We start from the raw sequence: 216,092 nt of genomic DNA, 5'->3' as shown, positions 1-216,092 counted from the left end.
GGGAGGATTCCACAATGGTACCTGCCAGTGGTGGGCTCCCAGGGGTGGCTGCCGCCAGTGTCTGGGTCCCCAGGGTGAGCTGCACTTGCCTCCTACCTCTCCCCAACACTCTCCAAGACCAGCAGATACATACCCAGGAGTGGAATTTCCAAATGCAAATTCTTGAGCTCATCCACGCCAGCAAATCAAACACTGTGAGGCCCAGCACTCTGTGTTTTAACAAGCCTGTAGCCGTGCAGCAGGTGTACAGTGTTGCCAGTGGGGCCCTGCTCTTCACAGGGAATAATAATACAGTACTGGACACAGATTCACTCCCAAGTAATAGACCGAAAGCCTCAAAAATAAAGGAATTGTTAAGGAAAAAAAAAGATTTAGGCTTCATAGGATGAAGCATCTTTTAATGGCCCCTAACTCCCAGGAAACCTGCTTCCCATTTCCGAATTGTGAAAATACCCCCATCCAGCCCTGACCACATAGATCACCCTCCTCAGACCAAGGCAGAGGAGAGCTGCAGGTATCCAGGGCCAAAGGAACTCACGTGACCTATTCAGGTACAATAGACAAGAGCTAGTACGTTCCCTCCATCCCCAGATCCTCCCAGAACAGACTAGAGGGTAAGTGCCACCTTTCTGACATTTCTGACCCCCCCCCCTCCACCATCCCCTCTCCTCTCTACCACACCCTCCCTCCAACTCATGGAGAAGCCAAAGGGACCCTGTGACTAGTCCGAGGCTCTGATGCCTCACAAGGGTGTGTGGTTTGTCAGTTGTTTCATAACTGCTTGGCATCGTTTATGGAAAGAGGATCTTCCTCTTTCAGTTGGTACTAAAATGCAGGGCTTCCTTTGTGGCACTGTCACCTAGACTTTCATCTCTATACAGCCAGCCAGGGGGCACGTTCCCTGTGGGCTCTTGCTGGGAGTTTGCCCTTCTAAAGGGCCAGTGCTGAGCGTGAATTCCTTCTATGTTTCCAGAGGCCTCGCTCCAGCCAAGCAGCCCAAGCTGGGCTGGAAACAGTCGTCTTTCTTCAAAATCTAACTCCTCAGCTCCGCAGCGAAGGAGCAGCCTCTGGGCTGAGAGACCAGTGGCTCAAGGGCTCCACCATGAGGAAGTCAGGAAATGCGACCTCAGGCAAAACATTTCCAGGATCTTCCAGAGCAGGTACCACCTGCAGGAAGCCAAAGGCTTCCAGCAGTAGTAGGAATAGAAATTTGGGTACACTCAGTGAAAAAATGATGGGATTTAAAGCCATGACAGCTGGGTTGGAGTCCTGCCTCTAACTTTTACTCGTTGCATGGGCTTGGGCAAGTAACTTAACTTGTCTAAGCCTCAGATCCCTTATAAACTATTATTATGACACAGTAGTTCCTCATAAAATTAGGGAACCAATGAAATGATTGGAATAATGTGATTGCAAAAATCATCTTATTAAAATAATAAATATTAAAATATTAAAATATTTTAATTTAATAATTTAAATTTTAAAATTTAATATTAAAATATTAAATATTAAAATATTATTTTATTGAGAATTAAATGTTCAAGATACAGTGAAGCACACATTTTTCCTCTTAGAACTTGGACACTATTGTTACTGGTGAGGCAATATCAAGAACATTCTCTTTGACCATTACTCACACAAACTTGCGATGCTCTCTTTCCCTATGATGTGTAAACACGCCAACTTGGAGAAACGACCAGAGCACAGATGTGGTTGTGAGAGGTGGCATACGGTGCAGAAAGCCCAGATGCACAAGTCACCTAAAAAGGCCACGTAAAACAAGGACAGCTGTTTTTTCATTGCAGGATGAGTGTGCAGACCACGGACACCACATTCTTCTGTAAAAACCCTGCTCTTCTGAGACTCACAACTCAGCTCTACCTCCCTCTCCTACTCTTCACCTTGTCCTCCAGAGAGTACTTCACTTTCACTGAAGACTCAAACACCCGGCTCTCAGGGTCCATCCAAGGTGCAAACCCTGGGCTCAAGGTGCAAACTCCAGGCTCTCAGCTCCTGGACTGATACACACATGAACACCCTGGTTCTTGCCAATCACTTTGTTTTTGTTTTGTTTCCAGGAACCAATTTCTGCTTTTAGGGTCTTTTTGGTTGCAAATCAAGAAACTTAACTTGAACTATCGTAGGCAAAAAAGTAGGCATTTATTACCTTGACGATGAAAGGTTGCAAAGAATTGGGATAAGATTGGATCTCAGGGGGAGTTAGAGGTAGGACACTTTCTCTAGTTTTGTTGTTAGAATAAAAGTGATCCTTTTCCTTTAGTTTCAGTTAGAAAACCTTAGGTAAGGACCTGGCCCCGCCTGGATCACATGCCTCACACTTGTGCCCAAACATATGAAGTACACATTGTGCAGATGAAGTAGCATTGGCAGCCCTGCAAGAACCACATGGTGGGAGTGGGAGCAACAGCTCCCAGAATTAAGTGGCTGTTATTCCCAGAAGGGAGGGCAAAACAGATATTCTCCTTAATCACTCTCTGATTGTAATGACTGCACAGAACAGAAATCATGCATAGAAATTGGTATCTTGGATTCTACTGCCAAGTTCTTAGGTTCTAGATTTAGAACTCCTAAATTGTCAAAATTTTCTGCTGACTCTGAGAATCTCTCTTGTGTGCCCACAGTCCAAAAAGAAAAAAGAGATGATATAGGTTCCTCTTTGGGGAGTGAGGGTAGGAGCAGAGAGAGGAAACAGAGTGAAAAAGCAATTGAGGAGAATGGAGAACAAGTTTACCAGGAAATTGTAGTATGATTGTCAGACAATGCTGACGGAGGTGCTATAAACCAAATGTTTGTGTCCCATCAAAATTCATGTTGAAACCTAATCCCCCAATATGATGATATTTGTGGTGGGGCCTTTGGGAGGTGATTGGGTCATAAGGGCAGAGCCCTCGTGAATGGGATTAGTGCCCTCGTAAAAGAGCCCTCAGTGAGCTCCGTTACCACTCCCTCCATGTGGGGACACAGCCAGTAGACAGCTGTCTATAAACCAGGAAGCAAGGTTCACCAGACACTGAATCTGTCAGCACCTTGACCTCAGACTTCCTAGCCTTGAGAACTGTGAGAAATAAATGTCTTGTTTAAGCTACCCTCTCTACGGTAGTTTTTTATAGCAGCCCGAATGGACTCAGACAGTAGGTAATCACGAATGTATAGTAGATCCAATTTGTCTTACATGACTTTTTCTCTAGCAGTATTTGGCTCGTGGGGTGCAAAGATGGAAAAACTGGATTGTGGCTTCATAACAGGGTGGAGGAATTTCTTTGAATTTTCTATGTAAGGTAGAAATGCAGATGAAGAACACAGTTCAGGGTATTGATAGAGAATGTTACGACTAGTAATAGGATAGATTGTAGAATCTCAGCTGGATACAAAGAGACACGAAGAAAGGCAGGCGCATGGATTGGGAGAAAGTAGATGAGAGAGAGCTGGGGGGGGTTCCCACTTAGGTCAAAGAAGAGTGGTAGGAGGAATAGTTAAACATAGTAATACCAATATGTATTTATCTGTATACTCAAATAGAAAATATATACATTCCTTTACTAGGATAGCCTCTGCACTTACAAAGAAACATTCTTACTCAAAAAGGACATACACAAAATGATGTAGCTATGATACAGTTTATTCTAATGTACTAAACCAATAAAATAACAGAACAACTCATTTCTTTGGGAAAAAAAAAACCAAATTCTATATATGCAGGATTGGCTGGATTGACCATAATGTAAAATACATTAAAAATATTTAAGTACACCACACCTAAGAAAGCTTTCTATGTAAACAGTAGATACTAGCTTTGCTAAATGACCAGACATTTGGAAAAATCAAAACACAGTTGTAAAACTGATACATAAGTTAAGGTTCCTGGAAACTTAGAAAAAGACTGAATTGTTATGTTTTTACCTGTACAAAAAAAAATTCTTCAGCCTTTCATTTTCACCTATATTTTCCTTAACAGAATTAAGCCCCAAATTTAAAGGCTTCAATTCTTTTGTCCTAATGCCTCAGGAATATCAGATTTTCCTTCAAACCTGTTGCTGTCTAAAAAGGAGCAGACCATTTAAAGGGCGGGAAAAACAAAGATATACAGATTTCACTTCTGTGCTACTCATGCAGATTTCTGCTGAGGAAGGGTTCCTGAGTTGGTTACCAGTTCACTCAATTTAGTTCAAAAATATAATAGCTGGTTACAGGATTAAACTGGCATTCTTGTAGCCCAGCAGCAGCTCTCTTTATCACCGAAAATCAGTTAGTGACATTGAGCCCTTAGCTTAATCTGCACAAATGCAATTTGGGAATTCTGTGGTATGACGTTAGCTTATGTAAATGTAAAATGCAAAATTCTGAATATGAAAGAATTTATTTTTTAAATATACAAGTTGTTGTGTTTTCTCTATAATTACGTTTTCCGTGAACAAACGAAAAACAAAATGGCAAAAGGAGCTGAAAATTTTGAATGTTCCAAAATGAGAGAACTGGAAAAATTTCATATATAAAGACATGACTGAGGTAAGCTTATATTGTAAGAATAATTGTTTATTATTGTATGTAATTGAACAGCAAAACAGCCCTGTCTGAAAGCACTGGATCAGTCTTCCTGAGTCCTTCCAAGTCATGATTCTACATGGCTACAAGGAAATATTTTTAATAAATGCAATTTGTCATCAAACAACTAGTTTTTACATTCTTAAATAACCAACTTTACTATAGCAATGATTTAAATACATGTGCTGTTAAAACAAAAGTTATAAACATACTCTGAATTTTTTTCTTTGCCTGTGAGATAATATTAAAAAGAGATTCCACAACTTCCTGATTCCCTAAGAACTAAGAACCAAAACATGAAACATAATAAATAAATATGAAACCTGGAAGCCAGGAAAAGGGGATAGAATACTGAATATAATAAACCAGTGTATTAAAAATCCAGTATTTCAGTATTAAAACGTCATCTCAATACAGTTAGGTTTATTGCTACGATAAATAAGCTTCATATTAAGGCACCTGTAATTACCTATGAGAAAGATTTGGATTCAAAACAAAGGGAATATGCAATATAAAACTTTTTTTCTTGCATTCCCATGTCACTACCGATATTTTATCAATTTTAAATGTAAGTTTTTGTATGGCAGTAGATGAATGTCTTTGAACATATTTCCTGAATATAGTTAAAATGCTTATGATACTATGATACTTTCATTAATGTATATGGTACCTTAATTAAAGTATGTGACAGTTCAATGGAAAAATAGGCAAAACCAAGTGAAGATGGATGGCAAAGGACTAAATATCAGAAATATGATAACTTCTAAGAAAAAAAAATATATTGTCGGGTCGGTGACTATGAGCAGATCTTGGCCAAATCATTGAACTTTGCTGAGCCTCACTCTCTCCATCTATAAATTTCAATACTACCTGCTTTGTCAAGCTCATGAGGCTGTTGTGAGATCAAATCAGGTGATGCAAAAACACTCGGCAATCTATGAAGCCTTGAACAAATAAATGGTATTATCATAGGCCAAAATAGCTCAAGTTTCTGACATCCTCTCTAACAGATAAAGTTATGGCCTGTTCCTTTTGCATCCACTTGAAAACTCCCAGTTTTAATCCATTAGATAGTTGTGGAATGAATGGAGCAAAAATTTACGCGAAGAGAAAATTTCTAAACCTTATTAACCAGAATTGTAGAAAATAATTTGCTGCGAGTGGGGAACCCCACTGCTCGCTTGGGCTCAGGCTACCTCTTGACAGTTCCCTACGAAAGAGGGAGCAGACTTCTCAGATGCTGGCCTTTCCTCAGTCTCCCTAACCATCTGCTATCATGCAGCAGGCATCGTTCCATAAAAGAATTAAATCTCATAACAGCATATAAGAGTTGAAGGAGTATAAGAAATATAGCTGAGGTCAATCACAGGTACTTTACTCAGCTTGGCACAAAGTTGAAATGGTTCAATAATCCCTACCAGGTTCTCCCTTGCTTGGTCCACAAGCCCTTCCTCCATGTATAGAACGGTTACCTAGGCCGGCTTTTTCCAACCTGTGTTCTGAGGAACAATAGTTAGGTGAGATGTTAACAGGTGAAAAACAGATCTTTGTTAAGTAGGTTTGGAATATGCAGGGGGAAATCAGTTTATGTACTGCAGAATTTCTCAGTCTTTGATGTGCTGACTGTACATTCTAAAGAGGAATGGAGTGTACAATATTTCCCAAACTCATTTGACCACAGAATCTCTCCCCTTCATCCCACAAAATATCTAGAGGGGCTAACAGCTTTTACAATACTCTTTGGGAAATGCTATTCTAGCTAATTCACCCTGGTTTTAAACATTCCAGGGCTACGTCTGGCTAAAATTACCCTTTTAATTTCTGAAGGAGAATCATTTTGCTTACAAGGTCAACTATCATGATAACCTCCTAGATTCCACTCCGTAAGTATCCTGCCCAAAGCAACTTAGAACTAAATTTCCTTAACTACACACTGAGAAATTCAAAGAAGTTATTTTCATGTTAATGAAAATTATAATCTTTTTAAGGAAATCTTTATGTTCTTCCTAAAACATTAAAAATACAAAGATCTAATTCTAGATCTTAGGACCTAGAATCACAATTACTTTGAGGAGATGGGAGTATTTTATCACATCACTGCAATTAATACTATTACTAACAACAATAATAATAGGAGGGGGAGATGGAAGGAGGAGGAGGCTGCAACAGCAGTATTGGCTAAGAACTTATTTTGCATCTTAATTCTCATACACACTTTATGAATTTAGGACCTACTATTACATTCATTTTAAAGATAAGTACACTGAGGTTTAGAGAGATTAACTGATTTACCAAGGGTCACACAAAGTAGGACAGAATCTCAAACTCTTATCTGACCCCTCACGCCATGCTCTTAACAAATATAATGCCATCTTTTATTTCAGTGATGAAACAAAAGCATTTAGAGGTCATACTCTGACTGTTAAACAGGAAGATTAAAGCATGTGTCTATAAATCCAACTTGATTGATATTTGGTTTTGGATTTCCTTTTGAGTAAACTCCTGTGCCCTAAAGAAGACATTTTAGGTGTTTTTTTTTTTTTAAGCAGAGAAAAATAGACTGCTATTTACCAATGATAAGTTTAGATATGTATGGGGAGGGTTTTAAAAATCTGCATCTAAGGTGAAGACATTATCTGTAGTTTCCGCCATAACTGCAAAACGCTGATACTCTGAAACTCGTTTCTCAAAGAAATTTGTTTTCCCCTCTAAAGAAATGTTTTCCATAAAATCAAAGGGATTTTCTGCTTGAAAAACCTGAAAAGAAAAGAAATATTGTTAGACATTCTGAAGAAGCCAAATTATATCCCACAAGAAGAACAATAGATAACTCAGGTCTCCCAACACCTGTCTAGTCGCCTAAAGATCACACTATTCCCTAGGGTCCTGGAAGCACTCAAGGCTGATGATACATTTTAAGATGACTAAGATCACCTATTAACCTCTTAAAGAAACTATACTAGCATCTCTGGTATTCTAAGAAGCAGAAAGGAAAAAAAGACTATTTTAAAATGGAAATGAAAGATTTAATGCCAAACTAAAATGACTAAAATGTCTTCACAGCTTGAGAAATCTAAAACACCATAGATATTATAGGCATTTTTCACAGGTATTACCATTAGATAGTCACATATACATGATACTATAAAATATTAAATTACCAACAATGTACTGTGGACATAAATATGTTTCTTAGTTCATAAGAGAACATATAATCATCAAATTGATGTTAAGGGACCATGATTGGGGAAGACAGAATAAATGCTGTCCATAGTAACCCCAAACAAAAAGTGGCACATAAGTTGACAAAACTTTTTTACTGCTTCTGAATTCAAGAGGCAGGCTTGGAGATAATGCTTGATGGAAATGGAGACATTTCTATGATCCATGAAGAACAATAAAAGAGGATTTTTAAAAATTAGGAATATTCCAGCAGGAATTATGAATACCACAGATAAGAATATATTCAAATAACCCAATTAAAAATGGGCAAAGGATCTGAATGGACAAACGTTCCTCTAAAAAAAGATATACAAAGGCCAATAAGCACATGAAAAGATGCTCAAAATCATTATCCATTAGGGAAATGCAAACCAAGGCTACAATGAGATACCATTTCACACCTACTAGGATGGCTGTAATAAAAAAGACAACTTATTGTGGTCATCATTTCATGATGTATGTAAGTCAAATCATTATGCTGTACACCTTGAACTTATACAGTGCTGTATGTCAATTATATCTCAATAAAACTGGAAGGAAAAAAAGATAATAAGTGTTAGTGAGGATGTGGAGAAACTGGAACCCTCATATACTGCTGGTGTTAATGTAAAATGATGCAGTGGCTTTGGAAAACAGTATGGTAGTTCCTCTAATGATTAAAAACAGTTACTATATGACCCAGCAATTTCACTTCTAGTTATATACCCAAGGTAAATGAAGACATATGTTCACACAAAAACTTATACATGAATGTTCATAGCAGCATTATTCATAATAGCCAAAAATGCAAACCACCCAAATCTCCATCGACCGATAAATGGATAAATAAAATTTGGTATAATCATATAATGGAATATTATTTGGCCATAATAAGGAATAAAGCACTGATACATGCTAACATGAATGAAACTTGAAAACATTATACTGGCTTTGTATATACCATATACCAGTATATGCTATGTATCATATATTGTATGATTCCATTTATATGAAATGGGATTTATACAACAGGCAGATCTAAAGAGACAAAAATTAGTAATGCCTAGTGCTATGGTGGGATGGAGGAAAAAGGAATGACTGATTGTTAATGGGTATAGAGTCTCTTTGTGGGTGATAAAATATTCTCAAATTGTTGTGATAGCTGCACAACTCTGCAAATATACTAAAACCATTGAATTGTACCTTTATTAATAGGTGAACTGCATGTCTGTGCTTTATATCTTAAAAAAGCTATATGTATTTTTTTTTCCAAAAAAGTTCATATGCTGGGTGTGGTTAGTTGTGGAACTCTGTGAAATTGTCTGTCAGAAATAGTGTTAGAGGCAGTGAAAAGGTGAGTTATCACTCCACAACAGATACAGTGGAAGAGCACAGAACAATAAGTCATAGATTCACTGGATTTTAAAACTGGGTATCTCAAAAATCCTGAGCCAAATCATTCATGGCATGACAAAGTAACTAAGACCAACCTAAATTAAGTAGCTTGGTTTTGACACATAGAAGTACTCAAATATTTATTGACTAATCCAAAACTAAAAGAAAAGTTGAAAACAACATTAATGTGGCTCCTATTTAGAATTCTGTATAAATGACAACCATTGCTAATTTAAATAATCTCTTATTTTACCAAAAACTATCATTATAAGAATAATTCTTTTTGTAGTTCCTTGAGTTCAAAGTTTAGTTCATGTATTTTAAATTGTCTTGCTTTCTTAATAGACATTCAAGGCTACAAATTTTCCTCTGAGGATCTGTTTGGCTGCATTCTACAAGTTGTGATATATAGTAATCTTAATGTCATTTAGTTTATATTTCTATTAGTTTATATTTTCATTTTACTCTCATTTAAAGGGATATAGTCTCAACTTCTAAGTAGATGGAAATTTTTGGTAATCTTTTATTGTTAATTTCTAATTTTATTGCATTAAATCTAAGAGGTCAGTATAATTTCTGCTTTTTGGAATTTATTGAGATATTTGAAGGCCTGTGGAGAAATTAATGTTTTATACTACATCCAGATTTTCTTCTTAGGAGGCATGTTTTATATATCTACAGTTAGCAAGTTCCAGAGGAAAAACTAGACCCAGGGGTGTGTAGTTTCAATAAGCAGGAGAATGTGGATGTGTGGGTGTGAGGATATGGTGGTGGGGTTAAAGGATAGTGAGTTCACTTTAGGTTTAAGTACAATTAACAAATTAACTTTCCTATAACAAACATATTGTATAACTTAGGAAAAAAAACAATTTCTTTTAATACATAGTTATAAATTTCAGAGATCATATTAATGTAATTATAATCTTTATTTCTCTCATTAATGATCAGTAAAAAGAGAGGATCTGCAACTAAAATATATAATAGTGATATTTTACAGTTTATAATTACAAAAAATCTTTGCCCCACCTGACTTTTTCATCACAGTATTTTTGTAGTTACCAGAAAATAAATGTATTACCAAGAAAGGTAATGATTACCCCAGCATCATGGATTCATAATTCTTCTCATTAATTTAAACTTCCATTTCCATGCTGAGAAATCAAAACCTATAATTTCTAATTAACATAGTATAGTACATAGTAAATTTCTGTGAATGTTCCATTTATGATGAATACAATGTGACCATTTAGTGTTCATTTACTATATGTCTGACACTATTTTAAGTGCTTTAAGTATACCAACTCAGCAACAATAATTTGTAGTAAGGATTATTATTATTATCTTCACTCTACAGATGAGGAAACTGAGACAGTGGTTAAGCAACTTGCCTAAGGTCACATTGCTAGAAAGTGGTGGAATCAGGATTCAAACCCAGGTAGCCTGGCTGCAGCCTCCACCTCTTAAGTCATGTGAAAAGCACACCTGAAAATTCAGGTACATTATCTCTGATAAACAAAATGACAGAAATAACTTAAAGACAACTGAGTTCAAAGAGTCAAATTATGACAGTTAATGTCTTCCTAATAATGATTTCCTATTTAAAAGCATTAACCCCCAAATTATAACATAGACACACGGGGATTTATCTGAGGGTAAACATATATTTGCATATTAAATCCAATTACTTAAAGATAGTCCTGTTAAATAGATACCTACAATTATGTATTACAATGTAATTTATTGAGCTTATTAGTTCTAAGATTTATCAGCATGTACTTCTGTTATGAATTTCATTTAAGTTTCATTTAAGGATTTTGTAAAATCAATTTGTTGATGCAAAACAAGGCTGTCGTGGACAATTAAAAAAAATAGACTAGGGGCTTCCCTGGTGGCGCAGTGGTTGAGAATCTGCCTGCTAATGCAGGGGACACGGGTTCGAGCCCTGGTCTGGGAAGATCCCACATGCCATGGAGCAGCTGGGCCCGTGAGCCACAACTACTGAGCCTGCGCATCTGGAGCCTGTGCCCCGCAACGGGAGGGGCCGCGATAGTGAAAGGCCCGCGCACCGCGATGAAGAGCGGTCCGCGCACCGCGATGAAGAGCGGTCCCCGCACCGCGATGAAGAGTGGCCCCCACTTGCTGCAACTAGAGAAAGCCCTCGCACGAACCGAAGACCCAACACAGCCAAAAATAATAAATAAATAAATAAATAAAGTAGCTATAAAAGTTAAAAAAAAAAAAAAATAGACTAGTACGTTACAAAAGCTTTCTGTGAAATATAGTACGTATTTTAGAGGTCTTACCTGACTGTAACGTTTTAGCTAGCAGTAATACATTTTAAACACCTTACCTTTGAGAATCCAAGTTCTGAAAGCAATCTGTCAGCTACAAATTCAATATACTGTTTCATCAAAACACAATTCATTCCGATGAGGCCAACTGGCAAGGCTTCTGTTAAAAACTCCTGAGATATAAAGAAAAACAGAATAAAGTAGAAAGAAAGAACAATAAATTGTATGTGTTTTCCAAATAAAAAGAGGGTTCTAATTTTATTAATCTGCTAAGTCACTGATCTGTTCAAGGAAAGGTACACTAGGATAATTCTTTCAACATGGCAAACAATGCTCATTTGCTTAAAAATGTTTGGGGTGTTACTATTCACTTACTATTTCACATTCTCATATAGCCAAAGTAAATTGAAACTATTACACTACCGGTATTTTTTAAAGTAGCACTTGTAGGACCTGAATTTATATGCTTTCTCAATAGAAAAAATGGAGATACTTTGTTCTGAAATACCCAGAAAAAGATTAACATGACTATGAAAGGGAACTGGGAAAGACAGAAAGTTCAATTAACAGAGAAAATGAGAAAGAAATAGATAGAAATGGATCTGGGAATTGGGAGATAAACTGAACTCCAATTATATTGAAATACAGTGGTAAAGTTTTAACAAAGAAAAAGTAAAACATATTAACCATTTGGATTTAGTTCTAAAAGTGATTCAAGATACCAAAAGGCATTTTATGCCTTTTCTCTCTTCCCAATATGAAACTATGGCTGTTAAGTATGCACTATTAAAAAGAAGTTTAAAAACTTATTTTACTTTTCAACTAGTTCTTTAAAATGATAAAAGTACATTCTAAGTGAAGCATCCAGGTCTTTCTAGTTAGAGATCTTTACATGCCCTAAATCATACTTTACTATTCACTAATTCATTTATTTATTCATTCTGTGAACATTTGATGCATGCTTCAAGCTAGATACCCTGTTAGTTTAAGAATACAAAACAAGAAACCATCACTGCCCTCTAGCAGCTAAAAATCTAGAGAGCTAAGATAATTAAAATAGTTTGTTATGGCATGAAATTTGACAGATCAATGAGACAAAAAAATAGTCCTGAAACAAATTATAGTATACATAAAATCTTAATATAATAAAGACTGACTTATAAACCAAATTATAAGTTGACATAATAACTGCAATACATCATTCTATTGGTACTGCCAGGTTGACCATATAATATTGCTGATACCTATTTTGACCTACAAAATGGCAATTTCATATGTGTCAACCTAATGAAATAATGGTACAAACATCAAAGAAAGAGAGATGTGCTAATTATGTAAGCTTCCCTGCTTACCTGCTCAATTTCAACAGCATTAACAATGATCTCCCTAACCCTTTCTTCTGAAGGCTTATTTACTAAGTATTGAAATATCAGGCAAGCAAAGTCACAGTGAAGCCCCTAAAATAGAAGAAAAATATCACTGTCAAAGGATGTTTAATCAGCTATTTTCACACAGTGATGTATCAGGCATTATATAGTAGTTAGGTAGTTCGGAATGCAACACTGAACTTCTGGAAGACAGAAGAAGGATTAACAGGGCCAGGAACTTCTTTTCTTCAAATCTTATTAAAATGCCAATTATAATAACCTATAATGAAAAATTTTCAATGCCAGCAAATCTCAGTTCATTACATGAAAGATTAATTAACAACACAACAAATCTGCAACCAAAAGCATTTGGAAAGGAAAACAAAGCAAGAAGAACCAAAATGCAAATTTGCTCATTTTTAGTGTTTTTTAAAAAATTAAGAAATGATTGAAAAACAATTAAGTATTTAAAGAACAGGTGAAACTCAGAGATTTCAAAAACACAAGTTATATTAAACAAGAATGGCTCAAGATGAAAATAAATTCAGTGTAATGAAAATGGAAACTGAAGAATTAAGGATACCATCTGAAGCTGTATAAAGCAGAAATGACATTGCAGATAACTCAATGACAAAAGAAAGCAAAATTGCGAAATACCTTGAGAACAGAATAGTTATGCAAATATATGAAATGATATAGAAATTAAATAACTGGAGAACAGAATAGTTATGCAAATATATGAAATGATATAGAAATTAAATAATTGGAGAATAGAGCAAGGAGATTCAACCTACAATAATCGGGATTTCAAAACACAGAACAGATGGTATAAAGCTGAAAACAACAGACGAAAATTTAAAAAAAAAAAAAAAAGAGAAAGGTCAGAGACATAGAAAGATGATGGAGTTCTAAACAAAATTAACAATTAGAGACTGACAACAAGGCAGAGTCAGTTAACATTTCTAAACTACAAAGAAAAATAAATGAATCTGTAAGCCGACAAGGGAGGAGAAGGTGGAAGGAATACACACTTTAGAGGATTACAAATCAGAGCTGCTTAGCTTTTTCTAAATGAACCAACAAAAACCCAGACAATTGAAAGATAAGACTCAAATCAAGGGTTGTATTCCAAGGATGATGTACCTAGTTAAATTGTCATTCCCAGAAGAAACCATTAGAAAAAGACCTCTTTAAATAGCTAATCTTAGAAAATTTACTAGTGAAACATACCCCCTCCACTTGACTAAAGAGGATATTTCAAATTACCAAAGGCTGAATTTCAAATGAACTGCTGAAAGGTGACAACGTAGTGTTGATTAGAAACGATAGCTAGCTACCTACTACAGAGATGAGTAAGTCAAAGGCAGGCACTCGTAATTGTTAAATCAATAAGGGAATAAAATTAATTTTGAGGTTTAAAGCGACTCTAATCAAAATCCTAGTGGGGTTGTTTTTAAGTTAAAAAATTAATCTGGAAGGCTAAATGGGCAGAATCTTTTAAGAACACTTTTAAAATAAAAGTTATGAGATTTAGCCTACTAATTATCAAAACATAAAAAACTAAAATAATTAAAATAGTTTATTATGGCATGATATTGACATATAGGTTAATGAAAAAGAAAAAGCCCTGAAACAGATTTTAGTATACTTGAAGTCTTAATACATAATAAAGAAGACATCACAAGTCAATGGAGAAGGATTACTTAAAGAGAATTGGAAAAACTTCCCAAGTGTGTGAAATAAAATTAAGTTACATTCTAACTTATCCTATGCTTTATTTATATTACATTCCGTACTTGTACTAAACAAATTTCAATGGCATTAAAGAGTTAAATGTTCAAAAGCCAAAAACAAAATATGTTTGACTATTTAACTCATCTCTGAAAGCAGATCCCACGAATTTCAGGGTTTTGTACATTAAAAGAACAAACAGGGGACACGCAATTTTTGAGGGCAGGAGCCCACCGTGTCCCCATTTGCCTGGCAAAGTAATAGAGCTATCCTTTTCTACTTCACCCAAAACTCTGTCCCCTGAGATTCGATTTGGCACCGGTATACAGAGAGGCCAAGCTTTCGGTAACAATTTTGGTGATCACCAAGGGACCACCTCGGGGATGGTCGGGGGGGGGGGGGGGGGGTGTCCCTAGAGGCCAGATCACCTGGGACCCTTGTCTGGAGGCCAAGCCCCCAGTCATACGCCGTCTGCCAGCCTGGCAGCTGGAACTCTGAGGTGGGAATAGACAGAGGAAGAGGGACCCCCCTAGCAACTGCTGAGGCCCTTTTTGCCTTGAGGACATTCCTCTCTTCCTCCTGCCTGGACCGCCCTGGACTTCCTATTCCTAGGAATTGTTTTGGCAAAGCAGAAAAGATAGCGTCTGATGTCGTGACACCTCTGCCAGAATCTGGGTAAGTCCCTGGAAGTGCACTCCCAGGCTCCTTCAATTTTGTCCCTCTGAAGAACTTTTGGTTCCATCTGGGGAATGTTTGGTTCCCATCTGGGGATTTTCTGTTTCAGAAATCCCATCTGTAAGGCGCTGCTTAGACTAAGGTCATGGGATAAGTAGGACTTGGAAGCAGCCACTCTGAGCTTTGTGCTGTCTGTTTTTTCTGGCATAAGGCTTCCGTCTGCTGGCGAGGGTTCTGATTTGTTTTCAGTCCACTGGTGAGTGTTCTATCAATCAAGTATAGGAAGTGCTCCTTCTCCTTCTTCTTTTTCTTCTCCTTCTTTTCCTTCTCCTCCTTCTTCCTCCTCTCCTTCTTCTTTTTCTTTCTTTCTCCTTCTCCTTCTTCTTCTTCCTCTTCCTCTTTCCCTTCCCCTCCTTCTCCTTCTCCTTCTTTTCCTTCTCCTTCTCCTTCTCCTTCTTTTCCTTCTCCTTCCCCGCCTTCCCCTCCTCCGCCTCCTCTTTCTCCATTTGATAGCCCCCTGGGGAAAATCTTGGCAGACTCATCGACCTATAGTTCTAAACCTATAACTGGGGAAAAAATGAAATTCTATTGTAATTCTGTTTGGCCAACGTACATTCTTGAAAATGAGGAAAGATGGTCTTTGAATGGTAGCCTAAATTATTATACAATTCTCCAGCTAGAGCTGTTTTGTCACAGGAATAGAAAGACAGGAGAAATTCCATATGTTCAAGCATTCACGCAGTTACATAATAAAAATGAGCAGCTAGGTAACAAGCTGATGGTACAAAGAGAAAGGAAAGTCACTTTGCCTAGAGCTGGTTGTTTCTGAAGGGAAAGGAAAATAAGGGAGACTGAGAAAAGAGTTGTACATGTTTTGTTTGTGGGACCATGTTTGTTGTATGTATGTGTGCATGTCAGTACTTACACTGACCGGTTGAGACGTCTTTGAATAACAGGACTCACTAACAGGGCTCACGTGTGACAACACCAGGGAATCTGTCCTATGGTGTCTGGGTTTGCCTGGGGCAGAATGCTGGTTGGGATTTTCCCTTTTGGACTAGCCTTGTTCTGGGTGATCAGAGCTCTGTTCCATCTTGTAACACCCCACCCAGGGTATTTTTACAAAATTGGGAGATCTTCAGCTATTCCCCCATGAAAAGAAATTGTTATTTCTCTCCCCCTGTGCCTGGGCCCGCCAGAACACTTATTTTATCTAGACCATCTCTAGTTCCTGAGACTGAAGAAAAAGGCAGGGAAAGAAGGCCTTTTTAAACTCAAGCAAAAAAACTGAGATCTCTGGTTCAGTCTTTATGTAAAAGTTAACTTGTAAATGAGCTCTATCTAATTGACTTAAAAGTAAGCACTTACAAATTAAATCTAAATGTCTAGAAAATTGGCCAAGATAAATTTTAGGACCACATGATCTGGGAAATATTCAGTACTGAATTAATATCTGCTATTGAAGGTGGCTTAAGCTTGTTGGTTTGATTAATATAGACATGTCTTTAGAGTCATCAATGTTAAGTAATGCAAGTGAGATAAGAGCTTTTGGGTAAACTCTTTAGGAATAATTCTCCATAAGAAAGCTCATGTTTTTAAAGTTGTGCATAATCAGGATTTTCAAAGATTGGATTAAATCTAGTTGGGTAAATGGATTTTGTTGGGAGTGGGCTAGGGCAAGACCAGATTCCTATTTGCCCTTGAAATCTTTTCACTTTGGTAAAATGAGTAAGTATTGTTTGGCAGTTTCTAAAGGTTCTTTTGACCTCCAGCTAACTTTGAGATTCTTCAGAGGGCCCCTGAGGCATCTCAGAAAGAAACAGTTAACTAGGATTATTTGGTATGTTAAACTAAATGTAATCAGTCAAGTTAAATGTAATCCTGGTTATTGTAACCAAGTTTCTTTACCAATTACATTGCAGTCAGATGCTTAACTGAGCCCTTTTAAGTCTTTCTGTTGCTGTACTCTGATGCTTTTGCAAAGGTGCTTCATCTTCAGGAAGACTTACGTGAAGGATCCCTTTTGACAAATACAAGTCTCTGATAAATTTCGTATCATACAGCTGAGCTGGTTAATAAATTTAAAAATCTTGATGGAGAATCTGATGGCTTCATAAAAAGTTAGCAAAAGGATTAGTTACCAAGTGGGCTGGTAAATAATGTTTATGGTTTTCCCAGACATAGGGAAGCCCTTCCCCTCAAGCTACTTATGACTTAGAACAATTGGGTAAATTACACCTCTGTAGGAAAAATTGAAATATTCTTTTATCTCTGCCTGGTCCCTCCAGAAATTGGAGACTCTTGGGTTATGAAAATGAGGGTATTTTAGAGAAAAGAATTATGTTTCAATAGATACAAAATTCTAGTTCCGTTAATTGAAGTTTGAATTTATGAAAGTTATTGTGTTAGCCACACTTTTGCCCTGATGTTTAGGAGGAAAGGGAAACTACCTAGTGAAGGTATCAGAGTGTAATTACTCATCATGTACCACTGCTTGTTTTAGGTCTATTGCTGAAAGCACATGTACAATGCTTGTGTGACAATTGGGTATAAATGATAAAATGTATAGCCTATAAAGCATATCCTCATTAACATACCTCTGTGCTTGTTCACTATACCTGATCAGTTTTCCCCCAATGTGGATTGACTAGGCAAATACAAAGGAGGCCTAGCACCAAGGGACATGATCTACACCTGGGGCAAACAGCTGAATCACCCTGGCACCAAGGGACAGATATTTTGATCATCAATGTCTTCTACTGAAAGACTTGCAATCAAAAGGGGAAATGAAAGAAAAAATCTGCACATATTGAGGTATGAGGAAGTCACTCTGGCCTATACATGGTTTAACTTTAAAAAGCGGTTAAAAAGTGGCCTGTTTTGTGGCCTTTCAGACATGCATTGTACATCTGCTTTAACATTGACATGGGGAATGCATTTGAGAGTCAAAATGGAGTAATTATGATACAACTACATGACCACTGTGGATGTGATTTCAGACACATTCATTCCTATATTGTCGCAAACTTGGAATTTTCTGAGCTATGTCAAACTCAAGGATGCCACAAGGATTTAAAAATTCCCCCACCCTCTTCAATGAGATTTTGGCTAAAAATTTAAGAGGATTACACCTGGATCAAGGTTGAGTAGAGGCCTTTCCAGCCAGAAGGGAAAAAGTAGCAACAGTAAAAAAGAGAAACATCTCTAACACAGGAAGAAAAAAATTAAAGAGTATGTACAACAGATTGGTCAATTGTTAACTGTATGCATGGATGAGTTTATGTTCCATAGGTCTCCCCCTCACCTGGAAGCTCTCTTGCATCCCCTCAGAGCAGGAGACCAGGTGCTGCTGAAAGTATGGAAAGAGCAAGGACCTAAGCAGCAGCTTAAAGAGAAACAGAAGGGATCCTAGGAAGGGATCCTATGACATTCTTCTTACTACTCACGTCTCTCTAACACTGGATGGAGTAAAACCATGGGTACATCACACCAGAGTAAGAAGATTACCAGAGACTGACCTGCCAAGCCTGCCTACAACCACCGAGCTGACTCCCGAGAAGCGGACATCTCACCCTTTGGGAAACTTAAGTATTTGTTCTGACAAGCGGAATGAAAATTCTGTTTTCTTAGCCTTTCTCATACCTCCTACCTATAGATTCATATGCTGATTCTTTTTGATAGTTCCAACTGCTAGATATGTGGTCAACTTCCTATTTCCAGGTCTTCAGGATTGCTTTGATGGGTTTTCCCCATACAAGGAATGGTTTGGAAACAATTGGCTACCACAAGTCTCTCCTAAGTACCAGTTCCAAACTGGCCTTCAGACCTATTCTCCTGAATTCCTAAGGGAATGAGATCCGTTCTGTCTACTAAAGTTCCAGTCGTCACTCTTACCTCTAACGGGACCAAGGAATTGAGATCTTAATCATATAAGACTTGGATCCAGGACGTGGAACTCAAATATTTTTAATTCGGTATCTATTCCCCCCAAATTAGGCAGGACTATGCCCCATCTGAGCAGGAAGTAGTCAGAACAGTCATTGCCCACTTCCCTGAAAGATTTGGGGAAAGATAAAAACCGAAGTGAGGATTATAACCAAGTCTCCCTAAAACAGGGTTCCTCCGTTTATGATTAACATCTCTATCCAAAATGATTGTTCCCTTTCTTGTCCAATATCTGTCCTCAAGATTGAGGAGTATCAAAGAAGAGGGTGGAGTGAAACTGAGTGAGGCCCTGTGGGGCTCCCGGGCTTGGAGGCCCTTTTGTCCCCCATTTATTGTGGGCAAGACTCCAGCCTCCATGACCTTCCCTGAGTTCCAAAGGGCAGATTCGAACAGAGAAACGTAGTTTTTTTTGAGGTCAGGAGCCCACTGTGTCCCCCTTTGCCTAGCAAAGAAATAAAGCTATCCTTTTCTACTTCACCCAAAAAAAAAAAAAAAAGAACAAACAAAATTAAAAAGCAAAGGACAAACTGGGACAATATTTGCAGTAAATATAACAAAATTCATATTTTATAGTATATTCATGTGATAAATATAATTAACTCAATAAACAAATACTTATTGAAAGAGCCCAATCAGTTACTGTGCATTGGGAATATATACCAATGGGAATAAAAGCAAAAGACCAGAACAGGTAACTACAGAAAAAAAGACAAATGACTAGTATCACTATGAAAACAATGTTCAATCTAAGCAGTAATCAAATAAATGCAACTAAAACTAATAATGAGATACTAACTACTCCTATCAAATTTATCCAATATTTAACAAGTAAATCTGGTAAGGGTATAGTAAGAAAAGACATGTTCATACATTGTTAGGTGGGGCTACAAATTGTTATCAGATTTCTGGAAAGAAATCTGCAAGTAAGTATGATGGCCTTTAAAATGTTCATACCTTATACTCTAGTAGTTTTATTTGTAGGGAATCTAGCTTAGGAAAATAGTATGAAATTGAGACAAAGCTTATATACAAAGACAGTCATTTTGCATTATAGCAAAACAAATAAACAAACAAAAAACCAGGAAACAACTTAAATGTCTAATTATAGTCAAATAAATGATACATGTACTCATTAGGATATGTAATATATATCTAACAAAACTGTTTCCAAAAAATGCTTAATGTCATAGAATAATGTTCATAATATTCTGCTTAGTGAAAAGAGATGATCTTAGCTCAAAAAAATATGAAAAAAGCAGAATATCTCAAATTATAAAAATATGTTTGTATATATTTACATAGGTTTAAATGTAGGAAATTGTCCAGAAGGAAATACCAAATATGAAAGGTGGCTATCTCTGTGTGTTGAGACTGAATGATTTTATTCTCTTAATTCTCTATAATAATCATATATGACATTAATAATAAAAATTATTAGAAATTTAAAGACACAAAACAACACAAAGTAATTATACAAAGCATTTTTTTTCTTTTGGCCACGCCACGCGGTTTGCAGGATCTTAGTTCCCCAACCAGGGATTGAACCTGCTCCCCCTTAGCAGTGAAAGCATGGAGTCCTAACCACTGGACCATGAGGGAATTCCCAAAAAGTACTTTCATACATATTGTTTCATTGCATTTTAACAGAAGCCTGTTAAGGTGTATAGCTGAAGAAACTGAGGCTCAGAGAAGTTAAGTAACTTGACAAGGTCACTTTAGAAATAAGCTGAGGAGCCAGGATTAGTCAATCAATGTGACCCGAACGGCTATAATGGCCTAACACTGAGAACACAAAGATAAATGACAAGGTTTCTGCACTCAAGGAACTTGAGTCCAGTAGAGGAGAGAGACAAGAAGTGCAATGCATGTTACGGACTCTAAGGTAGGGACAAATTCAGGTTTCAAAGGAATAGAGCAAAGAGTGGTCAGTTTTACCTCATTGGGGTAGGAAAGTTTTAAGTGGCAACTTGTGAGAAGGTAATCAACAGATGAAAAAAAAAATGGTAGAAAAGATGGAAAGAGTGTTGCAGACAGAGGGAGACAAGATTTAGTTACTGATTGGATATAGCTGAAAAAAAAAAAAAAGAAGCACTCTAAAATGACTCCCAGATTTCAAATTCGTATGACTGGGTAGAAGGTAGAGGCACTCAATGAGACAGAGAAAACAGGAAGGAGAACACATTTCAGGAGAAAGATGATGAGCTTGATTTCTGAAATACTAGGTTTGAAATATCTATGGAGCCTTCCAGGAGAAAACGTCTAACATGCACTTGAATTTATGGGTTTGGAGCTCAGGAAAGAATAACCAGGCTGAAGATAAAGTTTTAGTTGTTATGAGCATCTAGGTGGCAGCTGATTCCATGGGAATAAATAAGATCAGCCAGGAGGTCATGTATAGGGAAGGAGAGCGACCAAAGTGGGAACCCAGGAGTACATTGGTACATAAGGATGGGCAGAGATTGAGGAGGAACAGTAAGAGAGGTAGGAAGAAAACACAGAGTCTTAAAATCCAAGGAAGAAATGACTTCCTGTTTTATTAATTAACAGGATACTTGTGTCACCATAAGCATTTTCAGCAGAAAGAAAAATAAATGAACAGCAGCTATGATTACAAATATAAGTAGAAGAATACTTCATTCCTTACTTCATCTCTGCTGATGAGTTCATTGGAAAAAGTAAGTCCAGGCATAAGTCCTCTTTTCTTTAGCCAGAATATAGCAGCAAAAGATCCCGAGAAGAAAATTCCTTCTACAGCAGCAAAGGCCACCACCCTTTCCCCTGGGAGACGAAAAATAGTTTCACTTTCTGAAATATCATACACTGCAGACAATTTCAAGCTTATATATGTATAATATATACTTTTACATATATTTTTTAATAACAATATCACAACTGTTTTGCCAAGAAACACAATCAACAAGTTAGTGCCACAGCCAAGTCTTCAGAGGAGGAAGTTTGCCACCTCTACCTACTAGAGCAGAAAGGTGTGTCAGCTTCAGGTCTTATGTCCAACACTGGACTCCTGCAGGTCTTGGAATGTGGACAAAGGAGAGCCTTCCACACGCAAAAAAAGAGGTGATATATCTGTGCACCACACGTGCCTGTGAGTGCAGGTACGTGTTTGTGAATGCAATATGTACATACATGTATGTTTGTACACTATGCTCTGTTGACCCTTTTGAAAACAAAAATAGCTCTTTAGACTAGTGAGTTATTTGTTTTAGGATGGAGATTTATCATTAATTTAACATAGATTACTATATTTTCATCTTGCTATTAATAAGATAATAGGTATAATTGATTCTTTTTTTTTTTTTTAATTTATTTATTTTATTTTTATTTATTTTTGGCTGCATTGGGTCTTTATTGCTGCAGGCGGGCTTTCTCTAGTTGCAGAGAGCGGGGGCTACTCTTCATTGCCGTGGCTTCTCTTGTTGCGGAGCACGGGCTCTGGAGCGCAGGCTCAGTAGTTGTGGCGCACGGGCTTAGTTGCTCCGCGGCATGTGGGACCTTCCTGGACCAGGGCTCGAACCTGTGTCCCCTGCACTGGCAGGCAGATTCTTAACCGCTGCGCCACCAGGGAAGCCCAATTGATTCATTTTTAATTGACATAAATGTGATGTCATGTGAATGTTCATCTATAAGGGAACTAGACTATAATTTTATACAAACTGTGAATAAGAGGAACATTGTCATTTTAACTATTCTATGCAATCACATGAATACTACAGAATGAAAATCATAACAGAAATAATTATAGAAGGCTATTCTTTTTGGAGAGGATTAAAAGATTATGAGGGGTAAATTTTACAAATTTTCAAGAATAGATGTGAGCTACAAATGTTCTAGAACACGTCTTCTAAAAGCTATAATGAATTGTAAGGCCTCATGATTTTAGAGATAGGAAAGTAGGATGTATTTTTAAGATACAGCTAACCTCTATGATGAAATGCAATAAGATTGTGTAACTCATACTTTTTTTGATGTTTGAAATGTAATTTCATTACGTATATTAAGGTTGAATCTATATATTTAATGTTTTAAAGTTCTTTAAAGATATTTTAAAAAACTAAGCAGTATATCTCACTTTTTAAAAAACTAAGCAGATTGTCGCAGGATGACTGCCACCCTCCTCTATTTTCTCTATTTCTAGGTTACTTCTTTGGTAGTGTCATGAAAGACATGCTTTCTGTGAGCCATTTTCTATCCACACTAATCTTTTCAGTGCATATTGAACACCTTGATGTTTCCCTTTGTTTTTCTCTAAAGCCAATGTTTCTCAAAATGTGCTTCTCAATCCACTTGTGAGAAAATCAGCTGGGTATAAAATGCAGATCACTCTCTGATGAGGACCAGGAATCGGCAGGATTTTTCCACAAACTCTCCAGATGACTTTATGCACACTGAGAACCACTGCTTTTCTCATTCTTGAAATGAACTGAAAGCAATGCAGACATATATGTTTCACTGGTTCTCAACGTGTGGTCCAGGGATCCCTGGAGATCCACAGACCCAGGAGGTCTGTGAAGTCAAAACTATTTTCATAGTAATAATAAGGCACTATTTATCTTTTTTACCATCATTCTCTTATGAATATACAGTGGTGTTTTCCAGAGGCTACACAACATATTCACAACAACCTGAAAAACCTGATAAAGTACTTCTCCCTTTTCTAACTACATATCTGAAGGAGGTTGGATTTTTTTAAAATACTTCAACCAAAAAAACATTCTGCAACAAATTGAATGCAGAAGCAGATATAATCCAGCTATCCTCCTATTAAGTTAGACATTAAAGAGATTTGCAAAAATAAAAAACTAGGCCATTCTCATTCCAGTGAGAATGGAATGGCCAAAACTAGGCCATTCCAATTTTTGGGGAAAATACAGTGTTTCTTTTCATAAATATACATTATTTATTTCAAAATGCAATGGGTTATTACTGTTAATTTAATATGCATTAATAAGTAAATATTTTGAAAGTTTCTTGGCTTTAATTTCTAATATGAAAATATCAATAGATATAACCAGCCCTCAATAATTTTTAAGAGTGCAAAGGAGTACTTAGACCAAAAATTTTGAGACCTCTTTCCCCACATCATGAATAAAACCAGAAAGTAAAGACAACCAATTGTGAAATAAATAAGAATAAGAAGGGTACTTAGAGCTATTTAAATTAAATATCTGAATATTTTAATTAAATGTAATAAATATTTATTAACCAACTACTATATTATAAGAGACAATGTTAATCGCTTCCTTAAAAAAATGTTATTGGATCTCAACTCACCCAAAAGGGTGTCTGCATTTAACTTATCTGTGAAAAAGAAGCCTGTTATTGCAAGCTGTTTCTTGCCTTAGTTGAGTGCACTAATTTAGATATTTGTTCCCTGAAAAATGTTAAGACTTTGACTTGCTTTATTTTAGGGAAAATAAACATTACTGAAAGCATATAGTCTTGCTCTAATATTCTTGTCAGAGTCTATGTGACTGATTCTTATTTACCTGTAATTATGCGCTGACATTTAACCTTTCAACTTTCAATTTAATAAACAGAATAGATAACAGATTTAGATTACTTTTTCACCAGTTTCTAATTAATTCTTAGGAATAGTGATACTACACCATGTAAAATAGCATTGTATAACCCAAGGCAAATTTGATCATATATAAATTAAAGCTACGTACCAAAAGTAGATTTTCTATCTGCTATCCATCGCAAGGCCCAATCTGCTTTTTTCTTAACATATGGCATTGTTTCAATTGCATTAAATAAAAATTCCCTGTAAAAACAAAAGAATTAATGGCAAAGTTATTCACTTGGTTTTTGGGGGGTTTTTTTTGTTTTTATCTTTGGCTGTGCCACACGGCTTGCAGGATCTTAGTTCCCCAACCAGGGATTGAACCCGGGCCCTCGGCAGTGAAAGTGCCGAGTCCTAACCACTGGACCACCAGGGAATCTCCAATTCACTTGTTTTTAATCAGACTATATTTGATTCTATGCAATTCTATGGTATGCAACAGACCTGTAGTTCTTCTGTATTTTTGCATGTCCATAAAATATAGACGTGAAAGTAAAACTCAAATTAGTGCTTTGGATCTGGTCTTATACAAAATTGACTAAATTAGAATATTTAATTTCTAAACAGAATGTGCGAACAGTTTTTTAAGATATAATATCCAAAGATTTACTGGTCCTATACGAGTTATTTTTAATCTAACACATTATTAAGCAATAGAAAATATGGTACTCCTAAACTTCCATATTTGAATAATCTTTCCCTAATATTTAGTTCCCTAATATTAACATAATCAAGCAATAGGATAAACCACCTTTGTAAATAAAATCCCAGCAGTAATACCTTTTCTTAGGATCTCTGATGTAAGTGTCTATTAGCAAACTGTACATCTCTGAGTGAACATTTTCGATGAGAATTTGAAAGCCATAGAAACAGCGAGCCTCTGGAACCTGCACCTCCTGACTAAAGCGCTCCACCTAAGAAGATAAGGGAAACAAATATATCCAATTCTATGGGCTCTCATTAAACACTGCAAATCAGAATCTGGACATCAGAATGATCACTTAAAAATCACCTGTCATGCCACAGACAGGTCAGAAAGACCTTATGAATTATTTTAAGCAGTATTGCTTAATCCATCAACCCTCCACAATTAGTTGCATACTATATTCTTAAGCAATTAAATAAACTGACCTATTAGGTGGAGATACTGCCTATAAAGCCAAATAAATTTTAGAACATCTACCAAAAATAATTATTTTGCTTTGTAGAATTGACCTTAAGTAGATCTACTGAAGCCCCTACAAGCTTATAATGAAAGTTTGCATCTTCCCATTCTTTTTAATAAGAAAGCATGCCTTCTAACCAACCATAACAGAAGTTTCAAATGGGAAGCCAGACCCAGTGCTCTATTGCAGAGCTCTGGAAAGATTATTAAGGTGCAGGTTCTCTATTAGGATTACTATCTAAGGGTAAAATCAAACTCATGCTTATGCCTTGTAAGTAGTTTTGATTGGTACAATATGCTTGATTTCATGATATTTTGGGGGGTCAAATAACAGAAATGTATCCTTGCCTCTGACACTTCATCAGAAAAAATTTTTCAAGAGTTAAGTTCATTTCTTAGACATCATTTTTCAGGCTCAGTCTGATTATCTTACCACCATTACTACCATTTAACTGCTGAATGAGAACAAAAGTGGAAACAAAAATCTTACCAAATTTTCATTCACAATTCCGTCACTGGCTGCAAAAAAGGCTAAGATGTGAGAGATAAAATACTTCTCTTCTGATTTAAGCTTGTTCCAGTGAGGGAGATCCTTTGATAAATCAACCTGAAATAAAAAGATTTTCAAAAGTTTTAACTTAAATTCTTCTCAAAGTATGGAAAACTGACTTCCATTTCAAAGTTAAGGTGGGACATCTCATTAGCAGTAAAATGTGAAAAAGAAAAAAATGTTATCATTCTTGCTATAGACTGAGTATTTGTGTCCCTGCAAAGTCCATATTGAAACCTAATCCTCAATGTGATGATATTTGGAGGTGGAGCCTTTAGGAAGTGATTAGGTCACCCTCATGAATGGCATTAGTGCCCTTATAAAGAGACCTCAGAGAGCTCCTTTGCCCCTTCTGCCATGTGAGGACATAGCAAGAAGCCAGCTGTCTATGAAACAGGAAGCAAGCCTTCACCAGATATCAAATCTGCAGGCACCTTGATCTTAGAATCACCAGCCTCCAAAACTGTGAGAAATAAATTTCTGTTGTTTGCAAGCTACCTACTCTATATTATTATGACAGCTCAAACTAAGACAACTACAAAGGAAAAGAACAAAAGTAAAACATTATGAAGACATCTATCTTCTAGCTAATTGAGAAGCTGGCCAGGATGCCCTTTTAAAATATTAAAATTAACCTATTCTCACCACAAAAAAGAAATGGTAACTATGTGATGGGACACAGGTGTTAGCTTATACTATGGTGGTAATCATTTTACCATACATAAGTGTATCAAAGCAATACGTTGTACACTTTATACCTACACAATGTTATATGTCAACTATATCAATAAAGCTGGGGGAAAGCCAAAATCTGGAAGCAATTAAAGAAGGGGCAACATGGGAAGAGAGAGTAGAAACAGTCAAGAAGGAACTGAGGTGAATAAACTAATGCCTTTCAGCAGCCATTTCTTTAGCATTTTATACATATTTACCATTGTGTTAGACAGATAACTAGGCACTTGTTAAGCAATTGTAGCTGCTACCTTACTGCTGACTAATCTACTTTTATACCCAGAAGTAATGTCGGGCACATAACAATCTGGGTTTTAAAACAGTTTATAGATATGGCTTCCTCTGGAAATAGAAATATTTTGGAAAATGTTTATTAGAACTAGTCCTTGGAATTAATAGAAATGTACTCTAGAGTTTGGTGAAATTTACAATTTAAAAATAGTCTTTAAATGTACCTTGTAGATATCACTTTGTCTCAGGAAGATCTCTTAAGTATGTTTCATAATAACTTCATAAACATTTGAAATATGTAATTGTCTTTTGTCCTTCTTTTATTTATTCTAACAAAGCCCTAATCTCTTTCACCATTCCAAAAAATGACTAAAGTTTCATCCTTTCAATCATTTGTGTTATTTTCCAAAGTCCTTTTTCTCATTACTTTATTTTTAAAATGTTTACTGAGCACCAACTACATGCCAGACACTGTGCTAAATGTTGGGGATACAAAGGAGCAGAGAGGAAATATTTGTATACAGCTTTTAAAATATGTAAGCTAAAAATCAGGTCCTGTTCTATTAAGAGTTCACTCGGGTTTAACTGACATCTTCCTGGTTTTTGTGTATTATACTCCTGATACTAAATTTTAATATTACAATATGCTCTCTAATATTAAACTTATCTACATTAGTCATTTTCCATTCCTAAAAGGTAAAACTTTTCACCCAGCTTTATCTCATTTGAATAAATTCTCAATTTTACAATCTAAAGATTGATTACAAACTACTGGTTAACAGAACGGCCTGGGTAGCTTTGAAAAAAAACCCAAACACCAGAACTTTATCTTCTGAATCAAGGCTTCGATGATCAGGCATATTTAGGAATAAAGCTAAATCACTGATAAAACAATGAAATCTAGAGTTGATTAAACTGTAACTTACATAATTTGTTTAAATGAATAATATGTGGAACTAAAAATGTGTTTGACTTCCCAATTAATTATGTATTTGAATCTTCCTATAAGCTGTCTATAAAATATGTACCAACTTTATATTTTAATTTTTAAAAATTAGTGTTTTTTAAGTCATAGTACTACACATATTACATTTGCTAAAAGATGTAAGAAGTTTTTTGATGAATTTAAAAAACCCAGGTATCACAAGTACTTTTTTAACATGATGAATGAAAAAGCCACCTATGTACTCCGTTTGTTCTCTTAACCACATCTCACAAAAAACTTTCTAAAAACCACAGTCAGAGACAGTCAGGTGTGTCTAGCACTATGGCCCAATTTGAAAATGCTGGGTTTGGCTTTGGGTTGGTTTTTTGCTCTACATGCTAACTACAATATAACAAAGATGTTAATAACGTTAACAAATATAAAATAACAAAGATGGGTAGGTGGGTAAAATCAGTGTAACAGAAGCTTTAAAAATTGGTGGCTTCTGATTTCTAGTATAAATCTCCCCTATTCTGTGTAAAATAATAGCTTACATTTATTTGGTGCTTGCTAAATGCCAAGTAACATTCTACACATCTAATTAATCCTAACAACCAGAACTAGGTAATATTAGCCCAATTTACTGATAAGGATACACAGAGAGGTTTCACAGAGCAACTTTGCCAGTGGCACTGCTAGTACGTGGTAGAGCCAGGATTTGTACCTAGGCGGCCTGGTTCCAGAGTCTGCATTCTCAACAGCATATGTAAAGAGTCAATTTCTCAAAAAATAGGTAAATAAACAGACAGATAGATCCAAATGTATCTAAACAAATAGATATATCTATCTGTATAGATAAATATGCACACACAGAGAACAGAGTGCTATACAGGGATCATCCATCGTATTCAAAAATGAAGACAATGATTATTTGCAGACTATGGAGCAACCGCTTGCATGACCAACTGCCCTTACCAAACCAGCGAGGATCTTCTGATTTGCTGTGTTCAACTCATTTCCTAGGCGGAAATTGCCACACTACAAGAAAACATTCCACAGCTGTCCTGTCTGTTGGCACAGCTGTGCCAGGTTTGATGTGGCTGAGGGCAGGGCCAGACTGAGAGGAGCACTGTGAATTCAGGCCAGCACCTCAGAAGCGAGTGCCCTGCCCAGGCAAACTCCCCATGCGACAGCTCCTTCTGCACCATCAGATAAGCCTCTCATCTGAAAGGAGGGTCTCTAAGGCTTTCACTATTTCATGCTTTAGCTATGGCTGCAATTTTATTTGTTCCACTAACCAGAAGTAAAGACTAGTCTTATTTGGTCACAGCAAACCAAAACTGTTTAAAAATGGAAAATGTTCTGAAATATATTGGAGGTAAAAATCTGGCAGACTGAGATGACATTTTTGCAGCAGAAAACATGTTTATAGACAGTAATCTAAACACAAAACATTGGAGAATCCTGTATTTAGTCTCAGGAATTTCAAACATTATCTTATACAACTGATCTTATTCAATGTATCTTATAATGTAAGTTAAACATTTTTAATGTCCTGCAACAGAAAATGTGAACACTGCACTAGAGAACATGTTTGCTGATGACGGTGCTGCTACTTACCTCTTCTGCTGTCCAGAAGGATGCCTGTGCCTGTTTATACATTTTCCAAATGTCAGGGTACTGGATTGGAAAGATGACAAATCGGCGAGAACTCCTTCTTAGGAGTGGCTCTTCATTTGACTTTGCTTCATTTTCGTTGGTATCTGAAGATAACCTCTTTGAAAAATAAAGTACAAGCACCCATTTTATGGAGAGATTTCCTCTTTATTCACATCTAAACACACATCTGGGGAAGTTCGGGAGACAGCATCGTTTTGGGAGCCAGTCTCCCCAGCTTGAATCCTTACTGTTATCTGGTAGCTGGTTAATGGTGTTTACTTAGTTGTGTGGCTATAGGAAGTTCCTTAACTTCTCTGAGCCTTGGTTTCCTCATCAGTAAAATAATACCTACCTTAGAGGTTAATTGTGATGATTAAAAGTGCTTTAAACAGAGCCTGGTGCACAGTAATCTCTCAAAATATTGTCATTATTGTTACTTTGAGGATAAGTATAAAATTAGACCCATAAACGTCACGGTGGGCAAATTTCTAAAGTTGTGGACAAAATGCCCCTTCAGTGCCTCTCGCAGAGAGAGAATGCTGGCACGAATAGGCTACTGTTATGAGCTACTTTTTAAATTTTAATGTTTTCTTTTCTAATATTAACTGAAATTATAATACTTACCTGAAAACTCCTTACCAAAAACTTAGCAGCCTTTGTTTGTCTGACCCTTCCCACGTACCAATTGGTTTTTGCTATTTACATGTTAACATTCCTTTACTGCATATGGTCTCACTGGGGCTGTCTCAGAGCTCTATGGGATAAAGTAAGAAACACATACCTAAATACATACTGCTTGGAAAGAGGATGGCACTCTAAAAGGGGACAGTGCCATATATATGTGTGTGTGTGTGTATATATATATATATTTTTTTTTTAAATAATCAGCAAGAGAACAGAGACCAGTTTTTATATATTGTGGTGTTCCCAGAGTACTGTGTCAAGTGTAACATCAATAAACATTAGCTAAGTAAGTGAATGGGCTGTTAATTTCTCTTTACCTTGTGCTCAGATTACCGCATACCCTTAGATTTTTAAAAATTTAACATAAGACCACAATACATTAGTGAAATAACCTAATAACCACTCAAGGCAAGCCTCCTCTGAATGCCCTCACATCTCCTCCTCCCCCCACTACACCAAAGGCCTGGATTAGGTGCCTAACATAGCACATAGCTCACTGCAATTTAATTCCCTGTTAATTCTCTACAGTCTCTTCTAGACCATGCTTCTTAACAGCAAAAACCAACTTTACACTTGTGGAATCCCTAGAGCCTAGCATAGTACCTGGCACTTACTCAATATTCATTCCACAAATATTTAAGCAAATTTTTAGAACGGAAGTGGTCAAGTTTTTTGTTTGTTTGTGTTGCCATTGAGGGCTCTGCCATCTCAAAAGAGCCGTAAGATCCTGACACTGCAGTTCCAGGCTCTAGAACAGGAGATACACATTAGAGCATGTCCTCTGGGTCTGGCATTGAGGCTGCTTTTGAACTGTCACCACACAGATGCTTTATATACCTTATTCTGCTTAATCTGTACAAGTCAGTCAAATAGTAACAGTATTCCCATTTTACAGATGGGACAACTAGGTCTTGAAGTACGTAAATAACATGCCCAGGACCCCACAAGTGGTAAGTGGCAGAAATAAGATTAGAACTGAGATAGGTCTGAACTCAAAGCCTTGCCTTAAACTACATCTCTGTATGTATGGATGGCAGCTAGTAGGGCCAGCCTACATCTAAAAACCAGAATTCAAAACAGTGAGATAAACTAAAGTTAAAAAGAGTATACACTACAATTAACCCTTGAACAACACAGGTTTGAATTGCACAGGTCCACTTACATGTGAATTTTTTCCAATAAAAACTACAATACTATTCCATCCACAGTTGGTTGACAATCAGTGGGTGCAGAACCATGGATACAGAGCGCCAACTAAAAAGTTATATGGGGATTTTCAACTGCACCAAGGGTCAGTACCCCTAACCCCCAGGTTATTCAAGGGCCAACTGTAATACCTCCTACTAAGCAAAATTAATTGAACAAATGGTACTGATGTAACCAGTGAAATGACAGCAGGAGGACATCACCAAATTTGATTTTAGGAAAAAGCAAGAAAAATAAAAATGATTTCTTTATAAATAAAGTTGAAAGAACCAAAGTGATTCTTTGGTTCTTACCAGCCAAACTGATAAGGCTTAAAGCAGTGATTTTTAACTAGTGCAAGCTTCAAAATCTCAGAGTAAAACTTTCTCAAAATGCATTCGCCTTCCCCTTTACCAGGTTAAAATCACTATGTATAATGAGATCATGAAGTGTGTTGTTGATGAGGATGTATTTCACAGGTGAATGATAAGACAGTAAAGATAAGATTGAAAATCAACATTTTGGAAATTGCCGCCTCTATGGCAGAATGTGAAGTGAACCAAATGACCATATTTCACTCTACACTCTTCATTAAAGGACAAAATTGTGTTCACTTACAATAAGCACAGAGTATTATTCATGTCTTTAGGCAAGTCATTTAATCTGATCATCATCACTTGTAAATTAAAGACAGTAACACTTGCCATACTTATTTAAAAGGAATGTTATAAAGATCAGAGGAGCTAATACAAATAAAAGTACTTTGCACACTCTCAAGTGTTATGAACTTTTAAAATTATTACTGTGTTATTATTGACTGTTGGGATGTTTCTGGTTGGCCTTTTCTATAGGCTGTCCCTATACTTCAAAGAACTGATAAAAGAACTATCACAGTGGTTAATTATTTGATCAATCAATACCTTCTATGACTGCTGTCAGGGAATGTTCATTCATGAAATAATTAGAAAACTGCTGGAAAGGCTTAAAAAGTGAGATATTCAAATTCCAATTTAAAAGGCTGAGGTCTGCAGTCAACAAATATTTCTAACTTGTCTTGGCCCACATTGTTCTTCCTTTAGTTCTTCTAGATTGTGCTTGCTTTTATCATTACTACGTAGCACTTTGATATGATTCTACATTTTTCTTTTTGTTATATATTTTGTCCCTGGGGTACAGGTATATATTCAGAGCTGGAATTCTTTACTTTCACTATATTTGTTGTGTGGGCCATCTTGCAAGTTGGGAAGGACATGATAAGCAGCAACCCTTTGGCACCAAGCACCCTTGCCCCAAATGGAGTTTGAAAATGCTGATAAATAACTGATCAATGTCAGGATATATGAAAACTGCTGCAGAATGAAAGTCACATTTGGATACTTATATTCTTCCTGTTCCATCCTGATAAGATGTGGGTTGTTAAGAAAAGAAGCTGAATTAGGAGGGTATTATGAAAGATACTGCCATGTAAAGAGAGGGGTTTTCACGAACATAAACTTTTGAACTGGGTTAAAGATGACATATTGCTTATTTTCCTGATGCTAAGAAAAATCCACACACATTTTAAAACAATGTCAGGAGAACCACACATCCCAAAGTTCTAGGCTCTGCAGGGTTCTCTGTGGATGTGGGCTAAGAACCCATATTTTAGAAGAAAAAAACAATATGAAAAAGGCATGATGGCATATGACATTTTTAAGAATTGGAAGTAACTTTCTATATCTGGACTTTATGGTATGTGGAGGACGACAGAAGAAGATAAACCAGAAAGGCAGAAAACACTTCACAATGACTTTTCCAAGTGTGCTCTGAAGAACTATGTGGTCCCTCTAATGTCACAAACATTAGATTTAAAATTTCACTCTAGGGCTTCCCTGGTGGCACAGTGGTTGAGAATCTGCCTGCCGATGCAGGGGACACGGGTTCAAGCCCTGGTCTGGGAAGATCCCACATGCCGCGGAGCAACTGGGCCCGTGAGCCACAACTACTGAGCCTGCGCGTCTGGAGCCTGTGCTCCGCAACAAGAGAGGCCGCGATAGTGAGAGGCCTGCGCACCGTGATGAAGAGTGGCCCCCGCTTGCCACAACTAGAGAAAGCCCTCGCACAGAAACGAAGACCCAACACAGCCATAAATAAATAAAAAATAAATAAATAAATTTAATTTAAAAAAAAAGGCATTATTTAAAAAAAAAAAAAAAATTTCACTCTAAAATGTGTTTTTACAAGGACCTACTGTATAGCATAGGGAACGCTACTCAATCTCTTCTAATAACCTATAATGGAAAAGAATCTGAAAAAGAATATATATACATGTATAACTGAATCACTTTGTTGTACACTTGAAACTAACACATTGTAAATTAACTATACTTCAATTTAAAAAATAATAAATGTTTTTAATCATTTAAAACAGTAATAAAAGTAACTGACAGAAATGTTTTACACCATACAGAAAGGTAACCACTAAAGCATGGACTTGTGTTTCCAGGTTGTCCTTTTTTTTTTTTTTTTGGATGAACTCAGATGAAAGTTTCTCTAGCTATCTCTGCTTAACTGAACAATAACATGAGATTAAAGACAGGCAGTTAAAAACAACAACAAAAACCCTGTAACCATTTGTCTCTATTTTTCAGGAGTGACCCAAGATTTTTTTTTCCAAAACCAAACAAAAAGGAAAAAAACAATAATGCTAATAGTAACAATAATATAATAGAAGCTCTCTTGTTCGAAGTTAAGAACTGTTAGTTGAAAGCTGGTTAAATTAAGGAATCACAAGAAAAGTATATATGCCTTAAACTATTTGATTTCACTTAAAACAAACATTTACATTTATTTGCTAATCTTCTGCTATAAGGCCAAAATGTTGTCGTTGTCACACTGATTGGAGTCCCAAGACTTTCTGACATTAAGACAGCATAACGCAACACCTATACTTTCTAGTTTTAACACACTTAGGGTAGCACAATCTGAGTGCAAAATCCTTATCTCTTTTATCATTCTCCCCAATCTTTTCATACTTGTTTGCTTACATCTAATTCTACAGAATTTGTTAACAATTCATGTTTATTGAATTTTCCAAAGTTCTCAGTTTAAGTTTTCATAGAAACAACTTTCTTTTCATACTCACATATTACTAGTTTCCACATATTTAATTAAATTACAGTCACTACAGTACTTCCCTGGTGGTCCAGTGGTTAAAAATCCACCTTCCAATGCAAGGGACACTGGTTCGATCCCTGGTCAAGGAACTAAGATCCCACATGCTGCGGGGCAACTAAACCCATGCACCACAACTACTGAGCCCACATCCAGCAAACTACAGAGCCCAAGCGCTGCAACTAGAGAGAAGCCCGCATGCCACAACGAAGAGCCCACGCGCCAAAACAAAAGATCCTGTGTTCTGCAACTAAGACCAGATGCAGCCAAAAATAAAATAAATAAAAATTTTGAAAATGAATAAATTAATTAAAGTCATTACAATAAAAGTACTACTGGTATAAACAGCACTGGAAATAAAGACAACTGATCCTGGTGGCAACAGAAGTACGTGAGTGCATCAGACAGCAGCATACTAGCCATATGCGTTTTGAATGCTACGGGTATCCACATATTTTACAGGGTTGATAAATCCACAGAATTGGCCAGTAGTGAATTAAGAGAACTTCTGAAAAATATGCGAGGTAATTCTTTACTAAGTTTGATATAAATCTTCAACTATCAACTATATCCCAATTTAAAATGATGGGTTCATCAAAACAGACTTACTATTCCACTGATTTTATAAGTAATGTTATATATATTAACTTAAAAAATTATACTAATAAAATAGACAAAAGTCAATTTTATCAATTAGTGTTGTACTTATGATTTTGTTTGGAAAATTGGCCCAGGTTTTAAACCATGCAAGGGTCTTGAATGTAAACATATATGAACTTTGCCATAGCTATTTTCCTATCGCCATTTGATACAACTATTTTGACAATTTCTTTTTTACTCAGTGTCATCATTTTGACGAAAAGAAACAAACAAAACATTTTTTAACTTTCAGTTTTTAAAATACGTACTCCATCTCCAAGCTTTACCTGAGGTTAAGGGGGATATGCCTATTTTTTGCATTTTAAATGGATATTAAGATGTTGATTTTTTTGAAAATGTTGGAGCAGGTCAAAGTGGTCTGCTTTGATATATAACACTTTGGCATCTGGCCTTAGCATGCAGTCTATTGGGAGCCATTGAAAGTTTTTAATCAGGTAAGGAACAGAATCAGATTTGTTTTATGATCACTTTTGGAGAAATGTGGTTCGATTAGAAGAGAAATTGGAGGTGGAGATAACAATTAACAGATTATTGCACTATCCATCTCTTGCCTGAACGAGGATATCAGCTGCAGAAACACAAAAGACTGATTTAAGGGATATTCAAAAGTAGATTTAATAATTCCTGCTAAAATTTGGATTCTGGACCACAGGATAAGGAAGAGTTGAAGATGCCCTTGAGGTTTCCAGCTCCAACAACTGGATGATCAAAATGAGAAATAAGAGACTCAGAAAGTGCTCAGCACCTGGAGAATAACTGAATCAGACAAAAACTCTCACTTCTCACATTAGATGTTTAACAAAAGCTTAATTTGAATTAACTCCCCCCACCAACCCAAGCCATAACAAGTTACAAACACAAAAGCCTTTTAAAAATCACTTGGGTCAATAAAAAAGCTAATGGGTTCAGTTTCAAGATATCCAGAAGGCAGCTGAAAATATAACACTATGGTAGTAGGCAGAGGCACTACCTCCCTCCTTCCTAATGGAGTGGAGATCCTATGAGTAGTCGCCAAGAGGATGGATGTGATTATTCAGGGAGAACAGGTAGAGCAGCAGCCGCACAGCTGAGAATGCAGACTCGAGAATGCCGGTATTTCTCTTCACAGAAAAAGGGCAGATGGAAGAAGAAGAGCCAGCTGGGATTAAAACTGGCTGAAATGGATGTAAAGCAAAGGCAGAAGTGACCTGACTTGGCTAAAGCAAGGATCAACAGATGAGACAGAAAGGATCTACACTGTGGATATCAACTGGGCTAAGACGCTTGGAGTTTTCAGGGCTAAAGATTTTCAAATATCTGGGGGGCTGGGAGGCTCAGACTTCAACTCTCCTCACAGGCATTCATTGTGGAGCACAGTTTAAAATCATTCCTGGGAATTCCCTGGCGGTCAGTGGTCAAGACTTTCACTGCTGAGGGCTCGGGTTCGATCCCTGGCTGGGGAATTAAGATCCCACAAGCCCCGCGGCATGGCCAGAAAAAAAAAATCATTCCTATGGAGAGTCATGGAGAGTTTCTGGGTAGGAATTAACATGAATTGGGATGCCATGAGAAAGATAAATTGGACATCCCTGTGTAGGTTAAATTAGAAAAGAAAAAAACATAGATTTTGGTAGCAACTATAGCATCCATTTCAGAGGTAGAAATGACAGCCTGAATTAAGATGTGGCAGTTAGCGTGAAAAAGCTGCTTGAACAGGACTTTGCCAGTCTGAGGAGCTGGGCAGGTTTTGGTGGGAATTGAGACCCTTTTGGGAGTATTTATTTGCGGGGAGTGACATGGAGGCACAGGTTTAATGATGGATTAATTTGGCAGTGGTAAACAGGATTGGACAGCAGGTAAGACTGCAAGTAGACAACTAAATTTGTTGTAACTGCATAAGTGTTAAGTGAGAATGTGAAATAGCTTCTCATCGTCATTCCTTGGCAACATTCCACCGTCTTTTTCAGAATGGTGCTTCCTGTTTCTGGTCACCTGGTCCCAAGAGGTACTAGGACATGCTAGGGCACCCATCTAGATCAAGATTCCCCAGCTAGCACTCACCCTGCTCTGATCTAGGCTGGCATTCTACACAGACCCTCCCTCCCATCCACCTCCAATTTCACCACTTTCATTTGCTTGCCTTCACCTCTCTCCTACTCTTCGGGTGAAGTAGAAAATTTGGATGCTGTCAGAGCTATACACTATTTGTAGGTGTTTTCATTTTCCTATTCCCACCAAATCTAATAAAACAGATGGAATACTGGCCTAGGAATGAGATCTTGGTTTTAAACCTAGCTCTGCTACTGAGTTGTGTGGTCCTGGGCATATCATTTCATCTTTTCTGGCCTAAACTTTCTTACCTTGAAAATAGGGACTATCAATTAGATTAATGATAGTTAATTTTGAGAAACTATAAAAAGTTTGAACTCCCTTTCTCAGGAGATTCACAGCTGCACATACAAAATCTACAAACCTCAGGAGAGTCATAAACCCCCTTCAAGGTATAAACTCTTCAAGACAGTGTTCTTAAAATATGTGTACAAGGATCACCTGCAGTGCTTGTTAAAAATGCAGTCCCAGACCCATCCCAAGAGATTTTGATTCACTACATCTGGGGCACAGGCCCAGTAATTTACATTTTTTACAACGTTTTCCAGGTGATTCTGATGCAGGTGGCCCATGCTGCACCAATATATCTAGAGGAACAAAGCGCTTAAGGCACCCTTGCGTTTCGAGTTAAAAACTGTGGAACAGGTGCTCACTAAAATTCTTTCTAGATCTAAAGTACTGCCTCTGCCTCTGCGTTTGTGGGTCTGTATCAAGATAGGGATAATAAATAAAAATTAACTTCCAGGTCTTAAATCTCAATAAGTGTTGGTGCTACTAGCACAAACAAAAATATCTGAGTTGTCCCATTAGAGTGGGGAAATTGGTACTAAATGTATTTGTTTCAAGAGGGGAAGAAAAAGTTTGAGGGCTATTTACAATGTTAACTAGCTACTAAATGTTTACAAAGTCAAAATAAAATAAAATCCCAAATCTGGAATCTACAACTTTCTGAAGAAGTGTAGGGCTAAGCAAGTGTCTTTGTGAACTGAAACTCTATTAAAATAATCAAAGATACCACACACAGCAACAGGTTTAGAAATATTTACAGAATAACAGGGTATGAAAATTATAGTGCAACAATTTGAACTACCCTACAACCCTACAATCTAATGAATCCCAGCTTATTTACTGTTGTTATGTACCTCTACTAATATAGAAGCAGAAAAGATGAACACGTTAACTAAGGTTTTTATTAAGCACCCACAACTTCCGTGGCACTTTGCATAAAGCATTTTACTTAATTCTCTGTGAAGGAAGTATCACTTCCACCATATAAACGAAGAAAGTGATACCCCAAAGATTCATAGCTAGTTTAGCCGGGTCTGAGAAAACTGGCCTCCTAACCTGATCATTTCATTGTTATGAGGATTTCCCGACGCCATTCTACTTATCATCTCCACCCCATCCACCTGTGTCAATTTCCACAGGCATCCTTCCAAGTCCTTTTACCGATCCCAGAGATGGCATGCATTTCTCCAGTAGAGCCACCAGTTCTCGGCCCTTGCCTCAATTTCCCCCGCTAGGGCTCCAGAACAGGGAAGGATGGGAGGGGGGTGCGCCTTGCCCCGGTCTGAAGTCTCAGAGCATTGCCTTTGGGTAGCCCCGGAACAGAGCACTGGAGCAGAAACCCGGCTCCCTCCTCACCCCTCCCCGGGGACGGCCTCCCGGGAGCTCGAAAAGATGAAACCCGTCCGCAGCGAGGACTCGAAGCCGGGCCTACACCGGGTTTCAGAAGGCAATGAATAAAATTTCCCACAGCGCTCCTGCGCCTTGCAGGTCCCCGCCACAACCCGCAATCTAGAGGCCAGGCGTGACTGTGGGGCGGGAGAGGAAGCACCAGCAATGTTTACCTCCTCCTGCTCGGGCCTGGCCGCTTCCGGCCTTTCCGGGTCTCCCATCGCGCAGACTCCGCCAGAGCTACGAGAGCAGAGGGAACCAAGTGCCTCAAGCCACCTCCAACTGGGAACCTAGTGGCCGGCGGGTCCTGAGTCGGCCCCGACCCCTCCTACTCCTGCCGGCCCCGCCCCGCTCCACTCTCGACCTCGCTTTCTCGCCTGCCCATTGAGGGACTGGCCCAGCTCTGGCCTGGCCCCGCCTCCCCGGCCTCAGGGACCCGCCTGCTCCGGCCGGCCCCGCCCCACTCCGCTGCGCCGGCCCCACCTCCCGCCTGCCCAGTGAGTGTCTCCCTGCGCCTGCTGGCCCCGCCTCCTACGCCTCCAGGCCCTGCCTCCTCCGGCAGGCCCCGCCCCCACGCCGGCACCGCCCCCTGCTTGCTCCCTGAGGAACTTGCCCAGAGCCCCCCCCCCCCCCCCGCCACGCCCCCCAGTCAGTGGCCTGAGGGATTCGGCTTTCGGCCCTTCCCGCGAGGCCGTCCTTTAGTCGCGCGGTGCAGGAGGTGCCCGGACCTGCCAGGTCGTCTCTCCTGGTCGAGACTCTCCAGCTAGCTCTCGCCGTGCCTCAGGAACACGGTATGTCGCGCTAACTCGGCCTGAGAGACCGCCAGGTAGCGGTCTGACCACACACAGGAGGAGCTAAAGAGGAGAGAGCGCTCTTCGCGTGTGGAACGGTAGTGAGGAGAAGCCACGCTCTCGGTGAGAAAAGAGGGCCGCACCGTTACACCACTGGTGAGGAGAGAAGGCTGCCCTGCTTTGTTCTTAAGCGACCGAGAAGAGGTCGGCGGAAGGTGTGCGGGAACAGGTCGGTGGGGCGTCGGGGTGAGGAGGGGGGCGAATGACGGAAGGCGGGGACGGGGTTTGAAGGCTCTGTGGAACTGGTTCAGCAAACTAAGCTTGTAGTGACACTTGCTCTTAGCAAGTGCCGGGCGCCGTACCGCGCTGTGAACCGAGCGGCGGGGTCCCGGGACGCCCCTGTGCCGTAGACAGCGATGCCCCTCCGCTTACGGACCAGGAACTCGGGCTTGGGATAAACCACTGAGGTTACCCAGCCCGAAGGCAGTAGGCTTCCAGGCTCCCTGCGAAATACTCTTTTCGAGGCCGAAAGTCAGAGTGTGGAGGGGGGACAGACTCCGGGGCTGCCGAGGGCCCCGCCTCTCAGGGGAGCTATCTAAAGATAACTGCCCACAGAAAGAAAAAATAGTCGGGTACAAAAACTGGGAATGAGGTGAAAGAGAGATTTCCGTAAGTATTTTGAAGCTGAACTATTGAGGGAACCTTGTCATGCCTTGAACAACGTGCACCTGTTTTGTGATTAGCTGAGGGAAGTGTGGTTAAAACAGGGTAGAAAATTAAGCTTTGAAAACGATGAAAGCTCTTTCTCAAACCTGTCCTAGAGTTGGGGGATGAGAGAGAGCCTTTCTTACTTAGGCAACTGCTAGAGGCCAAGTGCTGAGTAAAAACTTTTTCAAATAGTAACTTTAAATAATAGTTAAATAAGTACTGTGAGGAAACTGAATCTTAAAGAAGTTAGATAATTCATCGTAGGCCATGTGGCAAATAAACTAAGAGCAAGGATTCTACCATTTAATTAAAGTCATCAAACAGTATGTCTGCTGTATGTCAGGCATCATATTCGTATTGAAGATTCAAAAGTGAATGAGACTAGTGGAAAAGAACGTGGATCCTGGAGCCATATCATCGTGGGCCTGAATTCTAGCTCCCTTGTTTATTAGCTGTGCTACTTTGGACAAGTTACTTAGCCTCTCTGAGACTCAGTTTCCTCAATTGCTTCCTCATAAGATTGTTGTGTGGATTTACTAATATATTACTTATAAAGCACCTATTGGGGTGGAAAATTACATTGGTAGCTTCCAAGTACACTAGTAATCAGGCCATCCTAGAGGTCATGGAACAGAAAGGCTCAATTGAGTCACTTGAATCACACGTTTTATTAAATTAATTGAAAACATACATTAAGGGGAAAGAGATGGAATGCCTAACCTATTTAAGATAGGATGTGGGGAGGGGAGGGAGTGGAAGGACCATACTATTCAAATGTTAATCAGTATTCATATATCCTGTCTTTGCTGCATCAGCCTTCCTGGCTGGTGGTATAGTTACAAAGGCCAGAGTTGAGGATGAGCATGGGGTTCTCAGCAGTGGAGCCAACATACACTTGCTCTTTTGGAGGGATGCAGGAGCAAGTAGGCCTGGTCACAGCTGTAACTTGCCTAAATTAGCCTGCTGAGCAGCAATGAGTTTTATCTGTGTTTCTTGGGAAGAGCTTTTGTGAGGCCAGAATAGATGTCACCAATTAGTGGTTGATTTAGGAGTAACATAGTTGTCAATCTGGAAGTGACATGATCCTTAAAGTATGAATGTTTAAGAATTACTTGGTCCTTGCAGCCCTTTCTATCTGTGACACTCTCATTTGTTCCATTATTTTTGTCTATGTTCAACACATTTATGTTCTGTTTATTCTATCTTTAACATGCCTCACAGGTTAATAACTTGTTTACCAGTTATACCTAACATGTCTTATGAATCTCCTTATGTCTTGCAAGCTATTTGCTCCCATACTTAGTTTCTTTCAATTTTTATATTAGAATTGAATAATCTTAATACAGCAGAAACACATTTCAGTGCTTATTATATTGCCTGAAGTGTAGTAGGCAGTATGTATTAGTTTCCCTCAAGATGTTTAAAGTTAACAGGAAGAGCAAATGTAAAATATTAAATGTGTAACTGAAAGATCTCTGGGAGTAGGAGGATTCTACATCTTCATAGATTCTGTGGCATATTATATTTTCCTAATATATTTGGAAACATTTCTCATCCCAAACACTGTTCCCATCAAAAGGTGGAGTCTTATTCCCCTTCTGCTGTGTTCTGAACATTTGTGTCCCCCAAAATTCTTATGTTGAAAACCTAGTGCCCAAGGTGATATTTAGGAGGTGAGGCCTTTGAAAGGTGATTAGGTCATGAGAGTAGAGCCTTCATGAATGAGATTAGTGCCCTTATATTGGATTGTTTGTTTTTCACTACTGAGTTTGTATGGGTTCCTTATATGTATTTTGGATATTAACCCCTTACCACGTGTATGATTTGCAAATATTTTCTCCCGTTCAGTAAGTTGCCTTTCCATTTTGTTGATGGATTTCTTTGCTATGCAGAAACTTTTTAGTTTGATATAGTCCCACTTGTTTATTTTTGCTCTTGTCTTTGGTCTTGACAATAACTTTTTAGATTTCACACCAAGAGCAATGTTAAAGAGCTTACTGCCTCTGTTTTTTATGATTTGAAATCTTATGTTCAAGTCTTCAATATATTTTGAGTTAATTTTTGTATATGATGTAAGATAGTGGTCCAGTTTCATTCTTTTGCATGTGGCTGTCCAGTTTTCCCAACACCATTTATTGAAGTGACTGTTGTTTCTTCATTAAATATTCTTGGCTCCTTTGTCAAATTAATTGATGAAATATGTGTGGGTTTATTTCTGGGCTCTCTATTCTGTTTCATTGATATATGTGTCTGTTTTTTTTTTTGTTTTTTTTTTAATTTTGTAATGAATCCTAGATATTTATTCACATCTGCATTAGTTTGCTAGGACTACCATAACAAAATCACAGACAGGGTGACTTAAACAACGGAAATTCATTTTTTCACAGTTCTGGAGGCTAGAAGTCCAAGATCATAGTGTTGACAGGTTTGGTTTCTTTTTTTTTTTTTTTTTTTTAGTTGTTTTGTTTGTTTGTTTTTTTATACTGCAGGTTCTTATTAGGCATCAATTTTATACTATGTGTCTGTTTTTATGCCATACCACAATGTTTTGATTATGATAGTTTTGTAATGTAGTTTGAAATCAGGGAGCATGATACCTCCAGCTTCATTGTTCTTTCTCAAGATTGCTTTGGCTATTTGGGGTATTTTGTGGTTTCACATAAATTTAGGATTGTTTATTTTATTTCTGTGAAAAATGCCATTGGAATTTTGATAGGAATTACATTGAATCTGTAGATTGCTTTGGGTAGTATGTACATTTTAACAATATTTTTCCAATTCATGAGCATGGAATATCTTTCCATTTATTTGTGTTCTCTTCACTTTCTTTCATTAATGTCTTACAGTTTTTAGTGTTCAGGTTTTTTACCTCCTTGGTTAAATTTATTTCTAGATATTTTTCTTTTTAATGCAATTGTAAATGAGATTGTTTTCTTAATTTCTCTTTCTGATAGTTCATTGTTATTGTATAGAAACACAGCAGATTTTTGTATACTGACTTTGTATCCTGAAAATTTACTGAACTCATTTACTCTGAGGTTTTTTGGTGGAGTCTTTTGGGTTTTCTGTATATAATATCATATTGTATGTAAATAGTGACAGTTTTACTTCTTCCTTTCCAATTTGAATGCCTTTTATTTCTTTTTTATTGTCTAATTGCTCTTGCTAGGAATTTCAATATTATGTTGAATAAGAGTGGTGAGAATGGGCATCCTTGTCTTGTTCCTGATCTTAGACAAAAAGCTTTCAGCTTTTCACTGCTGAGTATGATGTTAGCTGTGGGCTTGTCATATATGGCCTTTGTTATGTTGAGGTACGTTCCCTCTATACCCATTTTGTTGAGCGTTTTTTTATCATAAATGGATGTTGAATTTTGTCGAATGCTTTTCCTGGATCTATTGAGATGATTATGTGGTTTTTATACTTCATTTTGTTAATGTGATATAATCACATTGATTTGCAGATGTTGAGCCATTCTTGCATCCCTGGAATTGATCCCACTTGATCATGGTATGTGATCCTTTTAATATATTGTTGAATTCAGTTTGCTTATATTTTGTTGTGGATTTTTGCATCTATGTTTATCAGTGATATTGGCCTGTAATTTTCTTTTCTTGTGGCATACTTGCCTGGTTTTGGTATCAAGGTAATGCTTTGAATGTTGGGTAGAATTCACCAGTGAAGCCATCTGGTACTGGACTTTTGTTTGTTGAGAGGTTTTTCATTACTGATTCAATTGCCTTACTAGTAATTGGAAATAGATTTTCTATTTCTTCATGATTCAGTCTTGGTAGGTTGTGTTTCTACATTTATACATTTCTTATAGATTGTCAAATTTGTTGGCAGATAATTGTTCATAGCAGTCTCTTATGATCCTTTATATTTCTCGAGTATTAGTTATATGTCTCCTCTTTCATTTGAGTTTGAATCCTCTCTTTTTTTTTCTTGGTGAGCCTAGCTAGAAGTTTGTCAATTTTGTTTATCTTTTCAGAGAACCAGCTTTTAGTTCCATTGATCTTTTCTCTTGCCTTTTTAGTCTCTGTTTCATTTATTTTCACTCTGATCTTTGTTATTTCCTTCCTTCAACTAATTTTGGGCTTCACTTGTTCCTCTTTTTCTAGTTCCTTGAGGTATAAAGTTATGTTATTTGAGATTTTTCTTGTGCCTTGATGTAGGCATTTATTGCTATGAACTTCCCTCTTAGAACTGCTTTTGTTGCATCCCATAAGTTTTGGTATTTCCATTTTCATTTGTCTCAAGGTATATTTTTAAAATTTCTCTTTTGATTTCTTCTTTGACCCATTGGTTGTTCAAAAGCATGTTGTTTAATCTCTACATATTCAGGAATTTTCCAGTTTTCTACTTGTAATTCATTTCTAGTTTCATGCCATTATGGTCAGAAAAGGTGCTTAATATAATTTCAGTCTTCTTAAATTTGTTAAAACTTGTTTTGTGGCCTAACATATAATCTGTTCTGGAGACTGTTCCATGTGCACTTGAGGAGAATGGGTATTCTGTATGGAATCTTTTATATATATATGATTGAGATATATATATATATATATATATATGTAAGATCTATATATATCATATATATATCATTTACATATATTTTATATATATTCATCCATATGCTATAACATGCCATTTAAGGCCAATGTTTCCTTATTGATTTTTCTGACCCAATGATCTATCCGTTGATGTAAGTAGGGTATTAACATTCCCTACCATTATTTATTTATTATAAATTTATTTATTTATTTTTGGCTGTGTTGGGTCTTCGTTGCTGCACGCGGGCTTTCTCTAGTTGTGGCAAGCGGGGGCTACTGTTCGTTGCAGTGTGTGGGCTTCTCATTGTGGTGGCTTCTCTTGTTGCAGAGCACAGACTTTAGGCACGCAGGCTTCAGTAGTTGTGGCATGAGGGCTCAGTAGTTGTAGCTCATGGGCTCTAGAGTGCAGGCTCAGTGTTTGTGGTGTATGAGCTTAGTTGCTCTGTGGCATGTGGGATCTTCCCGGACCATGGCTCGAACCTGTGTCCCCTCCATTGGCAGGTGGATTCTTAACCACTGTACCACCAGGGAAGGCCCCCCCTACCATTATTTCATTGCTGTGTATTTCTCCCTTTAGGTCTGTTAGTATTTGCTTTATACATTTAGGTGCTCCTATGTTGGAGTGCATAAAAATTTACAAATGTTATATCTTCTTGTTGAATTGACCTCTTTATCATTATGAAATGCCCTTCATTGTCTCTTATTACAGTCTTTGTTTTAAAGTCTATTTTGAAGATGTTAAAAAAAAATAGCAATTATACTCCAATAAATATGTTAAAAAAAATTAAATAAAGTCTATTTTGTCTGGTATAATTAGAGCTATCCCAGCTTTCTTTTGGTTTCCATTTGCTTGGAATATCTTTTTCTATCCCTTCATTTTCAGTCTGCATGTGTCCTTACATCTGAAGTGATTCTTTTGTAGGCTGCATATAGATGGGTCTTTTTTTTTTTTTTAAATCTATTTAGCCATTCTGTGTCTTCTGATTAGAGAATACAGCATATTAGTGCCCTCATAAAAGGCTCCAAAGAGCTTCCTCGCCCTTACCGCCATGTGAGGATACAATAAGAAGTCTGTGACCCAGAAGAGGGCCTTCACTTGATCATGCTCAGACCCTGATCCCAGATTTTCAGCCTCCAGAACTGTGAGAAATAAATATTTATTCTTCATACGCCACCCAGTCTCTGGTAAGTTGCTATAGCAACTGCAGTGGACTAAAATACCTCCCTTTGGGGACTTCCCTGGCAGTCCAATGCAGACTTCACCTTCCAATGCAGGGGGTGTGGGTTTGATCCCTGGTTGGAGAACTAAGATCCCACATGCCTTGCAGCCAAAAAAACCAAAAAACATAAAACAGAAGCAATATTGTAACAAATTCAATAAAGACTTTAAAAATGGTCCACATCAAAAAAAAAAAAATCTTAAAAAAAAAAACCTTCCTTTGAATGTGAGCTATCCTTAGTGACTTACTTTTTTAAAATAATTAATTAATTAATTAATTAATTTTTGGGTGCTTTGGGTCTTCATTGCTGTGCACGGTATCTCTAGTTGCGGCAAGCGGGGGCTACTCTTTGTTGCGGTGCACAGGCTTCTCATTGCGGTGGCTTCCCTTGTTGTGGAGCACAGGCTCTAGGCATGTGGGCTTCAGTAGTTATGGCATGTGTGCTCAGTAGTTGTGGCTCGAGGGCTGTAGAGCGCAGGCTCAGTAGTTGTGGCACACAGGCTTAGTTGCTCCACAGCATGTGGGATCTTCCTGGACCAGGGCTCAAACACGTGTCCCCTGCTTTGGTAGACAGATTCTTAACCACTGTGCCACCAGGGAAGCCCCATGACTTACTTTTTCCCCCCCAGTTTTATTGAGATATAATAGACATACAGCACAGTATAAGTTTAAGGTGTCCAGCAAAATGATTTGACTTATATAAATTGTGAAATGATTACCTCAAGTTTAGTTAACATTATAATCACATAGATACCAAGAAAAGAAAAAGAAAAACTTTCTTCTTTGTGATGAGAACTCTTAAGAGTTACTCTCAACTTTCCTATATATCATACAGTAGTGTTAACTGTAGTCATCATGTTGTACATTGCATCCCTAGTATTTTATCTTATAACTAGAAGTTTGTACCTTTTGACCATCTTCATTCAATTCCCTCTTCCCCCACTCCCCTGCCTTGGGTAACCACATATCTGATCTCTTTTTCCATGAGTTTGGTGGTGTTGGGTTTGGGGTTTTTTTCTGTTGCTTTGTTTGTTTGTTTTTATTCCACATATAAGTGAGGTCATACAGTATTTGTGTTACTCTGTCTGACTTAACTTATTTCACTTAGCATAATGCCTTCAAGGTCCATACATGTTAAGCAAACATTTTTTTATGGCTGAATAATTATATGCCACAACTTCTTTATCCATTCATCTGGTAATGGATACTTAGGTTGTTTACATGTCTTGGTTATTGTAAATAATGCTGTTATGAACATGGGGTGCAGGCATCTCTTCAACAAAATGTTTTCATTTCCTTCATATATATTCCCAGGAGTGAAATTGTTACTGACCAGACTTGGGTCCACTTATTTGATGCACAGCAAAGCCAATCTACTGACACCAGGTTGTGGTGAAGGAAAGTACAGCATTTACTACAGGGCACCAAGCAAGGAGGATGGGCATCTCGTGCTCAAAAGACCCAAATTCCTCAATGGATTTTAGGGAAGGGTTTTAAAGGCAGTGTGAGGGAGAAGGTCATGGGGTGTGTGATCAGCTTGTGCACAGTTCTCTGATTGGTTGAGGGTGAGGTAACAAGGTGGTATTTCAGGGATCTCAATGATCAGTTTTCTGGCTCCAGCTAGTCTTGGGTCTAGTGCTGGTGGTCAGCATGTAGTTAACTTCCTCCACCTGGTGGAGATTTTACTATCTGCAGAATAACTAAAGGATATGGCTTAGGATACTATCTATAGCCCTTGAAAGGAATGAAAGGTCCTTGACTTTGTTTTATAGCCAAACTATTATTATTTTGTCTTGCTTGACTGCTTTCCTTTGTTTCTGCATTTTTTCACATCTCTGATTAAATTTGCTCTTTGGAACTCAGGGAAGGCTTAGGAGGCTAAAGCTTTTCTACAAACAAGAGTTGGGGGTCACAGGGGTTCTGTCCCTGGGAAGACCCTGTAGGGTCCTGCTTGGTTTCAGAATTGCTGGATCACATGGTAGATCTATTTTTAATTTTTTGAGGAACCTCCATACTGTTTTCCATAGTGGCTGTATCAGTTTACAATCCCACCAAAAATAGCACACAAGGGTTCTCTTTTCTCCACATCCTTGCCAACATTTGTAATCTCTTGTCTTTTTGATGCTAGCCATTTTAACAGGCGTGAGTTGATATCTTGTGGTTTTGCTTTGCATTTCCCTAATGATTAGTGACGTTGAGCATCTTTTCATATACCTGTTGGCCATTTCTATATCTTCTTTGGAAAACTATCTATTCTGGTCCTTTGCCCAATTAAAAATCAGTTTATATGCTTTTTGGCTATTATATGAGTTCTTTACATATTTGGGGTGGTTTGCGGATACTGTTTTCACATTCTTTGGGTTATATTTTCATTTTGTTAACGACTTCTTTTGCTATGCAGAGCTTTTTAGTTTGATGTAGTCCCACTTGTTTATTTTTTATATTTTTGCTTGTGCTTTAGGTGTCATATCTGAAAAATCATTGCCAAGATCCATATCAAGGAGCTTTTTTCCTATGTTTTCTTCTAGGAGTTTGATGGTTTCAGGTCTCATATTTAAGTCTTTACTCCATTTTGAGTTAATTTTTATGAGTGGTGTAAGATAGGGGTCTAGTTTCATTCTTTTACATGTGAATATCCAATTTTCCCAGCACCATTTATTGAAGAGACTGTCTTTTCTCCATTCAGTATTCTTGGTTCCCTTGTCAGATGTTAGTTGACTGTATATGCATGGGTTTATTTCTGGGCTCTCAACTCTGTTCCATTGGAGTGACTGACTTTTAACAAATAGAATCCATGTCTTTCAAGTCTAGTTCATAAAGGACAATATAGACAGCTTTTGCCTGGTTTTCTTTCTCTCTTTTGGAAAGTTTGCCCTTAGAACTTAGGTACCATTCTACAGGAAGCCAAAAACTAGCCCACAAAGATGACATGGAGAAGCCTATGTGGGAAGGAACTGAGGCACCCAATCAACAGGTAGTATCAACTTCTTGATGTGTGAATGAACAAACCGTCCAAGGATTCCAGCTACCAGCCATCAAGTCTTCCTTCCACTTGAAACCCCCAGACATCATGGAGCAGAGACAAGCCATCATGATTGTGTCCTGTCCAAATTCCTAATCCACAGAATCTATGAGCATAATGAATGATTGTTTTATACCACTAAGCTTGGAGATAATTTGTTATGCAACCATAGTAACTGGAACAGCCTCCATTCCACTTACAGAGATTTGTGTGGTAATGACTGAAGAAGGCAACTTAGCTTATGGTACAGAAAACATATAATTTCAAGCTACTGGTGGCTTATTGTGTACCAATAAGATGGATAAATCCTCATTTCTCAAACTTGAATGATGTCTCAAACTTTTTTTTTTTAAATTAATTTATTTATTTTTGGCTGTGTTGGGTCTTCATTGCTGCACACGGGCTTTCTCTAATTGCGGTGTACGGCTTCTTAACTGTGGTGGCTTCTCTTGTTGTGGAGCATGGGCTGTAGGTGCATGGGCTTCAGTAGTTGCAGCACGCAGGCTCAGTAGTTGTGGCTCATGGGCTCTAGAGCACAGGCTCAGTAGTTGTGGTGCACGGGGTTAGTTGCTCGGCGGCATGTGGGATCTTCCCAGACCAGCGATCGAACCCATGTCCCCTGCACTGGCAGGTGGATTCTCAACCACTGCGCCACCAGGGAAGCCCCTCAAACTCTTTTAAAGAAAAAAAAATTTAGTATTGACTTAAACTGTATATATTGTTACATAAGTATGTACAAACGTAAGACCAATTATAAACTCCTTATTCTTAGAGCTTTATACAACTAAAAAATAAAAATAAACACAAAGAAGACTGTAGGAATGGTAAAATTCAAATTTATGACAGTAAGCAATGGATGATGTTTTGCAAAAACTATATTGCATAGGCATGAATTTTATAATGACCATTAATGAAGCGTGTCCTTTTGCATTCCAGCCATGGGATAGATGACTCCATTTTCCCACAACAACAGCTCTCCTGTATATCACTTGCCTTTCATGAGGAACAAATGCATCATTTATATATTAAGTTTCCCTCTTTAGCTTTCAGTCATTTAAAGGAATATTACTTGGCATCAGTGCCATCATAAATGGTCATCCTGATAATCCAAGATATATTTATTAAAAATAAAAATAAAACCCTTGCACAAAATTGGCAGATCCTAAACCCTAGTTTGAAAAGCACTGGAGTAGATGCTTCTATATTTGAGGCATTCATTTATCACGCAGGAAGACCTCCAATGTGGGGGGAAAGGGTAAATTTGGAGACAGGAAGATTAGTTTAAAGCCAGTTGAAATAGGCCAGGTGTAAGGTAACACATGCTTGAAATAAGGCAGTGGGGAATGTAAGGAGGAGACATGCATGTGAATTAAGTAGGTATACTCAAGATGATTTGATCAGTGATTAGATATGGAGGGTACATTAGAGGGATGATTCTAGGATGCCTACAAGTTTCTAGTAGAGAGAGAGATTAGGCAGTTAGCAATGCCTTTCACCAGTGAAGGTTTAGTAGGAAATTTTTCATGTCAGGTTTATATGTGTTGAGATCATGGTGCCTATGACAAATCCAACTGGAGGTGTGTAGTAATGCGGCCCAGAAGTGACTGGCTCAGCCGTAGATCTGATCTAGCTCTGCCACCCTCAAAGCCATACTGAGCTGTACTGCACATCCACCATAAATAAAGCATTTGTCTCAAAAGAATTGGCAAGCAATGCAGTTTTTTTTTTTTAGGTTTCAAAGTACAAAAAAACTTTTTCTTCCCTTAACTATTTTAGGGTAAGTTGCTGCCATGTCTAAGCTAAATACAGAATAATGGAAGCAAGGCTGCTTTCTTTTACTCATTATAATAAGTGTGAGAGCACTGGAAGGACAGTAGTAGTTTTTTGGTCACAGAGTAGCATAGTATGACTTAAAATTTTAGAGGTGCAGAGCTCCAGGTGATGATAAAAATCAACAGTGAGGTTACAACAGTATTTTTCTAAACTGGATTAAAGTTGGTCACTGAAATTCATTTATTCATTCATTTAATAGATATAAACATACTGGGTACTAGAGAGGCAAAGGTTAAGTGAGCCATGATTCTTACTCTTAAGGACCTTACAGACTAGAGGGGGAAATCAAGCAAGCATATGCTGTTCTGGGAGTACAGAGGAGGAGCATCTAAACCAGCTTTGTCAGGATGGAGAGAGAGCTTCTTGGAGAGGTGGCTAAACTGAATTTTTAAGTATGAGTAGAAATAAACCATTCCAAGATGAAGGGCCATGAAGAGAGGGCAGTAAGGTCAAGCATATCTGTACAGGCCTCAAGGTGACAGAGGACATACCCACAGGGGACTGCAAGTCTTTCAGTATAACAAGGGAGCAAGTAGAGATAAGGCTGTGAAGCAGGATGGCATTTGTGAAGGGTCTTATCTTGTTGTGTTAAGGAGTCCTGGACTTTACCTTAAGGGCCATGGGAAATCAATATATTTTAAACAAGTGAGTGAGTGACAGGATTAATATGCATTTTAGAAAGATTGTTCCATCTACATATCAAAGTGGAGCAAAACAACAGAGAAATCAGCTAGTAGGCTGTTGATGTAGGCAAGATGATGGTGACTTAAAGTTAGACAAGGATCTGTAGAGAAATAGGTGAATTCGAGAGATGAGGGTTTAATAATTAGAGGACTTTATGGCTAACTTGAATGTGGGGGTGAAGAAGTTAAGTATGATTCCATGTTTCCAACTTGGGAACTAGATAATTTATTGATTCATAAATTATTTTTGAGCCAGGCACCATTCTAAGCACTGGGCTTAAAAGAAGTAAACAAGGATACAGTTTCTGATGGTCTCTGGTCTTGAGGTCACTGGAGAAGTTAGACAACAAGCGAGTGAACTAGTTTCAGATAATGCATGGACCAAAAATGGTGGGAATTGCACCTGTGCCTCTGAAGCTTTAAAGGTAAAGTCATAGCTGTAGGAAAGCAATGGCTAGGAGTTCTTTGTTATTCTCATGAGCTTTCAGAAGTCTAAGGCATTGTGGTAGCGGAAAAGTGCAGAATGACAAAAATTGTATGAAAATCTTGGTTCTCCTCTTTCACTTTCCCAAATCACTTAAACCTTCAGCTGCTGTACCTTGAAATAATATCAGTAAGTTTTTGCCTCCCTTATTTAATGTTCCAAGGTAGTTCTGCTAAAATTTTATTTAAAAATTAATAGAATAAATCTGTTTTACAATCTTTAAGATGCTTCCAGAAAGTTCATATGATCAAGAAAACTTACATACCTATCCAAGACAAGCTTTTCTCTATCTTGCTTTACTACCTCATTAATTGTAAATAATACAGTAGTTCCGTATCTATTAGAAGCCTTTAAGGAATAAATTATTTCTTTCATTCAACACATATGAGTGCTTACTTTGTTCCAGGCCCTGTATTTCAGGTTACAGAATTTCATTTGACATCCTAAACCTTATCAACTTTGATTGTATCTTTTAAAACAAAATGCATGCTTCTCTGCCGTTTTCCAGTGTATACAGAAGTTTTTAGTGAAATGAATAGTTATCCTGAGCTGAAGTATTGATAAATGTTAGTCTTGGGTGCTCTTTTTGAATTGGATGGGTCTCCTGCCATGTCATCTGTGTAGCAGATACATTGTTTGCAGTATTCAGATTTTCAGACCTGGTACTACCAAATGTTTCTACATTAAATGGCTCCATTCTACTTTTTGAATGTTTGCTAGCTTCCTTGATCCTAATTTGCCACTTCTAATCTGTCGTGAAGCAGAAACCCAATGATCAAAAACATTCTAGGAATCAAAGCCTCTGCTTTCATTATTGTACTTAGATTTTGGTGCCTGTTTTTTGACACAGCTGTTAGGACTATTTTTACTCACTCTTCCCCACCCCAATCCATTTCTTGGTAATTGAGAGGATTCTTATGTTTTTTAGGTGGGCAGAATTCTTAATGAAACATAACACAAATTTAGGTATTTGTTATTTAAAGGTACTAAATAAATGTGTAAAAAACGATCACATAAGCCTTCCATTTCTATAAGCAGTAAACAGTACCTTATGATTTCATTACACAATCTGAAAATTTTTACCTGAGAGCTTGACACTTTGTTTACAAAGTTACTTTCCTAGGGCTAATTCGTAATACTCAAATGTAATCAGAACTATGCCATAATTTTGCAATAGACAGTGCATTTAATCTTCATAGTCAAATTTCATCTTCCCCTTGAAGAAAGCATTTCAAATACACAGCCTGCTCTTTTTCCTGAAGAGTTCCTGCATGTACCTACATGCACTACGTAAAAATACAAACTATTGATTCAAAGAATCCAGTTCAGCAACTAGAAATAATCAAAAATACATTCTGAAAAAGATTCAGAAAATTATTTTACCCATGAAAGACATTTACTATTTTAGAGCAAGCAGCTTGTTACAACTCATGAGAAAACTTGCAGACAAGAAATTAGTTCTTCATTATGTATGGTGCTTTTCATTTTTTAAGACTTAAAAGTAGGTACCATGGTTGATTTTAGAAAATTCCCAGATCTTCAGAGTTCTTACTATCCTCAGGGGAAGTTACTAAAATACAAAAATGTTTTTCTTAGAAATCTTTAGCAAAAAATATATGAATCACTCTGCCTTTTCATAATCAGCCAGACTCTCATTGGAGTATTTCATTATTCTATGACTGTGATATTGTGATTTATAATAAGCAATACATATTTGGTCTTTATCCCCGTTTCTGGTGCAGAGCTCCCCAAACCCTCAGAATTTTCTAAGTGATGAGAACAATGTTGCTTTTGTTATGTTAATGAGGTGACTTTTGGACCACTCATAAGGATGGGGGCTGGTTGCCAGGGGAACCAACCTTGACTGGGTTGGAACTTTCAGTCCCACCCCCGACCTCTATGCAGGGAGAGGGACTGGAGGTTGAATCAATCACCAGTGGTCAATGATTTAATCAATCATACCTGTGAAATGAGGCCTCCATAAAAACCCAGATAGGCAGGGTTCAGAGAGCTTCAGGGTTGGAGATGTGGGGAGAGGACATGGAAACGCCACACCCTTTCCCCATGCTTTGCCCAGTGTTTATCTTCCCTCTGGCTGTTCCTGAGTTACATCCTTTTATAATAAACCAGTGACCTAATAAATAAAATGTTCGAGTTCTGTGAGCCGCTTCAGCAAATTAATCAAACCCAAGGAGAGTCATGGGAACCTCTGATTTATATAGCCAGTCAGAAGTATAGGTAATAACTTGGGCTTGCAACTGGCTTCTTAAGTGGAGGGCAGGTCTTGTGGGACTGAGCCCTTTACCTGTGGAATCTGATGTTATCTCCAGGTAGATAGTGTCAGAATTGAGTTGAACTGTGCATTGCTTGGTGGTATGGGGGAACCTCTCTCCATACACACACACCTACATACTGGAATTGGGTGCTCAGGACCTTTAATGACCAACTCAATTATAATCATATCTTCCACAAAATAGTGTAGCCCAATGTTCAGGAACGCAAGCTCCAGAATGCCTGGAGACATCTCACTTCAGCACTTACCAGCTGTGTAACCTTGAGCAAAATTTTTAATCTGTGTCGAGTTTCCTATCTGTGAGGATGGTAATAGTGCCTATCTCATAGGATAAAATGAAATACAGTAAAGCACTTGACAAACTGCCTAGCACATAGTAAATACTCAATACAAGTAATTAGAGACTTCATGTTTGCAGTGATAACAATCCAGTAATTTTTTTTTGAATCTCATGAGGTAACGTAAGATTCTTTGCTTATATTTAATCCAAGGTATTTTGAAATGAGTAAACACGTCACATTTAAAATACATTTCTACATTAATCAAATGATGTTTAGAGAAGAATTAATCTCTATGTTCATACCTACCTACTTAGGTTAATGTAAACATTGAAAATATTTTCAATCACTACCCAGGCACAGGAGGAAGAACCTAATCCAGGCGTAGATGATTAACAGAATTATCTTTCCATAGGTTTTAAGAAGGAAAGGTTTGGCTCTGGGGCGTTTACCAACAGGGGGCTTTATATTCATGAAAAAAAGGAATGCTCTTTGGGCAGTGTTTCAGAATCACCTGGGATGCTGTTAAGAATAAAGATTTCTGTTCTCTACTTATGAGTTACTGAATCAGAATGTGATTGAGAGGATGAGCAAAGCTCATCTATTAACAAGCACAAGAGAATCACACATTCAGAAGCATAAGAACTACTGCCTCAAGGAAAGATCTCAGCTTGAGTTTAGACCTAGATATTGCTGACTACCTCTAAACACACAAAAATAATATCTTTAGGAGAGAAATCGTATCTTCGGGGGCAAGTACTAAATAGTGAAATTATGCTATTTAAAAATCCTCTCAAGTATGCCCCAGGAAGCCATTTATACTGGGTAGTCTTGATATTCAGATAATTCAGGGGAAAGAAATAAAAGTAGCAAAACTTTGAAAACCTTCAGTAAAGTTCATTCTTGGTCTTCTATTCCTAAATTTGTTTTCAAGTCCATTAGATTTAATCACTAAACAAGACCAAAAGAGAACTTTATTTTACATGACTTTATTTTACATTTAGAACCATTTTATGCTTTACTTAAAAAAAAAAAAAAAAAACTCTGCTTTTGATATTTCTAAAAGCATTTTAACCAAAATTTTGATTTAGGAAGACTTTAAGACATTGTGCATTATTTTAAATACTTTCATTCTTTCAATAACTATTAAAAATAAGTTCACAATTAGGGTTTCAAATGTCCTAATCATATCTAGTTTGCTTTCATTTAATATTTTATCAATTCCATCATGTGCATACAGAAGTTTTTATCTCTTTCAGACACATCGATGAAAATCAGCTCTTACTCTAATTACTATTTCATTTATTCAGAAATAGCATTTAGACATAAAAACCAATGTCTCATTTTGTAAAGTAACCTTTGGTTAATTTACACATCTCATACATCATATGTTGTGTATGTTTTAAGTAATACAATGAATTTCACTACTGTCACTTTAGTTTTTAATACTTATTTTGTCAGCAGGGCTGAAAATATCACATGGTTCAGTCTTCTGAAGGAAGTTATATATATATAACTTATATATATATATATATATATATAAAATAAAGCATAGTGCCTTTGAACATGAAAAACATCCCAAAGGCCAGGAGTCCTATAAAGGAACTGAAAGGTAGGAAAGACTCCAGAGAATTTCTTTCCTCGGTTTTCAGTAGGTAAAGTGACTGGTTTAAGTCACTTTACTGAAGACATGGTGAAGAAAACAGTGTTCCTTATTATGCCATTGAATAAAGCTACTTAAACCACAAGAATTCAGACATAATGGTCCTAAGCTACATAATTAATAGGTCATCAAAAAGAACCTCTCACTTAGTTATCAAATATAAGTGTAGTAACAACTTCCTATGCCAAGTAAGGCTCACTTTACTTCCCCCATTTGTAAAAAGAAAAAGTGGCCTGGCCAGTGCCATTCAGGATTCTCTGCTAACTGTAAAATGTGGACTGATTTTCTTCTGTTTCTTAGAGTCCATGTGTACATTCAGTTCTTTAAATCAAAATTTTTATGCACATAACCGTGTTGGTATATTGCCCTTAGTTTAAAAATGTACAACTACATAAATAAAAACTGTTTCTTCAGTATTACTTGACATTTCTTCTGTAATTTCTTTATTTAAAAAAGTAAATGTAACAAGATACTTAAAAAAGGCTAGATACAAAAGTAGTTAAGCTGCTCACGAACATTTAAAATTTTCCAAAATTTATCTTCAATAATCATGATCTTATAAAACATTTTACAGTTATCAGAAAGTGCCCAGGCTGAGTTTACATAACTGAAATGCCTTAGTACAAATGTCTAGTTAGAACTGAAGTGCAGTACACCTGACTGACTGCTCATTGAAATAGGGATACAAAGGAAAAAAGTTGATTGTGATAAAGTATTGTGCATTGGCCCCCATCATATGTACAAAAAAGTGCCCTCACTCAAATGAACAAATTACATGCAAAATATTAGTGATATCATTTAATATCCTAGAGCTCAATGCAGTCAAACCGCAATAAAAGTGGTTTTTATAGGTAAAAGTGATTTCATCTCTAAGATCTGAATGTTCAGAACTTTTTTTTTTACAAGTTCCATATACATGATACACAATTGCAGCCAACCACAAATTAAACACCATAAAAAAAGTTAAAATGAAAACACAGAACATACTTAATTTTTTATTTTGAAATTCCCTATTCCCTCTATACAAGAACCTTTGCTGAAACACTTTCCACAAAGGCAGCAGTGAATTTTCAGAACATTTTACATTTTTTCCCCTCAGCAAAAAGATAAATCACAGTGTAAATTATGTTGTTCTGCTGTCATCTTTGGCTGGGGTTAGACCCAGAAGTTGTTGACTAGCAAACCATTATAGTGAAATGTTGCTAGTGCTCCTCAGGCCTTTAAGCTACAAACTCAGCAAGGAATGTTTGTTTGCATTTAATCTCTTTAAGGTACCACCACGGGGTGTGACAGCATTAACTTTCATAAACTTTTATAGACAAATGGAAAAAAATCTACAAAATTAGCTAGTAATATTACACAGCAGTACACACTTTTTATACTCTACACAAAACCAAAATTCTTGGTCTTAATGGCGAGTAGCAATTTCTGTTTGAGAATCTGTTTAGAGGAATAGAGTGGGACGTAAAGTCGAGAAATGCAAGTATTTGCAGTAGGAAGATGTTGGTCATCTGGTGGTCTTATTGTGATGGAGGGCATAGGCTGAAATCCTTCTTCACTGGCTGGTAATGATGGACTTGATGTCCAAAAGTAAACCTAAACAGGAGTATAATAATTACAAGTTTGGCTTTTAAAAGATTAACATTCAACCCTTAACTCTGGCAATATATACATAGAGCCCCATTCTTGTGTTAAAACCTACGAAGGGGTATTATTTTGAACTGAGTTTTAAATTTCTTGTATTAAAAAGGAAAGGTTCAGGGTCAGAAGAGAAAAAAATGTCAGTTATGTAGAAAAGTGACTATGTTTCAATGCCTCAGTTTCTCATCTGTAACATGAGGCTATTGGACCAAATGCTCTCTAAGGGCCTTTCCAGTTTCTAAATTCCAGAGCATCTCTTAGTGGGAATAAGGTACAAGGTCTCCAAAAAAGGTTCAAAATTCACAGAGGTTATCAAAGTTATTTTGCATTTTATCTACTAGCAAAACAACCCAGTATTTTCAGTGGTCCATTGTGATACATAATAATTTTATAATAGTTAATTAAGTGTTCAACAGCATCTACTGTACATCAAAATCCATGCAATAAGCCATGTTAACATTTTTAGGGGTTTTTTTCTTTTAGATTTTTTTTTTTTGGTCAGGGGGGAGATGTGGACCATTTTTAAAGTCTTTATTGAATTTGTTACAATATTGCTTCTGCTTTATGTTTTGGTTTTTTGGCCCCGAGGCATGTGGGATCTTAGCTCCCCGACCAGGGATCGAATGCGCACCCCGCGCACTGGAAGGCAAAATCTTAACCACTGGACCGCCAGGGAAGTCCCAACATTGAGTTTTAAAATGCATCTAATTTGTGCAATATAGCATAAATTACTTTTTCTTTAAATATGATAACCAAAGATATACTTTCCTGAAATATTTTCATTAATACATACCATTCCTCACTGATAGTAAGACAGTGCCTATCTCTTAAGGTAAAGCTTTTAAAATCTTGCATTTATAGTGTACAACTAAACAGACAAATATATTCATTATCCCAGAATGACTAGGAAACCTAAACTATTCGTTAAGCATAGTTTTGTGAGAAATCTCATCTAGAATTCTATAGGAGGGAGGCAGGAAAAAAAACCTCTGTGTTTGTTAGGGTCTCCAAAATCTTCAAAAAACTATAAAAGAGCTGGAAGGTACTGTAGAGGTAAAGCTGGCCCAATCTACTCATTTTACAAGTAAAAAAAGAAACTTAATGTAAAGTGTTTCTTCAAGGATAAACGTGATTAACCAGACAGATGACTACATCGCTGGACCTCCAAGAAGTTAGAGGAAGAGAAATAAATACCAGAGGACTTCTCAGAACTTTTACTAGTGACCTGTGACTCTCCAAGGGGGAAATAAACCATGTAGTCTTACCCCACAATCCTGGGACTAATAATTCAAAGGAGAACAGTTTAGGAAACGCTGTTATATTCTGTCCTTGAGACACATAAGGAAAAACCCAACAATATGTGAAGGATAACCTCCCAAAAGGGGAAGGGGACGAGGAGGAGGTAAAAGACACCTTGGTATAACAGGAGTTTAAAGAGTAAAGCTCACAAATTAAAGCTGCTGCTAAGACATTTTGAGGTCCCTACAGAGGGAGATTCTCTCTCACAAAAGACTGAATAGTTAACAGCTTTCTCTTCCAGTAGAAGGCAGAAGAAATGCAGTGAGATTTAACTTGACCGACTGCACTGAGGATGTATTGGTTTTGCTCTGAATCCAAAGATTGACTACAAGAACCCTAATACGCTATCAGGTACTCCTAAAGCCAACAGGGACAGATATGGTGTTAGCATTAGTAGGGACTTTGGGGTTGGTCCACAAGATTGGGAAAGTCCAAGTACATGGAATTATATGGAATCAACCTAGGGAGCAACCTAGGAAACTACCATATGGCTAAGCCAAGAACAAAACCCAGCTGACAGCTAGGACTGCTGGACAACCTGTCTTGCTATAGTGGAGAAATACTGGAAGGAAGGCTCTTGGGGCCATGTAAAGATGAAGGAATGCTAAATGCACGACCCCTTCCCCCCCCCCCCAAAAATATCAATAAGTTACTGCCTGAATTACAGGTAAATTGGAAACTGCAAGTTTTGTGCTTTCGTGCACAAGTAACTTATTTCTCCCTCTCAAATGAAATGGGGGGATATATCTAGAAATTGGATCATTTTTATACATTCCATAAGAGGTCTGGTTTAGAGTATTGAGAACTAAGGCTGCTTCAACAGGGGAAATGTCACAGGGAACTATGAGGAATATGAATAGAAAGGATCTCTGAGATTTTCTGGGTAAGGAATGTCCCTCAAATTTCTACAGGAAAGTCTAGACTGCCTTTCAAGGTTACTGGACAGGTTGACTTGGATATACTCAAGGTTGGACATAGGTTCCACAGACTTGATAGACTTTTCAATATAATCAAAGTTTATATCATCTAATTTATGATTCTAAGTTAATAATAAGTAATAAGATTAAATCAGAGATGTAGTACCCATAATTAAGCTACTCTATTCATAGTATACAGAGCAGTTAAGATACTATTCAAAAATTTTGCAAAGGTTTGCTGCTAGTCAAAAGGATTAAGGATGTAGAAAAGAGGCTGCTAGCATATATAAGCACTATAGGGGGAAAAACATGTCTCAACAATAAGCTGGTATTATCTTCTGGGACTAAGGATAGCATTTTAATAGCTAAGATGTATTTCACTCTGCTTACAGTTTTACTCATACTTCTGTTCTAGAGTAGAGAAACAAAACTGCCTTTTATTTCTGACCTTCAATAATTTTTTTAGCCAAAATTAAAATGACCAACCATTACAAATTGAAAACAAAACGCTGTCATACATAGTATTTAAGGTTTTTACATTTTCTTCTACAAATCTTGTGAAACTTAACTTACAAGATCTTGTCGTTCTGTCATGCTCATCTTCTCTACAATTGACCAGAACCAACGCTTGAACTGCAAGAGCTTCTCAGCGTTTTCTCCTACAAATGAATATAAATTCAATAAATATACTATATCAGTTGTAAAGCAATTATACTCCAATAAAGATGTTAAAAAATATATATATATATACTATATCAGTTATATTTTTAGAATATTACTTCTTATAAAAGTAGGTATAAAATTAAAATTGGGGGGGGGGGGGGCGGGCTAACCCTAACAGAGAAAGTTAGGACCACTTGCATAATGTGTGAAACCTCTAGAGTTCATTAATCAATCCTAATGACCAAGATGACCAAGATAAGAAAAATGAACCACCAGCCTCAAAAATCACATGACTTTAATCCCATCTGTAAGTCATGATTTTTCTCATGACCTTAAACCAGTGCTTCTCAAAGTTTAATGAGTTTACAAATCACTTGGATCGAGATCTTTTTAAAATGCAGATTCTCATTCACTAGGTATGGGGGAAGAAAGGGGAAAGGAACCGGAGATTCTGCATTTCTAAAAAGCTTCCAGATGATGCTGATGCTGCTGATCGGAGGATCATACTTGGAGTGTCTTTAGGTATTTTTTTCCCGCTTCTAAGTTTCTGGTTTGCAAATAAGCCAAGTTCTTATCTCACAGGTATTGAAAATTATATTAATAAGTGGCACAGAAACTACTACGCAATGATCTATACGTTGCCAAGCATGAAGGAAAAACAAGAAAATTTATCCAAATTTAACTTACTATAATTTGGCTGAAGCTGTTTGCAAAATATGAAAAATAAAGGGGAAAAAACTGGTATCTTCACGTATGCAATAATCTTGGACTAGAGTTATAGTCCTCTCAGGAATTTCTTGGAGCTTCCAGTGTTTTATTGTGTAGTCACAGCTAAAAAGTCTATTCCTAGAATATGGGACTTGAAAAGGAAGAGTTGCAACAAATCAAGCACTAAAGATGAATGTTAGTCTAGGATTATCACTACCGCTTGTTATTCTTTCTAGATTCTCCATGTGTTTGTGTGCTCTTATGTCTTTCTAAGTGTGCTTTGGATCCTGTTCTACAAAGCAAACATCATGTAGTCAAATTCTTTAATTAGAGTTTAAGGAACATGAATAGGGAAAGGCCAACAGAATTGTCACATGGATTATTTTTTCTTAATTATTAATAGTTTATAAAAGTCCTTTTCACACAGTTGCTCACAAGGAATTTTTACTTGTATCATACTAAACCATACATTTATTAAAACCTAGAAAAATTAAACAATAAAAGAATTAAGGATGACCTAATGCTAAGCTATCATAGTTCAAACATATCTTAAAATATATATATAAAAACACCTGAGTAATACAGCATTTCCTAAGCCCCTGTAAATATGTAAGAACCAGAAACTCAGAAAACTGACTGACCAAATTATCTATGTAGTTTATTCCTTAAATAAACATTAAAAAAATTTCATACCTGATTCATCATTGAAAGAGGTGAAACTGATCAGCATTTGCACATTAACTTCACCACAGCCATTTACCAGAAGCCTAAAATCTTCTGCTGTTAAGTCTTCTAATGAATTTTTTGGAAGCACATCCAGTAGACCCTTCCTCATTGCCTAGAGGATTTCAAAAATAACCTGTTTATTACTATCAGTACTTCATTTTCTACATAGCATTTATTATTGTTAAAGCCCAATATCTAATTTTAGCAGCCTAAGAATACTAAATAATTCTAAATAATACTAAAAAATTAAGTTCTGTATTTTGAGTTTCTTATTAACAGATTCAAAAGAGTGGCAGAGGGAAAGAAAAAAGGGCTACAGGTTCAAAAGTGAAGGAGTACTGTTACATATCAGGAGTTAACAAAAATAATTTTTTTAATTATGTTAGTAACAGGCTAGTCATTAAGAATAGCTTCAATCTGTCAAACGTGCTATCCTGTCAACATCCTAGGAAGAGTATGATAATGACAAAAACAAACATCCCTGACACAAACCCAAAATCTAGAAGCTTACTGAGAAATTACCATGTGCCAAGAACTGTTCTAAGCACCTTACATATGTTAATTCATTTAATCCTATCCTCATTTTGCAGAGGAGGGAACCAAGGCACAAAATACTTAAGTAGTTTGCTAATGTCATACAGCTAGAGGGGGCTGCAGCCATGATTTGAACCCTGACAGTATGATTCCAGAGCCCACACAGTTATTCCCAGAACAGGGATCAGAAACACTTCATAAACATTCTTCAAGAGGAGAAAGAGCGGGCCTGATGCTGCCCTTTAGAAGAGCCTGATTGGAGGAATGAATGGTCCTTGGTTTTTAGAATTTTCCTTACATTACTAACTGATGTGGCTATTTTGAATGCCTGGGACAATAAACCCTGCTGTACCAGCTTGCCTAGATTATTTGTGCAAAGAAGGTGATTTATGATGAACACGTGTTTTTCCTCAGGGGGGTCTGAACTGCTTACAGGACTGGCCTCCAATAAAAACCCTGGGCACTGTGACTCTTAAGCAGGCTTCCCTAAACACAAACACTGCACATGCATTGCTGTAGTTCACTGCTGGAGGAAGACGTATGTTCTTTGTGACAGCTCATGCCCCCAGAGAGACAACTTTGGAGCCTGTATCTGGATTCCTCCAGACTCTGTCTGATGTACTTTTTTCCCCTTGTGAGAGTCCTTTTGCTATAATAAACCATACCTATGAGTACAACTGCCTCCAAGTCCTAGGAGTTCTTCTAGTGAGTCACCACAGAGAGGTATGGGTGGTTGCAGGACCCCCAAAACAGTAGTCATTTTAGTCCCACAAAGCATCCTTACCAAATCTACTTTCTGATGATTACATGGTTTTTCCAAGTAGTTTTACCCAAAAGAAAGGTCTGGATTCATGTGTAATTTACATTGTATGTAAATTCATTTTGGTTTAAAATTTTTGACCTTTTATAAGCAAGCTGAATACACTGTGAGCTAGTTTAAAACACAGAAGACACAAATAGCCTCATCAGATCAAGTGACATTTTCCAGAAAACACTTACATGTAATGGCTGTTCTGCAACTACCAACATTCTGTGTTCAGCATACTTCCGCACATACTCGTACACATTCTGAGGAGTGACTGGTATATTTACACCATTAGGAATAAGTTCCACCTGTGAAAAATTTAGCAGTGCCATTTAAAAGCAATTTTGTCAAAGCAGTAATAAGTTAACAGTTCATAAAACAATTTCCTAAAAATTTAAAATCTAAAGACAATTCTGTATCTGACAAGTATCTAAGGAATGCAAACATTCTAGGCCTAAGTAACTATAAACTCTTCGACCTCTCAGTCTGTCTCACTCTCCATCTCCTACTGTGTCTTTTATCTCTCTCTCTCTCTCTCTCTCTGTGTGTGTGTGTGTGTGTGTGTGTGTGTCTGTCTGTCTGTCTGTCTGTCTTTCTTGGTCCCTATTTATCTAAATTGTTTTTCTATATGTCAAGCACAACAGACTAACCAAATTCTCCTGCCAGGATCAGAAAACCACACATTTGCTTTACCTGTCCTCCACCCTCTTCTTTACACAGGTCAATTGCAAATGCCAAATCCATCGCTGAGAAAACAGCATCAGCATCTGAACTCTGAGAAGCAAGTATTAGTTGCCGCAAACTCTCATACATCACAGGGTCAAAAAAAGCAAAATCATGCCAATTGACCTAAGAAAGTAATCATATGAAAATCAATTACGAAAGAAACATCTTAACTGAATTCATTAGTAAGTTGAAATCTATGATAAAGAATTTTATCTAATTTGAAGATTATTCTTTATCAGTTTATCTTCCACTAAATATAACTGATCTAAAGAGGTAAAATTTTAATAAGTCTTTGGCTGTGATAAACACATTCAATTTTCAAAGCATGAAAAATATGCATTTTTAAAAAATTTAAAACCAGGAGTATACTAGTTTTTTTTTTTAAGTTGTAAAGTAATTTATTTGTAGAAACCAGCACTAATTATTGCAAAGTGATTATGCCGAGCAACTAACTGGTCCTAAGCTAAATACACATCCTGTTTAGCCTTGACAATAATCATAAAATACAGGTTATTAATTCCAGATGATAAATCTGATGCTCAGAGGAATCCAGTAACTTGCTGAAGGTCACATCATTGGGTTAAACTTGAGTCTATTTGATTCCATAATCTTTTCCATAAACCCTGTTAAAGGCTCAACATTTCTATGTTGCTGAGCTTTCAAGTCCAGTTCTTCTTTCTCTGCACAAGAACATTTTAGCTGGAACACTTTAAGAAGTCAACAGAGTCAGAGTTTTAAAAGAAAAAGAAAAGGAAAAGATATGTATCATAGTATGATATGCTGTAATAACAGAAAATAATATTCACCAATGGGTTTGAGTAAAGAAAGTTATTAACAGACCACAGCTTTAACAATGCTAATCATATCAGATGTGTGTTGTGCATCACTAGAAAAGACTGTAAAATATTTTGTTGTTTTGTGATTATAATTAGTATTATGCATTAATTTAAAGGATGTCGTTTCTCTCCCCCAACCCCGTCGTAAAGGAGTGTACCAGCTGTCAAACTATCAAAACACATAAAGAAAATAAGCTAATTCTGTCACCCAGAGATAATTATCAAGCATGCTATGCTATATTTTCTTACATCCTTTTGTCCCCTCTACCCACCTACATCTTATGTATATTTTTGAAACTGGGAATGCTCCTTTCAATACAATACTACTTCTATTGCCACTACTTACTAGAACTTACTGAGCACTTACTATGTGCCAGGCACTATACTGTTTTCTTTACCATTTTATAAATGGGGAAATATGCCATAAATGTCAAGGGATTTGTCTGCAACAGGATCCAGGTCTGTCAAACCCTCCAAACCCACCTGTGTGTCACCCATTCTTCTATGCTCTCTCCTCCATGTATTCAGATTTTCCCCATGTCATTAAATGTTTAAAAATGATTTATAATGGCTATAATGCTTTAAAATTTAATACTAATTTAATGCTATATATATAATTATTTTATAAAACAAATTTTTTGCAATTGTAAAAGCAGTTAGGTTCATTCAAATCACTTACTTTCCTACCAAGCAACACTTTAATCACATGTCTATTCAATGTGATAGGACATAGTTCATTCTGTAATAGACACAGTCCAAGAATCCTAAAAATAAAAAACAAGCAAATAGTATTTAAATTCAAAAATAATTCTAGAACACATAACACCCCACACATACGTAATATACATAAAATACGTTGAGAAATTTTTATAGTAGAGCATATACACATTTTACAAACTAATATATTTTAGGAAGTCTCATAAACTGAAATTTTTTAAAAATTCAAATACAAGATTATTTTACCTGCCAATGTTTCTGAAACAATTCAACCTTGCTTCTGTGTTTTTGCCAGGCCTTGGAGTATAAAATCCTCTTTTTCCAGGTTGGTAAAACAAAGGGGCATTGTCATCACCATCATCTGTGTCATCTAAATCCATATCTACTACACTTCGACTAGAGCCATGACGCTTTCGGTTTTCCTAATAATAGAGTATCAGAGATTAAGCCCCAAGATTGATTTTATTTATTTGTTTGTTTATATTTTAGTATATGTGTCTACAAGAAAAGGATTATTTTTTATTAAAAAATGCCATTATAACTCTCTTTAGAATTAACAATAATAATAATCCAGATACCCCCTCCAAAAAACTAACAGTAATATTTTTGACATTACCCAAGATTGATTTTTAACAGCAAAACATATGAACTGGTTCTCTATATCACTTAAATATAAAGTTCGATAGGTAAAGCCACATTCATATTCAAATGTAAATAAATTTAATTCATTCTTTCAGAATTGTGATATACACAGCTTGTGCCTGTTAACTTCTCTATCCATTTAAGTAAAATTACTTAATGAAACTCTGGTAGCTTCTTTCACCTTGATTCCTTAAATATATTTTCCTTGGATATAGAATTCTGGATTGACAATTCTAAAAGCACTTTAAGGATGATGCTCTCTGTTGTCTTCTGGCCTTCACAGTTTCTGATAAGAAAGCCACTGCCTTTCAAATCACTGTTTATCTATATGTAAGGCACTATTCTTTGCTTCCTTATTAGTTTTACAGCAGCTTGATTATGTATCTAGACACAGTTTTCTTTCAGTTTATCCTTTTTAGGGTTCATTGACCTCCTTGAATCTATAAATCTATGTCTTGCATCAAATTTGGGAAGTTTTCAGCTATTATTTCTTCAAATATTTTCCTGTAACAATCTCGTTCTCCTCTTCTGGGTACTCCAAATGACATGCATGTTTGATACGGTCCAACAGGTCTCTGAAAACTGTTGTTTGTTTGACATCTTTTCTCCTTCTGTTCTTCAGAAGGGATCGTTTCTATCTATCTTCAAACTGACTGGTGAATTTTCCTCCGTCATCTTTGTTCTGCTATTGACCTATTCAGTGAATTTTTTCTTTCATACATTGTACTTTCTCAAATTTTCCCTTGGTTCTCTAGTTTCTATTTCTCTGTTGTGAACCTCTACCTTTCCATTCATTTGTGTTTATTTACCTTTATCTCACAGAACATGAGATAATGTCTCTGATAATTCCAACAAGTGGGTCATCTCAAGGCTAGCATCTATTGGTTCTTTTCCCAGGAGAATTAGTGAGTCTCTGTTGGTTCTTTGTATGTTGAATAATTCTGGAGTGTATCCTGGACATGTTGAATACTAAGTTGTGAAACTCTGGGTTTTGTTAAAATGATATGGAGAATGTTGATGTTTTTTGGCTTTGGTAGGCAATAACCTGGTTATGTTCAGCTTGGAAGTGTCATCTTCTGTGTGCAGTGGTTCCATTACCAATTAAGTTTTCAAAGCCTTTTAATTATATTATTGGGTCTGCCCCGCATATGCACCATATGGGATAGTCTGGGACTTGGACAGTGGATTATACTATAGTTTATTTCTTAAAGCATGTACTACCTTCCAGTTAAGACGGAGTAATGGGGACCAGTTTTACTGTCCTGCCTGAAACAATGCTTCAAAATAACAGTTTTTCAAATTTTGACTTCCCTCCAATCAGTGTGCTGTTGTTTACTTTTCAGAATCCTCAAGCAGTTCCTTTTTGTATTTTGTCCAGAGTCTTTAGTTGTAGTCAGTGAAAGAGATAAGATTATATCTTGGCTGGCACTGAAATTCTCAGGTAGCTTACAAATTGAAATACATCATGCACTTTTAAAAAAGCCTTCTTACTGCTATACCGTATGTCACATTTTCTCTGGATCTCTGCTGCTTAATTGAGGAAGGAGACCTAGGAATCCATAGGACTGCTCTCCTTCTCTGATATTAATTAATGACATCTCTAATTTAAGCTTAATTCAGCCTGTGCTCAAGTGGAGGCAGCCAGTGAGTGGGGTTACACTGAACCCTATCTCAACCAGTCTTATTACTTGATTCTGTATATGACACCTTTATACTTACCTTTGCTTTTCCCTCTACTGTAATCAAGCATTTTACTTACAAAGACATAGTTTCTTTGTAAATATGCTTTCCTCTCCCTTCTGTAACTTAAATTCCAAGTGCTTATTATTAGCACATGTACAAAAACATCCCTTACCTGTACCTTTTCTGAGGAGTCTAATAACCCAAGATCCAGGATACTATCAGCTCCATTTTCCCTAAAAACAAACAAACAACCTTTCACATTTCAGATAACTGAAATTCTAGAATTTAGTGTAGAGAAAACCATATGCATTTAAATTTATAAGAATATATAAATATCTAGGACACTTACTAGTCTTAATGCAGTTCTAGGAACAGAAATGTCAATAATATACACAAAAACACAGGATGCTACATGTATGATCCAAGACAATGAACTAAAGGCTACCTGATTTAAGACAAAATAAATGCAGTCTTCATAGGGGTACTGAAACTTGAGCTCAGGGGAAGCATTGTAAAAGAACAGAAAAATGTTCAGAAAGCAACCCCAATAGCAATCAAATGCTCTAGGGTATTTAATTATTCTAGAATACTAATAAATTCACTGTTCAATCCATAAAGCCAGGTGAAAGCAGTCAATATTATATATTCTTGCATTCAATAGAAAACACTTCTAAATTAGCAACCCTTACATATATTTACAAATATCTTTTTTATCAAAAACACACATTATTTGCAACTTTTTCTATAATGGGCTAAGCTATATCAGTGTGTTGATACTTCCAGAAACAGGGAAGAGGAATAAAGACATAGTATATGAAAGTCAAGAGAAGAAAAAATAGTAGTAACAGCAAAGAAAATAAACTTCTAGCAATAGTCTTTGGCTTGGACCATTCAAAGGCTCTGAGACAGGTAAATCGCTGGAATAGGTAAGTGGCTATTTAGTTTCAGGGCTTAACTACCCACTTATCCATCTCTAGGACTATATCTAATCTAAGTTCCTCATTCAATAACATGACTAGGAGAAAAATAAACAGACATTTTCATCTAAAGTAACACTTCAAAGCCTTAAACTGGATATTAGAGTAGCCCCAGTAGGGCACAGATTAAGTACGGCATATCTTCCTGTCACTTTTACCTGTCACCTGGGGAAAGGAAGGATAAGTAATTTAACTGTTAGATATTTTCAAGTTTAATATTAAAACAAATATACTACACAATAGAAAGCAAAAACTTGCATGATTTTTAAGATAAATCAGGAGGTCTAAAAGAAATTTCATGTTTATTGCAAGGACTCAGGGATTACACCCAATTTCTTGAGGTATTTGGCCTCTGCCATTAGGGGTATTCATGTGGAGAATGAGATGTACTTCTTTATAAGTTAGTTTCTAAATAAGGTTCGTAAAAAATCTTCAGAACCTAAAGTGACTGCTAAAATTCCGCCCTTCTAATACATGTGAAGGTCAGCTGTCTCACTCATGGATTTTAAGCCATCTCTTAAAAAGCCATTTAAAGTCTTGTACTATTTAGTATAAATTTTAAGATACGGTGACGGCCACACCCTAAAAATAAAGTAGCTGATGTTTAAACTAAAATGTCTTCCCCGTTGTCTACATTACCGTCCGTGTGCAATAATGAGTTCCATGGCTTCATCCACTCTTGCTCTCAGAGAGTCTTCACTTGCTAGAAGCAGCAGCAGCTGAGCTGGGGATAATTCCAACAGCATGCCAGTGATTTTACTTGCAAATGCCTGTAAATGACAAACAAATGTTACTTGCCTCTACTCTCTGAAACCTCTTGTCTAAATCAGCAATCTTTTATCAGAAAAAAAAAAGAAGAAGAAGAAAATGTAAGAAACTTGGATAACAAATAGAAAAAAAAAAAAATTCTAAACCAGTAATGGATTTTATTAAATTGGAAGCTTAATTATAGAAAACTCTGGTAGGCAATTAAATAGTCTATGCACTAGCAGTATTATTAAAGCTAATTTAATATTGGTTGATAAGCCTTTTTTAAAGGTTTTTGATACCCATGAGTAAACATAAAAATACTCAATTTTCATTTTTTTCCCTTCCTCATCAGAGAACTGGAAACATTTTTTTCATTTAGTGTAGCAAAAAAGAGGGAGGTAAGAAGTGAAGGAGGGAGAAGGAGAAAGAAAAAGATGCCTATATTTAAGGCTAAGGATTCACTGAAATATAATTAATTGGTTGACTGTTTTACTATTCTTTTGCTATAACATGTACATATAGTTACGTATAAAGACAAAAAAACACAACTAGGTTATGTTTCATATTCCATGAAAGAAACCTCTGACAGAACATTCAAAATAAAATCTTCCTGTCATACATATCAAGAGTAAAGTACATATAGCTGATTCACTTCATTGTACAGCAGAAACTAACACAACACTGTAAAGCAATTTTACTCCAAAAAAAAAAAAAGAGTAAAATACACTATTTGCAATGTGTTCTAGCTGCAAAGTAACAATAATTTGTACAAATAAGGGTACAAATAAATACAATGCACAGATAATTCCTTAGCACACAAGGAAATTACTAGGTAGAATGCCAACCTGGCACAGGTAGTAAAAACAACATCAAGCTATATACAATTACTCTCCAGTAAGTCCTGCTTCTTTCCCTCCCTAAGCTTCCTTTTTATTGCAGTCCTCAACCACATGGCTTTCCAGCAGCTGGCAACTTTTTAAAATACCAGCCTTAACTGGAAACCAAAAATGGCACAGCCAGTTAAGAGGCAGCTAAGTACACCATACATACTGGTTGCATTGCTTGTACACGGGGATAAAGTCTCTCTCCGAGCGCCTGACGATGTGCTGGCAGAGGATCAGGATCATCACTAGGATTTCCTTCAGAGGCTGGTCTGAAGGGCCTGGTGTCGATGGAAAGCTGTCTTCTAAAATCCCTGAAAGGTGAACAGACCTATTACGACTTCATTTCCCTTGTCTGCAAAATGAAAATATCAGTGCAACTAGTAATAAAGTTGGAAAACCAGAGCATACAGTTAGCTCCAGTTATGGTACCAGGGTGGAAGAATGCCTAAAGAATGATGGTGGGGAAATAAAGATTATCTAGATTTTGTCACTTGAAAATCTATAAATCTGCAATGCATAGGTTAATTTGATTCTAAGGGAACAGGACCTTAAAATACCAGAAATCAAGAGCCCACCCATATTTACTGGAAATTTTAGTCAAAAGTAAAATGCTACCCATCCTAACACGTGAAAACTTAGAGGTTTAAATAACACAATTGCCACAATTAAAATTTTAAAACAAATTTAGGAAAGCGTGATATGAAGTTAATAAAAATTTCAAAAAATTAGGAACTTGAGCAGGATAAATAAAAAGCCAATATAATTTCAACTGCCTCTGGGTTTTTAAAGCAGAATATTTTAATAACAGTTGGTTAGACTTTTTTAGTTACAATACATATATCCAATTATTAAAACTTTCATTTTTTAAAAGTCCATAATTGAGACTCTTATTTACAGGCCTACCTCCAATTCATCCAAAAAGATGGTACTCAATAAAAGACACAAAATTATCTCACCTATCCCGATCTCTCCGAGAACCTGCTCGCAAGCCACTACTCCTCCTCATCTCCCTTTCTCTCTCTCTTTCCCGATCCCTCTCTCCTCTGTTCCTTAATCTCTGCATTAAACCTGGAAAAAAATATGAAATACACTTTGTTTAGATGAATGTAAATGCAGCTACTTTAAATGTTAAAGTCAGTGTGAGGACATGAGACAAACATAGTAAGAACATGACAACTGTAGATCATCTTCCTTATCATCTGTGTAAGTGCCTTTCTGTCACTCTCCGTATGGTTTTGAGGGTTGGGGGTGATTCTGTAGAATGAACCTCGTAGGTAATTAAATGTTCACTCAGTATTTGTTTAATGAATTTATCCCCTTGTCATGTCAAAGCTGTGAAATAATATGTAGCAACTGGGGCTATGTTAGTTCCACCATAAATAATGCTGAGATTTCTTACATATTTGAGTATCATCTTCTCTATTCTTAGTTTTTGGCATTAAAGGCATTATAGCCACCCAGCTATTATTATTCTTAAAACCTTAAGCATAAACCAGGGTATGGTTTCCTAAAGAGTGTGCAGAAAAGTTATTTCTGAAACGTCATGACTTCCCGGGTTTCCTCATTCACATTTGACAATTTCTTTTTATTATAGGACTATAGAAAGTCAAATGGTGAAACTAATGATGAAAGGCTGAGGTACTCTCCCCATCTTCTCATCCTCAGTTCTTCCCAGAGCTCATTCAGCTTTCTTCCAGACCTCAGTCAGCTTTTATGGTGGCAGTTTACAGAACCCCAGTAAGATACAGCTACAGCTAGGTAAAACACAGGATTTTGTTAGTAACTCCTTCTCCCGCAATTACTATATCCATCCACCTACAAGACTGACGATCTTCTGCCCCTACCTTACATGAACCCCCTGTTTCAACCTTTTGTAGTTTTCACACATTTTTTAATATGCTAATTGTAATCCTGAAAATCAGGTAAGAATCCTAACCCCAAAGTGCTGATCCTCAAGGAGGCAGAGCTTACACCAGGATGTTAATACAGAAAACCTTATTACCAAAAAACAAAGTCTTGCTAAATTAAACAGTGAAGTTGGTGACACAGCCAACTTACATTTGGTTGCAAGCTCCATCTCACTGGAGACTGGAGCAACTCTGCAAATTATACTCTGAAAAGCACTGTTCTAGACAATAGCATTTTCTTCTAAGTATCTCTACTTATTAAATACAGGGATTGGGGAAATCCTGCAGTTTGCTCTTTGAATTTTTATATTACCATAGATCTTAAACCTCTCACTCCCCAGACATTGTAATTTGAGATGGAAAAAAATAGTATAATCACAGCCATTTATGAAAATAAGTGTGGCAGTAACAGAGCAAACTGGTAAATTGTCAATTATAGTAGTTTAAACAAGATTAAATCATTAATCTAGAATAAAATAGTGTAAAAGTATAAATATACATTAACGTTCTCCCACTGTAAACATATATAACTGTGATTATCATTGTTTCCATTAAACAAGGAAAGAATTTGTATGTGCTTGTTACCTGTAGAGTACTTACTTGTATGAGTGCCTTTGTTGGCATTTTGGATACAATCTAGATTTGGCAGTTTTTCATTGGACAAAAAAGCTTGTGCAATGGCTGTATAAAAACTTCGTGCTACACCACTGCCCTCTCCTGGTTCATCCTTAAATGTAACTTTCACCCTATGTACAGCCATAGGTGTAGTAGCACATCTTCGACCAAAGTGATTGTTAAGTTGCCTCATGGTCTGCTGAATAAGAAGATCTCGATCCCGATCAACCTATTAAAACACAACAAAAAGTAGTAAATTCAGTGTTGGAAACCACCTTGAAATTTTTCTATGTAAAATCTGAAAATCTAATTTTAGCTTTTCATTGACAGCTGAAATAGCTACGAAGTATTTGGGTTCTCAAAAGCTTATATTCCAAATAACACTCTGAATCATACAAGAATATCTTACATTAAATCAGGATAATGGAATTTAACTCAATTATAACATCTTCTTAAAAGGTCTACCCATTTGGTAATATAGCAGGATAAATTACAAGTAGATCAAAGTGTAAATTTTTTTTTTTTAAATAGTGAATCCTAGAAAAAAATCATAGGCTATTCCTTTGGTGGCAGAATACCATAGCAAAGTAAAAGAAAAATGACAAACGGGGAAAAACATTTGCACCTTCTATTACCGACAAAGATTCATGCGTAGTGTATATATACACTTAGCATTTCTAAAAAAATTGAGGAAAAAACACTTTAATAGGAAAAATGGGCAAGAAATATCAACAAACAGTTCCCAGAAAAAGAAGCAGCCATAATATATGAAATATATGAAACAAAGTTTAACTTTGCTCATAATAAGAGAAATACAAATTTAAATTATACATAAAGCCTATCAGATTGGCAAAAATCTAAAAATTTGACAACAAACTGCTGGCAAGACTTTGGAAAATCAGGCATTGTTGTGTTGATGTTGAAAGTGCAAAACTATACAGACATTATGTAGCGGTATCTGCCAATATTTGATGAAATTACATATACACATGCCCTTTGACCCATGTCTACCTATCTATCTCAAAGACACGCCAGCCAAATAGAGAAACACACATAAGGCTATTCATCACATCTCTATTTGTAACAGCAAAAGACTGGAAACAAACCCAAATGTCTATCAATAGGAAACCGGTTGAAAAAAATTGATACAGCCATAAAATGTGGTGCTAACACTAGGTAGCTGGAAAAAAAGAAGGCAGAACATCTCTCTCTATATATAGCCATGGCTTTCTCTCTAGGATATACTGTTAACTGGGAAAAGCATGATGGAGTAAAATGTATAATAGCATGCTCAGGGTGGGAGTGGAGGAGAGAGATGCATAATGAATACACACACACAGGATTATATATTTTTTGAAAGTGGGAGGGAAATAAGCTAAAAACAAAAACAAACAAAAACCCGAAAGGGGGCAGGGGGAATACAAAGTAAGAGACAGGAATGGAAATTAGATTTCTCTGAATACAACCTTCTTCTACAGAGTTGACCTTGCAACTGTAGATATTTTACATTAATTATGAAACATAACAAAGTCAAAAAAAGGAGAGAGCAATCCCTAAAAAGTGAAAGCAAAATGAACTGAAAGGCCCTAATTGTGTGGAGATGAGATGGTAGGTAGCAAAGCCTCACAAAAGGAATTATTTCAAGTGACTTTAAACAATGTACTTTGACTGTACATCTCCAATTGGATATGCTCTAAGAACAAAAACTGCAAATAAATCTTAAGCTATTTTCAATAATCATTTTGTTGGTAGTGGTGTTGATGTTATGATTCTAAGGCTGTTGTATGCATGGTGTGGGATAAAAGCAAATGAGTAATTTTATCAGTGTTGCTGGGAAGCTGGATATTATTCAGTTCAGAAGAAAGGAAGTAAAGACTAAAAGGTGAAAATAAAACAAACTTGTGGTCCTAAATCTTGAATTTGAATTAGGAGTATCAGTATGAACTCATGAAATAATTTTCTTCTTCCTTTTTTGAAGGAGCATTTCCTACTAAAGGGCCTAGAAACAATGACAAACCCAACAGGCAGTGAGCAACCTAGAGCCCAGATTATAATCTCAAAATACAATTTCCTGCTAAAAGGAAGCAGGGCTTCTTGAAGAAATGGCTGATTTAAGGTCTGTGACAGAAAATAACAGAAAATGAGACATATCAAAAAGTAAGGAAGTTGTCAAAGATTGGACTCTCGCTAGCCACAGAAAAGATAATTTGAGCATCAATGAAGTGTGAAGCACATCCAAACAGTTTTAATCCATGTGTTCATAATGATACTTAAACGAACAAACCCATTGCTCATCATTACAGGACATTGGGAAATCAACTGCCAGAGATAGCCATTACTATAAATTTGGTGATTACCATTTATTTTCTTTAAATTTTTAATTACATAGTATATATCCCCCTAAACAAAACTGTTATTTGTTTTTAAATTTTATATAAATAGCATACTATATGAATAGGATAAGAAAATCTAAATACCTTTACCTCTAGTGATAAATCTCTTGACTGCTGATTTCTCAGTTTTTCCATTTCTCTACGGAATTTTGATTCTTTTACCTCAAAACCACCCAATTCAGTTAGGATCTTAAAAAAAACAACAACAAAACAAATGCATGACAGAATTATTCTCTGAAATATGTTCTTATCCGGCAGAATAGAATGTAAAGTGCTCAAAATACATACTGATCCAGGTTCTGCTCCAACATCTTCCATGAATACCCTGCCGAACAGTTCTAAAGAAAGGCGCCAACGTCCTAGCAGCATATCATGGGAAATGACCATTCCCATGAAGCTACATTGTGGCCTGTAAGAAGTTTAAGGGGAGAGGGGGAAGCAGTTTAGGCAACTCTAAAAATTTCCTGGTTTCTGGTCAACAACAGTAATTACTTGGTCTTTTAATATTCTGAGATCTTATGTAATTCAAAACCACATCCTCTCTAATGGAGAACTTTTCTATAGCTACTCGTTCCTTGGAGAACTTCTTATTTTTACTCCATTATTCCTTCTGTCCTTTACGTAAGGATACACATCCCCCAGCTGGCTTCTCTCTTCATCTTTAATTTTACCTCCTCTCCTTAAAGTCCAATGTCTGTCTCCACTAGATGATTCCCAGACCCCTCTTTAGTTCACAACGGACCAGAATTTCATTGTGTGAAATATATCCACTTCAGTCATACTTAACTCATACTCAACATGGTGAAACTGAATATGGCCTCTTCACCACAGTGACAATGCCTCCTGATTTCTTTCAATAGTACCACCTATTTTCCTACTGCACGGACTTGAACAGATTTTAATTTATTCTTCCCTTGGTCCCTCCAGAGTGATCAAGTCCTTCATAAGTTTTCTTTTCCTAACCATGGTTTCCTTTTCATCCCCAAAGGCAATATTCTACTTCAGCCCCCTTCTTAACAACTAGCCAGAAGGAGTAATAGCTTGTCTCTCTACCTCTAATTCTTCTCTCCCTCAATCTATCTGCTTCTACACATTCGAACTATCTCAGCTCAAATCATATTGTCTCTAGGAAGCTTGGGCCATCCCAGTCCCTAATTCTTCCTTGCCTTTTATGGTTGTTAGACTGTGTACATAAGATGTATATAGTTGCCTAAACTAGTTTAACTCCTCCTAAGCAAACCAAAAAGAAAAAAAAAAAAAATCTGACATTACATAACCAAAAATGATACAGCATAAAGCAGACACTCAACAAATCATTAGGTGATTAGCCATACTGAGTCACAGTGTATATACTAGGCAAATTTTTACTGGGAAAGCAAAGAACCTACCTCTTGCAAGAGATTTACTAAATGTGAACCTGGCAAAGGAGTGAGCCCAAACAAATGTGAAAGTCACAAATCTATAAAGCTCTTTTTTTTCACATGCATGTTCCCCTCCCATAGCTGAGCTCCTGCTAACAAGTGTATAATAGGCAATTTGACATGGATATATACTTTAATTCAGTACTGAACGTTAAAAACAGAGTCAGAATTTCTTCAGTAAAAGGAGAAAATCAGAATGCCAATCAATGACAAAACAGTCACAAAAAAACAAAAATCCAGAAAACTCTAATATTTCAATATCTGATTATAAACTAGAAAAACACAAATAATATTTCATCCTATTATTTATATACAAATAAAATACAAAGAAAATTATAAATTTTCTAAATAAAAACTCTTACAAAAATTATAATAGCCATAAAGTAATAGCATAGAAAAACTATCTTCACTTAGCAAGTACCTGAACGATGTAAGAGGTGGCCCTTCACTTTCAGTCAGTCCTATTTCTGCAAGTAAACTGCTTTTCAACTGTGCAGCGAGATCGTGAGCAGATGGCCCTGGTTTTGAACTCTCAGCTTCTTCTGGCACCACATTCTGTTCTTCCCCTTCCTTTTTTTGCCGATTTTGCATGTTCGTTACATTTTTCAAATTGGCAGCATAAGACATTTTAGTTGGAAGAACCTATGAATTTTCACATTTAAATGTTAGATATTAAAAAACAAACTGACTAGATTTCCTTTTCAACTTACTAATACTCCACAGAGATCACATGGCAGTTAAATAATTCCCTTCTGGCACTTCAACTACAAAGATGCAATCTATTTCTTGTCTATCTGATTCCCATGGATGAGCACCAATTCCAGTGCATTTACCAGAGCAGCCTCAGAGAACTTTTATAAGTATCTTTATAATATCTATGGTTACTTAAGTGTCTTATGTACATAAAATTCTCCTTTATCACTTAGATAATAAAGAAAATTCTATTCAAGTACATGTCTTCTATATGCCTGCTCTTAAATGGTGTTATTACTTTTTCACTGGAGAAACAGTACAGTATCATTTCAGGCTCTCAAATCAGACTTTCATCTAAAAACTAGATCTGTCACTTCACTAGTTGTATAACAACAGACATTCCCACGTGAAATTTATGTAATCTCTCCAAGCCTTACCCATAAAATCAGGATAATAATGTTTTCTACCCAACATGGTTGTGAAGATTAATTGAGACAGTGCCCAGGAGATAGAATTATCCAACAAATGTTAGGCATCATCATTAATATTACTTTATTTACTCCCATTCTAGACTCAAAAAGAAAAGTTACAAGCCAATATTATATATGCTCATATGTACAAAAATTTAAATATTCAGCAGAATTACAACAATCAACTCCGGAACAGGCAAACACAGCAAGTTAGTCTCAAAGCAGACTAATGACAGTGTTGGAATTCCTTTAATTATGTCATAAGGCAAGAATTTCTGATACTTCTGTTATTTGGGTAAATATAATATTCTGAATGCATTTCCAAAAAACTAGATGCTGGGATAAGCATTCAACTCACAAATATTACATTGCGAAGATTTTTACTATCTTACCTCAAGGCAGTTTCTATCCACTGTAACTTCCATTAAGCATTTTCCACTACTGGCAGATGAAGAATAAAGACCCTGACTTGGACGGCCAAAAAGATCCTCCTTTCTAGCATTTGGCTGGAATTTTAATAAAAATATTACAGTTACATTGAACACTTTAAAAAAGTAAATTCAACCAAAAAGAAACCTTAAGGCTGGTTTATGTGAATCACCTGCAACAGATGTGGCTGATCAGCCAAGGGGATGGCTTCAGCTAGAGGCACTTCAAATGGATTTGGGGGTATACACCCAAGGAACGTCATGGAGTCGGAGCGTCGGAAAAATGGATGGTTTTGGCCAGTTTCTGCGGGAAGAGAGTCATCATCCTTATCATTCAAAGTAGCACCTAAACATAAAGAGATAAAATGTTTTTTTAAAAAATTAATTATTGGGGAAGGGTAAAAGGATCTACATCTGCTCAATCCAAAATTCCTGTTATCTCTTTATAAAATTTTAATGCCACTCGAAAACAAGTTGATAGTCCAAAATTTTGATATTTTAAAGTGGTAATTCAAAATACTGGTTTAAAATGGTTACAATGATAAATTTCATTTATGTGTATTTTAACACAATAAAAACTTGCAAAAACTATTAGCAGTAACAAATACTGTTCCATTTTGTATTGGACAGACACTACCCACATCCACCTCTTCTCTCTCTAGAGATTTAGACCTGAATATAGCTAGTTTCCTAAGCATGTTCAGGACCTGGCTCACTGATGACTGCAAAAAAGGGGCTAAAATTTGAGCATTTGCTTACTTGTAAGTTCTGATTCCTCTATAAGAAGATAAACAGAGAAATGTCTGGGCAGCTCATGCATCCCAACAGGAAATCAGCACACCAGCACCAACTCCCATTAATGGAATAAAACTTTTGTCAGTGCTTACAGTATGCTGTGAAAATAGCAGTGAGCTATGGCTGGGTTCTCAAAAAATAGCAGTTAAAGTTAAGTTGTCTTTCCCAGGCCTAAACAAAGTACTACGTGATAAAAAGAAACAGGCAAGCGGACTATTTGACCCCACTGGAAAAGTATTTTAATTCTACTTGAAATTATACCTGAAAGCTACAACTAAATTTCTTGAATTTGGAATATTTTCTCTCTTTTTTATTGCATTAACTGTTGAGTTTTGATGAAATAGGGAGTTATAACTGGTATTTTCCATTTTCTTGACTCAGTCTATTTTGCATCAATATTAGCAAAGGTTCTGCTAAGACTTTATTCAAATGTACGTAGTACCAACACACTTAAGAATAAAGGTAAACATAAAATTAAGAGAAATGCAAAGGAGAGATACAACGTCAAAATAGAAAAATATTGACTGTTGAAAAGTTTATAATATTTCTTTAACTCATCCTTATTTATGAAGTAATTAACGCAAGGATATATAAGGAAAAATGGACAGAAAATGCAAGGAACGGGACATAGAAAAGAAAAGAGAAATTCCCACCCAGACAGAAAATAATGAAGTTAAAAAGCTTGAAGGGGAAATACTGAGGCAGCCATTTCTTGAAGTAGATTAGCAGATTTTCTGTACACTAACTTTGATTGGTGTCATCATCATTTTCATGTTCTGAATCTTCATTATCAATACCCAGTTCCAAGAGTTCTCGTGTCCTTTAAAAAGACAAGTGAGTCATTTTACATGAAGTATTTTGTGCTATATGAACAGGAGCGAAGGTGATGCAAAAAATACTGGAAAGGTTAGTTTAGTATCTAACCAGTTTCAAACACTGGGATAAAGTTTCAGACTCTGGGAATGGTAGACTAATCAGCCAAATGTACTACAACTACAAAATAGGTTCAACAGAAGCAAAAGGCTAATCACACCAAGAAATAGTGAGTGCTTACACAAACTCTAATAGAAAACATGATAAAACAATCAGGACAAACTACCTCAAAGCATAAAGCTTAACTGGATTCTTAGGTTTCATGTTTTAAGTGAGGAGTAGCTATGGAGAGCGGCTGGATGGACTCAAGCCCACCTGCCCACATGAAATGTTCCTGTTTGCGATGTTCTCCTTACTCCAAAAATCAGACAATGTACTAATGGAGACCACAGCAAGTATTTCTTAAAACAATCTCACGGCAAGTATGGCTACCTTTTGCGTTCCAGCTGAGGTGTATCCAATGTTGTCTGCTGATTCATTGCTTTAATCCAATATATAAGGGCTTGAAAAACATATGCCACATGCTTCAATGAGCAAACATCCAAAACTGGAAGAACATCAGAATGCTCATCATTATGAGACCGCATTAAAGACAGAGCATAATTTAGGAAGTCGCCCCGAGCAGACATCATTCCTTGACGGGCACTAAGCAATGTGGCACGTCTACAGGAGTAAAAAGAAATGAAGATGTTTACAAAAAGAACACAAATGTGAAATTTACCACTGTTATAAATATGCAAAATTAGGAACTGAGACTATCCATAAATAAAAACTCATTACGCCTGGGCTCTGCCTTAGAAATATAACCATTGTATATTATTTACAGTACTGTATACATTTATAAAGGAAAGAAATTCCAGTGTCCTCTGGATTGGCAGAAGGTACTCCTTCCCTAGAGACAATGGTTCTCAAACTTCAGTGTCCACCAAAATCACCTGGAGGGCTTGTGAAAACAGGTTGTTGGACCCACCTCTATAGTTTCAGTAAGAATGGGTTAGGGTAGGACCCAAAATTTATATTTCTAACAAGCTCTTGGGTGATCTTGGTGCTGCTATTCTGGGAACCACACTTTGAGAACCTAAAAGTGTGCCTAAAATGACACCAAAGGCACAAGCAACAAAAGAAAATAAAGAGCACTGGACTTTACCCAAATTAAAAAACGTATGTCCTTCAAACAACACCTTCAAGAAAATGAAAAGACAATCCACAGAATGGGGCATAATTTCTGCAAATCCTGTTATCTGAAAGGAACTTGTATCCAGACTATATAAAGAACTCATAAAATTCAATAATAAAAACAGAGGCCAATTAAAATGTGTAAAACATCTAAATAGACATTTCTCCAAAGATACACAAATGGCCAATAAGCACATGAAAAGATGCTCATTATCATCAGCCATTACAGAAATGTAAATCAAAACCACAATGAGAAACCACTTCATACCCACTAGGATGGCTATAATCCAAAAGACATATAATAACAGGTGTTGGCAAGGATGTGGAGAAATTAGAAACTTTATACTCTGCTATTGGGAATGTAAAATGGTGCAGTCACACTGGAGAACAGTCTGGCGGTTCCTCAAAAGGTTAAAGAGAGTTACCATATGATCCAGCAATTCCACAACTAGATATATATACCCAAGATAATTGAAAACACATTATCTACACAAAAAACTGTACACAATCTGTTCATAGCAGCATTATTCATAATAGTCAAAAGGTGTAAACAACCCAAATGTCCATCAACTTATGAATGGAAAAACAAAATGTGACATGGAATACTAGGAAATAATGTATTGATACATGCTAAACATGGATGAACCTTAAAACCATTATGCTAGGTAAAAGAAACCACATACTGTATGATTCCATTATATGAAATGTCCAGAATAGGCAAATCTATAGAGACAGAGAGTAAATCAGTGGTTGCTTAGGATTAGAAAGTAGGGGAAAACGAGAGGTGACTGCTAATAGGTATGGGGCTTCTTGTGGAAACGAATAAAATATTCTAATATTAATTGTGATGATGGTTGCACAGCATACCCAAAACTGTGGACCTGTATACTTCAAATGCGTGAACTGTATGGTATATGAACTACATCTCAATAAAGCTATTAGAGTCAGAGTGGGAGCAAGACAGAAAAGGGAACCCTATCACCAATGAAAATCTATCATCAGAAATCTGTGTTCTTTGGCGTAGTGACTAGCCTAGCGAAGACAAGGCTTGTGTCTGCTGGTGGAGCAGGCTTCCTAGGACAGGAAAGCTGCTGCCTCTCAAGTCTTTATCTCTAATCCAGGTCTCTTTGCCAAGCATTCAATTTTGCATACTAAACATTTCCACTAAATCCTCTCCCAGTTCTCAGCATGTTCAAAAAGCAGGTATGTCCACTCTACTCCTCTAGATTTTTCTTTTAATTTTCATATTAGTTATTCAGAATCTACATTCAGAAGATGTGAATTCTGTCTCCTCCCTGCTCCATCCCCCAACACGGCCCTAAGTTCTGTTTGTATGATTTCAGCACTCTCTCCTCACTGGCCTTCACTGCCCTACTTCGGTAACTATTACTTCTCTTGTAGAGTTCAACCATAGTCTTGTTAAATTTCCTAAGCAGTCTCCTAGACCCTTGTCTTTCCTCCATTTATGGTCCACCCAAAGTAGCAAGGTTGTTTAGCCTGAGCCAAAGCTAGAAACAAATTCTAGGACTTCGACTTCAGGGATGGGACATTTTCACTATATAGCACTGCCACTAATCTAGCTAGGTTCAATGTTTGGGCTAATTTCTAGTCCTGAAAAAGGTCATTTTATAACTGAATAGAAAGAACACAATAAATACATAAACAAATATACTTTAATTATGATTCAGCAGGCTGGAGGAGGTAGAAAAGGAAATTTGATTTTAGAAACCAAAGAGCAGCTTAGGTAATTACACAGACTTTCTCCTTTCCAAGTACAAAGTATATTCATATTTAATCATGGTCAAAGTAAGTCTTTCTATGAATATATGCCTTTCAAGGGGGGAGGCCTGGGGAATGAGACAAGGCTGTAGACCAACTACTTCAAAAATGAGAAGAATTTAGCATCAGATTCCTACAACATGAATGAATTTTTTAAAAATAGCTTGGATTATAACTTATTTTGCTTCAACTACACAACAATTTAAAAGAAGTAATGCAAGGCACGTATTTCCTCCTTTACAACAGAGTGAGGTCTTATGTAATAGCAATCAAAAAGCTCTAAACTTCTAGGCTATAAGGGTTCTGTCTAAACATACAAGCATAAACAAAGAATTTCATACCGTCTGCCTTCAAGCGTTCGTAAACTAGCCTCTTCTCGTGCAGTCATCCTTTCTCTGCGAGCTGAGTTCTGAGAAGCATGAAGAGGATGATTGGGATGTCCCGGATCACCAGCAGATGCTAATGCAGAACCATAACGTAATTGAGCTTCAGTAGAATCCATAATACTGACCATCCAGTTCCAAGTGGGAATAAGCTTTTCTTCTACATAGTTCTACAAAGACCAAACTAAAACAGTTAAAACTATCCAGATAAAGTTAAGTTCGATAGAGTAGTATGATATAGACATTTAAGTACTTGTAACATTAATTCCCATTATACTGGAATTCTCATAACAGACAGCCAAAAAATATATTTGAATGAGTAACTTTGCAGCGGTTTCATACCTGTAAATTTACTGCATCTTGGTAAGTCAATTTCACAGCTGCTGGAATCTGAGAGTATACTAGGTGATTATACTTAGGAATAAGCCCCATCAAATCCGAGATTTGTCTGATGACAATGCTATAAGCCCTGGCTAAACTGCTTGCAGATGTTAAGTAGCTGCTGGCATTGCTAGCTTCCAAAGCAGCTGCTGCAGCTGCAGCACTCGTGCTGATGGTACCACTCCGGCGTAAGTTGGAAGGATCAATATAAATCAAACCTGCTGAACTTGCTGTAAGGGAAAAAAAAAAAGGACAACCACAATAAGCTAATGTTAGTTGCTAATTGTGTTTCACTAACACTATATATTTAAATAAACTAAAAGATCAATTACATTAGTAAATGTGGTAAATGAGCATTTTCTTAAACCACACTAATTTAGGGAAGAGAATTTTGTATTTGAACTCAGCAAATCAATGAAGAACTATTCTGAAATTATTTAATTTGTTCTCTAGAGGAACATGCATAATTTTTAAACCTTAGGAACACCAAGTTTACAGACTTGCCTGCTGGTGTGGATGTGCTAGAAGGGGCTGTGCTAGCTGCCCGCTGGTGCTGGGTGTTGCGGACAGCCCACTGCATGGAACGGGGAGCTTGGGCAGCACCGTTGGCATGGGAGCTATTCGTGGTTCTCTCTAATGGCTCGTCAAGCATAAAGGTCTCCTGTTCTATGTCGTCACTCTGACTACTGCTGCTGTCAGAATCACTCGAGTCATTTGATTGCGAATCATCTTCAGAAAAGAAGGCAGGAACACTGCTCGCACCTAAGTTTTTAATGTTTAAAACCAAAATCATTGTGAGTTTGTTGATATCTAAAATTACAGTGTACCCCCTCATTCAGGAAAATATACATATTAAACAGAATGCCAGACTGTATCCAATAGTCCACAAAACCCATCATTGAAATAGTTCAACTAGAAGTCTTAAATGAACCTTAGAAATAATCTATTATTTAAAAACCAGAAAAGCAAAAAAAAAGTCATTGAAATAATAATCTTCACTAATATCTATGGAGAAATGGATGAAGTTAATAAAAGGGTTAGCTACCCCTGTGCATATTATACTGAGCACAGTTTAACCAATTCTACACACACAGCCTTAGTATAAGCAAGAAAGTTGCTAAGAGAAGGTAACATACCTGCTTCTGAGCCAGCAGTTGCTGCAGTGACAACACTTCTACGCCCACTAGCATTATCTTGGTTGCTATGGTTACTTTCACTGTCACTTTCTGTTTCAGCTGCTGCTAACAAGTCCAGCTCCATGTCACTCCCTAGCAAATATATTTAAATAATAAGAAAAGGTACAAACTCACTGTGGATCAAGTCAGGCTGATAAGCTAGAATATCGTGAGGGTGGGAACTGCGAGGGGTCGGGGGCGCAGAGAGAAGTGATAACTACTAGAGTATGCACGACTGCCCGCTTAGCAGAAGAATGACCAGGTAAACTATGGTACTCAGTAGACACAGATTCAAAATCTGGCCTGCAGAGCCTTAGGTAAAAAATGTTAGGCAGGAGGACTCCAGCCAGTGGACAGAGCTCTGGTAGCTCCACTGCTCCATTTTCATCTGCTTTACATATTGGGATTCCAAGAGGGGAAGGTTAAACATGTGTATCCTTCGTATTTCACATACACGTCAAGACATATTAAGTTATAAATTTTCAGTATGTGCAGTTTATTGTATGTCAATTATACCTCAATAAAGCTGATCCCCAAAAGTCCATCCTATGGCTACTAATAAGAATGGTTATGATGACTATGTAGCAAAAAGGCCAAAGTCAAAAAACAAAGTAAAAAAAATTTACACATACAATATCTAAAAGACATGCATGGGAATGGGGCAGTACAGGGGAGGACTGAAAGTGAAAATACGAACTGTTAGCATCTGGGTGGGATTATGGGTTATTTATTTTCCTTTTCTCTAATTTTCAAATGTTATGTGGTTATGATTATTTTAATTTCTAAAAGCCTTTTAAGAAGTGTAAACCAAAAGGTAAAAGGAAAGAGGATACATTATTTTCTACATGTAAATATATAAAAGTATATATATTTATGTCTACATATGTATATAGCTACCTCCTCAAATTCTGATACTACAGAATCCCCTGGCATAAATATGAACATTTCACTACACATCAAATACACTTTTCTCTCTATTAATATCTCTTAAAAGTACCCGACTTTCTCATACTGAATGATTTCTCAAATAACCTGCATACCGTCTTCATCATGCTCATCGTGTTGTCCCTCTGCCTCAGCATTTTCTTCCCCATGTTCTTCCTGTTCATCATGATGATCCTCTTCTCCAGCCACACCCTCCACCACCTCAACCTAAATCCAGATCTTATTTGTAGACCATCAAAGTACATAATAAACCCACATCTCTACCAGTACTTCTCCACGGCATTCAGTAAACTAAAATACAAAGATCCCTAACTATAGGGAATTGTAACACTAAGCAGTTTTCAAAATTTTCAGTTGCTAGTGATACTTTGGTATCAAAAATTATGCCCACATATCCCAAAGTTTATGATTACTGTCCATACACAGAACCTTAAAATTGTAAGTATAAAAATTGTATTGGGAGTATATGTTTTTTTAAACTTCTGCAATTATAAAATTTATATAATAAATATGCAGTACCCTGTCTACCTTCGAATACATTGCACAAAACTACTAAAACCTTTTTTAACATTGAGAATATCTTTTCTATGAACCCTTAAGTAGAACAGGTTTATGTTTCTAATTTTTTATTATCCAGTAAATCAAGGATTACTAACATATTTTAAGATGTATAACCACAAATGAGAACATATAACAAAAGTCTAAAAGGTGGAAGCATATAACATGTAAGCTATTATTATCAATAGTAGTTAAGCTATTATTAATAAACTTCTTGTGACTACTTTCCCCTTCCCTCCCAAATAAAAGCCTCTCATCTACCACAGTTAAAACAATTAAAACCACCTCTTCCACATCTGCCGAAACAATATCATCCTGTTCTTCATCTCTGCCCCGAACAGGCTGTGACTGGCTGATGCGCCTCTGCTGTGGATTCCGGATGATGTAGGATGACTGAGATTGACTGGAGCTGTAAGGAATCAGGTTATGAGCACACTGCTGCCACACCTCTGATACACAGCTCAGACGTTTATGCTTCTCAGTGTTATTCAACGTGATTCACTTGCTAGGATGGTATTTTAAATCTGACCTAAAATTTCTTGGAATCCGACAATAATTAATCTATGGTATATCAGATAATATGAACCCCATACCAGAGATTTAACTTATAAATCTCAGAATTGTTTTTACTTTTTTTAGTAAGGCATTTCAAATCTGTGTTAATGCACATACTTTTATGAGTCCTTCCCACTGAAGTATTTCTACGGGGAAAATTTTTCCTTTTCCAGTGCTAAACTTTTCAACTTCCAAAGGCTCTGAAAGCAGCATTCATCCACTAATGAAAGTGTGCTGTGACCTACTCTTTTTAAAAGACTTGACTGACATGACCTACTTTGCATCAGCTTATTAACCACTGACCTGCTGATGAGTATTGGGGAAAAAATAAGTTCAAAAGTATGATTTTAAAATAGAATCATAACAAAAGATGACTGGTGGCAAAATTTCACTTTCTTAAAAATGTGACTTGGAAACAGCCAAGAATGGACAGATGCCTCCGTTATAAAAGAGAAGAACCAGAGAATGCAGTTTAAAATGCAGGTCAGAGATCAGAAGATGGTTGTTTAATAACCCTGTGACCTAACTATTATACTTTATTTACAGATTAAGAAACACAGTCTAAAAGAGATGAAAGGACCTTTAAGTGTTTACACTGATAGTGTGCTTTCCTCACCTCAGCGGCTCTGAGAAATGAAAATCAAACCAGTTACACGTGAAAAGTCAACTTAGACACTCTGCTTTCAAATAAACAGAAATTTGCTGTTTAATACTAGAAATTTAAGTAACTGGTAATTCAGACAGTGGATTGAAGAGGCTAAAAGAAAATCTGAAGAGATAACACATGGTAACTGGTCTTAATTCAGTGATCACTTTATAAAGTATAAATATATCAAAGCACTGTGTTGTATACCCAAAACTAATATTATATATTAATATTTTTGAAAAAGGGAAAATATAAATAGATAAGGATATTTCCAAGCACTAAGATTTCAACATTTTCAATATTAAAAAATAAAAGTTAACATTATGTCAAGCCACAGTCAATGAGTATTTCTTCTTTAAAAAAACAGCCTGGAACAAACATCCACAAGACCAATAGTATTCTCAAAGTAGTTACTTTAAGAAGTTATGAACTTAGTAGGTAGGATACCGCCAATACACAGAACATATTGTAACTCCCCATTTAGAAATGAGCTTCAGTTTTCTTCACACCATGATTTAATTTCTTCCCCACTTCCTGGCACAATGAAGCACCACAGGTCCTGAAATCCAGTCCTAACAGAAGTTGTTAAAATACTTTCAAGTTTTGGGGACTCCTATTTCCAGCAGTTTGCCAGATTGTGCAGAGAAATCCCTCTTGCTACGGAACACCTAAAAATACTAAATAAAATATTTAAACAAAAACAAAGCACAACTATCCTAGTGATAATGGTGCCACCATTTACACCAGAGGTATCTGCTGATGTCTCTTAGGCTAGAGTTTCAGGAGCCATAGATTTCACAGGAAAAGGTCTGGGGTCTAAGCAAAGTAGAAGTTACGTCATAGAAATCCCCTCCTTTGTCCCCCCTCACATACATAAAGCCAAATATAAATCAAGAAAGAGCAACAGGTTTCAAGAGATTTACCTACATCAGCCATGGCTAGATGGGGACAGGAAAAAGTCTCTTCAGAGAACTTCTGATTACAAGGCGGCACCCGTGAGAGTTTAGGACTGCAATTTGTGCTATGAAGTAGGGTGGGCTTCGGTGTTGGTTAATCCAATGCATCAACACTATCAGTAAGCACAAAGCAGCAATTTCTCTCTCTACTCTGCCATCTAATATACAGGGATATAGGAAAAAGGAAAATATCTATCTAGAATTACCTCCAAATATCTCTAAACTTTAACAGCTGTGTGACCTTGAACAAATTATCTAACTGCTCTGAGCCTCAGTTTCCTCACTTCTAAAATTAGGATGATAGTGGGTATCTATTAGTTATTGGGAAAATTAAAAACAGATTTTAGATTAAATACATATATGATGCTTAAGAAAGTTCCTCGAGTTCATACTAAAATTTCAGTAACCGCTGTTACTATGAGATGTGGTTCTCTTTTTCTTTTTTTTTTTTTTAAGTTTTCATCTGTTTATTAAAACAAGATGTGTCTAGGAGTTTAAAATACACTGGACACTATTATCCTTTGTGAGTAATGCAGAGAGCCATTTAAAATGAAATCAACGTCACCATATTTTGTAACACTGGTCTATTAAGAGTGAATCCCTACCCACATTCCTAGACTGTAAACAATGGTAGAACACATTAGGGATCATACATAATAGACAAAACCCTTAAATTGTCTTATTTGCTTTATATAATCAATGCATATTTAAGCAAAACTGAATTCCTTATTAAGCAAACATTTTTGCATAAGCTGCCTTCTCTTTATCTTTATCTTTCTGTGCTCCTTTATCTTTTGCTTGACTTTCAGCAATTCTGCCTGGATAGCTTTATCCTCTGGTGCTATCTCCTCAGCTTTCTTAAGATCAGCCAATGCTTGATCATATTTCTTTTAGTCCTTTCCATCCTTGGGCTCTACGGTACAGTGCTTTGGTATTTGCTGGATCTATTTCAAGGGCCTCCAAACAACTGTCGACTGCTCCCTGCCAATCGGACATCTTCAGTTTGCAAGCGCCGATATTCAGCACACAGCTCAAAGCGACAGGCTGCAGCTCTGCTCTACTTGTGTTCTCAGTAGCAGCCTTCGAGCCTTCCACATACCTTAAAACTTCTGTGTTTTTTTTAATGGCCATCTCCCAGTTCTGGGATTTGAAGAAAGTGTTTCCAATGTTTTTTAAGTCTTCCATTAATTAATAAAATTTTATCTACATCTTTTAAATCTATGTCTGCATCCTCGGGGAAGTCTGGATGACTGTCACCAGATCCATCCTTTGGGAATATTCTCCAATCATCCCCTCCCTTCAGTTCTCCACATTCTGCAATAACGCACCATTTGGCAGGTAGAGTAGAAACAGATTAATTAATAAGGACAGAAGAGTTTTAAAGAGGTGGAGGGAAGCAACATAAAAAAGCAAAGCTATTCAACTCAAGACTTTACACTCAATGGAGTGATATACACCAGCGGTCCCCAACCCCTGGGCCGAGCACCGCTCCTGGTCCGTGCGGCCCTTTAGGAACCGGGCCCGAACAGCAGGAGAGGAGCAGGGAGTAAGCAAAGCTTCATCTGGGGCTCCCCACTGCTGCTTGAATTACCGCCTGAACCATCCCCCCCAACCCCCCACTACCGGTCCGTAGAAAAACTGTCTTCCACGAAACCGGTGCCTGGTGCCAGAAAGGTTGGGGACCGCTGATATACACCATCTACCATCCAAGATATGGGAAATCCCAGAGACTGGTCAAGTGTGTACTTTTTAATACATTCTTGGAACACTGGTCAAAATACACTCTTATGAGGAGTGATTGTACTTTATTACAATGAAGGACTTCTATATTATATCAACAGTTGTGGAAAACATTAGCACTTTTATCTCTGATTATCATATGAGACCTTCTGGGAAGAATCAGAGATCGGCCAAAGAACCAACCAAGAAGAATGAAGAGAAAAGTTTTAAGAGTGCACAGTATTTTAATAAAACGACTAAAAAGCAGGGCAAGCTGACAAAAAAATCTTGAAAACAGTAGGAACAGGCTATGGGCATTGTTTATAGATGAGATGATCCCAAAATCTGTTCAACAGATAAAAATTTTATGTTCTGGAACAAAACCAAGGGAAGGGTACAAAGAATTCACCAGGTGATACCACATAAGTAAATGGGGGGCTCGTCACAGGGCCTCAGGATCAGAAGCGTCACATGAACACACAGAGGTTCTGCTCGCAGAACCACTGCATAATGAGACATGTTCGGCAAGTCTGAAAACATACAGCTTGATTTATTACAGTTTTCAGCAAATCCTGGAAGTATATCAGTGACAAGGCTACCATTGGAAAACTTCTATAGACAAACCTGGACTTTAGATTCCAGGGTGTCCTAGGAGACCAGACAATAAAGGCAAAGTTGGGATACATACTGGCATCATATGGAGTAATAATGAGAATAATGAGAGAGAGCAGACACTCAACAACAACACAGATGAAAACCAAAGAACAAGTCTTGGGAACTGGCCCAAATACTAAAGAAGGGCTTTATTAACACACAGTTGTTTTCCAGAAAAGAGGAATAAGGGTCTTCAGCTCCAAAAGATCCTTATTAAAACACTAGTAGCACATGCACACAGTAACAAAATCAGACTTGAGAAAACCAAATAAAATAAACAAGTATTTGCGAAAGATCTCTAAAACCTTGCAACTCAGAAGTGTGGCCCCTAAAGCAGAAGTATTGGCACTGTCCTACCTGAAGGTTCCTAAGAAATACAGAATCTCAGGCCCCACGCAGACCTCCAGAATCAGCCTCTGCATTTTAGTAAGATACCCAAGTGATTTGCATGCATATTAAAATTTGAGAAGCACTGTGATAAAAGACACCAGAACATTTTAGTTTCTAAACATTCTGACTCAGCAAACTTAGAGCCTAGTTAGGGAAACTATCAAACAAACGGAAAAATGAGATTTAAGAATATGTAATCTTATAACTAGAAACATTTTTATTATTGAATTGTTTAGCCTTATCCTATATAATATGGTTGTAGAGATATTTTTAAATGCCACCATTCTGGTTGTTATTTAGATTATATAATAACAAGCTGTCCCCTAATCCAAGGCTTTGGACACAGAGAAAGTTAACAAGGCTTTCCATTCTTCAACTTGGCCTTATAGCAGGCTATATTTAAAGGTAAGAAAAACCAGAAAGTAATGAAAGTACAGAAGTCTAAAGTAAACTTTCTTACCAGATTACTTTACTGGCATAAAAAAAATAGTGCTTTTCCAAACAACAAACAAAAACCCCCACAACTATAGATCTATTACTTTAGATGTGTAGACACATGTAGTTTGTAAAGTGCTTTTCACATGTTCCAAACTAAGTAAAATCTTTACCATTTGTTACACAAATGATCCTGTACAGGACCTGAGTGCTTATGCAAAGGTTTTAGTAACATTTGTGACATTTCCAGAGAAAGAATTAATCAGAATCTGTTACCAGACAGAAATTTACCTGCTAGACTGATCAGATGATGGTCGTGGTGGCAGTGGTTCCACTGAAAATAATTCCTCGCTGCCCTGCATGGCATCTATGCTGGTACTTGCCAGAGTAAAAGGTGCAGTTGGACGAGCAATACCCATTCTGACAGGAACAATCAGTGACTCTGCTACATTGCACAATTCTTCTACTGCGTAAGGTAACAGTGCTTGGAATACACGCTTACATTTTCCAATTGGTTGTGGAATAAAGTTGCTAGAGCAAAAAGGGAAATACAGGAATCTTCTGAATCCTTTCATATACAAAATTTTATCACTATCACAAAAAAATGTGAGCAAGATTATATAGAAGCCAAAATAAAAAAGAATGCCTTACTTTTTCTTTTTAGATGAAGCCATTTCCACACTAAGAATGACAAAAACTCTTGCAACCGATCGCAAAAACCTCATTGTCACAGCAATAGCTTCTTCTCTACGTCCCGGTGTGTATTTGTTTTGGAGTTCTTTCACTAGTGTACCTAGTAGAGTATCTAAAAGCTTTAAAAATAGTAATCCACTCTATTAATGTTGGGACATCTCGTAAGATGTTTAGACATTCATAAAGGAAAAAGTTCTAACACTTTTTCGATATTAACATTTCATAACAAAAACATCAAAATATATTTAACCAGAACAATTACAATGTCAGTGATTAATTTATGCCACATGCCCACCATGACTACGCTTAACCTACAGTGGTTCTCAAATGTCTGATCTCTTGTTTTTTAGTCTCAAACTCCTATGAATATCAATTACTACTTAGCAGAACAATACCTAATATATCAAATCAGAAAAAGAATATATTTCACTCAGTACAGGGTACTTACCAAAACATCAGAGTAGACTCAAATATTTATATTAATATATTCATAATCCCATCCCTCTCACTTAACCATTACTTTCTAGTCGCATTTCTACACATGGTGTATCATAAAGTTACTAATTACAGAGAACACCCAATTCCACGTTGTTTTCCCTGTTGTTTTTTAAATGTTACTTAAAATAACCTTTATTTTTAAATCACTGCATTACATTTCAGTAAGTGGTTGACTTGAGTCAATAGTCCTCTATTATTGGATCCATAAGTGTTTCTGTTTTTCAATTTTGCATTATTCTGTGACACAATTTTTTTCTTTCTCATATTGTAGATTATTTCTTTATGAAAACTTCTGAGGGCAATGTTAGTTTTATGGCTCTTGACACTGACAAGTTGTTTTCCAAAGGAGTACCAAATGCAATGCCACCTCACCAGTGTCCAAGTCTCATCAGCACTGGGTTTTATAGTTTACATTCTTTTCTAATTTCACAGCAAAAAGAGATATTTAAAAAAAATTCGCACTGAGTTACTATTAATTTTGAACACTGCTTCACACATTTTTATACTGTTGTATTTTTAATACACTCTAGGATTTTATTTAGAATGAAAGAAGGAGCTTTCACTGATTGATCTAAAATGAGAAATTTTAAATCACCCCCAAAATTCATTCCCCTTAATGTACTATTTAATTAGAGCTTATTGGTACTTGGGAGCCTTGGATTAGTAAAATGATGGGAAACTACATAAAAAACATCCTTTTCATGTGCTTGTAAAATAACTATTCAAAGGACTTACCAAAATATCTGCTGTACACTTGACTATAAGGCATGAGTGAAACAGTCCAACCGAATTGTGCCACTTTGCTGATTGAGGTATAACTTGCTCTTCTGGCAAAAGTGGCCTATCCTGCTGCTGGCACTGAGACTTGAGGGGAAAAGAAAGACAGAATGCACTGTAATCGCCTAACTAACGTGGGAAATAAATAACTCTAAAAAAATTTTAATGAATACATTACGGGTCTTTATTCTCCTGTGACCCAACCATAATCATAGATTTCAAAGCATTCCAGTCCTGTAGAACACGCTCCAGGCAAGCTGGGGCAAATCTTGGGGGTTCTAAATCATGATCAGGCATATCTGAATCTAAAAAGAAAAAGAAAAGAAATAGTGGGTAAGGCAGAAATAAACATACTGCTTTTCCTATATGTCATAACTGTCAAATTAATTCACCTTCAGGATTGGCTGTTTTTCGGTTACGATCCTCCCTGATTCGAGGAGGTCTGTACTGGCAATGCTCTACTGTCTGCCTCGCAACTGTCTGCACTAAAAAGAGTAAGAGGTGCTCTCCCCTGCAAAACAGCACATTGTTATGAGGAGGGGGAGAGGCTACTTACCTATGCTGTGCTTTTGCAACTCTATTTATGTCCTAAAAATCCCACTACTTGCCTGCTATTTGGCAGAGTGACCAAATTAGTAGCAGTGAGCAGGCGATAAAGTAGATCAAGCCGAGCAGATTTCTGTCCAGCAATTAGAGTTTTACATTTACATTTCTCCCAGCAATCACAATAGGCTGTTGGTGATGTCCGTTTGAGTCTAGAAAGAATTCATACACAAGTACAAAAACAGAAATTTTAAAAAAAATACAAAGGTCTATATACAGAGGCATAACTCATTAAAACTCAACAGAACCCTTGTTAACTTTTAAATGCAAAGTGTAACTGTTAATGCAACAAGAAGGATTACTTTAGTGGTGTAAAGTCTGTAAAGCAACACGTGAGAAGAGGTATCTTAACTGTCTTGTCAAACACCATTGTAGCATCTAGCACAGTGAGTGCACCTAGTAAGCATTCAGTAAGTAAGGTGATTCTCACTTTTAGATATTTAAAACAAGGAAGACAAACTTATTATTCAAAATTCAAGATGGCGGAGGAGTACGACGTGGAGATCACCTTCCTCCCCACAAATACATCAGAAATACATCTACACGTGGAACAACTCCTACAGAACACCTCCTGAACGTTGGCAGAAGACCTCAGACCTCCCAAAAGGCAAGAAACTCCCCACGTACCTGGGTAGGGCAAAAGGGAAAAGGAAAAACAGAGACAAAAGAATAGGGACAGGACCTGCACCAGTGGGAGGGAGCCGTGAAGGAGGAAAGGTTTCCACACACCAGGAAGCCCCTTCGCGGGCGGAGACTGCAGGTGGAGGAGGGGGGAAGCTTCGGAGCCACGGAGGAGAGCGCAGCAACAGCGGAGCAGAGGGCAAAGCGGAGAGATTCCCGCACAGAGGATCGGTGCCACCCAGCACTCACCAGCCCGAGAGGCTTGTCTGCTCACCCGCCAGGGTGGGCGGGGGCTGGGAGCTGAGGCTCGGGCTTCGGAGGTCAGATCCCAGGGAGAGGACTGGGGTTGGCAGCGTGACCACAGCCTGAAGGGGGCTAGTGCACCACAGCTAGCCAGGAGGGAGTCCAGGAAAAAGGCTGGAACTGCGTAAGAGGCAAGAGACCATTGTTTCGTGGTGCGCGAGGAGACGGGATTCAGAGCACCGCCTAAACAAGCTTCAGAGAAGGGCGCGAACCGCAGCTATCAGCTCGGACACCAGAGACGGGCATGAGACGCAAAGGCTGCTGCCTGCAGCCACCAAGAAGCCTGTGTGCAAGCCCAGGTCACTATCCACACCTCCCCTCCCAGGAGCCTGTGCAGCCCGCCACTGCCAGGGTCCCGTGATCCAGGGACAACTTCCCCAGGAGAACACACGGCGCACCTCAGGCTGTTGCAATGTCACCCCGGCCTCTGCCGCTGCAGGCTCGCCCCGCACTCCGTACCCCTCCCTCCCCCCAGGCTGAGTGAGCCACAGCCCCCAATCAGCTGTTCCTTTAACCCCGTCCTGTCTGAGCAAAGAACAGACGCCCTCAGGCTACCTACACGCAGAGGCGGGGCCAAATCCAAAGCTGAACCCCAGGAACTGTGCGAAAAAAGAAGAGAAAGGGAAATCTCTCCCAGCAGCCTCAGGAGCAGCGGATTAAATCTCCACAATCAACTTGATGTACCCTGCATCTCTGGAATACCTGAATAGACAACGAATCATCCCAAATTGAGGCGGTGGACTTTGGAAGCAACGATATATATATTTTTTTCCCTTTTTCTCTTTTTGTGAGTGTGTATGTGTATGCACCTTTGTGTGATTTTGTTTGTATAGCTTTGCTTTTACCATTTGTCCTAGGGTTCTGTCCATTTTTTGGGTTTTTTTTAGTATAGTTTTTAGCACTTGTTATCCTTGGCGGATTTGGTATTTGGTTTGGTTGCTCTCTTCTTTCTTTCTTTTTTTTTAATTACTTTTTAATTTTTTTCTTTTTAATAATTAAAAAAATTTTTATTTTAATAACTTAATTTTTTTCTTTCTTTCTTTTTTTCTCCCTTTTCCTCTGAGCCGTGGGGCTGATAGGGTCTTCATGCTCCAGCCAGGTGTCAGGCCTGTGCCTCTGAGGTGGGAGAGCCGAGTTCCACCAGAGACCTCCCAGCTCGACATAATATCAAATGGCAAAAGCTCTCCCACAGATGGCCATCTCAACACTAAGACCCAGCTCCACTCAACGACCAGCAAGCCACAGTGCTGGACACCCTATGCCAAACAACTAGCAAGACAGGGACACAACCCCACCCATTAGCAGAGAGGCTGCCTAAAATCATAATAAGGTCACAGACACCCTAAAACACACCACCGGACGCAGTCCTGCACACCAGAAAGATAAGATCCAGCCTCATCCTCCAGAACACAGGCATGAGTCCCCTCGACCAGGAAGCCTACACAACCCACTGAACCAACCTTAGCCACTGGGGGCCTACAACAAAAACAATGGGAACTACGAACCTGCAGCCTGTGAAAAGGAGACCCCAAACACAGTAAGTTAAGCAAAATGAGAAAACAGAGAAACACACAGCAGATGAAGGAGCAAGGTAAAAACCCACCAGACCAAACAAATGAAGAGGAAATAGGCAGTCTACCTGAAAAAGAATTCACAGTAATGATAGTAAAGATGATCCGAAATCTTGGAAATAGAATGGAGAAAATACAAGAAGCGTTTAACAAGAACCTAGACGACCTAAAGAGCAAACAAACAATGATGAACAACACAATAAATGAAATTAAAAATTCTCTAGAATGAATCAATAGTAGAATAACTGAGGCAGAAAAACGGATAAGTGACCTGGAAGATAAAATAGTGGAAGTAACTACTGCAGAGTAGAATAAAGAAAAAAGAATGAAAAGATTTGAGGACAGTCTCAGAGACCCCTGGGACATTAAACACACCAACATTTGAATTATAGGGGTCCCAGAAGAAGAGAAAAGAAAGGGACTGAGAAAATATTTGAAGAGATTACACTTGAAAACCTCCCTAATATGGGAAAGGAAATAGTCAATCAAGTCCAGGAAGCGCAGCGAGTCCCATACAGGAAAAATCCAAGGAGAAACATGCCAAGACAGATATTAATCAAGCCATCAAAAATTAAATACAAGGAAAAAATGTTAAAAGCAGCAAGGGAAAAGCAACAAATAACATACAAGGGTAAATCCTGTAAGGTTAACAGCTGATCTTTCAGCAGAAACTCTGCAAGCCAGAAGGGAATGGCAGGACATATATAAAGTGACGAAAGGGAAAAATCTACAACCAAGATTACTCTACCCAGCAAAGATCTCATTCAGATCTGACAGAGAAATTAAAACCTTTACAGACAAGCAAAAGCTAAGAGAACTCAGCACCACCAAACCAGCTTTACAACAAATGCTAAAGGAACTTCTCTAGGAAGGAAACACAAGAGAAGGAAAAGACCTACAATAACGAACCCAAAACAATTAAGAAAATGGTAATAGGAACATACATATTGATAACTACCTTAAATGTAAATGGATTAAATGCTCCAACCAAAAGACACAGACTGGATGAATGGATACAAAAACAAGACCCGTATATGTCTACGAGAGACCCACTTCAGACCCAGGGACACATACAGACTGAAAGTGAGGGGATGGAAAAAGATATTCCATGCAAATGGAAATCAAAAGAAAGCTGGAGTAGCAATTCTCATATCATACAAAATTGACTTTAAAATACAGACTATTACAAGAGACAAAGAAGGACACTACATAATGATCAAGGGATCAATCCAAGAAAGATGTAACGATTGTAAATATTTATGCACCCAACATAGGAGCACCTCAATACACAAGGCAAATGCTAACAGCCATAAAAGGGGAAATCGACAGTAACACAGTCCTAGTAGGGGACTAACACCCCACTTTCACCAATGGACACATCATCCAAAATGAAAATAAATAAGGAAACACAAGCTTTAAATGATACATTAAACAAGATGGACTTAACTGATATTTATAGGACATTCCATCCAAAAACAACAGAATACACTTTCTTCTCAAGTGCTCATGGAACATTCTCCAGGATAGATCATATCTTGGGTCACAAATCAAGCCTTGGTAAATTTATGAAAATTGAAATCGTATCAAGTATCTTTTCCAACCACAACGCTATGAGACTAGGTATCAATTACAGGAAAAAATCTGTAAAAAATAAAAACACATGGAGGCTAAACAATACACTGCTTAACAACCAAGAGATCATTGAAGAAATCAAAGAGGAAATCAAAAAATACCTAGAAAAAACTGACAATGAAAACACAACGACCTAAAAACTATGGGATGCAGCAAAAGCAGTTCTAAGAGGGACGTTTATAGCAATACAATCCTACCTCAAGAAACAAGAAACATCTCAAATAAACAACCTAACCTTACACCTAAAGCAATTAGAGAAAGAAGAACAAAAAAAAAAAAACCCCGAAGTTAGCAGAAGGAAAGAAATCCTAAAGATCAGATCAGAAATAAATGAAAAAGAAATGAAGGAAACAATAGCAAAGATCACTAAAACTAAAAGCTGGTTCTTTGAGAAGATAAAATTGATAAACCATTAGCCAGACTCATCATGAAAAAACGGGAGAAGACTCAAATCAACAGAATTAGAAATGAAAAAGGAGAAGTAAAAACTGACACTGCAGAAATATAAAGGATCATGAGAGATTACTACAAGCAACTCTATGCCAATAAAATGGACAACCTCGAAGAAACGGACATATTCTTAGAAAAGCACAACCTTCAGAGACTGAACCAAGAAGAAATAGAAAATATAAACAGACCAATCACAAGCACTGAAATTGAGACTGTGATTAAAAATCTTCCAACAAACAAAAGCCCAGGACCAGATGGCTTCACAGGCGAATTCTACCAAACATTTAGAGAAGAGTTAACACCTATCCTTTCAAAATCTTCCAAAACACAGCAGAGGGAGGAATACTCCCCAACTCATTCTACGAGGCCACCATCACCCTGATACCAAAACCAGACAAAGATGCCACAAAGAAAGAAAACTACAGGCCAATATCACTGATGAACATAGATGCAAAAATCCTCAACAAAATACTAGCAAACAGAATCCATTAAAAGGATCACATACCATGATCAAGTGGGGTTTATCCCACGAATGTAAGGATTCTTCACTATACGCAAACCAGTCAATGTGATAAAACATATTAACAAATTGAAGAATAAAAACCGTATGATCTGGGCTTCCCTGGTGGCGCAGTGGTTGAGAATCTGCCTGCCAATGCAGGGGACATGGGTTCGAGCCCTGGTCTGGGAAGATCCCACATGCCGCAGAGCAACTAGGCCCATGAGCCACAACCACTGAGCCTGCGTGTCTGGAGCCTGTGCTCCGCAACAAGAGAGGCTGCGATAGTGAGAGGCCCGCGCACCGCGATGAAGAGTGGGCCCCGCTTGCCGCAACTAGAGAAAGGCCTCTCACAGAAACGAAGACCCAACACAGCCAAAAATAAAAATAAATTAATTAATTTTTTAAAAAAACAAAACAAAACCATATGATCATCTCAACAGATGCAGAAAAAGCTTTCGACAAAATTCAACACTCATTTATGATAAAACCCACCCAGAAAGTAGGCATAGAGGGAACTTACCTCAACATAATAAAGGCCATATATGACAAACCCACAGCCAACATCGTTCTCAATGGTGAAAAACTGAAACCGTATCCTCTAAGATCACGAACAAGACAAGGTTGTCCACTCTCACCACTATTATTCAACATAGTTTTGGAAGTTTTAGCCACAGCAATCAGAGAAGAAAAAGAAATAAAAGGAATCCAAATCGGAAAAGAAGAAGTAAAACTGTCACTGTCTGCAATGACATGATACTATACACAGAGAACCCTAAAGGAACCCTAAAAGTGCTACCAGAAAACTACTAGAGCTAATCAATGAATCTGGTAAAGTAGCAGGATACAAAATTTATGCACAGAAATCTCTTGCATTCCTTTACACTAATGATGAAAAATCTGAAAGAGAAATTAAGGAAACACTCCCATTTACCAGTGCAACAAAAAGAATAAAATACCTAGGAATAAAGCTACCTAAGGAGACAAAAGACCTGTATGCAGAAAACTACTAAGACACTGATGAAAGAAATTAAAGATAATACAAACAGATGGAGAGATATACCACGTTCTTGGATTGGAAGAATCAACACTGTGAAAATGACTACACTACCCAAAGCAATCTACAGATTCAATGCAATCCCTATCAAACTACCAATGGCATTTTTCACAGAACTAGAACAAAAAATTTAATTTTTATGGAAACACAAAAGACCCCGTATATAGCCAACACAATCTTGAGAAAGAAAAACGGAGCTGGAGGAATCAGGCTCCCTGACTTCAGACTATACTACAAAGCTACAGTAATCAAGACAGTATGGGAGTGGCACAAAAACAGAAATATAATAGATCAATGGAACAGGACAGAAAGCCCAGAGATAAACCCACGCACATATGGTCACCTTATCTTTGATGAAGGAGGCAAGAATATACAGGGGAGAAAAGACAGCCTCTTCAATAAGTGGTGCTGGGAAAACTGGACAGCTACATGTAAAAGAATGAAATTAGAACACTCCCTAACACCATACACAAAAATAAACTCAAAATGGATTAAAGACCTAAATGTCAGGCCAGACACTATAAAATTCTTAGAGGAAAACATAGGCAGAACACTCTATGACATAAATCACAGCAAGATCCTTTTTGACCCACCTCCTGGAGAAAAGGAAATAGAAACAAAAATAAACAAATGGGACCTAAAGAAACTTCAAAGCTTTTGCACAGCAAACGAAACCATAAACAAGACGAAAAGACAACCCGCAGAATGGGAGAAAATATTTGCAAATGAAGCAACTGATAAAGGATTAATCTCCAAAATTTACAAGCAGCTCATGCAGCTCAATATCAAAAACACAAACAACCCAATCCAAAAATGGGCAGAAGACCTAAATAGACATTTCCCCAAAGAAGATATACAGATTGCCAACAAACACATGAAAGGTTGCTCAACATCACTAATCATCAGAGAAATGCAAATCAAAACTACAATGAGGTATACCTCACACCAGTCAGAATGGCCATCATCAAAAAATCTACAAATGCTGGACAGGGTGTGGAGAAAAGGGAACCCTCTTGCACTGCTGGTGGGAATGTAAACTGATACAGCCACTATGGAGAACAATATGGAGGTTCCTTAAAAAACTAAAAATAGAACTACCATACGACCCAGCAATCCCACTACTGGGCATATACCCTGAGAAAACCATAATTCAAAGAGTCATGTACCACAATGTTCACTGCAGCTCTATTTACAATAGCCAAGACATGGAAGCAACTTAAGTGTCCATCAACAGATGAATGGATAAAGAAGATGTGGCACATATATACAATGGAATATTACTCAGCCAGAAAAAGAAACGAAGTTGAGTTATTTGTAGTGAGGTGGATGGACCTAGAGTCTGTCATACAGAGTGAAGTAAGGCAGAAAGAGAAAAACAAATACCGTATGCTAACACATATATACGGAATCTAAAGAAAAAAAGAAAAGGTTCTGAAGAACCTAGGGTTAGGACAGGAATAAAGACACAGACGTAGAGAATGGACTTGAGGACACGGGGAGGGGGAAGAGTAAGCTGGGACGAAGTGAGAGAGTGGCGTGGACTTATATATACTACCAAATGTAAAACAGACAGCTAGTGGGAAGCAGCCGCATAGCAAAGGGAGATCCTCGTGCTCTGTGACCACCTAGAGGGGTGGGATAGGGAGGGTTGGGAGGGAGACGCAAGAGGGAGGAGATATGGGGATATATGTATATGTATAGGTGATTCATCACTTCGTTATAAAGCAGAAACTAACACACCATTGTAAAGCAATTATACTCCAATAAAGATGTTAAAAAGAAAATAAATAAAGCACAATAGATGATTTTTACAAACCAATTCTCTATTAACTATTTATTACATCTACACACCTGTAGCACAGCTATAGCTGATGTCCCTGCTGGGACTCTGAGGCACTGCAAATGTTAGTGCTGGGGTAATTTTATTGCTTCTTAGGTCTGTGAAAACTAAGAAACTAGCCATAGCAACTCTGTTGCTGGATGAAGGTTATTACATTTAGTTTAAGAAGTAAACAAGGCACAGGCCAAACCATGATTCCCTTAATGCCTTCAGTGATTTCCTGCTAATAGACCCTACTACAGGGGGCCTGAGACTTTGGCTGGAGAACACAGACAAAAACATTCTGTATATATGTTTCTTAAAAGACTGATTCTAGTCACAATGTATGATCACATATTTCTTGCATATTAGACTAGTTTTATGTGAAGAGCAGTACTTAGAACTAGCAAACAAACATTGCAAAGTACTCTTTAAATCAAAAACTACATTGTAATACATACATTGGCTTAATGTGGGCAACCTGAGAAAACCTCATGCTTTCTGAATTATGAAACAATTAAAGCATGACTCAGTACAGATTATTTTAATATGGCAATATGAATCTAAGTAGTTTACAATATTAAAGAAAACTAAAATCACACTCACTTGCAATCATGACCTTTATGACAAACCCTTGCACATTCCGTACAACAACAGAGGGACTCCAGCAAGCCACACGTACGACACTCAAAAATATCCTAAAATTAAAAGGATATAATTTTTAGAAGAATGATATGTATATCTCATCACAATAATTATTTCTGGTATTTTCTAAAACAATTCAATCACAACAACAGCAGAGCAAAATTAATGTGCTCTGGGAAACAGTCACAGATGGGTACACAAATGGGAATTAAATATTACCAGACGGGCAAAAATAATCTGTATCATCCAAAAAAGGCATAACAGTTATAAAATCTAAATCAAGAGCTGTGAATCAGATTATACTACCCAGCAAAGATTTCTAATTTTTATGACAGCCCATAACTGGTGTTAACAGTCAACTCCTTTGCCTCATTTATTTAGGAATTACATACAAATTAATTTTCTTTGGAGAATTTTATAACTCAAGAGTAAAAGGAAATACCAGACTTGCAATTCCAAAGCTAAGAACTAGAACTCTAGTGATGGTCAAAGGGAAGAAAAGAAAACCTAGATAGCATAAATATAGGGAAATATAAAATAACTTACCTGGTTAATGTGCTCTGCTCCAGTCCATGTAAAACTGCAGGTATCATTACAACATAAGACATATAAAGGAGAGTCATCAGGGTTGGTACCTGATGGGCAAACCATGCCCATAAATACATCTTCCTCTTTTTCACTTGAGGACACTTCAGCTAAAAAGATTAAAAACATAGTTCATACATCAAGAAAAGACTTACAGCCATCTACTCCTTTCCTCAAATGGAAAAGCTCTAACATTTACACAGTATAAATAAGAAACTACTATATATTAATAAAATAAATTGACATACAAAGTCAACAATGCAAGGAAATCCAGTCAATTCTGGTGCAAAGTAAAGCAAAGTGTAATTATATCATAACCACATATGGGGACAATACAAGTACACCAAACATCAGCCTTCTGAGTCATTAGCTCTATGTTATGCAGTTAAGATTCAAGTTCTAGCTCTATTTAACAAATTATAGACAATCACATAATTTATTCATAGCCAGTATTTTTTAAAAGCTAACTACTAAATCTTTTAAAGGCTAGATGGCAGGAACTGATATTCCTTAATGCTTTCTGTTAGGTAGTAAATCCAAGTCAGAAAGAACAGTAAGACTTCTGGCCTGTTCTTTCCATAAAATTTTATCACTAACACGAATTAACACGTGGACAGGTTCTAACAGTGATCCATCTTTACTTTCAAAAGATTAATCATTACAATCCATTACGGAATTTTTTTTTAATTTAAGGAAATTTATACCAGCTGCTTTTTGATGGAAAGTTAGAAGGTACAATATGCTTGAAAAAAGTATAAGCATATGAATTTCATACACATAAGCAAAAGAATTATCTTGATAGTTTCTAATCAGTATCATTTCCATATACAGAAATTAGGTTTGAATAATTATAGAAGAGAATCTATTCAAATTAAAAAATAAGCAACCCTTTCAGAACTTGAAATAAATTACCTTTTGCAATTTTCTGGGCTGTTTCTAAAATGGTAATTGCAGCAGGATAAGCTCGGCCACTTACAGCTGACATAAATGGGGTCATACCTCTTGCATCCCTAAAATGAGAAAAATTGTATATAAAAATATTATCAATTATCTTCCTTCCTGATTATGAAAGAAACATATGTTCATGATGAAACAAAAAACAGTTTTGTCTTAGTAAATAATGTCTCACCATTCAAAGAAAACCATCGGTGGTATTTTCTGGCCTCATATTATTATCTCACTTAAGAAAGCCACTTCGTGGAACCTTTGTCTCTCTAAACCATGCTCTCCTTTCTTGGCTTTAGTGACACTAAAGAATAGACCAGCAAGGGCTCTGGAGTAAACTAATACTTTCTAGATGTGAGCATAGTAACAGGCTCTCTCTCAAACAATTGTGAGGAAGATTATATGAATTATTACTTAAAAGGTTTCAGCACAGTGCCTAGCAAAAAATAAGTATTCAGTGAGTGTTAGCTATTATTATTACGAGTTTCCTCTTTAAAATGTACTTAAACATTCTTCACTGAATTTCTATTTCCTCCTAGACCCCTCGCATTTCCCAGAAGTCAGTCCTCAGCCATTTGTGCCTCTCTCTCTCTTCCGCCATAGCAACTACCACTTCTCTCACAATAATACGGTTCCAACACCTACACTTGTTTACTTGATAAGCCTACTTGGGATTTCCCAGTGGTATCTTACATTCAACGTGTCTAAAACTCAAATCATCTTTCTCCGCAAACCTGCTCTCTACCTGATTTATCTATGTCACCCAACAATATCACTGTCCCAAGTAACTTCAGACAAAAATTTTGGTTCTTCACAAAGTATTCCTTCTAAAGCAATTTTTAAACTTCTGCATCTAATCTTTCTTTTCCATTTTCAACAACTCAATAGTTCAGTTTATTACAACACACATATTAAAGGCTATGACAGACATATAAAACATAGCCTTGACTCTGGTTTCTACTCTTGCCTATTTTCATCTCTTTTATACCACCGTCTCATTACTATTCTTATAATCCCACTTTGATACTATTACAATCTAACAAAGGCCATTACGGAGAGGGTTCAAGCCCAAAGAACAGAGACCAAAGTAGTGATTTTAACCTATTTTTTTCAGATCCACTGGCTGTTGTTCTCTTCTAATCCTCCACTCTGAATTGGATGAATTACTGTTTCTCATAATATTCATACTTCTCCATGTTGTTGTTCCCTCTTCTCCCTATTTCTCATGGTTCTACTCAAACTTCATTTTCATGAAGCTGCTTACTGTAGCATACACATTTCTCCCTTCTGTTTACTCCAAAACACAATTATGTGTCCCTTTAGCCAGACTCAACCAAGAAAAAAGCTCAAATAAATAAAATCAGAATTGAAAGAGAAGTTACAACCAACATCAAACAAATATAAAGGATCATAAGAGATTTACTACGAAAGATTACACACCAATAAAATGGACAACTTAGAAGAAATGGATAAACTCCTAGAAACATACAATCTCCCAAGACTGAATCAGAAAGAAATAGAAAATATGAGCAGAATGATTACCAGTAATAAAATTGAATCAGTAATTTTAAAAACTCCCAACAAACAAAGGTCCATGACCAGACAGCTTCAGAGGTGAATTCTACCAAACATTTAAGGGGTTAACACCTATCCTTCTCAAACCATTCCCCAAAAAATTAAGAGGAAGAAATGCTTCCAAACTCATCCTACAAGGCCAGCATCGCCTTGATACCAAAACCAAAGACATCACAAAACATTTTAATTAATTAATCAATCACAGGCCAATATCACTGATGAACACAGATGTAAAAATCCTCAACAAAATATCAGCAAACCAAATTCAGCAATATACTGAAAGGATGATATACCATGATGAAGCAGGGGATTTATCCCAGGATGCAAGTATGGTTCAGTATCCGCAAATCAATCAACATGATACACCACATTAACAAACTGAAAAATAAAATTGTATCATCACCTCAGTAGAAGCAGAGAAGAATTCTGACAGAATTCAACATCCACTGATGATAGAAACTCTCCAGAAAGTGGGTACAGAGGGAACATACCTCAACATAATAAATGCCATATATTGGCAGGCCCACAGTTAACATAATAAAAGGCGAAAAGTTGAAAGCATTTCCTCTAAGATCAGGAACAAGAAAAGGATGCCCACTCTCACCACTTTCATTCAACAAAGTATTTTAAGTCCTAGCCACAGCAATTAGATAAGAAAAAGAACAAAAAGGCATCCAAACTGGAAAGACAGAAGTAAAAGTATCACTGTTTGTAGATGACATATACTACATATAGAAAACCCTAAAGATGCCACCAAAAAAAGCAACTAGAATAAATGAATTGAGTAAAGTTGCAGGAAACAAAATTAATACACAGAAATCTATTGCATTTGTATACACTAAAAACAAACTACCAGAAAGAGAAATTAAGAAAACAATCCCACTTACAATTGCATCAAAAATAACAAACTACCTAGGAATACATCTGATCAAGGAGGTAGAAGAGCTGTACTTGGAATATGTGGAATACTATAAGACATTGATGAAAGAAATTGAAGATGACCAGAAATGGAAAAACAAACCTTGCTCATGGATTGGAAGAATGAGTATTACTGAAATGACCATACTACTTAAAGCAATCTACAGATTTAATGCAATCCCTATCAAAATACACATGACATTTTTCTCAGAACTGGAACAAATAATCATAAAATTTATATGGAACCATGAAAGACCCCAAAACAGCCAAAGCAATCTTGAGGAAAAAAACCCCAAAGCTGGAGGCATCATGTTCCCTGATTTCAAACAGTACTACAAACCTATACTAATCAAATGGTACGGTACTGGCATAAAAACAGACACAGAGATCAATGGAACAGAAGAGAAGGCCCAGAAACGAACCCACACTTGCAAAAATAAAAAACTCAAAACACCTTCTCGTACTAAATAGGGAAGGTGACATAAGGGTCAAGACTGGGAGTCCCCATTCTGTAATAAAGACACATACCAGGGCTGGAATTCCAGCTATGCCACTCACTAGTTTTGTGAGCCTGGCCAAGTTAATTAACCCATGACAAAGGAGGCAAGAATATACAATGGGGAAAAGACAGTCTCTTCAATAAATAGTGTTGACAAAATTGGACAGCTAACTGCAAAAGCATCAAACTGGACTACTTTCTCACACCATATAAAAAAATAAATTCGAAATGGATTAGAGACTTAAATGTACGACCTGAACCCACAAAACTCCTAAAAGAAAACACAGGCAGTATGCTCTTTGACACTGGTCTTAGTTTCATTTTTTTTGGATCTGCCTCTTCAGGGAAGGAAAACAAAAGCAAAATCAAACAAACGGGACTACATCAAACTAAAAAGTTTTTGAGGAAACCACCAACAAAATGAAAAGCCCACCTACTGAATGGGAGAAGATATTTGCCCATGATATATCCAATAAGGGATTAATATCCAAAATATAAAAAGAACTCATACAATTCAACATCAAACAACCCCAATCTGATTAAAAACTGGGCAGGAGACCTGAACAGACATTTTTCCAAAGAAGACATACAACAGATGGCCAACAGACACGTCAATAGTTCAACATCACTAGTCATCAGGGAAATGCAAATCAAAACCACAGTAAGATACTACCTCACATCTGTCAGAACGGTTATTATCAAAAAAGACAACAAATAACAAGTGTTGGCGAGGATGTGGAGAAAAGGGAAGCCTCTTGCAGAAACAGACTCATAGATGCAGAGAACAAACTAGTGGTTGCCAGAGGGCAGGGGGTTAGGAGAATGAGTGAAATAGGTGAGGGAGATTAAGGGGTACAAACTTCCAGTTATAACATAAGTAAGTCATGAGGATAGCATAGGGAATATAATCAATAATATTGTAATAACTTTTTATGGTGACAGATGGTAACTAAACTTATCATGGTGGTCATTTCGTAATGTAAAAAAATATCAAATCAGTATGTTGTACACCTGAAACTAACATAATAAGTCAATTATACTTCAATAAAAAAAGAAGAAAAAACCCTTTTCTTACTGAGTCATCTCCATGGTAAATAATTCACTGATACATCACTTAGGAAATTGTGTTAGCAACTCTAGGAAATTCTCCTGTATCTGTAGTATAAAAAAGCAAAAAGGGCCAGTTTGATCATCTCTATACTTACTACCTAAAAGTCAGGCAAAAGAACACTGCCTCTCCTAGTAACATCAGCTTATTAATACAGTGGCATATTGGGTGTTTTCCAGGTATTTTATATGTTTTTTAGATAAAGGAGGAAAAATTCAACCACTGTGAGGGTACTAAAATAAAGGACTAGTGAAATAGAAATGAACTGTAGAAATATAAAATGGATTAACAACAAAGAGAAAGGGAATAAGAACATAAAATAACTTTTTAGACACCACCACGAGGAAATTATACAAAGATAATATGCTTAAAAACACCATAAATGCAAAAAAAAAAAATGACAACTGAGAAAATAAAAACAGAAAGATATACTGTATGTATCCATATATAAACCATTTTTATCTATGCCTCAAACCACTAATAAATTAGTAAGATGCTTCTGTCGTAATAACTCTATTTATAATCCAATGACTTATTTTACTAGTCTGGGGCAGCCTTCATTAAATCATAATTGCATACATTTGGTCATTTTCATCCAAAGGGCAGTAAGACTTAAACATGAAAACTCCCTCGCCCTCAAAAATAAAAAACTCATAACACCTTCTTGTACTAAATAGGGAAGGTGACATAAGGGTCAAGGCTGGGAGTCCCAGTTCTGCAATAAAGACACATACCAGGGCTGGAATTCCAGCTATGCCACTCAACAGTTTTGTGAGCCTGGGCAAGTTAATTAACCTCTAAGCCCATTGCTGCAAATGTGAAGTGGAGATAATATTATCTACTCCAGACAGTTATATCTAGAATAAGAGTTAATGCAAATAGAGCTTGGCACAGATTAATAACTATTATAAAAACACTCATCATTATGAGTTTGTAAAGGAAGATAAACAATCATGCTGCAGGTGGAGATGTAACCTATTAACGGTTAATGAGCACTTACAACAGAATACTTATCAAAAGCTCTGTATGATCTCATGATGATTCCGTAAGTCAAGATTTCCAAAGAAACCATAAGAATCATCCTTGGGTTTTCACAATACAGATTCCAGGCTCCATTTCAGACCTGCTGAGTTATACTTCTAGTGTAGAGCTTGGGGAAGAACGTGTATAATTTTTAAAGCTCTCCAGGTGACAGTGATATAACTAATTTATGGATTCAACATTTGAGAGCAACTATACTGTGATCTTTTTAACATATAAATATACACCCTCATCAAGCTAACATAAAATCAAACTGTATTCATTTAGTGTACCCTGTATTATATTGAGAAGGCCTCTTTCACTAAAGAGAGCTTACTTAGTAACACAGAAAATACAATGCTAGATTCTGATAAATTTTAAATTCAATTAAGATAATTGTTGTTCCATATGTTGCAAGATCAACTTAACAGTAAAAGGAGTAAAGCTAAATCTTCATATCAAAAATATATTAAACTTCTTACTTGGCAGAGAGGAGTTCTCGTAGATAGGGCTGTAGAACAACACTGTCACATAACAATTTTAATATAAAATGAGCATTGGCCTTTCGATCCTTGGATTCTACTACAGATGGCTCTGTGGAAGGACCTGTAATTAAGCAGATCCATTTGGTAACAAAAGTGTACAAAACAGAGTGAAAGACTATTCTAGAATAATATACCAAGTATCTATCAAATAAACCACCAGAAAAATATCCTAGTATTGGTAACAAATTAATAACTTCATTACAGAGAATTTAAACACATTAACACATTTTATAAATCTCAACTGATGAAATATATGCACATACACACCACAACTTCACTGATATACAGAAGATAATTCACAGAATTAGATATTTTTCAAGCCAAGAAGTCTCCTTGAGATAAAGTGTAGATCTGTAGAAACCTATATACAAAGTGTTTAGTTTTATCTTCCAAATGCCTAGGTAGATAAAATAGTAGAGATTCTCACCTGGAATGGTGGAGGTGCTTGGTCCTTGACCGGTGCCAGTCGCTGCTGTGGTAAGAGATCCCACAGCAGGGGCCAGGATAAAATCAATGTCACCATCTTTCAGTAAACAGAACAGCAGGATGTACATCATTATAGGCAACATATCCCTAACATGTTCTTTTAACTGGCCTTAAGGCTTTTCTCTGCAAGCCAAAGGTCAAATCGGACAGAGGCTTAAGTGGATGCTTCTTTCCCAAACTATAAGAGAAGGAATCCACTAGGCAAATTATTGACTTATCTTGATATATTACTAGCTAGCTTCTTACCAGTATAGAAATATGTATTTCAGTAGAAGAGGGATATCTAACAAGACTTTCTAGAATTTTAATTTTTAAGTTACAAACACCTTAAACCAAATCTACGTAAGCTAGTTATAATACTCATTATGCTAATTTTAACGATTTCAGATTTCTAAATATCCCACTGAAATGTTTATTTCTTTTCTTTCACGACCCTGTCTTTTTGTTGAACACTTAATAAAATAACAGATCTTACCAGGATCCATTGCAGGAGGGTCAGGAACCCAACTAGGGGGAGCTATGGGGGGTGAAACTGGATCTTGGTGGTCACTGGATGAAGCTCCAGCTTCATGTCTACCCAAACCAGCCGCTCTCAATGAACGTCTCATCATTTCCCGTAATCTCAAACTAGAAGAACATGGACAAAATCAGAGCTCACTACCACGTCTAAGTGTAAGGATAAGGTGCACAGAACTTCTCATCTGAGATGAAAGTTTGTTCTACAAGCAAATACTCCAGGCAGGAAAGAAGTACAAATGCCAATTCTGGAATCACAGAGTAAGTCGGCAAGGGATAGAAATGCAACTGGGGGATCCTAGTACCCAGTTCAGCACTAAAACCACTATATTAAGCTCCCACAGAAACTTAAGCACCGGGAACAAAAGTTGCGGTGAAGTTAAGATTAGGAAATAATCTTTCATACAGTTAAGATAAATGAACAGCTGAACATTAAAACAAAAAAAAATTCTGTCCCCTGTTTAGCATCAGTAAGAATTAAGTTTAATAGTAGACATTAGCAAAACATACTGATTAGCACAAAACCAATACTGTTAGCCCACTAAACCCCTTTTCTGTGATCTCAAAAGCAATGGAACTAATATCCACACAGTAAGTAGTTTTCAAACAAAGACCAATTTAGGTTTATTTTTTATACAAAAAAGTTTTTTTAACAGTACAACTTCATCCCAAGGAAATTAATGAATGAAACCGGAGCTTGTAAAATGTGTTGTTAGATTAATATCTGGGCGTGATTTTTTTTTTCTCCTGCTATACAGGTGTGCACATCGCTAAAAAGATAAAGAAATAATCACAAACACAGACCTCATTAGGGGAACTAGTAAACTACCTGTACAAAAATCTATACCTCTGAATAAAAGCTTACAAAGGCTACAAAATTAACACATTAAAAACTAGCAGCAATTAAGAGAGAGCACATAAGGCAAATCCTTTCACTTGGCCACAACTTTAGAGCTTCTAAATGAATAAAGAGTAAGAATTCAATTTTAAGGGCCCGGCAACACATAAGGGACTGCTTTCTCCCAGGCAGATTTAATCCCAAAGACATGACATTTCTGATGTGAAAAACCTAACACCTTACCAGGTGAGCATTATATGTCTGCAAATAAGTAATTCACAAAGATCTGTATTAATGTTTGAATCTCTAATTATTATTTAATCCGAGGGTAAGTGTGTTTTTCCATAGCAATACATTTTCAGTTTTATGAGTAAAATTTTTTTAAAACGCATTTACAAAAATTTCTTTTAGAAGCTACTTTCAGGAACCCATCTATTTTATAAGGCTTGTGTATGATGATGTACCTTTGGGAAGAGAAACATTTTTTGGAAGATTCTGCAAAGTAAATTTTAATGTCTCAAAAAATATACTAGTTATTATAGTATGCACTATTAAAAAATACCTATAGTTAATTTTTTTATGGTTATCGGTGTCTTCTCTCTCCCAATTTAGAAATCTGAGTTCAAGAATTTTTATAATATGGAGGGGAGCAGGGAACAGTGATTATGATTCTTTCAGTCAAGGTCACTTCCCTGTCCAAGATATCACCCACAGAGCATGGCAGGCTCCTTACCAGTAACAGCACACACCTGGGTGACTTCACACTGTGATGCTCCTACACAATTGTAAATAAGCTCAACATAGACACTTGGTATCCTAATGTGTCTTACTCAAAACACACAGAGAGAAAAAAATCAGCGATAATTGGGAGGCACTGCAAATAACCTGAAAATAAATGCATGTTTTGGGCTTATCAAGAAGAATGCTTACACCAGGGTCGCAAACACAATGCCTACTGGGCCTGGAAAGTAAAATAAACTGAGGAAAGGGCAGTCAGGTGTAAAAAGTAGGGGATCATGGCAAACTAGAGGCGTACATGCTCATCTAAAGGCATTCAAATTTTAAAGAAAAAAAAAAATTTTAACATTGCACAGGCCAAACAGAACATATACGGGCTATTCTCCAACCTCTAGCCTAGAGCAGATTAAGAATAAATGAAGATAAATTGAGACCATAGTCTCATCTTGAACTTGCAAACTCCCAACTTTGTTGTTGTGATGTAGTCAATTCAATATTATATGAGGGGGTCATTCCTTGTCATTTAAAAAAATTGTCCTCTACCTCTTTTCTTCATTAGGTCTTGGGAACATTTTTAAGTACAATGCCCAGCTCCTCATACAGATTCTTTAAAAACAAAAAACAAAAAAAACAAAAAAAGAAAATTATTCTTCAAGATGTTGTACACAATTCATGAAGATTCACCTGTATCCTCAGTGGCTGAGGACAATACTGAGGAGATACCACCTTGGCTGCTAAGATTCAGAGTTTTGACATTTCTTCGTATAGGCTTGCCTGGAGTCATCGTATTTTCTGACAATATGGAAGAATTCAAGGTTGATGTAATTTCCTCTTTGTAAGCACGTTATATCCATGCTACAGAAGCCTTAGAATCCAGTCATGTTCAAACATACCACTGTGACAAAAAAGCGAAGGTCATGTGTCTTCCAGATTAATAATCTCTAGAGTACATACACCTGCAATCAGATGCATCAATCAAGCTTTCCACTAAATCTGCCCTTTGTACTCAGGCACTATTGAGTCACATAACAAAACTTCTGAGTCAAATCATCATCTGAAGGCATTTAACAGTACTCCATTCAATATTGAAATTGCATCAGTTTTGAGCTTACAGCTCATGAATCCCAGCCTGCATACTCATCAAGGGGTATCGCCTAGAAAATCCATTGTAGGCTAGAGGAGGGTTTCACTTCAATGAAGCAGAGTCTGTGGACTTCCTACTGCCCGGCGTGGATAATAAGACTCCTGTGCTTTCATCTGTTCAACCGGCAGCCCTGAGTTTGAACTGGTTAAGAGCACTGCAGTGAAATCTTCGGCAAATGCCTCAAAGGAGCTTACTCTGCAAATTATTTCTGTGAGCAACACATCACCCACTCTTGAAGCTCCTTTTAGTCTTTGCCTTCAAAATAATCCTTACATGAAAAAAAGATGGCAGCACTGGCATTGGACCAACCATATCAGAGTCCAACTTGATTTGCACCTGTATTTTCCCTGAGGAAATGAAATACCTGAAATAATTCAGACACTAATTTCTTCATGAAGAATTTAAGTTGCTTTCCATTTTAGACCAAACATTTTGCCTAGTGTAGTCCTAAAAAAATGATAATTTCCATTTTGCATAGTCTACATAATGTTTCTGTACTATTTTAAATTATAATTTGGTTACCCATAAATAGTTTTTGATAAACCTCACTTCAGGATGTTTTTGAACCTGGGAAGCTATCAAGTTGGAACCAATTTTAGAAGAATCGTTTTTAAAGGGAAAGTTGAATATAGAACAGAAAATAAGCAAAAGAGTGTCTTCGTTTTAAGTAGACTTTACAACCTATCACATTAGCACAGTGAGCAGTGCTTCCATTAATGATTTGTGAAGTATCCAAGAATTTTGGCTCTCATGTCTAATATAAATGTGTTTTCCTTCAGGGGGAAAAAAAAAACTACAAACACCTGTATCCTGAATTCTTTATAGTCTTCATCTATTCAAACATCTAGTAATTTTTAATGTGTTATAAAGTGTCCATCCCACAACTCAGAAAGCCTGAAAATTTAAAATACCAAACATTCATAATATACATCAGCCTTTCATTTCTTCCCAGATCTTTAGGACATCTGAGAAACTGAGCTAAGTAAACAATCTGAAAATAAAAGATTGAGGTTCTTTCAATTATTACATTACTTGTTCTCCAACTAAAGAAAATAACTTCCTAGGAAACATGAATGATGAGTTTAAAACACATACAAAGAATCAAGTTTGAACTACTTGTCTAAATTACCTCAAATTTTTGAAGGATCCTAGGTCCTACTGTTTTACACCTAAACTCTTAGCTAGATATTGTCAGGTATTTTTCCCAGGCTGATATTGGGAGGAACAAAAACAAAACAAAAGGACCCACCAATTCATGCATATGATAGGAAACAGATACATTTCTTTCTGTACTTGGATTATGTTTCCACCAATTAAACTTTCCTGGTAAAAATCACATTACCTTCGGCTACTTGATGATCCAGCCCGATTACCTGGGCCATTACTTGAAACAACTGATATTGCATTTGCGATGGCCTCAACAGCAGAAAGCCTTTCTGCAAATGTATTTCTTTCAGAGCGCTCTGCTTCTGAAACATAAGAGAAAAAAATTAGGATCAATTTAAACTTCAAAAATAACTAAGAGATGAAGTATGTACAAGCCATTAAATGCTAACTGCTAAGTGTTTAGTATTCTAATTCACATACTCGTGATAACAGCTTAATTTTCCCTCCTTAGAGCAACAAACACTTAAGCTAGATTGAACTATGACCTTTTAATGTGAATTATTTCCTTATTCTGCCTTACTTTTCAACCCCCAAAGATAAAAAATAAGGTTATTCACAAGTAGGCTGAAATTTAGCTTTCACTACCAAGGAAGAAAAGTACCTCAGTCTTAGTTTATACACTACTTATAATCCTTTAGTCAGTCAATGATAACGAGATAAAGGTCAGAAACTTGCAAACCACTGTTCAAAAACGTAGCTACCAGAGTATCATCTGCAGAATTCAAAATAAGGAAAACCATTATGAATTACACAGTTGCACTTTAGGTTTTCAGTTTCCCCCTTCACTTAGCCAATTAAAAAATTTATGGCAAAAACCTTATTTACTTTTCCAAAAACATCTAACAACTCACTAGGTTATTTTTCCCTCTACACTCTGAAAATTGGGATAAAAGTTGCCTCAATATAATTTGACTTAACTTGCTAAATAATTCCCATGGTAATAAAAGTCACCTGCAATTATAAAATTAGTAAAGCTCTTAAGTATCATATATATAGTTTGTACTTAACAGAGAAATTAGAATTTAAGGCAGCAGAAACACATTGATAAAAATTTTATTTATTCATGTTACATGTTCATCCTAACAGGCATTTTTACCTTCTGAGACTCCTAGATTTTACAAAGCAAAGTAAAAGTACATACAAATTCTTTACAGTGATTTTCTTTCTTTTAATAATTTTTATATTTTCAAAATTGCCCAAAATTCCTCTTAAAGATCATGTTACAGTTCTTAATCTCACCCTCTTCTTCTTTAGTTTCCTTATTGCTGGTTGGAAAGCAAACTGATACACAAGCATGCAAAATATTTCGATTTCCATCACATCTGTGGCTGATGAATGTCTGTAGCATCTGTAGATTCTGCTCTAAAACAACTGCTTGCTCAAGATTCATAAGATATTGTCGACAGGCCTCATAGTCACAGCGTAGGATGTGCTGCATTAAGGTTTGTTTCTGTGCTCAGACAAATTAGGAAAAAAACTTCAATGAATTTGTATATAGCACATTACACATGTCAAAAAGTTCACATGGCCAACACAATAATATAATCAGCTCTGCAGATACATAGAGACAATTTAAGGTGGCCTGGCACAAGAAGCTGAACTTGAAGGTACCCTTAAGCACAGAATACAACTGACAGGAATGGAAGAGTGGGTAAACCTTCTGTAAAGGACCAATAAATATCTTCAGCTTCTGCAACTAACTCAACTGTGGCAGGAAAGCAGCCAGATATACAACGCATAAATGGGAGCGGCTGGATTGGACCTATAGATCATAGTTCATACAGCACCCTTATTTACATCATATATACCTATCAAATTAGAACCCTATTAATATTGTTAACCAATTAAGCATGGGGTATACATTTTATTCCAAGCTTATTCTCACCTTCTTGTGCTCTTTAAGGTTACATTTACATCACACTATGGTACATGAAAACCAAAACCTTCAACTCCCCCCAGAAATAACGACAGATACAATCCCCAAAGGTGACAACTAATGTACTTCATTGTCAAAGACATGGTAGTAATGATCAAGTATTTATATCATCTTCTACCTGAGAAACAGCATGCTGTGGATGGAATATTCCGCCCCCCCCCCCATTCATGCTGAAGCCTAATCCCCAGTGTGGATGGTATTTGGAGGTAGGGCCTCTGGACAGTCATTAGGTCGTGAGGGTGGAGCCTTCATGAATGTGATCACTGCCCTTAAAGGGGACTAAGAGACCAGAGTTCTCCCTTTCCACTGTGTGAGGACACATGGCCATCTGTGAACCAGTGAAAGGGCCCTCATCAGACACCGAATCTGCCCACACCTTGATCTTGAACTTCCCACCTTCCTTAACTATGAGAAGTAAATTTCGGTTGTTTATAAGCCACTCTGTCTGTAGCAGCCTAAACAAACTAAGACACAGCACAAATAGACCAAAGAGTTCAAATGTACTTTTTTCAGAATGTAAACTATAGTTATGGGATATTTAATTGACGGAATGTAAAGCATTAGTTATGGAAAACAAGCAAATTTGTTCATTTTAACTAAAATTGGGAACTGGAAGAAAGCAGGTGGGAAAAGAATGCGTGGGAATACAAAGGAAAGAAGAGAGATGCTTTTGAACTTGCCAGCTCTCCACAAACTGCCTAGGTATCCCATCCCTTCCCCCAACCTTACGGGGATGAGAGGAAGTAATAATGGGGGAAGACGGGCACAAGAAAATACAGCTAAAAAATTGTTTTCAGTACTTGACACACATGAGATAAGCCATTCTGACTGTGGAACTAACTATGATCCTGAAGTGACCCCGTAAGTTGCAAGCTCCAGTTCAAGAATATGAGGTGGGCCACATAAGACTAAATTTGCCAAAGTCTAGTGGCAAGTATGCATTAATCAATACGTTGAGAGAATATGTCAAAGTCTCCCCAAAGAATAAAAAGTGCAGTACATTTAAAAATAACTAAAATTAAGATATTCTGCTGCACACTGCTGTGACATACAGAATGTTTTCAAGCAATCAGCCAGTCATCTGGCTGAAGCAGCTACTCTACAGGGAGCTCTCATCTCCAGCCTGCTGGGCAGTACATGGGCTCTCACACTGACAGTATCAATACCACGCTTACTATGTTTATTCTGCATCACTGTATGCTGTCACTTATAACACAAAGCAGAGAGTTCAGCAAAAATTTCTTGCGCGTCTACTGTGCACCAAGCCCTAGTAAATGAAGGCTATTTAGAAAGATAAATGATGGCACACTTTATCGCTACCCTTGGGATGATGGCACATTTTATTTTTACCCTTGAGATGCTGACAAAGTGCAGGGGTTATAGAATCAAATGCCTACAGAAGCATATGCAAAAGTATAAGTGAGTGGAGGAGGCTGGCTGTAAGAAAGGTAACACAAACTGTATAATAAATAAATGGTGACTAACATTTGGACCTAGAGCAACAAATTTTAAATAGTGGGAACTGCAATGAACTGGAGACACCATGTATAGCCTCTAAGAGGACTTAATGTTTTTATGATGGCCCAATATCACCAGATCTTCTAATTCTTTAAGAGCACCTGAAAATCTGAGTTTTAAATATAAATCCTGTGATTTTTGAATGTTGGCAACCAATCAAGAATCTTTAAATGATGTGAAGGTTATTTCTAGGAGCCACATTCAGGCCACGGCCACCTCCTTTAACCCCATACCCCTACCAGTTTGGAACCACTAGTCTAGTAGGTTAACAATTAAAGCTAAACTAAGAGTATGAGCACTGTGTCTCTAAACCAAAGCTCACGGGTATCTCTCGGGAGCACCTAGATTCAGAGTATTTTAGATGCAGTTCTAGTAAGTTTGCTTATCACCTCCAACCTAATGGAGGGTAAATAACCTCCCATTCTAAGCTCCATTTCTATCTTTTATAGAAAAACTCCTCAAAAGAGTTTTCTAAGTTCCTCAACTCCCATTTTCTCCTTAGCTCACTCTAAATCAGGCCTGCATCCCCACTGTCAACAATGACCTAGATGGAGCCAAACCCAAAAGTCAGTATTCAGTACACGCCTTACTGTCCTACGGCATCATTTGATACACTTGAACAACACATCCTGCTTGACACATGCTCTTTGCTCAGCTTCCAAGACAACACTCATTCGTTTTCCTCCAACTCCTTCTCAGTCTCTCATGCAGGTTCCTTTTTATCTCCTGGTATTTAAATGCTGAGACTATTTTCATGGCTCAGGCCTTAGATCTTTTTTCTCCTCCAAGACTTTAGTAATCTCATTCAGTTTAAGTCCTTTAAATATCACAGATATACTGACAACTCCTAAGTACATTTCTCCAGCTTGGTCCCCTCTCTCCTGGTCTTCCAACCTACACATCTGTCTATTCACCATCTCCTCTTGGGTATCTGATAAGAATCTTAAACTCCTGATCTCACCCTGCAGAACCTGCTTCAATCCTACAGTCTTCATTTCGATAAACAGCAACTTCATTCTTCAAAAGCTTTTGCCCTCTTGCTTCCTCTATTTGACACCCTATATTTAGCCATAAGCAAATCCTGTTGGCTCTACTTTAAAACGTATCTAGTATATCTAGAGCCTAATCACTTATTATTCCACCTCCTGGGTCAAGCCAACATCACCTTCCACCTGAATTCTTTTAATAGCCTCCTAACTGGCCTCCCTACTTCCAACCCATCCCCCTTGTATTCTCGGCGTGTCAGCAGTGATCTTTTGAAAATGTAAAGCAAATCAGGTCAATCTCTGCTCAAATTGCTCCAATAACTTTCAGTGGTGTTGCCTCCACATCTAACAAATACAAACACCTCAACCACAATATGTTCAAAACTAAACTCATCCTTTCCCCTTATCCCATTTGTTTTTCCTATTTTTCTGGGTTTTTTTGGCTGCACCGCATGGCATGAGGGACTCTAGTTCCCTGACCAGGGATTGAACCCATGCCCGCTGCAGTGGAAGCGGGGAGCCGCAACCACTGAACCATCAGGGAATTTCCAGTTTCTCCTATTTTTCATCTCCCTATCAACCACACCTAAGTCAGAAGCTTTATAACCCTTTCCTTTCATTTACTGCTGACATCCTGTCACCAAGCTTTAGAGCTTCTACTTCCTTAAGATCTCTTAAATCCACCCCCTCTTCCTTATTTCCAAGAGTTCAAGCTTACTTTGTTTCTAACATGGATAATTACATTAGCTTTTTTATCTGGTCTCTTAAACTTCTGTTCTCCATCCACTGCCCATCTTCTTTAAAAAAAAAAAAAAAAAAAAAAACAGCTTAAAATCCTTCTCCTCCTAGCTTTCAGGGGAATGTTCAGGCCCCTTAGGTTAACACACAAGGCACCCCAGTGCCTTTCTCCCACCTTATCACTTGCCATTCATTGATCCGTATAAGCCCTACCTTCTAGTTATATCAAAAGAATGTACATGTTCTCCCAACATGTACATTCTGAGATTCACAAAGGCTGCTCTTTGTGCCTGGGATAACACTTCCTACCTGCATCCTGCGTCTAGGAGACCCCTATCTGATTCTTTAAAACTATACCCAGGCATCACCTCCTCAGAGAAGCCTCTACAGTCACAGTTTGATTTACAGCCCCCCTTTTTGTACTTCTACAACATTATGCATGCCTTACTCAAACGCTTAAATCACACTGTAATCAATGGTATACGCATCTCTCTTGTCCTAATAGACTATTAGTTCCCATAGGGAAGCGGCAATGAATGATCTATTCAAGATTGTTTCCCTAGACTCCAGCAGTGCCTTCTGAATTGAAATGCCAAGTAGTTTCAAAAGTCAGATTACCTCTACAGCCATGATGATAATAGCAGCTTTCTTTTTGATTGTTGAATTGGCAGGAAGATTTATTAAAGAATGTACACCCATTCCAAGACTACTAATAGGTGGAAGATCAAGCCAATCAGGATCCCTTATTCCTCCCATGCAATCTTTGGCCATGGGGTAGATAGTGCCATTTCCATCTCGAAGAATAATAGGAGACTCCTATAATAGAGGTGAAAATAAAAAAGTTTGGCTCCCAATCAAAAATGTTATGTCTGATTTTTACAATAGTTATATTTATTTTCAAATTAGATTTTATATGTTTGTAATAGTGACCAAATAAGAAACTTAATATTAAAATATGTTGAATACTCTAAATTCTTCAATGTTTAATAACAAGCAAACTAGAGTCAAACCCTAAGCGTCACAAAAATGCCAATGTTGTCATATAAATTTTCAAAAGCAAAAATAAGCCTCTATACCTGTCCAGCAGTAAAAATGGCTACATTCCTCTCATTCTGACCAAGGAAAGCAATGCTGCTTGTAGGGAAATTATTTTCCTGTTCTGCTTTTCCTGTAGCAAGATCAAAGATACAGTACCGTACCCAATTTCCAGTCTTCAAAACAGCATGCACACCTTCAGAAACACATAAATGTAAAACAAAAAAAAAAAAAATATTATACATCTTTAGTAAACTCTAGTAAGTACCTACCAAATTTTACATCTCTAGCCACATTTCAAATGTAGATACATTTCATTCCATAATGTTACACACAGGGGACAAAAACTGCCAAATGCCCCAAACCACTTGATCTAATTCCCATTTACTGCACAAGTATTAATAGAACATGGAGTATGCCAGTCAGAAAAGTTACAAAATCTTTACCTTTGGAATCCACATTCACTGCTAATATTTCTGTTTTTTCAGGTATACAAAGCTTTTTAGGAGTCCTTTGGAAACAGTCGGGAACTTTTGGTGTTCCTCCAGTTTTGACAACCTGCATGACAAAAGGAATTTTGCTCTCAAATCTGTAACAGACTCAGGGTCCCGACAGTCACCTGCTGAGTGAGTCCTCTACACTTACCTGCAGTTCATCAATTCTAAGTAACCTACAATCCTGAAGGAGAGAAGAAGGGTCAGCATCTGAACCAGAGTTGTTCTGACAGTTTGTATTACTGGACGTTCCTGGAAATTTTACAGCAACATAGGCTCCATCCACTTTCAGCACCTAGAATACAGGTAAATACGATAAATGTTAACACTAACTCATATGAAATCAATATGCAAGTTAGAGTCATTGAACCAATTTCACACTGAAGGCATTTAATTCCTTATGAGTATGTTTCTACAATGATCATCAAGTTGTAAAATTAACCTAACACACTCACCAAATATACTGCTGACATCTACATCCATGACATATTATCCACGGACAACACAGGCAGAGTGAGCAATGCACAGAAAGCCAAGCACAAGACTTGAAACCAGAATACTTGAGTCCTACCTCTGCTACTTACTGCTTTTGATTTTAAGCCAATGTGATCGTCTTAGAAAAACACAGCTGCCCGTAAACTACAGTTCTATTTGAAATCAAAAGGCCTTTGTAAATTGCAGGACATGATGTATCTACTCTGCCCTTTAAGTCCAAATGAAAGACCATCCCATCTCAGAAACTAAAGAGCAATCAGGAAAAGTTACTGTGCAGGTATTCTACAGCTATAGTCCCATTTTGTTTTTAAGAATGTGAGAAGACAAAGGTGAAATTAATAGCATTCCAGCTGATGAACTCTACTCACTTGGTTTCTTAGGAGGCAAGACCCTCTCCAGGAAGAAGGGAAGAGAAAGTGGAAGCTTAAAGACAGTAGCAAGATTTTTAAATGTTATGGAAGATCATCTCCATTAAAACTGTGTAACAGTCCCAAAGAACGGACTGTATCAAAAAGTAATGTTATCTCTTTGCAACTTTTCTGTAAATCTATAATTATTCCAAAATAACACTTTTTAAAAAAAGCAGAATATCACCATAAATGCTCAAGGCGAGGTATAATAATCTTCAGTTCATCTGTCAGGGACAAAGGAGATACGTGCATCAGATTAAAGGATGGGACTAAAGAGATCATTAGAGGTGATAAATAAAGCAGCCTTGAGGAAAGGGCTGATGAGCACTCACCAACCGTAAGTTCTTCGATAACCAATACCATTATAGTTCAGTTAGTAACTAATTCTTAGATATTCTGAACAAACCTTGCCAACAGGAACATTCTTAACATCTTCCACAAAAACGACTTCCCGAAGAGACCACTGCTCTTCGTTCACCTTTTCCTCCTCTTTTGGGGCAGGGGTGGACCGTCGTCGTTCTTAGACAACAACAAAATGGTAAGTACCAAAAAGAAAATGTGAAAGAGACTTTATAGATTTCATCTAAATATATGAAAAAAGATCATTTGTAAAGGGATACATAATTGAGATATCTAAATAAATTTCATGAACTGCTTTATGAATTGAGCTTTCATAACTAACTTCCACTTTAAATGAATTCATAGTGAAAAATATCCATGTTCGTTAATGCCTAACGATATTAACACTACTATAAACAACTGCAAAGAAGTATTTAAAAATTTTAAACTTATTCTGGACCCTCAAAATTAGGGCTATCTGACCAATGTTTAAAAAGGAGGATCTGTTGGGCTGTTCTTAAAACTAGCACATGACTATTAAAAACTAACTTTCAATTTCCTCAAGTACAAAGCAATTACAACTAGAAAATAAATGTACTTTGGAAAGCTTTTTTAAAAAAAAACTCTTTAAATCCAAGGTGCAGTAGTAAATCTAGGTTTTTAAATTCTACAAATTCTGAGCAAAAGTTGTGACCAAGCCATAACCAATCTACAATAACAGTCCCAACAAAGGTAGGCAGATATTCTAGAGTGGCAATTATTTCCTGCTATTACTGCAATGCACTTTACATATTGCAGAAAATTATAACTCGCAAAAACAACAAGAATACTCAACACTGTAAATACTGTTTTTCTATTTAAATAAAGTTGCACATTGAAAAAAATCAAACTAGTAGGAACACAATTTATATTAAAAGATATTAAAAATGGTCTGAGTTGCCTCAAATCAGAAGCAAACTGAACACAGCTCTCTGCCTGGGATCTTACTTTGACCAATGTGTACTACACATAAAACTTACTATACGGCATTGATGCACTGCTGGCAATTGAGGACGCATCACTGCACGTGGATGCTGGAGATGGTGGAGGACCCATTTCTGTTTTCACAGGTTCCTGCTTACTTTCAGGCCTGCAATTAGAAATAAGATCCTCCTTACAATTAGGAAAATGAAATATTAGGAACTTGTCAAATGGCTTATTTTTAAGACTCAAGTTTATTCCCATTAGGGAATGAAATAGTAAAAACATACAAAATGGTATTATTCTTTAGGATGCAAACTGAAAAAGATACACATTGCATACTTCAAATTTTTATTAATGTTTTAAAATAGGAAAGAAATATACTATGTGAAGCTATCAACAACTTGGAACAATGGTTCAGATAAGCCTTATCTAGGAATAACAACAAAAGCTACACTCAATTTATCAACATAACTTTATCATAAGCCTCTTGAGCAAACAAGTTTCACACTTTAGTGAACCCTGACTTGGACATCGCAATTTAACTGAAAAGATGATAAAGGCAAATAAATAAAAAGTATACTATATCATTAATTTCCTAGAGTTCAAAGAAGGAACTCTCCTCACAATGGCTTATAAAACTTTACCACCAGATGGTCCAAGAATAATCACCTGCTATAACTGAAATAAGAAATTATAGTATTAATAAACTATCCCTCTTCCTTGAGTTATTTCATTAATGCTATACTCGAGAAGATAACTACAGCAACTACATAATATTCTACAGATGGTAAAAATATAATATTTTTAATCATTAAAAGGCAGAAGTCAATTTTTAGAGCAAAAAGTCATGTATTACTCAGAAATTTGTTATATATAGATCATGCTGGTATATATTATAATCAGGGTCATCATCTTAACCCCCTCATCTGCTATTAACTCCACCAGGAATTTCACCTGAGTTTAGAAATAGTCCATAGGAAAACAGCGTTATTTTTACCAGCATCTTAGCAAAGTGCTCAGTACAAGCACACATGAATACTCATGGCTGCTCTGCAAATCCTGTGACGGTGGAAGCAAGGCAGTACTGACTCATCACGAGCACGCTTAAAGTCAGCACGTTTCCATGACTAGAAGAGTCTACTGGCATGAAAATGATTATCTTCTTAACATTTAATTTCACTTAGCTCTTTTACTAAGTTTATTAATAGAGAAGGCAAATTTCAAGGAAGATTCTGAAAAACTTAATAAATCACAGGATATAAATACCACATCCTATTTTAATCTCGTTTTCTATTTGTACACATCAAAAAGATTTCAAATGCTGTTTACAAAGTTTCATAAACAATGAAACTGTATTTCGCTACTTTTATTTTTAGGATAAAAACAATCAATGCAAGTAGAGGGAAAGTCTATCCACCTATTTTTAAAAACAAGACAATATGTGGAATCTAAAAAAAAAAAATGATCATGAAGAACCTAGGGGCAAGATGGGAATAAAGACGCAGACCTACTAGAGAATGGACTTGAGGACACGGGGAGGGGGAAGGGGAAGGTGGGACGAAGGGAGAGAGTGGCATGGACATATATACACTACCAAACGTAAAATAGATAGCTAGTGGGAAGCAGCCGCATAGCACAGGGAGATCAGCTCGGTGCTTTATGACCACCTAGAGGGGTGGGATAGGGAGGGCGGGAGGGAGGGAGACGCAAGAGGGAAGAGATATGGGGGTATATGTATAGCAGATTCACTCTGTTATACAGCAGAAACTAACACACCACTGTAAAGCAATTATACTCCAATAAAGATGTTAAAAAAGAAAAGATGGCATGTCACATCCTACTCAACACTTTGGTTCCTCCCTTTGAAGAAGCAAAGGAAAAGAGCTGCCAAGTAAGGATCAATTTATGACCTAAGAGAAGTCACATATCACCAGCCATCAACACGCATCTCCACCATCGTGGTGAACACCCAGACCGAGAGTATGACCTGCCCTGGGATAAAATGTGGGAGTTTAGGGAAGATGGCAATGTGGTATTTTTACTTATGCCTTTGCCTGCAATGAAGTAAGCCTTTAAAAAACAATTGTCTAGAGTCTGGTATTGAGAATGCTCAATCTGATCAGCTAATACGGGCTAGATAAGGAAGAGGATTCTAAAAAACCTTTTTCTCTTACACGGGTTCCTCCTAAATCTAGTGCCAGCTGAAATTCATGTGCTTGGAAAATATCCACACCATATCTTGCACTTTAATATAAATATTATAAATCCATTTAATTGAATAAACATACTCTAAAACAAAAAAATAAATTAATTAATTTAAAAAAATAAAAACAAGACAGAGAGCACAACAAAGCACAAAATAAAGCAAAAAATCTTAATTAGGCATAAATTACAGTAGCTTTGGTTTATTAAAGAATATCTTTAAACTTATTTTTTTTTAAACTTATTTTAACAGTAATCCTTGTACAATCATTATATTAATTTGAGCAAAAAATTTCAGAACTTTAAAAATCTATATGTATAGATTTTTACAGTCCCAATCATTTCTTTTCAATGCTTGTATACATTTAGAATAAAAGAAAATAGTACATCAAAATATTTAAAACGCTATTTCTGGAATGTGATATTATATTACTCTTCCACGTTTCTATAATGCTCATGTATTTTTACAACATTAAGAAAAAAAGTAATTTTGAAACTTTACTGAAGTATTTTTTTTTTTTTTTTTTGAAATCCTAAGTTATTTATTTATTTATTTATGGCTGTGTTGGGTCTTTGTTTCTGTGCGGGGGCTTTCTCTAGTTGCGGCGAGCAGGGGCCACTCTTCATCGCAGTGCGCGGGCCTCTCACTATGGCGACCTCTCTTGTTGCGGAGCACAGGCTCCACACGCGCAGGCTCAGTAGTTCTGGCTCACGGGCTTAGTTGCTCCGCGGCATGTGGGATCTTCCCAGACCAGGGCTCGAACCCGTGTCCCCTGCATTGGCAGGCAGATTCTCAACCACTGCGCCACCAGGGAAGCCCTTTACTGAAGTATTTAAGATCGTGTACCGAACAACCAAATTATAATACACAAATATTTTTAAAGATAAGTAGATACTTCTAAAAGTACAGGTGTTAACATCTGTGTACCTGGCTCCCAAACAGTAAGCCAGCCCCAGAATGTGGATTATACACAATTCAGTGGTATTTCTGTTCACATATCCCCCCCAACCCAAAAGTTTACAAATCCTTTATGGAATTTCCCTCCCCAGCACATTAACCTATAAAACCCTTTCAATGATCAAGACACAGGCAAGATGTTTGGTAGAAATTAAGATGATTATACATGGAGAGAGGAGGAAAAAGTCTGCCTAAGACAGTAAGGCTGAACATATTATCACTGCTATACAACACCTTCCAAGGATGAACTCTAATGACAAAACAAAGACATCAAAAGAGAACTCTACACCGCCATTCTGGCCACCAAACATTAAGAATAACTATAATATACAAGTATTAACCAATCTGCAAACAGTAAATTTTACCAATTCCTTTCAAAATTCGTGGGGATCTTAATAAGACCCCCTCACGTTAACACTTCTCTAAGTCACTGTACACCTCTAAGTCTCCTTGGTTACCCCCCCTCACATACAGAGCAAACTAGAAACTGGTGTAAAATCAAAATTAGTTAGGGCATAGTACTTACTTAGCTTCAGTAGTTTTGCTAGCTTTGTCCATGCTTTTCAAGCTCTCAGGAGATCTAAGTTGAAATCTACAGCTATCATTCATATTCCAAACTGACTCCATTAAGACACCAACTTTAGGAATCCCAGCACTAATTGAAAACGCAACTGCTCCAGCATGATAGAGAGGATTATTTCTTAGGCATACCTAGCAAACAAAAGAAAAATCACCATCAAGATGACATAATTTTAAAACAAACTAGAGGAGTTATGTGTTCCCAAATTAAGGAGCAGGAATAATTTTGGCACATTTACTAAAAATGAACTTTAAAATTTCATGCAGCAAATAGCCTGACTGTTCTGCCACAAGGACACAGAAGAGAAATAGCAGAGAAGAAGCTAAAAAGGTTATTATTTAAAAAGTGAAATGTGAACAAAACAATTACATTTTTTTGTCTGTTTCTTATAATTTTAAATTATTTTCTTCCTTAATTCATGGTGCTATATATAGGCTCCATAACTTCATCTCTACCGATACTTGTTTCCCTCAGAAGACTGTTGTTTCCTACAAGCCAGAATTTCACTGGATAATGTAAGTTTTCTCTTAAATTAGAAAAAGAATATGTAGACATTAGTGTTAGAAGTTAACTGAGTTCAGTAGTGAATAACCTATAAATTCTCACTGCCATGGAGCACCCCTAGGTCATACTCTAAAACCAATAACCTCTAAGGTGACACTGCCAAATGCACCAACAGTAACTCTAAATGAGATATGAACATTATTTCTGGAAATCTCTTTTGATTCTAAAGTAGTCCAATCTTACTGACATTCTGTTCAGTCATCCAGTGACTAATGATTATGTTATATTTGACAGTGGACTATATGATGATCATGTTTTTTGTCAATTTATAATTAAATATAAGTCACACAGAAGAAGGTGGTACATTTGAGAAGTACAGGAACTGGAAATAACTGACACAGCAGGAGTTTTATCAAAGAATAGTTGTGTGTCACTAAATACAGCTCTGTGGCATAGAATGAATAGTTCAGAAGAGCCGACTTCTTGAAAAGGGTATGTCCTGCTTAGGTTGACTTAAAGAGAGGTTTCATCCATAAATTTTTGGAAAATACTGGTGAAAGTTTAAATACTGAAAGAGGATCAACAAGAAAGAAGGCTATAATTGTCAAAGAAATGTGGCAAGATATATTAGAAGATATGTTATCCATTAATACCTTCTTATAAAAATAAATGCACCTTAGAGACAAGAAGGTGTATATCCAGCATATAAGAAGACATGCAACGAATATTTGCTAAACATACTACTCTCCACAATTATGATCTGTGAGTGCAGGTGCTGCTGCAAACTCTTAACTGATCGACCTTTCTGATGTTAATATATGAACGATTTCCCCATTATGTGGCCATGACTGTCTTAAACCTCCAGTTTTCTACACTTTAAAACAAAATCTTATTCTATACCAAAGTATTGGAATATGCTGCTATTTTTCACCAATTTAGTGCCAAGCTATTTTGCTTAAAGCTTTTCTTCAGTGCATCTTTAAAGGATTTTTCTACCCTCCCTGTCTATAGTAATGTCATCCTACATGCTAATAAGGCATCTGCCAGGATATCCTAATATGTGAGTCTAATAAATAAGGAACTTTGAAAACATTAGAAATCAGTATGTGAACTGAATAAGAAAAGGGGAGCTCCTTGAAAAGAGAGATCTGTCCAAACCAACTGATGTAAATAATGAAGACTAAACAACAATATTCAATAATGGGTAATCGCTGAAAACTTCCTAGTTGGAAGGCCAACAAAGGACTCAGAACAAGACAACCATGAATAGGACCAAAAAAATGGAGTCCCAAACAAAAATAAGAAGTACATAAGCTGAGTTTTGGAGAAAAGTAACAGCTAAAGTAGTGATTACTTTTTAAGACACAGGTAATGTAAACATGATACCACCTTATAGTGATGAGAAAAAGCTGAATTGAAAAAAGTGCTAGATGAGGAAATTAGTGCCATGTTACGTCACAAAAACCACCATTTGTCTAAGCGTTAGGGATTATAAAGTCCTTAAACACTCACTGCAGCACTTGCTATAATGAATATAAATGTCAACTTTTAACCCGAAGATAAATTTCTACAAGAATCTAATGAATTAGAAGTATAACGGTAGTTCTCAGACTCTTTTGGTCTCAGGACCATCTCCCCCTATTAAATATTACCAAGGACCCCAAAATCTTTTGTTTATGTGGGTCATATATAGTTGGTATTTAATGTATTAGTAATTAAAACTGAAAATTTAAAATATTTATTTAATATTAATAAACCCCATGTTAATATAATTTATAAAAATAACTACATTTTTAAAAAAATCAGCAAGAAAAGTGGCATTGTTTACATTTTTGCAAATCTCTTATTGTCTAATTTAATGGAAGACAGCTGGAGTCCCATGTATGCTCCTGCATTTAATTTGCTGTAATATGTTACTTTAGCTAAAGTATATGACGACAACTCAGCCTTACACAGATAGGTAACTGGAAAAAGAAGGACTCTACAGATCCCCCGAAAGGGCTGAGAAGCCAGCAGGAGTCCTTGGACCACACTTTGAAAACCACTGGGGTACTAGAAAAATCACATTCCATAAGATATATATATAGAAGCTAAAACCATCTCAGAAACTAGCAGAAACATGAGGATTTGACGAAGCCTCCTGCCTCATGCTGACAATATCGCCAGAGAGCAGTATCTTTCAAACTGCTTGGTCATAAGAATCATCTGGGATGTTTGTTACACATAAGGAAGCCTGCGTCCTACCACCAGCCAACTGAAGGAATAATTCAGGCAAGGCGCTCCAGACTCTACATTTTTAAACTCTACATTTAAGTACCAAATGATTCTTAAAACCAGGCTAATCTGAGATTCCTGTCCCACAGGAAAACCAGCTGACATCAGGGCAGAATCTATGTTACTCAGCTATTGAATAAAAAGTGATGTGGCACATACATACTACTGGAACCAGGTCCTTCAAATGACATTCATTTATAAAACTGCCTATGGGGGAATTAATTACAGGGGAAGAAAATGATTTTGATGAGCAACAATGTCCCTTAGGACAGACTTCTTTTTTTTTTTTTAAATATGTATTTATTTATTTATTTATTTTGCCTGCGGTATGCGGACTTCTTAGTTGAGGTATGCGGACTTCTTAGTTGCGGCGTGTGAACTCTTAGTGGCGGCATGCACGCGGGATCTAGTTCCCCGACCAGGGATCAAATCTGGGGCCCCCCGCATGGGGAGCGTGGAAACTTACCCGAAGAAGACCACCAGAGAAGTCTCAGGACAGACTTAATTCTAACCACTTACCTGGGTACCAACAGTGATGTTCGGCATTGAAGAAATACCAGCACTAGATTTGGGCTTTTTGTTTTTTGCTCTAGCTTTCTCTAACATTTTTTTTCTTTGACTAAAAGGGACTACACCCCTGAAAAGGAAAAGCAAAAATTGGACAAATAAGCAGCGAAGAAGCCCACTAAATAAATCTGAAATTACACACATTATATTTAAGTATTACTAGTATATTCCTTCTCTAATATTTTTGCCTCAGTATAATATTAGCATGTATAACACTAATAATCATAACTTGATCACAGGTTTAATACATAACTGGGTCCATTTTTATTAAACATTTAGGATTAAAAGTCATAGGAAATTCATCATTTGATATTTTCTTCCAAATAATTCTGTTTCATTAGTAGATTCCCCTATACATTACTTCTACCAATGCAAAGTTGCTGATAATTCCCTAAAACACAACAGAAAATACATCTGAAGTCCCTTTCGAACATTAAAGGAATAATTAAATGAGGCACAGAATATTCATACAATGATGTACTTTAATAACCTTTAAAATTATATTTTATGTAACTGTTAAATGAAAAACACTCTGTTTCTAATTAAGTAAAAGCAAAGTACACGTTTATATATAGGAAAAAAAAAAGATTAATAAAATACTCCCAAAATGTTAATAATTGTTACATTCGGGTTGTAGGGTTATAGGTGATTTTTGTTTCTACTTTATACCTTTTAAAAATTTCATAATTATAGTCACTAAGTATGTATTATTTTTATAAGCTTTTCTTTATCTTAAGGGTTTTTACCAATGTTACTTTGCTCCAAAGTGAAAATTTCCCTCTCTATAAAGCATTAGCTTTTTTTAAAATTTTAATTGAAGTATAGTTGATTTATAATGTTGTGTTAGTTTCTGGTGTACACCAAAGTGATTCAGTTATTATATTATATATATAGAATATGAAATAAATATGAATATTATATGTATATGTATATATGTATATTCTATATATAGAATATGAAAAAGAATATATATACACATGTAGAATTATAAAAACAAGTAATTTTCAAAAGGATTGTGGTCAAAATATATATTCTTTTTCATATTGTATATATATGTATATTCTTTTTCATATTCTTTACCATTATGGTTTATTACAGGATATTGAATATAGTTCTCTGTGCTATACAGTAGGACCTTGTTTGTCTATTTTCTATAGAGCAGTTTCTATCTGCTAATCCCAGACTCCTAGTTTATCTCTCCCCCACCCCCTTTCCCATTTGGTAACCATATGTTTGTTTTCTGTGAGTCTAAAGCATTATCTTTCAACTGACCTTCTCTATTGGTATTCCACTACTCAAAGCACCTATCTGTGTACATAAAAGCATCCATTGATATGCAATACCCCCCTCTGTGATACTCACCACCAATATAAATTGTTCTCTAGCTGTGCGCAGGTATAAAGGGCACAGCAATGTAAAGAAACAATCCGTTCTCCTTGAAGTTCTGAGTAAGTCTGTGCAGTGTGCTCTAATTTAGAAGCCACAGAACTTAAAGTTTCATCTACCCATGTAGCAACCTAAAGATAAAACATTAGAGGATTAAATAAAAACAAGTAATCTTTTCAAAAGGATTGTGGTCAAAACAAGGGCAAGGAATACCTACACTGTGGACTGGAATTCTAAAGGCTAGAAAAACAAGTAATTCAGAAAAGGTTCTTAATAAGACTAGAAGGTAAAATACTTTCTTCACGCAAATCAATCAAAATAGTAGTTATTGAAATAAATGTCTAAAGCCATCTCTAAGGCATTAATTGAAAGTAAATATGTGCCTCCAACAATTTTTAAACAAATTTAGTGACTCTAAAGTCACACTGATAATCTGAGGTATAATATCCATACTTCCTCAATCTATCTGTTGTAGCTCTTCAATATCTCCTCTTTTGCCAGCACTTAGCTTGAATATTTTTTCCTTCCCTTAAAGTAGAAAGCTATCTCTGAAAAGGAATTATAACGCAGAGATAAACCAGCAATAAAAAGATTATACATTGGATTACTGTACTAAGGTTTGAGACACTTTGTATTTGCAGATCTAGTTAGATAGAAAGATAGAAATGAAAAGATGGAAAAGGGGCAGGGAGAGGAAGAAAATCAAGAATTTAAGAAATGCTTATTACAGTGTGTCATACCTTGTTATTTTCTGTAGCTACAGTTGCTCTTATGCTATTTGCAGACAGGAGAACTATCTTTTCATTGGTTAGCCCCAAAAATGTTGCTCGTGGATGATGTAAGGAAGGATTCTTTGAAAGCGTAAGAAAAATGATTACCATTTTGTATGCTGATTTGAAGAGCTATTTAAAGCAAGATTTAATATAATGAAATACCTGCGCATTTCTGTAAGGCTCAGATTCACTCCACTTCCACTGATAAAGTTCTCCTTTACTGCTGACAGCCAAAAGCTCAGAATACAGAGCCCCAATACAGATGAATTTTGTTCCATCCTATATAGTGAAAATAACACAGTGGTATAAATATAACAACTGCCAAACCTAAAGATTTGGATACATCACATTAATTACTACATCAAATTTCGATTAATTATGTGAACACACAAACCGCTTTAGCAAAGTCTCCAGCACAGCCCGCAATGCCCTCCTTTAAGTGGCCCGGCCTCCCCCCCACTCCGCCCCCAAACTCACTCTCCTCCAGTCATACTGGCCTTTTTCCTGCTCCTGCCAGGATCCCACCATGTCCTTGTTGTTCTCTTGCCTTGTTCCTCAGGTGACTCACTCCCTCTCCTCAATCAAGTCTGCTCAAATGTGACCTTCCCTGACTGCACTATCTACAAAATCAGCACTCTAATATTCCATCTCCTGACTCTGCTTTCTTTAGTTCACAGCACTTCACAACTTGACATATTGTATTTACTCATTTATAGTCTACTTCACTCAAATATAAGCTTTGTCTTGTTCACCACTGTATCCCCTGTTCTTAGAACAGTGAAGAGTACATGCTCAATAAACGTGTTGAATAAATGAAGAAAAAACAGACTAAGGAGTTGAAGTGGGGAAAGTCGAGTATCAACACAAGATTCCTTCCCTGTAGCCTATTCCAAGCTGCTGAAACAAGTGTCTGTGTTGTTTTTTAAGGTACAAGTTTATTTAGTTTTAAAGCAATGCACATGCAATGAGTTGGAACGCAATTAAATTAGAAAAAGTTCAGACAATAAATTAAATAAATAATATCAATGATAAAGTGATAATTTTTTTAACATAAGACCAAAATGATCAGAAATCTCACAGCAAAACTTGCCAATAAAAGATTTTACGTTGTATTTTTGCCACTGCAAAACTTCTCTGCTCTCTTTGATACCCTGGCTCCAGAGTATGCTAAACTAATGGCGTCTTTTTAGGTTTCTGTCAAATTCCAATCTTATTTGGTCAGATGGGTTATGGTGCTCAGCTACAGTCTGTGAAGCCTGCCAAGACTTATAATAACAACAGGTTACGCCTCAGAGCTGTATAGAAAGAACACTAATTTTAATCTTCTATTTTACCAGTGCCAATCAGCTCTATTTTCAAGTCACATCTATGGAAGGATGGGAAAGAGACCAAACTTGAAATTTTCCAACTTAGCAATTCTACTCTCCCCTTCACCATGGGTATCTGAAAAACACTGTGTACTTTCTCCAGGACTGCTGCATCAAATCTTAACATTTCTACCTCACACTTCCTTCTTGACCCCTTGGTTAAAAAGATGATAGAATCAGTCCAAGTGAGTCCAAAACCTGGATCCAACACTTATTAAGTAGGTAACTTCAGATAAGTTATGTAACTTCTCTGAACCCATTTCTTCACTTCTAAAATGGGTATAATAATAACACAATGGGGAGGCGGGTGGTGAAAACCAAATAAAGTAACATATATTAAAGTACCTGGCACAAATAAGTGGTCAAATTCAACTCTGGTTACTCTGCTGCCCTGACTTCATCTCCTACTCACCCAAAAGGCACAAGCTTCCTGAGTATTTCCATCTCCATCCAGATTTACTTAATGAAAAAACACCATTCTCCCCTCCCCCTCCCCATCTCAGAGAAAGAAATGTCCCTCTCTACTATCTAAGGACAACTCACCACACACAGTGGATACAACCCTCTCTCATTACCTCAACAACCATCCAAACCAGTCCGCCCTTCAGCCTTAGGCCCGGGGAAGTGAATTGTCACTTGGCGCGCGTCTCACCTCACCGGCTCGCACTGACAGCTACACCTGCTCTTGCAACAGCCTTATTGATGCCCCATGCATTGAACCAATCCATCTTCTCTTCAAACTCTTTGAACCGTTGGACCCTGTTCATCACCAGTTCTAGAACCTCTCCTCTCCCTTGTTCACAGGTCACTTACTCTCTACTGGTCTTCCTCCTGTCTTCATGACTGCAGTATTTTCTCCACCTCCCTTGTACCACCATGTACTCCCTGACCCAGATTCTGTCCTTGTCCCTTTATTCAAATTATGCTCCACCCTCAGCCTAAGTGACTGTATCCACTGGGGCACCATGCTTTTAAACATGTACATCTTCTATCTCCAGACTAACCTGCAGATTAACTGTCTGGATGTCTGAAAAGCACCCTACCATCTCCAAAATGAATCCATCGTCTCCTCCAAAGCTACATGTCCCCTGTAGTCCCCACCTCCACGAATGACATCACCACCCACCCTGTAATAGGAGGGCAACAAGGGAACCTGGGCCCTCTCTTCAACTCCTCCTCTTCTCTCAACCAGATGGTGACCAGCAAACCAACGCTATACTTTGTCTCAACTTCCTCGCAGATTCTTCCCTTCATGTGTCCTCACTGTCATTGCTTTGGTTGAGATCCTCACAATTCCTTTCTGTAACAATTCTACCAGTCTCTTAACTGACTCTAGATTTTTACTATTCCTGTCTTTCTCCCACCACTGTGCCAAGAGTGCTCGTCTCCTTAAAAATACACAAAACCAAACCCCACCAATCTCATCATGTCATTTCTCTAAGAACTTTGCTGGCAGAACAACATCCTAACTCTCTGGCAAGTTGTCTAGGGCTCTCTGGTCTTCTCCACCCTGCTCTTCTCCTTCTCCCACCACAGAGCAGCAATTCTCAATTTCTCACTGTTCCGCAAACACACCCTGACCTTTCCTGACTGTAGGTCCATACTTGATGTGTTTGGAATGCCTTTGCATCTTGGTTAATGCCTACTTAACCTTAAAAATGCTGCTTAAATGTCATCTCCCCTGTGAAGTCTTTGCCACATCTCTCAGGTGGTGTTAGTCATTCCCCACTCTGAGCCCCTATAAATACCGTATTCACACCTTCAGTCTAGCACTGGTCATGCTGTGAACACATTTCATTGTATGTGAATGTCTGTCTTCCCCAGTGAGTTGCCTATGGGAAGGTCCATAACGAATTCACCTCTACATTCCCATGGGCCAGCTGGGTGCTTGGCACATAGTAGGAGCACACTGACAACTGAAGGAACAAATACATCTCAACTCAAACTTTTTGAGTAAAAACTCTGCTAGAGCAGTACAATCCTAAACAATTCATCCCTATAGCCACAGCATGGTGTGTGAGGCACTCTCAGAACTGACTTGCCTATATCCTTCAAGGATGGGCCAGTGCTCCCCAGCTCATTAGTCCTGAATGAGCTAAGTGAACCCTGAAGGCCCTGAAAATCCATTATGGACAAATGTGGAGGGATGGCAAAACCACCAACCAAAGGATGATGATGGAAAAATCACCTATTGTCTCTTGCTTAATTTAGATCAGTAGGTGGAGAAATACAAAGCAATCAAATACACACAAAGAAACAGTATTTTAGCTCATGCACTTCATAATGTCATAGAAAACAAGGCTTTTAACGTTTTGATGAAATACTAGTGGCTGCTTTTGAGCGAGTTGGGCCCTGCTTCAACCCAACTGGAAAAGGTGGATATGCACATTTCCTTAAAGATCAGTAGTTTGTAGCTCTATTTTTTTTTTTTTTTAACAAAACGAATCCTTTAGAAGCTGAATCTAATCAATAAATTTGCAACTGTCTGAACATTAAACATCAACCAAATGAGGAATCCCTCCCTAAAGACAGATGGAAAATGTCAAAAATATGATAAAAATTACCTAAAAAAGCCAAAGCTTTAAAAGAAAAAGAAAAGAAAAAGGTCATCCAGCATAGCAACATGAACTCCTATTAACTTCATCTAGTTAGTGACTTATACTTTTTAAAAATTGGTCTTATTGGGCTTCCCTGGTGGCGCAGTGGTTGAGAATCTGCCTGCCAATGCAGGGGACACGGGTTCGAGCCCTGGTCTGGGAAGATCCCACATGCCGTGGAGCAACTAGGCCCGTGAGCCACAACTACTGAGCCTGCGCGTCTGGAGCCTGTGCTCCGCAACAAGAGAGGCCGCGATAGTGAGAGGCCCGCGCACCGCGACGAAGAGTGGCCCCCACTTGCTGCAACTAGAGAAAGCCCTCGCACAGAAACGAGGACCCAACACAGTCAAAAATAAATAATAAATAAATAATAAATAAAAATTAAAAAAAAAAAAAAAAAATTGGTCTTATTATTCCTAAATTTCTCCCCACAAACCTTTAAATTTTCCTACTATCAGCAAACACTAGTTTTCCCATTAAGTACCAATTCTAACTGCAATGTGCTGTGTATTATGGCTGAAATGGATGTTATACAACTACAGGTTACATGGCACAGTTTGGTCAACTGTCCTTATTCACACTTCACTTCTCCTTACCTATCTAGGTTTCCATTTTCTCCTTATGCCTGGCTTCTCTTCCTCTTCATGACCTCTTCTCCTTTTGCTCTTACTTCATTATTAAAGTACATTTGTGACACACCTAGCCAACTTTTAACAGATACTTCCTGGAAGCTTCCATATGTCGATTTAAAAAAAAAAAAAGACCTTCCTCACCCAACTTCCACTTCTAGAACCTTGAAGGCGAAGCAGAGTGACCAACAAGTGTGATCAACTGGTCCCAACAGTGATGCTGCTTCAAATAATTTAAGGAGCCAAATGTCATGGGACTACTTCCTCTCAACACCATTCAAAGAAACTTGAGAATAACATACAACTCTACAATTCAAAAGGCTGGTGGAGAATAAATTTTCTTATTTTCCCTAAACTATACAAAAATAGATCCAGAACAGTAAGGGATATGACTGTAAATTAACAATACTGACTTGCTGAATCAGTTTCGTCTCTTCATCGCCCACCACACAACTTTCGTCAAATTCTTCTCTGGGAGCTTACTGGAAATAAAGGATGTGTGCATTTTCTAATTTGAAAGGGTTTGTTTTGTTACAGGGCACAAAGCAGAAGTTTTTATGTTCAACTTCAGCAGATTTACTTAGCATGGATTTCCGTGTAAGTTTTCTCTGCCCTTTCCCTTCAGCATTTACTACTTAGCTCTTACCTTTGCATTCTTACTTTTAACAGCCCTTGTTACTATTGTAGCTGCATTTTTTATTCTCTTATCAGTCACTTTAGATTCTTGTTGGAAGTAGGTTGGTATAAGTATCAATAATATATAATTATCTATCTATCTGTATATATATAGTTACAATGTAAATGTGGACATTCAGCAACACAGAACTAAATTTCTAATCTGAGAAAAGTAAATTCCAAAAATGACTGAGAAGCGGAAATGGAGCCACGTTAGATAATTGCCTAATTGAAAGACTGCACCTTCCCAGCAAAGTAACTCTTAGTAATCACTCTGGCCTCCTGTGATTCCCCAAAGCCTCTTATACCTAATTCCATTATGGTACTTACACCAAAGTATTAACATCATTGTTCTGCCTTTCTACAAAACTCTCACCCTAACACCTGAACAAAAGGCCTAACACACAATATGCATTTAATCAAGGCTACTCAATTACTGACTCGATGACCCTCACCTCTGTCTTCATGGAGCTTTCAACAGCTCTACAATTATTAATTATGCTTTTTTTTTTTTTAAAGATGCTGAAAAGTTAATGAGGGGAAAAAACTTTATGCTTTTTTTCTTTCTTTCTCTTTACCTTTTGACCCCTTCACCCATTTTCCCCACTCCCCACCTCTGGCAACTTCCAGTCTGTTCTCTGTATCTATGAGCTTGGTTCTCTTTTTGGTGGGTTTTTTTTTTTTTAGGATTCTACATTTAAGTGAGAGCGTATGGTATCTGTCTTTCTCCGACTAATTTCATTTAGCATAATGCCCTCAAGGGACATCCATATTGTCGAAAACAGGAAAGATTTCATTCTTTTTTTTATGGCTGCATAATACTGGCACGCGTGCATGTGTGCGTGTGTGTCCCCATCCATTGATGGATGCTTAGGTTGCTTCCATATCTTGGCTATTGTAAACAATGCTGCAATGGACATGGGGGTACATGTATTTCGAGTTAGTGTTTTCATTTTCTTCAGATAAATACCCAGAAGTGGAAATGCTAAATCATACAGTAGTTCTGTTTTTAATTTTTTAAAGAACCTCCCTACTGTTTTCCATAGTGGCTGAACCAATGTACATTCCCACCAACAGTGCACAAGGGTTCCCAATTATGCTTTTATACTAGTTTTGACATTTAAATCAAAAAAAATAATTTATGGAAATAAAGTTTAAGGTTACCTCAAATATTTTCAGTTTAAGATTATACTGTAAAGGCTTAAAGAGAACATTCATTCCACCATTAAAGGAGCTTTATTAGCCTAGAAAATGGTGAAATTTTGAAGAAGTAGCTGTTCCTCTAAATAGGTGGTGGGAAAGTCAAGATTATTCCAGATAATTTAACAATGGAATTTCTCAGGTACTCTAACAAAAGGAAGAATGAAAAATACCATGGATACTAACCGAACTTACAATTTATAAATACTGGATTAGGTCATTTCTGAAATTAAGCTGGGACACCCTCTTCCCACCCCCCCCCACCCCACCAAAAAACAAAGAAAAAAAAAAAAAAAAAGAGAGAGAGAGAGAACAAAAGAGACAGAGAGAGAGACTACTTCCAAACAGTGCGTGCTGACGCCCTGTACCTCCCTGCTCTCTCCACCTACCTCTCCATCTCCTGTCAAGCTTTTGCCCCCCAAACCCTCTTCTCCTCCTCAGGGGTCACCACCCCCAATTCTGCAGGACTAATAAGGCCCCACATAGTGCCTGTTTCCTTCATGTGGAATGTATCCTATGCCCCTGTATGATCATTTTGCACACTGTTCTAAAAGCAAGGCCCTTTAACAACTCTCTGCATTCTCTTTCCGACTGTAGCATTCAGCCTTGCAAACAATCATCTAATGGTTTGTTGATAACTGGGATAATGCTTAACAGCTTAATTAGGTTTATGCTGTTTTCTTTCCCTGAACTGAAATTTTTGATGTCTAAATTTCAATCACAAGCTAATAAAAAGTAGTTCTTCAGTGACATTTTAAATTAGGTTTTTCTTTAATAGGAAAAAAAGGTATAGGTAGGATATACTTTGTTGCACACACTGCTATTTCTCCTTCATTCAATGTCTAAACAAACCAAGGAAATAACACACTAAGTAAGTAAGGCCTGTACAGTGTCAAGATTTTATGATGCACTTAGCACCTGTCTCTGAAAACAAGCTATACCCAAAACCATGCCTATCAGTAAAGGCCAACAAAGACCGGCTAACTCTAACAGAGGGTACGCTGGCCAGGGAAAAAGCTTGCTAAACTCATACTGTTCAAAACACTTTCAGATGTGTGACAAAGAAGCCTACACTAATATGTATGCAATGGCACTATTAAAACAAGATTAATGAGTCCTCTATTACTTCCTGCCAATATGACATAGACACAGCTCTAGCATGATCAAGGCAAGAGAAACAGGAAACAAAGAACAATGTAGGGAAAAAAAAAAGAAATGAAAAAGAAAAAGCCCAGTGGTTTAAATCACCTCCTACCATATGAAGTAAAAGTAGAAATTGGAACATTTCTAGTTTTATGGAAATAAGTAAGAGAATGCAATTCAGGGAAAGTCTGTCAGCTGCCAAAGAAAACAGAATAACCTTTTGCTTACAAAGAGGCTGATTGAAATTCATGTTCCTTCTTGCATTCAAGCTTTCCACATGAGCTGAATACAGAGGAAAATAAATGAACTACATCAAGATTCACAATAACTATGAAAAATAAACAAATTCAGAACACTAAATAATATTTTTCCTGTAATATCCCAAATTCAACTTCAAAGAAAGAAAAGAAATCTATGTCAGAATCTCCGTATCTGCTAGAGATAACCTTCAAGTTCTTATCTTCTTTTACTTCTACTTTAGAAAATTTCTTATCCAACTGGCTCTGGAAATAAGAAACAGGACTCCAAAAAACACGTGAAAAACCCATGGCTTCCTACAGGAGCCTTTGAAGATAAATTACCAATCACTTAAGACAGTGAAACCTACACACCATCAATAGACTATGTCTATATGGGAAAAGAATCTAAAGAAGAGTGGATATATGTATTTGTATAACAGATTCACTTTGCTGTACACCTGAAACTAACACAACATTGTAAATCAATTACACCCCAATAAAAATAAAAATAAAAGTAAAACAAAAGGATGTGTCGACTCTGTTTCACTTGTAGCAGTGATGGATTTTTACAGATTCAAATCAACTTAAATCCTGCATGCTTTCTAGAAGCTAGTCATTGTACTACTCCTCAGGATGCAGAGCATAATTCTCCCAGTCCATTCCTGTTCAGCCTGCTTTGTCTCCCACAGCTTTTAGAGCAAAGGGCCTGTCAGAATTCACTGCCATCAAACGGGAAAGCTAACTAATCAAAGAAACACAGATCCCTAATCTTGCCCTGACGTGCATGCTTGTAACAATGACCAGAAACCTGCCCTGCAGAAAATGGGGTACTCTTGACAGTACAAAACAAATTCCTATCAAGAAATATACCATTAGTTACTGGTGTAATTACCACCAGAAAAGAAATCCTGAAACAGAATGCTGATGTATTATCTGGAACTACCATCCTTATTTCTCTGATTTACTTCATCAAGTAGAAAAAGAAATAGCACCACTGAACACATCTCCTTAAAATGACTCCTGTACTGTCAAATAAAGATGATCTACTTATATTTTAAAACAAAACAAAAATATCACTTTATGTCTGCATTTTATTTTTATTTTTTATTTTCTGGCCGCGCCATGCAGCATGAGGGATCTTAGTTCCCTGACCACGGATCGAACCCAGGACCCCTGCAGTGGAAGCACGGAGTCCTAACCACTGGACCGCCAGGGAATTCCTATGTCTGCATTTTAAATGACAGTACGAAAATCTGAAATAAAACAGAAACCTTTTTGGGGGGGTGGGGGGGAGTGCCAGGAACTCAGTTAAAATGGAAAGGGTGGGTGGGGATTCTTTTCAAATACCTTATCAGGCCACCACTGCAAATCTTCTCCTAGAGACACTGGACTTTGAACAGGTGTATTCTTCTTATCCAAGTTTGGCTCTCCTTCCTTGCTGGTAGAGCCCCTTTCATTATCAAATGAGGCTCCATCAAGCCACCTTCGTTCACGTAAACGTAAAACGGATTCACGTTCACGCAACAGCTCAGAGTCTCTCTCTAAGGGAAGAAGGAGAACTGGTATGCAATTGGGTCACACCAGTGGGATAAAAGTAAGCCACTCTCTAGTAAAGACCCTTCAGGATGCAACTAACAGCAGTTTATCCACTCACAAGAATTTAATGTAAATGTATATCTAATAAGCTTGACATGCAACATTCAAAACATTAACTCTTTCAAGTGAATGTATGAAAATTATAAACTAGCATTTTTAAGCACTATGTAGGGGCAGACTTTTCTGAATTCCAACTATATGCTTTTAGAGCGGAACTGCTTTATTTTAAACTGGATTTTGGATTTTTTAAATGGAGTTTTAAATTTTTGGCTTGCATTAAAAATGTTTACCATAACTTTTAAATATATTAGAAAATATTCATAAATTAAAATTTTAACACGTTAGATAAACCAAAAAAGAGTATTTGTTAGAGAGTCTACACATACAGATTAAAAAAAAAAAAACAAATCTTGAAAAGGGTAAAATAAAAATCCATTAACATTAACTATAAAACTTCTGATAATCCAAGCCCTTGTTTAGAGTAATTTTATAGGCTGGATTTTTATGGAATAGTCTTAAAATTTTTGAGAAACTAGACAGAATTTTTTTTTCTTTTGAGAATCTTTATAGAAAGATTACTTTACAAAAATGCTTCCCCTGAAACTGGCCTACAAACTTTTTAAAACCAGTTTTTTTCAGCTTGCTCACATATTACTTTTTTAAAATAGGCAACCAAAATAAACTTTCCAAGACTTGGATAGTAAGGATTGAAAACGATATTAAGTTGAACCATATAAAACTGCCATCCATGCAGATCTAACATGGTCAAGTACCACCAATTTCATATGGTTCAAAGTAAAACAGATGCCCACATAGAATGACCTAAGGAAAAGCAAAAGGGAGAAGTTTAGAAGGAGTTTTATTTGTGTTAGATATTGAATATCTGAAATGCAATACTTGATGCATTTAAGGCAGTAAAATATGCACTTATTTTTAAAAAATTTTTAAGCTGTTACATAATAGGTTCAGTACACTAAAAGATCATCATAAGTCTGTTATTTTAAAACTGCTTTCAAGTACTAGGTATTTGCAGTAAGGTCTTAATATAAAACAGCATCCTTTCCAGTTTACTAATGATAAGTAAATAATATATCTGATTCTTGCCTGTTATTTCAATCAAGCAGTTTTACATTCTAGAAAGTAAAAATACTGACTTACAAAAGTTAAAATGCAAGCTAAATCCATATCAACATACACAGAGAAAGGTTTATATTTGTATGATTTCAAAACCTTCTTTCTGAACTCTACTGTGTACTATACCTTTTCAAGATTTCAAACTTCTGAAAATATCATTTTAGTACGATAAGCATTTCTATATATTTATTATTGAACAATCTCATTCTAATAAGTTTTTTCATATTTCACTCTTCCATCTAACCAGAGTTTAAAATGAACAAAATAATCACTTTATTTTAATCAAATAAACTAAAGAGACTTGTTATCTGAATGCTGCATGTCACCGTAAAGCAGAATTCTGCTTTTACTTCAGAATCCATATTCCTAATTTAAAAATACAGTTAGGTAAGTTGTAACCCTTTACATATATGCTACTATGTACATAAGATCATCTCTAAAGTTCTACTGTGGCTCTTCAAAATCAAAAGTAACTATTTTAATGCCAAAGCATCCAAAAACACTAACAAGTAATGATTTCGTCTACTGTAATATTAAAAGTTCACATACAATGAATTCTACCACTATCTCTCCATACAGTCAGCCAATAATCACAAAGAAATAAATGCAAAATTACCTCGAGATGAGCCTAGCCTGGAAAGTGACGAACGACGAAAAGAAGGGTAACCAAAATAGCTAATGTCTTCAGAAAACATGGCATCTGCATCAATAATGACACTTGGGTGGGCAGAATGAATGTCAGCATCAAGAAGAGACATAAGATCCTCTATAAATAGAAACAAATATAAATGAAACAGATATAGAGAAAAAAATCTGCAGACCATTGAAAAGTCCCTGAAAATTAAAACATTAAAATCAGGGACTGACTACTGACATAACCTGAGAAGAAAAGCAGTAACTACCTAGGAAATAAAGTTAACGTTATTAACATAGATTTTAAGAAATATCAATTGCATGATTGTTGCTTGGGCTAACTACTAAATTACCACAAGAAAACAAGATCACTATTTAAGATTCTTGTGACATCACAGAAAGTCAAAATCTAACTGCAGTTCAGTTATTCCATATTCAGCAATAAGGGCATCAAAATTCCAGAGTCATCTGTCAGCCAGTGATAAAGACATGCACATACATCCATGTCTTTACTAGGACCAAACACAAGTCCACTGAGCAAAAACATTTTCCCTTAAAGAGAATGTTACCATCAAATCAAACACTACAGTGAGAAATATCTACCACCTTGGAAAGAACAGTCAGAAAATCTATTGCACTTTAAAATTCCATTCCCCAGTCAAAAAAAAATCTCTCCCTTCAGAGATGAGAAAACCATGATGGTGATCCACCAACCTCCAGGCAAATAAGATTCACTGGCTGTATCATCCCCATCATCTCCATCTTCATCATCCCGGCTAAGTAAATTATTTACAGCAAGGTTTACATCAAGATTTGTTCGCTGAAGTTCTCGAATAATGACACTTCTGGATTTGCCTTGTAAAACGACTTGGGCCTGAAATAAAAAAATAAAGAAGAGTGCTATGCTAAGTATCTTTTTCATAACTTCTTTATTAAAATCAGCTTTCTAGGATCAATACAGAAAACCAGTATTTCACAATTCATGATATAAATCATGACCACAGCCCGCTATATTTAGTTAAACCTCACCCTGTCCTGCTGTCTTACGTTAAGTGTTCTACAAGATCCATACCTGTGAAATCAGCTCCTCTGGAATCACAGATGCTGGAATAACTGGCTGGGGTTGACTGCCCAAAAGCCCAGACCCTCGATCCCGTCCCGTCCGAATTACTCGAGTCTGTCGGCGAGAATCTCGAGCTCCAGCTGACGACCTACCAGAGGATCCTCCTCCACTTCCACCCACTCCAGAACTCCAGCGACTTCTAAATATTGGAGAATTTAAAGAAACAGCACTTTAAACAATCATTCAGAAAGATCGCTTTGGGTCTCATTTTCATTATCTTAGAATATGATAAAGCTATTTTTCTAATTGACGTAATATGCTATAGTAGTATTTTGACAGAATAGAACTGAACTTTAAAATAACACTTCCAATTTTTTTAAATGCTGAAGTATAAACTCACTTTTTAGAAAGATATATAGCACACTTTTGCATCTTTTAAAACAATTTTTAAAAGAACCACATACCAAGCATTTCTAGTCACAGCTCTAAAGTGAGTTACAGAATACATCTCACCTTTGCGTGAAAGACCTATCAGACATAACTACTAACAGTCTGCAGCACAAAAAGTAAAATTCAGAGTTTAAAGTTTAAAGACACAAATAAATGGAAAGACACCTGTGCCCATGGGTTGGAAGATTTAATATTGTTAAGATGTCCATATTGCTCAAAGCAATCTACAGATTCATTAAAATCCCTATCAAAATCCCAATGGATTTTGTCCCTCAAAGGACACAATCAACAGAGTAAGGAAGCAACCTATAGAATGGAAGAAAATATTTGCAAATTGTATATCTAATGAGAGGTTAATAGCCAGAATATATAAAGAGCTCCAACACTCAACAACAAAAAAAATCAAATAACCTGATTAAAAAATGGGAAAGAATGCGAATAGACATTTCTCCAAAGATAATACACAAATGGCCAAGTAAGCATATGAAAAGATGTTCAACATCACTAATCATGAGAGAAATGCAAATCAAAACCACAATCACCTATCACCTCACACCCATCAGAATGGCTACCATGAAAAAAAAAAGAGAGAAAATGACAAGTGTTGGCAAGGATGTATAGAAACTGTAACCCTAGTGCACTGTAGGCAGGACTGTAAAATAGTGCAGTGCTATGAAAAACAGTATGATGTTTCCTAAAAAATTAAAAATAGAACCACTATATATGACTCAGCAGTTATAATTCTAGGTATATATCCAAAAGAATTGAAAACAGAGTCTCGAAGAGGTATTTGCATACCCATGTTCATAGCAGCACTATGCGTAAGAGCTGCGTGGTAAAACGTTGATTCATCTCAATTAATGTCTCGATTTGATCGCTATCAACGTCAACTGGTCTGCTCAACCGTGGAGCACCATCATCCAGAGAGAAATCTCCAGCACGGAACTTCGCAAACCACTTTTGACACGTTCGATCAGTCACAGCACCTTCCCCATACACTGCACAATTTTTTTTGGTGTTTGTGTTTTTTACCTTTCTTGAAATAATAAAGCATAATATGCCGAAAATGTTGTTTTTCTTCCATCTTCAATATTAAAATGGCTACACAAAAATTCACCAATTTTGATAAGTTTTTTTAAATGCACGCTGATATGACAGCTGTCACAATACAATCTAACAAAACTGTTTCAAATGAAGTTAAAGACAACTAAGCGCCACTAGAGCCATCTTACGGGAAAACCGAACGAACCTTTTGGCCAACCCAATACAACACAGATGAACCTTGAAGATATTATGCTAAGTGAAATAAGCCAATCACAAGAAGACAAATACTGTATGATTACAAATATAAAAGGTACCTAAAGTAGTCAAATTCATAGAAACAGAAAGTAGAATGGTGGCTGTCAGATGGTAGGGAGAGGGGTAAAGGGAGCTGTTTATTGGATATAAAGTTTCAGTTTTACAAGACGAAAAAGTTATAATAGAGATTTCTTTCACAAATATAAATATACTTAATACTACTGAGATGTACAGTTATAACCGTAAAGATAGTAAATTTTATGTTATGTGTTTTTAAACATGATTTTAAAAATATAAAGTCACGTGTTATCAAAGAAAGCAGTATTCTACAAAACAGACAAGTTTTCTTTTCAACTTATATGCTTTGTGACAATTACGCAACAGAAAATAATATAGGATCAATGAAACATACAAACAGATATTCAAATCAAACATTAAATCAGCACTTCTACTTCATGGTTTCCTGTAAATTTTCAAAATTAAGTCAGGTGGAACCACTCTTTTGGAAGTTTTTAACAGTCAAAAGCTAAATATATTATTTCAACTTGAAAACAGGAGGAACCACAATAAAGAGTCTTAAAAAGATATAATTAGAGTAACTATATGTCCCAGTTTGCCTGACATAATGCCAGAGTAAGCCTATACTGTCTGAGCCTATTATTAATTTCACTCCAAAATGCCCCTATTTGGACATTATATGGTCAAAATAAATATAAGTAATGACTCAATATTTCTACCAGAAAATGCATATGACTTTCCCCCTAGGCAAATAATGCTGGAAACCTGATCAGATATATTATCCAAGTACACATCTATTCCTGGCAGACCTTACAGGTATCACAAACTCAAATCTCCATGAGAGGTAGATAGGTTACTTATTTCTAAGTAAAATCAAGATGACAGGGAAGAGTGGAGAATACCTGCATATCCAGAACATTCGAATTCTTTAAGCCAATTTGCAATCTCTGCTACACAAACCCTCACCTGAGGTTAGTTGAAAGACAAAGGTCAAAATATCTCTGGCTTGCCCATTCATTAACCTGACCGTTACCATGGAGAATACCACGTTTGTTTTCCCACTCGCACCCGCAGTGCAGGATTTCTTCTATCAGTATCCAAACAATCTACCAGCCGACCAGCCTCAACTGCTCCTGAACATTCCTCTAACCAGCTTGCTATCCAGAGAAAGGGCAATGTGTTAGACTAAGTATACATTAATAGAGGTTTATTAGTGGTCACAAAAGACAGTACTGGAATCCCTTTTATCTATAATTACAGCGAGTTATATAATTTTCAATACTAAACTCAAAAATAATGGAACCAGTTTCTTCTATCCATACTTTGCTCATCAAATTAATCCTACAATTTGACCCCATCATACAATACTCAAGGTACACAAAGTGACTCCAGTCAACTGAGAAAATCACACTGAGTATGGAATTAATCCACAGCTTGCAACCTTAAAGCCCATGGGTCAAGTCTGGTCCATATACTTGATTGGCTGGTTAAAAAAATGTACAGCATCAAAAACAAGAAAAGTCTGAGAAACTGTCACAGTCAAGAGGCGCCTAAGGAAAAATGATGACTAATTGTACTGTGGTATCCTGCATGAGATACTGGAACAGAAAAAAGGACCTTAATGAAAAAATAAGGGAATGTGAACAACCTATGGCCTTCAGTTGATGATAACGTATCAATATACATTAATTATAAAAAAATGTACCATTCTAATGTTACATGTTAATAGTGAAAACTGGGTATGGAGTGTACAAGAATTGTCAGTACTATCTTTGTAACTTTTCTGTAATCTAAAGCTGTTCAAAAATACCAAGTTTGTTTTAAAGAATATGCACATGCATAGAGACACACACACAAACACACTAGATTGGTATGTGTGTGCCTGTGTATACATGTATATTTATTTCCATGGAAATATTAACACGTTCCAACATTTAAGTCGGGAGATTTCACATAGAAATCCAGATTTGTAGCTTTTCTTAAGATAAAAGGGGAGGGGGATAATGCAAGTTTGCATTTGGCAACAAGGGCCCTGCTGTATTGTATTTCTCCTATGGTAACATCAGCTGATCAGTTGCCTCCTTTAAAAATGGGGCATCCACTTACTTTGTCGAAGCCCTACAACCTACTATCTTACCACCTTTTTTGACTGGGGCCAGCTTCAGCTGTTTACAATTACAATGGCCTGCTTGGCTTTTACCTTTCAAACCCTGTACTATTAGCTCAAATTAAACTCCAAAGGAAATATGGTAGCTCAAACCAATGAAAAGCAGCTTATACCTATCATCTATTATGGCCAGTGATAACAAACAACGGAATAAAGAGACTTTTGATACTAATATTTCCATTTTAAACATCCCATTAAACATAAACTCTTTTTTAAAAAATATTTATTTATTTATTTTTGGCTATGTTGGGTCTTCGTTGCTGCACGCGGGCTTTCTCTAGTTGCGGTGAGCGGGGGGTTACTCTTCGTTGTGGTGTGCGGGCTTCTCATTGCGGTGGCTTCTCTTGTTGTGGAGCACGGGCTCCAGGCGCTTGGGCTTCAGTAGTCGTGGCACTGAATCATTAGATCACTCACTTCAGCAGTCCGGCTTAGTTGCTCCGCGGCATGTGGGATCTCCCCGGACCAGGGATCGAACCCGTGTCCCCTGCATTGGCAGGCGGATTCTTAACCACTGCGCCACCAGGGAAGTCCAACACAAACTCTCTTTTTTTCTCCAAATAAAGTTGGTGTTCTTGCCCTTAACCTGGTCTGAAATAAGTTTAACAAAAATATCCAGGAGATTTTTAAAATATCTCCCAGCATAAATTTCAGTAATTATGAACGGGGAAAAGACAGCAGCTAGAAATCCTTAGTACGTAAACCTGCCAATTTAGTGAAAACACCAAAGGGAAAAGTATTCAAAGTCCCAGAAATTTTGACTGCTATGTATTCCTAAGAATGATCAGTTATAATAAATGATCAATTCTCAATTATCCATGCTGATGGAAAAGAAAAACAGTACCAGTCATCCCAAAATCTTTCAAATGCAGCTCTCAAATACAGAGACCACTTGCTCCCTAATTCACAACACTTCTCTGAACCCAAAGGGAGCAAGCCAGGACTCCGAAGGTAAGGGGTTGGGGACCAAGGTCTGTGGGGATAGTCTCTTTCACATATGACTGCATTTGGTAAATTTGCAGATAAAAATCCCCTCTGGGGACTCAAGATTTGTCTGTTCTAGATTCTCTATTACATACAGTAAATTGCAAGCTTCTTTAAAAGTTTATTGTAATCAATACAAATAGGGGGGAAAAAACTATACAACTCAAAAAAATTTTTTTATGAAGGATAATCTTTTTGACTCTAAAGTTTCTTAATTTACAGAATAACGGATCACAATTTCACCATCAACAAACTGAGAAAAATTTCAGAGAGGCCAAGAGAAACAATCAGCCTTTAATAAGTGCTTACATTTTGTGGACATCTGCAAGACCAAATAAAGGTAAACATATGGCTTAGCCAATGGGACACTGTGACATTTTTCAAAATTGCAATTCAGAAACCCAATGCTAAAGAAAGCTTACACAGAGTCTGCTGTAGGGGGTGGGGGGAGGGGGGAGGGAGACAGAAATACATGATTCAAACAGGAGTGCAAGCCAGGGTGAGTAAGGGGGACTCAAATTTTAATGATTCTCTCTGCACTTTAAAGTCTTAAAGTTAGCCCCAACCTTCTTTGGAGTAGGTCTACTGAGGTTTTATTCAAGCTCAAATGTACTACTTTATTATTGTATTTGTTGCATATGTTATTAGCAAAGTCATAAAATTCCACTACTCTCAGTCATTCTGTCATGCAGTCTATTATAATTGGTTATACCCAAGTTTTATTTATAAAGAGAAGAGGATTTAAATCTAGGACAATTTGAGCGACATAAACAGCAATGGATTATAAACCATAAAATAAAACAAATATACAAGACCATAATGATATAAATAACTCAACAGAAACAGACATAAGTGGGCAAAGAGGGAAAGTTCTTCCTTACAGTCGAATTTCAGTAATGAGTACAAAAGAAATAATGAAAAAAGTTTTTAAAAATCACTACTTGGGGAGTTCCCTGGTGGTCCAGCAGTTAGGATTCAGCGCTTTCACTGCCATGGCCTGGGTTCAATCCCTGGTCAGGGAGCTGAGATCCCACAAGCCACGCAGCATGGCCAAAAACAAAACAAAAAAATCACTACTTGGCCAACACCACAGTAACAACTAAAGCAAAAAATCATCAATGGATGGTAAAATTAATGAGCAAAAGTACGATGGAAAACAGGATATTTACATAGTCATGAAGTATCTCTCCACAAAATACATACAAATTACAAAGGGGAAAACAGTAACTTTATAGTTGAGAAGCCTGGCAAACACCACCTTAACTAAGTGATCAGAGGTATAACCATCACCAGGGATGAGACATGTCAGTATCATGTGTCTCCTGATACGATGCACTGAGAAGGGCACATCATCACTTCTGTGGTATTCCTGCCAGAAATGCATGACCTGCAATACCAATCAAAATCCCAGCAAGTTTTTTTGTGGGTATCAACAAACTGATTCTAAAATTTATAGGGAGAGGCAAAAGACCTAGAATAGCCAACACAATACTGAAGAAGAACAAAGTTCTTTTGACTAACTGACACTACCCAACTTCAAGACTTAACTGTAAAGCGACAGTAATCAAGACAGCGTGCTACTGGAGAAAAAAAAATGGACAAATAGATCAGCGGAATAGTAAAAAGAGTCCAGAAATAGACCCCCATAGAGTCAACTGATCTTTGACAAAGGAGCAAAGGCAATACAAAGAAGCAAAGACGGCTGATTCAACAAATGGTGCTGGAACAACTGGACATCCACATGGAAAAAAAGACACAGACCTTCACAAAAATTAACTGAATACTGATCACCGACCTAAATGTAAAATGCAAAACTATGAAACTCCTAGAAGATAACACAGAAGAAAATTTGTACGACCTTGGGTTTGGCAATGACTTTTTAGATATGATACCAAAGGCACAATGAAAGAAATAACTGATAAGCTGGACTTCATTAAAATGAAAAACTTTGGCTCTGTAAAAGACACTGTCAAGATAATGAAAAGACAAGCCACAGAATGGGAGAAAATATCTGCGGGCGACATATCTGATGAAGAAGGCTTCTCCAAAATATACAAACAACCTGATGGAAAAATGGGCCAAAGACCTTAAAAGGCACCTCACCAGAAAAGATCTACAGTTGGTAAATAAGCATATAAAACGATACTTCACGTCATATGTCATCAGGCAAATGCAAATTTAAAAAAACAAGATACCACTACACACCTATTAGAATGACCAAAATCCAGAACAATGACAACACCAAAGGGTGGTAAGGATATGGGGCAACAAAAACTCTCACTCACTGCTGGTGGGAATGCAAAATGGTGCAGCCACTTTAGAAAACAGCTCAGCAGTTTCCTACAAAACTAAACATATTCTTAACCATATGATCCAGCAATCGTGTTCCTTGGTATGTAACCCAAAAGAGTTGAAAACTTACGTCCACACAAAAACCAGGACACAGCTTTATTCATAATTGCCAAAACCTGGAAGCAACCAAGACGTCCTTCAGCAGGTGAATGTGTAAATAAACTGTGGTACATCTACACAATGAAATATTATTCAGCACTAAAAAGAAATGCGTTATCAAGCCATGAAAAGACATGGAGGAACCTTAAATGCATACTATTGTACTAAGTGAAAGAAGTCAAGCTGGAAAGGCTACATACTGTATGAATCCAACTATGTGACATTCTGGAAAAGACAAAACTATGAAGATGGTAAAAAGATCAGTGGATTTTTAGGACAGTGAAACTATTTGATATGATACTATAATGGAAGATGCATGTCATTATAAACGTATCCAAACCCACAGAACATACAACACCTAGAGTGAACTTTAATGGAAACTATGGACTGTGGGTGATGATGTGTCAATGTAGGTTCATCAATTGTAACAAATGGACCACTCTGGCGGGGGGCGGTATTGATAACAAGGGAGGCTGTACATGTGTGGGGACAGGGAGCATATGTAAAATCCCTGAACCACCTTCTCATTTTTGCTGTGAACCTGAAAACTGCTCTTAAAAAATAAAGACTTTTAAAAAAATGCATCACCTGGGTTTAATCATGAGGAAATAACAGACAATTTCAAACATTCCACAAAATAACCAGTCAGTTTTCAAACTCATCAGGGTCTAGAAAGATAAAGATTGAGAAACTGTCCCAGATTGGAGGAAACTACAGAAGCATGACAATAAATGCAACATGGGATCCTGGATTGAATTCTGGAGCAAAGAAATGGTACACATGGGACAGGTGGTGAAATCTTTATAAACTCTGTAGATTAAGCACTGATCAGTGTTAATTTCCTGGTTTTGATAACTGGACTATGGTTATGTAAAATGTTAAGATTTGGGGAAGTTGGGTGACATTTTGCAACTTCTTAAAGTCAGATTATTTCAAAATGAAATGTTAAATTTAAAAATAAATAAAGAATACAGGATTAGGAACAAATGCCACTACATAAATGTATAAACTAAGTAAGGGATCAGCAAACTTTTCCTGTAAAGAGCAGAAGAGTAAATCACTTATTTATTAGGCTTTGTAGGCTAATCAGTCTTAGTCATGACAACTCATTTCTACCATCTTAGCACAAAAGCAACCACAGAGAGTAAATAAAACATCAAGCATGGCCCTATCTCAGTAAAAACAGGAGGTGCCGGATTTAGCCTGTAGGCTGTAATTTGACAACCCCTCAACTAAAAAAAGAACTAAATTTTAATCTCTAAACAGGTAAAGTTTCACATAGTATGATACATAAGTTATTCTTTCTTAAATAAACATAAACAAACTTTTTGCAGATTTATCAAATAAAATGAAAATTCCATTTGTTATTACATATTATTTTCAGAATTCTTTATCATACACCGTTGTTATGTTATGTGCGTGCATAGAACCGTTAAAAGGAGATACCTAACATTTTAATAAAAACCAGAGCTATGTTTCCAATGAACAGTTCTAGCACAGAATGAGCTAAAGGATGCACTCAACTAAATGACCTCCCTCTGACCTCAAGTTAAATTTAGTTCGGCATAAAAACAAAAAAGAAAATAAGTACCTTGGGATCTCAATTTTTAAATGTAACTTTACCTAGAAATTCAGAGTCAAAATAAAATGTTTAAAAACCATCTTCTCCTTAATTATATTTTCAAACAATTTAATTTGCTTCTAGTTATATTTCTCTGATCAGCCTTTGAACACATATGCTGACTTGACTGATCTGGCATTTGTCTAACCATTAAATGAGAAATTTCAGAATATTTGGCTATTCAAAAATCAAGGTATAAAATGAATAAAATCATCTGGCTTGGAATCTGTATATGATTCCTTTAGTTCACAGCATATCAACTTTAGATAAAATGGAAGAAGAGTTGAGTATCTAGTTTAAAAAGTAAAAATTTTACAAATAATTTTAAAAGTAAAAATAAGGTGCAAAGTTCCAGTTATAAAATAAATAAGTCATGGAGATATAATGTACAGCATGGTGACTATAGTTAGTAACACTGTACTGCATATTTGAAAGTTGATAAGAGAGTAGATCTTAAAAGTCCTCATCACAAGAAAAAAAATTTGTAACTATATATGGTGATGGATGTTAACTAAATTTATTGTGGGGATCATTTCACAATACATTTGACCCTTGAACAACACAGACTGAACTGTGTGGATCCACTTACACGTGAATTTTTTTCAATAAATATATTGGAAAAATTTTTGGAGATTTGCAGTGATTTGAAAAAAGCTCACAGACGAATCATGTAGCCTGGAAATATCAAAAAAAAATTAAGAAAAAGTTAGGTAGGTCATGAATGCATAAAATATTTGTAGATACTAGCCTATGCTTACATAGGCATAAGGTGAGTGATATTTAATATAAAATTAATAATGTGTTAGTTTTCTTACTGTTTTACCCCTTTGCTTTCATAGAATTACATTACCATACATAATGCTTCTCTCTCTCTTAATTGGAGAAACTGCATATCAGCCTATCATCACAGGTAAGCGTGTTTTTTTTTAATGTAATAATGTTTCTAATACTATATGATGAATATGACTGCCATAAAATCTTTATACCAATTCATTCATTAGTGTATAGGTTAGGCTACCATGAGGTAATCATACTGCTGCTGCTTTGCTACCAATTCATGAATCACTATACCTGTAAATAAATACGAATTTTTCACGTTATCTCTTCCTTTTTGATGTCTAGTGTTAGTAATACATATAACATCTAGAGTTTTGTATCAGATAGGACAATACTGTCATAGGTAATGACAGACAATTCATCTTATAAACAGATGATGTAAAATTACGGTATCAATAAATACAGTACTGTTAATATATTTTCTCTTCAGGATTTTCTTAATAACATTTTGTTTTCTCTAGCTTACTTTATTATAAGAATACAGTACATAATACATATAACATACAAAATATGTATTAATCAACTGTTTACGTTAATGGTAAGGCTTCCAGTCAACAGGAGGTTATTAGTAGTTAAGTTTTGAGGGAGTCAAAAGTTACAAGTGGATTTCTGACTGTGCAGGGGGTCAGTGCCCCTAACCCCTAAATTGTTCAAGGGTCACCCGTATACACAAATACTGAATCGTTACGTTGTACACTTGAAACTAATATAATGTTATGTGTCAAGTATACCACAATAATGTTTTTAAAGTAAAAACTTCATTAAAGGCTGTAAAGTTGAGTTACATAATTGTTTCAAGCCTCACTAAATTAATTCAGAAAGAACTACCGTATTTGGACACTAGAAAGAAAGAAATGTTAGATTTTTTTTTTTACCCAAGAATTAGTTACAAATAAGACCAAAGATAAGTATCACTGAAAATTTTTAAATAACATAAATGACACGATAAATGCATGCAGCCATTATACATTTTTAGAAGGACAAAAACCTCGGTTAACTGTGATCAGCCTACGTGGGGCGTTTTGTATCATGGTGGCTCCATGCGCAACAGGAGCCCCCGCTCAGCGCTCAGGAGTTCGCTCACTCCATCGCTGGGGGACATGAAATGAGCACTCACAGAGCCACAGCCCAGACCAGCGGATGCCATCTTCTGACCACAACTTACCCCAGGGTGTTGCCTGCCAGCCTGCCCAGAGTCTCGGAGCCTGAGAGAAACCACGGGGAGTCGCTTGTCCTACCAGGCCTCGATGTCCTCCCTGCCCCCGAATTGCTATTCAACTTTGACCTGGGAAAAAACCAAAAGGTAGAAAAATCACAGAACAGTCCCAACATCCCTAGGAACAAGCCTGGAATTCCAGGCCTCACTACTCTGGGACCTGTTGTGGTAAAATATCAGCCTAACAATTCTCCGACTACTGTTACTGAAATGGATACTTCAGATCAAAGAGCAAACCTAGCAATTTCTAGTCTCATAACAATCCAGTTCCTGTTTGAAATTGTTTTCACGGTTTAACTGCAAATGAATTGTTCCTTAGATTTTTTAAAGTAATCATATTTTCCTTAGAAGCAGTCAACTGAAAGTCATCATACGTTATCTAGCAACCTTTTTTATATGACGTCACTTATACAGGCCAAAATTCTAAAGACTCTGTCATTTTCAAATTGAGCTACTTGATTTGGGAATATTAAAAGGGAAAAAACATGATCCGAAAAGTCAGTTCACTCAAAGAGCAGATCTGTCTTGGGCCCTACCACATACACATCATTCTTCTGGTAACCTATTTCTGTTAAGTGATCATTGACTCCTCTGCTACTTTTAATGCAAATATTTTAGCTATAAATCACTGCTTGCATAAAAATTAAAATCAAACCACAAAGTAACCATTTCACTCTATTTTAAGCATCTCCTTTTCTACAATGCTTTTTTTTTTTAATTTGAGGGTTCCCAAAATCAAAACACAGGTGTAATATAATACCTTTAAGAGCTAAATATTTATTAAATGGAAAGGACATAATGTCTTACCCATCATTATTGTCAGGTTTACCCAATTCCAATCGGTCTGGCTGTACTGAAAAACCAATCCTGCAAACTCTACCATCCTAGAAGCAAAGAAAATAGAAGAAACTTCCAAAGTAAAAATGGGTATTAAAACTTGAATTTATTCAACGAACAAATTATGTACCTATCACTGTCAATTCAGAAGGCAACAAATAAGCTCCCTTCTAGGAGGCACTCACACCTGAGCTGGGGAAGTATGGTCTGTATACATTATCATAAAACCAGTAAAAATAATTTAAAATATCTCCATCTAACAGAATTCAGAGTAAGGAAATGACTAGATACCAGGAACTTCTCCATTCTCTTACTAACTAGTTTCAACCTCTAGTAAATCATTTGAGCCTTCTCCGGGCCAGAGGATTTATACAATAAGGAAATGGAACTGGGTGGTCTCTGGAAGAACTACTGCAAGAAACTGCTGTTTTCCACGGTTGAAAAGGGAGACACATGATGATGCACAGCTGTATTTTAACATCCATTTTCATTTCTCTACCGCAGAGTAAACGGTTTACCTCAAGAAGAAAGGCAGCATGATTTGGGCCCACCACACACTGTTTAATGGTAGCCTGTTCCAACACATTCAAAGGGGGATGGCTGGGAAATAAAGAAAAGTATGCAAACAAAATTATTTTTTACATGGCAAATGCATCCTAGGGTTTTTTAGAAAATCCAATTAACAAAAGAAAAAAAATGCTAGTAGAGCTTGTTTTAAAAAACTAATATTTACATATTTTAAAGCAATAATTGAAAGAAATTATTATATTTACATAGTCATTATAGCTCTTTGGTATGGCAGAGTTTTTAAAAATCAGTATGAACACAAACTGTAATTCAAATGAATGCAACCCATAAAAATTTGATAGTTAGATTAAAATTTTCTTAATAGCTGCTGCCTAAATATGAGTACTTTTTCCTAATTAAAACAAAATCATTCTTTTCAGGAAATGTAAAATATCTTAAATCTCTTACCTGTTTAAATTATATTTGTTCAGTTTCTCTGAAACTTCCCGTAACCTTTAAAAACAAAACAAAACATGAATAAACCACATGTACAAAGCCTTTGTAAATAAAACAGTTCTGATTTGGTAATCTCTAACAGTAGCATACAAAAATTTTACTAAGCAAGAATTTTTTTTTATTATCTTTGAGTTCTGTCCCAAAAAAGATCACAAGTCAACCGTGCAGTTGCCTTCCCTCACCACCTCATTTGCAACTTCAGTCATCATCATCTTAGTATTTTACAGATGAGGAAACTGAAGCTTCTAGAGTTTATTTAAAAAACCGGCAGTAGAACTGGTACTTGAACCAACGCCCAATGGAAAGCCAGTTTTTAAACACTGTACTACATATGCCAAGAGACTCTTGAATGTACATGTACATGATGAAATGAAAATATTTGGGAAGCACATATCTATTAAGAATTTAATATAAAGAGGCAGAAACAATGCAAAAGCCAAACTGACTTAAGGTGAGAATAGTCTCAAAAGTTCTTGAAGGACCTTGTGACACAATTGTATAAATTAAAACCTTAGTGCCCATATCTATAAAATAAAGATAACACCTCACATTTTTAAGAGTATTGAATATGCTTAGAAAAATCTCAAAGGGCTGTCTAACAGAAAGATATTAACTCATGTTATCTATTATGATTTTGCTGTTTCTCTCAAAGAAACAGTCTTGAATTAATATAAAATATTGTAATACTCATTTAAATTGGGCACTTTTGTCAACCTAAGGAAGCCATTTTATAATACAAAGATGTATTCAAATGTAGAGATTTTAAGAGTTCAATTCTATTAAATTACCAAAACAAATGCCTTTGAAAACTTTTCCAGAAATTATTCTCTTAAAAATAAACTGAGCATTTTAGGAACAACAGGGAAAAAACTTAGAACAGTAAATCAACAGGGAATTCCCTAAGTTTTGCTTTCTAGAGAGTGACAAAAATACATGAAATCAAATTTCAATCATTCGTCCTAACAGATGAAAGTGGTATACATACTCAAAATTACTCATGCCTTAAAGCCAGTTTAGGATTTAAAAGCTACCACCAATCATATAACATATGGCCAAATAATCTAATTACTTTGATAAAGAGATTCTAATAGGAGCCAGTTGTACTTCAATTTTACTTTATCCAGTAAAGTTCTAACCTCTGTTCAATGATGAGGAGTATCTTTCAAACACTAAAATACGTACAAGCAAATGTCCAACACTAAATCGTATTTCTAAGCAAAAATAACTTTCAAATGATGCCATACTTAATTTGTCTACCAAGAAGTAAATACTCACTAGTGATTTTATTCTCACTCCCAAAGAATAACATCAGATCACGTGTGACTCGGCCCTCAATAAAATACATTTTCATTTTTCTAGCCTTTCATTAACAAAAATGTGTCTTCTTCAGTACTGTAAAGTCAAGTTTTTTGACCAAATCCCAGTTTGCTCATTTATAAGGCACATATCTGTGTTTCAAGGCAAGATAAAACGCCATAAGAATAACGCACTGTGGAACTCATGAGCTCTGAGAGAAGGCTGACTAGAAAATGGGGAGAAGAAAATAGACTAGGAGGCTCCAAACTGAGAGGCTCCATTCTGGGCAATAACAACAGCCCTGAGAAGACCCGGAGCAGAGGCAGGAGTTCTCATTCTCCTCAGCCCACACTGACTATGAGTAATTCATAAAACTCTTCACCAGACTACAGACTAGAGCCAGACTGTGAGAAAAGACTAAGACAGGTTTGATTTCCCAAAAGCCATAGTAGTGACACTTCCGAAAGATACTTGTTCACCAGCATACAACTAAACCCATTCATTTCCATTCCTTTATTCTTAGCCCAACACTGTCTCTAGCGTTTTCACAAAGAAAAGGGGTGGGGGTGGGGGTGGGGGTGGGGGTGGGGATAAAACTTGTCAAAGCCTTTTCAAAGCTGTACAATAACTGAGATTAAGAATTAAATGATGCTTTCATGGCTCCAAATACCATTCCAGGCAAATAATATCTATAAAACTAAAGTAAGGTTTGAGGATATCAAGATGCTAGAAAATAACAAGTCAAGAACTCAAAAGCAAACTTCAGGTTAGGAAGGGGACAGAGGAAATGTTTACTGACATCAAATTTTCTAATATTAAAAATCATGGTGGACTCCATCTGAAATGTACACCCATTTGTATTGGAAATAATACCCACTGGATAGCAAGAAATCTGGGGTTTACTCCCAGCTCATCTACTACCAACTGGGTTCATTTAAGCCCACTAGGTTTCCGGTCTCATCTACGTGAAGAAAGACTAATAGTCCTCTCTGGTTCTTTTCAGTCTTGAAATTGTTATGAATGTATGAAAAGCAAATATATCAATGGAAGATATTTATGTAATGTTTATATGAAATAGCACTTACTGTCATATTCAATTTCATCGTACCCATCTGAAACTTTCATACACAGATTAATTTTACATGGACACTTAGAGTATTTCCCCAAATATCAAATTTGTTTAACTTCTTAAATTCAATCCGCAAAATTTACAGAAAACGTATCATTTTTCCAAATCTCAAGATAGTTATCATGACTAAATTGGCCCCATACACATTAGTTTACATGGATCCCAGATAACAGTAACAAAGAAACCTTCAAGCAAAGGGAAAAAAAAACGGTACTAACTATAAAATAAGGAGTACTTTGTTCCCCTTTACATTATAGAGTCTTCAGAAGACATGTAAATCCCAGAACCGCAGGCCACTGATCATATTCATTTAAATTTACTGAGTTACTAAATGTCTCTACAGAAGTATTAGGCACTCATCTAATTTAAAGGATCTTCCTCCAAAAGCTTACAATGCTTCAAGTTATTAACTATATTTCCTCTCACAGCGATATTAACAAAAGTTTTCCCTGTTTTTAAAGTAAAATATAAACCACCCTACAGCTCACCAAATTCCATTTCAGAATAAATCTTTACATATGATTGAGAAGGAAAACAATTTTAAGAACACAGCATAACATTACAAAATAACCTAACTCAGCATTTAATCTCATTTCAGAGACAGGCAGGAAAGCCTTTGTGAGGTGGCTATAACACACAATGGATAGGTAAGCAGTGAGCTTCTGACAATCCTTAGTACTCCTACACCAAAGATTTATTCTATATTCTGATTCAATAACCTATTTTAGTCCTTCAAATTTATAGACATTTTACAGATCGAGAGGCTGGAATTTTTTTTGAGCACCAAGGTAAGGTAACAGCAAACTGATGTTAATAGAGAAATCAGTATAACAGTACTTGCTAGAGGGTAACGTATTTCATAGCTGCCCTTGAAGTTCCCTACAAGTTCAGTCTCATTTCCCCCAAATTTGACATTATAATTTCACAGATTAGTCATCTTTTGATGACCCTCAATTGACAGTAGCACTTAACGCAGGTTCTTCAGTTTTACAATTCCCTGCCCTAATCCTAAATCCCCTGCCATCTGTTCAGACACATACACCCCTAAAATGAAACCTGTTAGATTCCTAGCTAAATTTCTAAAAGTAAAAAGTTTAGGTATATCTGGATTCCTAAAAGGCTCCAATTCTCCAGGACATAAAGATATTCCTGACAGCCCATCTTCTACAAGATGATCCTTTTGCTATCCCTGGAACTGTAAGGTCAGGCATACCCACCCACGTTTCACGTGTATCAGTACTCACTTTAATGGCAGAAAGTGGCATAATCTGCCCCCAGTACATTTCCTCCAGGAACATTATTATTATTTCAGGCCCAGCTCAAATGCTACCTCCTCCATGTACTTTTCTGGTAGCTCTGATTTTCTTCCTACATAAATTCTACAGCCTCTCCCTCACAAAGGACCTTTACTGTCTACTTGACATTCTACGGTCATTTGTGTTTCAATCTGAGCTAGCTTCAGACTTTAAGCAAAGAAGAGATAAAACTTATCAAGTATTTCCCCACTCTTCCACTTCTTTAGATAACAGTTCCAACAGTGAAAAATGTACAATAACACTTGTTACATTTCAGAGGCAGAAAAGATTCCTGACCTTAAACTCAACAAAACTACTCCTTAAGTTTTCCACCTCAAATTGAAGTTTAGAACAAGCAAGAAAAGTGTGAATATACAGATTTCTTTTAGGATAGTCGCCCATATAAATCTTATAAGCAAACTAGTTAACACAGCGAAAACATTTAATAACTCACCACTCACCAATAATCATATTAGCAAACTACCTTTAAAGTGACCTCACTCTACTCTCTAGATAACCATCCATGGAATAAAACTGTTACAGATCCATTTTGGAGTACAGGGCTTAATAATCCAAAGAAACAACAGCCAGTCAGTGAAAGGTTACCTACAACACTAAATCACAGACTCCTGCAGAAAATGTCTTAAAGATCACCTCTTGTCATCCATGTCAGAGAAGGCAGGTATTGCCAAAATGCAAATGTACCCAGATTACCTTCTTGCAGAAGAAGAAATACTGTAGGAATATTTCTGGCATTTCTCCAAAAGCAAACTATCTAAAGTTTAAAACTTAAAACGGAAGAAGCAATCAAAGGGCACTTTTTTTTCCCCCTCTTGGAGCAAAGACTATGTTATTAGATAGATGGCAGAGAGAGGCGCCAAAACCACCTCCAACCACAGAACATGGTCTTCCCACTATATCGTCATGCACTTTCCTGAGTATAGGGAGTCCGTCCACAACACTGTTCTTTTATACAAACTACTGCACCACACTATATATATTGCCCCCTCTGAAATCATTCCTAGTATGCCAACTATCCACATCATCAACAATAACAATAAATTCAAGCTATCACATGATGGTCCTGCCTGGCAGCCACTGTAATGTGAGAAAAGGATGTACTTTGGGCGAAGTTGCAGAGGGCATTTTGAGATGGTCATTTACTTGTGCCAGGCACATTCCCACCCCCACCAGCAAACTGAAAGCCTGGAGCTAGCTTATTCAATCCACTACAGTGGGCATCCCAACCCCAAATCCCTTTTCACACAGTCCTGGAGCAAGCCACCTAAGATATGCTCAAAGTGGAGGCCCTTGAGGGCGTCTTGGGTGTAAAATGGAAGAAGTCAACTGAGTCTCCTCCTCATGCTGCACTGTGGATTTGTTTATGTGTGGACGAGATAAAGGCTTTCAGCCCACCTACCCACTCTGTGTTATGACTTAAAATATTAGCAGCTACCTTGACCCATGGGTCTGAGGATGGCTGGGAAGAGCCTGGAGGGATTAGGGTTGCCTTGCCCCAAACAAGAAGCACCAGCAGATTAGGGGTGATTCCCTTCATCTGTGTGATTATGAAAGACTCTCACTGTAGGTCTGAAATTTAACTTCAAGACATTCAATTTTCAGATACAGTTTTAAAAATCCATTTTGTACTGCTTCTGTGTGAATTTAACCCTGATCATGGGTTCCCAACTTCAGGATTTCTCAGGAATCGGGGATGAGGGGAGGGTGGCTAATGAGAGAGGCAATATAGTTATTTAGACAACATACACAGAGAAGAAAAAAATCACTACACCAAAACTCAACAAGTGATGGTTTCTAAAAGGTTGGTTAGAATGGAGAATCTGAAACCCTATTAATGAACTGTTAATACTGTTAATACTAAAACCCACTGGTCTGTCTTGCACTCTGAATAAATTTACCCATGCATGATTCTCTTTAGATGTAAAATGGTACAGCAATGTAGCACAACATAGCATAAAGCATATGAAAAATTTAATCCTGCCTTCCTGATAGTATTAGTACCCATGAGGAACTAAATGTTTATCATTTCAATAGGGGAGGGGGAGGCAGTAGAGGCAAGGATCAGAAAGAACCTCTTTAAGATTTATATGCAAAAGCTATAGTCAATTACTAAAAGGGGTGAGGGAGGAGCCTTAAGGAGAAGTCACAAACTGCCAGCCTACAGATGTACACATGATACTGAATCACATGGCATTTTAAATTTTTAAAAGATTGTTAAAGATTCTTGGCCAACATGTAAAACTGGAAAATTTCAGACAGATTTTCAGATTTCTAGCTTCTCTTGAAAAATGAGATCTAGCAACCAAGCTTATATTGCCTAGTGGTGACTAGAGGTGCCCTTACCTGCCCAGCACCTGTAGGCATTTGAGTTTGAGACCGCTGATACAGAAGATTATTCCTCCCACCCTCTAAAAAAGGATATTTCCTTGGTGAAGAGTAATCTGTTCAGTTTTATAATGCAAATCTCAGCTTGTAAATTGATCCCTAATGAATCTTTGCTTAGACATTAAGCCTTAACCACATTTTATTTCTTTAAATTTGACTTGACAATTTCTCACTTTTTTGCCCACCCAAGAAAAAATGGTGCCAGGTAGCAAACATCTGACTTTACTTTTAAAAGACCCCAAGTCACACAATGATGGCTTTTGTAGAGGAAAAAACCCATCTGTCAGCTTCCCGAATAACCAGTTATAGGTAGGACTTATACATACTTTGTGCTATGGAGAGAACAAATACCAGTTTATAAAACGTGTTCTTTTTACCCTAAATAAATAATACAGGACATTCAGCTTCAAGATACATTCAAGACCAAAAAAAAAGAAGTTTCTAAATAAATACTGTAAACTGAGAAAATGATACAAATTTTAAATGGGAAATTCTTTTAATTCTTCTCCTAAGATGGTTTTCAGTTGAACCTGCTCAAAGATTTCTATAAAACTAAGATGAGAAAATTCATGTTATAGAAACACTCTGCAACTATCATAGAAAAAAAGACATTATACTCACAAATAATTTCTTCCCTTAACACAGAAAATATTCTGGTTAGAAATTCCTATATAGTGCCATAAATAACATCTTTCATAATAAAATGAAAAAGAGACCAAAATCCCAAACTACTGTGCCATTTGAAAGATAAACACATCTCTGAGAAACTAAGTGCTGAACATAAGAAAATGAGTCATTTTCCTTTAAAGCAAAACCAACTGTGTTATTTTCAGTTCCATTCAAAACAGGAAAAGGAAAATACACATGCCAAATGGACAAGAAATTCGGTAGGAAAAGATAAAAGATATGGCCTTTATACATTAATTCTTCTTGATAATTTCCTAAGTATTTCTGTCTCATCTAATTTCAATTGCTTAACAGTAAGACTATACATACGTACAAGACTCAAACTTGGTTAACTTGTGTGCTAACAGGGTGAGAAGACTTCCTTTAGTGCTCCTGTCCAAAAAGTGTAGCATCCAGCCAAAATTTCAAGAGAAAAGTCTTGGTTTTTCTTCAACCTTAGGCCATAGCCACATTCTGAATATCTGCAACATCATTCATTAAAATATCTGCCAAATGCAGATAATGTATTCACAAATTGTTACAAACCCAATTTTAACTCTACATACAAATCAGAGGTCTCATGAGATAACTGACACACTTTGTAATATAAATACTACCATTTGGCAAGGTATTCAGTCCTTGAGATAGAACTCTAAACTGAAAATACCTGTGATGAAATCTGATTTTTCCATAAAACAAGACAATTAGGAGGTTAGGTTCCTGACCAAGGATCTTGATGCCATTAGATTCAGGAAAGTTTCTTTAAATGACAGACACTGGGATGGCTTCTTGTTGCCCTTTTAACATCGAAGCTGAAACGGCAGTTTTACTGCCTCTGAAATGGTCATTTTACATTCCTGAGCTGCCATTCCATCCGCCCTGGGAGCCGCCCTGTAGTCCTGTGAGGGGCAGCACGGTGGAGTGGGAAAAGAATGGGCTGTGGTGTCAGACTAACAAACCTGGGTTCAATTCCATCCCTTCCATTAATTGGCTCTGTAACCTTGGGCAAGCTTACTTTAACCTCCCAGAGTTTGGAAGGTATCTTGGTCTGTTAAATGGAGATAAAACCACTTGTCTGGTAGGGCTGCTATAAGGATTAAAGGTAATTTTGTAATGTACCTTGGAAAGAGCCAAGCACTTAAACACTCAATAAATGGCAGCCATTAGCATTATTACTGAACTATATTTTTCATCTTTGGATAGCTTGCTCTATATACTGCTGCTTCAAATCTGCCAAGTTCTAGCTTGAACCGGTTGCCAAACTAAATAGGGCCCAATTTGAATCTGGAGATCTTGTAGGAACCCGAGGAACCAGAGAATGACAGCTAAGTCTGGGAATTCTTGGAACCAGAAATCCGCAGACGCACTCTAACTCTGTGTATTTTGCGCATGGGTTGTTATTTCACAAGAGTGAGAGATTCCTTCTCTTCTTGCCCCTACTACCTCCAATCTCATCTCCTCACTCTTCCTGGGCACTCTATACCCCAAATATCACTATACTCTCCCAAGTCCTTCACTAGTTTATACTCACAAAGTACTATTTGGGGGGGAGGGGGAGGACACGCCTCACAGCTTGCTGGATCTTAGTTCCCCAAACAAGGGACTGAACCCAGGCCACAGCAGCAAAAGCACCGAATCCCAAGCACTAGACCAGCAGGGAGCTCTTTATTTTATTTTTTTTGTACACATCTACTCCTTCAGCCTAGAATAAACTATACCCCGCTGCCTTCTACACGTCTACAGCTACTAGCCCCTGGAGGGCAGGTTGAGAGAACCTGTTGGAAAGGTTAACTCACCTTTCACTCCAGGCTAAACTAGTCATTTCTCTGAGTCCCCTGGGTCATACTTCCTTCCACAGTACTTATGCTGTAACTACTTGTTTGATGAAATATTTGTCTCTTTCACGGCTTGACAAACTCTATGAAGGCAAGAACCGGGTTTTACTAATTTCTAAATCCCCAGCACCTGCCAGCTGATGGATGGGTGGCTGAACAAATGAATGGGCATTCACGTCCCTGCTCTAAGTCCTACACTGCTTCAAAATGGTGGATCTGCAGCTTTTTTATTCTTTTCATAGTCATTCTTAAAGATTTTTAGCTGTTCTGCTATGAAACCAATATTATGAGACTAGGTTTTTTAGAACACACCAAAGGAATATTGTCCTACAAAATAAACCCACGGAGGTTCTACCCCAAATCAAATGGTCCTACAATACTAAGAAGAATTCTTTAACTTTTTTTAACTTTGAGAATCATCCCCAGAAAGAGTTTACCAGACAGACAAGGAAATCACTCGGTACTTTACAGCTGGGGATACTCTCCCAGTCCCTCCACTTAGAGGACAGTCTTGTTCCTCCCTCCACCCCTCCCTCCTCCATGGCTTAATCTGGGATGGTGTTAAGGAAATGTACTGAAGGGGCCAAAAGGAAGCTGGAAGCAAAGGGAAGAGAGAAAGCGAGCTCATCAGGAAGCAAAAGTACAGATAAAGTCTGTGTGCAACTCGCCTGTATAAGTGCCTGAAACTGATAACATGAGTCTAACTGGCTAAGCACCTTAAAATGCAAACTAGAGAAAGTCTAATTACTGGACATCTATTGGCAAGTAATGCAACAAAATATTCCAACATTTAATGCTGTGCCAAAATAGGAAGAATTGGACATAAATACCCATATTAATTTTTTATTTGTTTGGGGTTTTTTTTTTTTTTTCGGTTGTTTAGCCAATCATCAGCATTGTAGCCACGAAAAGGCAAAGTTAGTGCCAACCACGTTCTACCTAGATACCCAAAAGAACCCTAGGTTTTTTTTGAGTCTCAGCTCCCCCATTAAAAAAGGAGCGTGGGAGCTTCCCTGGTGGCGCAGTGGTTGAGAGTCTGCCTGCCAGTGCAGGGGACACGGGTTCGAGCCCTGGTCTGGGAAGATCCCACATGCCGCAGAGCAACTAGGCCCGTGAGCCACAATTACTGAGCCTGCGCGTCTGGAGCCTGTGCTCCGCAGCAACAGAGGCCGCGATAGTGAGAGGCCCGCGCACCGCGATGAAGAGTGGCCCCCACTTGCCGCAACTGGAGAAAGCCCTCGCACAGAAACGAAGACCCGACACAACCATAAATAAATAAATAAATAAATAAAAAGACTTTCTCTCTAAAAAAAAAAAAAAAAAAAAAGAGCGTGACCTTGAATAGGTCATTTAACATCTCCTGCTCTCATGTTTCCACCTCTGCCAATAATGGTGCTTACCATATCTGCTTCACAGAGTTGTTTTAAGAATTGGATAATATGTCACATGCAAAAGTAATGTGTACCATCTGAAATAACAGTGTCTAAACCTGGCTAATCATCCACTGTCTAAGGAATATTTTAAAAGACATATTACCAGACCCCACCCAAACCTACTAAATCAGAAATCTCCAAATACAAGACTCAGTAATTTATATTCTGGCTAAATAAATTATGGCACATTCATAAAATGTCTCTGGAAGGAATAACATTTAGTCACCTATGAGGATAGGAAGTAGGCAGCTAGGAAACAGAGCAGGGAGGGAAGCTTTTCACTGAGTGCCAATGTACACTTTTTGAATTTAAGTCACATATTATCAACTCAAAAATTTTAAAAAAAATTTCTAAGCAACCCAAAGTGATGCTGCTGATCAACTAAGTTTGGAAATCACTACTCTAAAATACCACGAATACATGTAAGGACTGCTTAAAACAGTCACAAGATTAATAGTCCACTTAGGGAGATATTAATAACACTACTATTTCAAGTTTTGGAAATGTTGCTTAGGATAGCCCCCCTCTTAGAAATTCACAATCCACATACCTCTATTAGATTCTGATAAGTCCTAAACTAAAGAAACATGTTTACGCTTAATCCTGTGTTTTTCAAACTGAAGTGAACACTGTTTGGGACACACTAAACATGGAACACAAACAGGCCATTCTTTCTAGTAAGGTCTTGGGGAACCAGAGGACATTGATCTGAAATCTAAGCTCCCGGAAGTAGTAGTCCCAAACCGTGGAGGGGGCCTAGCACAGAGAAGGCCTCTCCCTCCAAAAGGTGGAGCTCAGTAGGGACAAACTACCTTTCCTCTTTTTTCTTTATCTAAACAAAACTGATTTCCCTATTTTCTTACTGGGATTAAAAAGATAAACAGGGATTAAAAAGATAAATGGCATAAACAAACAATCTTACTCTGCCTAAAATTATATTGTTAACATGTATCTATAGCAGACAATTTTCTTAATCCAAGTAACATGGCAACAGCATTTTCATTCCTTTAAGTAGAAAAATTAAAGATCTTTAACTATGATTCAAAATCATCTACTTTTAGGAGACAGCAATAGATTTCAATATTTCCCTTCTACAGTATAAGCAGACCTTCCTGGGCATCTTTATTCCCACAAAGCCAGACTAACCAAGTGGGCTCTACGATCAAATTGTCCAACAACCTTGCTTCTTAGCTGGAGCATGATCATCAGTGTACCCAGAGGGGGTCGGAAAGCTGTATCAAATTAATGGCTTCTTTGAAATCTGCACCTACTGGGGTTCTTAACACTGGGTCTCTAATTCAGAGATCCAAATCGAAGTCATCAAAAAAAGGTCAAACCTACAAACCACCACAGTCAAATTTAAGGGCTTACAAGATCCCTTTTGTTTTTATCACTGTGGCGCACAAAAAAACACAAATGTCTCCCCTCTGGCAACACAGCAACCATAGCAAAGGGTTGGCTTCCCCCACCACCAATAAATGGGATCCACCAGTAAATGTTTCCAATTCTTCACCTTACAATAAATACTCAACCCAATAGAAGTAGATTCAACAGGCAGTCTCTGATTTACAGATTGACGTTACTAATAGAGAGGGCTCTCATCCCATCTCAAGCCCCACTCTGTATCTGCCAACCACTTAAACAAAAAACAAACACACACACACAAAACGTGGTGCTTTTAGATAGCGTGTGGAGAATGATGTTAGAGAGCTAAGCCTGGGAATGAATATAAAGGACATTAGCCCATCTATCTGCCAATCCCTAATTATCATCCCCAGGCTGCTAGTATTTTCCCCTGGTTTGGGGTTGTTTTTGGGGGGTTTTTTTTAACCTGAAAATCACTTCCCAGTCATAGATACAATATTCTCAATATTTCAGCATCAGGCACTAACAAGTTTATTGGTTTAATCCTCTCTTCATAACTAACTTCAACCTCCTGAAAAAGAAAGATGGTGGAGCGGCACTCCTGTAATCACGGCCATCGCAGACTGTCCTAGCAAACATCAGGTCAGAACAGGAACGCTTGCAAAACTCAGCCACCATCATCTAGCTACAACATAGCTACGTACAGTGTAGCTCTCCCGGTTCCCTCAAAAAAAAAAAATTGCCATCTGTAGTGTTTACAGAGCAAAACAGTTAACAAACCTAACAAAATGGAACCAGCCTACAATGAGATTACTATCAATAAATATTATCAATTCACAGTAGGACTCTAAAGTTGTTTTGTCCCAGACTAAATTCTCTACACCTCCTTTCTTCTCTTAGCACTGAGCACTCCATCAAGTTCGATGTGGGTAGTCAGTGAAAAGGTCTTCCATAGGTTTGGGTGGGACTCTTCCCTCCACTTTCCTTTCCATCTAAAGCTGAAAAAAGTAAAGTGAGTAAAACTAAAACAAACAGAAGGAACAAGATGTACTGATATAAGATATGTATCAATTAACAAATATTGACTGAGTATTATGTGCAGGTATGCAAATCAGTGGGATGGCGGGATGGAAGAATGGCTGGAGTAGAGTTGGTATACTGTGCTCACTCTGGAAAACCTCTTCCACTCTATATATACAGCCATGAAAGACAACCGTAAAAGAGAAAACCAAAAGACAAAGCTGCGATCAAATAAAAGATAAACATCTCCACAGAAGGGAAATGATGCTCAAAGTGCTCCCTAGTGGAAGGCTGGGTTCATCCTGTAAGTTGCAGTTAGGCTCACGGTTTTGTTAGAACACTGTGGCTGAAAAGCTTAAGAGTAACCACTAAAAGAACAGAAATACAATCTATGGCTTCCAATCAAAAGAGGAGGGAAAAAGGAAGGAAATGCAGAAAACTAGGAATCTTAACAGAAGGAAAAAAAAGCAGCAAAATAAAAGATTCAGAAAATACGAAATTCAGACAGTAGAAATAAATCTACTTATTCAAATGGTTCATCGCACATATTAAAAGTCAAATATTAACAGAGTGAAGGAAAAGGAAGTATTAATAAGAATAAGAGAGACACCACATAACATTAAAAGGAATAATCCACCAAGCACATTTAACATGCAAGAATTTGAATGTTCCTAATACCATAACCTCAAAAATATATCTAATAAAAACTGACCCTTTGAGAAAATGTCAACTCCAATGAGAAATTTAATACCCTTCTATCAGAAACTGATAGTTCAAGCAGACAAAATATCAGTAAAGATAGAAACTTTGAAAAGGAACATTAACAAGCTTAGTCTAACAAATAAATATATAGAAACCTGTCCCCCAACTGGGGTGTCACAGGTTTTAAGGCATAAAGCACATTCTGACTCCTAGACTTAACAGATAAATAAAATTTCCTTCAAATTATAAGAATAAACATAAGGTTGCCAACTTTTTAATCTTGCCAAGATTTAGAAAAGGCAACAAACTAGAACTACCAATATTTCATTAAAAGATAAATTTCAAATTTATAAAGTAGAAAAGACAAATCTAAATAAAAAAATGTTCTCCCTAACCCACGGACTGTGAAAACTTTCTTAGAAACTGGCACCAACACAGAATTGTACTTAATTTGATATTTCTTAACTTTTATTTGATCTCAGAAAAACAATCATACAGATTTTTTTCATTTAATATCAAGTCCTTGATATAATAGTCTCTTTGTTTTCCATGAGAAAACAGAAGACTACAAGAGGTTGAGTTACCTGTAATTACTCAATTAAGAGGTGACAGAGAGAGAGAGAAGGAGACAAAACCTCTCCCAGCCTCTATTCTTATCATCATCACACTTGCCATGGGTCCAATTCTATCAACAAATACTTCCTGAATGCCCAGAGTTAAGTATTACAGGAAGTAAGCTGCACTATAAAATACACTGGGGAGGGAGGGGAGACGAACGGTGGCACCACCTGAGGGGGTTTCTACATACTTGGGAATGCTGCCCCTCATCATGAGCCACAGCTACAGAAAACTGTGCCATCTACCCCTTAGGAAGCCTGAGGAAGAAAGAAAAGCTGATACAATGCACACATCTCAAGTAGTGTACAATCTACTTGTAAAAACAAAGGCTATACACAGGAAAACAAATAAAAAATAAAACACTAAACTAGCTGCCAAGATGAGTGCTATAACCAAAAATTACTAAGAGAAGGCAGAATTCATTTTGGGTTGGAAGAGTCAGTGAGGGCCAGGGCTTCAGGGGAGTCAGGATTTTGAAATGGGCCTTGAAGGGTGTTGAGACTCATCATCTCAAAAAAGGTGGCATCATCTCAGTGAAAACATTTATAAATATTTATCTAGTAAACAAAAAAAATGGCTCTTACACAACTAAAAAAGCTAAAGATCTCCAGAACACCTCGAGAAGTCAAGAAGATTCTAAGATTTTAAATTATTTTTCTTACATATCATCTACACAGTCGATAGTGCTAGAGCAGTCTGCTAGTCAAAATACAACTGCAAAAATAAACTAAACTATACACCGCCTTCCTGTGATCAACTATATTCAATATCCCGTAATAAACCATAATGGAAAAAGAATCTGAAAAAGAACATACGTATATAACTGAATCACTTTGCTGTACACCAAAAACTAACACAACATTGTAAATCATACTTCAGTAAAAAATTAAATTAAGTTAAATTAAATTTTAAAAATAGAAAAAGAGAAGAGACAGGACAAGAGAATACAACAACAAGGCTGTCATCTACAAGCCAAGAAGCAGGTTTTCACCAGAACCCGACCATTATGGCACCCTGATCTCAGACTTCCAGCCTCCAGAATTGTGAAAAATAAATGTACCAGTTTATGGTATTTTGTTACAGCAACCCAAGCAGACTAAGACAACAGGTATGGAGAACCAGTGTATCCGGAATAAACAGAAATAATTTTCTTGGGCTTCCCTGGTGGCGCAGTGGTTGAGAATCTGCCTGCTGATGTAGGGGACACGGGTTCGAAGCCCTGGTCTGGGAAGATCCCACATGCCGCGGAGCAGCTAAGCCCGTGAGCCACAATTACTGAGCTTGCGCGTCTGGAGCCTGTGCTCCGCAACAGGAGAGGCCGTGATAGTGAGAGGCCCGCGCACCGTGATGAAGAGTGGCCCCCGCTTGCCACAACTAGAGAAAGCCCTCGCACAGAAACGAAGACCCAACACAGCCATAAATTAATTAATTAATTAATTTTTTTAAAAAAAGAAATAATTTTCTTGTGTAGGACTTCTAGTTAAACATGAGTTATCTCCACCACCTCCTACAACCCCCCTAAAACGCCAAGTGAATTTTAAAGTTACAAGGACAAAGAGAAAGAGAGAAGGCTACAGCACTCAAGCAAGAGATGCCAACAAAATTTTTGGAAGCTGGAAAGCATATAGAGCAAGTGGCAAATGACTTAGCAGACAAGAGAAAATTGAAACCTAAAGTCTACAGGATGGGCAAAGAGGAACAGACCAACTCTTAGAAACTGGAGGCACCAGGTACCTGTGAAGCCTGGGGGTGACCCCAAACAGGAAGTTTGCATAAGAAGCAGTTAAGATCCCCACCCTATAGGCCTGAGGCTGCCCCTCCCAGACCCTGACTGAACTGTCCCTTACTTACAGAAATTCAACCAGAATACCAGCCTGGGGATACCTGGCCAGGCAGGAATGGGGACACTGGAAGCAGTGAAAGCTGTTTGCTGAAATGAGTCCACCAGCTCCCATCCCAGAGCGCTTGCAGCCACACTCTTCACTTCCAGGATTCCTCTCCCGAGAAACTGGCCCAACGGGAGAGAAAAAATCTTCGGCATAATATAAAACAAAAAGTCAAAGCGATAGACAATAAAGGGAGGAAAGATACGTAAATCAGAGTGGCAATGGAGGTGTCAAACATCCAACTACTAGGAGTTCCAAAGAAAGAAAAATGAGAAAATGGATGAGAGAAAAATGTGTAGCAAAATTTCCTGGAATGATAGGAGCTTCCAGAATAAAGGCACCTACCAAGTGTTTGGGGCCCAAAATACAATGAATGAGAAAAGGACCTACTACATAAAGGCACATCAACATGAAATTTCTCAGCACCATGGACTGAGGAAAGACTCTCAAAGCGCTTTTTCTTTGGGGGGGGGTGGGGGGGAGGCGGACGGGGGAAGGTAGGTCAAGTTAAAAGGATCAGGAGTCAAAATGGCACTGAACTCCTTAAAAGAAATACTGGAAGCTATGTGATGATGCAATGCCTTCAAAATTTTGAAGAAAAATTATTCCCAACCAGAAATTTTATACCTAGCAACTAACAATAAGGACAAAAATTAAATTTGCTTTCAACTAAATAAAAAAAATGGCACACTAAAGACAGAAAAGGGATAAGCTTTTTTTTTTTTTTTTTTTATTTATGTTTGGCCGTGTTGGGTCTTCGTTGCTACGCGCGGGCTTTCTCTAGTTGCGGCGAGCAGGGGCTACTCTTTGTTGCGGTGCGCTGGCTTCTCATTGCAGTGGCTTCTCTTGCTGCGCTTGTTGTGGAGCACCGGCTCTAGGCACGCGGGCTTCAGTAGGTGGCATGCAGGCTCAGTAGTTGTGGCGCATGGGCTTAGCTGCTCCGCGGCATGTGGGATCTTCCCGGACGAGGGCTCAAACCTGTGTCCCCTGCATTGGCAGGCAGATTCTTAACCACTGCGCCACCAGGGAAGTCCCAGGGATAAGCTTTTAAAAAAACTTTTAAAACTATCAAAACTAGATCCAAAATTCCTTAAAACGTCACCAAAACGGTTAACTAAGTTAGAAACGAAAACAAAAAAACTTCCACTCTCTTGCCTTTTGGGACACAGAAAGTATGTAGACTCACTTGTCCAACCGACCTCACAGCAGTGACTGTCATTTCATCTACAAAACTGATAGAAAAGTAAACATACCATTTGTGTTTAAAACGTATACATGCAACTTTAAACATCTTTAAATATTCTAAAGATTACTGAATGTCCACAAAGACAGAGCTTGGGATGAGGGAGAAGAGCAAGTACCAGAGCAAAGACCAAAAGCAAACAAAGAAAAGGAAACCAAAAACCCCTAGGGACAAAAATTTCTATTGGGCTTGTGAAGGAATTACTTGCACACTCTCCCTGAAACCAGCAAGTCTAAAGGGCCTTGACCCTCCTTCTTCAAACTCTCTTAATAGTGTCTCAAGTTATTGGCTTGGCCATAGTCTATAACGTAGACAAGCCGGAAAAGCTCTAACCACAGCAATCAGAACTTAAAAGCCTGACCTTTAAACTAAATCAAGATTTTTGATCTGAAATACCAGGAAAGGATTGAGCCCCTCAACACATCCTGTAAATAATATAGACCATAAATTCACTTCTGTGATGGCAAAGTTTACTTACACATTGAACCAAAAGGGTAGTGTAGCATACAATATGCTTAGTACAAAGCCTGGTACAAAATATTAACGGCTCCTGCTATTACTGGCGTTAACATTTCTGAATGAAAGAAAAGGAGGTGCTGAGTGCTAAGTAGGAACTGGTGAAAAAGGAATTTGGGGAACCAGAGCTATTATGGGTGGGCAGTACCACTTCGGATGAAGACAGCAAAGAGTGACTCCAAATATCTACCATTATACCCCATTAAAAACCAATGATAGACATCTGAAACAGATCTCATAACTAACACATAAGACCAACTAGACATAACTGAAGTTCATGGATAAAACTGTACTCCTTAGCTCATGCGTACTGCAAAAATAATGTGAATCCATAGCATCTGTTAAAATCCTGGTTATCTAAACCTTTCCAAATTACATTTAGAATTACCTCTATCCTTCCCAGTTATATATCAAATATCTACAGAAAGTGTAATAAGGATACTGTGGCCCAGTGGACACTTTCTCTTTTGACTTCCTCCAGAACTTCTCATCAATTCTACTCAATTTAGCAATTAATCATTTACTGCTTCGTCTCTATACTGCTATCCTACTTTTTAACAGTTCTATTTTATTTTCCTAACTACACAGTAAACTCCTTAAGGATGTAACCATGACTTAACTTTTTGCACATCTGGGTATTAGTACATTACAGATACTAGATAGGTTGACTAAAGATACTAGAATATCATACAAAGAAGAGACTAACTGTTCACAACCTTTCTCAGCCAAACGACACACAAAGGATGGAAACAATTTAGTGTCACTATGGTAATGATTCTAATGTGTCCCCAGTCCACCATCTCACACCCTAGCATGTCCAGATGGAGAGTGCAACAAAGGCTTAATCAACAGGAACCAGCACCCTGGCTTCAGAAATGAACGGTCCTAGTTTCAACACTCAGCTGAGCATGGAGACTATCTGTCACTTCACGGTCCCCATTCCTCCACCAAATCCCAGGCAAGAGGGAAGAAAAGACACGTGATGATGGGCCTGTCCTCTGCAAACAGATCAAATTTTAAAGCAATAAAAAAAAATTTATTCATGTAGGCACAAGATAACAGTTAATGTACTGCTTTTAAAGGCTGGAGCACAGTCCTTTACTGCGACATTTTGTTTTTATCTACAAATGTTTAAAACTTCAGTTCACATAACAGTAACCCATGAGCCTCAGCAGCAGACCCTGTTAACGAGCCTTAATAACTAAGGACCCCGTGCTTAGAGACCTACCGCTCCACAGCTGTGCAGCCTGGGAGGCACGCTCAATTGCCTTCACCTCAAATTGCCTCTGCAACAGTGCTGCCAGGCTGCTGAATGAGATGATGTTTGGAAAACGTAGTGCTTCATATATAGTAAGGAGTAACAATGCTGAAAATGTTTAAAATGAGCAAACCGCATAATTTTCCAGATCAGCCTCTAAACATTATATAATTCTAATCCAGAAAGTTACACTCCTCAATTCCCATAGAGGGGCCTCCACAAAACAAGGAGTTCAGCTTTTATCAGCGCTCAGTACAGTCACATAAAGAAAACTTCTGTGTTGACTATAAAACTCACTGTCCATTGGGCTTTTTAGTAGCCCTAAATATAAAAAAGATTCACTAAAAATGTATCTCAGAGCATGATTAAGAAAAAGTTTCTCTCTGATGTAACATGATAAGCAGTTAATTTTTCAGCCATTGCTTTTTGTCTTGGCTTGCAGAAAGTCCAAAATATGATTCAACTTAAACTGACACTTCCTACCATCTTTACCATCTAGAAATTCTACCCACTCTCTTCCTTGCTTTGAGTATTAGTCCTGGGAAGGCCCTCAGAAACTGTCCAATCCCACATCTTCATTTTGTAATGACAACAAAGCCTCTTTTGACTAGAAACAGACAAAACAACGAAAGGTATTGCATGTACAAAATAAATACAGGGTCTTTTTCGCATTCACACAAAAGATGCTGCAATTTCATCACATATTCCATTTAATAAAAACTGCAAAACACTAAGAAAAATGACACATGACTAATATCACTTTAAAACTGACCACAAATAATACACCACCTTAGGCAAAGCTATGAAATAATAAGTCCTATTTCTAACAAACTTTACACGCAAATAGATATCATCTTCATATTAACCATACTGGTAAGCTATACATTTATGTCAAAAACAATGACCTGCCCAAAAGATTTTTAGAACTCTCCTTCTGGAACTGTCTGTAAGGTCTCTTTTAAATGCCAATATCTAGCCAGTAGCTAGTACAATACCTCGCACATAGTAGGTATGCAAATGATTATTAAAATAAATAGATTCTGCAGCAAAACCTAGTCATTTCAAGACAGATGTGTCTCTGGAAATAGAAAACATTCAGTCCTAAAGCTGACTAATCAAATGGATGATGAAGCCAAGTAGCTCCTGTCCAAAGAAGATTCTGTTTCGCAGGAAATACACCCTGTGTCTGAGCAGAGTCATAGTGAAGAACTAATCACTGGCCCACATTTCAATCTTTTAAGTCTCAGAACATAGCAAATGTTTCACATTTCCTAAATAATGCACCCAAACAACCACCTGACTATATGAGTAATACTAGTGATGTCAAAGAAACACATTTACCTTGGCTCCCCTTATGATTCTGACCTGGATGCTTCTGGAGGGGGCTCTGTGATATTAAGCTGTTGAACTGCCCAGTACGATACTTCAGTCTGGAAATATTATGTCCATTAATAGTTACTACTGCCACAAAATGCATTATGTCCAGTGCCATAAATATCAAGTCTTCACTGTTTCTATTTTCAAATACACAGTATCAACCTTTTCTAAAACTTTCATGGTACCCAAATCTCCTTCTGAACTATTATACTTTACTGTTTATCATCTTTTTTAATGGTCGTGATAGTTAAAAAAAAGAAATCCATAAATTCTTTTTTTCCTAAATATTTATTTATTTATTTATTTATTTGGCTGTGCCAAGTCTTAGTTGCAGCACGAGGGATCTTTTTTTTTTTTTTTTTTTCCAGTTGAGGCATGCGGGATCTAGTTTCCTGACCAGGGATGGAACCTGGGCCCCCTGCATTCGGAGCTCAGAGTCTTAACCACTGGACCACCAGGGAAGTCCCTCCATAAATTCTTTGGCACTCTTCCCATCAAGAGGTGGAGTCTAATTATCCTCCCTTGAATATGGGCCTTATGATTTGCTTCTTGAGAAAAGATCGAGGCTGAAGAAACACTGCATGACTTCTAAGGCTATGTCAGGAAAAGGCATTCTAGCCTGGCTCTGTCTCTTGGGACACATGCCTTTTAAACTTTTAGCTACCTGGTAAGAAGTCTAGCTACCTCGAAGACTCCATTCTGCAGAGACCACACAGAAGTAGAGATGCCTGAGAAACCTCAGCTGTTCCAGATCCCAGCTGTTTGAATCTCCTAGATGACTCCAGCTACCATCTCACGGCAACTGCATAAATCTAGGTAAGAACCACCTAGCTGAGTACTGTCAATCTCCAGAAGTAATAATAAATGATTACTGTTTTACACCATTAAGTTTGGAGTGATTTATTACACAGCAATTAAAAACCAGAATGATGATCAAAGGAAATCTCAGCATTTTCTTTGGTACTAGTTCCACTGATATATGAATAAAGCCTCATTTATGGTTCATCTCTGATATCTTCCTTACCCATTTCCTTTAACTGGGCCAAGTTTAAAAACCAAAACTCTATATTACCTATACCTTAATATGTTTATTTCCTTAAATGTTTATTTCACATATCTTATTTACAAATCTATTTAACCTTAGACTCATCTGAATAGTAAATCTTTGCTCAAATAAAAGCCAATCTTTATGTAACATCAATAGAAAACCTATAGTTAGTCTAGTAACTAATACAACACTGACAGGCCAACTCTCCTGTCAATCACCCAGGTAACATATACTGATAGAATGTTCTCATTTCCTCATCCCTGCAGTTGAGAGACCACATAAGGAAACAAAAGGTGACAAGGCCAAAACCTTCACCAGCCACTGATCTTTTATTAAAAGTCTCCAAAAATCCTTGCAAGTTTAACAAGTGCACAACCTGGCCTATCACTTTCACATCTTTTGAAGTCAAGCTGATGCTAATCACAGGATGTTATCTGACAACAAAATGTAGTCCAATGCAAAACATGTGCAAAGTGAAACTTCGAATCTCACAAAAATCCAAGATTCCCTGAGGTCTAGGAAAAGCAACATTGAGAAATTCATTAAAGCACACAATGCTGACAAATGAAAATTATATACAAAGACCAATTAAAAGTTCATAAAAATTGAAAACAATGACACAACTGTGCTTTGAAATAGAATGACTTTAGTATTTCAATAATTAAGTGTGGCCCTTGGAAAAACTACAAATATTTTTGAAAAAATGACTCCATGACAAAATTCAAATGGAGCCAAATACAATGTGTAGGACTTGACTGAATTCTGGTTTGAAAAAACCCAGCTATTGTGTACAGACATTTTGAAGACAAGTGGAGAAAAGTAATGGTATTAAGGAACTCTTGTTAATTTTCTAAAGTGATAATGGTGGTTGTACAGAAGAAGGTCCATATTCTTAGGCAATGCAAGCCCATGTATTTAAAGATTAAAAAAGCATCATGATGACTGCAACTTCTAAACAGCTCAACGAAATCATTTATATATACATGCATATTTTGCAAATTTGGCAAAAACAATTACCAAAACAACAATTACTGAATGGAGAAGGTGGATAACCAAATAACTCACTGTTCATTCTTTCAATTTTTCTGCATGTCTGAAGATGTTTACAATAGAATGTTGGATGGGAAAAAGAATATCAACCTCACCAAAATTACATACACATATACAGAGTCAAGGATCACCATTTAAGGAAGGTCTCCTACATGAAATATTGGGGGGGCGGCGGGGGAGGTTAGGTGAAATATTGTGGTATCTTTCAATGTTATTGGAATAGTACATTCCAAAAAAAAAAAAAAAATCCATACACTTAATTCATTCCTTATTCCAGAGATTGGAATATAGTTCTAAGAACTAATTTTTATTAAAATAAAGTACTTTATTTTGCTTACTTTTGAAGTTCAGATTAATTTAATAAACACGTGTACTAACATATGTCAAGTACTAGGAATGCAAAGACCACAATGAGCCTGTCTTCCAAGAGGTCACCTCTCAGCTCCCCCGGATGGCACTCACAGGCTCAAACTGAAGGAAGGACAGTTTAAAGAGGGGCCCTGAAGGATAATGAGAATATTTAAGAAACCATTTAGGGATAGTACAAAGAATAGTTAATTCAGTGGGCTTTCCCGTAATTTCTAACTGATTACATTTTTAATAGGAATACATTTCAGACAGATGTAACATATGGAAATTAAACACCACACATTTCAAAAGAAGTGTTTCATAACTGTGAACACACAAAAAGCATGTCACTAGAATGTGAGCTCCTCAAAGGCAGGAATTTTTGCCTCTTTAGTTCACTGATACAGCCCAAGTATCTGGCCCATAACAAGCCCTCAATAAATATCTGTTATTGTAAAGCAATTATACTCCAATAAAGATGAATGAATGAATGAAATGAAGTCGAATTTCTTTTAATGTCCATTTATATTTAATTTATGGTGAAAATTCTGGTCCACTTACTAGGAGGAAAAAAATTATTTAAATTTTATCACAATGTTTTTGACAAGCTATCTTCTCCCTGCGTGAACTCTGAATATAAAACGGAAATGATAAATTTTTGTCCAAAATCCAAAAGGCTTTCATCACACAACATTCCTTTGAGGCATGCCTGTGAACAAATATTCTGTAAGCTCAAGTCAGAAATTATGCCCATATATCTATCTGATCCTAATGGCTTTGTTCAATATCAAAGTTCAAAATAATTTTTTAAAATAATTATTTGTAGAATCGTCCCTCAATTAGTTTTACACAAAGAATTATACTCCCTGTAAGAAGTCTCTAGAGGGAAAAAAAGGAAAAAAAAACTTCAGTGAAATTAAATCAGTATTCTTTATTCAATGCTTTTCATGTTCCTGCTTTAGGTGAATAGCTAACTAAATTCAAACACTTTCCTAGGGATTTATTCTTTTTCTATTATTAAAATAATATATACTCACATAAAAGTATAAAAAATACTAAAACATATTAAGAGACATCAAAAGCAATCACTCAACCCAGAAACAAGCACACTGTCATCACTTCTTATGAAACTTTTACCTTCAACCTGGTTAAGACCATGAACTGTTTTACACAGAAAAATGGAGTCTTTTTATCTCAGTGATATTATTGGTCCGTTTACAGGATTTGCACTGTTTTCCCAACAGCAATAAGGCATTTGAACTGAACCATCCATCCAAGCTTGTTTGTCTTCATTTACACTAACAAACATCAACAACTTGGCTGGATAGAGGTTTAAAGATGCTATTTGTAGCCATGAGATCAAGCAACTGGCCTAAACTAGGATGGAATGCATACCCTTTATTGCACTGGTTCAGTTACTCTAAGTCTAATCCATTAAATTAACTAGTCACAGCCAATATATGACATAACACAACAGATTTATTTTATCATGATAATACCAAGCTCATTACTGAAGATAGTTAAGAGGGTATTCTTTTTTTTTTTAATTTTTTTTAAAATTATTTATTTATTTATGGCTGTGTTGGGTCTTCGTTTCTGTGCGAGGGCTTTCTCCAGTTGTGGCAAGCGGGGGCCACTCTTCATCGCGGTGCGCGGGCCTCTCACTATCGCGGCCTCTCTTGTTGCGGAGCACAGGCTCCAGACGCGCAGGCTCCGTAGTTGTGGCTCACGGGCCTAGTTGCTCCGCGGCATGTGGGATCTTCCCAGACCAGGGCTCGAACCCGTGTCCCCTGCACTGGCAGGCAGACTCTCAACCACTGCGCCACCAGGGAAGCCGAGGGTATTCTTTTTTACAAGAGAACTATTCAACTGATTTGAAACCCTATGTAGTTACTCTGAGCATTCTCTCACCTTAGGGTCTTCTCGCATGCTGTTCCTTCTGCCTAGAAAGCTCTTCTAGTCCTCCAGGCCCTGCCCTACATCACACATCTTCCCCACCAGCTCCTCAGCCTGGTCCTCCTTTTAAACATTTCAGAATCCTGGTCCTCCTTTTAAACATTACTTCTTCCAATAAGCTGTTCCTTCTTTGCAAGACTGGGGTATGTGCCTCTGGTGAAGAATCCTTTACTTCCTCTTTCCCTATGCTCATTATCATACTGCTCTGTAATGGTCTGTCTTTCCCACAGACTAAGCTCTACCATCATACACCCAAGACTAGAACCAACATGTAGCAGAAGCCCCACAAAATGTGCTTAATTAAAGGATGAGATACTATTCAATGGCATACACACTGTGTGTACATATCACTATTTTTTTTTCAAATGTGTGTTTCTTTAATGTTAAAAAATATACACAGGAGAAGCAATGTGTTTTACATAGGAATACACACATTAACAAGGCACTTCTTATAGTTTTCCAAAACTCTATTATATCAGTCTGAGATTTATAAATTAAATATATCAGAACCTTTTAAGTTAAAATGATATCCTTGAAACTACTGGACATACTAGACTTTTCTCAAGATCAAATGAACGGAGAATGGGAATATGGTTTGTGTCAAATAAGGTTTATTGTTAGCTTTATTGCCTATAGTCTATAAGATGAAACTTTACTGTGCCTTTGCAAACAGGATACATTTCTTAAAAAAAACTGATCAAAATTTTCCATACAAATAGTTCTATATGATAGATTGTTTTTTTTATTTGGCCGCAACTTGCGGCATGCAGGATCTGTTCTCCAACCAGGGATCGAACCCACGCCCCCTGCAGTGGAAGTGCAGAGTCTTAACCACTGGACCGCCAGGGAAGTCCCCATATTAATATTTAATTGCGTGTGTGTGTATATATACACACACACACTAACAGGTGTGTGTGTGTGTATATATATATACACACTAACAGGGGTGTGTGTGTGTGTGTGTGTGTGTGTATATCTATTTATATATATACACACACACACACACTAACAGGTGTGTGTGTATCAGAAAAACAAGTTACTTCCCATGCCCATTCCAAGAAGGAAAGTAAAAACAATAAAGCTGAATTAATGCAGAGTCTAGTCTTTGCCACTTCACTAATCATCTGGGCACTCCAGCCCTCAATTTCCTCAGCTGTAAAACATGAAAATCCTAAAATCCTCCTTGATGTAAAATTTTGAACATCTCAAAAATGACTTTCTACTCAGGAAAGTCAAGTAGACTTGCGGTCTAGTCAAGTCAAAAGGTAATACCAATTATTACAGTCTACCATACAGCTTGATAATAGGCATCCTAGAAAAGAGAAGATCAATTCTCTCTGCGCACCTGACAGGAGGAGGGCTGCCGAAACAGCCCCCCAAAAGAGAAGAGTCTCAACCCACTACCAACCAAAGGTGAGCAAACACTCCCAAGCCCAGGAGGCGAGGTGATAAGCTGCCAACGTGCTTTTTGCTTTATCACACGTTATTTCAGATAAGCTTTTGCTACCCGGAACCTTCCCCCATTAAATTTATATGGAAAGCATAATGAAAAGATAACATAATTATACTAAATTCATTTGTGCCAAATCAAATACATGAGCCCTACCAGTTAGAAAATTAACAAAAACAAAAACAAAACACAGAAGAGTTGGGCTGGTTTTGAAGAGCTCCCCTCCAGTTAAACAAACAATGTATTCAGAGTTTAGAATGTCCACTGCTTCTAGATACCCATTAGAACAAGTACAAAAGAATAGAAAAGCAGGTCTGAGGCAGGAATAAAAATCAAACCTTAGAATGACAAAGCTGACTAACATACATTAAACACAACTCATAAAACAGTATCTACAGGCCTACAGTCACACAGATTCAAAGCTGAGATGAACTTTCAGACATCACATATACCCCCTCATCTTACATATGAGTAAACTAAAACTAAGACTCACTGCAAGGAAATGACTTGCCCAAGATTACATGACTGATGAGTAGAAGGACCAAGTCTCCTGACTCCAAATCTAGTATTTTTCCAGTTCTCAGAGCTCCTTATCCATCAGGGCCTGCCTATGGTACACAAATTCTTTCAGATACACAGTAACACTCTTAAACTCTGTAAGAACTGTAATACTGGATAATGAATGTCAATATCACAAAACAAACCTGAAGACAGATTAAAATGTATTATAAAATTTAAAGGATTAAGCAGATACATCTAAATTCAGAAAACACATTTTTGAGTATTTCATCTCACTTTGGGGTCTTAAATCCGATATGAAATTCTATATCCATTAAAACAGATCTATCACATGAATGTCTAGAACCATAAATAATCTTAAAATATTTATCGGCAGTGCACTACATGAAATTTTCATTTTAAATGACAATAACAATGAAAGAGTCAGAGAACACTTGGTCTCATTTTTAAGTGTCTCTGTGCTCCAACACTACTCTCCTGGTAGCATTCAAGGCAGCCATAGGGTCAATCCCAGCCTGTGCAGGCATGAATCGAAAGGAGCACAGACTACCCACATAAGCTCTTCAAGTATCCCCTCCTCCTTGCCAATTCCCAATATCCTCTCTTCCAAAACCAAGTCAAAGCATTAGGATGAAGCAACTTGTTTTCATACCCCAACAGGCCATTATCCTCATGTTTTTACCCCTAGACAGACCTTTTGCAAACAAAAAGCAAAGGAGCAAAAAAAAACCCGCCACTGTCTATATGTAAACTGTTCTTAAACAATGCAAGAGTTCTGGACTATTATTAAAACTCTGATTATCAATATCAAATACAGACATCTATGATGAACCTCTAGTTGCCACCAACATCTTAAATGCCTGTAAATGAAAATTCATTAGACTCAAGAGAATGGAAGTAAGAGGATGAACCAGTCCCCACACCCTGAAACCTTGTCTTCAAAGCCCTTTGCAAGCACCAGGTTGAATCATCAGATCGTTCTTCCCTGTGACTTATAGTCTCTATTAACACTTAATTCTTTATTTTCATGTGTCTCCCCATTAAACTGAAAGCTCCGTGAGGGCAGAGGCCATCATCTTTGCATCCCAATGTATATAATTTAGTTAGCAAACTACTCATTGAGTAAAAGAGTAAAATTTATTTCCCACTTTGCCTGTTTATTCCTTCCATTGATCGATAAAATTTAAGTAAAAGAAACCATGGGCAACCGTAGACTCACAGTCCTTTCTCCCTCTGAGCCATTCTACGATACAAAAACCCTCTTCCCTACCACAATCCTAAGAGCACAGAAATTGGAGCAGAAAAATCCTAAACGACCTGGTCCAATTCTTTCATTTTACAAATGAGAGTCATATCATTTATTCATGGTCACATGGCCAATTAGTATCAGACACACACAGAAAAAAACAAATCCCCAACCACTGTTTTCCTCCAATTTATATCCCATTACCATCATATCAAAGACAGACAGACTGCCTACTATATATCCCATCAATTCAAAATCATCTAAGAATACCAAGTTTTCTTTAAATTTGTGTCTTCTAATCTATGTTATCTTACCAGAAAAATAAACAATTTTCAAAAGCGCATATGGAGAAAATGTACCTTCCCATCTCTAGTACTTTGACAAGGATGTGAAAAATACTTGGCACAATCAAGATATTACCACTGGGGAAAGCTGGGTTATGAGTACCCGGGACCTCTCTGCATCATTTTTGCAACTACTTGTGAGTCTGCAATTATTTCAAAGTAAAAAGTTTAAAAAATAAATAAGCATGGCCCACCTACCGGATGCCACACCCTGGGCCCACTAAGTCTATCACCTCACTCTTCTCCAAACTTTCCCAATGAGCTAGAAACAGTTCCAACTACTTCTCAACCCAAGTTCCAGGAAGGGTTGGTGCAGCCACCCCAGGCCTAGCACAATGTCTGAGAAGCACACAAACATTTACTGAACAAGGGAAACTAATCTAACACTGTGCTCAAACTCTGTGCAGGCAACACATGGCAAATATTTACACAGGTCAAACTCGACTACCTCTTTCACCAGTCTTTCACAGTCTGCTACTGGTCTGTGGACCAGCATCACTCCCCCAACTAAGACTGTAAGCCTATGAGCACTGACATCTGTTTTTAAAAAGCTATCCTCGGGGCTTCCCTGGTGGCGCAGTGGTTGAGAATCTGCCTGCCAATGCAGGGGACACGGGTTCGAGCCCTGGTCTGGGAAGATCCCACATGCCACGGAGCGACTAAGCCCGTGAGCCACAATTGCTGAGCCTGCGCGTCTGGAGCCTGTGCTCCATCCGCAACAAGAGAGGCCGCGATAGTGAGAGGCCCGCGCACCGCGATGAAGAGTGGCCCCCACTTGCCGCAAGTAGAGAAAGCCCTCGCACAGAAGCGAAGACCCAACACAGCCATAAATAAATAAATAAATAAATAAAATTTAAAAAAAATAAAAAATAAATAAAAAGCTATCCTCTCAGCGTCTTATTATAGTTCTGGGACAGACCTAATATTTATGTAAATTAATTCGAATTTTTAAAATTTCATTTGTTAAAACAGAAAAGCAAACAAAAATATATTACTCTTGCCTCAAAGGGCAGGAAAATACCCCATTCTCAAACAGACAGCTACAGAACCTATAGCCTGAGGGGAAAAGGATGGCTGGGGGCAGTGAGGAACTGGCAAGCTTGGCCCTATTTGCTGTCATCAATTAATTTTAAAACAAAGAAATGTGGGCGAGAGTCTTTTATACAGGGGTCCTCACGCTATTTTGTTCCTGATGATGGTGGTCTGTTTAGACACTATGAGAAGCTCTACTTTAAATCCAAGAACCTCCTAATCCGAAAAGGCTACCACAATAAATGTTTTTACTACAATTTGGTTAGGTTATGTTACTCTCTTAAAACTTCAACACTATTGCCACAAAGACTTTCCATTTCCCAAAAAAAAAAAAAAAAAAAAAGGTTTTAAACATATCATGCTCAAAAACAAAAACCCCTCAAGAATGTCCTAGAATTCACCAAAGAGACTGAATCTTCATGCCAACTGAAGAAGCTTTCTACATTTCCAAAGAGACTTCTGAGGCATCAAGCACCCTGGAGAAGGAAAGCAAAAGACCAACTGGCCTGAAGTCCCCGCCACTCAATAGAGTTTTTTGAAACCAGAAACATTCTGGATGGTACGGGCCGGCTGCTAACCGCATGCTGCCGCCTGTCTCTGGATGCAAGTGTTGTACTTAATTTTCGGTATCGTTCAGCTCTCAGAAGTGGCAGAAAGATGAGCAACTGCCAACAAAATCAGCCCCCAAGTCATCTCTGACCTGCAGACCATGGGTTGCCAACCTCCCCAAGGGAAGACACCTGTTCCTGGTTCTGCATCCCCTCAGCAGTGACAGAAACCTAACAGAGAATCAGTAGGAACATGTGGCACCAATTTCTATTCATCCCCGCTGGCAACTGCAGGAAGCAAAGAAAAAGCAGTTCCTATACTTCCCCAAACAACAACCATAGAAAGCAAAGGTGCACTGTCCACAACATCCAAGGACTCCGTCCCTCTCATTATTCTTTATCTATAATGATCAGAACACCTGATAAGCAGAAAAATGCAATCACTTACAGAAAACACCAAGGGGGACTTCTCGGAGATGAAGTTTAAATATCACTAGAAACAGAAGCATACTAAGAATTTTAAACTAGATTTGCACACAAGAAAAATCACCTGTCTGGTGCTTCCTTTAAAGTTTCCATATGCAGATGATGACACACAGCACCAACTGGACTAGTTCAAATTCCCTTTGGACAGGAAACAAAGTCACTCCCACAACCTAAGGAAACAGATGATGAACTGCACAAGCCCACATACCCCTCTCCTCAAAGCTTTTCATATAAAACCCTGTTTTCATCATTTAGACATCAAAATAACCCTATACTGTCTCTGCTTCTTTGACTTTCTTCATCAAGTTAACTTCCACATCTCAAATCTGGCTTTTTCTTAAAGCTTACAAACCCATCCTCCTCCACTTTTCAGGTCACAGAGCAGGCTGTCCCAGGAAAAAACACTCAGGTGAACCTCCACCAGGCCTTGAAGAGGGTCTTGGAGCAGCTCATGCAAAGCCCATCTCTGGAGTTTCAGATTGTCTGTGAGGAAAACCTGGTATCTGAGTTCACGAAAAGAGCTAGAACACCTTATGGTCTGAATTCTGGAACAGCAGATTCATGCTGGAGCAGAGCCAATTTCGTGAAATGGTAAGTTCTCAACACTTTTTTTTCTGTACTACAAAAAATGGGGCCTGAACTGATGAGAATGGAAATAAAATTCTATTGATTCATTCAAGAGAATTCACAGTGCTTCCTAGACTGGACACTGTCATAACCTTTATAACTAGCAATCTAGACTACCACTATTACTACTGAAGTTTCAAAACATAATCTCTTTATATATATACCAGTACTTTAATTAACATGAAAATTTGCTATCGAGAAAAATGTACTTTTTAAAATTTTGAGTAGCTTTTTCCTATGAAAAATAACGTAACATTTTAGAGTCAAGAAAAATTTCAACAGAAACGAAGACCCAACACAGCCAAAAATAAATAAATAAATTTTAAAAAGAAAAGAAAAATTTCAAAATACATAAAATTACATCCAGCATGATCGCAACTATATTAAAAAGAAAAAAAAATCCATGTATAGGAAAAAAGGGACCAGAAAGTCACCAAAACATTACCAGTGATGGCAACCTTGCTAGACTTTATAAATTGATCTTTGTTTTCCAGATCTTCTATAAGAATGTTTTTTATAGCAAGGAATTTTTAAAAAATAAACACTAAGAAACAGCCAGAAACTTGAAAACAACCCAAATTCCCATCAGCTAGAAAACAGATTACAAAACTGTATTATATCCAAACAACGAAATACTACTACCACAAATACAAAAGAAGAAAAACTGCTATACGTGCTAAGGAAAAGACACCAAACACATGATTCCATTTGCATGAAATTCTAAAAAAGGCAAAATTACAGTGAGAGAAAGAAGAATAATTGTTTTCAGGGGCATGATGGGGGGAAGGGACTTTTGGGCACAGAGGAGCACAAGGGAATTTCTGAGGGTCATAAAAATGTTCTATATCTTGATTGTGGTGGTAGTTACACAACTGTATACATTTGTCAAAACTCATCAAACTGTACACTTAAAAATGGGTGAATTTTACTGTATGTAAATTATACTTCAATAAAGCTGAGTTACAAAATACATAAGGAGAAAGTTGAAAACATTTTATTAAGGTGAATGACACCACTGGAAACTGAACAAATAACATTACTTTTGCTGTTTGGGTAAAACAAATTGTATTTTTATTTACATGTGCAATAACATTTAATATTTAATACTTTATTCAATATCCTGACAAAAATGAGAATGTCACACAAACCACAGTTATCTAAGAATTTACTATATTTCTCATTTTGAAGGGGTTTATTAGCACTACAGTGATCTATCAAGAAAATAATGTAAAATATGGTCCCACTAGAGAATAATTTCTAATAGCCAAGTTCAATTTAGCAGTAGTCTTACCTCTATATATTAACTTAGAAGAATGCTGCAAACTTTTCACAACTTATTCTTATTCCTCAATGTGCCCCACAGAAAATCACTTAATTTCAAGAATCCTGTCTTTCCGTCATTACATAACCATTATTACAAGCGACTTGCTGATAAAATGCTATCACACTGGAGGTTAAGAAATGAGAGCATCGGTCAACCTGTAAGGAACACTAAGATTTCCAGTGTGATGCTGCCTGTCCTTCTAAGGCTATTATCCAAACAAATTTTCTCTTACTCTTAAGAATGTCAAATTTTGTTAACACGTTAAAACTCAGTTTTATTATGTAAAATTTCAAAACAGTCAGTCATCAAAAATAAGCATTTATGTGACAACAGGAAAATCTAAACAGATTGAACTTTGAGATTAAGGTAATTTTTTTTAAGTTTTCATCTTTGAGATACATAATGAAGGTATATCAATTATATGATCTGAGGAAAAGGAATAAATAGGGAAGAGGCTTGAAACCAGACTGGCCACGAGTAGATAACTGTTGAAATTGGGTGATAACTGTTGTACATAGGTGTTCACTATACCATCCTCTCTACTTTTGTACATGCTTTAAATTTTCCATAATAAAAAGCTTTAAAATAATTTTCACAGTAAAACTTAAAAATCAATTATAAAAACAAATCAACATTTCATAATTATAGTGACCCAGGAGGGCAGACTGTTGTCATTTGCTCAGAATGCCAAGGTGTCAAAATGACAGAAACACAGACTATAATTGGAGTTTGTTTTCTTAACTAGAAGTACAGTCGTCCCTCTGTCTCCGAGGGGCATGGGTTCCAGGAGCCCCCGCAGATACCAAAATCCTCGGTTGCTTAAGTCCCTTTATAAAATAACCAGTACAATGAATAGTCTGCACTCAGTATCCACGGATGTGAAACCCGGGGATACCAAGGGCCGAGTGTACGTATGATAAAAACGGGGCAAAAAGACATGAGTACATCCTCCTGCAACATAACATTACTCCCCTCAATACACCCTGCAAGATCTACTTAAGCGTAATTTATTTATTTATTTATTTATTTATTTTTGGCTGCATTGGGTCTTTGTTGCTATGTGCGAGCTTTCTCTAGTTGTGGTGAGCGGGGGCTACTCTTCATTGTGGTGCGCGGGCTTCTTGTTGCAGTGGCTTCTCTTGTTGCGGAGCAGGGGTTCTAGGCACGCGGGCTGCAGCAGTTGTGGCACGAGAGCTTAGCTGCTCCGCGGCATGTGGGATCTTCCCGGACTAGGGCTCGATCCCACGTCCCCTGCATTGCAGGCGGACTCCTAACCACTGCTCAACCAGGGAAGCCCTACTTAAGGGTAATTTGACACAGTCTTCAGTGATTAAACTTTCCTTTAGAGACTATTTCCTAAATAACCTAATTATTAAGGGAAAAATCCTGACCTTTCTAAAGTTCATCCCATTATTCCTAGTTGTACTCCTATGTACTATGTAATTTCCTTCCCAAGTGTCTGTTTACTCCTAAACCTACAATTTAGTCACTGATTTCCTGATTTATAAAACTGATCTTCCCTTGTTTGTTTTGATTTTCAATTTTTTGTTTGGCTATTTCATACCCTGTCTTTAATTTTACTTTCCTTAAACAACGTAATCACTTTAGTGAAGCTTGTCTGTACCTTCCCAATGAAGTCACTCTAGCAATGTTGTTTCTAGGTAACAATCTCAACAATCAAATAGTCAGATTTCCCACTGGTTTGGTGATGTGATGCTCTATTCCACCCTAATACCTGTGTTTTTTGGTGCAGCACGATTAAACTTTAGGCAGCTTTCAACTATTATAACCTCTACCCACCACAACCTTTGTTCATTCGACTCCACATAATCCCTGGCCTATTTTCTGGCTCCTACTGAGTGGACGAGGATATGCTTGAGTCTTTAAAACCCAAGAGTTCCTAATAAAAATAAGGAGCAATCGGACTTCACTGGTGGCGCAGTGGTTAAGAATCCACCTGCCAATGCAGGGGACCTGGGTTCGAGCCCTGGTCCAGGAAGATCCCACATGCCGTGGAGCAACTAAGCCCATGCGCCACAACTACTGAGCCTGCGCTCTAGAGCCCGCGAGCCTCAAATACTGAGCCCAAGCACCACAACTACTGAAGCTCGCGCGCCTAGAGCCCGTGCTCCATAACAAGAAGCCACCGCAATGAGAAGCCCTCGCACCGCAACGAAGAGTAGCCCCCGCTCACCGCAACTAGAGAAAGCCTGAGCGCAGCAACGAAGACCCAACGCAGCCATAAATAAATTACTTAATTAATTTTTTAAAAAAAGGAGCACTCACTAAATGCCATGCCTTGTGCAAAAAAGCACTTTCTGTGTCAACGCTGCCCAACAGAATTTGCAGTGATCATGGCACTGTTCTGTATCTGCACTGTCCAATCCGGTGCCACTAGCTACATGTGGGTACAGAGCACTTGAAATGTGGCCACTGCTACCATGGAATTGACTTGTTAATTTTATTTCATTTTAATTTAAATAAGTCATGTTTTGAGACTAACTTACATTGCTTTAATTTTTCCTCATGAATTTCCATTTAGTTTTACATCTATGTACATTCAAGATAATCTACGACAGAGTTTCGCAACCTCAGCACAACTGACATTTTGGACAGGTCCATACTTTATTGTGGGGCTGTCCTGTGCATTGCAGGGTGCTTAGCAACATCTCTGGTCTCTACCCTCTAGAGACCAGTAACAATGCCCCAACGGGGACAATCAAAAAATGTCTCCAAACACAGCCAAATATCCCCTGGGGGGCAAAAACTGCACCTAGTTGAGAATCGCTGATCTAAGACTAACAGTCTGGATTCTGCATTCAATGCTAAGGATATTCTAGGGCAATTTCTTTGAGTTCCTGCTTTTCTATTTGGAAACCTGACAACATATAAAAGCAGTAAAAATTAACCATCTCTTTATTATATTTTCCACAGAACCTACATTATAATATTGTGTTTTCCCACCCACTATCTCAACTATTCTTCACCAACCTTGAGGTGTGTACTATACCTGATTTAGAAATTGAGGTGTGAGGGACTTCCCTGGTGGTCCAATGGGTAAGACTCCGCGCTCTCAATGCAGGGGGCCTGGGTTCGATCCCTGGTCAGGGAACTAGATCCCACACGCATGCCGAGACTAAGAGTTCGCGTGCCACAACTAAAGATCCCGTGTGCCGCAACTAAGACACGGTGCAGTCAAAATAAATAAATAAATATTTAAAAAAAAAAAAAAAAAAGCAACTGAGGTGTGAGGGGGTGGGGAGGAGGAGACACAGGGAGTGAGGTTGTAAGTGGTTAAATGACTCAATTACCACAACACAGTTAATAAGTAGCGGGGTTGAGACAAACCCAGATTTAGGAATTCCAAATTTCAAACCCCTGTCTACACTATCTTACTGTGCAGCCTTACAGCATCTAAAGGGGGAGCTCCTTGGAGAAAAACCCTTTTGATATGACAATCTCAACCAAGACTGTTTATGATCACACAACACATTATAATGCCTAAAAGCGAAGCTCACAGGAAAATTCCACATACAGACCAAAAACGAGAACTGGTTTGCAATGTAGCCAACCTGCATCCCGAAGAGTAATTCAAGACAGGGACTAGTCACAGGGACACCATCACCTTAAAAGGCCTCTCCTAAACTAGTACTAGGAAAGGGTTAAGAGGGTCCACCCCCTGACAAAAGGCCTAAATCAATTTGGAGCCCAGGAGGGAGAAGCTGAGGGGAAAGGGAAATCAAAACTCTAAGACAGGTAGGTGGCTGCTCAAAGGCTGGGATGCCTCAGAAAGCAGAGATTTCCCGAGTACAGGCCATGTGGAATACTGAAAAGAGCCCTGGACTTTAAACATCAGAAGACCCATCATGTGAACCTCATCTGTCAGTACCCTGGATAAACTCTATAAACTCAGGGCCTGATTTTCCAGCTCATCAGTGAAAAAACTGGTCTACATGACTTCTTTGGCACTTTCCAGGGTTTGGTGAGCTGGCACTTCCAGCTCTCCCCTTCATCTCAAGGCCTAGAACCATGTTCTTGTTATGGTTTTTGCTATTTCTCGAGACAATGTTTTAAGCAAGAACATAGCACTAACTCGAGAAATTCACCAGAAAGAAAATCAAAATGTCACACAAGTATCTGAGCACTGAATGGTTTCAATTGCACACAATGAGTATTTGCTGAGGGCCAGCGTTCTGCACCAGGGACCTTGTAATCACTCTGGAAAGCTACAATCAACATCCTAGGCTCTCTGAATTCCTCTCCTCTGCCCTAGCCATCCCCGCCAATTTTCATCTACTGCATTATTTGGTCTCCCAGAGCCAATAATTAAAGATTTTAACCCAATATACAAAGACTGTCACAGAAATAGCAAGTACGAAAACACAAAGAAAAAAAAAATCAGATACAAACTTTTTTTTTTAAATGCTGAGTACACTTTAAATGTTTGAGCCATCACACTATTATAACAAATAAAATATATGACTTTTAACAGGATGTGGTTATTTTAAAAAGACAACTTATTTGTAGAAGAAAATATTGGTGTTTTGAGACCCCTAAGTTTTCTTTGACTGAGCAATTTGTTTGTAGTACCATGCTGCCTGTCCGGTCTTACGGCTTTCCGGGCAAAGACTAAAGTCTACCTATTTATAGATCTTTCATCCCGAACTACCGTTTATCATTTCACTTGTGACTATCATACACAGAAAATCAACCCACTGTAACACACTCTTTTCTATTACCAAAACTTACTTTAAACCTTGGTAGATTTTTACCTGAAGACAAAAATATTCTGGGCTTATTCTAGTAAGTTGTAAGGTTCCAGAAAACCAACCTCGTTTGGAAACAGATTTCCCTCAAGCAATGCAGCTATAAGTTGATCCTATTACTTTGCAACTAGGTATGCAAACATGAACTTTCTTCTGAAGGGGAGACACAGAACAGCTCCACCACAAGTCAACTACTTTTCAAAACTAAAAAAGCATGACTACCTCAAATGATGCCTTCATAAGTCTCAACAGACCAGACACTTTTACTGCTACTAGATAAAACCAGAGGTTCCTAAGATTTTACCTACAGCCCTCTCCTATTGTTCAAGTATCTGTCACCTTGATGCACACATTTTATCTCATCAGATCCACCTCTTTTATTTCTCATGAAATGAAAACTGAAGATGATCCAACTATTCTTAATATTGTATACCGACACTACAGAAATCAAAAACAAAGCTGATTACTTGTTTACACCAGGAATGGAAAAAGAAAAGGTAGCTTTAAAAAAGATACATGTCAATTTTCAGACTAGCTGAAACAAAAGGAATGCTCAAGAATTATTCAAAGTGCCCAACAAAACTGCAAAATAGGTTTTGGCATGCACAGTCAATTGAGTAAGCTCGTCAGGATTCTTGGTATATAAAGTTAGGACTAATATAAAAAACATACCCTACTTCTCTCCTGGGGCAATTTTCTAAGTTACAAGACAAGTTGCACTACAAGCACTACCAACTCGGTTCTATGAATGACAGACAGTACAGCTATCCACACTACCAGCGTGGTTGTAAAATTTACAAAAATCCTTATGTGAAAGTCTTAACAAAAGATCTGTAATGAAACAAAATCGGAGTAAGGATCGCATTACAAAATGTTAAAATAAATAACTTAAAACTTATTTCAGTATTTAAAGGAACTACGTGACAATTCCAAATGGTTAATGTTTTCAAAAAGTATTCCAAAAGTTTTACAACCATGTTAAATACTGTATGGTTACAGCAAAGATTAGACAAATCCAAACCCAACGCCAGAAACCAAGCCTCCAGCTTCCCGGATTGAAAGGCTGGCCGCCCCACCTGAGGCGGTTAGATACTCCGAGACAGAGGCCAATATCTTAGCGGCAAGTTAGGCCTCTTCCTCTCGCCGGGAAGCGCATGACGAACAGGGCATCATGCAATTTATGTCACCCGGTCACTTAGCAAAAATTATATCTAACTTCTAAACTTGGACCCAGATGGCCTTCCATATTTATAAGGAATAGAGAGCAGCGAAAGTGTTGGGATAGAAAGAGACTTAAAATGTCCCCCTTTCTGACCCTGTAAACATTTAGCCCATCATTAGAGCTGAGTCCTAGATTCTAAGACTTGCTTTAATGGAGGCTTCCCTCAACCTCCTCGGAGTCTCTTTTCCAACAGTGAAGGAACTTTTCCTGCTTTATCTCAGTTCCCTGAGAACATGCGGCCCTGCAATTCAATATCCTAACCTGGCAGGGGACGGTGGAGGAGGGAAGGAGAGGAATCCAGGGCCAAAACAGCCTTCTTATGAAAGGCAAAAAAAAAAAAAAAAAAAAAAAAACATAATTCCTCCTCCGCCCATAGCAAAACCCATCCCAGAAATTTTACAGCGTGTTAAGAAAAGCAGCACTGCGAACTGCAAACGTAAGAGTTTTCCTTTGACTCCACGCTCGGCTTTCAGCTGTCAAATTACAACTCAGGAAAACACTATCATTAGAATAAAAAAGGAAACAAAAAAGCTCGCACCACAGGGGCCGGGAGCAGGAGCTGCCTGCACCATTTCGGGAGTAGCAGAGCAAAGGAAAGCTAATCCACTTCCCCACCCGCGCCTAAATTCATCCCCTCCCAGGACAGGCAAACCTCACTGCAGGGGCTCAAATTTAATAATAATAACAATAATCATGGCGCTTCCTCCCTCCCCCCCAACCGCGATCCGCCGGGAATCAGCTCCTCACCACCCTCCCCGCTCTCCCGGGATCTCCAGGCCCCGCAGGTCCGACCACCACACCGGACACAGCTCCCAGGGCCCCGGGCGAGCCCAGCCTAACCCGGGGCCCCTCGCCCGGCTTCTCCTCTTCCCTCTCTTTTTACCTCCACCATCCCCCATCCGCATTGTCTGTCTCAATTCAACTTTGACTAATATGGATTCCTCGAGCCTGGGCCGGGCAGTAATTACAGCTCCCCCCCACCGGGAGCCGGATCCCCCCCCCCATCTCCACCGAGTTCAACGCGGCTCCTTCGTGGAGGAGGGGGACGAGGGTGTGGAGGGTGCAGTGCGCTTTCCCGTCCACAGCTCGCTCGCCCCCGCGGCCCCGGGCCCCCGGGACCAGAAGTTTTCCCCGGAAGGGGCCTAGCCGGGTGCCGCGAGGACCCTCCCCCCTCACCGCCGGACGGCGCGTAAACACCGGCGCCCGCCCCGGCGCGGCCCCGTGGGGGAAGGGAGGGCGGGGAGGCGCCCCTCCCCCAGCCCGCCGGCCCGCCCGCCCGCCGGCCCTATTACCTGTCATTGAGCTGGTCCTCGGTGCCCGGCAGCGGGTGAACCACGAAATGGATGGACGTCATGGTGCTTCCTTCTCGTCCTCCTCCTGAGCACGGCCCCCTCCCGCTATGCTCCCCCCCCCAACCCCTTCCCCTCCCCAAAACCCACAGCCGCCGCCGCCGCCCTCCAGTCCCCAAATGGAGAGAAGCAAATGCGCAGGGGCCGCCACCGCCGCCTCCCCGCCGGGCGTGTGTCCGCGGCGCGGCGGTCCGGCGGGGCGGGCAGGAGGGCGGATCAACACGCCACCCGCTCCCCCAGCGACAGCGCGCAGCAGTGCGAGGCCGGCGGCCGGGACCCGGGGCGCGCCGCTGCCAGCGGCAGCCGGGCGTCGGGAGAAGGGCCGACTGGGGAGGGACGAGCGGGACGGGCTGCGGGGCCGGTGTGGTCCCGGTGGCGGACGGGGTCCGGACTAGGGAGGTGGAGAGGGAGATGAGCCCGCACCGCGCGTCACTGGCGAGAAGCCGTCGCCACCGCCAGCACCGCCGCCGCCATCTTCACTTCTGCCCCAGTTTCTCCGTCTCGCAAGCTCCGCTCCCGAGCGGCGGGGGAGGGGCGAACGGGAGGAGGAGGAGGAGGAGGGAGGAGACCGGCGGGCGGGGGCACGGCTCCGAGGGGGCGGGGCTCCGGGAAACGGGCGGTAAGGCCCTTTCGATTGGGCGGTTCAACGTTGTCGGGCCACGACGCTGTAAGGCGCGTGCGGATTGGTCCGTTCGGCTCCCGAGCCCAGCCCCCGCCCCGTGGGGGTGGGATATCTCCCGAGTGAGTGTTCCGGAGAGCACGTGTTAGGGAAAGAGGAGGCGGAGGGGCAGGGTGGGTGGTGAGCCGGCAGGGGCGGGGAGTCCGGGAGGGAGGCTAAGTGTGTGTCCCCGGGGAGGTGGGAAGGAAGAGGGGTCCTTCGTTCTCTCGCTCTGATTTCCCCTGGGGCAGCCCTAATTTTTTTTTGCGGACCCTTAGGGGTTTTTTGTTTTTGTTTCTCGTCCTTCATCCTCAGTTACATTTAAAGTGGAAGTGTAAAATCAGTTAAGGGGCAAGAAATACACAGCCTTTTATTGGAGAAGTAAGGTAGTTATGTAAGGGCCTTTCCAGAAGGTCCAATCGTAGGATCATAGAGCTGACTTTGCAGCACCTTCTTTTATCACCCTGATCGCCCCAATTTCGCCAACACCACCACTATTACATACCCACACAAAGACAAAAAATGGAAATTTCCACCAATTTCCTGATTTAAATGATTCATGATTTTTTACTCCTTTTAAATGAAAGATGATACATCTGTTCTACAAAGGTGTTTCGTTCCTCAGCTTATGATCAGTGGGATCATAAAGGCTAATTCTTGAATAGATCTATCTGCTTTTTTCTAGGGAACCAGTTCATAGCTTTCTCCTCAAAGGCTTCCATGGCACCTTCAAAAAATCAAGTACCTCTTTCAAGAGAAAAAAGTGAAAACATGAAGCCTCTTCTCCAGTATGTTCAGTTAAATCAGGGGTCCTGTGAAATATTCTTAATTTTCAATATCACTTTTCTTCTGTTAATGCATTACACACACACACTTTTGCTCAGGAAGTTCTTTTGAACAAAATATATGAAAATTTATTTATAAATCAGGATAGAGTAGGTACCCCTTGAGACAGATAATGGAACACTTTTGTAGGTCACTAGCTCCAAAATGGCCCAGATTACTTTAGACTAAAAAATGATTTCAAGGCCACTATTTATTAGAAATCCATGGGAGCCACGGGGAAGCAGGGTAGACCAATGGATACTGCTAGTTTTAGAGCCAGACAGACCTGAATTTGTGCCCTGTTTCTGCTACTTAACTATGTGGCCTTGATTCAATCATTTAACCTATCATAGCATCTTTTTTTCTCATTTGTGAACTATTCCATAGTAATAGCCCTACATAGGGTTTTGGTGAGGCCTAAAAAAGACAATGTATGTCAAGCATGGAGAGCACTTCATAACACTTAGTAGTCTCAGCAAAGGGAGGCTTTTATTTGTCAAGTTGCACACTATGTGCCACTTGACAAATGTACCATTTGACTACATACCACTTTATACGCTTACGTCTTTTAATACTCAAATCACACTATGGAGTAAATAATATTATCCCCATTATATAGACGAGGACACTGAGGCTCAAACACCTTAGGTAAGTGCTGAAGCTGAGACTTAAAACCAGGTCATCTAACTCTGATTCCATTGCTCTTTCCACTATACCACAGCTGCCATCTACTTAATAATTTAGAAGGAACAGACTATTCAAAGCCAATGGGAAAATGTGATATGATAAATACAATAAGAGTGCTATGAAAGTTAAAGGAGGAAGTGGTTCCAACCAAGAGAATTAAGAAGTCATTTAAGCTGAGCTTTCAAGAATGTTCTGGGAAAACAGAACATCTAACTTAAACACAGTCATTTTAGATGTGCCCCTGGACAAACTCCAACCTCCATGCCCATACTTTGCTTCATTTCTCTTTCTTCCACATCTTTCTTCATCTTTTCATTGTGCTTCCACCCTGCTTCCAGCTTGATTTACCCACTGAGACTTTCTGTCCTGGTCAAAGGCTGGTCTCGTCACTCTAGGCAGCCCATTCAAACTGCCCACTTGGTCTTTGACTGACAACCATCTTGGCATCGTTCAGGCTGGCATGTTAGGGAGAACTCTCATCTCCCCACACTTTGGTGGGTCACACTTTGAACAGGGAAAAAACAAGAGTAAAGGCACAGAGTTGTGCAAGCCCATCACATGGATGGGGGAGGAGGGAGTACAGATAGGGAATGGAAATAAGCAAGGTTCAGGTAGAACCTTTTTAAAGTGCAATACAAATCTAGAAAAGGAGGCTGGAGTGGGCTTCTTTTCTAACAATTTGGGTTAATTCTCCCTTTGAGGACAACTGAAAAGTTAACCAAAAATATTTCTTTAAATCTGCTTAAAGGCACAAGAGAGTTAACAAAATAATGATGAATTACCAAACTAGGAACCAAGGGATGAATAAGACCCAAGGAAGTGAGTCCTGTGTTTGGAGCCACTTATCCCCCTGGGATGAATGCCAATTCCAGAAAGACCGAGTGAGAAGCCAAGAAGCTGAGCAGTTCTTCTGACAAACATTCAGAGCTAAGACAACAGGGAATAATATTCAAGGTTCCCCAATGCAGTGGTGAGTGCTAATGAGCTCCTCTTACTTTGTGTGGAGCCCTAAAGGACTGCACCTCTGAAATAAGCCATGTCTTAGATATGGTTTCCCCCAAAACATACCTTGAGACAAGGATTTGGCTATAAATAGTTTATTTAGGAAGTGATTACAGGAAGAACTGTATGGAAATGGAGAAATGAGACAGTGAATGGAGAAAACCCAATAAAAGATGGGCTGATGAATGTTTTTACCGGTGTGGACAACTGGAATTCAATCCCACTGGGGATCATCTGAGAGACTGTGTAGGACATATCTTAGAAGTAGCCCACTGAGTGGGGAGGAAACTGGAGGTATTTATCCATTAATTCCATCTCTCAATAGTTGAAGATTGCTCCTGGGTTGTTAACTCCCTAACACTTCAAGCTTTTCCCACTTGTGGGCAAAGCACACTCCTAAGGCCAAAAAACAGTGTCAAGAATGAAAGAAACAGGACTTCCCTGGTTGCGCAGTGGTTAAGAATCCGCCTGCCAATGCAGGGGACACGGGTTCAAGCCCTGGGAAGGGAAGATTCCACATGCCGTGGAGCAACTAAGCCTGTGCGCCACAACTACTGAGCCTGCGCTCTAGAGCCTGCGAGCCACTACTACTGAAGCCCGTGCGCCCTATAGCCTGCGTGCCGCAACAAGAGAAGCCACCGCAATGAGAAGCCCACACACCGTAACGAAGAGTAGCCCCCACTTGCCGCAACTAGAGAAAGCCCGCGTGCAGCAACGAAGACCCAACACAGCCAAAAAATTTAAAAAAAAAAAAAAAAAAGAATGAAAGAAACATAAAGATACTCGGCAGGGTGTGGGGGGGGGGGGAAGGGGAGAGAAAGAAAGAAAAAGAAATGTGAGAAATTTTAAGCAGTCAACCCATATTAAAGGGTGTTATTCAAGTAAAAGGAAAATGATTCCCCAATGTAAGCTCAGAGAGGCATAAATGGATGAAGAATAAAAAGGAAAAATATGTAGGTATATGAATGTTGACTGAATAAACAAACAGGACTCAAAAATCCAAAACTCTGACAATACCAAATGCTGGCAAGGACGTAGAACAACAAGAACTCTCATCCGTTGCTGGTGGGAATGCAAAATGGTACAGCTATCTTAGAAGACAGTTTATGGCTTCTTACAAAACTAAACATACTCTTAACAAGTGATTCAGCAATCGAGCTCCTAGGTATTTACCCAAAGGAGTTGAAAATTTATGTCCACACAAAAACCTGCACGTAGATGCTCACAGCATCTTTATTCATAATTGCCAAAACTTGGAAGCAACCAAGATGTCCTTCAGTAGGTGAATGTGTAAATAAACTGTGGTACATCCACACAATGGAATATTATTCAGCACTAAAAGGAAATGAGCTATAAAGCATGAAAAAACATGGAGGAACCTTAAATGCACATTACTAAGTGAAAGAAGCCAATCTAAAAAGGCTAGATACTGTATGATGCCAGCTATACGACATTCTGGAAAAGGCAAAACAATGGGGATGGTAAAAAGATCAGTGGTTGCCAGAAGTTAGTGGAGACAGGAAGATGAATAGGCAGAGCAGAGGATTCTTAGGGCGGTAAAACTACTATATGATCTATAATGGTGAAAACATGTCATGATAAATTTGTCCAAACCAACAGAAGGTACAGCACCTACAGTGAACCCTAATGTAAGCTATGAGCTCTGGGTGATAATGATGTGTCAATGGAGGTTCACCAGTTTTAACAATTGGGTCACTCTGGTGGGAGATGTTGATAATGGGCAAAGCTATGCATGTGTGGGGACAGGGAGTCTATGGGAAATCTCTGTACCTCCCTCTCAATTTTGCTATGAACCTAAAACTGCTCTAAAAAATAAAGTCTGTTAAAAAAATCTTAAATATTAGCAAAACAAATTCAACAGGATATAGCAAGGAGTAGATCACAAACAAGTTGGATGATTTGACATATGAAAATCAAGAAATGTAATTCACCATATTAACAGAATAAAAGAGAAAAATCATTCAATCATTCTGAGTAAGAGAAAGAATGGAACAAAATTCTATAAGTATTCATGAAGAAAATTTCTTAACAAACTATAAATAGAAGGGGACTTCTTTAATTTGATAAAGAATATTCCTAAAAATCCTACAGGAAACATCTTTTGCAATGGTGAAATGTTGAAAGCTTTTACCCTAAGATTGGAAACAAGGATGTCTATCCTCACCACTCCTTTTCAACATTGCACAAGGGTTCCAGCTAGTGCAACGAGAAAAGAAAAATAATTTTAAAGTATAGGGATTAATTTTCTGAGGCAGCTGCCAAAGTTGTCAGAGGGACAGATCATGCTAATCAATGGTTGAAACCATCTCCAGGGCTACCTGGAGGCCAGAGTGGCCAGGCGAGTACTGTTCGGCCAGAAAGTGGTGGTCATGCGTTATGAGGACATCAACATTTCTTGCAAACTTCTACAGAATTAAATGGAGGTAGCAGGCCTTGACCTACAAGCACATAGACACCAACCCGTGCAATGGTCCTTTCCACTTCTGGGTACCAAAGCACATCTTCAGGTAGACTGTGCAAGGCCTGCTGCCCCACAAGATCGAGTATGACCAGGCCACTCTAGAGCACCTCAAGGTGTTTGACCAAAAAAAGCATACGATCATTTCTGTTCAAATGCGTGTGTCTTAAGCCCACACATAGGTTTGCCTACCTGGGGCACCTGACTTATGAATTTGGAAAAGAAGAGGTAGGATGAGGCCAAGATTCACTACATGAAGAAGAAGTAGCTCAAATGGGCCAAGAAGAACGTGGGGAACAAAACCGACAAAGAGAGGTCCTCAAGACTCATAGACTCCTGACCTGAGTCCAGTAAAAACTGCTTATCCCTCAAATACATATATATGTATAGGTTTTGGAAAGGAAGATATAAAAACATCATTATTTTCACAGGACATGTTTTAATACATACAAATTACAATTAATAAGCAACTTTGGCAAAATAGCTGGAAATAAGGTTAATGTCCAACAAAAAATCAATTGTTTTTAATATATCAAAAAAACAAAAAGAATTAGAAACGAAATTTAAAATACCATTTAAAATAATATAAAAACTATGAAATGTCTAATATCTAGAACAAATTCAATGAAAGATGTATAAACTCTCTACACAGAGAACTTTAAAACATTTTTGAGAGAAATCAAAGATGATCTTAATAAATGGAGGAATATACCATGTTTATGGGCTGGTACAATTAATACCGTGAAGTTGTAAAGTCTCCCTAAACTGATCTATAGATTTAGTGCCATCTCAATCTAAATCCTTCCATCCCAGTAGAACTTCACAAGTTGTTTTTCAAACTTATATGGAAATGTAAGAAGAAACAAAGAGATCGTTGAAACAGAATAAAAAGCTCAGACAGAGACCAAAGGTTAATGAACACATGACTTTGATAACATAGGCACCTAAGGGCAATTTGGAAAGGAAGGTGTTTGCAATAAGTTGTGCTGGGATGATTGGATATCATTATTTTTGAAAATTAAACTTAACCCCCCATACCATATGCAAAGATCCAGGTGGACTGTAGATGTAAATGTAAAAGGCAAATAATAAAATCTCTAAGAAGATAATATAAAAGGATACCTATATGACCTTAGGACAGGGGTAAACTTCTTATACTGGGTATAAAAGCTCTAATCATAAAGAAAAAGGATCATATGTTAGACTATATTATAAATAAAAATTTCTGTTCATCAAAACGACAACATTAAAACATTGAAAAAAACTATGGTTACCAAAGGGGATAGCAGGGCGAGGGGTAGGGGGGAGGTAAATTAGAAGTTTGGGATTCACATATACACACTATTATATGTAAAATAGATAGGGACTTCCCTGGTGGTGCAGTGGTCAAGAATCCACCTGTCAATGCAGAGGACATAGGTTCGATCCCCGGTCCAGGAAGATCCCACATGCCGCAGAGCAACTAAGCCTGTGCGCCACAACTACTGAGCCTGTGCTCTAGAGCCCACAAGCCACAACTACTGAAGCCCACGTGCCTAGAGCCTATGCTCTGCAACAAGAGAAGCCACCTCAGTGAGAAGCCTGTGCACCTCAATGAAGAGTGGCCCCCACTCGCCGCAACTAGAGAAAGCCCAAGTGCAGCAATGAAGACCCGACACAGCCAAAAATAAAATATAAATTAATTAATTAATTAAAAATAAAATAAAATAAAATAGATAAATAACAAGGTCCTACTTGTAGGACCTATCAATATCTTGTAATAACCTATAATGGAAAGAATCTGAAAAAGAAAAAAATATATATATATATATATTTTTTTTTTTTTGAAACTGAATTGTTTTGCTATGCACTTGAAACTAACACATTTTAAATTAACTATACTTGAATTTTAAAAAATGGTTAAAAATAAAAACAAACAACAACAAAAAAAGAGATTGAAACAATAAGCCACAGAATGCAAGAAGATATTTGTGATAAGTATTACTGAAAAAGGACTCACATTCAGAATATAGTTTTAAATTCCTAGAAATTACATATTAAAGAAAAAGAAAATTAATTTTTTTGCATTGTTTAATTGAAGTATAGTTGATGTACAATACTATATAAGTTACAGGTGTACAATATAGTGATTCACAATTTTTAAAGGTTATACCCCATTTATAGTTATTATAAAATGTTGGCTATATTTCCCATGTTATATAATATATTCTTGTAGCTTATTTTATACCTGATAGTTTGTACCTTTTAATCCCCCCTCCCCTCTCCCCACTGGCAACCACTAGTTTGTTCTATCTGTGAGTCTGCTTCTTTTTTATTATATTCACTAGTTTGCTGTATTTTTTAGATTCCACATAAGTGATATAGACAGTATTTGTCTTTCTCTGTTTGACTTATTTCACTTAACATAACACCATCCAAGTTCATCCATGTTGCTGCAAATGGCAAAATGTCATTTTTTTATGGCTGAATATATTTTTAAATTCCTAGAAATTACATATTAAAGAAAAAGAAAACCCAAAATTTTGTAATGGGCAAAAGACTAGAATAGGCACTCCATAAAAGAAATACACAAATGACCGAAAAACTTATCAACCTCATTCATCATTGGGGAAAAGGAAATTAAAACCACAATGAGATACCACTACATACCCTCCAGGATGGCTACAATCAAACAGACTGATGATAAAAAGTGTTGGTGAGAGTGTGGAACAAGAACTTGTTTACAGCTGGTGAGAGCGTAAACCAATATAATCACTTTGGAAAACAGTTTGTCATTTTCTCCTAAAGTGAAATATACAATCCCAACAATTTTACTCCAAAGTATACACCAAATAGATGTGCATGCACAGTGTACCGAGAGACAATGAAAAGAATGTCCATAGAAGCACTATTTATGAAAGCCCCAAATTGTAAACAATTCAAATGACCACCAAAAATAGAATATCATGGTCAGTTCATGCAAAGTAATGCTGTACAACAATAAATATTAATGAGCTACAGCTACTTGCAAAACCTAAATGAATGTCAAAAAAGTAATGTTGAATAAAAGGAGGCAGAGATGGTACAATTCCATTGATATGAGCTTCAAAAACCAGTGAAGTGGACTTCCCTGGTGGTGCAGTGGTTAAGAATCTGCCTGCCAATGCAGGCGACATGGGTTTGAGCCCTGGTCCAGGAAGATCCCACATGCCACGGAGCAACTAAGCCCGTGTGCCACAACTACTGAGCCTGCTAGAGCCCGCGAGCCACAACTACTGAGCCCGTGAGCCACAACTACCAAAGCCTGTGTGCCTAGAGCCGGTGCTCCGCAACAAGAGAAGCCACTGCAATGAGAAGCCCGCGCACCGCAACGAAGAGTAGCTCCCACTCGCCACAACTAGAGAAAGCCCATGCGCAGCAATGAAGACCCAACACAGCCAAAAATAAATTAATTAATTAATTAATTAATTTTTTTAAAAAACAGTGAAGTGGAACTATATTGTTGAGGATGCATGTTTAGGTAGTAAAACTAAGGAAAGCAAACCAAGGGGTTACCTTAAATGGTAGCAGATACTTCACGGGGAGGGAGAGGTGTTGATTGGGAAGTGGAACCAGGGGACCTGCTGAATGCTGATAGTTTTATTTTCTGACATGGGTGTTGTTACAGGGTGTTCTTCTTATGATAATCTGTTTAGCTTAGCTATACATTTTTTAAAATTATTTATTTATTTATTTGGCTGCATCAGGTCTTAGTTGCGGCATGCAGGATCTTCACTGCGGCATGCGGACTTCTCTCTAGTTGTGGCACATGGGCTCAGTAGTTGCGGCGCAGGGGCTCAGTTGCCCCGCGGCATGTGGGATCTTAGTTCCCCGACCAGGGATCAAACCCGTAATCCCCTGCATTGGAAGGCGGATTCTTAACCACTGGACCACCAGGGAAGTCCCTAGCTATACATTTTTATTTCATGTGCTTTTCTATATGTATTTCACTATAGAAAAATATATTTTTTTAAGTGGCTCAACCTCACACCATATAAAAATATTAACTAAAAATGACTTATAGACCTAAATGTGAAAGCTAAAGCTTTAAAATTCTTAGCAGAAAACATAGGAGTAAATTTTTGTAACTTCAGATAAGGCCATTGTTTCCTAGAGACAAAAGCATAAACAACTGAAAAAAATAGATAAATTGGACTTCATCAAAATTTAATACTTCTGTGCTTCAAAGGACACCATCAAGAAAGTAGAAAGGCATCCCATGGAATTGTTACCGAATTGGTCAACTGGACCCCTTCCAGGGTCCTAGCCTGGGCCAAGACCCCTTGTCTTGGCTAGGGAGGTTCTTTTTCCACTAGGACTCACACGGCCAATAACAAAACTAATTCAATGGCCAAAGGAGGAACTTAACTTGCAAATCAACTTCTCAACCCAGTCAGCAGAGACACCATATATATAGGAGGACCTATACCATATGTATAGGTAAAAGGGAGGGAACTGGAAAAAGTGGGAAGAATATTCATGACTTATCCCAAAACAGGAGTGTGGTTTGGACCCAGAACTGATGCAGCTCTCCTTTTCAGTCCTTGTATGGGCTTTTCTGGTTGTTGTCACGACAACTGTCAACTGTCAACTGTCATGGCGCAAGTGGGTGTATCATTTAGCATGCTAAGGTATTAAAATGAATGTATAATGAGGCTCTAGGTCTACTGGAAGTTAGATCTTCTGCCACCTTGGGTCTAGTTGGTTCTAACCAGCTCTTGTTTTTCTCTTTGCAGCTTCCGCCTGAAACTTAGTTAAGAGCAATTGGTTTCCTTTTGAGGGAGGGGCAGGGGTGTGATTCCGGGGCAATAGTGTTGGTAACAGAATGGGAAATAATATTTGCAAATCATATATCTGATATAGGACTAGTGTCCAGAATATGTAACGAACTCTTAAAACTCAATAAAAAGACAAAAGTTCAATTCAAAAATGAGCAAAGAAGAAAGAGGAGGCTGAGAATGAGCTGAAGTTTATGAAAGAAGAATAAGAAAGAGTAAAGCATTTGGTTTGCAAAGCTGTAACATGCTAATGAGTAGCAAAGAGAAGGCAAAATGTTTTACTCCTAACTGCTGCATCAAAGAGTACAGTATGGAAAATATAGGAAAATAAATATTGTGAAGGTGAAAAATTAAAGCTCCTATTATAAGAAAAGACTATCAGAGAGCACTTAGTTGTCTTCAATGAAGTCAAGCCTCCATACCCAGATAAACTATATGCCGTAGTGCCATATAAAGTTTAAAAAATCCTAGGGAAAAAAAAATTGACAAAGGATTTGAATGACATTCCTACAAAGAATATATACAAATGGCCAATAAGCACATGAAGAGATACTCAACATCATTAGGGAAATGCAAATGAAACCCACAATGAGATAATACTTCTCATCCACTGGCATAACTAAAATGAAAAGAACAGATAATAACGAATGTTGGAGAGGATGTGGAGAAATTGAAACCTTCATACCTTGTTGATGGGATTGGAAAATGAAACAGCCACTTCAGAAAACAGTTTGACAGTTTTGACAGTTCCCAAAATGTCAAACTACCATAAGACCACGCCTAGGTATAAACCCAAGAGAATGGAAAACTTATATCCACACAAAAACTGGTCCACAGGGACTTCTTCCCTGGCGGTCCTGTGGTTAAGGCTCCGTGCTTCCACTGCAGGTGGCCCGGGTTCGATCCCTGGTCAGGGAACTAAGGTCCCGCGTGCCACGCGGTGCAGCCAAAACAAAAACAAAACAAAACTAAACTAAACTAAAAAAACCTGGTACACAAACGTTCAAAGTAGCATTATTCACAATAGAGGAAAAAGTGGAGACAACCCAAAAGTCTATAAACTGATAAATAAAATGGAATATTATTTGCCATAAAAAAGAATGAAGCACCAATCCATGCCACAGCATAAATGAACCTTAAAAACAGTATGATAGGTGAAAGAAGCCAGACACAAAAGGCCAAATATTGTATGTTTCCATTTATATGATGTGTCCAGAATAGGCAAATCCAAAGAGACAGAAAATGGATTAGCAGTTGCCAGAGGATGGAAGGCCCAGGGAATGAGAAGTGATTGCTAATGGGCATGGGGTGTTTTGGGGGGATGAGGAAATGTTCTGGAATTAGACAGTGGTGATGACTGTGCAATTCTGTGAATATACTAGAAACCACTCAATCATATACTTTAAAAGGATTAATTTTATGGTATGCGAATTATATCTTAATAAATTTGTTATTCAAAAAAAAGGAAAGAAAAGTGGTTGTATGACTTCATACTCTCACTAGCAGTGTATTCAGTTCAAATTGATTTATGCAATTTTTGATTAGCTAAGCTAGCTTCTACCTTTTCAGTGCTTCTTAAATTTTTATTTATTTATTTTGGCCATGCTGCGCAGCTTGCGGGATCTTAGTTCTCCAACCAGGGATTGAACCTGGGCCCTCGGCAGTGAAAGCACAGAGTCCTAACCAGGGAATTCCCACATTGCATTTTTAAAAAAATATTTACTTATTTATTTATGTGGTTGCACAGGGTCTTAGTTGCGGCAGGCAGGCTCCTTAGTTGTGGCACATGGGTTCCTTAGTTGTGGCTCATGGACTCCTTAGTAGTGGCATGTGAACTCTTAGTTATGTCATGCAATGTGGGATCTATTTCCCTGACCAGGGACCAAACCCAGGCCCCCTGCATTGGGAGCACAGAGTCTTAACCACTGCGCCACCAGGGAAGTCCCTCACATTGCATTTTTTAGAATGTCTCTACCATTCATCCAAAGAATGATTTATTGAGTGACTACTGTCTGCCAAGCACTAAGTATTACAGATAGATGCAATGGGACAGGCAAGGTCTCTGCTCTCACGGAGCTTACAATCCAGCGGCAAGGGGTGAGAGAATAGGGTTGCAGATACTTTTACAAAAGGTAAGCCACTTGCCCAAAGTCATACAGTTAGTAATTAGTGAGGTCATCTTAGAAAGAAAGATCAAGTCTCATAGGACCTTAGTGGTCATTAATCCAACACCCTCATTTTACAGAAGAATCTGAGGCTCAGAGAGCCTCAGATTAAATTGCCTCAGGTTAAATTGCCCAGTGACACATCCAAACAGTGACACGAGTTTGGGAGCCCAGGGGAACCCTAGAAAACTCCTCAGCTAACCCAATGGGCCTCAGGAGTTTAAGATGCCCCTCAAAAATGGGAAAGCCTCCCACATGCATTCAACAACTGTTCATTGCTGATTGCCAAATGCTAGGCATTGTGCCACGAACTGGGAGCCTAGCAGTGAACAAGACAGATGACGTCCTTTCCCTGTGGCTTCATGGAGTCTGGAGGTTCCCAAGTGCAAGTTGACAGCTGTTTCAGTGGCTGCCTGAAAGTCCTCATGGGAGGCAAAGATACCTAGAGATTTTGGAGCCCTTGCCAGATTATGATTCCACTGGTGATTCCATTGGTCTGGAGTGGGCCTTGAAATCTGTATTTTTAACACTCTCCAAAGGCAACTCTGGTGAGCAGCCAGGTTTTGGGACCACTGACCTAGTGTACCTCACAACTTGGCTTTTAGAGCTGAGATAAGCGAGACCTGGAGAGACTCATCCAATTCCACAACTAGAGAAAATCTGTCTAATGCCCCTCCCTGGGGCAAAGCACTTATTCATTCTTAAGCAAATATTGAGCATCTACCATGTACCATGCAATAGTCTAGGAGCTAGGGATAGAGCAGAGATAAGACAGTACAGTTCCTGCTCTAATGGGCTTACATTTGTCGGGGTGGGGGTGGGAGGCAGGAATAAAGCCAAGAAAGAAAGAAACCAGGTCATTTAAACTCTAATAATGACAAGGGAGATCAAGGGAGTGCCAAGTCAGCACCGAGTCAGCGGAAGAGAATACGTTAGGTTGAACCGCGTAAAATTGTCAATATTTGACCATTTTTGATCTACAGAAACAACAATTTCATGTGGTTCAGCTTTATAAATAGGAGTTAGAGAGAGGTTGAGCCGTCTCTCCCCAGGAAAAAAAAAAAGGGAAGAAGGTCTCAAGATGGATATGATTTGAACATGAGAATGACAGATAAAAGCCTAGAGGAAGGGTTTTGTTTAGAACAAAGTCTCTGAGGAGAAATTGTGGAAGAGAGGCTGGAGAGAAGGGACATTCATTCCATAGCTGTGGAGGGCACTGTGTAGAAATGGCACAGTCACCAAAGAAGTGCAATGCATAATCACTATTCTTAAGTTACTTACACGTTGATTACAGACACAATCAATAAAAACCATAAATAATAAAAAAATCAAATACTTCCACACAAAGATTCATGCTATACCCACTGCTCCAAACATCCTGCCCAGAGCTGCCCGCCTTCGGTCCCTGACTAAATGCCACTTCCTCTGTGATATTATCCATTACCTCCACAGTCAGGGGAGATTGCTCCCTCCCCCAAACCTTCATCATTCACTCTTCATACCTCTCTCTCCATCTACTGTCCTCTCCATCTACCATGGTAATTTCCAGGCTTAACTTCCTTCCACTTAGTGGGCTTCTTTAGGGAAAGGACTATGTCACATTCACCTGGGTTCTTCTGCCAGTGCGTGACTGTCATTAGGACCAGCTCAATGGAGAAGAAATGAATGAATGGACGGATGAATGAGTGAATGAGAACTATCTCCAAATTTTGTTTGTCTTTAAGGTTATGTAAGGCTGCAGTAAATTGTCCCCAGTAACTAATTTAGGGATTAAAGTGCAGTTCAGGTCTGGGGTGAGCTACTTACCAAAGCAAGGTCCCTGTCCCATGGGGACCTTTAAGTTCCATCTCACAAAGATAAACCTTTCCATATCAGGGGGCAGTCCACATTTGCGCAATACGATTAAACCCCAAGACAGCGTCTGGCCCCCATATGGGAGGGGCCGTCTGGCTGAATACCTAACCAGGTCACAGCCACTCTGGCTCTGGCTCTGGCCTGCCCCAGGTACAGAAATCTCCCGTCCTACTGACCCCGACAGAGCCTCATCCTGGCCACCTGCAAGTCCTGTTTTCTGTGGAAATGGCACACGGCTGCTGGCCACATTTCCCACAGCCGTCCTGTGTGTACTTGGAAATCATTAGCTTCCCTCCCGTGTATATTTTCTGTAGAGGAAATAACTCCTTCAGCTTCCTCATAGGCCCTTTTTCCAGCCACTGAAGTGGCCACCAGGGCTCAATATTGGACCTGGCCTGGCCAAGTCTATGTGATTCAGAGGCTGGTTATTCCAGTTTGTGAATTACCCAGGACTTCTGCTTGTTTTCCTTTCTGCTTCTGCTATTTACATGTGAGGAGATTTTACTGCTCAGCATCATCTCCCTCAGTGTCTGGGAAGAATACTAATGCTCACATCTATTTAGTGCTTTCTAGTCTACAAAATGACATTCCATACATAAACTTATTTTAGCCTCCTAACAGTCCTGCAGAACAGGTTTCATTATTCTCTGTTTGCAGCTAAGCAATGATACATGACTCGTCCGCCATCACACAGCCAGAATGTACGAGAATTGGGTCTTGAACCCAGCTTCTGATTCTCTGTCTGGTGTTGTTACTTTTCAACCCTTCAGGGAATGCAAGTTTTCCACTTTGCTATCCATTAGAAGTCACGGCAAGATCTGGATGGGAGAGTGGTTTTCTGATACTACCATTAGAAGTCTTCCGCAAGTCTAATTCTTTTGGCTCCGCTGGTTGGAATTTCCATGGTGGCAGCAGGGCCATGGCATCCACCCTTGAGTGGTCTGCAGCTCCAACAACCACATGGCCTTGGCCCCAAATGGATACACTTTCTGAGAAAGGTATATTCTCAAATTTTGTATCGCTCCTGTGGGTGATGCTATGTATCCTGTTGACGTTCTGTCCACTGGGTCACAGTGTTCTAATCACTCAAACAAATAAAACCCAACATTTAAGTTGTGCTTTACAACTTTCAAAGCGTTTTGCAACTAACCCTCTGAGCTGTATATGGAAGGAAAATAACACTATTAATATCTCCCCTTTAAAGATGAGAAGGATAAGGCTCAGAGAGCAACTCTGAGCAAATTTTCAAGGTCCCACAGTCAGGCACCCTCAAGGGGGAGGTATCTTCTGACTCCAAATCTTATGCTCTTTCCAGAAAAACTAGTTAGCCACAATATCAATATATGATGATAATAATTAACATGTGTGTAGGGCGTTAAGGTTTTACCAGGCATTTTCACAAATATTAGTTCATTTCATCTTCAAAAACCCCTGTAAGTTGATACTGTTATTAATTACCCCCATATTGCTTTTAAATTCTCAGTCATATTATCATTATACCCTTTCACCTCGGTGCAGTAAATGCAACCCTGAAAAACATTCATTTATGCTTTCAACAGATGTTTTTGATCCCCTGTGTGTAAGAAAGACCCTGCCCTGGTTCCTGTGGTCAGAGCCTGTGATTTCTGCACTCCTGATTCTCCTGGTACACAGTTACCAGAATTGGAACATCATAGCTGTGATTAGCTGTGACATGACAGGGGCAGATAGATCAACCAGAAATGGGGTGAAGGGAAGTGACCTACCACAGGGCAAAAAAGGCAGCCTCTCAAATTGCCCCACGTGCTTCAATTAGTGGCTGTTTCCACAGACTAAAAATCAGATTTTATATGAACAGCCTAAGAAGGAACATCAGCCTAGCCTTAGTCTCTAAGCCACAGCCCCACACAAAGATACCAATCATTATGAGTAATGTCATCGCCAAATGCTGGGAATACTATTACAGGACATGGCTATTGAATCAACAAATGACGAAAGGTTGGCTCTGGAGCCCTCCGTTGACCAGTCCCAGAGCTCATGGTCCCATTCATAGGGCAATCGGTAGTGCATTATTTCTATGATTAAGAGAGAAAGAGGACAAGGGCATATGCTCTCTTTTCCTCACTTCTTCCTCCTCCCCTTTTCACTCTCTTTTCTCTATAGCTACTGGATAAGGAAAGGTCAACGATGAAATGGAGACACAAGAGACTAAATTGGAGAGGGTGTAGTAGACACGGGTGGCCTGGGGAGACTGAATTCTGTGGTCAGAGCCTATGGTTTCTGCACTCCTGATTCTCCTGGACACTGGGGAAATGGCCGGGTTGGTGGAGTTCTAGATTTGCCTTGATATTTTAACCCACGTGAGGGCAATTCACTACTGTTCCTATTGTTCAGTGCCACTCTGATGTCACCAAGGTGCTGAACAACCTGCCAAGGGACAGGCTTGATTTCTGTCATCTTTCCATGAGAAGTGGAGCTGGGAGGGGCACGCGAGGAACAGGGAAAGAATTTACACCTCCTGAAGACAGGCTCCAAAACTGGGGCCTTTTCAACAGTCATTAAGGTAGTCTTTTGACGTGAAAAGGCATTAGCATAAGCAGTGTGAAAGCAAGGCTGTGAAAAATGAAAAGAAGGAACTCAAAGAGTGCTGACGCTCTATGTGTTTGCCCTGCCCCCACGCTAACCCACAGGTCCTCCAACCAGCTGCGCTGGACAGTCTCCCTTCCTCTCCGCATCCACTCTCTACCCTTCTCCGCAGTGCTCTTGCCCTTGGAGGCACCCCTCTCCCTTGACTGCATCCACGGGACCCCCTTGCCCTCGGTCTCTAGTGATGTTAGGCCAATGGGTGGCACTAGCAGGAGAT

At 37.7% G+C, this 216,092-nt stretch overlaps 2 protein-coding genes, 1 non-coding gene and 1 pseudogene across 4 annotated transcripts; all 4 read right to left on the bottom strand.

Moving 5' to 3' along the window:
- Nucleotides 1-1,680: 1,680 nt before the first annotated feature.
- On the bottom strand, nt 1,681-39,769 carry RRM2B (ribonucleotide reductase regulatory TP53 inducible subunit M2B). Of its 2 annotated transcripts, XM_036830810.1 has the most exons (10): nt 39,632-39,769; nt 29,973-30,128; nt 26,405-26,521; nt 25,530-25,663; nt 24,856-24,950; nt 21,813-21,946; nt 12,803-12,907; nt 11,510-11,623; nt 7,135-7,320; nt 1,681-1,760 (listed from the first exon to the last, which is right to left on the bottom strand). In XM_036830810.1, exons 1-9 carry the CDS (start codon nt 39,677-39,679, stop codon nt 7,168-7,170), a joined length of 1,056 nt encoding a protein of 351 aa, XP_036686705.1. In that variant the 5' UTR covers nt 39,680-39,769; the 3' UTR covers nt 1,681-1,760; nt 7,135-7,167. The 2 variants fall into 2 exon arrangements, with proteins under 2 accessions (XP_036686705.1, XP_036686704.1); XM_036830809.1 differs by lacking the exon at nt 1,681-1,760 and having other exon boundaries at nt 7,069-7,320.
- TRNAE-UUC lies at nt 25,053-25,125 on the bottom strand. Its single transcript has one exon. It is a non-coding gene; the product is annotated as a tRNA-Glu (tRNA).
- An 18,177-nt stretch (nt 39,770-57,946) lies between the features above and the next one.
- Nucleotides 57,947-198,847, bottom strand: UBR5 (ubiquitin protein ligase E3 component n-recognin 5). Its single transcript, XM_036830478.1, is given in 60 exon segments — nt 57,947-58,579; nt 61,414-61,499; nt 62,905-63,049; nt 64,471-64,584; nt 64,970-65,125; nt 66,518-66,602; nt 66,802-66,977; nt 69,053-69,113; nt 70,497-70,627; nt 71,658-71,802; nt 72,448-72,559; nt 73,999-74,242; nt 76,497-76,595; nt 76,695-76,815; nt 78,249-78,469; nt 79,383-79,496; nt 79,592-79,764; nt 80,960-81,033; nt 81,519-81,749; nt 84,383-84,594; nt 84,767-85,035; nt 85,310-85,567; nt 85,942-86,073; nt 87,021-87,132; nt 87,769-87,892; nt 93,130-93,369; nt 93,490-93,650; nt 94,765-94,799; nt 94,802-94,893; nt 94,985-95,111; nt 95,199-95,317; nt 95,415-95,561; nt 103,968-104,059; nt 104,553-104,701; nt 105,504-105,601; nt 111,139-111,262; nt 111,629-111,724; nt 112,163-112,314; nt 116,266-116,392; nt 117,330-117,540; nt 121,887-122,084; nt 122,345-122,499; nt 122,750-122,861; nt 122,949-123,092; nt 124,109-124,221; nt 125,061-125,170; nt 128,691-128,875; nt 132,042-132,159; nt 133,452-133,606; nt 134,216-134,326; nt 134,411-134,527; nt 143,446-143,657; nt 145,445-145,594; nt 146,176-146,335; nt 146,534-146,723; nt 157,514-157,633; nt 158,372-158,448; nt 158,920-159,001; nt 159,377-159,421; nt 198,728-198,847. Coding segments are annotated over 60 exon segments (8,394 nt in total). The 5' UTR covers nt 198,790-198,847; the 3' UTR covers nt 57,947-58,366.
- LOC118883755 lies at nt 87,931-90,982 on the bottom strand (annotated as a pseudogene).
- Nucleotides 198,848-216,092: the final 17,245 nt, after the last annotated feature.

Source organism: Balaenoptera musculus, chromosome 17 (assembly GCF_009873245.2).
Source record: "Balaenoptera musculus isolate JJ_BM4_2016_0621 chromosome 17, mBalMus1.pri.v3, whole genome shotgun sequence".
Classification (NCBI taxonomy): domain Eukaryota; kingdom Metazoa; phylum Chordata; class Mammalia; order Artiodactyla; family Balaenopteridae; genus Balaenoptera; species Balaenoptera musculus.
The sequence above is the reverse complement of the archived record's forward strand: the minus strand, read 5'-3'. Positions and strand labels throughout refer to the sequence as shown.

Bases quoted from the DNA above. Each gene is read 5' to 3' on its own strand.
- RRM2B (XM_036830810.1), bottom strand. From the start codon at position 39,679: ATGGGAGACCCGGAAAGGCCGGAAGCGGCCAGGCCCGAGCAGGAGGAG. The intron at 30,129-39,631 runs GTAAACATTGCT...TATTTTTCAAAG, and splicing joins CCAGGCCCGAGCAGGAGGAG to AGGTTATCTTCAGATACCAA. The intron at 12,908-21,812 runs GTAAGGAATGAA...CTTCTATTTTAG, and splicing joins AACTCATCAGCAGAGATGAA to GGGCTTCACTGTGACTTTGC.